Below are 247,266 nucleotides of genomic sequence, written 5' to 3' on the forward strand. Positions count from 1 at the left end.
ATGTCCTCTTTTTCACAACTCCAAAAATTTACTATGCTCTTTTTGGGGGTTTTAGAATGTCCTTTAAAGTTATCCCTCTTTTTCTCCTCTTTAGGTTCTTTCTCTTTTGACCTACCTAGCACATGCGAGACATCTTGGGAGAACATTCGTAGACTTTATCCTCATTTAATCTAAAAGAAATATGACAAATATGCTATCCATATTTGGCTTTGAATTACCACTACTTATGGGAGCAATTAGATTTTCCCAAGATTTAGGTAAAGAACTATAATGTTAGTAAATGGGGTTCACTAGTTTAAACATTGAAAGCTAGGAATCAAACCCTCTTCACACAACACATTAAGATGAAGGAAATTCAATAGGCTCAACCCAAACTTGTTGGAAAGGTGCTAAGCTACATAAATTTGATTCACTTCTCCTTATTTGAGTTGAAGGTTGTCATTGAATATGAAATGATTTAAATGCAAGAACTAGGGCTAATGATGTGAAATTGATAATGATCAACATGAACAGACAATTTTAGAACAAATATGTAGACATCAAGTGCAAATTTAGAATTGGGAAGCAGGGAGGAACTTGTTTCTAAACTCTTAGCTAAAAAATGTGGGACAACAAGGCCAAGAAACCTTGTCTAGAAGTTATCAGATGCGGAAATCAAAAATAAATTCAGGATTAGGTTGTAGTTTCGAGTATCTCCCTGAAATTTTATCAAAAAGTGTTAGGCAATGGGGCTAGTTGACCTTGTCCTGGCTTTTTTGCTTCTTCAAAATTTGGTTATGTCTGTCTCAATTTGCACTTTTTGGATTTGTATATGTTCTCTCTAGAATATGTCACCTACATACACAACAAAGGAAAAATGTTGTTGGGTTGATAGGGGTTTGCCTAAGTTAAACCCCAGGTTTAGAATTAATAATATGATGAATGAAATAGAAAATAGAAAGCGCGCCTTTATGAGGAAAAGGCTAAATCTAGAATTGAAATGTTATAACTTAACGAATCTCCTTTTTCTTGAATTAATAATGAAAAGGTCGATGTTTTCATGTAGGAATTCATGGATGCCTTCATAAGAATTTGTTCATGGATGCCATCTTGAATGCTTGGTATTTGAATACTTGACCTCTTTCAATTCTCTAATGATTCTTAATTGCTTGCATACTTGAATTTGAATTGTGGGGTGAATTTCCTTGATGAGCGATGTTTCAAACGAGGAGATAAGGCTTGGTTTTATACCCATCCTCACGAAACTTATTAAAAATTACGAAGAAGGTTGACATTGGAAATCAATTCTTGCTCAAATTTTCTCGACTGTTAGAGGGTTAAAAAATGGGCCCTTTTGGTGCAGATGAAGGACACTGGGTTCCCTAGTCTAGGAGGACAAGGGCTCTAGGTGCCCTAACCTGGGAGCACAAGAGCGCTGGATGCCTTGGTCTAGGAGGACAAGGGTGCTAGATGCCCTTGTCTAGTCCATTTGGGTTGAACAAATTTCTCGGTGACCAAGAAAAGAACGAGGATCACAAATTTGGCATTGGTATGAGTAGAATCAAGAAAAAATAGGGCATACAGGAAAAAAACACCAAATCGAGGCCCAAATGAGTATGAAATTGTATAAGGTACAATTTATGACACTACAAGAACAAAGATACAAGATGCACTTATCTTCATCTTCTATATTAATATTTGCTAATGGAGGATGGCTTATAATCAACTTAAAGCACATTTAAATTATCTACAATAGAATCACCATCCTTTATCTTTAAAAAATACAAATGCATTTTGAGATATAACTTGTTATAAAAGCATTTAGTTGGATAAATTTTACCTATCCTCTTCCACAAATTCTATGCAACGTCTTTCATGGAAATGTTCAAGTGGAGGTAATCCACAATAAACAACCAAATGGTTCCCGATGCGCGTTTATCTAATTTCTTCCAATATTTATCTAACATTGCACATGGATATGTTTATTGTGAAACTAGAAACCTTTTATCTCTCTCTTCATGGAGATCCTCCATATTTAATTTTCACATCTTGTAGCCAGTGCCATTACATTTCTCAATATCCTTACTAGAGGTAGTGGCCATGGTATACAATTTTCTTCACAAATCTACAAAAAACAAAAATCCAAAAGCTTTCACTACATCCAAAAAACCTTCAACACATAAGAGAAAGGCATCACTCTCTCAACAAAATTGTTATCTCGGATACCAAATGTGATTACAAGTTAATACCAAGTTGTAATATTAACTTTAAAATGTGTTTGCAAATATAAAAAAAAGATTAAACAAATGAGATTATATGTGTTGCACATTCGACAATAATTGAAAAAATTAACAATACAAATGTAACACAATATTTACATGGAGGAACCCCTTCACAAAAATAAATCCACATGAGAAAGAGACCAAGTATATTATTAACCTTCAACAAATAGATACACAATAATATAAATAACTACTATTCCTTGACCAATATGGAAATACCCTACTATCTACAACTCATGTCATCATAAAATTACTCTCTCATGGCTCGAATATATAGAAAATTATGAAAGGAAACACCACAATGGTAACTTGAAGAGGAAAAAACCACTTGCAAGAACCCATGCCTAAGATAATGAACAACCAATAGACATAGAAATAAAGTAATAAATTTCACATGGATCCCACATGGACATGTATGACTAGGAGAATAGGGGTACTCAATAGGGAAAGATTGGGCTAGGTATTATATAGATATACGTAGAAATTTTACCTCCAAATGAGGTTGGCTACAACTTAATCTAAGAGGGATATTATATAGATTGAGCGATACTAGGTGGTAATCCATAGGAGGATCAAGCCATGGGAGAGAGAGTCTTATAAGTAGAGGGGGATAACTTGATAGTGTTAGACACAATGAACCACTGAGAGGGGGATGGGGTGAATCAGTTGTTCTCAAACTTTTCCCTTTAGCTATCCTATGTGAGCATACTAGTTAATAGATCTAACTCAATGCAGACTTACCGGTTAGTGGGGAAACCAACACCAATGCAATCACACAATGGGACATCACATAACACTAGGATGTACGAGGAAAACCCAAGATGGGAAAAACCTTAGTGGGCAATGCTGCTGGAGTCTACTGCTCCAATCCAGCCTCACAATAAAAAACTGTTACAATGTTTAGGGCACCAACCCAAGGAGCTACAACCCCTGATTTAGGGCACCAACCCAAGGAGCACCAACCCCTGATTTAGGGTACCAACCCAAGGAGCACCAACCCTTGACTTGTTTATGGGCTACAACCCAAAGGAGCTACAACCCCTACACCGAGCTACAACTCAGTGATCACAATGAAAAATTCAAATACAAAAGTAGTTGTCTTGTTACAAGTGAATCTTGCAACAATTTCATAACCTTACTCTGTCGGTGAGATACCTTCTTTGATAAACCGACTCACTCTTGTGCTGCTCTCATTTGCTGCTTTGCTTGCCGGTAAATACTACCGGTTCACCTTTTTTTTTCTATTCTTCTCTTATTGAATCTCCTCCTCACTGCTCAACCCTTCACCGGTACTACACTCTGCCGGTTCTATGTCTGCCTACTATGCAACTTCCTTCACCTCTGCTCTGTCGATATGGACACTACTAGTTTTTCTCTTCTACCGATTGAATACTTCAACCAAGTTCTCCTTCACTCTCACTCTCTTCTCAGGTACTCGCTGAGCACTTGGCTGATTTTCTCTTACATACATAAGTAATACACTTCGCAGCAACAACACATTGTTCTTCTATTCAACAATTTAAATATGTCTTTGGCCTTCATATTTATAGCCAGGTTTTCCTGCCAAAGGCCTTTCAAATTCTAGGTGGTTAGGGTTTCCTATTCATCCTTGAGGCAAACCAAATCCAATTAGATCTTACTCGATCTGATCTTCCTAACGGCCAAATGTACATCTCCGCCATTAATGTGCCTTCTTGATCACGCCTTCTATCTTTGGCAATCTACTTTTTATCATGTCGACTGATCTCTTGGTCAACCACCAAGATTGGTCTTTGATGTTTCCTTCATTGCCTCAATCTCCTCAATCACCCTTAGTTGGATCTCGGTTGTCCTCCAGACCTCGAGCCGCAAACCTCTGCAACAACTCTGCAACACGTCCCATGATTTGTGGGATCATCCATTAATGTCGACCAACTCTGCAACTAACCTGTCGGTGTACATTCCTTCTACCGCTGCATGCAACTTCGCCACCTTGAATCCATGTGGCATCCATGTCGACCATCTACCAACGTGACCCTTCATGTTGGTCCAGATAGGATCACCGACCTAAAACACTGCCAGTTCCTCTTTCCCGCCGGTATGTCATATTATGTCGGTTCACTCATCATGTCTACACTTGCTGAGCTACCGGTGGAACACCTAAATCGGTCGCCAGAAATGTCTATCCATAACATGCATATTCCACAAAGTGGGAAGTCTCATGTATTTGCACCTTGTCCATAATACTGGTGGACATCCATACCAGTAAAACCTCTTGATGACACCATGTCATCAACCTTCACCAGACTCCATCTTCAATCCATCCATTTACCTCTGTCTGGATCTACTCAACCTCATGCTCTCCCTGATTAGCTCAGACCATATCCCAATCGGTTTGTCAAAGTGACAAACTCATCATACTTTAGCTACACCACTTTGCCTTCTTCATCATCAGACTGAATATCAACTCATCCAGTTTGTCAAGATGACAAAATCATCAGTCCTTCACCTATTTAGGTAACTCAACATGCCATCTCTATCTGTTCAGTGCATAACCCTATTCTCATGCACTTGAGGCATTCCTTTTGTTTCACCGGTGGATTCGGTGAGAACCTTTAAGCACTTGCCTTTACCTCTTCTTTCTTATCTCACCAAACTATGATGCACACAATGCATAATAGGAGATAAAATTTACTTATCAGTGGAGTGACACCTTGACCTCTGCATCCTGCAATGTACTCATGTGGCTTCCCTGTTTGTGCAACAAACCATCAAACAACACATGTGATCCGGTGTGGGCACACTCACTGTCAGTCATCTCTGCCCATGGTGACTGCATCTTCATCCAGTGGGAGTCCTGTTGTTCTGCAACCTCATAGCATACCGACGACCTGTTCATTCTTCTCTTCTGGTGTTGATGTGATTCAAGTAACATTCTGCCTTTTCATCACAAAAAACATCCAAGCACCTTGCCCTTTCTGCTTGCCCATCTTTGGTAACCGCAAACTGTCAACACAACACTTATCAATTGACATCCTTTCCTTGCCAGTGATACACTATGCCGGTACCGGTAACCTTACCATTCCATCCACACAAGTCAGGCACTAGCTTGTGTACCGGTGTCACCAGTGATCACTCTTCCTTACCTTACCGATGTTCAACAACACAAGGTGATATCAAAGATATCATATCCTTTACTCCTCCTTGACAGTGTTGCACATACATCACTCATACCGGTAGACATCCCATACCGGTTGGCATCAATGACAACATCACTCATACCGGTAGACATCCCATACCGGTTGACATCAATGACAACCTGATACCAACAGATAGTAGAGCATGGTGGTATATAAATATATATATCATGGGTATAGGAATATGAAAAAAGGCTAAAGAGAGAGAGAGACTAGACATAATCACTACTAGTCATATGGCTAAAAATGGAGATAGTATGAGAACTATGGAAGGAATAGTATTAACTGTCCCTATATGACTACATATTATATATGGCTTAGAGGGAACCATCCTATGGCAAGAAGAAAATTTCTATGGTTGGTGGATTAGATAGGTTTGGGTAATCAATTTTAGCATCCATGCAACCACTACCTCTATCAATTAGAGGGTTGGATGTAAGGTCTTACAAGGATAACAATAGCAATACGTAGTAGGTTGTGTGGTCCATTTTTTGTGTACCATGATGTATTTACATTATTTTAACATGCACATATGTATTTGTACACTCTATAGAGCTCAATGTATTGTATATTTTAATGATGTATATGTGAGGTAGCCATGCCATGATTTTTGAATTTATGGGATGAATATGATTTATTGGATGGAAGCGTAAAAGTTCATGTTTTTATGTTCATATATGGATGCCCATGTTTATATTTTGTGTATGAAACACATGTTGACTATGATTTATATGATAGTTAGGTATTGAGATTTATATGATGTATACGAATGCAATGTCATTTTAAAACATGTTATTACTATTCAACACACCTTAGGACTGAGAAGGAGGGGGGAAGGTGAATTAGTCTAGGCCTAATAATTAAACTTTATTACTTAATCCACAATCTCTTTAATCTTATTCTTATCAACAACAATAAAATATATAACAATGAAACACCATGCACAAGAGAACACCAAATTTATGCAGAAAACACAAATGGGGAAAAACCATTGTGAGAGTCAACTCAAAATATATGAAATGATTATAATATAGATTTAGGAACACTGCCAAGGAAGAACATTGTTCACCTGAAGGACTTGTAGGCTAGAGAAGATTTACCTAGGGAAAGATACAATGCTTGCAATTTGAAGATCACTTCTCTAGAGAAAGGTACAATGAATATATGAATCTGCAACAAGTAAGCCTTTTACAATACTATCTTCAAAAATCTCCAAACATGAAGCTATCCTTGAATCTTTTGTTGGCATTGTGTTGTCATTGATGTCAACCGGTATGGGATGACTACCGGTAGAAGAGATGGTTGTGCAACACTGCTATAAAGGAGTACATGATGTGATATCTTGGATATCACCTTGTGTTGCAGAACACCGGTAAGGTAAGGAAAGCATGTCAACTGGCAAGTGATGTGTTGAAAAATGGGCAAGGTGTTTGAGTGGTTGTTTGTGATGAAAAGGCAGAATGTTACCTGAATCACATCAACACTGGAAGAGAAGAATGAACATGTATGCTATGAGGTTGCAGAACAAAAGGATTCCCACCGGATGAAGATGCAACCACCATGGGAAGAGATGGCTGATAGTGAATGTGCCCACACCAGATCAATTATGATTGTTTGAAGAGATGTTGCACAAACAAGGAAGTCACATGAAGTGCATTGCAGTATGCAAAAGACAAGGTGTCACTCCACCGGTATGTGGAGCCTATCTCCTGTTATGCATTGTGTGCATAACAGTTTGGTGAGATAAGGAAGATGAGGTAAAGGCAAGTGCTCAAAGTCTCTCACCAGATCCACTGGTGAAACAAAAGGAATGCCTCAAGTGCATGAGAATAGGGTTGTGCATTGGATCGACTAAGAAGGCATGTTGAGTTTCCTGGACAGGTGAAGGACTGATGAGTTTGTCATCTTGACAAACCAGATGAGTTGATACTCAATCTGATGATGAAGAAGGCAAAGTGGTACAGAAGAAGAGTGAAGGGTTTGTCACTTTGACAAACTAGCTGAGATATGGTCTGAGCTGATTAGGGAGAAGGCATAGCTGAGTGGATGCAGATAAAGGAAGGATGGCCTGACTAAAGGAGTCTAGTGAAAGTTGACAACTTGTGTCATCAAGAGTGCTTACCGGTATATATGTTTACCGGTAATATGGACAAAGTGCAGGTGAAGAAGCCTGTCCAGTTGATGGGAATGTGCATGCGTATGATAGACATGTCTGGAGACCGGTTTGGATGCTCCACCAACAATAAAACAAAGTGCAAACATGAGAAGTTAACCGGTAGAATGTGAGATAACGATAGGGTTAGTATACCGGTAGGAAAGAGGAACCGATAGAGTGTTCGGTCGATGATCCTATTTGGACCGACTTGAAGGGACAAAGTAGTAGTTGGTTGATGTGGATGCCACATGGAGTCAAGGTGGCAAGCTCACAGAGGTAGGTGAAGTGCCATGTGGATTTAGGCATCTCGATAGGTGTGCATTGAATATGGATCCCATGATTTGTGGACCAAATCAGAAGCATGTGGCTCGAGGAAGAATGAACAACAAAGAAGAATTAGGGAGTTGTTGGTGCCTGGATCGAAGCAAGAAGATCAGATTGTAAGATGACCTTGAGAAGGAAATGATAGAGGCATTAATGGTGGTTTGACAAATGTAGGTTGAGGTAAAAGATCATGTTTCCTATATTTGGAAAAATGTGTATTGGAAGGTGCGAAAATGGTGGTGATGAATAGTTGGCTGCCCAAGAGATTGGATCGAGCATGATAGGATTGGATTTGGTTTTCCTCGAGGATGGTGAGGAAACCTTAACCGCCTAGTTTTTGAATTAGGCTTTGGTGAGAAAATCTGGCTATAAATATGAAGGGCAAAGACATTGTAAACTGTTGTTGTACAGAAGATCATTGTGCTACTGTGAAGTAAGTTACTTCTGCAAGTGAAAGCAAATCAGCCAAGAAAGTATCTGAGATAAGAGGGAGAGTGGAGAGCATAATCGACAGTGTTTATACTGGCAAGCTAGAGGGAAGAGAGTAGCAGAGAAGGCATACATAGTACCGGTAAATCATTATACGGGTGAAGAGTAGAGAGTAAGGTGGAGATCCAATGGAGAAAGAGAAGTGGAAGAGGAGTACCGGTAGAGTTCACCGCCAAAGAAACAACAGGTGAAGAGCAACAAGAGAAGTGAGTCGGTGTTGCAGAGAAGGTATCTCACCGACAAAGTATGGTATATGAAATGGTTGCAAGATTCACTTGTAACAAGACAACTACTTTTGTATTTTATGTTTTCATTGTGACCACTGAGTTGTAGCTCGGTGCAGGGGTTGTAGCTCCTTTGGGTTGTAGCCCATAAACAAGGTAGGGGTTGTAGCTCCTTGGGTTGGTGCCCTAAACATTGTAACAAAGGTTTGATTGTGAGGCTGGATTGGAGCAGTAGACTCCAGCAGCATTGCTCACCGAGGTTTTTACCATCTTGGGTTTCCCTTTGTGTGATTGCATTTGTGTTGGTCTCCCCACTATCTAGTAAGTCTGCATTGAGTTAGATCTATCAACCGACATGCTCACATAGGATTGTTAAAGTGAAAGGTTTGAGAACCACTGATTCACCCCCTCCCCCTCTCAATGGTGCATTGTGTCTAACATATTTGTTTCAAGCTACCAACTCCACAATAATAATCACACATTAACTTTGTCACAAATCACTTCTACAAATGATATAATCATGTAGGTGAAACACATACACCCACACACTCATCTACACTCACACTTCAAGAAACATCAATTTGATCTTCTACATATATCATCTTCTTCATTACAAACATCAATTAGGTTGGTCGGTATAGAGGACAAACATAGGTACTATCAAGTCATCCACCAAAAAATAATTGTGGTGAAAATGGTCCAATATAGGAGATATAGATGACCTAAAAATTCATATTAGTTCTTCCTAAGTAGGTAGGAACAATTCACACATTATCATTCATCCTTTAGAGGCCGACAATAATGTAACATGTAGATACACCAAGCAATAGGCTAGAAGTTGGTTTGGAAAACATGTCTTCTAGATAAGCAAGCCCAATGTATATCCCCACACACCAAGGTAGGACCCAAAATAAATGCAACACAAACTTCTAAGAAAGCAAAGACATCCAAGGATTCACTACAAGCCAAATAACACCACTTCTTAGCCGAACTAGAACAATTACCTTGGAACATAGATTCCAATCATCTCGAACCATCAATTGGACCATCTAATGTCATGTAGAGAACACCATGATGTTCCATGAAAATCTAACAACATTCTGAAATCCTTCCTTTACTTTTCCATATTAACATCATATCGACACAAAATAATTGATACTAAACACTTCATTTTAGAGAGCTAGTCAAACACAAAACATAATACTATTACTTATGGACAACACCATCATTTTATAATTGAACTAAGATACAACACATATGTTCTAAACATGTTTGCCAAACTACACCACCATAAAAATCTATGAGGAGAAACAAAAATGATTTCATGGACCACTTTTGATAGAGAACTAGATTGTCAACCAACAACAATGACAAACCACATAAGCTACAACACCAAGGACCTAAAAGGTTAGGAATGCAATGTCCATAGAGAAAAAAACATTATATCTAAGTACCCAAGACCATATCTGTAAATGCTTACGAATGCAAAGCATTATTTCAAACACACATTAACACATACTTTTGCATCAATTTGCATTAACAAACTTCTAGGGGCCAAACTATCCTAGAAACAACACCTTCTCTCGTAGTACACCATCTTTATTATATTATCATACATATAATCCTCATCTTAATATCTCAACCCATCTGAACATCAAGATACCATAACTACCATTAGTCTTATCAACAATATCGATACAATAAACTTAGTGTAGACATCAGACACCAAGGAGGTGGACATCCATAGACCATCTGCAACCAATATCCATCTATACTTCAGATCAGCCTCAATCATACAAATCAATGACAATAAGTGAAAAATAGTAACCAATTCAATCTCATCATTACATCTTCAATAAGCTAGTCAACCATACATACACTCACTCATGTGAGTCACAACTATTCACAACAAACACTTCCTCGACCACTACAATAATCATTTCTTTCCAATACACTAATCAAGAATCAGTAATCTCTATACCACTGCATATCTGATAGAACAAATGTTAGCATCATATAAGAGCAAACAACTTTCTCCATAAGGCAACATTTAAATAGCAGTACTATCAAATATTTCACCATGGTATGTTAGATATCAACATTAAGACGATGGAAATCAAACACCAAGAATCAACTCAACACATTCTTGACAATTTCCAAGAATCCTTTGCAGAAGAACATATCAAACATACTCTTCACTATCCATAGTCTTCTTCCAATACTTTCTTATTTAGTTGCACCAAGTGAAAACACTTAGAGCATCAACAAAAAGCAAATAGATAACTACCATAGAGAACCATCAACCAATCTCAATGTAAACATCATACGACTTCACCATCATTGCAACAAGCAGGCTAGCAACTAGGTAACCACAATTACCATATCCCCAATGCCACCTTAATATATATCACCATTATCATCAATTAGGGACCTCACATAGGACAATCACCATATCATTAATGACGCCTTAACATCTGTCACCACTTTCAACAATCAGGGACAACACATAAAACAATCACCATATCATTAATGACACCTCAACATCTGTCACTAGCAAGGGACCACACATAGAAAAACATATATTGTCAGACATCAAGTTGACATAAATGACAACACATTTCCAACAATTTTGAGATGTTTATGGCATTTAATGTGATGATGCATGTGATTTTATTAATGATGTATATAATGATGATATAATGTATATGATGAATATATGAATTTATTAATAATGATGATAAAAATGATAGACACATGTGATGATAGTGTAGATGATGTTAATTTTTGGTCATGACATAACTAAGAAGAAAATGATGATGGTAAAACAAATGAATTAAAAAAATAATGATTTAATTAAATAATCTAACTAATCATTTGCATAGTTTAGATCATGATAAAAAGGTAAAATGGGCATGGATAATGGAAAATAGATAATGATTTAAATAAGTGAGTGATTGGGTGTTTGAATGGAGGTATCATACTAAGATGCGGTGAGTACCTAATTTAATATATTAATGGATATTATACACCAATATATAAAAACCAAGATGATGATGTATACATAAAAGACTAAATTGAAAGCATACAAAAAATACAACAAAGAAATTGATGAACTTGGTGGGTCTTGTGATGGGATGACCAACATAAATGATGCACATAAATATGTAGAGGATGGGATTTGCTACCCTCGAGGTGATGAAACTCAAAGATAAAACCTACCTTCACTCTACCTCATTTAAATTGGTGCTAAAGGTGAGCCAAGGGCTGCAAAGTACAAAACTAGATGAATAACCAACAAACAAAACTCCCAAACGACCTTGTTAAGTCTCTATCTTCGAGATGAGCACACAAAACTGGGACACCAATGCGGTGCACTACTGTCCTATATGGATAGAGTACAAAGACCATATGAAAGTGACAAGTATGATTACACTACTAAACAAATGATACGATCATAAACTAAACAAGAGATACAAAATGCGAAATACTAAAATAAGATGAGAAAAGACAAGGGAAGCTTACAACCGATCCACTATTGAATCCTCTTGCAAGAAAAATGTCTTCCCTTGATCACAAACCTACACACAAATAAGAAAAGAAAAATGTTGGGGTTTGTGTTTAGAGGCCTGCCTCGGCCAGACCCCCATTTTAGTGTTTCAACCTCCACGAACAACCTAGATAGTAGAAACAATAGAAAATGAAATGATAATGATAAAATATAGATAATTAAGATAATAGATGTACTAGATAAAAGATAATGGATAAGTAAACTAAGAAAAGAGAGTGAAATCCCTTCCAACACTTGTGAAAACAACACCACGTGTTCTCCAAGAAGATGTAATAGTGGTGGTCTTCAAATGCTATGAAAACCTGTGTGAGATAAGGAAAAATGGATCTCAAGAGCTCAAGAAACTTTAAAATGATCAAGAATCCCGAATAAAGCCTCAAAATGTATGAGATGTAGCCTCCAAAGAGAATCCTGACATCGATGGTCATGGACAAAGGTGTTACAAACTCTTTCGGTTGTAAGCTTAACACTCAAATGACTACCTACAGATCAACAAATTCGTGGGACGCTAGCATAGTGCTTGGACATCTCCATGGTGTGCTAGAGTCAATCGGTCAATTGATCAACATGGCCCAAAAAAAGCCAAATGTTAAGCTATCAAGGCAATCCATGTGGACAAGAGGACAAACAAGTGATGAATATTCCCAATCGGCTTGAAGTGAAGATGCTCATGTGACATGGAATTGCATGAGGTGCAATTTATGACGTTACATTTTGCCCCCACTTTAGCAAGCATATCTTTATATCTTTATCGAGAAATGTGAAGCTAAAGTAGAGAGATGTTATTGATATTCACGAAGGGGGAAGAAAAATTCGCCGATCAAGTGAAGTTGCCCCCAATGAGATGAACTTGAGATTGAGTTAGATTTTGCTAATCTATTTCATGACGAACACGTTAGCTATAGTCCAAGGTGTAAGGTGAAAAAGCGATTAGACATCAAATAGATAAGATAGTGTAGTAGAAACAAACCCCACTCAATGGAGTAAAACCCTTATTATGAAAGATAAAGGAATAACAACTACCATGATAAAAGAGATGGTGCCGATATGGGTAGAAAAGTATGTTATGCCAAGATTTCACTCACATGGATAGCAAAATGCTAGATAGTCATGCGATTGGGCAATAGTAGATTGATTTGATACGCAATGGATTGGCCCACACAAATGGTGACAAGATAAATAGATTAAGTGTTTGGCCCCCACCAAGGAAAACAAGATAAAGAGATCGAGTGGTTTGGCCCTCACCAAGGCAAACAATAATGCTAAGATGAACAAATACAAATGCCAAATGTAGATTATGCAGATATGATAACCCCCCCTTAGAATGGTATGCATTAAAGGCATATCATTCTAAGGAGAAGAAATGTTGTGGGATGTCAACATAGGGAGATGTTTCCATGGAATGTCATCTTCAGCGGATGACAGATAAGACCCAAAACATCAACAAAAATGCAAGAGCACAAGGGGATCCGATTGTTTGACATCATAACCCATAGTAGGGAGATAAAATAAGTAGTATAGCCATAGATGGGTGTTTCATCATAATGCCAAAGTTCACGTATTTGAAGAAGAGGGCATGAAGACAAAGATAAAATAAAAATTTGGGTCAACATGGAAGAAGGCCTGAATTCCCCTAATGCTTTGAATCATCCTCAAATCATTAAAAAACAAGATACAATAGATAGAAGAAATAGATAACATATAGAAGGTATATGAAAAAATCCCCTTGTATCCAAGAACCTATAGAGTCATTAGGGTCCTCCAAGAGAGCACAATAGATAAAGACAGTCAACCTCTCATTTCCAAGCACTTATGGTGTAGCTTGGGTTTTTCAGGATTGAATAAACATGTAAAGAAAACATGGGGGAACACAATCATGCACACACGCTATGCTACACGATAAAGAAGGGGCTGTCCTACAACCCCTCAATGATCAGGTCATCGTCCTCCCAATCTTGATAATATAGGGAAGGAGGGCGATAATGAAGCAAAACAATCACAAGGGAGGCCTTAGACACCTCACCAGTAGCGAGAGAAAGGGATGAGGCAACGTCAACATCGACATCCACAAGTTTGGAAGAGGAAAGAGTCAATGATCACGTAAAGATCATAGACAGTGCCGAGATATCCTCTAGAGAGTCAAACATGAATGCCTCTATAAAGGAAGCAGGTGACCCAGTCTGAGGAGGTGATACAAGAGTTGGATTGCTAGCCTTTGCAAGAGGGGCAGTGACAAACTCAGGAGAAGACATGGCCTTCTCAACAACACAAACAAAAATAGGCACAAAAATATGCATTGAAGTAGACAAAGAAATAGGTGAGGAACATACCTAAGTTGATTTGCATCAATGAATATTTAGAATGGGGCCCTTCTCAAACTTGTGCTTAGGTTGCATAGGAGGCATAGGTCACCTGCCAATTGCAGCAAGTTGGAGGACCCCGAGAAAGCTTTGACGAAGAAGTGGCTATGAAATAGGAGGATCAAACAAAGCTGCACTAGACACCACCTATGTGTCCAACATATCCAAAGGCCAGGACAATGAGGTACATCTGACAACAAGGTGATAAGGGGCGGTTCCAGTGAAGGAGCAATGAAGACTTGCACTCATTTAGAGGGAGGTTCATCGATAGGCCCTGAAACAACCAGGAGCAACACCAAAGATGATGTAGAGACTAGAAAATTTGAAGAGACGGGATCAGATACTGTTGGCATTATGGATGAATTGATTATGTGTTGCATTGATGTTTTGTCATTGATGTCAACACTAACTATTATGGTTGGTTACTAGATAGGTTTCAGTTATCGGTAGAAGATCTAGTGTTACCGACATAAGAGACTATCTGTTGGACACTTCCATCATGTTTGGATCTATGGAATATGTTTGGTTACATATGGTACATGCTTCTGGAGAATGACTTGGTCAGATGGTATGGACTTGGTAATAGGATGCTAGCATACACTCTGGTAAGCCCTTACTGACATTGGTTTATGGCTTTACCGATAGAGCTTTCACTGAGGAATCTTGATAGGATGCATAAGTGATGTTGGTGCGGCTTCTAGATGGATTTCAGGATGCTGAAGAAGTTCTTTGATCATGCTTCAACTGCTTGAAGACATTGGTTTGGCATGGTGGACCCAAAATAGGTCCGGTACCTATCTAGGTTATGGATCGGTATCATGATAACATGTTCTCTACACGTTACCAGGATGTTTTGGGATGTTTTATGGTTTTTTTATTGTTGTTTTAGTCTTAAGACGAAATGACATATCATTGTAAAATGGATTAGTGTATTGATCTTATTGTAATATATTTTAGGTGGCTGACCTAATTGGTTTAGGCCTTAGGGTTTGTATAAATAAGAGGTAGAAACTCTTTGTAGTGTATCATGGTTATTGAAAAGGTCATGGTCAAGGAATGTAATGTGCGAATATTGTAATATCATTCAGGAAGAGGATTTGGTCGATCACAGGTGATCGAATTGGGATTAAGGAAGAGGTCAAAGGCCTCCGATATTGAGATTAACCAAGATTGTAATCAGGCATGGTAGATGCTATCTCTGGAAATTCACTCTATTGGATTGTTGTCCATTTATCTTGAGATGGTTGTATCCTCTCTGTAGTCAGTGAGACTCTTTTTGTAATGAGCAGTACGCTCTAGGCAGTGTGCCTTCTTGCATGTGCAGGCCCCTCATTGTAACACATACTTTCTGCAGAAGTATCATCTGACTGTGGGTAGGCTTCCCATAGTGGTTTTTCCCTTTCCGGATTTTCCACGTACAAATCATGGTGTTATATGGTATGGTTTCTTTGCATTGATTATCTGTTTAATTGTTAAGTTGCATTGTTTATCGGTATCTGTTTCTGCTTTACCGGTACTTAATCAGGTTAAAGGTTAATGAGTGGATTAAATGTTATAATCTGTTAACAACTGATTCACCCCCCCTCTCATTTGTTCACTGGTTATCCTAACAATTGGTATCAGAGATTTGGTCCTCTTTTGCAGAAGCTTAACTGCCTGAGGTAGATCCTATGGCACCTAACACTTCTAATCCACCAATAAATATTTTTAGAAGAGAAATCCCTAAGCTTGATGGAACAAACTATGGAATATAGAAGATCAGGATGGAGACTCATCTTAGATGTCTTGGCAAGAATATTTGGGAGATCACTGAGAAAGGATATACACCTTATGATCCGACATCTGACAATCCTGCTCCTCCAGGCTTGGATAAGAATATTGAAAATGATTACAGAGCTAGAGAAGCCCTCTTGTGTGCACTTACTGATCAACAGATTATGAGATTAACTGATAAATCATCGGCAAAGGTTATGTGGGAAAAATTGCAAACTCTGAATGAAGGTGACCCTACTGTGAAAATTGCTAAACTTGATGGTTACCGGGTAAGATATGAAAACTTGAAGATGGAAGATAATGAAAGAATTGTTGTGTTTATGGAAAGAGTAAATGGGATTGTTATGGGAATTCAATGTTGTGGAGGATCTTTGAGTGAAGATGAAATATTTTCCAAAGTCTTGAGATCCCTTCCACTGACTTACAAGATGAAGACTACTGCAATTAATGAGTTGAGAACAATGGCAAACTCTTTAGTTAATAGAGACATTCTGATTGGGAAATTATCTACTTTTGAGCTTGAAGAATTTGGATCTTCTGGAGCTGTAAAATCTGAACTTTCTTTTCATGCATCATCATCATCATCTACCAGAAAAAGTGATTGGAAAGTCCTATATGAAAAAGAATTGGAAGACAAGAGGAAAGAAGATGAAGAATTTGAGCAACTTGAAGCCTTATTTTCTAGAAGAGTACCTAAAGGTCTGACAAGAAGTAAGTACGAAGGAAAATCACCTTTTAAATATTTTGCATGTAATAAGATTGGTCATTTTGCATCTATATGTCCTGAAAGGAATGATAGATTTGAGGAAAGAGTTAAGAAATCATTTAAGCCTAACCATAATAGATATAGATTCAAGAAATATAAACAATTTTACATAGTGGATGAGGAAGGAGTAAGTGATGACTCTCGAGATGAACTGACATAAGACACTGCTAGTGGATCCAACAATGGAGAGGAATGTGTGTTCTATGCTTTAAAGGAAGATGAACCGGAACCGGCTATCAAAAATGAAGAAAAGGCCCTGGCAGCAAAAGTTGAAGATAAGGATGAATGGGTAATTGATAGTGGATGCTCACACCATATGACTGGAGTTAAAAGAAAATTTCTATCACTACAAGAATACAATGGCGGTCAAGTCAGATTTGGAGATGACAAAGCATGTATGATCAGAGCTAGATGTATTATTTGTTTGGATGGCAAGCATAACACTGATAATGTCTATTATGTAGAAGGTTTAAAGCATAATATTTTGAGTGTTGGTCAATTGGTTGACAAGGGTTTCCAAATTTAGTTTAAATATAAAAAATATAAAATCATTAACAAGATTGGTTTGGAGATTGCAACCGGTATTCGGACTGGAGGTAATATCTCTCACTTGAACACTGGTAATAAGACATGTTTGATTGCTCATATTGATTAGAGTTGGTTATGGCATAAGAGGTTGTGTCATGTTAATTTTGATTGTATTGTTAAGATCAGTTCAACTAAGACAGTTAGAGATATACCTAAGATTATGAAGCCTCATAATCCGGTATGTAAGGAATGTCAAATGGGAAAGCAAGTTAGAACTTCTTTTAAGAGCATACATGATAAATCTAATGATGTACTTGATTTGATTTGCACTGACTTATGTGGTCCAGCAAGGACTAGAAGCTTTCAAGGTGATAGGTATTTCATGTTGATTATTGATAACTATTCTAGGATGATGTGAGTGACTTTTCTTAAGGAGAAGTCTGAAGCTTTTGACAAATTCAAGATCTTTAGAGAAAAGGTTGAAACAAAAACTAGATTGAAAATCAAATGTCTAAGATCAGATCATGGTGGTTAGTTTACTTCTCATGAATTTAATAGTTATTGTGAGACAAATGGAATCAGGAAACAATTATCTGCACCTCGGACTCCTCAGCAGAATGGAGTAGTGGAAAGAAAGAACAAAACCATTTTGGATGCAATAAGATCTATGATGATGGAAGCCAAATTGCCTCATATCTACTGGAGAGAAGTAGTGAGTACAACAGTCTACACATTCAACAAAGTTCACATCAAAGGTGAAACCGATAAGACCCATTATGAATTATGGTTTGGACATACACCTACTATTAAGTATTTCATAATTTTTGGAAGTAAATGCTATATCAAAAGAAATGATTCAATTGGAAAGTTTGATCCTAGATGTGATGAAAGGATATTTCTTGGTTATTCAATTCAAAGCAAAGAATATAGATGTTATAACAAAAGATTGCAAAAAATTGTGGAGAGTGCTAATATGAAAGTGGATGAGTAGTACAAAATCAATCTATATCATATGACCATGAATTGACAATAGAAATGATCATAACTGAACCGACAATGCCTCAAATGGTACATGAATCTGAGACAGTTACATTAGCACAATCAAAAAATTCAACTGTGACTGATAGTCAGAGCAGTGAACTTGAAGTTCAGAAGACACCAAGGTATGTAAGATTAAATCATTCTGAAGATCAAATCATTGGAGATAGGAACAAGGGAGTTATGACAAGAAGAAAACTAACAAATGAAGATGTATGTTTTATTTCTCAAGTTGAACCAACATCTGTTATTGAAGCTTGTAAGGATGAACATTGGTTAAAAGCTATGGAAGATGAATTAGATCAAATAGAAAAGAATGGAACTTGGTCTTTAGTTCCCCGACCTAAAAATAAGAATGTTATTTGAACTAAATGGGTTTTTAGGAATAAATTGAATGAGGATGGTCAAGTTGTAAGAAACAAGGCTAGATTGGTTTGTAAAGGATATTCTCAAATGGAAGAAATTGATTATGGTGAGACATTTGCACCTGTAGCTAGAATTGAAGCTGTTAGACTATTTCTTGCGTATGCAACTTATATGAACTATAAGGTTTATCAAATGGATGTTAAATGTGCATTTTTGAACGGTGACATTGAGGAAGAAGTATACATTGAGCAACTTGATGGTTTTTCACTGACAGATGATAAATATATGGTTTGCAGATTGAAGAAAGCTTTATATGGATTGAAACAAGTTCCTAGAGCTTGGTATGCAAGGTTGGATACATATCTTTTGAAGCTTGGTTTTACTAAAGGCAGTGCTGATAGTAATTTATATTATAAGATCACTAATGATGATATTCTGATTATTGAAGTATTTGTTGATGATATCATTTTTGGAGGAGAAGATAAATTGTGCATGAAATTTGCTAACAATATGAAGAATGAACTTGAAATGTCCATGATTGGTGAGATGAGATTTTTCTTAGGTTTGCAGATTACTCAAACTGACAAAGGCATTTTTTATCTGTCAAACTAAGTATCTGAGGGAATTATTGAAGAAGTTTGGTATTGATAATTCCAAACCGGTAAGTACTCCTATGGTGACAAGTGAGAAATTATCTATCAAGGATACTTCTACACCGATAAATCCGACAAGGTATAAGTCTATGATTGGTGGTCTGTTATATCTAACTCAGACTAGACCGGATATTATGAATGGAGTAAGTATTGTTTCAAGATATCAAAGTAATCCTAAAGAAAATTATGAATGTGCAGTAAAGAGGATATTTCGGTATTTGCAAGGAACAACCAAATATGGTTTAAGGTATTCTAAAAATGATGATTTCACTTTATGTGCATATACTGACTCAGATTGAACATGAGATACTGATGACATGAAGATCACTTCTAGTGGAGCTTTCTTTCTTGGAAAGAAACTGGTTTCATGGATCAGCAAAAAATAATCATGCATTTCTTTATCTACTGTAGAAGCTGAGTATGTTGCAGCAACAACTAATTGCACTCAAGTCTTGTGGATGAAGCAAATGTTGAAGGATATCAGGGTAAATTGTAGTGAACCGATAGTTATCTACTATGATAACTGTAGCTATTGACATGTCTAAGAATCCGGTATTTCACTCTAAGCCTAAGCATATATTAATAAAGTATAACTTTCTAAAGGACAAGGTAGAAGCAAAGGAAGACAAATTGGTTTATATGAACACTAAAGAACAGATTGTAGACATATTCACTAAACCGATGACTAAGGAATCATTTGAGTATTTAAGAGATAGGTCAGGGATTTCTGCCCCTCTGACAGAGACTTGATTGATGCAGTGTGTCATCAGCCTGACATGCATTATCAAAGATTTTATTCATTCCGGTACTGATGAGTGGTGCTACTACTCAAGGGGAGTAGTCAACTTTGAGATACAGAGGCTTATATTCTTGCTTTGATATTTTTGTCAAATTTCTGGCATTGATGTCAAAGGGGGAGAGATGGTGATGTGAAAAATAAACTCAGAGATATCATTCACAGGGGGAGAGTTACTAATATTCAGGAGATTGTTGGTTGTCTTCCATAGGGGGAGACTTGTTTGGCATTTCTTAGTACTTAGATGTTTTTCACATCTAGTGTCGCCATCAATGCCAAAGGGGGAGATTGTTGGCATTATTGATCAATTGATTATGTGTTGCATTGATGTTTTGTCATTGATGTCAACACTAGTTGTTATGGTTGGTTACCGACAGACAAGTTTTGGTTACCGGTAGAAGATCTAGTGTTACCGGTAGAAGAGACTACTTGTTGGACACTTCCGACATGTTTGGATCTATTGAATATGTTTGGTTACATATGGTATGTGCTTCTAGAGCATGTCTTGGTCAGATGGTATGGACTTGGTAATAGGATGCTAGCATACACTCTGGTAAGCCCTTACCGACATAGGTTTATGGCTTTACCGATAAAGCTTTCACTGAGGAATCTTGACAGGATGCATAAGTGGTATTGGTGCAGCTTCTAGATGGATTTAAGGATGCTGAAGAAGTTCTTTGATCGTGCTTCAATTGCTTGAAGACATTGCTTTGGCGTGGTGGACCCAGAATAGGTCTGGTACCTATATAGGTTATGGACAGGTATCATGATAACGTGTTCTCTACATGTTACCGGGATGTTTCAGGATGTTTTATGGATTTGTTATTGTTGTTTTTCTCTTAAGCCGACATGGCATATCATTGTAAAATGGATTTATGTATTGATCTTATTGTAATATCTTTTAGGTGGCTGACCTAATTGGTTTAGGCCTTAGGGTTTGTATAAATAAGAGGTAGAAACTCTTTGTAGTGTATCATGGTTATTGAAAAGGTCATGGTCAAGGAATGTAATGTGCGAATATTGTAATATCATTTAGGCAGAGGAGTTGGTCGATCATAGGTGATTGAATTGGGATTAAGGAAGAGGCCAAAGGCCTTTGGTATTGAGCTTAACTGAGACTGTAATCAAGCATGGTAGATGCTATCTCTGGCAGTTCACTATATTGGATTGTTGTCCATTTATCTTGAGATGGTTGTAGCCTCTCTAGAGTCAGTGAGACTCTTTTTGTAATGAGCAGTACACTCTAGGCAGTGTGCCTTCCTGCATGTGCAAGCCTCTCATTTTAACACATACTTTCTATAGAAGTATCATCTGACTGTGGGTAGGCTTCCCATAGTGGTTTTTCCCTTTTTGGGTTTTCCACGTACAAATCACGGTGTTATGTGGTATGGTTTCTTTGCATTGATTATCTATTTAATTGTTAAGTTTCATTGTTTACCGGTATCTGTTTATGCTTTACTGGTACTTAATCTGGTTAAAGGTTATTGAGTGGATCAAATGTTATAGTCTATTAACAACTGATTCACCCCCCAATCTCAGTTGTTCACTGGTTATCCTTATAGATACAACAAGAACAAGTGCAAAGGTGCACTATTAAACTGCAAAGCAACATCTCATTCTTGAGCCATGGCCAAACGATAGTGCTTACACTCACACACACATTGGTTGTGACAAAGATGAGGACTAAGAGCCGAAGCCTAGGAAGAGTTAGAAGCATCATTCTCCATAGGAGAGGCCTCTGAAACCTTGTCGAGGATAGGAGAAGGCCTGACCAATGGAACAAGAGGTGCACCCAAGATAGGCACTACATTCATAGCAATGAGTGCCCTACCTCGCTTTGCTCAAGGAACAACTAGAGGAATAGAGGATGCTGACACAGACTATGAAATAGGAGCAAGTGATGATGAACGAGCATGAGAGGAATGCTTCCCTTTTTCATATCGAGAAGGCTAAGGGATATTAGCTAGGATTAGGATCTCGAAGGGAGGGTGAGCCATAGACTTTAACAATGCAAGTGTCTTTCCCTTGTATGCACTAGGTGCAGTCGTAGGAACAAAGGACACCACTAGAGGCTACAAAGTCTTGGGCGGACAATAAGGTCTATTAAGAGGAATGAGCTTAACCTTAGCCCTTTATGATGAAGGGGCATAAGGCTTTACCCACTCCAACACAAGAATAACTAGAGTAGAGGTTGATGCAGTAAGAGACCGGTTTAGCGGCTGACTCTCCGATCTTGTATTGATAAAATGCCTGATACATCAAGTCACCAGAAGAAACCATGGTCCCCACTGGAGAAAGCTAGAAATGGTCTAACCAAAAAGTCTCCACAAGCTACTAGGGGTTGATATCCAATATCTTGGATGACATGCATCGAACCCTCACGAAGAAGCTTTAAACATTTATGAATCATTGAAGGGACCGCATACATAGAAATCAACTAGGGAATGCCTAGCTTAACTCGAAAAAGGTTTGATCCAGGAATGATAACAAACATAGATGAAATAGCCTTGGGTCCTACCATGACCATCAAGGTGATACTACCCAAAGGAGAAAGAGACAACCCATTATGTGTTCTCAAAGTAGCATGACACTTGTCATATCTTGACCTATTCCATCCATTTACAAACAAAGTCTCTTATATGATAACATCGACTCCTACACGAAGGGTCAACCATCACATCCATAACAGTCTGATTGTTAGCTTCAGATGGATGTACAAAGGAACATGATCTCCACAATATGGGGCATCTAGAAGGGTGAATGATATATCAGATACTTTTTACTTTTGGATAGGAGGTGAGATTAGAGTATTAGTAACCATATTAATATAAGGGCCATCATTTCACACTGCATCTGATGCAGAGATAAAATTGTACGAATGTGGTAGGAAATGATCTGTATATATTTGCAATTCATTATTGGTTTTATCAACAAACTTGTTAGATTTATGCATTCTATCACTGGCCTTTATAGCTCCATTGTTGATGTGGTCTTGGACCATGTGTCTAAGAGGATATCAACGCTCAGTGTCATGACCTAGCACACAATGATATTGGAAAAACTTAGAACCATCATACCAATGAGGGTATGGTTTGTTGTCAAGTAGAGGTCTAATCTTTGGAAGGGTTATGACATTATCTTTTAACAATCTTTGCATTATGCTCAAATAGGAGTCATTCAATTTGGTGAAGACCTTATTGCATTGTGCAACTGTTATTGGAGGAGTAGCTACGACATTAGCCACATTTTTTCTCTTTTTGGACCCTTTCATGGACATGCTTACAAAAGTACTATTACGAGGTTTCGAAGAAGATTCTCTGAACTAAGTCATCATATGCTGGTAATCAATGAGTGCAGAAAACAGATTAGCAAAGTTCTAATAGCGATTAAGAGATAACTTATCTCTTAATGCTGACTACAGATTTCCAATAAACATTGCAAATCATTATCTGGCAGGGAAAAGGGGATCCTCGTAGAGCTAGATTGATACCGAGAAATAAAATCTATAACTCTCTCATTTGGCTTTTGTTTACAATGAACAAAGTTTGCAATGATGACCCTGCTACCAATGTTAGATTGAAACCATTTGAGGATCAGATCCATAAGCTGATCAAATATTTGGATTGAGTGATCAACTAATGAACTATACCCCTCTAACACAATCCCTTTAAGAGAACACATGAATAGTTTAAGCAATATGAAATCTAGATTGTGGTAGTCACTACACATGGTCATGAATGAATCAATGTTCACATTAGGATCTCCATCACCATTGAAATGATCAAACTTCAATGACTCAGCCCCTTGGGGAAGGATGGTATTGAGGATGGTGATATCAAGCAATCTCTTGCCATCATACATCTAGGCATTGAAGATTGGATAGAGGAAGTTGCAAGGTTCGTGAGTTACAACTGCAATTGTCCCATATTTTGCAATAGTTTTTAGGACAAGATTAGTAGGTGGAGGAGGAGGAGAACCATGTGCACCACCACCTCCACCATCACTAACATGAAGACCTATACCACCACTAGGGATAGCACCAACACCTAGACCAGCGTTGACAGAAGTGGTATGCCTTGCAATAGTAGTTGTAGTTGAACTACTAGCCATGCTAGTATAACCTAGGGGAACCGTAGAAGCATTGATGTTGGGATTGGTGGAATCGACCATATGCATCGACATCCTAGGTATGTCGATACCAAGTTGAGAACCATAGGTGTTGGACTCACTATCCTGGGGAGAGGCCTAGCAATCCTCCTTACAATGGCTTATGTGGTAGTCTCAGACAATACTTTGACCACACTGCAAGGATGTCACAAGTTTACACTACTAAGTGATGGAGGAAGGTGGTTCAATATTTGTTTAGGATTGAAGTGCGTTTATGCTTATCCTTTTTTTTTTTTTTTTCTTTTCTTTAGTTTTTTAATGAACTATAAAATAAACACTAAATAAATGATAATGCAACTAGCTTCATGTTGGGTTCGCCAAAATGTTGAAGACAAGATTTTCTACCCTTGAGGTGATGAACCTCAAAGATAAAACCTACCTTCACTCTACCTCACTTAAACTAGCACTAAAGGTGAGCCAGGGGATGCAAAGTACACAACTAGATGAATGACCAACAAACAAAACTTCTGAACAACCCTGTTAAGTCTCTGTCTTTAGGATGAATGCATAGAATTGGGACACCAACATGGCGTGCTACTGTCTTGTATGGGTAGAGTATAGAGACCATACAAAAGCAACAAGTACAATTACACTACTAAACAAATAATACGATAATAAGCTAAACAAACAATACAAAATGTGAAATACTAAAATAAGATGAGAAAAGACAAAGGAAGCTTACAAATGGTCCACAATTGAAGCCTCTTGCAAGATAAATGTATTCCCTCGATCAAACCCACACAAAAATAAGAAAAGAAAAATGTTGGGGGTTGTGCTTAGAGGCTTGCCTCAGTCAGACCCTCATTTTGGTGTTTCCACCTCCATAGACAACCCATATAGTAGCAATGATAGAAAATGAAACGATAAAGATAAAAGATAGATAATTAAGATAATAGATAAGCTATATGAAAGATAGAAGATAATTAAACTAAGAAAAGAGAGCGAACTCCCCTCCAAAATTTGTGAAAACAATACGACATGTTCTCCAAGAAGCTATAATAGTGGTGGTCTTCAAATGTTGGGAAAACCTATGTGAGATAAAGAAAAATGGATCTCGAGATCTCAAGAAACTCCAAAATGATCAAGAATCCCAAAGAAAGTCTCAAAATGCATGAGATATAGCCTCCAAAGAGAATCCCAATGTCGGTGGCTGCAAACAGAGGTGTTACAAACTCTTCTGGGTGTAGGCGTAACACTCAAATAGCCACTTGCAGACTGATAGATTCGTGGGACACTAGCACAGTGCACAGACGTCTCCGCGGTGTGCTAGATTCCATTGGTCAACTAGTCAGCATGGCCAGTAAAAGGCCAAATGTTAAGCTAACAAGGCAATCCATGTGGACAAGAGGACAAACAAGCAATGAATGTTCCGAATCGGCTTGAATTGAAGATGCTTATGTGAATTGGAATTGCACAGGGCGCAATTTACGATGTTACAAAATAATAAACCATTACCTAGTGTATACCAATGAATACATACTATTCTATAGGGATTGTGGTGGATCTAAGTAGGTACAATACAAGTCAAAAGATAAATAAAAAAATAAAAATCAATGATCAATCAAAATACATAAGTGTTACCTCTTGCTAAAATATTGAGAAGGGATTAAGATGATGATTTTTGATATAAGGTACAATACATACAATACATCATGTGAATTAAAAGGATGGGAAGGTATCTTTATGATGGCAAACATGGTGACTAATGCATATTATTGAGGCAAATTTAGAGATTTTCAGTTGTTATATTTATGTTTTATGTTTGAAGAATTTAATTTGTGGGTTGAGGTGTGTGATGATGATATTCTTAAAAGTACATAATGTTCAAGAATGAGGATGTGAAATTTTAGAATTTGGGATAGTGCATGAAGCTTAGTACTAGGATCCATCATCAAGACTAAGCAAGCAACGAGGTATATATCAAAAACCTTTTTTGAAGTAGGATGTAATCAAATGCACCCATCATTGAACAAGGTCACTTATAGGGTGTAGATGATCCAATTGGAAAGTATATTATCATGTGGAGTGAATTTCCCAAACATAAATGAATAGAGAAGGATTAGCTATGGATGTCATGATTGGTGTTAATTTCTCAACAAGGCTTGTATTATCTAAATAACATACATAACTAAGAGGGTTTGAAACCACTATAAAAGCCATGGATTAGGATGGTAGAGGAAGACAACCTCAAGAGTGGTAGATATACTAAAATAACTATAATACATATATGATGTGTTGGTGTTCACAAAAAATTGCTTGATTATCTCTATAAAGTAGCCACTCTTAATAATCAAGAATTTTAGATCAGTGACCAATGAACGTGAGACAATGGATTGTTCTCCTCTGCACTGTAAGCTCTATTGGAATTGGGGGTATCCCTTACTTTAATATCTTAAATATTTATCTCTTCACACTGAGATATGGCTGGAGTAGGATTTTCTCACACTTATATTAAGGTCTGAATGGATTTTATCTCATATTAGCTAAGTCATTAATAATTTATCTTGTTCAACACCTTGAGAACATGGAACAACTTGAATACAAAACATAAAAGGAATTTTATTTTTTATTTTTTGTAGTTTAACAATCTAGGTTTTGAACCAAAATAATATTCCTAGATTGGTGCCTATCCAAGGAAACAAAGTCAAACACTACATGTAGGTGCCTTCTTATGACAACAAAATTTCATACTCAAAGGACTAATAACAATAATATCATTGACTTACAACAATATGTCCAAGAAAGGGTATTACTTGTGACTCTTCTTAATGATCCCTCAGCATAACACATTTCTCCCCACATCTCATTTAAAGCATAAATAATCCATTATTTGAATACGAGTAGTAAAATAGACATATCAAATAGCAAATGTATACTAATCAGCTCAAAAACCCTTAGTATATTCACTTAAAAGGAAAATGTTTGCGTCCAAGGAGACAAACACAAATAACACAATTTTTTTTTTTTTATATAAGATTTAATCTAAATAGAAAATTGTCTTTCAAAATGCAAGTAATTAACATGCAAAATATAATCTACAACTTTGAACTATACTTCTTGTAAGGAAGTTAAGTAGTGAAACAACTTCCTACACTAACCTTGACAGGAGGGCAATGCAAAAACTTTTACAAATCATTACAACAATTATAGAAACTCAACAAAAATAAATATAAATAGCATGCATACCACAACACAATGATTTACGTGGGGAAAACCCTTTCGGGAGAAAAACCCCATACTCTAAAAGTCGCCCAATATATTATTCAGGAATCAATAATAGATTATAATATACTTGCAAAACAAGCTTATCACAAAAGTATCACCATATAGAGATTCAGAGGTAGCTTAATAGCTATAAGACTCTTTTTCATACAACCCCGATCTCATGCGCCTCATATATAGGAGATACTATACATGAAACCATCAAACGATATTACAAAACCATGGGCTAAAACCACCCAATAAAGTGGAACTGACCTTATCTACAATCAAATATGCTCTATGATGTGTCAAAACACACATAAACATGTGTACCTCCCTTTTACAACTCATTTATGTGTCTGATGCATTTTATATTTCTTATATCAAGAGATCAAACTTCCAGAGGCCATAACTTGTGAACCGGGTGTCCGATTGACAAACCGTTTGAAGTGCCAGAAATCTCATGATGTTCTCTATCACCTCGTAACTAAAACCACTTTTTAGGATATTTAGGAGCATCTAAAGTTATCAAAATTTAATTTAAATCACTTATCACAACTTCAAAAAATGAAAACTTTAATATCTTCAATTTTAGTTGATCTTGTGCAACAAAAAATTAAATGACATGTTTATCTAGCCAATTCGAAACTTTGGGGAAGATTTTGAACCAATTGTGCTCAAATGAAAAATTACTATAAATAGTAACCTTATGTAAATGCAAGGTTGAGACACCATTTTCTCAACATTCTCCCACTTGTCGAACACCTTGCAAGAGCAAAGAAGGTATTTACACAATAAATTAATTGCTAGGGGCCATGAGGCCCATAGACTCTGAACACCATCTGAACTTCTCTATTCTCACAACCTCAGCTAAAGAATCTACAACATTAATCAAAGTCTCTATCTTAATCAGCTTCACCTTGCCATCTTCGACCACATCTCTGAAAAAATGATACTAAACATCAATATGCTTGGTTCGAGCATGAAATGTCAGGTTCTTAGCTAAGAAGATCACACTTTGACTGTCATAATAAACTGTCATTGCACCTTGTTTTATTCCAATATCTAAACATAGTCTTTTAAGCCAAATGGCTTCTTTACAAGCATGAATAGCTTCCATATACTTTGCTTCTGTATTGGACAAAGAAACCACAACTTGTTGTTTACTCATCCAACTAATTGCACCACCAAATAAAGTAAACACATAAGCATTGGTGGATCTTCTGCTATCAATATGACCTGCCTAGTCTGAATCCACATAACCATGAATATCAAAGGAAATCACGTCTCCTAGGGTGAACTCACAATACTAGTTCCCACTTTTTGTACAACTTTGACACTTAGATGAACATTTTTAAAATAACCTTCACTTTCTGACACATATAACTTTTAAATAGTTAAGAATTTGAAGATGATGTAAACTAGTGATTTGTAACATCTTGTCTCGAGATTCTAAATATATTTTTTTCAATTTTTTTTGAAGAAAATTGTGTTTATTTTTCCATCTCTCTCGAAAATTAGTTTTTTACAACAAACAACATTTTTTAAGAGTGTTGTGCCTCCCGAAATGCATAACTTTTTATCTATAAATGATAAAAACTCAATTCTTTCGAATTTTGGTTTGTAACATCAATATCCAGGGTACGGAGTTGGTTTGATAGTGGTATGTTGAATATTTTTCATTTTATTAAGTTTTGAATTCCAACTAATTATAATTTAGACATAGGTTTTTGAACACATAACTTGTACTACATATACCGAAATTCTTTTTTTTTTTGTTAGAAAGAAGACATCAATACCTAGGGCATAGATATTTTTCAGATTTTTTTTGAATTAATTTACTATTTTTCCCAATGTGTTGAACAAAGAATTTTATGTTTGGTGAAAAACCTATGTTTGGTGAAAAACCTATGTTTGGTAAAATTTAAAAAACAAGATCATAATAAACTCAATATGTAATAAAATTATAGTCATTGGAAAGCTTACTTCGAGGACTACCATCCTACATTTTGGGTTGTCAATATTTTTCCATTTGAGCCTTGAACCAGAGGTTTGAAGGCCAAAATTCTGCAGAAAGTTGAAGAGATTGGGGGAGAGATGCCTAGAAAGGGGGTTCGAGCGAACCCTAGTGATGTCAAATGTAATGGTTAAAAAATGGTTTAAAAGGGGTTCGCTTGAAGGGGGGGTTCGAGCGAACCCCATAAAATATTAAAAAAAGAGAGGGTTCGAGAGAACCCTAGTGATGTCACATGTACGATCAAAGTGGGGGTTTCGGTTGAACCCCAAAAGGTAGTATGAACGAACACCCATAGTATGAACGAACACCCTTAGAATTTTTTTCCCCCATCCATGTTTTTCCTTCGTGGGTGAAAGTGGGAACCATTATTGTGAAATGACCCCCTACCAAATTATCATGATAACACAAAGAATATTCTAAGGTACCCTTCAAATATCTAAGGACTCTTTTAACTGCATCTTAATGAACTCTACCGAGATTAGACATATATCTAGAAATAAATCCCACTGCTTGGACAATGTTTGGTCTAGTACAAACCATAGCATACATAAAACTTTCAACTACACTCTGGTAAGGAACTCTGCTCATGTCTTCCATCTTTGATGGGGATGTAGGACAATTTGAAATAGATAATTTTGTTCCAACTGTAAAAGGAACATATAATGGTCTACAATCTTGCATGTTGAACCTCCGTAAACTTGAATTAACATAATTACTTTGGACTAGCCATAGCTTTCTATTCACTCTATCTCTTCTAATTCCCATTGCAAGAATGTGTTTCACTGCACCAAGATCCTTCATTTCAAACTTAGCAGCAAACTGAGACTTTAGTTCTGAAATCATGCCATTTCTTTTACCAATAAATAACATATCATCAACATATAATGCAATGTACATGAAATGACCACCATTTGATTTATAAGCAACACAATGATCTAATTTAGAATGCTCGAATCCCAAACTCAACACATATGTATCAAATTTATGGTACCACATCCTAGGACTCTATTTGAGGCCATACATAGATTTCTTTACTTTATAGACCAAATTACGTTTACCCTTTACCACATAGTTGTTGAAAGTATGTGTTGTTGTCATTGATGTCAAACTTGTTGTTCTAGATTGGTGTTGGTGTAGAATGTTTGTGGTGCAAAGATATATTGTTGTGTTGATGTTGCAGTTGTTTTGTTGGTTGTTTTTAAAGTGTTCGGGTTCAGAAAGTGTTGCTAATGTTGTTTGTTATTGTTATCTTCTTTGGATATAGTTTTAGTAACATGGATATGATAGTTTTGTGGTCTAAAAATATTGATGTTCTCTTTGGGTACTGTGGCATTATTCATTGTTGGTTTTAATATTCTATGTTAGACCTATCCTTAAGTTTGGATATGATTTGTCAAAGATTGTTTGATGTGTTATGGGGTATCACCGTAACATGTGGAGATTTGTATTAAATTTATTTGCATTGGATGATAGGTTTTGACCATTAATTGCCTTTATGGATGCATAGCGTGTTGTTGTGCTAGTAGTTATGTTATGGTGATTGCAGATCGATGTGTTTTGGTCTCCTCTTTCTCCTAGAGTGGATCAACGTGTTTGTTTTTGGTCCTGAAGGTTTATTTTGGTTGAAGATGACTTGGTTCAAGTTTTGATGACCTATCTTGTATATAAGGAATGTGTACTTGATTAAGTTGAGTGTGGGAAATGAGCATAAACACAAGGAGAGGTGTGGAGTGTAGATATAAGATGTGAAGATAGTCAGTGAGGTTTGGTGAAGAGTAGAGAAGAGTTGTGTTTGAATGATATGCAAGTTGTGCTGAGACTATGACAAATATATGAGACAGAGTGTTGGTAGTTGAGGTCTGAGTTGTGTGCTGATGTTGGTCACTTGATATAGAGTTCAAGAAAACCATCATGATCAAGAGACCCTTCTTTTCAAATCACTTTTTTTTTTATCTTTCCCTGTTGCAATTATCTTTAGGTTTGCAAGTCCTCTTTTGTATCTTGCCCCAAGAGCCGTTAGCCTTGGTTTTCAAGTGTGGAGTAGTGAGCTCTATTCCTTGTAATTTGATATACATAATGGATATATTTTTGTGGGTAGGTGCTCGCCATGGTTTTTCCTTGTTTGGGTTTTGCACATAGAAAATATTGGTGTTCATGTGTTGGATATATGTTGTTGATTTAATTCTTTATGTGCTGCATTAATTTTTATTTTGGATCAATTCACCCCCCCTCTCAATCCTGCCTTGGGTTCAACAATTGGTATCAAAGAGAGGTTCCTCTTGAGTAATCTTAATTGGTTGAGGTAGATCCAATATGGCCTAGGACGTGCATTACAAAGTTTTGATCTTTGATGGTACAAACTTTCTATACTGGAAGGAGAGAATGAAGTCACATTTGGAGACATTGCAGAATGAAATTCGAAAAATCATCCAGACTGGATATACACCCTGGCCAAGAGGTGCTTAGACTCCATATGAGATAAAGTTAAAGGAGACTAATGTGAAGGATAGAGCTATAATTTTTAGTTGTATAAGTGATTTAGTGTTTGGAAGGGTAAAAGGATTGAAAGAAGCTAAAGTTGTGTGGAATAAGTTGTGTTTGGCATATGAAGGAGATATGAAGATAAATCAGGCTAGACTGATGAATCTGAAGCAAAAGTATGAGTATCTGAGAATGCTTGAAGATGAAGGTGTTGAGAACTATATTCATAGTGACTGATCTTGCTGATGGCATTAGAGTTGTCGATGCACATTTGGATGAATTTGATATTGTTCATAAGATCTTGTTGACTTTGCCTAAATCCTACAAACCTACAAGGTGTGATATACATGAGAGTAGTGACTCGAGTAAGTATACCAGTGATAAGCTTATTGGTACATTAGTAGATTTTAAAATTTTAGAAATGGAGGAAGAAAAACTAGGAAAGAAAGAAGCAACATTTAGTGTTTTAAGACATGATGATCCAAAATGCAGTGGAGATGTAGATGAAGTTGAAGCAAACTTTGTGAGAAGATTGCAGTGAGGAATTAGAAATTAAAAAGGTAAATTACATTTAAAATGTTTTTCTTAATGGTTTAATTGGACATTATGCTTCTAATTGCACTTACAAAAAAGACTATAAGAGACCAGATTATGATAAGAAGAAAAATAAGTTTAGAAGACACAAATTTAATAGAAAAGAGAAGAAGGGCTTATGTTCTATTGAGGAACATACATCTGAAGATGAATTTGATGATGACTCGAATAAAGAATCTTTGTTTCTAATAATTGAAGATAAGGAGGATGCCTTTAAGAAATTGAAAGAAGAGAGAACAATCAAGACTGCATTGCATGGTAAGCTAGAACCGAATACATGGATAATAGAATTCGTATGTTCAAATCATATGACCAGTGATAAAGAAAGGTTTATTAATCTCAAATAGTATGATGGAGGATCAATAAATTTTTTTGGAGAAGATGGTGCAACTGTTTGAGGTATTTAAAGTGTTTCTATTGATGGTAAGCATAAAACTGAAGATGTTTATTATGTTGAAGAATCAAGACATAGTTTGTTAAGTATTAATCATATGTATATAAAAGACTATGAAGTTTTGTTTAGTAGCATTTGATATGTGATTAAAAAAGAGAAGACTGATAAAAGAGTTGCAAAAGGAGTTAGAATAGGTGGAAATGTATGCTACATCAGGGTTAGAAAGGAGAGTAAATATTTTCTAACACTGAATAATGAATCTTGGTTGTGGCACAAAATAATGGGACGTGTCAATTTTGATGATATAAACATATTTGCAAATCTGAAGCAGTTCAAGATTTACATAGACTTGTGAAGCCTATCGATTGTAAGAAAGTTAAGTAGTGGAACAACTTTTGACACTAACCTTGAGAGGAGGGTAATGCAAAAACTTTCAGAGATCATTACAACCATTATAGAAACTTAACAAAAATAGACATAATATCATGCATACCACAACACAGTGATTTACGTAGGGAAAACCCTTTTGGGAGAAAAACCCCACACTCCAAAAGCAGCTCAATATGTTATTCAAAAATCAATAATAGATTACAATATACTTGCAGAGAAATCTCTTCACAAAAATACCACTAATAAGAGATTCAAAGGTAACTCAATAGCCATAAGACTCTTACATACAACCTCTATCTCATGCACCTCATATATAGGAGATTGTTGAACACAATATACCACTGAGAGGGGGGTAAATCAATGGTTTCTAATCTTTTCCCTTTTTAAGTCAATCTCAGAATACCGATTGTTATCCTAAGCTTTAAACACTCAAACCAGTAAGACAAAAGAGAATATCAAAAGAGAGAATCACACAAATGCAACCCACAACACTAGATGTACGAGGAAAACCCAATATGGCAAAAACCCCAATGAGAAATGCTGCTGGAGACTACTACTCCAATCCAGCCTCACAAATGAAACACTGAATTACAAAGATTTAGGGCATCAACCCAAGGAGCACCAACCCCTTCTGATTTAGGGAACTAACCCAAGGAGCACCAACCCCTGCACCAAGCTCCAACTTGGTGATGTATATTGAAATACAATTTGATACAGTTATAGCTTCTTGTTGCAAATGAGTTCTGCAACTCTTAATCAAATAGGTTATTGCCAGTTGACAATCTTCTCTTCTTTATTGGATCTCACACTACCAGTTGTGAGATTACTCACTCTAATTCTTGGCCTCTCTTCCCTCTCTCTCTCACAGCCTCAAAACACACCGTGTCACACTAGGATGCCTTCTTTATCATTCACACCTCATTGGTTAGCTCAACTGTTGGACCTACTATAGTTTACCAGTACTCTACCACTGCCAATTAAACCCTCTCACCGGTTTGCTTGCTCACTCACTCTACAACTTTCTTAGAAGAAATTCTAAGGGAGATGATCCTTCTCTTCGCTCAAGCTCTCTTCACTCTTCTTCTTTTCATCAAGCATCAACCTTTTCTATTTTGAGCTCATATATTTATAATCGTGGATTCTCGCCAATAACATATTCAACCACTGTTGTGTTAGGTTTTCCTTCTCCAACTCGATCAGGATCCGATTTGATTTGATATGCTTTTCCAGAGATAATATTTTCATGAAATCGATCAATCACCAACAAAACTTCACATTCCAATGTGCGTTTTCTAAATCTGGAGGTCTGCACCATGCTTTTCTGCGTTTCTCTGTCATTTGCCATTAATGGCTTTGCTGTTTCCTTCACCAAATAGGTACGAAGATCAAATCTTCTTGCAAGATCAATTCAATTTCTTTGCTAGCTTTCCTTCCTCGAGCCGCAATCCTCTGGCATCCTCTGTGACTTACGGGTTCCTCATAAAAGATGACCTGCTTGCAGATTTGTTACATCGATGCACACTCCACCGATCTGTACAATACCTCCACCTGGCATTCAACTGTCATGCTCGTCGACACCCACCTTTTCTTGGATTATTATGTCGGTTTGACATACTTTGTCGACCAAGGTTGACTACCGGTTTAGTTTATCTTACCGATATGACAATCAAACATCCTCTTTGTTCTGTTCACTAGTTGTTGTGCCTTCATAAGAAAACAAACAACCTTCATCTTGGTTTATGCCTTACCGGTAGCCTTCCTTTTGTCTTGCTCTTTCTTATACCGGTCACCATTTCTTACTTACTAGTGACTTGGCCAAACCGGTTGACATCAATGACAACTTAATGCCAATAATGCCAACAATCTCCCCCTTTGGCATTGATGTCAACTTACTGCAAGACTTCATACCGACATATTTATCCCCCTTTGACACAATGACAAAGGGTGTTGTACACTCCCCCTTTGATCCATACCTAGCTCCCCCTTAGTCTGCTACCAGTGATTGCAGTCGGTACTGAGATGTGGTTCAAGAGTTATAGATGCTGCTATGAACTCCCCCTGAACAATATAAATTCTTCCTTTCTTAAGTGCATAAGGTAGGTGACACAACTCCCAACTTGTGTCTTAGGTACTCAAAAGTGCTTACCGACAATGGTTTGGTGAAAATGTCTGCTACTTGTTCTTAGGTAGGGACATAGTCCATCTTTACTTCCTGTCTTTCAACCTTCTGTTTGAGGAAATGATACTTAATAGTTATATGCTTTGTCCTGGAATGCATCACCAGATTCTTTGATATGTTGATGGCACTTGAATTATCACACCAGATGAGAATAGGATCAACATTGTCCACCTGCATGTCCTTGAGGGTCTACTTCATCCAAAGCACTTGAGAGCAGCATGTAGCAACAAAAATGTATTCTGCTTCAACAGTTGATAGGGAGACATAATCCCGCGTCTTGGTATGCCATGAGACCAGCCAGTCACCTAGGAAGAATGCACCACCACTTGTGCTCTTCTGGTCATCAATGCAACCTGCCCAATCAACACTAGTGTATGCTTCCAAGATGAATTCCCCTTGTTTAGGGTACCACAAGCCATAACTGTGTGTTCCTTGTAGGTACCTAAAAATTTTGCTAACTACATTCATATGGGTTTGTTTTGGTGCAGCTTGAAATATGGCCACCATACATACTGCCTGCACTATATCTGGTCTAGAGGTAGTTAGATACAATAGGGTGCCTATCATGGATCTATACAATGTTTGATCCACCACCGATGATTCATCATTCTTGCTTAATTTGCTTCCAGTCACCATGAGGGTACTTACCGGTTTACAATTCTCCAATTGAAATTTCTTCAACATATCCTTTGCATACTTGGTTTGTGAGATAAAGATTCCCTTATCTTGTTGTAATATCTGCAAACCAAGGAAGTATGTCAATTCACCAAGCATTGACATCTCAAATTCTGTTTGCATCTGATTAGCAAATTCTTTGCATAGGGTGTCCTTATTGCCTCCAAAAATAATATCATCCACATACACCACCATAATGATCATGTGGTTTCCATATTTCTTTATGTATAAATTATTGTCAGCACTCCCCTTTTAAAATCCTTGCTCCTTCAGGTATTGATCCAATCTTGAATACCACGCTCTAGGAGCTTGCTTTAAGCCATATAGGGCCTTCTTCAATCGACACACAAAGGTCTCATCATCATGTAGCAAAAACCCTTTCGGTTGCTCCATGTACACTTCTTCTTCCAGATTCCCATTTAGGAAGACAGACTTTACATCCATCTGATATACTTTATAACCCTTCTAGGCAGAAAATGCTAGAAACATCCAAATTGCTTCTAATCTAGCTACCAGTGCAAATGTTTCTTCAAAATCAATTCCCTCTACTTGAGAGTATCCTTTGCACACTAGTATAGCTTTATGCCTAACAATTTTACCTTCTTCATTCATCTTATTCCGGTAGACCCATTTGGTGCCAATGATGTTCTTGTCTTCCGGTTTAGGAACTAATTCCCAAGTCTTGTTCTTCTCAATTTGTTGCAGTTCTTCTTCCACGACATCCATCCATTCTTGTCTTTTGCTAGCCTCATTGAATGTTTTAGGTTCTACTTCAGTCATGAGACAGAAGTTGACTTGTTCAACATTCCAGGCAAGTCTTCTTCTAGTTTGCACACCATCACTCTTATTTCCTAGAATTTTCTCTTCTGGGTGAATCAACTGCACATACCAGTTGGGAGCCTTCTTGGATGTTTCTTTTGGTTCATTGTCTAATTGAGCTTCCTCACCTTCATCACTAGAATCATCATACCGGTTCACCTGTGATTGACTTCCTTTGTGCATATCCTCATCAACTCTTACATGGACACTCTCAATGACTCTTCTTAGTCTTTTGTTGTAACATTTGTAGGCCTTGTTGTTAGATGAGTATCCAAGGAAGATTGATTCATCACTCTTGGAGTCAAAACTACCTAGACCATCCATATCTCTCGATAAAACACTTGCTTCCAAATACTTTGAGGCATTTGACTGATGACTTCCGGTCATACCACAACTCATAAGGTGTCATTCCATTGTTTGTTCTTAGTTGAACCCGGTTCAAGGTATATGTTGCAGTATGAACAACTTCCTTCCAATAGGTGTCTGGCAGACTGGCCTCATTTAACATGGTTCTGGCCATCTCTTTGACTGTCCCGTTCTTCATTTTTACTACACCATTTTGTTGTGGTGTCCTAGGGGCTGAGTATTGCCTTCTAATTCAACGTCTTTCACAATAATCTTCAAATTCATTTGATGTGAACTCTCCACCCTGATCTTATCTTAGGCATTTTAGCTTGCACCCACTTTCCTTCTCCGCCATCTTCCTAAAGATCTTGAATATGTCAAATTCTTGTGACTTATCTTGCAGTAAAGTGACATTCTTGAATAATCATCAATAAAGAGCATAAAATAACTTTCACCAACAAGAGATCTTGTCCTAGTTGGACCACACAGATCTGTATGTACAATTTCAAGTGGCCTTGAGGTGTTGTGCTTTTTGTCCTAAAGCTCACCTTAGTCTACTTCCCATTCACACATTCCTCACAAAATGTGCTTACCAGTTTGATGATGGGTGGAATATTTCTTACACACACCTTTCTGCTTACTGCAACTAAGTTATCGAAGTTTATGTAGCCTAACCTTCGGTGCCACAACCAACTTTCATCAACCCATCGCATCATGCATTGGGACTCATAACATTCCTTCAGATTGTAAACATTTCCATATGTTCTCTTTCCTTTTGCCAAAACCTGACCGATACTCTCTTTCTTTATTTGGCAGTTGGTAGAGTCAAAGGCGAATTAATAACCTTTGTCACACATCTGAATCACACTCAACAGATTGTGCTTTAGGCCTTCCACATAGTATACATCACGTGCCTTCAATTTTCCATCAATATTTAGAGTAACTTTTCCCTTTATTTTATTGGATGAGTTGTCTCCGAATCTTACTAAACCACCATTCCAGTCTTCAAGTTTGATAAATTTCTTTTTATCACTGATCATATGGTTGGAACAACCACTGTCTACAACCCATAGATTTTTCCTTTCAACATGTAAGACAGTCTGCACTATCAGATTTGATTCTGTCTTGTCTTTTTCTTTCTCAACCCATACCGGTTTGGTTTCCTTCTTCTTGTCAACTGCTATTTTGTGCTTTGGTTCAACTACTGGTTCTTGATCAAGATTTGTCTTCTTCTGCTCGATCTTCTTATTTTTAACAAAAAATTTCTATACGTCCAAACTCTTGACAATTATAGCATTTCACATTTTCATTTAAAGATGAATCTTTGAAATTATTGTAGGACACCGGTTTATTATTCCTACATTCAAAACTCCTATGACCAAATCCATTGCACTGATAACATACAACATTCATATCCCAGAGTGCATTAAAAGGATTTCTACTTTCATAACTCATAGAGGGCTTATTGGTTAATCTACAATCAGCTATTCTATGCCCAAATTTGTTACACTAGTAACAATAACCATTAAAGTTTGAAACATACCGGTTGGGTTGCCTTGGTCCTGCAAACAACTGCTTCATCGAGGGTCTTCCCTTCATGTTGCTAACTTTGGTGAATCCTTCATGGTCAACTCTTGCATTTCTCCTTAAATCTGCATGTCGGTACAATGAGTGTGGCCTCCAGTTCATTGTTTGTGTATACTGGTTTGTGTGGCGATTTCCAACAGCATATGCATGTCTTTTTACCGATATCCTTACTTACAGTGAATGTCTTCTTCTCTTCACCTTCATTTGAAGAGGTGAACTATATCTCTTTACTGGATGTGTCTTTATTGTTTGAACTTTGACCTTCTTCAAAGCCTAAGCCACCAGTATCTTTGGATTGCTTTTGTTTGCTCAACATCTTGTCTAAGGCTTCAGAGTTGCCTTCATATTTTCTTCGTACTTTTATTTCTTCCTTACTTTCTTCAAGTTCCTTTCTAAGCTTCACTATTTCTGCTTCCAAATCTTGGTGCTCCTTTTCCTTCTTCATCAGATCAGAGGATGTGACTTCACATATCCTCTTGGCTTCTTCCAACTGAAGTTTCAAGTCAGATATAACTTGATTGGTTTCATCCAAGGATTGCTTCAAGAGACTTTGTTCATCTACTGCAACAAGCTTGAACTTCTTGAGTTCTCTTCTTATTTTACTTAGGTCCTCAAGAGCACTTATAAGCTCACCTTCTAGAGCCACTTCGTCCACAATGTCTTCTTCTTCCTCATCTTCACCAACTGGTTCATCAAGAGCCATAAAGAGATTAACTTCTCTGTCATTCTCATGGTAGTCATCTTTTGATGCACTTTCTTTGGCTGTGGCATCATCCTTGATAGTGTATAGGTTGTTCTGCTTCTAGTAGCCTCTTCTTCCTTGTCGGTAGACATTTCTTTCTTTGTCTTTACTAATAAATCTGCTAAATCTTCTTGACTCATCTCCACTGGTTTCATTGTAAGGACATTTTGTAGCAAAGTGTCCAACTTTACCACAGTTAAAACATTTAAGTGGTAACTTTCCTTTATACTTGCCAGATCCTCTTTTGAGCTTTCTAACAAAGTTTGCTACCTCTGCATCAGATTCTTCATTGGAACCATTATTAGCAACCACTTCTTTTCCCTTCTTGGTGGAATTGAACGCTGCCTCTTTCCTTGAGGATGTATCACCGGTTGTTCTCATTTCATAGGTTGTCAATGAGCCAAATAGCTCATCCATTGTGAAGGTCTTTAGATCCTTGGCTTCTTCTATGGCAGACACCTTAGTATCATACTTAGGTGTGAGAGATCTAAGTACCTTCTTGACAAGAATCTCATCTGCAATTTCTTCTCCAAGTCCTTTGATGGTGTTCACAATTTCATCAAATCCGTGAAGGTAGTTTGCAATCATTTCTTCATCATTCATCTTGATGCCTTCAAGCCGACCCCTTAGTGCTTTCAACTTGGCCTCTTTGACTTTTGCATCTCTTTCAAATAACCTCTGCATTTTATCCCAAGTCTCCTTGGCGAAGAAACCCAAGCTTTAATCAACTGGGAACCTAGCCTCTGATACTAATTGTTGAAGATAATATACCACTGAGAGGGGGGTGAATTAGTGGTTTCTAATCTTTTCCCTTTTTAAGTCAATCCCAGATTATCGATTGTTATCCTAAGCTTTAAACACTCAAACCAGTAAGACAAAAGAGAATATCAAAAGAGACAATCACACAAATGCAACCCACAACACCAGATGTATGAGGAAATCCCAATATGGGAAAAACCTCGATGAGAAATGCTGCTGGAGACTGCTGCTCCAATCCAACCTCACAAATGAAACACTGAATTACAAAGATTTAAGACACCATCCCAAGGAGCACCAACCCCTTCTGATTTAGGGCACCAACCCAAGGAGCACCAACCCTTGCACCAAGCTCCAACTTGGTGATGTATATGTAGACACCTAAAAATGGTCAACGCTTGCGGGATCATACTTTAACATTTGCGCATTGCCTCATTTTAGGTTTTTGCGTTGCATTAACATTTCTTCCATGTTTTGCACTTGATTTTTATCATTTGCAAGCATCAAGTCATTCTTCTACATTCTTCAATCATCTCGCTTTCGAATTTGGTCTTGTTGACAACACTATCCAATCATGATTTTGATCAATTTTATCCTATCGCATCAATGTGCGTGCTCATTTGTCATTATTTTGGACATCGTCAATCCTAATTAGGGTTTTGTCCTCTTATCAATCTTGTTGTTTTGTCATCAATCCTTATCATTTTCAATCTTGTCATTTTGCGATTGATTTGTCATCGATCGTTGTCATGTTCAATCTTGTCATTTTGCGATCGATTCGTCATCGATCGTGGTCATTTTCAATATTGTCGTTTTGCAATCTATTTTGTCATCGATCCTTGTCCTCTTGTCAATTTTGTCATTTTGTGATCGATTTGTCATTGATCGTTGTCTGTTTCAATTATGTCAATTTGGATCTGTAACATCATAAATTGTACGCACTTGCTAAAGCAGTACAATTTCACACCTAGTTTAGCACCCGCCTTGGCACAGTTGCATTTTGCATTGCATTTCCCCTTTAGCACTTAATTAATCAAATTAATTAGGTCTAAAGGTTCTATTTCATCATCTTCCACATCATAAAGTCAGGCCCTTTCATTAAAGCGTGCCCCTTTTATTTTATTCCTCCAATACATCATCTAATCAAAAACCCTAATTAGGCCCTATTCTGAGCTTGGGGGCTTGATTTCGGGGGTCAAAACATCTCGAAATCACCTGTAACTTCGGGATTCTCTCTAAAATCATCATATCTGACGGCCCTCAAAATTTGGTGAAAAGTTGTCGGGACCATGGCGCCCGGAGTGCACACGGTCCCGGACATTTTTCTCAAAATTTTAGGAGCACGATCCAATCATAAAATAAAGCTTAACCCCAAGAAATTGGCGGGAGATTCAATCTCTAGGTCGGCCAAAAGACGAAATTACGACCTAGGGTTCATACATAAGAGCTCTCTTTCTTCATTTGAAAGGATCCGGATTTTGTTTTCAGGAACCTCATATGCAGCGAAAGAGAAGATCTTTGAAGACTTCAACAACATTCAACATCCCTCTATCAAGCATTTTATCAATTCCATTCATCCACTTAGGGCTTGGAAGACATTGAAGAACAACAGGAGATTACCGACTGAAGATTGGCTTGTACCCCTCCCTTGGGGGTTGGGTATGATTTCATGTGGTTTTCATGTCTTTGCATAAGTTTCAATATCTCATTTATTCATGCTTTAGATCACTTTGCATCTTGATTTAGAGCATTTACATTATCATTCACAAGCAATTAGGGTTTACTTTCTAGGTTGCTCTAGTTTGCTTACTTGCATTTTAGATCTTGCACACACACAAGGTCTGCACACACATTACTTTTACAATACAACTTGGCTATTCGTGGAGGTGGAAATCATCGAAGCGGGGGTTTGACTAAGGCAAAACCCTATATAGCCGCCCAAACACCTTTTTCAGATACAAGTGCAGGTTTCGGGACTCGGACGACGCCGCAGGTTGCAGATCTGGGAAAAGCAGGTCGAGACAGCACCCCACACCAAATTGCAGAGCAAAAGACCAGGACAGGGGCGTGGGGCGCCCTGGTCCTGCTAGGACAGGGGCGTGGGGCGCCCTGGTCCTACTAGGACAGGGGCGCTGGGTGCCCTGGTCCCTGGGACAAAGGTGCTGGGCGCCCTGGTCCTCCTGACAGATAGCATTTCAGACAGTTTTCCAGAGTGCAAAACAGCAGTCTCAGGTGCAGTTCCGGGACAGAATCAGGACAGTGGCGCCCACGCCCCCGTCCCGAACATTTTCAGTCAAATTTTGACTCCGGGTACGCATCTGCATTCTTGTTTTATCCTTGTGTTTACAGCCTTCCATTGTTTAAGTTCAATTCTGCAATCTTGTTGTTAGCTCATACTTGCATTTTAGGGTTAGGAGTTGAACTTGCATAATCTTACCTTTCAATTACAACAAAGGAATAGAAACCCTAATAGGTAGCCCGTGGCTCTCTCTTTCACAAAAAGAAGTAGCCAATTGTGTGATACCTCTAGGCTCTTTCGTATTCCGTAATGTGTGTCAAAAAGTAGGATTAGGGCATGATAACCTAGTCTCGCTTTTTCCCCCACACAAGATCAATTAGTCATTGTTCCTTGTCAATTGGCGCATTTATCAATTAAATCATTTATCACATTGGTCCTTTGTTAATCAGAATCATGATCGAGTCAATTATCTTTTATCAAGGCCTAATTCATCTTCTAAGGTTTCGTGATTTAATCATTTAACCTTGTTTGTCATTTCTCCCTTTAGGATTAATAAATTATTTATTTATCCTAAGTTTTCTTGTCACAATTAAATGTTCATTTAATTGGCTAATTATTCCTCTTTGTGAATTAATTAATAAATGATAAATTATTAATTAATTTACCTAATTTCTAATTTCCATCAATTTCTTAATTCCTAAATTCTTAATTCTCTAATTTCTTAATTTTCTAATTCCTAATTTCAATTTCCTCCTATTTCTCTCCTAAATTCATGGAAATGACATAGAAATTTGTCATAAATTGTCATAAATCCTTGCATAGCAATTTGTCATAAATTGTCATAAATTGTCATAAATCCTTGCATAGCAATTTGTCATAAACATGTCATAATTTTGCTATTCTTGATTTGAATTTCCATTCAAATCATTATCATGCTAATTTGATCATTTCTCCAATTTATCTATAAATTGGATGAATTTCTTCAATCAAACCCCCTAATCAGATTATCGAATTTCTAATCAATCACGCTTCGAGTACTTTTGAGCAATTTTCTTATCTACTTGCTTTCAATCATGTATGTGCACTTGTAGGTGAGATCCACAACCAAACTATTTGAAGAGGAAAGAAGAACAATGGAGCCGCATAAAGGAAGCATTCATATCCACATATGGTTTGCATAGTATTTACTTTTGAATGTTTTATCTTTATGTCTTTATTGAGTGTGTTTAGGATAGATCATTACTTTTAAGCTTTCGTGATTGAGCTAATGATTAGTATGTTGATATTGTTTGTGATGATTTTCAGATTTCCTAAGCTACATTAATTGGTGAACCCGACGTGAACATGCTTGGATCTAATATTTTTTTGAATGTTTTGTGAAGTTGCAGATTTTTGTGTGGAGAAATTGCAGATTTTTCTTCTAAAAAAACATAGTCATAATCAATTGATCACGTAAAAAATTTTGTGCAGAATTAAAATAAACGATTTTTGGGTATATTAGATCACGTTTTTAACTTTCCAGATCATTTTACGGTTTGTGATTTGGATAAATATTGAGAAAGTTATGACATTTTTAATTATGCTGCTGTAAATGGTCAAAATTTTCAAAAAACAAAATCATGCAACCTTCATCTAGATTAATTTAGCTTGGCAAATTAATCATCTATTCATGCAAATTTTATCTAGATTAATCTAGGGTGGTAAATTTGATAAATTTCACATAGATTAATCTAAGAGGACAAAGAATCACAACTTTTATGGATTAATTTTGATGGTGATTCATTTCTCTTGATTCTCTAACATTGTTGGTAGCTTTGTGGTAAAACGCTTGACAAAGAATTATTTGTAGGTTCGCTAGTCAAAGACCAAACAAATTAAACTTTTGACTTGGTGATTTTGCAGGTTGCCTTGGACATACAACTAAACTTTGTGTTTGCAATTAATATTTAGGCACCTAGTGATTTCTAAATAGGTTGGAATGAATATGTTTTTGCTTTGATTGTTGAGTGTGACATTGGAGTAGGAGAGTATGCTCTCATCCTTCTTAGGGTGATCAGAAATCCAGATCTTCGATACCATGCTCGTGTCTTTGATTGTTTGTCACCTTTAGAGGGCCTGCCTTCCCGACGACTTTGCGTTTGCAAGCAAGTGATAATCGTGAGAAGGGAACGACCCAAAGTGAGTACGGCTAGAATACCTTGACATTCTAACTCACTATAAAAAAATACCTGATGGGCAAAAGCTTTGAAGGAAGGGTTACGTGGGAATTGCAGTTACTTGGGAAGTGATGACCCTTGAACTCTTTCTCATATCAACATCTAAGTAGGGCCTCATGGGTCTAAATCATGCTTGCGCGACTACATTTGTTTGGTATCTTGGTGGGATTAATGTCTCAATCACGCTTGCGTGACATCAAGGAGTAACGCTTAACAGAAATCCTTACTACACACTTTGTTTTAGAGGCCAAAAACCCTTCTAGTTGCTTGAGAAGGACAAGTTCAGATACTTGGAAGAGATACTAAGTTCGCCATGGGGAGATTTCCATGGGGACTGATGCTTGGCTGCCCTGAGAAGTGAGTGCCATGGAGGGGAGCCCGTGGGGTCAAGCATCTATGTATTCTCCTTGAATCCCATAATGAGTCTACCTCTCAAGTACCTAATGTCCTTGCCTACCATAAGAAATGTGGGAATGAGCATGATTGTCTTGAGTCTAAGTTGCAATATCTTGTATTCTTTGCTTGTCAAAAGTTGAATTGTATCTCATTTCAAGAACACAACAAATTGATCCAACATAAGATTAAACACAAGAGACATTCATCCAACAAAAGTTCAACAAGATTCAAAACTCATCTTCAAACATGGTTAGCAAACATTGTTCAAAATCTTATCTCAACATTCATGTCACTTACATTTAGGTTCATTCTAGGTTGCATTTTGCAAAGTTCATTGTCAAGTACCAAGGTTAGGTTTCGCCTAAGTCATACTCTTTTCAATAAGGGTCATCCATTTGCATGTGTCCTCTTGCATTAAAGTCATACCATTGTCATACATTCATATTTGCATACCCTAGGTCTCTTCATTAAGCTTAGGTCATTACCATATCATATTAGGGTCACTTGCATGGTAATTGTCCCTTTTCCATATAGTCTCAAAACTAGGTTTTGCCATACTTGAGTAATCCAAATCTTTGATAAACCCTAAGTCATTGTTAGGAAGTCTAGACCTTATCAAACCTTTTGTCCTTTTGTCATCCATGTCATTTCGTCAAACCTAGCTTAGTATCCGAGCATATAGGGGAGACATTGTCATTTTGTCCTTTTGTCACTTGGTCCTTTTGTCCTTTGAGGTCTAGACATCATTCCAATTTCCCAAGGGTCCCTCTCTTAGATTTGCATTCATAAGTTTGTCAAAATCTTCAAAAACAACAAAAACATAGATTGCATTTTCATCTATTTAAGTTTGCACTTAGTTGCATATCATACATTATCTGTGAAAATTCCAAAAATATTGCATTTGCATAAGTGACATGCCTGTTGAAACAAGATCAAAATCTAAAAAGATGGGCGAACCAATGTATCAACCCATGGACAACATAGCAAATTCGCAGTTTCAAACTAGTCAAACAGTACAAATTGAAGGTTCATCAAACACATCTCTACCACCATATGGAACGGCTTAACTTGGACCACCTCCATTATATGAACCAGTGTTTGTACCTATGAAACCAGGACATGGGAGTGTTCCACCAACTTCAAGAGGAAGTGCGCCTTTCAATTTGAATCAACCACACTTGCAACATGACATTCAAACTCAAACATTATTTGAAGAACAAACTCTCTCACAAGGATTTGGTTCAGATCAAGGCTTTCACCAAGAAACGAATCCAAATATCCAACCAGATTCTTCATCCGATTCCGATGCTTCTGATGATGTTGACATGTTCCTGCAAGATCCAAAGATAACAAAAAAGATGGATAAGTTCTTGAACAAGGTCTTTAAGATGTTTCCACAAAAGTATCTTAACATGATGAGTAATGTGACATCATCAAGTGACCAAATCAATGTGCAAGAACAACAAAGTGGTGAGTTGTTAAGTTTCTCTCCGCATCCAAATGAAGAAAATACACGACAAGCGACTCAACCTACATTGATGAGTAAATGTGCTTCAAAGGCATTGACAGCGACTATTCCTCAAAAGTCACCATTTGAGACAATAAATAATCCACTATTCAACACAACACCTGTAACACAAGATCAAATAAAGACCACACCAATATTGACAACTGTCCCTCAACAAGAAGTGGTTCCTTACATGCATAAAATTGGATCAAGATCTAAGATGCAGGAAAGCTTCACAACTGGAATGCCTGATATCACCAATGTCCAAAACAATTTCACGATGACACAAAGTTCTTATATCCCGTTAAGTTCAATATCTTTGCCAAACACTATTGCGACAGATCCTTCGATAATGGCGACACGAAGAGCTATGGATAGTGGTTTGCATCAACAACAATTATTGCAACAATTGAGTAATACGCAAAAGGTACAATTGAATGTGCAAACAAGTAATGTGCAACAACAACAATTTCGCATTCGACAACAAATTGCAGCGCCTTCGGCACCATTACAAGTTAATGCAAACTTGCAACCATCACAATGGATTGGACAAACAACACAACAAGTTAATGCAAGTGCTATACCCCATCCTAAGGAGAAGCAACGAAAAGCACCTAAACAAAGTTTTTTACAAATGATGGGATACACACCGTGACAACAATTGGCACAAAGTCAACAAATTCCGATTCATTAGCATCAACAACATGTGCCTCAATATGTGCCAAGGCAAACAAGCTATCCTACTTCACAACCGCAATTGGCGCCTGTGCTATATCAACAACCTACTCAATTGCAATATCAACCTAGGCTCCAAGAAGCACAACAACAGGGTCGGTATCAAGGCATAGCACAACCACAACAACAAGAGATGTACCAAGAACTTTATATGCCGGAGACACCAAAAACGGCCATTTCAGAGTATCAACAACCAATCAGAAATGCGATGTATCGACAAAGAATACCAACTGGGATTAATGATGGACCTCCACAATCTGATACAATTGTGCAACAACTTGAGAAGTTGCAACGAAAAGTTGACGCATTAGAAACTAAGGGAACAAAGAAGTTGTATACAGATCAAGATTTATGTCCTAATCCATTTGACAAGAGTGTATACATGCCTCCATTCCCTAAGCATTTTGAGGCACCTAACTTTGAGAAATATAAAGGGAATGGCAATCCAAAAGATCACATTCGTGCATTTTTCGCAGCATGTACTAAAGTAAGCTATGAGGAGACATATTTAATGCGATTATTTGCACGAAGTCTCATGGGACAAGCCATGGATTGGTATTCACATCTGCCAGGAAATATAAGAACTTGGTCGGAATTGGCTCAAAAGTTTTTATCTCATTTCGCGTTCAACATCGACAGTGACGTGACCATGTCAGATTTATGCAACACCAAGCAAAAGCAAGGTGAATCATTAGTGACTTTCTTGCAACGATGGAGAAGCTTGTATAGTCGTTCTTCTCTCGATATACCCGAAGAACAATAAGTGAATCTGTTTATCCAGAATTTGGTCCCAGAAATGATGTATGAGTTAAAATTGAAAAGTCCCAGTACTATAGAGAAACTCATTAAGAAAGGAATGAGCATCCAAACGGCTCTTGTAGCTAAAGGAATTATCAAGCTCAATAAAGACAGTGACAACACCAATTATTTGGGGGATAGAAACAGATTTTGGTATAAGAACAAGAATGTCACTAATGATGGAGTTGTTGATGCAAGAGTGGTGAATGCAAATCAACCCCCATTCACGATCAAGAAATTGAGTGTTCCTAATATGTCAACTATGGAACAAAATCAAGCACCAATGAGCAATGTTACTCAACAACCACAATACCAATAGCATGCTCAACAACAACACACTCAACAATATAACCAACAACAAGGCCAACAACAAAACCAACAGTGCAAACCTTTCCGATCAAGGGATGGGCCTCCTCGACAATTTACACCATTAGGAGAGCCTATTGAATCAATAATGAGACAATTGATACAAGCAAAATTTATTAAGCTACCAGAAATCAAGGCAGAACCAGCAGTAAAACCGCATTGGTGGAATGATAATGCATACTGTGAGTATCATCGGTCCAAAGGGCATAAAACTGCATCATGTTTTCAATTGAAACATATGATTCAAGATTTATTAGAGAAAGGAGTAATTGAGGTGGATCCACCCCATGCGACTTCTAACACAGATCATACTATTTTCAAAACTCCTTTGCTTGATCATGACAAGGGTAAAGCGTCTTCTTCCAACTCTGCCCAAACAACAAATTATGCAAGTATGTCTCCACCCCGAGAATAAAGGGACAAGATCCTTCTTGTGTAGTCACCACTCGTCGATCCAAAATAGTCCTGAAAGGAGCTCCTGCAGCTCCTCCCAAGCCAACTCCTGCAAGTCAGTATAATCTTTTGGATCATCTAGGAAAGACACCTGCACAAATATCAATCCTTGAGTTATTAAAAATGTCTCCCATGCATCGTGCAGTCCTGGATAAAGCTTTAATTGAGTCCACTGTCCTGACAGATATTGATGTTGACTAGTTTCAAGCCCGGATTGGACATTTAGCTGTTTCCCAAAATGTCGCATTTTCTAACAATGATATCTCACCTGATAAGCTCCCTCACAATGATCCTTTACACCTTGAAGTCTTTGTTCATAACTGCAAAATCCGACGAGTCTTGATAGATGGCGGAGCAGGTCTTAATATTTGTACTTTGAGAGTGGTTATTGGCCTTGGGTATACAGAAAACGACATTGATGCTTCAAAAAGAATAACAATCAAAGCATATGATGATGCTGAGCGCCCATCCAAAGGGATAATTACATTGCCTATCAGAGTTGGTCCAGTGACAGAAAACACTTTCCTACAGGTCCTAGACCTTGATCTCCCTTATAATATGATCCTTGGCCGTCCATGGATCCATGCAATGAAAGCAGTTCCATCCACCTATCATCAATGTTTAAAATATCCTTACAATGGAACTGAGATAACAATTCTGGGAGATCCTAATCCATTTCAATTTTGTGCTACTCTAAAGGATACCCCTCAGCAGCAAGTCCCAGTCAATAGAAAGGCCAAATTACATAGCTAAGTGGATCCTAATCAATTGTTAGATGTTGTCAAAGGAAAATTGAAGATACAAGACCAAGGATGTGGAGAATATTCAATGGATCAAACATTCCTCATCGGGAATATGCCAATATCTCCAAAATCATATGGCAAACTGCATTTATTGCAAAAGGAACCTAAGGTCATTATTCAATATCAGCCTCCCACTACATTTACAAGATGGGGTGAACTTGACAAAGAAACTGTAGATGATGATGTCATAGATTGGCTTTATAAGGATCCAACTGAGACCCCACCTGTCAGATTGCCAGTGGAACGATACGGCAAAGGATTTACTATGCTGCAAAAGAAAGGATATGATGGTTGCAGTGGCTTAGGCCTGAACAACAATGGAAGGCTAGAACCTGTCATACCCAAGAGGCGACCTCCAACTTTAGGGTTAGGTTTTGTACCATTGCGAATTGGATCTACATCTACCAAAGTGCCCACGTGTAGAAAAGGGCATGATTCTGACGATGAAATATCACCTGAGGATACCCGACCCGAAACTGATTCCAATGAATGGGAGTGGAGTTCTTTTTCTTCTAGCTCCTATGCCCTCGACAATATTTTCATTGACCCTGATAATTTGCCTATGGAAGACAAACATGAAATAACTCCTCTTCCTAAAACATGTCCCCATTCTTGGATAGAGTCATTCTGGGATCCAAGCTCCGAATCCGATACAAGCAGTTCGGATAGTGATACCACAGATGTTCATATCTTTACCATATCAGCCCTATCTCTCCTTACAACCGATGATGACATGCCCCTCATCTATCCCTAGCTTATCCAACATGACCAACAAGAACCGCTCACATTGGACTGTTTTCAAAATGACGAAGCAATTGTAGAATTCCTTGGACTACAGGAAGGCATACCACAAGGTGATCACAAGGCAGGATTTGCTATTGACCTGGATTCCACGACATATTTTGGGGAGTCAACTCCCTCTTCCAGTCATCAAAATGAAAAAAGAAAAGAAAAAGTAAAAAATCAAAAGAATAGATCTTTGAGTGAAAACCGTAAGGCACTCTCTGATCATACAAAAGTCAAAATAAAAGACGTACCTGCGGGTGAAAACCTCTCTGAGGCGCCCAAAGGTGGAAGAGTGGACATACCCCTATCAAGTCAGGACAAATCAACATTGCTAGTGGAAATGACCGAGGAAATCAATTTGGGTACACCTGACAACCCTAAGGTCATTCATTTTGTTGCTTCTCTATCACAATAGGAAAAAATAGATTTTGTCAATTTCTTTCTTGAGAAGAAGATCAGCTTTGCATGGTCCTATGCAGATATGCCTGGCCTCGATCCAGAATTGGTTCTTCATCATTTGCCACTAAAAGCCGATGCCAAGCCTGTCAAACAGAAACTTAGAAAGATGCATCCCCAGGTGGCTCTTTTGGTCAAGGTGGAACTAAAAAAATTACTAGATGTGGGCTTCATTAGACCCATTGATTATGCGGACTGGATTTCAAATTTAGTACCAATTAGCAAAGTAACTGGGGGCATCAGAATCTGCACAAATTTTAGGGATCTCAATAAAGCATGCCCTAAGGATGATTTTCCATTGCCAAACATAGACATCATAGTGGACATGACTGCTGGATATGATATGCTCTCATTGATGGATGGGTTCTCCGGCTATAACCAAATTCGCATTGCTCCTGAAGATCAGCATAAGACAACATTCACCTGTGCTTGGGGTACCTATTGTTGGAATGTGATGCCCTTCGGTCTTAAAAATGCAGGCGCAACATATCAAAGAGCAATGACGACAATTTTTCATGATTTCATGCACGCTTTGATGGAGGACTATGTTGATGACTTGTTATGCAAATCTGTCACCAGAGATAGTCATCTAGCCATCCTGGGCCCGATCTTTGACCGAATGGAGACTTACAAGCTCAGACTCAATCCAAAGAAGTGTGTCTTTGGTGTCACAGCTGGCAAATTACTAGGGTACATTGTTTCTCACAGAGGCATTGAGGTCGACCCTGCCAAGGTTAAAGCAATAATGGATATGCCTCCACCTTCAAACCTCTGGCAATTAAGAAGTCTGCAAGGAAAGCTCCAGTCAATCCGTCGCTTCATAGCTCAGTTGGCCGACAAATGTCATCCATTCCAACATCTACTACACAAAGGTGTCACTTTCAAATGGACTGAGCAATGCCAATCAGCCTTTCAAGCTCTTAAAGAATATTTGCTGTCGCCACCTATCCTAATGGCTCCTATAGAAGGAAAGCCATTTTTATTGTATATTTCTGCAACTGAAACGACATTAGGAGTTCTCTTGGCCCAACAAGATGAGAACGGCAAAGAGCGAGCTATTTATTATATCAGTCGGACACTGGTAGGTTATGAGCTAAATTATTCAACTATTGAAAGGGCATGCTTAGCAGTGGTATTTGCAACGCAAAAGCTCCGACATTATATGTTAAGCCACCAAACATTGTTGGTTGCAAAAATTGATCCCCTAAAATACTTGCTTAGCCGAGTAGCTTTGATGGGTCGCCTAGCAAAGTGGGTCATGATTCTTAGTGAATTTGACATTGAATATATGGAGCGAAAGGCGATAAAAGGACAAGTCATAGCAGATCAACTTGCAGAGGCTCCTATTTCTGATAATCATCCCATGTTGACAGATTTTCCAGATGAATCAGTCTTTGCTTTCACATCCTCTAATGAATGGAAGTTATACTTTGATGGGTCCCATACCAAGTTCGGGTCCGGAGCAGGCATCTTATTTGTCACCCCTCAAGGTGATGCTATTCCAAAGTCCTACAGAATAAATTTTCATTGTACCAATAACATTGCAGAGTATGAAGCACTAGTTACAGGACTCCGAGTAGCAGTCCACTGGAACATCACGCATTTGCAAGTCTATGGAGATTCTCAATTTGTCATCCGACAAGTGAATGATGACTACGAAACAAAAGATGAAAAGCTTATTCCCTATAAGCACATGGTAGATTTCTTTAAGACCAAATTCACGGCTATCCATTTCAGTCAAGTTCCAAGAATGCAAAACAAGTCGGCAGATGCCATGGCTACGATTGCTTCCATGTTGAATATGCCCCACAATATGGACAAATGTGAATTTTTAGTTGAACAATTGCTGGTTCCTTCTTTTGACATTCCGACAATAGATGTAATATGCGTTCTTGTTGGTCCCAACTCCCCATGGTACAATGATGTCTATCAATATTTAAAATCCCAAATTTTACCACCTAACCTCTCCGCTAACCAACGCCGAGCCTTTATCTGACAAACAGCCAAATATGTCATCATCGCCGACACCCTTTACCGACGTTCCTTTGACCATACCCTCCTCAAGTGTTTGGATTCTAACAAAGCACAAACAACTTTACACGAGGTTCATGATGGTATATGTGGGGGCCATTTCAATGGTCTAAGCTTAGCCAAAAAGTTGATTCGTGCTGGGTATTATTGGCCCACTCTGGAAAAAGATGTTCATGATTTTGTTAAGAAGTGCTACAAATGCCAGATTCATGGAAACTACATTCATGAACCAACCCAAGAGCTTCATTCTGTCATATCTCTGTGGCCCTTTTCTCAATGGGGATTGGATCTTATTGGCAAGATTCACCCGACATCTGCAAATGGACACAAGTTCATCATTACAGCCACAGAGTATTTCACAAAATGGATCGAGGCCATCCCCATGACTTATATCACTGGTGTCCAAATTTCAAAATTCTTGCTGAATTATATCATATGCCGATATGGGGTTCCCCTTGCCATAGTCACAGATAATGGTCGCCCCTTCAAGAATAAAGATGTTAAAGAACTCTGCGAAAAGTTTCATATCCAACACCGTTTCTCCAATCCATACTATCCACAGGGGAATGGTCAAGCTGAAGCATCAAATAAAACCATTATCAAGATCCTGAAGAAGGTCGTCAATGACGCTGGTCGAGATTGGCATGTACAGTTGAATCCAACACTATGGGCCTATCGCACTTCTATCCGCACACCTATTGGCGCCACACCTTATTCCTTGGTGTATGGTACAGAAGCTATTTTACCTTTGGAGGTGGAGATTCCTTCCTTGCGTGTTTCCTTGCAACATCTGATTGATGATGAGACACACAGAGTCTCTCGACCGCATCAGCTTGAGATATTAGATGAGAAACGTCAGACAACTCTGACACATTTGCAAGCATATCAAAACCGTCTCCGTCGCTCTTATAATAAGAAGGTCAAAGGGTGACACTTCGAAGTGGGAGATCTGGTTTTAAAGGCAAACCCTAAGAATGCACAGTCTACTGACATCATCAAAGGCAAGTTTGAACCTAATTGGGTTGGGCCTTTCATAGTAATTGCAGCATATGGCTCGGGGGCATATCAGCTTGCTACCCCAGAAGGTGAACCTCTGTCCAATCCTATCAACAACATGCATCTTCGCAAGTACTAGGTATAATTTTCTATCAGTACTTCTTCAAATATGATCCTGAAAAAATACAAAAAAAATGGAAAAAACAAAAAATACAAAAAAAAATGGAAAAAACAAAAAATGCAAAAAAAAAAGTGAAAAAAGCAAAAAAGTAAAGAAAAATGATTCGCCCTTTAGTGAAAACCTGGCAAACAGGCGCTTGGGGCAAGTACCTTGGTGAAAACCTGGCAAACAGGCGCCATGTGTAACATGAGATTGTTGCTCCGTCATCTATCATGACCTCCAAGCTATGCTTTCTCTCGGCCGGTTTCTCACGTCTGTCCTTGTCTTGATCCAATGTTCTATTCCAGGCCTGTTATTGGTCAACATCATTGTCTTGCATACTCTGGTTGCTTATACATATGTTTTGGTCCCGGTCTATGCATGTCTTTCAAATGCGCATTGGGTGTGTTCCCCTTGTCATGATCGATCACTGGAACTTTTACATTTAAAAATGTCCTAAAAAAATCTCTTAAAAATTTAAAAATGTCCTGAAAAAAATAAAAAAAAATTGAATAACGTCCTGAAATAATCCAAAAAAAATCAAATGAAGTCCTGAAAAAATGAACAAAAAATTTCAAAACATTAATATCCAAAACACAAGCATTTTGTCAATAAATATCCCCTTTTGTGCATAAGACAAATCACCGAGCATCCATCCAACGACACTCGCAATTAAACACTGTGCTTTAATGAAATCACGCTTACACAGATGAACTTTTTCACTCAAACCAGACATTCAAATTGATTAAAATTGTCATATCAATCAACCGCAAATTTATTTGTCCTTGGCACACTATCATGAGTCTTATACAGGGTGTGGTATACTCAAAACCAGACTGTGTCCTATCTTAGACGGGGTACCACATGTCCTGAAACCAGACAACATGATTGTCCTATCAGCACTTTCAACTTTTGACAATGAAGATCAAGATGTTTTGTTTGATTTGTTGGAATTTGTGCATCTTATTTTTCTATTGATTTATCTTTGATCATGCTCCTATGTTGCTCGATGATGTCACTAAGTGATTTAGAGTGATCGGGATGGATCATGGTCCCTTTCTTTTTTTGTGTGTGATTGTTGTTTGTCTGTGATGTGTCTGTCTTTTGCAAAGAGGGTTGCATTTCAGCTCTGGCCTTCAATGCCATGATGCTACGCATCCGTTTTGCTACATAAAAATAAAGGTTCTCACCTACAAAGTGCATTACTGAAAGCAAGTTTTTCTTCATCTCTAACTGTCTTCTATCTCCTTTCTTCTTACTAACATTTCTTCCGTCAGTTCGGATAGTCAGTTCGGTCTAGTGCTCCGATTTCCCCACACACATATGCTGCATCCTGCATCCATTTGGTTAGTACATTTGCATTACATCAAGCATCATATCAAGCATTTTATCCATTTCATATTATAAATGCATCAAAAACACATAAACAAAAATATATCCATACATATTCCACAATGGTACATAAACAGTGCATAAGTCATTCATACATGGAAAATAACATCAGTCATAACACATTGCATTCCATCATATCGATGCATATCATATCATATGTCACAATAATAGCGGAGTACAAAATTGGACTGTCTGTCCTAAGTATGGCCCTCAGGCTGACTACAAAATGTCAAACTACATAATGTCCACTGTCTGTCCTAAGGAGCATGTGCCTCTGTCACTGGGTGCTCCCTCTGTCCTCCTCATCCCTGGCATGTCTCGCGGATGATGTCCCTCCTGGTCCTAGCTGTGGTGGTCTCATAGGTCCACTCACCCCCATGCTGCTCAATGACCTCCGAGAGCGTGCCCTGCTCTCTGTTCTCGATCGTGCCCGATATGAAGGTGCTCTCTGCTCTGGTGGAACTGCACTCTCATATAGTGTCCTCCAATGGCATATCTCCTCTCCAGTCTCTACCAGCATCTGTGCCATCTCGCGTGCACTGGCATCCCGAATCGACCCAATATACTCAGTAACTCTCTGTTCCTCTCGCTGTGCCTGAGTAATCGCTGCATCTCGAGCCGTTGTGAGTCTAGCTATCTCCGCTCTGAACTGCTCCTGTTGTCTCTCTAAAGTCACAATGTGATCTTGCTGACTCGCTATGGTAGCCCTGCACATCTCCATCTCCTCTTTCCTAGCTATCTCTGGCTCTATGGGTATATCCTGCAATGCCTCCTGCTCATCATCCCCATCATCCTCATCTCTGTCCTCGTCATCCCCCTCATCCTCCTCTTCGTCCTCATCATCATCCTCATCTCCATCCTCGTCATCCCCCTCATCCTCGTCATCTCCCTCCTCCCCTCCTGTGAGTGGGAAGTCCTCCTGTCGCCTCGGCACTGGAATATCCGAATCTATCAATGGCACTGGCTGCCGTCATGCAAACCATCTCTCATACTCCTCTGTCGTCCCAACGTCGACCACATCTGATCCCCAATCCCATTGTCTCTGCTGTAGTTGTGAAAAGTCAGCATATGCTATGTGTGGCTGAATCATACTCCCCCACTGACTCATCTCTCTGTGAGATCGGGCAAAGTGTGCAGTCCTCCTAGGTACATCCTGCCTCTCTCCAAACTGTCGTCTCACTCTCTCTGGCAGGTACAACTCAATCACTCTCTGGCGATTCACTGGTCGCCCAATCAAGTACCTCTCCTGTCTACAATATGGTAGCTCATCACTATCATCTAACCATCCCGAGCAATCACGATATGGCCTCCATATGAACTCTCTCAGTCTGTCTAGCTCATGTCGCCAATATAGTATGTATCCAAAAGGACCCTATCTCAGTGCTCCCCCATAGCAGTACACATATGGTCGGTGTGGTACTACCTGTCTATCTGTGATCGGTCGACATATGGCTATGTGCTCAAATGCCCATACCTGTAGCAGTGTAACTCCACAGCTCAAAGTCTGAACTCCCTGATATGCTATCTGATGCAACTGAAAATATAGCATAGCCAGTACACATGGTCCCCATGCATAGACCGTCCCCTCTGTCGCCATCCGCTCCAGCACTCTTCCCCATCCAATAGGGAATCCATGACCTCGTCTGTCTCCTGCTAGTAGACATGCTATCACCACGACTATCACCACATATTGTCGATCATACTCTGATGCCATGGTCTCCCAGCCAATCTCCCTCTCGACGATATCTAGATCATCTGCGTCGCACTCAAACAATCTGCACAATGCGTCTCTCCCTGTCACTGGGTCATACTCTATCATCTCTCCATGAATCGGAATGCGGAGGATACGCCATACATCCTCTAGTGTCACCGTCGCCTCTCCAGTCGCCAGATGGAAAGACGAAATCTCTGAATGCCATCGCTCTGCCAATGTGGTAAGCAGTCCTGTGTTTGCCCTAATCTCGGGCATGAACGTGACATAGTATATCCCCAGTCTTGCTAATGTATCTCTGTCCATGCTCCTGAGTCTATGTCGTAGCATGAAGCAGTCAGGTCAGTTCTCCCGTGTGATCAACGGATACTGTCGACTCTGCATCACACATTGGGGCACATTTTGTCAGTATTAGGGTTTGCTCCTACGGGTTGCATTTCCTCATTTTCAAGTCCAAATCAGGGTGTTTTTCATCTATTCTGACTTATCGTACCCTTATCCCCCCTTTTCGGATCATTTGCATGCAGTTTCGAACCAAAATTGAGTCTCAAATGCACAATTGCGCCTGTGTCAAGGAACCTGCGCTTGTGTCATGTAACCTGCGCTTGTGTCTCCCTACACAAGCGTAGAAGACCCAACACAAGCGCAGGATTCGCCCTACACAAGCGCAGGAGTCCTTTTCTGCATCCCCTGTGGGCCCCGCAATGTCCCGCAAGCAATCAAAATTCATGAAATTGAAAATATGGGTTTTTGAGATCTATACTGTTGCTCCTGCGTCATCCGATCGTCTGTATGTGCGTACACGTTCCCCGAGGTGATCCGCCATTGGAATGTTTGTCATCTCTCTGCAAGTGTCCTTGTCCAGAGCAACAAATCCTCCTCTTTGTCTAGTGCAAATGAGCAATTTTCCCTCTCTTGGTCTCATTTATAGATCTTTGTCAGTGCATAGATGGATGTGCACCCTCTCCATCTTATGTTGGTCGCGGTCTTTTGCACTATAAATTGCTTGTCCTGCGTGCATCCGGTATCCGATTGTCAGACCGTTGGATCCTATCATTTTTTATCGATCAATCGGCCTATTTTCTGCATGTTTCCGGCCAATTCCTCGAGGGGGCATGCATATGTCATTATTATTGTCTAGGGCATTTTCATTATTGTTCTTTGAAACAACGCTTAAAATCGCATTGTCTCAAAGAGGGGCAAAATGTAGACACCTAAAAATGGTCAACGCTTGCGGGATCATACTTTAACATTTGCGCATTGCCTCATTTTAGGTTTTTGCGTCGCATTAACATTTCTTCCATGTTTTGCACTTGATTTTTATCATTTGCAAGCATCGAGTCATTCTTCTACATTCTTCAATCATCTCGCTTTCGAATTTGGTCTTGTCGACAATACTATCTGATGCTCTGCAAAAAGGATTAGAAAATCTGTTTGATGGCAACACACACAAGAGCACAAGAAACAAACATTAGTGTTAGCAACAAAAAATTATCCTAAACAGGCATATCAAGAGAGATATTAAGCATGAAATAGAAAGCATACAAACATAGAATAGATAAACTATACTCCTCCAAATGCTAATCAAGATGCTCATAGTTGCTCCTCCCTTGTTCCTCTCCTCTCCAAGTCCCAAATGAGTGTAGCTCTTAGCTTTTAGCACTAGCCATGGATGCCATATGGAGATTCAAGATGGTTGAATATGATAAGCAAATCCTATGCAAGTGTAGATAGTGATGCTATGAGAAAGCTCTATGCTAATGCTAGTATAACAACAATACTCTAATGCTTTCTTTCTTTTGCTTGAGGAGAAGGGTTCTATTTATAGAAGAAATGGGGAAATGAAGGGTTAAGATTGAGCAATCTTAACGAGGGTTAGGATTGAAAGATATTCAATCCATGTGAGACTTTCAATCCAATCCCATGTTGACAAGTGTCACCATGAGGAGGCTTGAGAGGAGAGATAAGGAGCATTAAATGTTTGAGGGGACATGATGGTTACCTTAGTCAAAGAAATAAATGCTTTGAAGAGACACCTGGGTTACATGAGGGTTAAGTTAGGGGTCAAAGTCCTTAACCATGGGTGCAAGTGGAATTAACCATTAATGGTCATGTAAGAGGCATAAGTGGTTTGGAAGACTTTAGAGGTTAATTTGTTGAACACACAAAGCATTAATTGCTTTTCAAAGACTTTGGAGTCTTTGAGAAGTGACTCCAATTTGCTTAGGAATGTGACAATATTTAGGGGATGGATTAGGTTAATTAGGAAGAGTTTAGAAGAATCCAGAAGGGGTTTAGGCATGCAAGTGGATTTTGTAGGAAAATGCAAGTGAGAGAAATTTTGGTATTTTCAATTAAAATAAAATCATTTATTTCAATTAAATGGTGTAATTTGCATTTGGATAAATATTCAAATAAATATTAATTTATTTAAATGAGAAAAAGGAAGATAAACCATTAAAGGCTTGAAGACTTTAAGGAAAACCATTAAAGTCTTAAGAAGACTTTAAGGGAAGCCATTAAGTTTGAAGACTTTAAAGCCATCAAGTTTGAAGACTTTAAGGGAAACCATTAAAGGCTTAAGAAGACTATAGAAGGAAGCCATCAAGTTTGAAGACTTTAAAGCCATCAAGTTTGAAGACTTTAAGGGAAACCATTAAAGGTTTCAAGTGGGTGAGGATAAATAGGATTTTAAATAAATAATTTATTTAAAATAGTTGTGCAACTTGCTTCTGTAGGAAAATACAAGTGGGTGGAGGATAAAGGTGATTTAAATAAATGTTAATTTATTTAAAATAATTGTGCAACTTGCATTTGTAGGAAAATACAAGTGGGTGGAGGATAAAGGTGTTTTAAATAAATTATTTATTTAAAATAATCGTGCAACTTGCATTTGTAGGAAAATGCAAGTGGGTAGAGGATAAAGGTGATTTAAATAAATGTTAATTTATTTAAATGTGAGAGGTGGGATTTTGGGGGATTTAAATAAATATTAATTTATTTAAATGTGAGAGAATATTTAATTAAATAAATATGATTTATTTATTTAATTAATGGTCTGCATTTGGTTAAGTGATTTAAATCAAATAAATTGAATAATTTATTTAATTAATAGGAGAATAGGGTTAAGATGAATTAATTAAATATTAATTTAATTAATTATTAATTGATGGTTAAATAATCAAATAAATACTAAGTATTCATTTAATTAAGTGGACAGATTTATGTGATTACATTTGCCCCTCTTTGAGACGGTGCAGTTTATCGCGTCGTTTTAAAGAAAGAAAAATAGGTGTGAAGAAATGCCCTATAAAATGTAAATTTAATGGGTGGTATGCCCCCTCGAGAGATGGGCCGAATTTTTTTATTTTTATTTTTTGAAAAATCGGGCGATCTCTCGAAAAAGAATGAAAAGTGGAGGGGAGGTAGAATAGAAGAAATTAGAACTAATGATGAAAGAATGGGAGAAAATGGAGTGAATATGAAGAAACAACAAGCCAGTGGGTACCCTGAGGTCATGCAAGAGATACATAGCAGATGTAGTGTGGGGTTTGGATTGATGCTATACAATTGATCAAAATTGGTTGGACAATCTGGTGCAATCGGTTTAATTGCCCCAGTCAAGTCAAAGCGTGACAGTTGATGTCAGTTGGTCGCTTGGACATGATAAAGTCCGAGTAAGTGAATCAAAGTGACCTGATGTGACTTAGACAATTGATATAATTGCCCGATGAAGTCAAGGTATATGAAGCAAAACACTCGTTAAGACTTAGACAATTGATGTAAGTGTCCATTGGATTGTGTTTGATTGGTTGATCAATTGATAGTGTGTGCGTGGGATGGATGATTGTGGTGAATCATAGCAGCCCCGTTGAGACTAGGTCATTATGATAAATGTCTGATGTAGTCTAAGATTACCATGATCGATTACCTGTTGAGACCCGAAGATACTTGATCAGAGTATCTGTTGATAGTCTAGGTGTGTGGGAGTCGATGTATCTGTGCAGATAGAGTAACTTTCTTGACTTATTGGATGACTTAGGATAGGAAACACAATCCCTCCTATTTAGAGATGGATGGTGATGAACGTGGCTTGATTAGGTTGATTGGGACACGATGTAGGGTATGTGATGGTGATTATCGAGATGGAGAGGGTGGGGAGGGGTTCAATGTTAGATAGAAGAAATGGAGGACCTATTACATTCCTATGGAAGAAGAGGAAAATAGAGTATCCATTGTCATTACTATGTATGAATGATATGCAGCTATTTATGAATGTATGGATGGATGGAATGCAATATATACAAATGAGATGGAATGATGATCCATGGTGCTTTATTTTTCATCATTGAGCTTTAAAATGTTGTAAGAAAATACAAGCAACTTGACATAAAGATTCAAGATGACCAGAGTATTTCTTACATGGATTTTGATATAGCAAGTTAATACAAGCAACTTGATATAATGGATCAAGTTGACCAGAGTATTGCTTGCGGAACAGACAAGGATTATCTCTGTTCATGCATGACTTGGATCGTCCTCCTTGATCTTAGGCTGATCATATCCTGAGACAAGTGCATACCATACTAAGAGATAAAAACCTTTATCCAGTTTGGATGAGGTAGGAAGAACCAAAGGAAGAGCATTGTACCTGCAAACAAACAATATATACATAAAGAATAAAGAATAAGGATCCTTGGTAATGGTGCATGCCCATATGATCGAGGTATACGCTGTAGTCAGCAAGCCATAATGATCTATGACTGCATTTGGCATAAGATCACGTAGGTTGGTGAACTTCCCACGTAGACACCATTAGTACATGCCCTAGAACTTCATCGGAAATAATGCGCAAACGATACAAAACAATGCTGCAAGATCCTGATACAGATAAATGAACGATTGTACTCACAAATCAACCAAGTATTTGATAGCTTAACATAATTTTCTTGTCAAAGAAAACGTCACTTTTGTCTTTGTTTTGGTAAGGAAGGATGCATCCTTGTTGAAGACAGTTTGATTGTTGATGTTGATTGTGTGGTTGATTGGTAAATGGTCATTGTGTGAGTAGTTTGTCAATGTTTATTTTGGTATCTGCATGGATGGGTATGTACAAGGTGTTGCCATGTTTTTGTGTGATTTTTCAATGGTTTTGTCGATGTTTTTGGATTTTGAATTGTTTTGAATGTTTTTGGTATTTTTGCGAGATATTTTTGAATGTTTTTGGATTTTTGATGATTGTTTGAATGAAGAACTTAATGAATCATAAGACAATGTAGAATCCACTTCCATCAATAGGTTAAAGGCATTGCCCCCAGTTTTAGACATGACTATGAAAAAGTGGGATGCAAGATGTATGGAGTACTATCATAATTGCAGAGGAATAAAAAGCCATGGTTGATGGATGGATGGATGTATGTATGAAGTAGATGTGATCGCAACAAGTCTGAAAGACAATGGAGCCATAGCCTTTACGAGTGGCGCCTGTTTGCCAGGTTTTCACCATCTTACTTACCCAAGGTGCCACCGGAGTGGTTGTTCACCGTTTGGATGCATGATTTTTCTTTACTTTTTTGAATGTTTTTGTATTTTCTTCAGGACATTTTTCTGAATGTTTTTGGTATTTTCTGGTATGTAGGGGAGCCTGATGCTCTGTACAGCTTAGGTATAAAACCGTTTGAGGTGCGTGCTGTTGATTGGATCTGCAAGCGGTTCTCCTTCTGATGTAGCCAACTGATATGCCCCGGACCCGAACACAGCAGTGACAACATATGGGCCCAGCCAGTTTGATTCAAACCTGCCCTGATGTTCTCGGTTTGGTTGGTTGCGAGGATTCTCTCGTAGAACAAGATCACCTACCTCAAATGTATGAGGTCTAACTTGGTGATTGTAGCTTTTGCTCATGCGCTGCTGATAGGCTTTGAGATGGTTGTATGCAGCTTGTCGCTTCTCATCAAGTAACTCTAAGTCCTGAAGACGGGATACTCTATATGCTTCATCATCTATCAGATTATGCAAGGAAACCCGTAATGATGGTATCTCAACCTCAATAGGTAAGATAGCTTTTGCACCATAGACCAATGAATAAGGAGTTGCACCTGTAGGGGTTCGAATGCTAGTTCGATATGCCCATAGTGCCGGATTTAGTTGAACATGCCAGTCACGGCCGACATCATTGACTGTCTTCTTTAGGATCCTCAATATGTTTTTATTGGATGCTTCGGCCTGACCATTGCCTTGTGGGTAATAGGGAGTGGAAAAGCGGTGTTGGATATGAAATTTCTCACAAAGTTCGCGGACATCCTGTTTTTTAAAAGGAAGACCATTATCTATGATGATGGACATGGGCACACCATACCGACAGATGATGTAGTTGAGGATGAATGAGGCGATCTGCTTGCCGGTGACTTGGGTAAGTGGAACAGCTTCGATCCACTTTGTGAAATATTCGGTGGCGGTAATAATGAATTTATGGCCATTAGATGAAGATGGATGAATCTTACCCACAAGGTCAAGGCCCCACTGACAGAAAGGCCATGGTGTCGTGATTGGTTGCAGTTCTTGGGCCGGTGCATGTATCAGGTCGCCATGAATTTGACATTTCTTGCATTTTCTGACAAAGTAGTAGGAATCCTTTTCCATAGATAGCCAATAATATCCAGCTCGCATGAGTTTCTTGGCTAGTGACGGACCACTTGAGTGAGTCCCGCAAATTCCTTCATGTACCTCTTCCAAAGCCTTTGTTATCTCATCTTGTTCCAGACATCGAAGGAGAGTACCATCAAGACCGCGTCGGTATAGGGTTTCGGCAATAATGGTATATCGAGCAGTTTGGCGAATGAAGGTTTTTCGTTGGTTATTCGATTGGTTGGGAGGAAGGGTATGATCGCGGAGATAGGTGTAGAACTCACCATACCATGGGGATTCAGAACCGACAAGATGACATATCATTTCGGATTCGGGGATATCATAAGCAGGAATCCAAAGCTGTTTTACCAAGAACTCGTAGCGTGTTGAATTTTGTGGAAGATCTAGGAGAGATGCGATGGTAGCCATGGCGTCAGCAGCTCGATTCTGATCTCTTGGTATCTGCTCAAAAGTGATAGTAGTAAATGATGACTTTAGATTGTCCACCATTTGCTTATATGGCATGAGTTTATCATCCTTTGTCTGATATTCATTAGTTGCTTGTCGAATGACCAGTTGGGAGTCGCCATATACTTGTAGTTCTTGTAATTTCCATTGTACGGCTAGCCTGAGTCCTGTGATCAAGGCTTCATACTCTGCTATGTTGTCGGTGCATGGAAATGTGAGCCTGTAAGACTTTGGGATGCTGTCACCTTGAGGTGTGATAAACAGAATGCTTGCCCCCGAGCCATGCCTAGTGTATGAACCATCAAAGTATAATTTCCATGGTTGTGTTGTTGTGATCATGAATATCTCTTCATCTGGAAAATTGGAAATGAGAGGATGATCACCTATGAGAGGTGCATCGGCCAACTGATCTGCAATAACTTGACCTTTGATAGCTTTACGGTCCACGTACTCGATGTCAAATTCACTTAGAATCATCACCCATTTGGCCAAGCGGCCTGTCAATGCTGCTTTGCTGAGTAAATACTTGAGTGGATCAATCTTTGCAATGAGTTGTACCTTGTGTGTTAACAGATAGTGCCTCAGTTTAGTGGCTGCCAGGATTACTGCTAGGCAAGCTTGCTCAATAGGTGTGTAATTGATTTCATAGCCCACCAGTGTGCGAGAGATGTAGTAAACAACACACTCTTTTCCTTCTATATTATGTTGTGCCAACAGTACACCCAATGTTGTACTTGTTGCTGAGATATAGAGTAACAACGGTCTACTTGGATCTGGTGGGATCCAACAATGGTGGATTCATGAGATAGTCTTTAAGCGTCTGAAATACTTGCTGGCATTGGGCATCCCACTGAAAGCGGATGTTCTTGTGTAGCAGGTGTGTGAATGGGTGACACTTATCAGCCAGTTGTGTAATGAATCTTCAGATGGATTGAAGCCGTCCTTGTAATGTCCTTAGCTGACTGATATTCTTTGGAGGTGGCATGTCCATGATTGCTTTTACCTTTGTTGGGTCGACCTCAATACATTTGCTTGAGACAATGTATCCTAGAAGCTTCCCAGAGGTCACTCCAAAGACACATTTCTTTGGGTTGAGTCGAACATGGTATTGTTCCAGTCTATCAAAGATTTTATCTAAGATGTGGAGATGCCCTTCTCTGGTGAGTGATTTTGCTAGTAAGTCATCAACATAATCTTCCATCATGGTATGCATCATGTCATGGAAGATGGTGGTCATTGCTCTTTGATAGGTTGCTCCTGCATTCTTTAGACCGAAGGGCATTACATTCCAGCAATATGTGCCCCATGGACATGTGAAGGCTATCTTATGTTGGTCCTCTGGTGCGATCTTTATTTGATTGTATCCTGAAAAGCCATCCATGAGTGAAAGCATGGCATGTCCTGCTGTCAGATCCACTATGATGTCGATATTTGGTAGGGGGAAGTCATCCTTAGGACATGCCTTATTCGGATCTCTGAAGTCAGTACAAATGCGGATGCCCCCTTTTGGTTTGCCGACAGGAACAATGTTGGATATCCATTCTGCATAATCAATTGGTCTAATGAAACCAACATCTAGGAGTTTCTTGAGTTCTATTTTGACTAGTACTGCAATTTGAGGATGCATCTTACGAAGCTTCTGCTTGACAGGTTTGGCTCCTTCTGCTACGGTGAGGTGATGCATGACTAAATCAGGATCAAGCCCAGGCATGTCTGCATATGACCATGCAAAGTTGATCTGACGTTGTTGAAAGAACTCTATAAATTTAGGTTGTTCCTCTGGAGTGAGAAGAGATGCCAGATGTATGAGATGAGGATTTTCAAGAGTCCCCACATTGTATTCTTTGGTTTCCTCGATGAGAATCGTTGATCGTTCCTGTTGTGTACTAGCAGGGAGGATGTCAAACCCTTCATCCTCAGGCGCCTTAGAGAGGTTTTCACCGTTGGATACACTCTTTCTTTTTACTTTTGTTGGATCAAACAGTGCCACAGTGTGGTTTTCACTGTAAGATCCATGTTTTATCGTTATATTTTTGCAGCTGAAAGGTTTGGCATTCGCCCTGAAGTATGCTGCGCTATTTAGTTCTATGGCGAATCCAGCTTTGTGATCCCCGCTTGGCAGGTTTTCCCTTAATTCTAAAAAGTCAATGATGGCCTCATCATTTTGGAAGAGGTCAAGACATGGGGGATTAGGTTGGTTCCATTCGATGAGTTCAGGGTGGATAATGGGCATTACTTCATCGATTAGGTTAAGTGCGCTAGATGTATCAGTGAGGGTTAAGACGTTATGGTGAAGGTCATTGATGGTACTCTCCCTGTCAGAATCAGGCGTAGGATGAGACATAGGGTCTGTGGAAGATGTTTCCAGTTTGGGAACCCAAGTGGTCTTTATCTGTGCTTCTCCATAAACAGGGATATCTTTGCATGGCAGAGGTAGTGATGCATCTTCCTCATCTGAAGTATTAAGTTGTACCGAATCAAATTCCCATTCATGTGAGTCGGTCTCTGAATCACTTTCCAACATCCGATTGCTATACCATACTGGGATGTCTTTTGAGTTAAACACTGCAGGTGTGATTGGTTGATGTACCTTTGTAGTGATCGGTGCTACAGGAAGTTTGATGGGGATAAAAGAATCTGGCACAGGAAGTATCGGCAGTGTTGACTCAGTGGCTTCTGTGGGAACTGCTGGTACCATAGATGCTGTTGTGAGTCCTGATACAGTTGCTGCTGCTAATGGTACTATGGATGTAATGGCTGCTGCGAATGGGATTACTAGTTTGATTGGTGGGATGATTGGTATTGTAGATGGTTGTGTTGGGGTTGTGAGCCTCGATGGGGCAGTTGTGATGGTGTTTGATGCTGCTTTAATAATAAAAGGTGTCTTTTTTGCAGTAGCCTGACATAATGGTTTGCTGGGTTGTCCTTTGAATTTGAGTTTAGGAAATATCTCTTTTTCAAAGCCTAGGCCTGTATTACCTTTGGGCTTTAATTCTGGCAGCAGAGGTTCATGTCGTCCTTGTTTGCAACATCCCAAAGCACTCTGACAATCATACCCCATTCTTTGCATAATGAGGAGACCTTTGCCATACTGATCCATATGAAGTTTAACTTGTGGTAGATCAGTGGTGATGGGATCTTTATAGATCCACTTTGCTAAGTCCTCATCTAAGTCCTCATTTTGCAATCGAAAGCTCACGAAGTTCTCTATCACCTCATAATTGGTGTAGCTGGTTGCACCCACTTTTTAGGGTGTTTTGGAGGGTCTAAAGTCATCAAAATTAAATTTAAACCTTGCATTGCGCCCTTCAAAAATAGAAGCTTCAATATCTTTAAAACTAGCTATGATCTTGCGATGAAAATTTACTAGCATGGTTATCTAGCCAATTCGGAAGCTTTGGAGAGAATTTCACACATAAACTTACTATAAATAGAAACTTACCATTTTGTGCTCAAACATAAACTTACTATAAATAGTAACCTCATGTAAATGCAAGGTTGAGACACCATTTTCCCAACACTAATACTGTGTGCAAAAAATGTCAATTGGTAAATCAAACAAAGAGGAGATTCAAGAACAAGGAGAATTCTACTATGAAACCACTGGAGTGGATTTATACAAATTTATGTGGACCTACAAGGACAAGAGGATTTAATGGTGAAAGGTTTTCATGTTACTCATTGATGATTTTTCTAGAATGAATTGGGTTTCATTTCTAAAGGATAAACATGAGGCTTTTGATAGATTTAAAGTTTTCAAACCCATGGTTGAAAAATCAAGTAGATGCTAAGATTAAGTGCTTAGTATCAGATAGAGGGAGGATAATTTACTTCATGGGATTTTGATCGTTTTCGTTAAATTTGTGGGATTAGAAGTCTCTTTTCTACTTTGAGGACTCCTGAACATAATGGTGGTGTGGAGAGGAAGAATACGTCTGTTATTTATATGGCTAGGACTTTGTTAAAAGATGCTAATCTAGTTAATGTGTATTGGAAAGAAGTTGTACATACTACTATGTATCTTCTTAATAGGGTGTAGATAAGAATAAATCATACCAAAACGACTTATGAGCTGTGGAATGGAAGACCGCCTACTGTGAAATACTTCAAAATCTTTGGAAGCAAATGCTATATTAGAAGAGATGAGGACAATCTTGGTAAGTTTTACTCTAGAGAAGATGAAGGAATATTTTTAGGATATGCTTCAAATAGTGAGACTTTCTGGTGTTTCAACAAAAAACTGAACAAAATAGTAGAAAGTACAAATGTGAAAGTGTGCGAAGAATGGAATCAGATTGAACCTAATACTGAGACTAGTGTTGAGACTATTCCAATGATTATAGAGAAGACGAGTGATTCGAAAGAGAGAAAAGAGAAGGAAACAAATGATGAAGAAGAATAAGAGGAAGACTCAAACAAGAAGGAAGATTGCAGAAGCTCAAGAACAAGAAGGAAGATTGCAGAAGCTCAAGAACAAGAAGGAAGATTGCAGAAGCTCAAGAACAAGCCAATTACTATTTTCTATCAATGACTGAGTCGAAGGCTTATGAGGAAGTGAGTAAAGATGAGAGTTGGGTAAAAGCAATAAAAGAAGAATTAAATCAAATCTAGAAGATCAAGACTTGGGAGCTAGTACCTAGATTGGTGGACAAGAATGTAATAGGAACTAAGTGGGTATTCAGAAATAAGCTAAATGAGCAAGGCCAAGTGACTAGGAATAAATCAAGACTGGTCTGTAAAGGATATACTCAGGTGGAAGGCATAAACTTTGAATTTTTTTTTCTCTGGTAGCAAGGATGGAAGCTATTCGTATGTTTTTTGCATTTTTAGCTTATAAGAATTTTAAAGTTTAACAGATGGATTTCAAATCAACATTTTTAAATGGAGATTTGGAAGAAGTTTACATTGAGAAAACAAATGGATTTAGATTGACAAAAGAATAGGATATGGTGTACAAACTGAAGAAAGCATTATATGGACCGAAACAGGCACTTAGAGCCTGGTATGCAAGATTGGATAGGTATTTGCTTCAACAAGATTTTAGGAAAGGTGCATCACATAATAATCTTTATTTCAAGATTGATGGAGATAAGTTGTTAATTGTTATAGTTTATGCTGATGATATCATATTTGGAGGAAATGATAGTTTATGTAAAGAGTTTGCTAAAGAGATGCAGAAAGAATTTGAGATGTTAATGAATGGTGAGTTGTCTTTCTTTCTTGGGTCGCAAGTTATTCAATCTGAAGATGAAATTTTTATTTCTCAAAGCAAGTATGCGAAGAGATGTTAATTTTTTTTGGTTTTGATAATTGCAAACTGGTTACAACTCTTTTAACCATTGGGTGTAATTTGAGAAAAGATGATGAGTCTCCAGAGGTTGAACATAAGAAGTACATGTCAATGATTGGTGGATTGTTGTATTTGATTGTGTCCAGACCAGATATCATGCAGGCTGTGTGTTTAGTGGCTAGATTTCAAGCAAATCTGAAGCTGACACATGAGCAAGCTGTGAAAAGAATTTTCAGATATTTGAAAGGTACTGTGTATTTGAACTTTGGTACAAAAAAGGTGGAGACTTCATGTTGAAAGATTATACTGATGTAGATTGGGTTGGAAGTGTTGATGACCAGAATACTAGTGGTGGTGCATTCTTTTTAGGGGACAAATTGGTCTCCTAATTCTATAAAAAACAAGATTCAATTTCCCTATCTTATATTAAAGTAGAGTATATTGTAGCGGTATTTTGTTGTACTCAGGTAATGTGGATGAGACAGACTCTTAAAGATACCAAGGTAACATATGATGAAGCAATTCCTATTATGTGTGACAATACAAGCATAATAAACATTTCAAAGAATCTAGTTATGCATTCAAGAACAAAACATATTTCAATCAAATATCACTACTTAAGGGAGAAAGTTGCTAAAAAGGAAGATTGATTGGAGTACATTTCTACAAAAGAGCAGGTTGCAGAAATTTTCACTAAGGTATTGGCAAATGATACATTTGAGTTTCTTCAGGAGAATCTTGGGGTTATTGCCCCTCATTTTTCTAGCTAGGTGCATTATGGAGGTGCATCTTTTCAGGGGGAGATTTCATGCCTATTCATTTTCCTGTATTGATGTTGTTGATGCTCTCAAGGGGAGCAGTGGTGTGTGTAGTGTTGTTGAGGCCTTTGTCCTTGATGGCAAAGGGGGATTTATTAAGTAGTTCTGAGGGAGAGATTAAGCAGTTTTGAGATACTTTTGATAGGGGGAGAGATTGAGTGGAGAGATTTAGTTTTAATTTAATAGATAGAGAGTTTTGAAGAGAAAAGCAGTTGTTTTGCAGTTTTGGTTGCAGGTTGAGTTCAGTCGAGTGTTTTCAAGTGTTGTCATCAATGAAAAAGGGGGAGATTGTTGGAAGTATATGTTGTTGTGGTTGTCATTGATGCCAAACTTGTTGTTCTAGACTAGTGTTGGTCTGGAATGTCTATGGTGCAAAGATATCTTGCTATGTTGATGTTGCAGTTGTTTTGTTGGTTTTTTTGGAAATGTTCGGGTCTGAAAGTGTTGCTAATGTTGTTTACTATTGTTATCTTCTTAGGACATAGTTTTGGTATCGAGTGAACTCACAAAGCTGGATCCCACTTTTTGGTACGTCCTGATTTTTGCTGAAATCATACATTTTTTAGAAAATATAATGATTTAAGATTTAAGAGGTCCCATTTTAAGTAATTAATTAAAGAGAGTTAAATCAAAGGCTCTTAGATCAAAATTTCTTGGATATAACCTCTCTACTTCTAAATCATACTTGCAATGGAGTCTCCTTTGCATCTATCAAATGCTGATAAAAAACCAATTTTACATTAGCTTTTGGGGGGTCAAATTAATTCATTTAAAAGTTTTTTTAAAAGTATTTAGTCCTTATTATAAGCTTTCCAAATAGTATAACTTTTAATATATTTAATTTCATTAATATAATTTTATTTTATTTCTTATGAATGTAGGTTTTTCACCGAACATGAACTTCTTTGTTCAATGCATTGGGAAAAATAGTAAACTAATTCAAAAAAAATCTGAAAAATATCTATGCCCTAGGTATTGATGTTTTCTTTCTAACAAAAAAAAGAAAATTCAATTTTGATATATATAGAACAAGTTATGTGTTCAAACGTACACCTATATCTAAATTATAATTAGTCGAATTTCAAAACTTAATAAAATGAAAAATATTCAACATATCACTATCAAACCAACTGCATGCCCTGGGTATTGATGTTATAAACCAAAATTCAAAAGAATTAAGTATTTATCATTTATAGAAAAACAATTATGCATTTCGGGATACACATCACTCTTAAAAAATGTTGTTTGCTGTAAAAAATTACCTTTTGAGGGAGATGGAAAAATCAATAAAATTTTATTAAAACAAATTTGAAAAATATATATGTAGAATCTACAAACAAGATGTTAAAGATCAGTAATTTATATCATCTTCAAATTCTTAACGGTTTAAAAGTTATAGGTGTCGGAAAGTGAAGGTTTTTTTCAAAATATTCATATAAGTGTCAAAGCTGGTAAAAAAGTGGGAACCAGTATTGTGAGTTCACCCCATCATGATATGATAGTTTTGTGGTTCAGAAATATTATTGTGTTCTTAAGGTTTTGTGGCATTATTGATTGTTGGCTGTGATATTCTTTGTTAGACCTATTCTTAGGTTCATATATGATTTGTGGAAGATTGTTTGATGAGTTATGGAGTCTCACCATAGCATGTGGAGATCTAGATTAGAGTTATTTTCATTGGAGGATATGATTTGACCGTTAATTGCCTTTATGGATGCGTAGCGTGTTGGTGTGTTGGTAGTTATTCTGGTGATTGCAGATCGATGAATTGATCTTTAGAAGATGTGTTTTGGTCCCCTCTTTCTCTTGGAGTGGATTAGTGTGAGTGTTTTTAGTTCAAAAAGTTTATTTTGGTTCAGGCCGACTTGGTTCAAGCTTTGATGACCTATCTTGTATATATGAAATGTGTAGTTGATTGAGTTTAGTGTGGGAAATGAGTAGAATCATGAGATGAGGTGTGGAGTGTAGATGTGTGATGTGAAGATAGTCAGTGAGGTTTGGTGAAGAGCAGAGAAGAATTGTGTTCAAATGATATGCAAGGTGTGCTGAGACTATTACATAGATATTCGATAGAGTGTTGGAAGTAGAGGTTTGAGTTGTGTGTGCTGATGTCGGTCGCTTCATGCAGAGTTCAAGGACAACTTCATGATCAGGAGATCCTCTTTATATATCAATTTTGTATCTTGCCCTATTGCAGTTAGCTTCAAGGTTGCAAGTCCTCTTTTGTATCTTGCCCCAAGAGCAGTTAGCCTTGGTTTGCAAGTCCATAGAAGTGAGCTTTTTTCATTGTAATCTAATATACATAGTGGATATATTTTTATGGGTAGGTGCTCATCATGGTTTTTTGTTGGTTGGGTTTTCCACATAGAAAATCTTGGTGTTCATGTGTTGGCTATGTGTTGTTGATTATTTGTTTATATGCTGCATTATTTTTTATTTTGGATTGATTCACCCCACTCTCAGTCCTACCTTGGGTTATGTGTAAATCAGTGATCTTTCAATGAATAGCCAAGCGAAGATCACTAATGAGAGCTTCATACTCTGCAATATTGTATGTGCATGCAAAGGCTAGATCTTGTAGGACTTGGGTCTTGATAACTCAATGATGAACGGTGAGTACCAAACCGGTACTGAGAGGGGGGGGGTGAACCAGTACAGGCACAATAACTTCTCACTAACCGGTTTGACTGCAAATAGTGAACTTGACTGGTAATCACTAACACCGATCAGAACCAGATTACTACCGGTTAAGCACAATGCTACTCGAAAAGACATAAACCGACAACACTTAGCTTTCCATACAACCTACTCCCTCATTTCCACTTTATCCATATGCATAAACATATAATCTACGATAATTTACTAGCATAACATGATTCACCGCTTGACAGAAAATAACAAAGCATCACATGAAAGAGGCATCACACATGACACACATATTTTTCACGTGGAAACCCAAATGGGAAAAACCACGGTGGGGATGAATACCCACAAGCTGTTTTTGAACTCTTTAAAAGTCCCCTCTGTTAGGAGCCTAGTCTGGTTAAAGACTGTTACAACATGTTCCGTTAAGAACCGATCCTGTTAGGGATCACCCGGTTAAGGCATGGCTAGAATACCCGGTTAAGGGTTAAACCCTGTTAGAGGTTACCTTGTTAGAGGATTTTATGAACTCAATGGCTTTGAGTCACCGTGTTAAAGGATTTACAACAAGCTGGTTAAAACTACTCGGTTAAGGGATTTTCCAACTGTTGAAGTAGTTAAAGATCAACAGGTATTACAATGATCTGGTAATAGCACTCAATGCCAATGCAGATCCGCTTTAGTTCCTTCCTTCTGCACACACACTATGCAGGTATCAATCCTCTTATCTGGTCTGGCAAGAATCACGTATCTCTGCACTTAGATACACACACAATATTTGCCAACAATCTCAACATGAAACACAACATCGACCTTATAGAACACAGATAGATCAGCAACATAAACCCTAAACCCTAAACATTTAGGTTAAGCAATTGATCGGTTCAATCCTGACCATTGAGCACTTTGCATTTGAATACAACGGTCTTGAATAGATCTCAAGACATTCTCCATCGTTCGTTCTTCACCGCTTCATGGAGGCGATAACCCATCACGCGTTCTCCACCGTTCGCAAAGACTTTGCACATTCCCGAGGTAGATATGATCAATCTCCTTCATGCAAGATCCTTCACGTGCATGAGGCTGACATGGCAACACGATCAGATCTCCATTATAATGCTAACTCATCACACAATATCATCGGTTGAATCACACAGGCTTGGAACACTTCAACCGGAAACCTTGAAGCTAAGACTACCAACCGGTAGTCCTACCACATTCCATGTACCGGTTCTCGTTCCGACATACCGGTTCCGGTTCACAACATCATACCGGTTCACTTGGACAAGCATACCGCTTCACTTATTGCACATATACCGGTTTACACCACCATACCGGTTCTCTTTGCCAGTTGCTTAACTTCAATATACCGGTTCACTTCTCAGCATATTGACATCAATGACAACATACAATATCATCATGTCATCATACTCTTGCACATATGCCAATAATCTCCCCCTTTGGCATTGATGGCAATATACAAAGATATCACATCTTCTCCTTAATACTGCAGATATCTTTTCCACTTCACATCTTCTCCCCTTTTGACAACAATGCCAAAGTGGAGGCACAAGCTTCCTTGTTCCACTACACTGCTCCCCCTAAGGAGTAGCATCCTTCAACACATCAATCTTGAAGAGATATAGCAAAGTAAGATCTGACTGATGTGGAGCACAAACCTTTAGATTACCTCTTGAAGGGGCAACACCCCTAACTCACCTCTTAGATAGGTAAAAGTAGCCTTCGGTAGAGGCTTGGTGAATATGTCTGCTAACTGCTCCTTACTGGAAACATGTTCCAATGCCACCTCTTTGTTTTGAACCTTTTCCCTCAATAAATGATACTTGAGTTCAAAGTGCTTGGTTCTAGCATGTAAAACCGGATTCTTGGATATGTTAATTGCACTTGTATTGTCACAGAATATACTTACCGGTTCAGATTCAGGAACTTTTAAGCCATTCAATACATGCTTCATCCAAATAGTCTGGGTACAGTTCATAAAAGCTGCAACATACTCCGCTTTTGCTGTAGACTGAGAGATACAACTCTGCTTTTTACTCATCCATGAGACCAGTCTACCACCGAGAAAGAATGAACCACCGGTTGTGCTCTTCCAGTCATCTACATCACCAGCCCAATCAGCATCTGTGAACACTTTCAGGTTGAAATCATTATTGTATGGATACCATAACCCATAGTCAATAGTTCCCTTCAGATATCTAAGAATCCGCTTGACTACTACCAAGTGGGATTCTCTTGGGCTTTGCTGAAACCGAGCGGTAATACCCACTGCATGTGCAATGTCCGGTCTTCTATGCACTACATAATGCAACTTACCAATCATTGATCGGTAATCCTTCTCATTTACCAATGTCGAGTCATCCTCTTTTGATAGCTTACAACTGGTCACCATTGGTGTACCAACCGGTTTATTGTCTTCCATGCCAAAGGTCTTCAACACCTCTTTGACATACTTGGACTGAGTAATAAAGATTCCATCTTTCATTTGTTGAATCTGCAGTCCAATGAAGAACTTAATCTCCCCTATGAGTGACATCTCAAATTCCTTCTTCATCTCATATGCAAAATCATGACTCATCTTGTCATCTCCTCCAAAGATGATGTCATCAACAAATACTTCACAGATCAGAATCTGATCTCCTTCCGATTTCAAGTAGATATTGCTATCTTCACTTGTTCTTTCAAATCCAATCTTCACAAGATGGGAATGCAAGCGTTTATACCATGCTCTCGATGCCTGCTTTAGTCCATACAAGGCTTTATGTAGCCTACACACCATGTCACTGTCTTCTGATAGGGCAAACCCATCTAGTTGCTCTATATACACCTCCTCTTCAAGTATTCCATTTAGGAATGCAGATTTTACATCCATTTGGTATACCTTGAATCCTTTAAAAGCTGCATATGCAAGAAGCATACAAACTCCTTCCAATCTAGCTACTAGAGCAAAGGTTTCTCCATAGTCTTCTCCTTCTTCTTGAGCATACCCCTTACACATACGTCTGGCTTTGTTTCTTATCACTGTCCCATCTTCTTTCAGCTTATTTCTGAAAACCCATTTGGTACCAATGACATTTTTATGCTTCGGTCTGAGTACCAAGGACCATGTACCATTCTTTTCTATCTGATCAAGTTCCTCTTCCATTGCCTTGATCCAATCTTCATCTTTATGTGCCTCTTTGAATAATTTAGGCTCAAATTCAGAGATCATACATGAGTTTTCTCTGACCTTTCTTCTTGTAAGGATTCCTGCATCCTTGTCTCCTATGATTTTCTTTGGATCATGATTGAGTTTGACATACCTAGGTATGTTCTTAAAAGATTCCTCTTGCTTTTCTTCTTCATCCTCATCTTCATCAGCATCAACATCCACCGGTGTAGGAGCACAATTACTGGTACTGGGCTGATTCGCAACTGGTTCCCAGAAGGTTACTACCGGTTCATCTCCTACTTGCTCACTGCCGGTTTCCTCAGGTTTCCCAGGGTTTTCATCAACCCTAACATTGATGCTTTCAACAATTCTCTGAGTCCTATTGTTGAAACATTTGAGATCTTTGCTCTTCGTGGAATACCCTAGGAATATTCCCTCATCACATTTAGCATCAAACTTGCTCTGATGTTCACTCCTCTTTATGTAATATTTACTACCAAACACTCTAAAGTAGCTTACCACTGATGTCTTACCGGTCCAGTTTTCATAAGGAGTCTTATCCTTTCCCTTTTTGATGAGTATCCGATTCATTGTGTAGACTGCAGTGCTCACTCTTTCTCTCCAAAAGGTGTGAGCGACCTTTCCTTGGGTCAACATAGTTCTAGCCGCTTCAACCACAGCCTGGTTGTTTCTCTCTGCTAGGCCATTCTGTTGTGGAGTCCGGGAGGCAGACAATTGCCTCTTGATGCCATTCTCTTCACAATATTTGTTGAATTCACCGGAAGTGAACTCCCCTCCTTGATCAGTTCTAAGGCATTTGACTCTTCTATCGCTTTCCTTTTCTACCAATGCTCTGAAAGCTTTGAACTTTACAAACGCTTCAGACTTGTCCTTCAAGAATGTGACCCACATCATTCTTGAGAAATCATACCTATCTCCCTGCACACTCCTAGTTTTCATAGGACCACACAAATCAGTATGCACACGATCAAGTAAGTTGTCAGCAGTGAAAGATTTACCTTTGAAGGTTGAGGAAGACGTTTTCCCCAGTTGACATTCTCTACACAAAGGATTTTCTGGTTTGCTCAACACAGGTAATCCTCTAACTGCCTTGGTCTTATTGGCCTTCACAATGTTATCAAAGTTTACATGGCAGAGTCTCCTATTCCATATCCAGCTATCATCAAACTTAGCCATAAGACATGTACTTATATTTGCATTCAGCTGAAATAAGTTACCTTTGGTTTGCATACCGGTGGCCATCAATTCACCATTCTTTCATTTGATTTTTCACACTCCATTTTTGAATTCCAAAGTGAGTCCACTGTCATTCAACTTGGCAACACTCAATAGATTGTGTCTGAGACCTTCCACCCAATACACATTGTCAGCAGTGCTCTTTCCATTTAGAGAGATGGACCCTCTGCCTTTAACCATACATGGTGCATCATTACCAAAGCGAACCACACCACCATCATAATCTTCTAGAGATATAAACTTGCTCCGATCACCAGTCATATGGTGAGAACAACCACTGTCAATAATCCACTCATTTGAATTATCAAAGCGGGAGACAAGAGCCTTTTTGTCTGACACATCTTCCTTGACTACAACAAACACAATACCTTCATTTTCTTCATCTTCTGATTCCTCATCAGTGACACCTTCATCAACTGCTACAAAACAGTTTCTCCGGTTTCCTCCTTTGAACTTCTTGAACCTTTCCGGTTTGTCCTTGTTGTCACCATTAGGACAGTTTATAGCAATGTGTCCTATCCAGTTACAAGAAAAATATTTCAAAGGAAGCTTACCTCTGTATTTGCCGGTTCCCTTAGGAAGTCTCTTGGCAAGAAGAGCTTCAAATTCCATCAGAATTTCCTCATCATCCATTTCTTTGCTCTGTCTTGGTTCACCATTCGTGCTTGCTTCTTTTCCTTTTCTGGATGGTGCAACAGATGCTCTAAAAGCTGATTCAGTCCTCTGAATACTGCTATCAAAACTATTTAGCTCATAGGCTGTCAACTTTGCAATGATGGAGTCTAGGGATACCTTAGTCTTGTCTATAGATCTCAACTCCTTAATAGTAGCAACCCTTATTGCATAGACCGGTAATAAGGATCTCAAAACTTTGCCGACAACAGTGGAATCTTCCATTTTACCACCTGCACTCTTGAGATCTCCAACAACGGTTTTGATTCGTATTCCATATTGTTGAATGGTCTCACCTTCAACCATCTGCATGTCTTCAAACTTCCCTCTACGACTTTCTTCCTTAGCTTGTTTTACATGCTCATCACCGCCATAGATATTCTCAAGAGTATCCCATACTTCTTTGGGATTGTCTTTATCTTGGACATCAATAAACTCAATGTCAGATAAGCTACTGATTAGGGCTTCCATGACTTGCCCATTCTCCTGAATCTCTCTCTTTTGGTCATCGGTGAGAGTACCGATAGGGATAACATAAACGTTCTCAACATAGCTCCAATGTTGAGCACCCATGCTTCTGATGTATATCTTCATTTTGTCCTTCCATATTTTAAATTTATCTCTGTTGAACTTTGGACCTTCCCTCTTCATCATTACAATAGGATCTTTCCCTCAAGCGGTTAAGCTTACAACACAGAGGACCTGAAGGATGCTCTCATACCACTTGATAACTCAATGATGAACGGTGAGTACCAAACCGGTACTGAGAGGGGGGGGGGGTGAATCAGTACAGACACAATAACTTCTCCCTAACCGGTTTGACTGCAAATAGTGAACTTGACTGGCAATCATTAACACCGGTCAAAACCAAATTACTACCGGTTAAGCACAATGCTACTGGGAAAGACATAAACTGGCAACACTTAGCTTTCCATACAACCAACTCCCTCATTTCCACTTTATCCTTATGCATAAATAGATAATCTATCATCAAAGATACAATAATTTACTAGCATAACATGATTCACCGCTTGACAGAAAATAACAAAGCATCACATGAAAGAGGCATCACACATGACACACATATTTTTCACGTGGAAACCCAAATGGGAAAAACCACGGTGGGGATGAATACCCACAAGCTGTTTTTGAACTCTTTAAAAGTTCGCTCTGGTAGGAGCCTAGTCCGGTTAAAGACTGTTACAACAGGTTCTATTAGGAACCGATCCTGTTAGGGATCACCCGGTTAAGGGTTAAACCCTGTTAGAGGTTACCTTGTTAGAGGATTTTATGAACTCAATGGCTTTGAGTCACCCTGTTAAAGGATTTACAGCAAGGTGGTTAAAACTACCCGGTTAAGGGATTTTCCAACTGTTGAAGTAGTTAAAGATCAACATGTATTACAATGATCTAGTAATAGCACTCAATGCCAATGCAGATCCGCTTTAGTTCCTTCCTTCCGTACACACACTATGTAGGTATCAATCCTCTTATCTAGTCTGGCAAGAATCACGTATCTCTGCACTTAGATACACACACAACATTTGCCAACAATCTCAACATGAAACACAACATCGACCTTTTAGAACACAGATAGGTCGGTAGCATAAACCCCAAACCCTAAACACTTAGGTTAAGAAATTGATCGGTTCAATCCTGACCATTGAACACTTTGCATTTGAATACAACAGTCTTGAATAGATCTCAAGACATTCTCCATCGTTCGTTCTTCACCGCTTCATGGAGGCGATAACCCATCACGCGTTCTCCACCGTTTGTAAAGACTTCGCACATTCCCGAGGTAGATATGATCAATCTCCTTCATGCAAGATCTTTCACGTGCATGAGGCTGACGTGGCAACATGGTCAGATCTCCATTACAATGCTAACTCATCACACAATGTCATCGATTGAATCACACAAGCTTGGAACACTTCAATCGGAAACCCTGAAGCTAAGACTACCAACCGGTAGTCCTACCACATTCCATGTACCGGTTCTCATTCTGACATACCGATTCTGGTTCACAACATCATACCGGTTCACTTGGACAAGCATACCGCTTCACTTATTGCACATATACCGGTTTACACCACCATACCGGTTCTCTTTGCTAGTTGCTTAACTTCAATATACCGGTTCACTTCTCAACATATTGACATCAATGACAACATACAAAATCATCATGTCATCATACTCTTGCACATATGCCAACAATGCAATCTCCTTGAGGGGTGACCAATAGAATATCTGCCCCCAATCCATGTTGCATGGAAGAACCACCAAAGTAAAGTTGCCATTAGTAAACTGCATGAGTGTCATAATTGAGTCATTTGAAAATTCTGCAATTAGGGGGTATTCTCCTTATAGAGGGGCGTCGACTAGTTGATCAACAATGACTTATCCTTTGATTACCTTTCGGTCCACGTAGTCAATGTCAAATTCAGTTAACAACATTACCCACTTAGCGATGCATCCTCTAAGAGCAACTCTTTAGAGTAGGTACTTGAGGGGGTCAATCATTGCAATGAGCTTGGTCTTGTGGTTGAGCATGTAGTGGTAGAGTTTCTAACTGTTGAAGACTACAACAAGGCAAGCTCGTTCAATTGGGGTGTATTTAAGCTCATAAACTACGAGGGTGTGGTTGATATAATAGATAGTGTGCTCTTTCCCTTGATCATTGAATTGTACTAATAATGCCCCCAGGGCCACTAAGGTAGCTGAGATGTACATAAGCAGTGGCTATCTAGGAATAGGAGGCATCAATACTGGCAATGAGTCTAATTATTCTTTGAATTTGTCGAAGGATTTCTAGCACAAACAATCCCACTGAATTTTGGTGTCTTTTTGCAGGAGGTGAGCAAATGGATGACACTTGTCTGAATGATGTGTTATGAATCGTTGGATAGATTGAAGTTTACCTTGTAGACTGCAGAGCTGCTGGGGATTTTTCGGGGTTGGCATATCCATGATTGCTTTTACCTTGGTTGGATCCACTTCGATTCCTTTGCGTGACACAATGAAACCCAATAGTTTACTAGATGTAACTCTAAAGACACATTTCTTAGGATTGAGCCTTAGCTTGTACTTTCCTAACCACTCAAAGATCTTTCTCAGGACTGCAATATGGTCCTCCTGTGTCTTTGATTTACCCAGAAGATCATCCACATAGTTCTCCATAATATCATATAGCAGAACATGGAAGGCAGTGGTCATTTCTGTTTAATAGGTGGCACTTGCATTCTTCAATCCAAATGGCATGACCTGATAGTGGAATGCTCCCTATGAAGTGGTGAAGGTTGTCTTGTGTTGATCTTCAACAACAATTTTGATTTGGTTATAGCCAAAGAAACCATCCACTAAAGAAAACATCTAATGTCCAACTATGAGATCAACGATCATATCAATGTTTGGCAAGGGGAAATCATCCTTAGGGCATGCTTTATTAAGATCTCTAAAGTCATTGCAAATGCATATGCCCTCGGTGGGCTTTCCAATGGGTACAATGTTTGAGACCCACTCTAGATAGTCAATGGGTTTGATGAAGCTAACATCAAGCATTTTTTGTAACTCCTCTTTGACCAATAAAACAATTTGAGGGTGCACTTTATGGAGTTTTTCTTTGACTGGTTTTGCATCTAGACAGATAGCAAGGTGGTGCACCACTAACTCTGGATCTAAGCCTGGCAAGTTATCATAGGACCAAGAAAAAATGTTTCCTTGAGGAAGCTCACAATATTTTGCTTTTCTTGGCCTATAAGAGACTTAGCAACAAGCACATTCTTTCGATTTTCCTTAGTACCCATGTTGACGATATTGATCTCTTCTATCAGGAGTGAAGATATTTCATGTAGTGGGGGAACAATGATAGGCATGTCAAGCCCCTCATCTTCTAGCGCTTGATCCAAGTTTTCACTAGAAGATACGTCCCTTATTTTTACTTTTTTTGTGTTCGATGACACCTTATTGAGGTTTTCACCAGGGATCTTTTGATTGTTCCATTTATTTTCACTTTTGTGACTAAGGGAGTTGACATGACTACCAAAGTATGCCTCTTTGTTGAGTTGGATTCCATTAACAATCGTGTGGTCTTTCAGGCTACACATGTTGAGTAATGCCAAGAGGGCATTGTTATCGACACAAATTTCAAGAGCCGGTGGCCCTTGTTGGTCCCGATCGATGAGTTCAGGGTATACAAGCAGAAGGTCTGATGGGGTGGAGGGAAAATATAGGAGTGATAGTGTTTATGTAAGGGTCAGTGAATATAATGGTAACTTTAGGCACTCAAGAGTAACACAAGCCCCTATTGTGTTTATATGAAGCTAGTGAGATGGGTTCTTTTCTTCCTTGTTCCTTAGGTCCAAGACCATGTCCTTTATAACCCATCTTTTCTATTATAGTTGATGCCTTAGGATACATTTCTTTGGGAATATCTACGAGTGCCTCATTTTCTTATTTGTAGAGCTAGGAGGTGACATTAGTTTCAAGACTTTCCTCATCAAGTGGGGCCCACTACTGGAAAGTGGTCTTCTTAAATTGTATTGTAGGTTTCTTTTGAATCTTGATTTCTTTGGGCCTACCATAAGACTTTGAAGGATTGAGAGGTCCCACATAAAATGTGTTCTGAAGAGTGTACTCTCCACATTTGTTGTCAACAATCTTGACCTTAATCTTAGGTTGGGTGGAAGTGTATGCAACATTGGAAGTGTCAGGTGGTGATGGTGAAGTGGGTGTGTTGAGTGGACAATGGTAGGGATGTTTCCCTTCAAGGACTTTACAATATTGAAAAGGTTGTGGATTTGCAGAGATAGTAATTTCTCTACCATTATATGGGAATTTCAAGCATTGGTGGTAGGTGGATGAAACGACTTGAATGGAATGGATCCAGGGTTGACCTAGAAGAATATTGTAGGGGAGATCAAGGTATAAAACCCAACAGGTAGTTTCAACTTTTGCAAGACCCACCTAAAGAGGTAGTGTGATTGTGCCTTTTGAGACCCATTTTGCACCATTATATGCCTTTATTGTGAACTTACCAGATGGATCAACCAAGTCTTCAGAGAATCCCAATTGCTTGATTAATTTATATGTACAAAGGTTTGAACCGGATCCGCCATTTATAAGGACTCTCTTTATTTTGTTTTTATCTACAATGACCTCAATGTGGAGAGGTTTATTGTGAGAGGGATCAATGGATGGGACATCTTTGGAGGTGAAGACTAGGTGATGCTATGAAGCGAGATTACCTATGAAGGCCTGGAATTGAGTGGTGTTAATGTTGTCAGGGACACAAGATACTAGCATGACCTATTCAAGGATCTCCTTATGGACAGGTAAGGTCTTAAGAAGCTCGAGGATGGAAATTTGTGCAAGCATCTTACTAAGGTGATCAAGGATGTTATAGCGATTGGTGAATGATGTGGAAGCTGGAGGAGGAGGATGAGAATAGTTACTCTCCCTCGATGTCTGGTGACATTGCAATCATTCTGGGAAGATGGATTGGAGGGCGAAGCACCCTAGATGACTATCTTGGTTTGAGTTGGTCTGTTGGATGACTAAGTGGGAGGGGATCCCTAAAGGGTTACCCTTGGTCTACGAGGTGTTGATTTAGGGTCAGCTCCTTCGATAGTGATGGCGTCGACATGGTTATCGACATGTTTGATGCATCCTACCAAGGAATCAAATCTAGTGATGTTGTTGGTATAGTCATAGGGTCCAATCGAATGAGATGATGAGCCTTTGTCCTTACCATGCTTTGGAAAAGGGTCTTGATACGTCTTGAGGTTATCATTGGATATATTGGGCTTTTCAACTGTGACCTCAACGTCACCTTTGTCAATAAGGTCCTGAATGTAGTTCTTAAGTTTCATGCATTTTCTTGTATCATGACCTTGGAATTGATGGTACTCACAATATTTATTCTCATTATACTATTAGGGTTTAGGTCGGCTGGGTTTGTATGGACAAGTCATAGGGCAGACAACGACACCAACCTTGACAAGCTTCAGGAAGACAACCTCAATGGGTTCAACAAGAGGAGTGTATTCACACTGAGGTGGGTTGTTGGGACATGACGATCAGCCATAAATGGAGATATTGTTTTGGGGTTTGGATTGGTTTTGTGAATTGGATTGGCTATGGGATGGGATATTGGTGGTGGTAGATTTGGTTGGGATAGTGACGGTCTGGACACATTTGGCATTAGTGACTCCATCATTGACAACATTTTTATTCTTAGACCAATATCTAGACTTGTCATTGGAGGAGGACCCTTGGGAGTCCTTTTGATAAGGCTTTAGAACACCCTGCTCAAGGAGAACTCGCTTTAAGGATAGGCCTTTCTTAGTGACTTCCTCAAAGGTTTCAAGACATTGACAACTCAAAGGATGAGACATTTAAAGGACAAGGCTGCGTTGAAACAACTCAACTTGGTAAGATTTTGCTATGTCCTAAGGGAACTTCCTAATAAGATGTCGCCACCTTTGTAAAAAGTTGGCGAAGGTCTCTCTAGTCCTTTGTTTTGTGTTACACAAGTCTATCATGGATGCGTCATTCTCAATGTTGTACTTATACTTAGACACAAATTTTTCAACCAGGTCAGGGAATGACTTAATTGAACCATGAGGCAATGTCGAGAACCAAGTAAGGGTCAACCCACTGAGACTCTTCGAAAAAAGTCTTCGTAGGTAGACATCACTATAGGAAACCTTTTGACGGGCAATATGAAATTCTCTCACATGTTCCCTAAGGTCACCTTTGCCTTTGTACTTGTCAAATTTTGGGATCTCAAAACCAAGGGGTATGAAGCCACTAAGATTGATGCATCATAGGGACATGAACAAATTTCCTCAAAGGTATACGATTTCTTGTGGGTCCCTTCCTTTAGGTTCTTGATTATGTCCTTCATGTCCCGAATTTCCCTTATGAGGTCAAGTGGTTGATTTTGAACATTAGGGATATGTTGACCGAAGTTAGACCTTGGGATGTGGGTAGACACGATTGGTATATACCACCACCAATATACTGATAGGAGGAGATGGGGACTTGGGAGGTGATTGGGGGATGCGAGGCAAAAATTGCACTAATGGGTGGCAAGGTAGCGTTGATATAGTTTGTGGAATTACAAAGGGGTGCAAATCTTCTTGGTGGTTAGGAAATAAGAGGATTGGAGATACTACCAGGTACAAAAGTGGTAGATTACAGATTGAGAATGGGATTGAGGAGATGTCATTCAACAAAGTCACCTTCCACAGGAGTGTCAAAGATGGATTGATCAAAGTTTGGAGGTAATCGAGCCCCTTGATTGATAAGTTCAATTAGGAATGTGCTTGGATCCATTTTGATAAGCTTCTCCGTCATTTCACAGTTATATAGATCATCCACAAAGGTTCGCAAGCATGGAGAATGTTCAAGTTGATTAACATATTCTTCCTCTATTTGAGCATCATGGTCAACTTAGAGGTTACGGTTGGCTAACTCATTGTCTTGGGGGACCATTTTTTGCTTTTGGGCGCGTGTATAGACCATATAAGGGTAACCTCAAGATGACAAGGATGGGAATATGAATTGAGATTGAATGGATTGATTTGACCAAGAAATAAGAAGTGGATGAAAATGAGGGCGAGGACTTAGAAACCTTGGATTTGATTTGGGATTAGATTTGATATAATTGGATTGGATGAAAGATCAGTTCCTTGGACTAGGAAAAGTTTGATTTGGATTTGGATAGAATCTTTATACTTAGATTAGGATTAGGTGAGGTGTAAGGATTAATGATGCAGTCTAAGAGCAGGGTAACAACCAAGCTAGGCTAAATTTAGATCTTTGGATTAGGATTTTGATTTGGATTAAGTCCTCTCCTACTTAGGACAGGCTAAGTTCCTAAGCAAGATTAGACAATGATTAGGGTTTTGATCAACCCAAATGATTTGAACTAATTAAGCAAGGTACTTGAGATAGATAGTTTCTCAAGCACCACACTAATTAGGGATCAATGAAAGATAAAGATCTAAATCAGACTTCGCAAAGTGCTAACCTTGGTTTAGGATCGATGATTGAAAGATGAAATTTGGATTCAAAAGATTGATTAGGTTAGATTTACTAAGTCCTCAAGGGTGAACATTAAATGATTATGTTAGAATGTGTTGGTCACGGAAAAGAAGAAGAGGGAAGAAGTTACCTAGGATGGGGAAGACACCTAGTTTGTGATTTTTGGTTGAGGAAGAAGACAATGAAACACGACCACTCCTATTGATTTGCTGGGATAAGGCTGACCTTTTCTCAAAAGGATGGGTTCTCAATGGTTCTTGGTCAAATTTGTTGTTGAAACTATGAAGGTAATCATGGAAATGGTTCAAGAAGATGTGATGTTTCAACAAGAGCTTGCAGTTTTTGTACAAGAAGCTTCTATGCTTGAAGATTCTCTTGTGACTTGGCTTCTTTTTTTTTAACTTGATGATAGATTGACTTTTTGGGATGTTTGAGGGACTTTTGGATATGTTGCATAGATGTGGATTGACTGGAAATTTGATTCAGGTGGAGACAACAAAACAAAGGTGGAGACACTGGTTTGCAGGCCCAAACAATGTTTTTTAAGAAAATGGAGATGATGATTTATAAGCGAAGGCAGTGAAACAAAAGCATAGATGGTGAAGGACAATTTGATAGGGACTTGGCAAAATTTTGATGAATTTGGTTGAAATTTGGTCAAATTGTAAATTTATGGTTTGTCTTCTTGGCAAGAGATATCAAACAAGAATACACATTGGCCAATAGATGCTTGAAACAAGCATGAGATAGAGGGCCTAGATTAGCCCGATTTGAAAATAACTAGCTAGCACAATTGAAGACACACTTAAGCATGTACCACCTAGGTTGGAAAGAGAATTCTACTTGTTAAGTCCCAACTTGGATTTCTCCATATACTTAGACAAAGAAGACATAAAGAGATTTGGTGGCACTAACTCCCCCTTACATGGCACACACTTCTCTTGCACACCAAAATCTCATACCTCAAAGATCCAGAGATCTTAAAAATTGGGGGACATCTGTATCGACAATGAATAGTAGGATGTGGGGTAGCTTCAAAGGTTCGACCTCCTACACCAAGAAGCAAGTGGGATCTTGGCCTCTACTACAAGTGGTGTCTAGTTAGCTTTTAGGGTAATGTTGGTGTCTATACATGTGGTGATTTGCTCAATTAAGAGGCCTCCCAACCCTTAAAACAAGGGTTTTAATGCATCACTTGGATACTAAGGGAGACTTTCATCAGTATAGAATAACGACACTAGGTGGTGATGACTTTTGTCACCCCCACACTTATTTGTATAGCGGATTGAAAGAGTACCGCTTGGGTTGTTCCCTCTCACCTGCCTATTGCATTGGGAGGTAGGCCCTCTAAAGAAACACTAAGTTTTATTCTCACCCATCAAGGAGGGGAGAATACACAAAAGTGTTTCGGGTTCTAACTATGACAAAAAGGGGATAGGTCTAGTTTTTTATCACACAAGCTTTCACAAGGAAAGAGCATAAACCTATTATCCCGTGCAAACATAGAAAACAAAAGACTATCTAATTACTAATGCATAAAATGAAATTCTACACATGCGCTTCAAGGGAAAATTGATCTTCGACACACAAATTTGTAGCAAAATGGTTAGTAGTTTATGGATTTTTGGTTTTGGACGGTCGAAAAATATGCAAGAATAAAAGATGATTAGCAAAAAATTATCAAAATTTGACTAGGGCGAAGATGCCGAAAGGCAAGTAGAGACAATGCTTTGTTTGTGTAGATGACAAAGTGGAGACGTCGGCACAAACACCACTTTAACCTACTGCAGAAAGCAATTAGCTACATAATAAAAAATTATTGTTTATCAAGCCTATAAACATAACAACTAGTGAGCTACAATTATTGAAATTTGCAAATTTAACCTAATCAGAACCAGAAAACAAAAAATAAACTGTTTTTCTTTTAATTTCTTTTATTTTGTGACTTTATGACTTTTAAATTTTATCTAAACATCAAATTTTCCTGATAGAAATCTGCACAGGGAGTAAGTGCGGAGATGGTGATTTGTCCCTGTGGAGACGCCGAAACTGAGACAGAGATGATATTTTGCAGGTGTAGACATCAAACAACAAGACTTGCAAAAACAAAGGTTACCCAAAAATATTTAGCGCAAAGACATTGTTTTATGCACGAAGACGTTGATTTGTAATCATAGACATCGATGTGAGGCTGAGACGTTGAAATGCGACATGTGCAAACCTTCACAAAAAATACCCAAATTTGTCAAATTAAGAGACTTGGGGTCCAACCGAGCATGCCAAAATGAGGATGAGGAAAAATGGTGGAAAGGTTAGATGCATTTAATATAAAATAAAGCACAACAGAGCACTAAAACACACAACAAAACTTTTGTTATACCTTCTTTCTTCACCTCCTCCGATTGAGCTAGAAGTGGAATGCGCGTTCTTTGACTCCACTTGATTTGCTCCTTTGATGTGACAGATGTGGATTTCTCTCAAAAAAACGAAAAAATGATAGGGTTTTGAGTGATTATATGTGGCAAGATTTGGGCATGATAAGGGTGCTATGGATGATTTCTTGGCTCAAATAGACAACATAACAATATGAAAATGGTGGATGATTTGTGAAGGGAGGAGACTTCAATTTATAGATTGGAGGGGCCCAAAATAGATGGTTAGGATTGAATTAAGGAAAGGGAGGGCTATGGTTGAAAGAAGGTGAGAGGGATTTGAGAGGACAAGTGGGAGATCCAAGAGATTTTCCATAAACACATCTCGTCTCCACACTTCTCAAGTACATGGGGAAGAGATGACCAAGTACCTAGGGAAGAGGAGAAATGAATTGAAAATTCCTTGGGAGAGGACAAAGGAAATTAATAATTCCCAAGAAAAAGAGGGCACTAGAAGAATAAAGAATAACGAAGTTAAAAATTCTTTGGGAAGAGAGGGCATGGGGAAATTCACAGAATTTGAAATTCTTTGGATACACAAAAGTGGGTGGCATTTAAGGTTGGGAGGTGAGATGGGAAAGCCATTTATAGCAAAGAGTTGACCCATTCCTAATCGTGCAAATGATGAAGGGAAGTGATTAGATGGGATAATGGAGGATTAGAATGCAAGTGGGTGAATTAGGAGGATGGGACATGAGGAGAGAGAATGAGTGGAGGAATTTAAAATTGGGGAAAATGATGATCATGATTAGGCTAAGTGATGGGGATTAGGAAGGTGATTTGTAGGAATCGTGACATTAGTTAATTAATTGGAATTATTAACTAATCAAGATTAGAAGGAAATATTGACTATGCTTGGAAATTGAAATAATTTTAGAAGAATTGGATATAAATTTTGATAAATTAATTATATGGCTAAGGTGACAAAATTAATTAAAATATAATTTAATTAATTTTGAGGAGGAGGAATGACATAATTAATATAATTAACTATGCAAAAAAGGCTAAATTAATTACACTTTCTTGAGACATTACACTCCCTACATGAATTTTTTTTTAGCCAATAACTCATATATTCGCTAAAATATTAGCCTATTCACTAATCACCAATTACACTCTTATTGAAATCATATTAAAAAATACATCTAACGCTAGTACTACAAAATGTTGCATGCCCTATGACCAACTAAACCTTTATTAAGGATCTTTCAGGGATTGGGGTTGAGACATCCTCGAATCCCCTTTTAAGATGGGTATTAGAGTAAAGCTTTGGTGGTTGGGGACGAGACATCACTGACATACACTTCAGCAAGGGGGAATAGAAACCCTTGAGATCTAATATGCAAAAATCTCAAGAGAAAGGATCAAGCCTTCAGGGATCGGGGATGAGGAATCCTCAATCCTTATTTTCACCCGATACCCTTGATGCTTGATGTCTAACAAGCCTTAGCTTGTTAGTGTCGAGGTTGTATTTATTAGATGACTATCATTTCTATGAAATTCTTTCTAATTGGTTCTTTTAAAGGATCAAATTATATTTTTCTCTTCACCTTCTCTATCACCTTTGTTAAATGAATTTTACCAACTTGCCACCTTCCCTTAATTGTCAAAAATTGAATCTTATTGGTAACTTGATTGGGAGTTTAGGGATCATATTTCGATTGGGTTTGATCTAAGGGTCTTAGTCAACTAAATTATATTATATTCAGTTTTGCATTCTGATTTCATAACCTCAACTAAAACAAGGCATTTCAACACCTCAAAACCCTAACCCTTTCGTGTCAAGCTAAAATCAGTGCACACACAACTACCAAAAGGGTGTCAATATAAAGAAAGTGAGCCCTAAAAATAGCATTTCTACATTGTGAAACGATGGAGGAAGAGTCTTGAAGGGTTGCACCAAGAAAAAGAACGAGAAGAAATATAGATAGAGGGTGTAGAGGCTCGCAAGCCTTTCCCAAACAAAAAAAACAACCAAAAGAGAAACAAAGAAGGACAAAGAACAGGGAAACAAACCCTACCAAAACCTCAACTACAATAACACCAACATCTGATTCTCAATGCATAATTCAGATATTAGATAGATCGAGATATGAGTATTTTAGAAGATCAATAAATGCTAAGGGCCCAAGAAGCACAAAAAACATGAGCACAAAGTGTGCAAATGAGTGTTTGAAAGCCACTTTTATAGCCAATAAAGGATGACATTATCAAGAATTAAGCATAATTAATGTGAGCAAGTGGGAGGTATGACAATGAAGGCCCTTTTGAGGGTCAAGGATTGAGGGTCACAAATTGTTGTGTGATCCTTGACATCTCAATTCCTGATCCTCAAAATGGCAACACCAAAGGAAGGGGATTGGGGATGAGACATCCCTGAAGCTTAACACACAAAAGGCAAGCATGACCAAAAGAAACATGGATCATGGGTGGGGAGTTATGGAGCTCCAAAACCAACTTTGGACACTACCTTCTCTAAACCCCAAAGCGTGAAAGGACACAACCAAAGCAATAAAAAATCGAAGGAAAAAAGAAAGGCAAGAAAACAAGATGCAACAAGGCAAAGAGAAAAAAACAAAAAGGGGGGGTCCCCACTCACTCAAGTGAAGAGGTGGGGTGTGAGTTGTGAAGCACAATAGGAGTCACACTAGTGGGTGCAAAAAACTAGTGTAATAAGCTCATAGGACAATATTAAGTTAGAGGTAATACAATCATTGACAACATTCTTGAGTATTTTGAGCAAGGTTTTATTAGATGCCTCTAACTAACCATTACTTTAGGGTTAATATAAAGTGGACCAATGATGTTGGATATAAAAATGCTTGCATAAGGTACAAGAATCATAGTTTTTTAAGGATTTACCATTGTTAGTGACAATAGAAATGAGTATGCAATAGTGGAAAATGATGTAATGGAGGATGAATTTGGAAATTTGTTAACCTATGGTGTAGGTGAGGGGAATGTAATTAACTGACTTGGTAAAATACTCATTAGCAATAATGAAAAATTATGGTCACTAGATGAAGAGTGGTGAATATTTATAATGTGACCAAGGCCCTATTGTGAAGAATGCCAACGAGTAGTAATAAGAAACAATGCTTGTGATTGTGCATGGATTGAATCTCTATGTTGTTGACACCTTTTTACATATTAACAGACATTTTGTTCCATGGATGTTGAATAATACATGTCCTCAAGACGACCTTAAATAGGATCATGCCACTAATGTAGGCATGACATATATTATAATGAACCTACTTGAGTGCAAGAAGAACATCTTCCAAGTTTAGGAATCATAGTAAGGTGCCATCAAAACTCCTTTAATATAAGGCATTTCCAAATATGGTAATTCAAGGGAATGTTGGATAAAGGTTTTGTGTTGGTTGCATGAAATGTTGGGCTATAGGGTTTAATTATGGAGGTAGAGGTAAATTTCATGGTATCAAGGGAATTTGGAACTAACAAGTTCATATACAACCTCAAAGTCGAGGGTGTTGTACGTTGGAACGAACAATTATTCAACCAAGAATCATATTGCTTAATATCTTATGACATGTCCAAAAGTGACCAAATGATGGCCATGATGTTTGTTTCTTTGTTGTTGAGGTGGGGAACCTCTTCAAATTGAATTTGTATGAAATAATCTTTTGGATCTATCACCAATCCATTTGTATTGAATCAATTTGTCATCCTTAGTTTAATACTCATTGCTAACCTATTTGATTATGACCATAGACCAAGAGATGTTGAATATTCCATTGGATTGTTGTTTTAATGAGAGAAAACTGACCATAGCATAAGAGTGGATGATCAAAATGAAAGCAAATTGACCATAGCATAAGAGTGGATGATCAAAATAAGAGCAAAGGTCTCAATCTATAGATTTTCATGAGTAAAATCAATGGCCAAATATTAAATGATAAATGGATGGCTAGGATTGATTGAGAGAGATGGCATGGATTGAAGGCCTAGTCTTATGACAAGTGTCACAAGGAAAATGGATGTGTGAGAGCTAGGTATGCTCACGTGTGAGCATACATGGGGAAGCTCATGAAAGATATATTTCTATGACATGTTAAAGGTGGGGTGGTTATGAGGTGACCTTTGCATGCTCACACATGTATGAGAAAGAGGGGGGTAGGAACACTTGTCACATGATGACAAGATCCATATAAATGGATTCAATGGCTAAGATATAACGGACAAGGATTGAGGTTGAGGTAGAATTAAATATTAGAGAAAATGGTAATGAGTGTTAATTGACCTAAATCAATCAATTAAGTAGGTATTAGTTAATTGATTTAGTTAGAGGATTTGGGGAATAAGGTTAGACATAATTTAAATAAAGGATGAGTTAAATAAATAAATTTATTTAATTTTCTAGAATGAGATAAGGTCAATTGTGGTCAGGGATGAACAAATTTAGGTGTCTACAAGCATTTTACAACATCTTGGTGGGCTGTGCTAACATTGGGTTTAATATAGAGCTAGGCCCTAAACCCGACAAAAGAACATGTTACTTGAAGAAGAAAGGTCTTCATGGCTCTAAATTAATATAGAGGAAATTCAATATTGCCTCTTTTATTGTACCAAAAGTTCCAAGCCATTAATGTTGCTTGGACTTGGGGTCATTGATTTATCTAGTGATCCTAAGGGGATCTTCTAGCACCTTTATATCTCCATGCCTCTATAAAATGTTTGAACTTCATACGACAAAGGCTCGGATCTTGACTGACTTCATTGTTTTGCCAAGCCTCTCAAGACTTTGACTGTTACAGAAATTTCTCAATTGGCCCTTTGTCTTTAGTCTTTTCTATTCATACATATACAAAAAAGCAACATAAATATAGCTGATCAGACAAGTATTAAAAACACGTGGCATAAAAGTATATATATATATAGAAATGTGTGCACATTAATAATTTATGTATATGCATGTTTATGTATAACCTAACTATAGGTGCATGTCTGCAGACATACATATCTACATGTATATACATATAGATATACATATACATATACACACATATAATATATAAAAGGAAAACTGTAGCATGAAATAACTCAAAATGCCATTAGACCGACAAAACTTGGAAGGCTTTAAGCCCAAATCCATACCCAAGGCTAGATTTGCTTTCCGTGCAATGTAGGTAAAGGTAAGTTCATAAGATTACCACCTACATTCAAAGTTGAATAACTTTAGCAATGGGAAGCCAGAACTGAAATCCGAATATTTTGTAAACGTCTAGTGTAATCTTTGTGGCCAAAGCAGACCTACTTGTTTCTCTTGCATCCAAACCATGCTTCGTGCTTGCTAAAAGCAGTTCTTATAGGCCTCACTAAATAGTTTATATTCTTAAGGCGAGGGCTCTTATGTTTCAGCAACAAGGCATGAAGCTAGTTTACATTCACTGCTTAGTTCAAATCATTCTCGGCAAGTCCTGGTCCTCATGACAATTAAAGTGAAATGGCAGACTGAAAGAGATTCAATATAAAAATTAAGATAATTGCATTCATTTACTTCAACAGATCTATCAACTTTACATCAATTGTTATCTCCAACAGCAATCCAAGCCCATTATAAAACTCTCTTTGAAAATTGTGATTTAATCCACCTTAGTTCACATGGTATGTGGATTCCCCTTGTGTTTTTTTTAAGTGGGTTGACCGCTAACAATTCAAAGTTTTTAAGCTTTCCAATGGAGCTAGATTGTGATTCTATCTCATCATAATTTCTTAGATATTTCTTGTACATCAGATTGCAGTTGCCTTTCAACTTGGTAGTGCTAATTCATCATCTAAACATACTTAGATTGCAGCTGTCTTTTGATGTTTTCCCGTACCTAGAATGGAAGTTCTTAGATATTTCTTAGACATCAGATTGCAATTGCCTTTCAACTTGGTAATGCTAACTCGTCAATTAAACATACTTAGATTGCAGCTGTCTTCTGATGTTTTCCCGTATACCTAGAATGGCATTTATAATGTCAGGCTGAAGATCAAAGACAAAAACTTGGCATCTTTTGGCCTCAGATGTTTTATTTTATTTGTTCCAGCCAGACAATCTTCAGTTATAGAGAGAATTATGACCCACAAAAATCAATGGCCATTGTTATAAAAAGTCCATTTGATGGGACAAAAAAACAGGAATCAAATTTCACATGAAAAGGGAAGGAATTGCTCAGACTGACCAGTAATAGAAATCATCATATAAGCAATAATATGGACGTATTATGTCAAGGGGTAATCACTTAAGGTAAAACAGAAACAGCATAATCTATAGAATGCTTTTAAATGTAAAGCTCCAATATTCCTCCCACACATATCATCCAAATATCAATGACATTGAAGGAGAAATTCATTGCATGCAAATGAGTTCAAGTACTTATATATCCTCTTAAAGGAAGAATTTTACGTCAACGAAAATCTCTGTATTGTGTAAAAGCTTCTAGCAAAATGTTTCCACACTAAACGAAACCAGAAAACACTAAAACGTGCCTTAAATATTCATCCAGCTGTACCACAATCGTGTATGTTCATTAAGAGTTTCTCAGAGCACCTTAAGAGTATTCTGCACTCTAATTAACAACATTTGATATTCCTTTTCTTAGATTTTTAATAGATAAAAGTTAAAATTCAACTAAACTATACCTGAATGTACAAGGAATAAGATAGGTCAAGTTATAACACATTTCCATATGAAACCCTTCAAAACCAGAAGGTTAACAAGGAGGGTTTCTTATATGCAATAAGATTCTCGCTCTCCAAGATGGCCACTGAGCATCCAATACTCTTTCCGGAGCTGAAATTGGTCCTCTAGTTCACTGGGCTGATTCCAAAATTGTTATCCTAATCTGCACTTTTTCCACCTTTGACATGGCTTCCTTTAGCAACTTCAGATCTGTTGCTCCTGCAAAGGTGGATTTTCCAACTATATCCCCAAGATACCTTGGTGTTAATGGTATGTCAATGGTTATATGATATCATCACAATTCTCAGCAACATGGATTATTCCGTCCTTTATATCTGAAAGTGCTTTTTGAGAATACAGATACTGTACAATAATTATAATTGATTCGACCCTTTTCCATTGCCAATAAAAGTGCTTGGTCGACAAATCCAGGAATAAGTAGACCACTTTAACTCAACACAAAGCTTTGCTTCTATAGTATCACAAACACTAAAATACTACTCCAACAATGATATTGTATTCTTAGGTAAATCATTTGGTGGTTTTCCTGTTGGCACAGGCCTTTCAGTAGCAGGAAGGGGTGCTGAAAATCTATCTTTTTCCAGTTCAACTTTAGAAACTCCTGGAGGATTGTAAGATCTAGGTCCTCCAAATGGACCTTGAACAAGAGGCTTGTGCGTTCCTACATTGGGCACCAAAGATGGCCTAGCAGCCAAATTCTGCAAGAATGCACTTGATTTACCAGTAAGAAACCCTCAGGTGTCTTGTGGCAACAATTTAGCATTACCTACTGAAGGCTTTAAATCTGGTACTTGTGTACCTCCTTGACCAGTATTTCTAACAGGGGATGACACCAAAGCTTCAGTTTTACTGCCGATTTGACTGCGAGGAAACAATTCCCATCCATCAGGATCTATTACAGACATACCTGGCATCTTGCGAGTTCCAGGCATAGCAGACATTCCAGGCATTGTTCTCCCTGGCCGTCTAACACTAAGATTGCTCCCTGCATTTAAATGAATGCCAGGTGCACCACACCCATTACGAATGTCAGATGTTCCAGGCCTTAAACCTAGCCTTTGTTCAGCTTTGGAATGAATTTCATTTAAGGTTTTTGCTTTAATCTGCAATTATCAAAATGATGGCAAGTTAAAACTCAATACGACCGATGGATTGACCAAAAAGAATACAAAAAGATAATCACTGAAAATCGGCAACAACGTAAATATAAAGGAAGATTGGAAACAACCTCTTCACATTGAGGAATCCACTTATTAGCACGTAAATCTAAAACATCACCAACTGTAGACCTCATTCTAGACACCAAGTGAGGATTAACAATCTCTTCACATTTTGGAATCCATTTGTTAGCACGCAAATCTAAAACATCAAGAACCATAAACCTCGTTCTAGATGCCAAGTGAGGATTATTACTCAGCTTCTTCATCCGAGCAAAATGATTATCATTGATGATACATGACTGAGGGTTTTTCTCAAGCTGTTTTCCAACTGTATTGAACAACAGGCAAAGAGCCTCCACATTCTCCTCAGCTAGAGGAGATTTAAAACCCTCATCTAATAATTCCTGTTTCACAGATAATATAATGCAACAATAATGTCATTTTTCCTTTAATATTTTACTCATTCCTGTTTGCATAAAATTCTTTAAAGATGTGCTTCTGGTGACAGCTGAATACAACTTTTAGAAAAGAAATTGGTAGACAAAACTTTACTATTCACAATGGTCTAATGAAATGAATAAGGATTAAGGGCAAATCATACTACATATGATGTTACTAAGAATGAACAAGTGTATTAAGTTAGAAGCCATGGAGGAATATGAGATTTTTGTACAAACCTGAACACAGTGATGAACAAGTTTTTCAGGTAGCAGATTTTGCTTGAAAAGCTCTCCAATAAGCCTTAAGTTTCCCAAAGTGCGAAGCTTAACCATCCTCTCCTTCTCTTGGTGTTCAGCTTCCTGCTCTGGGACTGTTATCTGTTTGGTCTCAGCCCACAAATTATCTGCACCTTCAAATGTTTCTTGGCAATTAGTAATAAAAATCCGCCTGAAAGATATAGGTTTTCCATCTGGATCATCAGAAGGGAATTGGGGTAATGCAGTACTCAGATCCTGATACAATATGGCATACATGTGGTAGAATGTTGGTTCCAACACTGCCTTCTCATATATAAGTGATGTCACTCCCTGGCAATGAAGCATACTCTTGTTAGTCAAAACTTGTTCAACTAATGCAACTGAGTGTAAAACCATAAAATCTTTTTGCAATATAAGGAAACTACTTCAGAACTTAACAGAATAGAGATAAATAATATTCTAGAATGGAAAGAACAAAAGACCTGCAGAATATCTGCTGTGGTAATCTCTACATTTATAAGTTGCTCCTTAAGAACATCATACATTACTGGAGTCAGCTTATTGAGTATCCTGTGTAACAAATACTATTTAGACATTCACTTTAAATATTGCCCATAACTTATTACAATAAATCAGTGTTTCCTGAGAAACTAACTATATAACAGAAAAAATTGTATTTGTTAAATCATTGTTGGAAGAGCTATCATTAAAATTTTACTCGAGTGTTATCACTTATCCTTGTGCCACAAATCAGCATTTCCAGAAAAGGTCTAGAGCAAAAAGAATTATGAAATGTTACAACTAAAAAATATGACCACAAGGCTCACCCTCTAACAGTTTTGAGAACTTTATCCTTCTCCGATAATGCCCCCCTATTGACAGACCATGGAACGGCAGCCTTTATTAGAGCTGGAGCCGGTGCCCTCTGTAAAGATATAATTTTTATGCAAGTGTCAGAAGTGAAATATCCGTCTAATAGCTACAGACACCACATCAGTTTACACAAGTTAGAGCCACTCTACTCTGATTTTCTATACTTCTAGGACTATAAACAAAAAGCTTGAAGGTTGTAGCATTCAGCCAAATAATGGAGAGGAGAGAGGACCTAAAATAAAATAAGATTCCACCACAGGGATATGGAATCACATGTCAAGCAACAGCTTGAAACTAAAAAACAATAGTGATACCAAGAAAGGGAAGGCAACCCATAAAGAACAACAACATGCTAAACAATGTATTTACAAAAAAAAAAAGATTTTGCTAACATAAAAAATGAATTTCATCCTGATGACTTCCTCATTGGCAAAGCCTCGTACATACAGAATGCTAATATAACTTACTTGACTTGCATTATAGTCAATTTGATAATACCACTTTCAAACTCAACACATACAATGCACCTCAACAATATTAGACATCGTAAAATTTAACACTACAATATTTTGGTATTTACACCTTACATAGTAACCCAAACTGCCTCATGCATCTCAACATACTACCAAAACATCATAATTTCTAGAATTAGAGATAACAATTTTGAGTCACACAGATACGCCAATGCAAAGCCTATCTTAAGTGTCTAAGCCTTAAGGAGCTATTGAAGATTCAAGAGAGGGAAGAGAACATTCTCAATATTTCTTTCAAAATAAAATATCATCCACGTATGTTGTGGAGGTGTACCCTATAGTTTTTTATCCCATCTCGCATTGGTAATGTTTTGGAGACATTTTCCTTGTAGTTTTTGAACCCACCCCCACAAGTAATGTTTAAGGGATGTAGGGACAGGTCATAAACCACCCCCTACCATCCCCCAATCCCCCCAAAAACAACGCACATCCCTTGCCTTGGTACCCCCATTTCTCCATTTCCTATAAGGGGCATTTAAGGAATGCGGTGATGCCTAAGAAATTTCAAAGCATCCCAGTTAGAGCTGGGGATGTCATGAGATGGCTAGCCATCCCTGAGATAGTTGTCCAAGCGTGCCTTGACCATCGCAAGGATGGTTAGCTGTCTCTATGGCCCAACAACATATAACTTCATTTAAAAAAAATACAAACATTTTTAAAGAAAAAAAGGGGTGGGTGGGCCCACAAGGACCCCCACCACTAAATCTAATTCACCCCTCAAAACAACCAAAATAATATATATCTAATTTTAACATTCACAAACTTGTGTTGAAGAGCAGCAAGAGAAGAAAAACTGTAAAGGGAGAGGGCAACAATAGTGGGAAGAAGACATTAGGGCATCAAATCCATTACATTAGAGGTAAGTTCTTCATCTTACATTTGTTTCGCATTTTAATTTTTTTTTTTCAGATTTTTTAACACACAGGGAGGGCATTTTGATTTGATTTGATTTTATATCGGAACTTGCAACTCTCTTTTAAATTCTTAACCAAAAAAATCCATGAGAAATAGTGAGAGTAGTGATAAAGAAGAAGGTGAAGTTCAAATGCAAGAAAGAAGTAGAGGTAGAACTTATAGAAGTATGGTAGCCTGTAATGTCCCCATTTGGGATTTGCCTTGGGTTTAGTCCTGAGACCACAATTTTGACTTGAAGTGAGAGTTGTAATATGATAATAAACATATTTTTATCAGAACTGAATACATTTTATCATAATTTTTAACTTAAAATTCTAAGAGCAGTTTGGAGGATAGAACTTATCTTGGTAGTTTTTCTGATTTGAGTACTTGAAACATATTCCACCCTGTTGTGAATTTTTGCTGCTTGTCTGAGCCCTTCAGATTAGATTAAAAATAAAATAAAATCTTCCCCAAATCTTCTATAAGGTCTTCCAATTCTTAGCACAAGATAACCGAAATAACCTCTTTCAAAGGTTTGCCATAATCTCCCAAAATGACTCCCCTTAAAATTGGTGTACATAATCCATCTCTACCCCCACTTTACTTATCAAAATGATCCTTTATGTTTTCTCTCTCTCTTAGAGACGTGCCTGTTAGAGTAGACGTTTCTTATAGAAAGTTTGTGATTTAACGTGTATGACTTTTCTAAATTAAAATAATTTAAACAGTCTTCACTTGCTCCTTGTAATTGTACCTTAACATCCTCACTTACAAATCGTATATTTCAACCATAGACACACATTGCAGAATTACAATTCTTATCGAATCATAATGAATACACACATTATCGTTGCTGTTCTTTATTATGTATTTCTTTATATTAGTTGGCCTGATTACATACAATCATCTATTCAATGTTTCGTTTGTAAATTGCAGCATACAAATGCTTACCAACTACTTATGGGATCAGCTAGCATATTAATCTATTCTGCGATTCAATTTTCTTATTGACGACAACTCCATCAATACAATCTTTCCATCTCTTTGGGAGCATCCTCTTCTAGTTGGCAGTTTTAAGCATCAATCCGCCACCTCTCATATCTATTAACAAATCACTGTCTTATTAAATCGATATTCAAATTAGATTGCCACTATGCGAATTTGGCAATATAGAGACTTAAGATAGATGATCACTGACTGTCCTGGTAAAGTCCATCTACTTCTTTGCGAATCACTACATTTTCTTTGGTCAATCGGATACCATTTGATCATCAAATTCTGATCGGTCACCTTAATGTTTGCAAGTCTAAGTCATTAAGCACTTTGTTGTATTGTTTCCCCTCTTATCGTATAATTGAGACATTGTATTAATACCCATTGTTGTCTTCTTCAATCCCCCTGTTCCTCATAATGATTCGCTGGACCTCTTAATACATGTGTTGCTGATGTGATGGGCTGTATGGGAAGGACGTGTCTCCTCCTTATTTCCAACGGTGTTTTTTTTGTTTAGGAATAACTAAGGTTCGTAGCCTCTTAAATATTATGGCTAACATAGCCTTATTAAATATTATTATTAATAAATATTTATTAATGTCAGTCAAATATTATTATGTCTCCATATCTTAATCGTACCTTTCCTTGTATGTTTTTGTTGCAAAGGCAGACAAACCTGACATGCATCAGATTTGGTCTGCCACTGTTTATTTAATATTTATTTAATAGTAATTAATAGTGATTGCAAATTAATATTTTATTTAATAATTTATTATTATAGAGATAAATGGTTATTCATTATTTTATAATATATTGTTGATAGAAATAAATGGTTGATTAATCAGTACTAAATAAATGTTTTGATATTTAATTTAATTTAATTTTTATATTTATTCTTTTAGATTTTAATTTTAATATCATTATTTATTATTAAATTATATTTCGAAGTGGGGACATCACATAGCCACTATGGATTCTTCAAGAAGTGGGAGTGTAGCAGGGCCAGCAAGTACAAACCCATTTGAATGTACTTTCAAACTCCTCAAAACTAATAAAAAAGGCCCATTTAACCCCAAGACACCTCTTACAATTTGCATGACTAATTGACAAGGATAAAAAAAATAAAGGAATGGAGTATGGCTATGCCATTTGTGCAAAAAAGATTATAAGGGCAGCTATATGAGAGTTTATTGTCATCTTTTGTGGATAGGTGGTCAAGTGATAAAAGGTTGTGAAAAAATAACTCCAGCTGAGAAGGCTGAGGCAATAAAATTGCATATAGAGGGGGAGGCAAGAAAGAAAGGAATTCCATGGTAGAGTTCACAACCTAGTGTGTCATTGCCTACAAGATATGTGGACATTGGAATTCAAGGAGGAGATGGTTCTACGTCTACTAAGGGAAAGAAGAGAACTAGTAGTGTTGCAGATATGTTTAACATACAATCATGAGATGTGGTTGTTTCTTCTATTGCCAAGTTTTTTATACTCATGCCATACCATTTCATCTAGCATGTTGATCATATTTTAAACAAATGTTTAAAGATATGATAGATGTTGGTCCTTCATTTGTTCCACCTAGAGAACATGAGCTACGCACCACCCTCCTTGATAGAGAATATTCCAAGGTGAGTGTCTTGATGGAAGAGATGAGACAAACTTGGATAAGGGATGGATTATAATGTACCCTATTTATAGGCTGTCAATTCCCAAAGGGAAACAAACATTACTACCTACCATGTTATAGTAATTACGAATTAATGACTAGGGTTGCTCATAGTATAGTTAGGCATTGTCCTTATTCAAGCCTAATCTTAATCCCCTTCTAATTTCTAATTCTAGATGGGAGACTTTCTTGTCTAGGGCACGATGATATTGTTGAGGTGAAAAATGTCGCATGCTAATCTCTTTTGTCAACACAGAATAGAATACCGAGATAATCCCAAGTGTCAATGAAATAACAAAGGGAGGTCAAACAAGCTAAAGTTCGTGTGTTATTTTTGCCTTGCACAACCCAAAGTTTATACCGAAAAGGGTAAAGTTGACATGAATGCAAGTAGAGTTCATGATGAACAAAGCATTTTTGTATTTTCTCCCTACAAACGTTAGGCAAACTATCAATAAGGGTCCTGAAGTTAAGTTTGAGCAAGTAAAATATGGTCGTGCGTTTTTTCAGTATGTCTTCACAACACCTTTACGTATACCAAAAAATACGTCGAAAATAGCACTCAAGTGTCAATGAAAGGAAATAATGAGAGAGTCGATTCTAAAACACAGTGCCTTCTTTTCATCGTGCCTAAATATATCGATAAATATCCCCAACCAAACCTGACGAATAATGAGCATAGTAAAAGTAGGGGTCATTTAAGTAAAATTCTCGTGTTTTAAAACAAAGCACATTTTTCCTCATCGTGTCTCAAATGCCGACCAAAACACCAAAATGTTTAAAAGCACTAGCAAGTAAGGAGGTCGAAGTAAAGTTATAAAGTGTTTTATCGTGCCTCAAAGGGCCGATAAAAAAACTGAGCCTCTTAGCAGGCAATGAGTGTTTGACGCCAAGACTCAAACCTAGATAAAATAAGCGAACCAAACTTAGGCATAAAAACAAAAAGATCATCCGAGCAAGAAAAAGAAGTTCGTCCATTGAAGGCTTTGCCATTTTCATGCCTCAAAACCTCGAGAAAAATACTATAAAGGCTCGAACAAGCAAAATAAAGCTCTTAGTCTCTTTAAACTTGAAGCACATTCTTAGCCGAGCCATGCAAATGCAGATCATGTGAATAAGAAGGGTAGGTCTGAGGCAGGGTTTGAATTGTTCAATGCAAAGCACCCCTTTTTTTTACCTCTTCCATTTCACCAATCAAATGCCCAAGAGAAATCCTGCAATAAAGAAAATTCGAAACGCTGCTAGGATTTGAATTTGAATCAAAATTTGAAGGCTCCTTGATTTTCCCCCTCATATGGCTTTATGTCTGCAATGTCCCCTTCTCCGTAGTGATTAGTTCAGTGGTCCATTGGCCTATTACGGAGACCCGTAGGCTATTTGGAAAGGAGAATTAGGGTTCCCAACTTTTGTGGAGTTCTTCTCGAGCTTATTAGGGTTTACCAGGAGGGAATTCTTCAATTAGGACTATGGTTTCCTTCTGAGTTTTTCATGAGCTCCAGGGTGGCATAACATGCATTTGATTCTTTGGTGAAGTGAGAACTTACTATTTTTAGTAAGTTAGGGTTTGGCTGTTTGGATGATGTTGTCTTATTGAGCTTTCCAAGCTCTTTCTTTGGGTGTGAAGATCATGTTTTTCGGAGGAGTATTCCATGACTTACTATTTTTAGTAAGTGGCAGTATTGAGCAATTCTATTTTTAGCAGTTTGGACAAGGTCTTGTTCATGTAGCAGTTCAGTGGTCTTCATTGCTCAGCTTCATCCTAGATTTTGTTGATAATCAGTATTGGAGTCACAAGTGATTTAATTAAATATTTTTCCTTATCCTAAAGTTTAATATTTAATTATTTTATTACTGATTAATGATATATTGGGCGACTTAGGAAAAGACATATTTATATCTAATATCAATGTTATATTTCCCTAAGTTAGGTGTTAAAATTTGGAGAATGCATTAAGTTATTGTTGAAGACTTAGACTAGTTCGAACTTGTTTAATTATTGGTTAAAATGCAACTTGGGCGCCCACCTTGGGAAATGGAATGAAATGTCATTTGGACGCCATATGTTAGTGAAATGAAATGAAATTTGGAGAGGTGAATTTGTGAGCATTTACATTTGAATTTCAGAGGGAAAAAACTATAAATACAAGTGCTTGGTCTTCCATTTGGATATCTTGAAAAATTGCATCGTTATGCTGCCGGTTTGACAATTGAAATCTGAGCTTCAAAGTGAGCCTTCCTAGCTAAGTGCAGTTTTGTACTTGCAAGACAGTACCTAGCTGTTTTACCTGTCCTTTCAGTGATATTTGCGAGTTTGTTGAAGTGTGGAATTGTTGGTTCTGCAGTAGTTCGAGTTTTGGTGTGTTTCCAGGCTGTTGGGGAAGTCATGGCTGTAAGTCTCTGTGTGACCTCCTGCTTCTTCTGGGTATTGGCTCCTTGGGTTTCAATGTCCTAGGCGATTCTTCCTGTAAGTTTGCATTGGTTTTTGTGGTGTATTGAAATTTATCTTGCAAATCGAACTTTTGCTTTGGTACGCCCTATGCTGGAGGTGCTTTGGGTTGTGTCTTGGGTTTGGGGCATTGTTAGTTGATGTTTATCTATTCTATCCTTATCGCCTTCTTTGTATCTTTCATTTGCATCTAGTTTGGGGGTTTTCCGTTGTGTATAGAGAAAGATATGAGTGATTTGGTGGGTTTTCAGCTTGCTATTATAAAATTACAGATTTCCAGAAGTTGGTGTTTGGGCGTGCCTTTCGTAGTGTAAGTAGGTTAGTTGATTTGGGAGTGATTTGGGGTGTTTTTGGGTGAGTTTGGAGAGAGAATTGAACATTTCTTAGTTTCTTCAAGCTACTGGTCTGCGTGTTATTGATCCTAGGATTTCATAAATTCATGTTGAAGGATCTTTTGGGAGTTAGTAACTGTTTGAAGAAATTTATCAGCATTGGACAACATTACTTCTCTATTCTATCTCTCTATTTTATATTGTAAGGTTAAGTAGTAGTACTACTAACCATTTCTGGATTGTAAGCATTCCCGCTGGAAAGTGGAAGAGGTTGGCTTGCCACCTATATTTTGATATTTGTTATTTAGTCCTCCTACTGCATAAGTGGTTGAGTGATATTTGTTTGTAATGGTCCTCTTGCTGCATAAGCGGTTGAGTGATGTTTATTGTAATGATCCTCCTGCTTCATAAGCGGTTGAGTTGAGCTTGTTTGGTGTGTTCAATCCTCCTGCTGAAACATTGTGGTTGAGTGATTCGTGTTTTGGGAGTGTTGTTCTCTTGGCCGGTTTACCGCCAAGCTTCTTGATTCACCCGATGGATAAGCGGAAGGGGTTGGCTTGTTGGCCATTATTGTATTCAACACTTTGATAAATTATTACTAACGATCCCCTACTACCATATGCTCTCACCCTCCCAGTCTGGGCTCTCGGTGATCAAAAGGTGTAGGGTTCCCTTCAGTTGTTTGGATTTCATTATTCTAACCCTAACAGGTGATTGGTGTGATTGTAATCTTGCTATCGAAAAATTAAAAAAAAATTAAGGGGAATATTACAATGTCCAACAAGGTTAGCAAGCGTCGGAGGTTGAGATAGGAAGGCACTTCAAGTGTTTTCAAGCCACAAGAGAAGGGTGTCCAGTAAATGAAAAACACATTTCCAGGAAGCAAAGGAAATGGCCCCAGCTGAAACATCTGCAATAAGCTGAACATTTCAATCATTTCCAAGTATGCTTTTAATTGTTAAAATCTTGGCGAATGAGTTATATTCTTTAAATGATAGTGAAATGTTGCATTTAAAACCCAAACCGATACCCTAGTTAAATAAACACCTGAGTCTACACATCTCAAAGTTCATTTAAAAATCAAACCCAAACCGGGACCCTAGTTAAATAAACGCAGCCAAACAATGGAGAAATTCAATACTAAAACTTTAAAAAGTTTCTACTTGGCAAAATTTTCGGGATTCACATCATAGGCAAAAATTTTAAATATTGTTTTCATCAGGCCTCCAAATACCGAAAGTTTTTTTATACTTTGCTAAACATTTTAAAACTTGCAAAAGCATGCCAAAACCAGGTTTTCCAACTTTACAACAAATTTTGAAAACTCAAACAGCAGATTGCACCTTTCCAAATGCCATTTTAAACCTCTGCTGAAAATGCTGTCATAATGTTACTTTGCTGATGATTTTTGTTACTAACGCCGTTATTGGGCACTGCTAACCCCCATTTACGCATTTAAGTCTTGTCGTAATTCGCGTCCTAGTGTGCAGGGTAGATGCCTCCCAAAGTGTTTGACCCCTTTGAGGCACTCTAAGTACCAGGAACCTCTCAGACATCTAAAGATTGAGAACCCCCGCAAGCTGGAAAAGATGAAATACAAATATCAGGGAACACTCCTAGACTCTAAAGTTCAAAGCAAATGGGATAATGTGGGCGTCACAGATTTTGGGCATATTGACATCCAACAGTTTAGGGATAGGATGTATGGTCCAGGTCCCCATTGGAGGGCTAATAAAATGGTGGAAAGCAGGATAACACAAGGGATTCCCACATGCTATTCAAAATTATGAGCTAATTGTAGAAAGCTCCAAACACTACAAGCCAGACTACAGGGTGGTGTTTGTGACCGACATGGTAATAGTGGATTTCACCCCTGAGGCCATTGTAGAGGCTTTCGACATCCCCGTCCATGAAGATGCAATTGTAGTGCAAATGGAAGAGGCTCAAGCAATGTATGACCAAAATTCCACCAAGTGTAAAAATAAGATGAACGACAATTGGTTTAGGGAAGAGAGGCCCCACAGCTCTAGGATCCTCAAAAAGATATATAGAAGCGACTTCAATGAGGAATACGGGACATGGTCACCCTTCTCAGCCGTGTCATGGGGCTGCCCCACTCCAATATGTTTGAGGAGTGGATGTTCTATTACACAAAAGAGGTCTTCGTGGGTAAGCTCCGGCTAGACTGAGCACAAATCATCAGTGACAACATACATACACAACTAGTACATCTTGCAAAAAAGAAGTATTTCACCATGTCCTAGGTGGTGTACATGTTTGCACGACATCCCAGGTTGTTGGGATTGATCCGCTTAAGCGACGTTGGGAATGGGCCCAATCAGAAAAAGGTAAATGACTGCTACCCTCAATTCTACTTCTACAACATAAGCCAGAGGGAGAAGAATAATATAGCATATGCGGAGGGTCAATATGAGCGGGTGAATGATGCCTTTACCATGAGCATAGTCAAGACTATGCAAGAAGGACTGCAACAAAGGCTGTCCAAATAGGTGATCCCATTGGTGAAACAGTATGGGACATGGTTTATCCAGTTTCCTAAGTTCTCTTATTTGAGAATCCCAGGGTTTAAAGGCTCCCCATACCGACTCCCTAAGTACCCCACCGACAAGATGATGCTCTTGGAAGTCGCTAGGCAAACAAATGCAACAAGAAAGATCCTCAAAGACAAGAAGGTTACAGGGGTCTCATTCCCAATGAAGATTGGAGACAATGATGTGTTTCTTCAAACCCCTACACAAGCTAACCAATCTACTGAGGAACTGGCCACATACTGCTTGCAAGAGCATTCTTGTAGGGCAAGCTTTGATCCTATAGGGTTGGGGTGGAAAGTTTATGGCCGTCACTACAAGCACAAGATGAACGTGGAAGATTACTGGGCCAGCTGTAGTGACGATTTTGATGTCTGCGGGAGGGAACGCTCCAAACTCAGCTTGTACCAAATCAAAACTTTTGAGTACGCCCGGTTCCCAAACCAACTAGATGACCATGGGGACTGTGTGTAGTATCAAGCCTCTGATGTCGAGAAGGATCGCCCTCCTGCCTTGATTAATTGGTCTCAAGATCCTATCACCAGCTTGGAGGTGATAATGGAAGGACCTAGGAGATACACTAATGCCTAGATTCATCAACGCATTGAGGAACTAACTCATGATGAAGTGCAGTTCACTTACAACTTGATGGGAGACCTTGAGTCTCAATCATCAAAAGAAGCGGAGGCATCAAGTGCAACATGGGCAACAGAAGGCGAAGAGGAGCCTAAAAAGAAAAGGAAAAAGGCAAAAGCCAGTAAGGGGTCAAAAGCATCAAAGAGGTCTAAGAGCCAATCATTCAAGGCCCCCACTCGTAAGAAGCTGACAATAGGAAGACCATTTGCTGCTACCTCACAAGAAGATTCTACCGCTGTAGAAGATGCAATCGAGGTGGAACGACAACCTACCCCTCCTATGCTACAAGCGGATTTAACTGTCATTGAGACAACAAACCAAGAGGAGCCCAATGTGCAGCAGCAAGAAGTGAAAATCATTGATCTAGAAGGGCTCAAAAAATCAGATTGAAGAAGGGGAAATCAGGCCCAATAAAGAGGATAAAGAGGAGGGAGATAAAGATAAAGATAAAAATGAAGATAAGGAGGATGACAAGGATGGAAATCCCCCTAGAAATGAAGAACAACAAGAAGTTGAGGTTCCCCAGCAATTAATAAGTGAGGTCGGAAAAAACTCAACCGTGGGAAGAGAACAAGATGCTGATGGAAATCAACTCTTATCCCTAGTTGACCAGCCAAGAGCAGAAATAGAATCAGGTGCAGCTTTAGGAGAGCAAGGCAAAGAAGTAGCTATTACTTCAGGCCAGTCTGTCCCTCTTACATGGTTGCATGCCCGAGCTAAGAAGAAAGTGGCAGTGAGGCCACCTATGAGTCTTGAGGATTTATTCTCTCGAATAGGACAGCCTCAAGTTAAAGAGAAAAATAAACCAAGGACCTATTCAAAGGTAACCAAGGATGCTCGACGAAACTGGACAATACATATTGCTGCCCCGCCAGAGGGCGAATCAGCTAAAGAAATCACGCTTGCTGATTATAGTGTTGTGTCAATCCCAATGGGAAAGCCGACCAAGCAGCAGGAGGTGTAGGAATTTAGAGAGTCAGTGGAGACAATGTTGAGTCGGTTGGAAAAGGTGACTGCAGAGAGGGATATGTACAAGGTTTGTGTAGAGTAGGCTGAGGGATACATTGACTACCTACTTAAGTCACTGCAACATATTGATGAAGCCTATGTTCCTCCCGCGACACTAGCATAGAAGACAACCGCTGAATTTGAAAGGATAAGAGCCTCAGACAAGGTAATGTGGGAATGGTTCGAAGAAGTTACAAGAATGGGAAATCAAATACTCCAGAATGTGATTTTCCTGGAGCGGGACATAGATCAGACTACCCAAGCAATAAGTTCCACTAAAGAAAGACTCGAGAAATTAAAGGAGGTGGTTAATAATTCACTTCCAATCATGAGGGCCTTATTCTAGACTTTCCCTAAGATCCCTATAGGCTAGCAAATTATTGAGCCTCATGAATTCAGCACCTTCGCAGACTAGTACCAAACTCTGAGATTAAAGAGTGACATCATGGACCTCATTGATTATGGATGGGAAGAATGTGAAAGTACCCTGGCATGTGTTGGAACTAATTGCACGTAGCTTTTGTAAAGTCTAATCGATGATTGGAGACCCAAGATGGGGTTGAACAAACTGAAAGTGCGCTCGAAAATGATGGGGCTCCATATACTAGAAATGACATGATATTTGCCAACCAGTTGCATCCAGCAATGCGGGGATACGAGACCAACAAAGAGGATTGGGAGCTGGAGGTGCAAAGGGCAGAAAATCACTATAAGGATATTATCTTCCGAATCAACAACACACCTACGCCCCCTGCTCTAGAGATAAGAGATGTCTACTTGAAGTTTCAAGGATATGTTCGGGCACAACGGTGTTGATTTTATACTTTCAGATTAATGTAAAAGTTAGAAATCAGAATTTAGTTTCAAATTAATTTGTTTGTTGTTAAAATTTAGAGATTTCTAGATCTAGGCATAACATAGAAATGAAAAAATAAGAACAAAACACAATTACCCTGGGAAAACCTCCTAGGAGAAAAAACCCAGCCAGAAAAGATCCTCAGATCTGATTATGGAATATATTCATATAATGATTGCAACACTTATCTCAAGTACTTGAAGATGTCTAGAATGTTTGCTCTTAGGGCTGATGAAATCAACAATAGGTCTGCACTTTCATGAGCATCAGGTCTGCCCCTTAAACACACCAACCAGCAGTCAGGCTCAAACCCTAGATCTGCACATTTAGTGCATCATAAGTCTGCACTTTTTGCTTGAGACTGGGCTGCAACTTTAGCGCCTTGATTCTGGAATAGTTCGGCTTCCTTTATGATGGTATTTGCCCTTAATGTTAGCACCTTCAATGGCAGAGATAATTCTGATTATTCCTTCTTCAAACTTCGCATTTAGGCAGATGTATAATTCGCATGAAGGATATATTGATTGTATGTTTGAATGAGGTGAATGTGTCTTTATTTATATGTGATGCAAGATCCATTTATGTCGGCCTATGATAAATTAATAACCTTTAATTTATTTGCATCACTTTAACCAAAATGCTTTATTAGATAGGGTCGGCCCTATTCATGTAAGCACGTTATCTTGCATGTAGCGTGGAGTTAAGGAGTGTCGTGATGTATAGGGCCCAGCCCTAAGAGTGGCGTGTGGGATGAGAAGGGCCCAACCCTAAGAGTGGCATGTGAGAGGAGAAGGGCCCAACCCTTGGCGGATTCCAATGTTGCCTTAAGGCAATTGGAATCCGCATTCTACCTAGTTACAATCAACACTCCCTCTTAACTAGGGAGAAAGATAATCTTACAACCAGGTTACAAGATTAGGGCCCGGCCCTAAGTAATACATACAATGTTTAAATTGTAATCCGAACTTAGCTGTCAACTTCAAATATTCCAGAGAGGGGATCACAACAAGTAGCCACAAATGGTAGCCCATAGTATCCATCTTGTACTGCCTGTGAAGGGTGGATTCAAAACTTCAACATGCACACTTGCAAGTCATGAATACATACACAATTATTCATGCACATCATGGAGTCTTTCCATGCCATCGATCACGCATATCCATCATTCATTGTCTTTACCTCAGTCTTCTCCCAAAGAAGAATGTAACATCATAATCTTCCATCTTGCACCCAAGCATAGAGTGGAGTTACATAATCATTGTTCTCCATAAGCATAAAATGAAAACATAGTCCTCCATCTTGCACACAAGCATAGAATGGAATCTAATAAACATAATCCTCCATCTTGCACACAAGCGAGGAATGGAATAAACATAGTTAGAATATTGTAGTCTTCCATCTTGCACACAAGCATAGAATGGAACTACATAACATAGTCTTCCAACTCGCACACAAGCATCGACTAGATCCACCTTACATTGCCCGCAGAGGGTGGTTGATACAACACAATGTATCACTGAGGTTGAGACTCCCTCTCAACCAAGACGGTGTTCTCCACAGCTCCAAGTCTATCTTTTGAAGTACTCAAGCTTCAAGAGACTTGGTGAGAACATCTGCAACAAAGGATTGTCCTGCCATAAAACACTGAATTGTCAGGTATCTCTATACAACCCTGATAATAAATCAAAACAACATAACAAGAATTTTGAGAAACCACACCGCTTCTCTTGATGCAACACTTGCAACAATGTATTTAGCTTCAGCAATACTCAATGCAACTGAGGACTGTCCTTGTAGGTCCAAGAGATCGCAGCGGGTGAATGCTTGAAGTGTTTTCCTTGTCCGTAACACTTCTTGACCAATCTGAACCTAAGCAGCTTCAGCCCATAATCAATTGTGTCTTGAAAATATCAAAATATGCTTGGCTGCAACAATATGCTTAGCTTTGATTAGCTGAAGCACTCACCAATCAACCTACCTCTTTTCAGATGAATCTGCAAGATCATAGTTGGCTACAGACATACTCAACTTCTTCAAGTTAGCTTCCATATAAGTTTACAATCCATGATTCTAACATAACAATAGAAGACTTGACTTAGAATAATTTCATTAGATCCTTGCCACACTTCTAACCTAGAAGTAATGCATTTTAGGTTTAGATCTTCCATCTCAATTCTGAGCTAATTCTTTCTTATATTAAATCATGAGACTATCTTTATCAGTCAGAGTTAGATCATCCACATGAGGAATTAGAATTAGCATTTCAAATACTTTGAGGAACAGGTTAGAATATTTACAAAACCCTAGGCTTATCAAGTACTCTTTCATACCAAGAGTTTTATTGAAGATCATAGGGCTCCCTCTTAATCCTGAATATCAGACTAATAGCCAAGCACCATAGATCATAAGTATTCATAAACAAGGATGAGACATGCCAACTTCACCTTTTATGAATTGGACCCATGGCGCAATTATGATCAAGACATATCCTCAAACTTCTTCTAATTGAGTGTGAAGATCCTTATGCCTTATTTCAAAGCTCTCTTTGAAGTCACATCAATCCAAGCTTATGGATTTCTGATGTCAGTATGGCCTTGGCCCTCGACATACATCACCTACTATATGAGGTTATATAAAAATGACCTTGGGTGAGGATCACAACATTCATGATAAGTTAGATGCATCCCTTTAACAATATAACCAATGATACATAGAATGCTGAGAAAATACTTATGTGACACAAATTAAAAAGAGCCAGCCTATAACACACAACCTGAAAACTTGTACATCACCATATAGGTTATAACAAAAATTTAATTTTCATGAAGGATGTACATGATCATTTTCTGCCTCACCAGGGTTTCCACAGATTTGAGAGTATATGCATACAACCATTAGTATGACCTAATAGAGTCTACAATTAGCTCACAAAAGTATGATAGTTATCAACTAGAATAATTCCAAGTCAGCAATTGAGGATATAGAGTATATTATTAATTTCCATAATACTTCACACTTCATGATAGCAAATAATCAACTGAAAAGTCAGTTTTATGTAACTATTATAGAATCATTCAATTGATAGTCAAAACTCAATCAGATCATAGGTGAGGAAGTACTAAGGAGAGTGAAGTATACTTACCAATGAAGATACTAACCAAGCAATGATAGTGAGAGCCTATACTTCCATGAATCAATAGCAATTAGTAGGCTGCAATATATATAATCAAAATAATTCTGATAAAGGATTTCAGATCAAACCTCTAGACATCCAACAACAAATACATCAAAGGAATTAATCTTCGGATCAAGCATTGTGAACAATAAATTCCTAGCTCACTTATTTATGACATTTATTTAATGAATACTTCATTTACTCAATTAGCAGCGATACTTATGTAACTGGCTTATTTTCCCTTATGCACATAGATAAAGGCACACACAAATTAAACGAAGTTCAAAACAGAGAGGAAATATTCGAGTTCGCAATGTCTTCATCATTACAAATATATGAAGTTCAACTTTTCTTCTTTGTTTTGATCTCACTCATTGGAACAATTAAGCACTAGATATTTAATGTGGGCATACATTCCATATTTAATTTTAGTATTTAATTGATCAGGTCACATACAGGCATCTACACAAAATCTCCCCTACTAGATTTAGGCCTGTTTTAACCATAATTAATCTATTTCAAAATACTTATGACTTCAACTAAATTGATTAGAAGACAAAATCTATCTTAACATGAATCAAATTTGTGATATTCCATAGTTCAATTAATTTATCAATTATTAATAAGTAAATTTGTTCATTTACCATACTAGAGAACTAATTATATCATACTAGATAATTAATTTTATCATCCATAATTCTTAATGCAAGTGTCAACCTACGTTACTACTTCAGTTCTAAGGAAGAAGGGGATGTCTATGTTACCAAACCGCTCAGAGACCAAAATACAATAGGCTCCCTCAAGGCTTACGGTTCCAAGCCCTTACCCTATCTTGGGAATCATCCTGTTGATTGGATTTAGACTGCCCCTCTTCGGAAACAACTCCATTCCCAACTTTCTTAAATACTGACAGTAGTAACAAGCATTAGGCTATAAGTATACTAACTTGTCATGTATTATGAATATATATAACTGTCATACATAATGCAGTCCATATTAATATTATTATTAAATTCTGCATAAGAACATTATCAGGTATCATATATTAAGCATACATCTTAAGCACATCCCCATGCATACCACCTAGAACAAAGATGTTACTGCCTGTAATCTTAATAACAGTTCTGATCCGATCCGATTGGTGGTGATATCACTGAATGCTTTGATTCCTTTCCTTTATGTCTCTCAATATGAGGGAGAGGTCACACCTCCTCATCATGTATGCTCTTTGGCTAGAGACACACCCTTTCACCAATAGCACCTTTTGAAAAAGTCCAACTCTTCATTATTTCTGCCATTTGAAAGGGACACAACCTTTCATAATCAGATTTGCAACTCTTATTTAGATCAAATCTTAACCACTACATAAGTATGCAGCCCAAACGAAATAATAAGCCCTTAACAACAACCTTAATTAACCAAGAATCCTCTTATAATATTCGGTTTAACAAGGACTAAATAAAAGATTCGTTCATTTAACATCAAAGTCCTCTTATTGAGAGATCCTTATATTTACTAACTTGTCACCAAGGAAGGAAGCAACAAGAGACTGAAATCACATGATTAAATCTGATCACTAGTTAGTACGAACTTGTCTCTGATACCATGTTGATTTTATACATTCAGATTAATGTAAAACTTAGAAATCAGAATTTAGTTTCTAATTAATTTGTTTGTTGTTAAAATTTAGAGATTTCTAGATCTAGGCATAGCATAGAAATGAACAAATAAGAACAAAACACAATTACCCTGTGAAAACCTCCTAGGAGGAAAAACCAAGCCAGAAAAGATCCTCAGATCTGATTATGGATTATATTCATATAATGATTGCAACACTTATCTCAAGTACTTGAAGATGTCTGGAATGTCTTCTCTTAGGGCTGATGAAATCAACAACAGGTGTGCACTTTCATGAGCATCAGGTCTGCCCCTTAAACACACCAACTAGCAGTCAGGCTCATACCCTAGATCTGCACATTTAGTGCATCTTAAGTCTGCACTTTTTGCTTGAGACTGGGCTGCAACTTTAGCGCCTTGATTCTAGAATAGTTCGGCTTCCTTTATGATGGTATTTGCCCTTAATGTTAGCACCTTCAATGGCAGAGATAATCCTGATTATTCCTTCTTCAAACTTCGCATTTAGGCAGATGTATAATTCACATGAAGGATATATTGATTGTATGTTTGAATGAGGTGAATGTGTCTTTATTTATATGTGATGCAAGATCCATTTATGTCAACTATGATAAATTAATAACCTTTAATTTATTTGCATCACTTTAACTGTGATGTCCCCTTCTAGCTAGAGACATCACTCTAGCTTGTGATTAGCCTATCAGAGACCCTCGTAGGCTAGTAGGATTGGATAGAGGGTCACCTTGGCATGGAGATCTTCCGGGGGACAGAGCAGAGTACACTTCTGGGTTGCCAGAGTTTGTTTATGATGAGTTTTGCTTTGAGTTTGGCTTGGCCAGGCTATTTTTAGCAGTTGGAGATGGACCCCAGCTATTTTTAGCAGACATCATGGTCATATGGGTGGTCAACTAGTGAGCTCCAGTTTCAGACGGCATAGCTAAATTCAAAATATTCGTGGAGTTAGACAAGTTTGAATGACTTAGCATTTATTATTAAGTGATTTAATAATAAAGTTATAAAGTGACTTTATATTATAATCACTTAACTTGAGGGTCAACTCATCATTAGACGGGGCCATGTTTTTAATTAGATTATCTGAGCCAGACTATTGAAATATTAAAATTAAATGCCCATTTAATGATTAAAATCATTTTTGACACCCAAAGTGAAATTAAATGAAATTACAAGCAAAATTGTAATTAAGAGGATTAGGGTACGACTTGCAAAAAGGATAAATAGCGTTGAGTTTGGAAAGAAGAGGATGGCTATTTTATTTTGACATTGTGAAATTGAAAGGGTTTTGCTCTGGAGACTAGGGTTTTCAGCCACCATTGGAGGACGTAGTTGCTTCAATGTTCACCATCTGAGCTGATGAAATATTCAGTGATATTTGGTTTCAGGAAGACTTCATTCAGAGGTCTTATTTGCATCTAATTGCGCAAGATTGAAGAATAAATTCACGAGAAATTATTGCAGATTTATTGAAGAATTTTTTGGTGATTAACAAGTACTGTACGGATTGCTACAGTACCGCCGTACGGACTGCTACAGTGCCGCGTGAACAGTACCGCGTGAATAGTGCCGCCGTACTGATTGCTACAGCACCGCGTGAACAGTAATTTTTTCAAAAAAATTAAAATTTGCAGTTTGCAGATTTTTTTCAACTACTGGGACAGCAAAAATCAGGTTTTTATCTTACATTGTAATGAAGTTGTTTTCCATTCATATTGGCCATAAAACAGAACAAACATTCCCTTGATAGTCTCGTAAATTAATTCCAGCAGTAATATTATTGTTTCAATATTATTTTAAGCATAGGAGTTTATTCCAGTATTGTTTCATTGCTCATTATTACCAAAAAAACACAAAAAATCTATAAACATTCAAAAACCAAAACAAATTCAAATCTACTGCATTCAAAAGAAACAATCAACAGAGGAGAGCCAAGTTGGGTTCTTACATTAACCGAAATGCTTTATTAGATAGGGTCGGCCCTATTCATGTAAGCACGTTATCTTGCATGTAGCGTGGAGTTAAGAAGTGTCGTGATGTATAGGGCCCAGCCCTAAGAGTGGCGTGTGGGATGAGAAGGGCTCATCCCTAAGAGTGGCGTGTGAGAGGAGAAGGGCCCAGCGCTTGGTGGATTTCAATGTTGCCTTAAGACAATTGGAATCCGCATTCTACCTAGTTACAATCAACAAGCGGGCTGCAGGCAGAGATATTTGGAGAAAGTACTCAAATGATGAAAATGAATTTTTATTGTAAAAGGGAAATATCTACTTTGGGATAATAAAAAGATAAAGTGCAGTCCCCAAAGTTAGTTATTTCCCCCAGCTGCCAAAGTAGCTTTTTTTGTTTTTGATCTCCATGAAGTGCACTTTTTGGGACAACTTTATTGCTGCTAGTTGGTAAGTTAGTTGAAGGGTAAGGTTCATATTTATTAGGTATGGGGGAGCATGTTGTATGGATGAATCTGGGCCATTTGTTTAGTTAAATCCTGGCCATTCATCCAAATTTTGAAAGTCTATATAAAGGGGACTAGTTCTCTCTTGTTTTTGTAAAAAGTTAATGAATTGTTGCCGAAACTCTACTGAAATTTATACAAAATTTATGGAAGACCAATCTGTGTCAATTTTCTTGTGACCGCATGGTTCCTCTTCCCAAATTTCAATTTTTGTTATGCATTTTATTTACAAATGGTTTCCTTGAATCAATATTTGATAGAATTCTCTATTCATACCATTAGGAATTAGCTGATTGTTAATTTCTCTGTATGGTTAGTTTGAATGTTTGACAAACTTAGTTTGATTACTAGATGTTTAGTTGGATGAATGTTTTGAGATTCAGCATATGCATTTGGTAGTTTGAAAATCAAGATTATCCTTTGAAGATTGCACCGGCTCTGTCAAGTTGTGTTTTAAACTGGCAAAACAGGGTTTGGTTATTTGAGAATTCTATCTATTTATTCAGGGTGTTGATCTAGTTAAAGTAGTTTAACTTCTCTACCCTTTCCCCCCTTTTTCTATTTATTTTATATATAAATTTGTAACTCATACTTCAAAACAGCATCATGTTTAGTGGAAATATGATGAGAATGAGACTTGTAAAGTCTTAAGAGCGACCTGTAGAACCTTTCTAAAGCATATCTTAATTGCAGACATAAGTTCCCTTTGTGTTACTAGCAAACACATCACTGCTGAGTTATCCCATAGTCATGACTTGACAGTATAAACCTTGAGGTTGCTTTCTTATGATCATCCTTAGTAGCACTAGAAAATTCCTTACACAAGAGAGAATGGGATTATCTCGGTATTCTATTCTATGTTGACAAAAGAGATTAGCGTGCTACATTTCTTGCATCAACAGATACCATCTCCCTAATGCAACCCAGGTTATCGAAACCTCAGTCCACTCACCCTTGGGGCCCATAGCCCAGATTTCAAGATCATGAGCTCTTTCACCCTTGAGGCTCATCTATCATGAGATGGTTTTACTCCGCCTCTCCCTAACAGCATCACACCATTCCTCAGGAAAAAGGAATTAGAACTGGTTAATGTTGAGACATGGACCAGCTAGGACTCGAACCTAGGACCTTCCATACGCTGCTGGAGTGCTCACACTGAGCTACTGGCCCCTCTTGGACCAGTCCATCATCGGTCCGGGTGTGGCTTATTTCCAACACCAACACCCCCCCTTAAGCCACACCTCTCGTGTGCTTGGGGCTCCTAGCCTGGACCTAGCTTTGATACCATGTTGAGACATGGACCAGCTAGGACTCAAACCTAGGACCTTCCATACGCTGCTGGAGTGCTCTAACACTGAGCTACTGGCCCCTCTTGGACCAGTCCATCGTCGGTCCGGGTGTGGCTTATTTCCAACACTAACAGTTAAGAGATTGGGACTGTAAATATGTCAATATCTTGTTGCACTACGAATGTATATGAAATTAAGCATGACAGTCATACATATTGCAATCTATATTAATATTACTATTAAATTCTACATAAGAACATTATCGAGCTTCATATATTAAGCACATCCGCATGCATACCACCAAGAACAAGGATGTCACTGCCTGCAACTTAATAACAGTTCTGATTTGATCTGATCCATGGTGACGCCACTGGATGCTTTTGATTCCTTTCCTTTATATCTCTCAATGTGAGGGAGAGGTCACACCTCTTCATCATGTATGCCCTTTGGCAAGAGACACACCCTTTCACCATTAGCACCCTTTGAAAGAGTGCAACTCTTCATTATTTCTGCCCTTTGAAAGGGACACGACCTTTCACAATCAGATCTGCACTTCCAATTCCCAAATTATTCCCCCTTCAAATGAGTTCTCCTCTCCCTTTTATACCTCATATTTGGGGGAGTCACAAATTATCATTTCATGTCTTTTGACCTTTCATTAACTTTCATCAAATTTTAATTATACTCTTTATATTTTTATTTAAATTTTATTTTTATTCTTTTGTATTTTAGTTTAATATTATTATTCATTATTAAATTATATTTCAAAGTGGTGACATTACATGTACGCTCCATCATCATGGTTGGATGGAACAATATCAAACATCTTAAACTCAGTTTAATTGCCAAAAGTTCAGTTGGTTCTTATTTTAATAGAGATTTTAATTGTTCAAGGAAGAGGAAGAATTCAAACTTCCAATTTCAGATTTTGAAGATTTCATAGAAGATGTTAGAGCCTCTAATGTTGTATAGGTAGTGACCGATTCAGCCCATTTGAGTAAGTTAGCTGACTTGATGTTGAAGAGTGGCATATTTTTTGGACCCCATGTTGTGTTCATGCATTGAACAATACTTGGAAGGACAATGGTAAGATAGATTGGCTAAAGGCATTGGTGTTAGAGGCTAGAAATGTGCATATGCTCTGTCATAACCCCACATTTTTGTAATTATTTAATAAAAGATAACATTTATACCTTCCATTATTTAATCGGAAATGACTCCTTGTTTTATATTAATATAATGATCATGTTTTAATTATTAACTCTTAATTTAACTTTACCATAAAATGTTGTTAATTGAATATATAATTATTGATGTATATAATGTGTTACTAAATAAATATAAACTATAAATATACAATATAAAAAACTTAATGCATTATAAAAATTATTATTAAGAAATGAGATCTTATCACCATACGATAATATTAAAATAGACCCCATATTAATATACATAAATAAAATATTTATAATGTATCGATACCCTATTAAGTAAGCGCTAACCTTAACATTACCGAGGGTATTGCACCCAGCAATCACATTGTATGTGATGCGGTGCGTATAGCTTAAAGGCGCCGAAAGGAGTTTCGGGTGGGCCAAGGAGCGGTAACTCCAACAGTCACCCCCGCTCACTCCTCCCTCAGCAGTCACGACCCATGGCTGGGTCCGCCCCAACCCCCCCGATGGTATTAAAAGCATAACTCGTGGGGAAGAGGTAGGAAGAAAAGCACGCAGGAGATAAGATAGGGGAAGGAGAACGTCAAAAGCGGAAGGGACACAGGTAAGTCACTCAACCGCTAGTATTAATTCTGCAATAAGTTTATTTATAAATCAGTAGGGTTACATACCCAAGGGTAGATGTTCATTAAAATCATCAATACATATATGTATGTAGTTTACTTAATTCAGTACATAGCATATACATAGATGTGGTTGGAATACAAATGTATAGAGACTAATATAATGAAAATCAATATAATATATTAACATATAACATATATATATATGGGTATACAATGTGAATGAACCTCCATGTGCTAAATTTAGATAACAATTACAAATTGAGGAATAAACAACATTATTCAATTAAGGACTAGTAGGAATGAATTAAGATATTACCATGTTAATGAATGAGGAAATTGCATATCCAAACCCAATGAGATTAATGAAGAATAGAGTAACAAGGATAGCAGGAACTAGGCCTCTGTCAGGTAGGCCACCCACTGCGGATGACTAAAGGTCTGCTGACGGTTGGGCCAAGGGGGAGTGTACCGCCCTTGGGCCTGATAAGCACTACGGGCATCCTATTGCAGCTAGACCTCTTGATCTCATTAGGAACTAAATATGGGAATTGACTTATTGATAACAAGTGACCTTAATAGAATTTGCTAATTACACTCTAGGTAAATCATTCATATCAAAATCAATTGTTGAAATTCATTGTTTATATGTTTTTCTTTTAGATTGCGGATTTGGGGACATTACAATTGGTATCAGAGCCTGATTATACCATCCTGTTAAGGGTTGTTAATGCAAACTTATCAAAGGAGAACCAGAGGAAGTAGTAACCACATGGGTGAACCATTGGAAAATGAACTTAGAACATTTATGGAAAACAATGATAGAAAAACTCAAGCTCTGATAGAGCAAAATGAAAAAACAAGCCAGGCTTTGCTTCAAGCCTTACAAGATATGAATACCACCATGAATACTCTTAGGAATCATTCCAATGGCAGAGAAGAAAACTCTAATCATTCTGAAAACACTCATAATACATCCTCTAGCTCCAGGATCCAAAAACCCAATTTCCTACCTAGAGAGGAAAACAATAGGGAAGAAACAAACACTAACTCCTCCATGAATAACACAGAAGAAATGGTTGTGGCCTACGCTGGATTAGGGCCGGAAGTAAGAGAGGTTGTATCTTTTAGGGAAATTTGTAAAGCAAAGAAAAATGAGACCCCTAAGAGAAAACCAATCAGCAGGGATATAAAACACAAAGTTAATAAACTATCAATACCTAACTTTGATGGCTCAGGGAAAATGTCAGCCGAAGCATGGATCCAAAAACTTAATACATATTTAAATCTCAGCCCCATGACAGAAGACGATGCAGTCCAATTTGCCATTTTACACCTAGAAGGTTTAGCCCATGAATGGTGGTATCATGGCACCCTCACACAAGGTCATGATGGTATAACAACATATGACAAGTTCACTCAGAAGCTCATTAAGAGATTTGAGAGGAAACACCCACAAAAAGATTTCAAAGAATTAACTCTCTTAAAACAAAAGGGAACAGTGGAAGAATACATCACCGAATTTCAAAAAATTTCCGTAAGGGTCTCAGGAGTGGATGAGGACAGGCTCACCTATCTTTTTGTGGAGGGACTCAAAGACTCCATTAAAGGATTGATGAGAGCATTGAAACCCCCTACCCTAGAGGATGCCATAGATAAAGCTTTGGGCCTAGAAGACGCTTCAATTGGGGAGAGACCATCCAAAACATTCACTAAAAATACATATACTAAAGAATGGCCTAGAAAGGGGAACACCTCTGAAGAAAAAGAAGAACTTAAGAGAAAGAACATATGTTACCATTGTCATGAGAAATGGAAACGTGGCCACATTTGCAAAGAGGGAAATGAAAGAGATATGCTTAGAAGAAAAAATTTGTGTTTTAAGTGCAAAGAAAAGTGGCAACCAGGTCACATATGTGGGAGGAAGAGCCAAGCACACAACTTGGAAGCCTTATCTAGCGATGAAGAAGAAGAACTCAATGAACCCCCAAGCAAAAAGAAAAAACTTACCGAAGACGTGCAAGTATCATTAGCAGCAATTTCCGTAGCCTCAAAACACCATCCCTTTAGAATCAAAAGTGTGATCAAAGGGCAAAGAGTAATTGCACTACTGGATAGCGGGGCTACCCACAACTTTATTGATAAAAGCTTGGTTAAGAGGTTGAAACTGACAACACAGGAGTTTAAAGGGTTCCAAGTAGCCCTTGCCGATGGATCCACTTCCTCATGTAACAAAAAAATCCTTCAATTGAGCATAACATTAGGGAAATACCCTACCAAAGAAGATTTCTATGTGGTCGAGTTAGGGGATTCAGATGTAATCCTAGGAATTCCTTGGATACATTCCTTGGGAAGATTCTACCTCGATCACCCCAAATTGGAATTATGTTTCACTCATAATGGGCAGGAGGTACTAATCAAAGGGTTGCATGATGGCACAACCAGAATGGTAACCTCCAAAAGAATGGAAAGGATTTTTAGATGTAGTCAAGGAGAGTGGGCTGCCCAATGCATGGTACTAGACCAAAATTCAAACCAAGGGGAAGCCATTCATATTGATATTAAACCCATTATTAGAAAGCATAAACGGGTGTTTGAAGACATCCCAAAAGGACTGCCACCCAAAAGAGGTTTTGAACACACTATTGAACTTGAAGAAGGTGCAAAACCAGTAATCTCCACCCCTAACCGCCATCCAAGAGGCTATAAGGAAGAAATTGAGAAAGCTATCAAAGAGCTTCTAGAAATGGGGCACATTCAACCTAGCTCCAGCCCTTTAGCCTCCTCCATTGTATTGGTAAAAAAGAAGGATGGAACCATGCAGATGTGCATTGATTATAGAGCACTCAATAAGAAGACTATAAAAAACCGATACCCCATCCCTAGGGTGGATGAACTTATAGATGAATTACATGGAGCAGTATACTTCTCAAAAATAGATTTGAGATCAGGATATCATCAAATAAGATTGAGGAAGGAAGATGTTCCCAAAACAGCCTTCTGATGCCATTATGGCCACTTTGAGTTTTTGGTCCTTCCATTTGGCCTTACAAATGCCCCTGCCACTTTCCAATCATGCATGAATCATATTTTCAGGGGACAGTTAAGGAAGTTCCTGTTAGTATTTTTTGATGATATATTGATTTACAGCAAAACTTGGGAAGCACACTTGAGACATATAGATGAAATATTGGGCCTACTTGAACAACATTCTCTTTTTGCCAAAATGTGAGTTTGGGATGGAAGAAATTTTGTATCTTGGTCATAAGATCAGTACCCATGGAATTAAGGTAGAGGAAGAAAAAATTGAAGCCATCAAAAACTGGCCAAAGCCTCGAACCCTCACTCATCTCAGAGGTTTCCTAAGTTTATGCAGTTACTATAGAAGATTTGTTAAAGGATTTTCGAAGTTAACTTCTCCCTTAACCAATTTAACTAAGAAGGGAGCATTTTTATGGTCCAATGAAGCCCAATCCACATTTGAAAAGCTTAAAGAGGTGATGAGTTCTTGTCCCGTCTTAGCAATACCGGACTTCTCAGCACCTTTTGAGCTTTATTGTGATGCCTTCGGAGAAGGCATTGGAGCTGTCTTAATGCAAAAGAAACATCCCATAGCTTTTGAAAGCAGGAAACTTAGAGACACAGAAAGGACCTATTCAGTTTATGATAAAGAAATGCTAGCTATTATGCATGCATTAGAGAAGTTCAGACAATACCTGATCTGTGGGAAGTTTATAGTCAAAACTGATCATAACAGCTTGAAGTTCTTTCTCAATCAAAAAGATTTGAATGATAGACAACAGAAATGGGTGAGTAAACTTCAGGCATATAATTTCGACATAGAATATATGAAAGGGAAGTATAATGTTGTGGCAGATGCCCTCTCAAGGAAGCCCTACTTGGGGTCTTTATCAGTCCTATCTACAGATTGGAGGGCAGCTTTAAGTACCAAATATGCCAAAGACAAATTCTCTAGCAACATTCTAGATGGGAAAGAAGCAGATGGAAATTACCAGGTGATGACCTCATCCTCTACAAAAATAGAATCTATATTCCATCCGGATCAAATATGAAAGTAGACATTATAAGGACTTATCATAACCTTCCTTTAGTGGGTCATCAAGGGTATTATAAGACCTACAAACAGATTAGAGAAAGATTTTCATGGAAGGGGCTGAAGGAAGATGTACTGAGGCACACCCAAGAATGCATGGTGTGTCAAAGAAATAAAGAAGAACACACTTTTCCTTCAGGATTACTCCAACCACTACCCATCCCAAATCAAAAATGGGAGAGTATATCCATGGACTTCATAACAGGACTCCCAAAGGTACAGAATAAAGATTGCATTTTTGTAGTAGTGGACAGATTAACGAAATATGCACATTTTATGGCCATTCCTTCAAGTTTCGGAGCATCACAAGTGGCCGACGTCTTCTTTAAGGAAATATTCAAGCTACACGACTTACCCAAGAATATTGTGAGTGACAGAGATAGACGATTTCTTAGCATATTTTGGCAAGAACTATTCAAACTAGCAGGGACAGAGTTAACGCCAAGTACCAGTTATCATCCACAAACCGATGGGCAAACTGAAATCGTAAACAAATGGATAGAAGGTTATCTAAGGAATTATGTTTCAGGTCAGCAGAATGCTTGGGTAAAATGGCTTCATCTTGGAGAGTATTGTTACAACACAACCCATCATATGTCAATTAGAATGAGTCCCTTTAAAGCTCTCTATGGATATGAAGCAACATCCTTTGGGGATCTCATCCGCTCAGAAAGTCATGTACCAGGTGCAAAAGATTTCCTCTAGCAAAACACAGATATCATGAATGCCCTTAAAGATAATCTTCACCAAGCACAAAATCAACAGAAACTGTATGCGGACAAAAAAAAAATTGAAAGATCTTTTGAAGTAGGAGACTTGGTATTTTTAAGACTCCAACCTTATAAGCAGTCATCCATTAAAATCAGTGAAGCTGAGAAATTGAAACCACGATTCTATGGTCCTTATAAAATTTTGAGAAGGATAGGTGAAGTGGCCTATGAATTGGAGCTACCAGATCACAGTAAAATACACAATGTATTTCATGTATCCCGACTAAAAAGGGTTTTGGGTCTACACATTTCCCCTTGTACCGAGCTACCCCCGATTGATAATGAAGGGAAGTTGATCTTGGAACCCGAGCTCATCCTTGACAAGCGAGAAAGAGAATTAAGAAGGAGGACCATAACAGAGTACTTAGTCAAATGGAAGAACCTTCCTAGGGAAGATGCCACATGGGAGAGAGATGAGATCATTAATCATCTTAATCCCAGATTGCTTGAGGACAAGCAATTTTGAGTGGGGAGGACTGTCATAACCCCACATTTTTGTAATTATTTAATAAAAGATAACATTTATACCTTCCATTATTTAATCGGAAATGACTCCTTGTTTTATATTAATATAATGATCATGTTTTAATTATTAACTCTTAATTTAACTTTACCATAAAATGTTGTTAATTGAATATATAATTATTGATGCATATAATGTGTTACTAAATAAATATAAACTATAAATATACAATATAAAAAACTTAATGCATTATAAACATTATTATTAAGAAATGAGATCTTATCACCATACGATAATATTAAAATAGACCCCATATTAATATACATAAATAAAATATTTATAATGTATCGATACCCTATTAAATAAGCGCTAACCTTAACATTACCAAGGGTATTGCACCCAGCAATCACATTGTATGTGATGCGGTGCGTATAGCTTAAAGGCGCCGAAAGGAGTTTCGGGTGGGCCAGGGAGCGGTGACTCCAACAGTCACCCCCGCTCACTCCTCCCTCAACAGTCACGACCCATGGTTGGGTCCGCCCCAACCCCCCCGATGGTATTAAAAGCATAACTCGTGGGGAAGAGGTAGGAAGAAAGGCACGCAGGAGATAAGATAGGGGAAGGAGAACGTCAAAAGCGGAAGGGACACAGGTAAGTCACTCAACCGCTAGTATTAATTCTGCAATAAGTTTATTTATAAATCAGTAGGGTTACATACCCAAGGGTAGATGTTCATTAAAATCATCAATACATATATGTATGTAGTTTACTTAATTCAGTACATAGCATATACATAGATGTGGTTGGAATACAAATGTATAGAGACTAATATAATGAAAATCAATATAATATATTAACATATAACATATATATATATATATATATATATATATATATGGGTATACAATGTGAATGAACCTCCATGTGCTAAATTTAGATAACAATTACAAATTGAGGAATAAACAGCATTATTCAATTAAGGACTAGTAGGAATGAATTAAGATATTACCATGTTAATGAATGAGGAAATTGCATATCCAAACCCAATGAGATTAATGAAGAATAGAGTAACAAGGATAGCAGGAACTAGGCCTTTGTCAGGTAGGCCACCCACTGCGGATGACTAAAGGTCTGCCGACGGTTGGGCCAAGGGGGAGTGTACTGCCCTTGGGCCTGATAAGCACTACGGGCATCCTATTGCAGCTAGACCTCTTGATCTCATTAGGAACTAAATATGGGAATTGACTTATTGATAACAAGTGACCTTAATAGAATTTGCTAATTACACTCTAGGTAAATCATTCATATCAAAATCAATTGTTGAAATTCATTGTTTATATGTTTTTTTTTTAGATTGCGGATTTGGGGACATTACATGCTCATTTACAATCATCACACTTCACTTGCTTCCTTCAAAGATTTTTTAAGGAACTCCTTAAGCCCGTTAGGAAATCCCTCAAGCCCAGGGATAATAGGATATAATAGCTACTTCATCTTGTTAGAGAAGCTGCTTGAGGTCAAAGAGGCTTTATGACTAATGGTGGTTAATTCAGAGTGGGTAGATGGTCAGAGGCAAGCACACCTGAAGGAAGAAGTGTGAAACGAAAAATGTTTGATGATGATTGGTGGTACACAATGAGGAAGCAATTTGTTGGTTTTATTATTTAATTTTTGAAATGTTAATTTATTAATGTTTCTAACTTATAAAATTAAAAATAGTTTCACCCTTTTTAAGATTTTAACTTTTTTACCTTGTTTGCACTCCAAGATATGTTTGCTCCGTCATTGAGCCTATTGTGTTTGAAATAACATATGCTTATACTCACTCTTCTAGTCTTGGAGATATTTATGAGACATTTGATAGCATGATTGGACAAATGAAGCAAGCAATTCATAGCAACCTACTTCGGTATTTTATGAGGAGCATTTGAGGCCCATTGTGATGCGATGGTGAATAGTGAACACTATGAACACTCCACTTCATATGACAATCTATGCTCTAAATCCCAAATGGTATGTAGCTATGCCTAAAGGAGTGCCTCCATCTCATGATGAAGAGGTGAAAGAAGGGCTTGTAAAAGCCCTTGAAAAAATGTATATTGAAGAGGAATCTGCTTTACTTCGCACACAATGGCTTGCATTTATCAATCTTGACACTTCCAGCAAACTAGAGGTGAGGTCGATAGAGCTACATTAGCTTAAACTAACCCTATTGGATGGTGGATGTGGCATCACAAAGATACACCAAAGTTGAGGCTACTTACCATTTCTCTTCTTTCATAGGTTGCTTGTTCCTTAGCTATAGAGAGGAATTAGTCCACATATAGCTTCATCCAATCAATCAAGAGGAACAAATTTACCTCTAGACGATTAGAGAAGTTGGTAGCCATACATAGTGTTGTACAACCCCACTATCGACAGACCTCTCAGTATCGTTAGACTCTAGCTTTTAGGATATTGATCCTGAAGATGCCATACAGATTGATGAGGAAGAGACATATGATGGATTGGTTGGGTCTCCATTGCTTAAGGCAGCCCCTTATACTAGCAGTGACTTAGATCGAGCTCCAATATTGATATAGATCTACCAAATTCATCTGCTGATTTGGGACAGCCATATATTTTCTCTGTTTTTGTCATTTTATAGTTGAAACTTGCAGCTTTTGGGAATTTTGTTCTAATTCCTATATAATATGTATGCACATTGACAATGAAAGTATTTAAATTTTGTTAATTTGTTTGTCAATTCTCATGTGAAATCCCAATTCAAGTTTAATGTCTATTAAGCTTCTATAATGTTTATGACGAATGTTTTATCAATGCTATGAATATTTGAAATTTCTTTATGGTTTTTTAAATTTTCCTTTTGTTTTGATAGTCGTTCATTAAAAAAAAAGCCAAAAAGTACCCTTGTACCAGAAACACATCCCTTCGCCACTTGCCATTCCTATCCTAGAAACCCGGGGGAGCAAAAGTTAACTCTAAGAAATCCCCATTCAACTCTAATGTTATGTAATAAGGTTCTATCATATATATGATGAATTCTTTTGTTACAAATACATTTGCCATTGCACCAAAAGATCAACCTATTAATGCCTGATACAACCGTGAGATTTAATGAATCCATGGGAGGCGGTTAATCCATGTCGCAAACTCGAGCACTATGTTGCACAACACAAGGAGACCAAGGGTGTTCACCTTGCAACAACCCCCCTCCCAATGCAAGTGAGGGGTTTGAACCTGTGACCTAGGCTCTAATACCACTTGTCAGAAACATGGTTTTCATTGCACCAAAAGATCGACCTAATAATGCCTGATACAACAGTGAGATTTAATGAATCCATGGGAGGCGGTTGAGCCATGTCAAACCCAAGCACTGTGTTGCACAACACAAGGAGACCAAGGGCGTACACCTTGCAACAACCTTGACATATGAATATTTGAAATTACCTATATTTTTAAATGTTCTCTATTATTTAATTGACATCCCATGCAGTTCCCCTCCCAAAAACTTGGTGGAACATAGCAGGTACATGATACATGTTACATAGGAAAACAATAGAGCTGAAATCTTAGTTCAGCTCTAATGCTTGTGATAAGGCTCTATAATGTATATGATGAATGCCTTATCATATGAATATTTGAAATTTAATATTTTTTAATTGTCATCTTGTGCCACCCCCCTCCCAGAAACTCGGTGGAACATAACTAACTTAAAAGAGGAAATCATAATAGAATTCTATTTTTAAATAGATCAGTTATTGTATGAAAATTGATGCAAAAGTTAATAAGAATAAATCAAAACTAAAATATGAAATTGTAACGTGAATAGAAAGAGCAAACAAAAATCTCATAATTTAGCCAATTTAAAAAACTCTTAAATTTCTGTTGGTTTTCCCGAGGGCATACCACTTTGAAAAAAAAAACTTAGATATTCAAGAACACAAGACACAAGATGATAATCTTACACAACTAAAATAACAATACGAAGACAATAATAAACAAAACCTGTTTAAAAGTAACTTATCATATGCTGCAATACTCAAAACTAAGGTTTCATGCACATTGAGCAAATATTGATGTTGGTTGTTGAGTCTATACATGATGAAGTGATCAGCATTTCACAGTTAAACACAACATGCTAGAAACATCCACTTTTGTTTCAACCTTGCATAATCCAGCACAAAGTGATTATAGTTTTGGGGTTGCCCAAATCACACAATGAAAATGATTTCGCCTTGTGTTGTTGAACTGCTTAAAAAGAATGGGCTTGTTAAAGACAAAAAAATTGGATTAAAAAAAACAGGGTAAGGAACTAACCATAAAGGAAGACAGTGGCATAGTGAGGCCTGGTAAACACAATTATGCCATGTACACCTTAAAGTCAAGGTTGCCAGTCCTAGTTCAGGCTCAGATTCATGTTTGAGGGTTTGGTTTGTGAGTTTAGGCAAAAAATTTTGGAGGGGTTGGGTTCGTTTTGGGTTTGTCTGTACAAAAACATATAAAAATAAAAAATATATACATATATGCAGTAGTAATTAAGGTTCAAAATACATCACTATGCTAATAGTCAAATAACATAGCAACATACACCACCATATTAATAGTCAAAACTCGACTATCATGATATTTATTAAAGTTTTAGTTTAAATAACAGAAAAATCTGAATTGCTGAATCATGGGATTTCCGGGTGATTCCGGGTACGAAACATACTGTGATCATATCCTAAAACGAATCTCCTGTGGGTGCAACCAGGGTTTGTGTTTTTAGATGCCGAAATGTTTAGTGATTCTAGTTTGATCTTTTTGATATTGAAAACTAAATTTAAATTAGTATGTTATGTTTCAAAATTTGAAATTTGCAATGGTTTTGTTTAGCATATGTATTGGTATATGGCATTCTAAACTTAATTCTATTTTTTAGCTATATATATATATATATATATATATATATATATATATATATATATATATATATATATATAAATTTTGTATGAACATACCGAAAATGTACCCAACCCCCAATTTTTTTTGGTCGTACCGGCATTTCGTACCCACGTACCCATACCCGATTTGGCAACTTAGAGAAAAATACACCACCATATTAATGTTTTAGTTCAAAAATAATAATGTCAAGTTTCAAGAATCAACAATCACTAATCAAATATCATATGGGTCATTGAAAAATATCATCATCCTCCATATGTTGTGGTAAATTAGAAGAATCACAAATAGTGGCAGGGGTACTAGTACTCTCATTCTCATGATCACTAGGTGGCTCATAGTCATTATCAACTCCAAGTGCAACAAGGTGGCTCATAGTCATATACTTAAAGCATGAAGCAATTCACTCAAATACATATCAGACATGTAGCACAAATCCATAAGTATATACACGAAGTATGAAATAGCACACATGTAAACATGAAGTAATATACATAAGGCATGGATCATAGATGGAGCATTCATAAAATACAAAGTAATATACCAATACATTGAGGCACAAAGTATGCACATAAGACGTGTAAGGCCCGAAGCAATACACAAATATATGTAGGGTACAAAGCACATATAAGGAAGACGCTCTTGGAGTGGACATGCTGAAAACATATCGGTCATGAAGCAACACATAAGACACAAGGCATACATGTTGAAAAACATATTAGACATGAAGCAATCTATGAATACACATAGTAGAAATACAAGAAACATACATTAGAAAGGTGCATGATGTAATCATGCTGAAAACATGACAACATTAAGCAATCTCATAAGCATTCATACAAGCATGAATGAAAATGGTAATATAACTTATGATGCCATTAAAACCATGCCTAAACTTATTAAACCAATCCGTCCCTTTTCCCAGAAGAGGGCTTGGCTGTCTAGGGCGCTTGAAACCAACTCTCAAGTTAGCCGAGATTACTGAACTTAGTCCATTCACCCTTGGGGCATGCAGCCCAGATTTCAGGAGGAGTCTTTCACCCTTGGGGCATCCTATCAGATGGATTTACTCTGCCCCTCCCTAGCAGCCCCCATCTCCCTTGGGGATGTGGAGAAATACATAACTGATTATAGTTTTAGGACAATTTACAGATATTTTGTTTATTAATTATTTATTTATCTCGTTATTTATTCATAAATCACTATTTATTGCAGTTGGACTTGCTGCTGAAGCGTACCTTAGATAGCCTTGCATGGCAAAAATTGCCCAACTGTTTACTCATTTTGTTTCCTTTTTGTAATGGTACTTTTCCTCTATGGTTAATTAAATATTAGCAGCGGATTAAATAAATCAAATATTAAAATTTAACCTAATGTAATTAACTTTTTCACCTAATATAAATAATCTTGACAGTAAGGCAATTTAATTTATTATTTATTATAATGCTTTAATACCACATTTAATACATTTAAAAAAGTAAATGTAATAATAGATAAATTAATTGTAACTTTAATTGAAAGAAACATTTGAAATTGATTAATACAAATCTGTAAATCATGGAGAGGTTGCTTTCTCGCACAAAGAGGATTAGTTATAGGCCTATGGTTTCCAGGCAAGGAAACACTCCAGGAGGACACGGTTCCTACACAGAAGCCCACATGCCTTCACAGCATGAAATAAACACAACCCTAGCCAGGACACTCCCAAGTGTACGTTGTACCTCGAGTTGGACACACACTGCTCTTGTGCTCCTTTCAATTTATCTTTCTCTTGTATTCTTCTCCTTCTCTGGGTATAATCTCCATACCTCCCCAATTCTCTATTAATTTAAGGGTTTTAATAATACCCCAAGGGTGATTGCAAAAGTCGCACCCTTTCATTATAATAATATTTCTTAATTACTTTGATTTATATATTATTTTATTACAAATTCTTTCACGGGAAAAAGTCTCATAACATTTCTCCCCCTGTAATTTAGCTATTGTCCTCAATAGCAAGAGATGCATCTGCATCACAACTCAAATAAAAACATATAATTAATAACTAAAGAAATAGCTTTTGAACATATTTATTCTTCATAATATTTCTATTTTTTTTTTTTTTTCCTTCATTCATAGATATCCTTCTAGTCTAGCTTAAATTAACAAGTATTTCCAAGGGAGTCACTTTGCCAATCAAAATTATGACAAGAACACATATATCTCTTCTATAAAAAAAATTATAATTGAATAAATTAATTTTATTCCATATGTTTAAGGTCATATATTTCAACTTCATCAATTTTCTCTCATATGACTCATTCTCTTTAACATATACATTTAAATAAATTTGTAACTTAAAATTAATAAACTTTTTATGTCTTAACATAACATTTTACTAGGGAATGACATGCACATTCTATACAATGTAGTGGCTTGTCAATAAAAATCATATAATATATATTCAAAATGTAGTCAAAGTTGATAATCATGCATTCCGGACTACATGAGTATCCCCTTTTGCTATAAATTGAGTATAAATGTAAACTTTTCAAGTATCACTATCTTATAAAATAAAGGACATGTACAATGTTATTGGGTTGATCAAGTCTAATAACATGGTACGCTAGGTAAAGATAGTACTACAAATTCATTACTAGCATCTTAAAAGCAAACCCACAATACATTATGAACACCCACAAGGCATTTTATAGAAAATCTTTGAAACATTTCTTTTGTTTAAGTAGCTAATGTACTTGAATTTGAATTTTAAATTGAGGTTGAGGATACTAATCAATTCAAGCATAAATAGAAATTTAAAGATTGTCTCTCCCCTTGTAAAGTTCGTCATGTCCCTATGTTTGCTCTTAAAATCTTTAAACTCGTCAAAATCTTGTAAAACCTTGTATTATTTTAACCTAAGTCACAGGATACGGCGATTTTCATGGATGAGGTTCGAATTTAATTGAATTTCAAACTTCTATAAAAAAAAATCGAATTTTATCAAATTTCCTCTATAAAGCACTGCTATCCGCCTCTAAACACAACTCAGCTAGTCATGGGTATTCTTTGTATATGCTTTGTATCTATTGGGTCTTGGGTGTCTGCAACTGTTGGGTCGCCCTCGGATTTTCTCCAACAAGGGTCGCTATTCTGATAATTTATTAGAAGTGAAAATATATTTAAAAATAAACAAAATTATAGAAGGCAAATTTTATCCGAATTTTTTTCCGAATTTTTCCCTTGTTGAATTTCATCCGAATTTCATGGCTGTCGAATTCAAATTCGAATTCGAACCTTGTGACTTAGATTTTAACCAATGTATTATAATAAGTTAATATTTTACTATTTTTAAGACAAAAATGATCTTATGATCTATGGGTTATTGGTCCACAATGTAACTTTAAACAAAATATCAAGTTATTGCGTTAACTAACAACATATATAATAACACCATTTTCAAAGAAAAGCAATCGAAGATTTGCACAAGAAAAGTTTAAGCTTTTAATATTATTATTATTATTATTTCTATTTTCCTTCAAAATTTCAATGACTTTTATTATCAGAGATATGTTAGTCAGATGTGGAGATTCTAGGGTATTTTTAATTTCAAAGGACGAAAAATTGTGAACATCCGTAGGTATACTAATCTCAAATATAACAACAACCACAACTTCTTCTTCAATCTATCCACAATCAATGAAATGTATATTTAAAGATATTGTGGTTTTAGAGCTACTAGATTCTTGAACTAGGAGACCAGACTTTTGTGGCCTCTTAAATGGAAATTTCTATTGCGATTGAATTTGTTTGTAGGCACGAGGCAGGGGGCGTTTTTAGCTATTTGAAAATTGTTGCAAAATATAGCCTACCGGTATTAAAACATTCCCTCAAAATTGCAATAGCACTCGCCAAAGTGGTTATAAGAACATTATATAAAGTGCAGATTTTTTTATATATATATATATATATATATATATATATATATATATATATATATATATATATATATATATATATATATATATATATATATATATATATATATATATATATTGTTCTATTTATTTTTTTTTATTTTTTTTTTTCTGATTTATGTGATGCATCCAAATATGGGCTGTCAGATTGTAGAATCAAACAATTCAGTTTTACACACAACTTTTTATAAGAAGACATGATTTAAAGCAAGATGTATGGCTTTACAAACAGGGTCTTGAGGCCCAAAATTAACAATTTGTGCTTTGTTCGCTTTATATGGGCATTCTTCCATGAGGTCGTGCATTATTACAAGAACAATAGTTGTTTCGGGGCCAACATCGTATGTCATTCCACTCATCAATAATACTCAGAGAGTACATTTGTTGCTTAGTCTTTTGGAAGGATGTAAAAATACAACTGCCATGGACTGACCTCGGTCAGTTCAGTTGACTTCACAAGGTTAAGAGATCTTGTTCTCGCTTTTTATGCTCACATTGCAAAATACCATCACTATGCGTTAATACTGTAGTGGGAACTAAGATATTTACTTGGAGTATTGAGATTTGTATCAAAAGATGAGAGATTATCTATTATCATTTGGTCATTTGTTGGGAAGAACTATATTCTATTTCACTGGTGTCTTGAGTCCTGGACGTTTTAGTATTTTACAAGGTATTAAAACTTTATTGAGTGATGATTGTTTGTGTGATTTGAAGCCTTCATAGTCCGGTAAGCCAATCAACTGTAACTCATGCTATGATTATTTGGAAGATGACAATATGTGTTCATAACTAATAATTTCAGGTATAAGTCACAAGTTACAACTAAGAGTTTTGAACATTGCAATATTATCAATCTCATATTATATTGCTGATATTTTATTCAATTAAAGAGCATGATCAACCTGTATTTTACAACAGAATTTTCAATTTAGGACTCAATTACCAGAATTTATGTTTTTACAATTTTATTACAGGCTTGTTTACTAGATAAACTTAAGAGAGTAAGCCTCACGAACCTAAAATATTCTATAGAATAATATACGATAGCTTGGGATTCCGTTTTTAAGGAAGATACGAAGTGATACAATTTGAAGAAGTAAATGTTGAAATATCATTAGTTGAAACTTGAGAAGTTCATAATTATTTTATAATATCGAAAATATCAGAAAACTTTGATTATAAAATACTGCAGTATGTGTGTGTTGAGTATTGTCCCTACTGTTGCTGGATGATATCATAAATGGATGTATATTTTTGTATAACCTCAACAATTCAATAGCTTGGGAAGTTGAGAAAGGCTATGCCCATCCTCACTTTGAAAGGGTTAAGACTATTGCTAGAATTAAGGACAAATGTTTGATAGCAATTTTTTTATTTTTTTTCAATCAAAAGTAAAAACTATTTTTTATTTTACCCACTTTTCAATTTGAATTTTCAAACCACGGCCTCCATAGTTCAAAATGCCATTATATATTTCACATCCAGAATTAAGGAATCGAAGCACAAATTTATCCCACCATTTAAAAGTTTGTCTCATTCATCTAGTAAAAATGTCTATATTGGAGTACATAAATTCACGGTGAATGATAAGGGTAATGAAGAAATCTTTTTTTTTCATTAAAGATTATTTTACAAAATTATTTACAAGTTAAGAGGGTAAAAATATATTCTTGATGATTTTCTGGTAATTGCTTAAAACTAGTGATTTTGGTATAAGGTAAAAGGGATGGCTTTGTAATAAACTATTAATTATAATTGAAAATTTTACCATTCCAATAAAAAAAAAGTTTTAAAATTTCATTTTAAATAATTCATGGATATGGGTAAAATAAAACTTCTTTATAAGGTGAATTTGAATGTAAATTTATCTCAAGTTGGTAGTTTGCAGTTTGAATGTAAATTTATCTTCTATTGTAATTTTTCTTGGGTAAATTTTAATTGTAGTAGGGGCCCAAAATACTTTTCTATGTTAATAAAATTGTGATTTATTTTCAAGATTTTGTTTATGGGATAAAAGAAAATTTCTTTCTCAATGTGCTACCCTAACATTTATTTCTAGTTTCTAGCTCAGATCGATGTGCTACCCTAACATTTATTTCTAGTTTCTGTCTCAGATCGATTTGGCTTTGATACCAAATGTAATGGTACTTTTCCTCTATGGTTAATTAAATATTAGCAACGGATTAAATAAATCAAATATTAAAGTTTAACCTAATGTAATTAACCTTTTCACCTAATATAAATAATCTTGACAGTAAGGCAATTTAATTTATTATTTATTATAATGCTTTAACACCACATTTAATACATTTAAAAAAGTAAATGTAATAATAGATAAATTAATTGTAACTTTATTTGAAAGAAACATTTGAAATTGATTAATACAAATCTGTAAATCATGGAGAGGTTGCTTTCCCGTACATAGAGGATTAGTTATAGGCCTAGAGTTTCCAGGCAAGGAAGCACTCCAGGAGGACACGGTTCCTACACAGAACCCCACATGCCTTCATGGCATGAAATAAACACAGCCCTGGCCAAGACACTCACGGATGTACGTTGTACCCCAAGTTGGACACACACTGCATGCCCCTTCTCCAATGCCCAATGCCCAACCACCAGACCTTAACTATCCCCTCTCTTGTGCTCCTTTCAATTTATCTTTATCTTGTATTCTTCTCATTCTCTAGGTATAATCTCCATACCTCCCCAATTCTCTATTAATTTACGAGTTTTAATAATACCCAGTGTTCCACGGGGACGTGTCCCCCCACTTTTTGGGTGCGTCCCCCGGTCAGAAACGTCTAGGGGACGGGGGGACAGGGACGCGACGTTCCCCGCCGTCCCGCCACCGCCACCCAAACGCCATCGGGACGTGGAGACGTCTCCACGTCTCCCAGGGAGACGTGGAAACGTGGAGACGTCTGGTCCCACGTTCCCACGTCTAAACAAACCGAAAAAGGCAATTTTTAAAAAACATGTGCCTTTTGGGGAGGTTAAGGGGTAACCCTAATTGGACGTGGACCCCACCCTACCCCCCAAAACAACACAAAAGCATGTTTCTTTTAGATTTAACTCTCATTTTGGAAAACTGATTTTTTTTCCAGCAAGCTGAAGAGGAGGAAAAACTTGAAGAAGACTGATTGAAGGGGTGAGAAAAGTTGATTGCAAGCGTGATAGGAGCTAGAAGAAGCAAGAAGAAGAGGAAGAAGAAGATTCTTCTACATTTTGGAGAGATTTTTCAAGCACAAGGTAGGGTTTTTCAACTTTTTCTTGTTTTTTTTTTGTTTTATTTTCTGATTTTCATTGTACTATCTCATTTTTGGATTTTTTTTCCCTATTCATCTCAAGACTCAAAATGAGATTTGATGTTGAATCTTGAGGGCAAAATGATTCATTTTGCCCTCAAGATTCAACATCAAATCTCATTTTGAGATGAATAGGAAAAAAATTTAAAAATATATTGTTAAACTAGGCTGATTTTATTTTTATTTTTATTTTGTGAATTGTAGTGTCAATTTCACAATGAGCTCCCAAGGCATGAGTGAAGATGACATGGAAATCCATTCTCATAGTGAGAATGATTCAAAATATCAACCTGAAAATGAGGGGAGTGACCATGGGGCTGATCGTGGAGCCCAATCTAGTTCTATGGCAAGTGCACCAGCTAGTACAAGGTGCCCTTCAAAGTTGTTGGCACCATATGCTAGGGGTCATTTTGATCCTAAGTCTCCTCTAAAACAGTTTGTTGCTTCACGAATATCAGTACAAGGCACATCACATTCAAGTGGGGGAACAAGGAAGTGGAAGTGCAATATTTGTGACACAGAATGGTTCGGTAGCATTAGTAGGGTGAATGCACACTTTCTGTTTTGGAGAGGAAAAGGCGTGAAACATTGTAAGTTTTTGGAGGAAGCCAAAAATATACAGTACAGAATTGAGTTTAACAGGCTTTGCGGGGTTCAAGATGACACAAATATTTCAATGCCTACTACTTTGTCTACTAGGGCAGCACTTCAAGGCAACCAGAATGTGCCACATACTTCTCATGCTTTGCAGACGAGACGAATGATTTTTGGATCTCCATCCACTTCCACTACTACTGCCGCCAGGGCTGGGAAACGTAGGTTGCAGACACCACAGAGCAACCCCATTGCTGATATGTTTAATGTGCAGCTGAGAGATGAGATAGATGAATCCATTGGCAAGTTTTTCTTTGCCAATGGCATTCCATTTCATGTTACACGGTCTCCTTATTATAGGGGGATGATGGCTATGGTGGCCAAGGGAGGACCATCTTATGTGCCACCAAGGGAGACGAAAATGAGGACCTCGATCTTGGATAAATGCTATTCCAAGATCAATATTTTGATGGAGAAGATGAAGGCATGTTGGGTGGCATCGGGGTGCAGCATAGTTATGGATGGGTGGACAAACATTAGCCATCGTCCACTCATCAACGTCATGGTCACATCTGCAGAGGGCCCATACTTCCTTAGAGCAGTTGATTGTACAGGGCATCGTAAAGATGCTGATTTCCAGTTTCAGGTCCTCGGGGAGGCTATTGAGGAGGTTGGGCCACAAAATGTGGTCCAAGTAGTGACAGATGCAACCCATGTGTGTAGAGCAGTAGGGAGACTCATTGAGGCAGCCTATAGACACATTTGGTGGACCCCATGTTGTGTGTATGCCATGAACAATGCACTCAAGGACATGGGGAAGATAGATTGGATTAGAGGAGTGGTCACCGATGCAAGAGATGTGTAGATGTTTATCTGCAACCACCACACTTCACATGCACTCTTCAGGACCTTCGCGAAGGAGTTCTTGAAACCAGTTGAAACTAGATATGCATCCTATTTCATTCTCTTGGAGAGAATGATTGAGTTGCAAGAGGCATTGCAACTCATGGTTATGACTAATGAGTGGAATAGGTGGGCTGAGGCCAAGACAGAGCAGGGGAGAAGGGTGAAGGAGATCGTGAAGAGTGATGTGTTTTGGAATGATGCGAAATACATTGTCTCTATCATTTCTCCAGTATTCCAGGTGATCAGATATGGGGATGGGGATGCACCTAACCTTGGAGAGGTGTATGAGTGCATTGACTCTATGCTTGACCAGATGAGGGTTGTTGTGCGAGTGAAGGACCCCTCTTTAGCATTCTACAATGAGCAAATCCAACCTATCATTCAGCGTAGATGGGACAAGTTGAACACTCCTTTGCATATGGCTGCCTTTGCCTTGAATCCTAAGTGGTACAAGGCTAGACCGAGTAGACTGACACCGATTCAAGATGATGAGGTGAAGGCAGGTTTCTTTAGGTGCATAGAGAAGATGTTTGATTCCAGAGATGCCGACACAATGCGCACTGAGTGGGGAAGATTTGCCACTCTTAGAGGTTATTCAGATGCGGCAAAGATGGATATAGACAGCATGGCACAGGAGGACCCACTTTTATGGTGGAATTGTCATGGCCTGAAATCTTTGACCACCACTCTAGCCATCCGTCTGCTATCCCAGGTTTCCAGTTCTTCACCTGCTGAGAGGAACTGGTCTACATATAGCTTCATCCACTCTCTTAAGAGGAACAAACTTACCTCTAAGAGAGTAGAGAAGCTTGTGGCTGTACACAGTGCTTTGCGTCTCATGGACCGCAAGACACTTGTGTACAAGGAGAGTCCAGCGGCACGATGGGATGTAGAGCCAGAGGAGCCTTCACAGATTGATGAGGATGATCCTACCACTTCAGATGCAGGGCTAGTTGGTGTGAGCTTGAGGGACCTTGATCTTCAAGAGTCCAACAGTTCCAGTGAGGAGGAGTTCCCAGATGATTAGAGGCCTCCATTAGCTAAATTTTGAGTTTTGTCATTTTGTATTTGACTCTAGTCTCTTTTGTAATGCTATTGCTACACGTATTTGTATTTGGCTACTCATTGTAATGATGAATCATGTAATCATCTTTATTATTATAGACTTTGCAATGGCATCAGATATTCGTATTTTCGTTTTCCTTTTTCGATATTCATATGATAGAAATGAGAAATCTCCAATTTGACAATTTCATTTGTCAAATTTTATTTACTTTTAGCAATTAGTATTGCTAATCTAAGTAATCTTCGTATTTCCTATAGTTTCATTTGAAATCTAATTCTTATACTGTTATACTGTTATACATCTTTTCAAAACTAGTTTTTCAAGTACTATATGTATATGTATAAGTATATGAGCACCACCACCCCGCCACCCCTCCGCCGCCGTCCCCCCGCCGTCCCCAAAATTTAGACCCTTGGTCCCCCCTTCCCAGAGACACGTCCCCCTGTCCCCAACGCCCGTGGAACACTGATAATACCCCAAGGGTGATTGCAAAAGCCACACCCTTTCATTATAATAATATTTCTTAATTACTTTGATTTATATATTATTTTATTACAAATTCTTTCATGAGAAAAAGTCTCATAACACTTTCTAAGCATTAACTAACTACTTGTAGGATGGCAGGATCGTAGTTCTGATACCATTTGTAATGTCCCCAACTCGGATATCGTCTAATTTAACCATAATCAACCTATTTTCAAAGTACTAATGACTTAAACTAACTTGTTTAAGAGTCAAGTCTATCTTACATAGTCAAATCTGTGATATTCGATCTTTCTTTAGTCTATCATGTACTTGCTAACTTACCATATTAAACAATCAATCTTATTTTGATTCATTTATAAATCATTTACGTATTTATTAATTATTATTTGTATGAATTATTATGTAATATTATTGAGTAATTTCTAAAAGTATTATGTTAACCATAACTAATATACTAATATCTATATTTACAATCATTATGTTACTCCTTATTCTCATTGAGTGTGTATATATATATATATAAACAAATGAATTAAATAATATTACTAATTATTTATAGATTTGCTAGTATCCTTTTATATAATCTACTAATACTACTACCATTTAAAACAATCATAATTGGTAAAATGTTTAGGGGCTGGTATTGGCAGACAGATGTGACGCATGTCAGATCTGGTCTACCACTGTCATGATACTTATATCCTTATTAAATATATTGCACTCTATGTTAATATTTTCCTTAATATTAAATTCTGCATAGAAACATTATCGGACTTCATAAAGTAGAAATACATATTAAGCACATCCCAAGAATGCCACCAAGAACAAGATGTTACTGCCTGTAACTTAACAACAGTTCTGATCTGAACTGATAGATCCTGCTGGATATTAATATCTTATATGTCATCCGTCTCCCCCTTGAATCATTTATATTCGTCCTTTTAAATGCCTTATGGACGGAATAGTTGTATCTCTTCTTGGGAATGGACATACCCTTACCTTAATCGTGTCTCTTCATGAACAACTGTTGTTATCCTAATCGCCGCCTTTTGTTAATTGCTGCCTTAACATAAGCTTCTCTCTTTTTATTATCAATCCCCCCCCTTAAATAGACATTGCACCTTTAATAGGTCACGATAAGAGGCATGGTGAAGACATTCCCTTTCTCATAACTCTTGCTAATATTAATCATGATTAGTATTTACTTGTGACCCCACCAATCATTACTAATGTAGTTTGTGTCCTCTCTTAGGATAGCGATTATGTTAGGATATCTGTAGCTTGATCTATATGATTTCATTGATGAATGATGGCCACAATTATAGCAACAAGCCCATCTTTCTTATATATTGTAATCCATATTCAATTCATTCTTCCCTCCTAATTGTTCTCTTATGATAGTCTTGGCTCTATCAATCTGCAATACATTTGACAAACACCTTCCTTATCGGTCCTTCATATGCTGTGATACTATGGGGTGTTTATTTGCTAATGTGTATATGATTCTGAGGTTATGGATGCCACACCAGAACTTCCTCCTGATCGCTGTCTTACTATATTTAACGTCTTAATCTCTTGTCATTTACACAGTGTTGCTTTCAATTGTGATCGATTGTCTATTCATAATATTATTAATTTAATATTACTAATAAATAAATAATAAATTATGTTTTATGTAAATAGTAAATAATAATAAGAATAAATTAATAAATAAATAATAATATTAATAATAAACATAATATGTAAATGTTTATAATATTATTAATTTAATAATTCGTTGGTAATTATTATATTAATCAATAATAGTTACTTTATTAGGATATATATAAAGATCAAGGAGGGGACATGACAACAAGGTGGGAAATTGAAGCATCCAAACCAATATGCTCTGGCTCAATAGCCCACAGCTTTGTCTCTACTTGTTTGTACGAATTTTCTCTGTGTGAGGAGCCACAAGTTTGCATGCACAAACACCAAGTCCTTTGCCTTTTTAGAAAGTAGTCTATTGTGCTTTATTGAGTGGATTGAATATGTGCTCCAATTCCTCTTAGATGAAGATGAACTAGCAACCTATCAAAATTTTGAAATTAGAGAGTTAAGAGTTATAAATAAAATTAAAATATAAATAAAACAGTAAACTTAAAAGCAAGATAGAAGATTTTTTTTATAAAACTAAGAACTTGCGATAAAATTTTGATGGCAAGAGGTTGAAAGTGTCGATGTGATTCTCCATGGCAGAACCACCAATATGAGCACCAAGACTACAATCATTTGTGCTTGAAAAACTCATGAATTCAAACCTCACTCATCCCATATGTCATGGTGAAAGAGTTTGTGAAGTGATGCCTTGTACCCTTGAGCAAATTAGGGATCTCTATATGACGAAACTTTTGGCGCCAATAAGGACTCGTTGACTATAATATTTGGGACTCAATGCAAAGGCAAGAAGATGCAATGAAGTGGTCATTTTGTTCCATCTCTCCACCATGATTTGTTGTATTTAATTTATGATGACTTTCATCTTCTCAATCATTGAGTCAATCCCATCATATACCTCACCCACACAAGGCCTATCCATATTAGTATATGGATCATACTCAATATAGGCTCAGTGAAACTTTGGAGGTACTTAGCATGATCCCACCAATGTCATCTAGTATCATTTTCCTAATACTTTTGCCCTTGCAATGCTAGATTGCCTCCATATGCTCCAATTAGGGCTAATTACCATGCTAGATAGTTCCCCACGAACCTTCACAAGTCATCTCAACACAATTGCATTTGGGGCAAAATAGGTCTCGCCACGCCATTTCAAAATCAAAATAATAAAAAAGTAAAATTAAAATTAACTTAAAAGTTTACTAAAGTAAAACATATCATTAAATTAAATTTCAACAACTCCAATCTTGAGAATTGTCTAAATATGCCTTGTGACATGGTGTTTGATGATGAAAATTTGGATCTCATTGGCATCAACATACACTTGTTTGATCTATTCAACTTTGTTGCCATTTTTTTGTAGAATTAGGTTGAGTGGACAACACAAGGTGTCCAAAAAATGCGTGAATAATGCTCCTCAATGAATAACCTAGCAGCCCTACATCTTTTGGCATTGTCTGTTACAACTTGAATAACATTTCAAGGCTCAACTTCCTCAATGGTTTGGCAAAGAATGTTAGCAATAAATGGACCGTCATTCACCTGCCCTTCACAATCCACTGCTTTCAAAATCATTGTCCCTTTAGGGGACACTACAATAACATTGATCAATGGGTGATTTCTCGCATCTTTCCATCCATTAGATATGATGGACACCCTTGTTTCAACCCATGAATCCTCGACGGGCTTCAAGGAGTCCTCTACATGTTTCACCTCTCTATCCAATAATGTAGTACATACCTACTCATAACCCAGGCCCTTTGTAATATCCCCGTTAATTTTTTTCAATCATTTCAGTTTACAATCAACACAAACACCCATTAGGGTTAGAAAATGAAATCCAAATACTGTTGAAAGTAACCCTTTCCACCTTTTGATCATCGAGAGCCCAATCTGGGAGGGTGAGGGCATACAGTCTTGAGGGGATCGTTAGATGCAAGAAACTGAAATTGATTACAATACTTGGGCTGCAAGCCAACCCCTTCTACTTTTCAACGGGATAGTGAGAATACTAAAAAATCACTTGGCGGTAAACCAACCAAGGACAAGCAAAGAAACTGAAGTAGCAATCACTCAACCGCTTAGTCAATGGAAGCACTAGAAATAAAATTACAAATCAACTCTACCGCTTATGTAGCGGGAGGACAGTATTACAATATTCAAAGTAGGCGGCAAAGCCAGTCTCCTACACTTATGCAGTGGGACTAAGAGCAATAATCCAATTAGATAGCTGTTAGTACTACTAACTAGCTTTACAATGCACAATATGAATTACAAATTAAGGAAAATCACTATCAAAAGATAGGCGGCAAGACCAACCTCTTCCAATTTGCAGTGGGTCTAAGAAAGATCAATAGAAATTGTTGTTAGTACTACTACCAGCATACAATATGAATCATAGAAGATAAGAATGAAGAACCAACAGCTGCAAACAATTACCAAGATCTTTCTCTCCACACCAAAGAACCCACACACCCTAAAACCAACTCCACACAAGAAGACACTCCAAATCGAAAAATCTCTAAATCTGATATACTCCCAGCACGCTGAAAACACACAGACCAACAACACCAAATCCCACTAAAACACTCACAACTCGCCCAATTCTTAACCAAATGACATGAACCTGAAAGCATATGATCACTAGAAGATAGACGATCAATCCTAAGACAACAAAACATAGCAAACTGACCCCAATAATTTATGCATGCATCCCAAAGCACTCAGCCACATGGTACGGCTAACACAGGTATGATTTTGCAACAAAAAAATCCCAAACACCATTTTAGACTCTACAAAATCACAAAATGAATCGACCAAACCATAAAAAGAGATAGAAGAAATACCCAGAATGAGAAAAATGACAGACTAAGACCTGCAACCAAGAATCTACTTAAGCACACTCCGTGACCAGCAACAAAAACACTCAGAAATCCACACAAATCTTCACCACATTGAGTCCAATCTGCACCTTTGGATGAGAAACGGTCATACATTTAGCTAGGCACTATCTCTCAAGCACGAAACTGAGGCACTAGGAGGTATGCATTCCTCGAAGTACAAGTCTGACAACATTTTGGCAGCACTTCGTTATCAAAGCCATAATGGATACTCTCAAATGAAGGCCAAGGCACATATTTATAACTTCCTCTTCAAATCGAACTTCTTTTCCCTCCAATATGGGATTAAACAATGACATTCCAATTTCCTTAATTTGCATTTCATTTCAATTTTCCCAAAATCGCCCATCACATGGTGGCAAATACACTTTATAAAAAATACATCAATAAAGTGTATTATGGCGTCCAAAGAATAAAGTGAATTATATCATAAAATTGTCTTATTTTCCTCCTAAGGCATCCATCTTGCCTTAATAATTCACTTATAAAATATTTTCCTCAACCAAGAATCGCCCACATATAATTAAGGAAATGATTTTATGTGATGACCCTTCGGTATCACGAGATGTAAAAACACTTGCAAGGTTAAAAGTATTGTAAAAGGATTAATTAAAACAAAGAGAATGTTATTTAAAATTAATATTTCAATGGAAAAAGTATTTAAATATATATTCTTGATATATCATATATATTATAATTAATGAAATGTATACATTTAAAAAGAAGGGAAATTATACTTTTTGAAATATGATTAATATTTAATATATTGATATATTGAAAGAATAACACATGAAATGCATTTCATATTTAATACATTAAAAGGAAATAATATATTACATGAAAAACATATTACATAATTAAAAGCAATATTGTATTATTTTGTGACATTTATATTTTATTAAAATATTAAACTAAAAGCATCCTAGATGGCTGGGGTTACCTCCGCACCCCTTCATACGGAAGGGGCCCATGAGGGAACACAACCCCTCACGGGTTATAAAGGAGAGTGGCACGGGAGAGGGAAGGGAGGAGCACGGCAAGGAAATAGGGAGGAAGGTCAACGGACAGAGAGGTAAGAGCCTTGTCCCGTATTGATAGAGGTAAAATATACGAAGGTGATTATATTTATTATTATAAATATTAATAAGTAGGGTTAAGGGTAGAGGCACATTAGTAGTAATTAGTATTAATTAATGGACAATGGATATGGGTAAATTCAGTAGTAATCTTATTTATGATTATAAATATTAATAAATAAGATTAAGGGTAGAGGCACATTAACAGTAATTAGTATTAATTAATGGACAATGGATATAGGTAAATTCAGTGGTAAGTCATGTTCATAATTGACTGGTAGGAATTTATTTACATTATAAAGTGTAGTTATAAGATAGGAAAAGAAAAGGTAATCTTGTAAATCAAATACACATAAGTTGCATACCAAGAGGGATTAATGAATACAAGGTATTTTTAGTAACATATCGTAGATATGGAAGATGAAAAGTCATGTTAATATATATATCTATGAATTAATTAGATAATGCAATAAAGGCTTATTTTACATAAAAAAATATATATATTCATGAACAAAATGTTATGGAATTACAAGGCTTGGTTGGTTCAAACTCAACCAAGAAGGGAAGGATCGAGTCCACCACCTTTGAGGACTTGGATGATGAAGGCATCGTCCAAGACAAGGAAAGGCAAGGGTCTTCCTTGGCTGGCTTGGGTATAAGAGGTTATACTCAAGACAGGACTCAAAGGTCAGGCCGATCCCTTCTGAGGACTTGGATGATGAAGGCATCACCCAAGGCAAGGAAAGGCAAGGGTCTTCCTTGGAGGGCTTGGGTGTAAGAGGTTACACCCAAGACAAGAATCGAATTCATCTTCGATTTCTTGGAGGGCTTGGAACCAAGGGGTTCCAAGAAGGCGAGCCTCACAAGCCGCCTAAGGTCATACATCGTATGACATCCGTATCCTTTTTATGAAATAATAATTATGATTATGTTAATTGAGCATTGAAGTTAGATTGTAATTTGGATTACTTACCTATGTATATATATGTTTGTTGTATTCTAACAATCTGTTTTGCAGGTTAATGATCTCTAACTAGTAGGGACATTACATTTTAGATATCAATATAACTTAAGCAATCCCCCTTAAATAAATCGTCCAACTTTTGCCTTAAGTTATAATTTAATTTAAAACACCATTTTTCATCAAATACTTAATTTGCCAAAACAAGCTCCAAAAATGTTGGAAGACAAACTGCTCAAACTGACCCATCAGAAATAGCCATCTGAACTAACCAGCTGAACCCCTACTAAAAATAGTACTGCTAAAAGTAGTACTTACTAAAAATAGCATATTGCTAAAAATAGTAAGTGTTTCCAAAGTGATTTTTACCACATTCTAAGCAGCCGTCGTGACTTACTAAAAATGGTAAGTCTATAAATCATCTCCAAAGAATTTGCATGTCAAACCACACTGGAGCTCCCAAAAAACCCAAAAAAACCCTATAAAGCAAACAGCCGTCAGCGTGTCGCAATTTACTAAAAATAGTAAATTCATAAATCTTCTCTGATTGGAATGCATGTTATACCATCCTGAAGCTCACAAAAAACCCAGAAAGAATCTGGAGGGCAAACTATAAAACTCCTGCAACCACCTCTCCGGAAACCTTCATGAAGACAAAAACCCTAATTTAGTCTCTGGTTAGCCTACGGGTTTCCAAAATAGGCTAAGACTCCATCCATCAGTCTACAACTGAGAAGGGAACATTACACCCTTGAACCCCTTTGGAGCCTCATTAATTGATCTCACCATTTTTTGCCATTAAGGTGAGCAAACAACATTAAATGCCAATCCATTTGCATAGATACATGTCACAGGTTTCTAGGTATTTTCAAGAATGGATGGCCTTGTGTAGGTTCAAGATTGGAAGGTGATGGAGAGGCCTTTGATCCTTTCTTAGTCTTTACCAAAGGATGAGAACTTGTAGCTACTTTCCCTACTACTTGGTTTGCTTTTGCTTGCTCTTCAATATAATGCCACTACTTGTTCCTTTGCAAGAAGGCCTTTATCGTTTGGCTTACCTAGACAAAATTTGATGCCTTGTTGAGGAATAAAGCAAAAATGTGATTTCACTTGACTGTATGAGCTGTTATATTGTGCTTTGCAATGAGGACAGATCCAAGTGTACCTCCCCCATCTGGAAGTTTTACCATTTCCAAATATTTCCAAAGGGGAGAGTGGGTTTGTTTTAAAGCGGGGTTGGCTCCCAGAGCTAGAAGCATTTGCCATTTTAATACATAACACAAGTAATTCTATAAACAACATGGATAGGCACAAGCCACAAACCAAAATGAAAAAAAAAACAATACTAGAGAGTTCATTTCAATTTGTATAAAAAATGTAAGAATAAATTAAAAAAACAACAAAAAAACCTACCTCTTTTGTTGAAATCTTCCTCTACAATGTCTTTGAGAATAAATCAACACTTGTAAATGCGTAGGAATAGCACAAGAACCAACTTCGAGCATGCGATGATCGATCTTCAACTCTCTTTGTGCAATGGAAAGCAAAAAAGAAAGTTCAACAATGTGGCAAAATGTTTTTGTTTTTCATTCTATTGAGCATAAATGAAATAGGTTTTAAATTTTTGTTGTTTTCAATGGTCAAATTAGGTCGAAATTAACTTTTTGCAAAAAAACAATTAATTTTTTCTTAGAAGTGCCAAATTTTGCCTAGGTTCAGCCGGCAATGAATTCTCAGGGTTAAATTCACTTCAAATCTGCCCGACTTGTATGTCTAATGGCCTGGAAAGTAGTTATCCCTAGGAAGTTACATCATACTCAAAAGTGGTAATTCTTGTAGCCATGAGTGTGTAAGAGGAGAGCATATATGGCCAACTATTCTATTTTTGGAAGTATGATGTAACTTCCCAGGGCCAACTACTTACTAGTGCATTACAAAGAAAGACTAAATGGCCAAAAGGTTTGCTAAACTAGGCTTGCACAAAGTTCACTAAGGGAATTCCTTGATATACTCAAAGGCACATGAGGCTCAATTTTGTGAAGCCAAGTTGTGTGTCTAATGGCATGGTATGAAAGGGTAATCCACTCTCCTCTTTTACTTACAATCTATAAAGCTTCTTGCAAGATTAAACAGTTCCAATTTTCCTCCCAATTTATATATACTCCAAAACACAAGGTTTTGGATCACCACTTGGTTATTAAATCTAATCCATACCCACTTAAAAGGTGACACTTGATTTTGATTTCTAGGATCATCCCAAGGCATGAGGAGAGAGCATACACAAGGTTCCTTTGGGAAACACAAACAAAAAAGGTTTCTTTCAATCCTCAAGATTGTTGTCTAGCACAAGAAGAAAGCATACACAACCTATTCCATGAACATACAAAACAAAATATTGCAAACATGGTACACAAGAAAGAATTATTTCTTTAGAAAAGGAAATGTGTGAAAGAGGTTTTAGATTTTTTGTCTTCTACAAATGAACTTCAATCATCGCGAGTTAATTGTTTTATGTTTTGTCTTTGACACACAATGTCTTTCACACCCAAAATGGATTAGCAACAAATATCCCAACTCAGCTTTATGAACATTACAAAACATTAATATAAAAAAGCTTCCAAAATTCTAACGAGTTCAAATAGATGGAAACAAACAAATATTTTAACATGCTATTAGTCTCAAGTTTGTCAATTTACAAAAACTGTTCTAAGGAATAGGACTGCAAAGAACAAACTACTTTTCACATGGGAAAGCATAAAAAATGCCATTAGTGGAGTTGGAAAATCAATTTTGTCAAAGAAAAAGTAATGACCACCTTTTCCTATTTTGCGGCTTTTGATTGTTATTTCCTACACACCTATATTTCTTTTTCTTTTCATGTTGTTGTTTCTAAACAATTGATGTGAGAAATACATATAGATTTACTAGCTATCAAGGTCACTATCTTATTGTATTTTATAAATACTAACTCGGGTCAACCAATCACTTTGGATTTCAATGTTTCTATCCTATAGACACAAGACAAGTATCAAATCAAGTTTTGTGAGCCTTTTGGATCCATTAGGGATGTTGGGGTTTGAGACTTTAAACTTATTATTGTTTTGGATGTGAGACACACCAATCAATAAGAATTAATGATCCCTTTGGATCTACCATGGACTTGAGAATATTGGAATTTAAATTTTACCATGCCTAGATGCAAGATTTTCAAAATCAAAGTTCATGAAGAACTCAAGTCCATCAAGAATTCAGGAAATGTTGAATTCAAACTCTTCCATGATTCTAAATGGTAGACATGAGATATTAATTGAATCTTTTTTGGTACATGGGAGTTATATAACACTAACAAGGCAATAAAATGAAAAAAACTCACACCAAAGAAAAAATAAAATGTCAAAACAGACGTGGTTAATGGTTGACTATATCATGTTCTCTTTCCCTTCGCTTTCTTATCCTCAAACGCCTTATAAATGAGATTGTTCTAGATGACCTGCCATGCAAATCTATTGGCAGATATAAAGCTTTCAAATAAATGTAGTCACATGGGATGCCAACCACAACACAAATCAATTGTTAAAACCACAACCTATCCTCCCATGCTTCAATGATGCCATGGTTAGTTTGCATAGCATTGTAGAAGTATACATAGCCATGCAGAATAGTACAAAAGCATACACAATGCTCGAGAAGTCATATGTAGCATTAAGAAGAACACACAATGGTACAAAAATTCATGTGCAATACTACTTTGAAAAGTTAGCAAGACAGCTATTGAAAGTTGCATTATTTTCTATAGTTGTTGCTATGGAAAGTTGCTACACAATTTGCAATTATTACTCTACTTATTGAAGACACCATTAATACAAAAATATTTTTATGCAAATTTCATATCGCAAAGAAACCAATCAACTCAACTAGAAGGTGAATGAATTGTCTAATTCCCAAACAAAGGACAATTAATCTATTAAATTTCACATATGAAATTGTTGAACGAGTTCTACTGCAAGTTAGGTTTCTATTGAATAAAGTGATAGAAGAAAACAATAATACCTCAAAGAAATTTCATTGCAAATGAAAATGGTGGCAAACATTAACACAATAATATTAATCAAGCACACCAAAATGTGCACACCAAACATAGCTTTGAAATAATAGGACAATGCACATGGAAATCTCCTATTCTACATCTAGTTGTACTTCCATTAGAGAAAAATACAATGCAATTTTTTAACTTTTTTTTAAGAGGGATAAATGCTTTGACCTGGAGCTATGAATTGGTAAGGCCACAAATAGGGTACCTCATCCCCATTTAAAAATTCAACAATAGCACCCCAGTAGCATTAGAACCTTGATGGCAAGAACAACACCACAACTTAACCATCACAACATGCCAATGCTAGCAAAATAAAATGCAATTTAAACAAGAGAAACAAAAAAATCTCTTACCAATACCCTCTTAATTACAACTTTTGATGCCATTTAGAATAGTTGTAAATAGTACTACACCCTATTAATCTCAAAAGTGATCAATGCCTTGGGATTAATAGGGTTTACTTCTAGTATTTACACCTAGATCAAAGTATATTTGTGGGCCTACAAGATCAAACACTCCTATTTGATTAGCTAGGGTGTTCACATGTCTTCATTGCTTTCTTGCTTGTAATAAACCCATGTAACAAACTTGAGTCAAACATTGACAAATCCAACCTAATCAAAAAGTAAGAATTTATGGCCTCCTTTTTCAAACAATCCAACAATCCCTTTGAATTTGATGATGAGATAGCTTTGTCAATCAAGATGAACCATGAGGATGATAGCCTTTTAGATCAAGATGAATATATTGATTAGTCCCTAGATGACATTATGCAAGGCAAGCTTACCATAATCCCTAACTTACCAATCATAAAAAACAAGAGCTTTTAGCCCAATAACATCCTTGCACAAGCTATTCCACTATCCCAAGTCTAAAATCTATTGGTAATCCCTACGACAAAGAAAACAATGCACTAGATTATGTCATAAGGGAAGACAAGAATGCCATGATTAGGTACCTTATAAACATTAGATCCAAGCTTCACCCAAGCTATAATTGTAAACACCTACGTAGGGAAAACCTTCCAAATCAAGAACCATGCATCGCTAGTCTTCATCCATCAAATCCATCAAGTTCACCATCTACCCACATTAATTCTAATCCATTTAACCATCCATCTATCCATATAGATCCCAATCCATTATTTCATCCTTCATCCTCTTTTAATCCTAGCCCATCTACCCATCCATCATCTATTAAACCATTCATCAATCACTATTAAGTACCTATAGTAACTGTAATCATTATCCATCCATTCCTACAAACCCTAAAACATCAAATCCTACATCCCTCCACATCAATTCTTATCCTAAACCATCTAGTCCACCATCTATTCCTATAAGTTCTCTACCTATCCATGTTAACCCTAATTCTAACACATCAAATCCCCTTATCCCCCTCAATCCTCATCCATTCAACTCACCATCTACCCATATAAAACCTAAGCCATCAAATCCTTCATCCATCCCTATTAATCATGCTCCTACTTTGTTAATACATTTAGATTCTAACTCATTGACTAGTGAACCTCCTAATCCAAGCACATTATCTGTCGATTCACACCAAGAAGATACCATTCTAACAAACAAGGGTCCTTTGTGCCAAATCCAAAATCAAGACACGCCTAACCAACTCCACACCTGAAATGAACAAGTGGCAACCTTATCCCCTTGCATAATCCTCTATAACCCAAGCCTTCATAATCTAAATTCAAAAATCTAACCTATCCAAGAAATCCAATCAAAACAACATAGCTATAAAGGATGTTATCCAAGGACTATTAGCAATGAATCATACTAAAAATATTAACTTGAGTTGTTATACCACACCCCTCTCAAGCATGAATATGATGAAGTCATCTAAGATTCCTCTAGCATTTTCATTCTTGCAAATCAATCCACACAAAAAGTTAAACAAAAGCAATCTGCCCCTCATGCTAACCATAAGACCCAAAATCCAAACTTCATGAAATCCCAAAACATCCCACTTATTGACGCTTTAAGTTGGGAACTACATCCAAGAGAATTAATCAAAGATCCATCAAGCTTCAAAGAAATGAGCCCACATCACAAGATGAAAGTCAAAATCCCCCTCCAACACAAGATTAAACTTGTGTGCAACCAATTCGATTTCAAGACACTTGCATCAATCCTATTGATCCTAACAAAGAACAAGAATCCTATCAAACCACCACTGAACCCAACCAAACACCAACACCCTATCCATTGGGCCCATCTACCTTATTGTGGTATAGTTTTCTTGCAAGAGAGAAATTTGAAAATCCCAATAATACTTAGCTATCTAACAATAGATACATGTCTTGCTTCCAAAGCAACAAATATCTCATCAAAAGTTGAATGTGTAAAATCGTAAACTATCAAGGCAAAGGATTATGCCTTCACTCACAAGGAATCCTCAAACCCATTCATGTTTATGCAAACCAAGGATTCCAGGAATTTGAATGACAATTTCCTAATAAGCAAAATAAGGATGTTACCACCACGAGTGCTAGGGTAACTTCTCTCATCACCAAAATGGATCTCTCTTATCATTTTACCAAAGAACTTGCTACCACCAATCCTTTTATTGACCCCATCACCTACATCACCAACCATTTCATCACCCCCTTAACAATCCACCTCCTCTATCCATCACACTAGACCAATGAAATCACGCACCATGTAATCTATTCCATAATAATCAAGCTATCATCACCTTCATCAAACTTCAAGATAATATATCTCTACAAGATCATAAAATGGGCTTTGAAATACACTTAAATACATTAGCATATCCTAAATAACCCCTCCAAATGCATGAAATCCCCACACCCAAAAAGTGGAAATCCCACCAATTTCCAAGACCAAAGTCCCATAAAGCTACATGTATCAAATAAGCTCATACACCAAAGGCCACCTTTCCACTTTCCAAGTCCAAAAATCCAAAAATCTTGAAATCCAAAGTTAATATGGGTTCTATTGTGAGGTATTCACACATCGCTCCATTCCAAATGGGGACCCCCACTTTTTTCTGCTTTCCAGGGTAGTGTTAGAGTCCTAGCTATTAGCCTTTGCATTGGAGAGTTATAGATGGTCAAGAAGCCAGGAGTCAGGTGGATAGCCTTGTGTGAGGTGTGAAATAAAGAGTTATGAGATGAGTAAGTGGTTGACTAAGTAAATGAAGATTTCCTTTGCTCCCTCTTGTTAAGTTTATTCAAATTATGTGATCAAGAAGATAGAAGAGATGGAGATATAACCTGAAAGTTGTATTTGAACTGCTGTACTGTGAATTTAAGGATGCACAACACTTATTAATTTCGGTGTCTTCATCCTCCTCATTGTATGCATGTTATATATGTGAATGAGGGGTTACGTAGTGAAGAGATATGTCTTCCCACGTGGGAAGACACATCTCTTCCCTACGTACCACTCACCACAACATGTTAACAAGCATTAAGAATCATTTACTTGATCGATCGTGAGGAGTGCGATTTATTAAGAATCGCTTAATCACAACCCGATAACATGAAACGGTGTAACCGGTGGCAAACACAATAATTCAATTTTGATTTATTCATTATTTGTTAACGTATATACTAATAGTTAATCTATTATTATATATGTTAACATGTAATCAAATTTATGCATCCGAATCATGAAATTGCACGACTGATGTTACAAGAATTAACACCTCTCAAGAGCGAATACGTCTTCGAGTGCTCATTCATACGTCCTCGAGTGCTCAGTCATACGCCTTCCTATGCTCTTCCCTTGGAGCGAATTTACCTCAAGACCTTTTGAATGAGTGTGATGCAATGCATTTGAATTGTCAAAATGGATAAAAGATGAGCAAGACTTAAATTGAAGGCTACCTCAAGTGCTCAAGGTTGAGGGTGAAAACTTCAAGTGCTCCTCTTGAGGAGCGAAATTCACTTCAAATGCCCTTAGTTGAGAGCGAATTTGTTCCTAGAACACACCATGAGCCTAATTTCAACAAACTTAAATGGAAGGAATGAAGGAGAGTGAGCGAGAAATCAGTAAGTGTCAGCTTTCACTTCACTTCGAGTGCACACCTTGTGGAGTGAACTTCATGTCCTTAACACTCAAAGCAAAATCCCTCCTAAGACCTCATGCTGAGCATGCTATGACGTAGTGAAGTTGGGAAAATGAGTGAAGATAGTGTGAGATATCCCTTGCTAAATCTGATTGAAAATTTCTGATTTAAATGCTCAAGGAATATCGTCAAACACTTGTCATGAAACCTCTAATTTGCTGTCATTCAGACTGATTTTGCTTGCTTGAAATGGTTTCAAATGATGTTCAAATGCTTGCAAATTAACACTACAATGTCTAAGCAAAGAACTAGAGGCAAATGCAGCTTCTTTGGGTCATTTCAAATGCATATATAAGAAATTATATATGTAAATGTGCACCTACAGCCAACTGTCATTTTCACGAACACTTGGCATGCAAACCACTATCACCTTGAATATGGACATATTATCAAATAATTGGCCTGCAACTAACAAATAAACTAACAGCTGCAAATGCACTATGTATTCCTCCGATTATTCAATAGCTGTTCATAATACATCATACCCGTATATTGGCTGGCCATGATAAATTATGATGTTGATTGACAGATTGTTGTTGCTGGGGTGTACAGCCAGCATAGGGGTGTATGCCAATGCCCTTGTTTGCAGACAAAATGCTCTCCAATGATGCGTTTAATCTGTTCTAACCCTCATGCCCACTAGCAATGAATTTCAGAAATTTTCCTGTGCCTTTATACATAAAATCGCACCACCTCTAGGGTTGTGCCTTCTAGCAACAAGGTCTGATTTCTGGAGCTGTACGGCTGCCTTTAATTGTTCCCAATAACTTCAAATATGCTACTCACAATACTGCTGTTAATTGACCCCAAAATCTGATAAGAAACTCAGTGAATTTTATCCCCAATCTGCACAATTAGAACTTCTGAATGAAGCTCTCTTCAATGCCACAATTTGGTAGATATTTCACTACTTCAAAGCAGCTGCACACTGAAGATTTGCACGTTCTCCAATGGCTGAAAGTCTGAAACTCTTGGCTTCTTCCTCTCCAAACAAATTCATCAATTTCAATTACAAAATAAAGAATGATTCAAATTCCTTTAAAGCAATATATATTTCTCCACAAAAGGGTTCGATTTTCTCCATGAATGCCTTTAATTACATTGAATGATATTAAATGATATAACATCTTAATTAATCATTAAATGTATGCCTTGGTAAGTGTGCAATAATTAATTAATTAATGGCTCCCTTTTTAATGGTCATGACCCTCAATAATAAGGTTAAGTTATAACTTTATTATAACACTTTAGTTATTTAATTATAATATGGGTCATTAAAATATTAATATCTCCATTAATACTCAACATGGTCATGACCCTCAATAATAAGGTTAAGTTATAACTTTATTATAACACTTTAGTTATTTAATTATAATATGGGTCATTAAAATATTAATATCTCCATTAATACTCAACATCTCGCATAGCCGTCTCAAATCGGAGCTGACATAATGAAGCTGCATAGGACCACACATTAATACTAATAATAGCAGGGGTCCATCTCAAACATCTCTGACTTACTATAAATAGTAAGTAATGCGTACGGAGTCCAAATGAAAGCCATACCTACAAAACTCTGACCACTGGAGAAGCTGCATCCCTCAAAGGACCCTCTATCCAGCCTTCTAAGCCTACGAGGGTCAGTAATAGGCTAATCCCACTGAATATCTGATGTCAACAAGAAGGGGACATCACATAGTGAGCATGATTTTGATTTGAAGATCACCTCAAGTGCTGCTTTGGAGCAAATTTCAAATTCATGTGCTCTTTGATAAGAGCGAATTTTCCTTTTAGGCCTTCGTGAGGTAATTTTGACATGTTTTTGTGAATGAAGGTTTGAATAACCTAAGGATTGAATTGATGAAGCAAAGTAAGACGATTAAGAACGAGTTCAATTTTGACTTGAAATTCACTTCAAGTGCATGCAAGTTGGAGCGAACTTCGGATACATGGAGCATGGAGCGAATTTGCCTTATTTGCCCAAGAGAAGATGCAAGACTGCTTATGAGACGAATTGATCCTTAGAAAAGAGTGATTTTGAGTTAAGATGATGATGAAACGCGAGATTTAAGAGTAACTTAATGTGCATGAGAAATGGAGCGAACTTCATGTGCACCCATCTTGGAGTGAACTTCATGTGCTCCACTCTTAGAGCGAAATTCCTATAGAGGCCTTCCCCAAGGATAGTTTGTCATGTTTTCATCAATAAATGGTTGAAAGACTCAATGTTAGAACCCATAGAATGAAAGGAAACGAGTGAAAGCAAGTTCAATGACAAGTTTGAAGATCACTTCGTGTGCATCAAGGTTGGAGCGAACTTCATGTGCACCCATCTTGGAGCGAACTTCATGTGCATCAATGTTGGAGTGAACTTCAAGTGCTCCACTTTAGGAGCGAAATTGCTTGTAGAGCCCTCTTCCAAGTTAATTTGATGCCTCCACTTGCATAGATGACAAAGTATTCAAACCTGAAGTGATGAAGGACAGAATTGGACTAGGTTTGAGACAACTTCCATTGCCCACCCTTAAGAGCGAGATCCTCTTATCAAACCTACAAACCACATAAAATCAGAAATTATGTCAAATTAAGAGATTATAGAGGTTATATATCATGTGTGTTTGATGCTCATTTGTTTGTTTTATAGGAGATGAAGAAAGAATTCAAGGGGATCACATTGGAGGAGGATTGAAACAAGTCTCTCAAGGAGCAAATTTCAACATCAAGATCGAGATACAAGGAAGATATACTCAAGGGGACTTCATAGACAAGCACAAGAAGGTGACTACACAAGAAACATTCACTAATATAAAGGCATGATCTAGCTATTCAAACAACATGAAGGGAGTCATAGAGAAGAAATTCCAAAGGAGAGAAGCAGTGGCGACATGTGATGACCCCCCCCCAAACCCCAGAAACACATATACCCGATAATTTCCAAAAGACTGAGACGGTACACTGTCCAAAGCAATGCCGCTATGTAAGACATGATGAATGACGACTACAGAAGGTGGATAGCAACATCGATGAAGGCCCATGTCGACATGTCTACATCGCGTGAGTATATTGACAGCGATAATCAAAGACGAATTGATTTATTAAGTGATTCGCTGGTAATGATATCAAGGGGTGCGATAAAGAGTATTTGACTAATGGACATACTCTAAAGAATACGATCAAAATAGTTAAGTGCCAGTAATTAAAGAGTGACGATTGGTATACTAAGTTAGTAATTCGTGAAGGAGTACGATTTGCTTAACAAATCGATGTTATGAAGAAGATGATTGTGAAGAGGCATAAGACACGTCCGGGAATACAACCTACCCTTTCGGTACTCCAAGATATAGAAGGGAATTGAAGTTAGACAATCAGAGGACATCAGGGAGTTCGGGAGGATCATCTCGCACATGTTACGTACCAGAAAGGCAGCAATACTAGCTTGTATACATCTGGTAACATCAGAATATAAGTAATAATAATAATATTTCATATAACTGTCTCTGATAACTGGTAATCGTAAACCTTCATTCTTGCGATCCAGCAGCTTCAATTATTTCTGTTAAGTATTAATTGGGACTTTGGGAAAGGAAGCCTCCTGCAAGTGATTCGGCAATCTAATTGTCTCAGTACATAAAGGGGACATCACAGTTTGGGCATATTACCTATAGTCAAGGGAGGATAGTCTAGGACTATCATATATATATGTGTACTTATTTTGCATATAAAAGATATATTCATTTTCAGACTTCATCTGTCTAAATAATATCAGTCTTCATAACCGTCTTATTCTGGAACTGTTTCCTTCAATTTATCTTTAATCAATCAGCCAAGGGAGTGAGTCTCGATAGGGGACATAACAGTGGTATCAGAGCAGACTATCATGCCAGCCTGTGGAAATTGAGTGAATGCAAACAAATCAGCAAAGGAAGGGGCAAGCAGCTATGGCGGAGCAGTTGGCAAAAGAGATGAAAACGTTCATGAAGCAGACAAATGATAAATTTGAGAAGACAAATCAATTAATCCTCCGAGCCATTCCAAACATGAGCAATAACAACAATGGGATGAATCCCAACCCGGGAAGAGACAAGCACTCCAACCAATCTGAAAATGAACAGTCATCCCAAGGATCCATCCTTAGACCCACTATGCCCTCGTTCTTACCAAGAGAAAAGCCGATGATAGAAGTGGAGGAACAAATAACTGAAAACATTGATGAGATAGCAGCAATGTATGCGAGACTAGACCCTGAAGTACAAGAGCGCATTCATTTTAAAGAATATAACGAGGTTAGGATTCAAGCTAACCCAAATAGAAGGAAGAAGCATGCTGACAAGGATCTCAAAGCTAGGTTGAGTAAAATGACACTACCACACTTTGATGGGACTGAAAAATCTTCAGCGCAATCGTGGGTTCAAAAATTGGATACATATTTATCACTCAGCCCAATGACGGAGGAAAATGCCATCAAATTTGCTACCCTCCATCTAACAGGGGTAGCACACAATTGGTGGCACCATGGTCTTGTCACTCAAGATCACCGAAACATTACTACATATGGAGAATTCACTCAAAGGCTTATCTCGAGATTCGATCAAAGACATCCGGAGTGGTACTTCAAAGAACTAACGTTACTCACACAACAAGGAACAGTGGGAGAATATGCAAATGAATTTCAGAATTTGGCAGTCATGGTCCCCAACCTCTCTCAAGGAAGGCTCACCTACTTGTTTGTAGAAGGACTCAAAGACTCCATCAAGAAGATTGTCAACCTGTTGGAGCCTCAAAGCTTAAGTGAGGCAATACAAAGGGCCATCAAGGTTGAAGATAATGTCCAAAAGGAAAGACCAAGATATGTGACCTCCAAGAGGTATTCTAGAAGGGATCGTAGGGATGAACCTCATAAGGAGAAGGGAGCACCATGCCATTTCTGCAAAGAGACATGGAGACCAGGACATAAATGTCAAAACAAGGAAGGACTTGGGCAAAGGGAAGAATTAAGGAGAAAGAACTTATGTTTTAAGTGCAAAGAACCATGGAGACCTGATCATCAATGTAGGAGGGGGCAATTACATCAAGTGGAGGAGTCAAAAGATGAAGAGGAAGGGAACTCATGCAAAAGACCAAGATTGGAAGAGCAAGGGCAGGGAACATTAGCTGCAATCTCAAACGAATGTGAAGATAAACCATTCGAACTCAAGGGAACCCTCAAAGGACAAAAGGTAATCTCCTTAGTTGATAGTGGGGCCTCCCACAATTTCATTAGCAGAAATTTGGTAGTAAGAAGGAAGCCGAAGGCTGAAGAGTTTGAAGGGTTTAAGGTGGCCTTAGCAGATGGAACCATCAATCATTGCACCAAGGTTATGCCTCAACTAGAAATCAAGGTGGGACAACATACTATTAGAGGAGACTTCTATGTGATTTCCTTGGAGAATGATATAATATTAGGGAGACCTTGGATCCGCTCATTAGGTCACTTCACTATGGACCTTCCAAATCTTGAGATTTGTTTCCAGCAAGATGGAGAAGAAGTAACAATGAAGGGCCTGCCTAATGGAGATCCAAAAGTAGTCTCTTGCAAAAATGTAGAAAGGATCATTCGACATGGGCAAGGAGAATGGATTGCTCAATGCTTGGTCTTAGACCAATCTAGTCCAAATTCACTGTTGGTTCATATAGATATGTAGCCCATCTTGAAACGACATAAGGGAGTTTTCAAAGACATACCACCCGGAATTCCGCCAAGAAGAGGGTTCGAACATGCCATTGAACTCGAAGAAGGGGCCAAACCAGTAATCACAACCCCCTATAGACATCCATGAAGATTCAAAGAGGAGATTGAAAAAACCATCAATGATCTCCTTAAAATGGCACACGTTCAACCAAGTTGCAGCCCCTTTGCATCATCCGTTGTCTTAGTCAAGAAAAAGGATGGAACCATGAGAATGTGCATAGACTACCGAGCCCTCAACAAAAGAACCATCAAGAACAGGTACCCCATACCACGGATTGATGAACTGATCGATGAGCTTCATGGAGCAAAATATTTCTCCAAAATTGATCTACGAACAGGTTATCACCAAATAAGAATGAGGAAGGAAGATGTACCCAAGATAGCCTTCCGAGGCCATTATGGGCATTTTGAATTTTTTGTCATGCCCTTTGGCCTTACGAATGCACCAGCTACTTTCCAATCATGTATGAACCATGTTTTTCGTCAGCAACTAAGGAAATTCTTGCTCGTATTCTTTGACGACATTCTCATTTACAGCAAAACCTGGGAAGAGCACCTTCAACATGCGGAGGTCCTAAGCATCCTAGAAAAAGAATCCTTGTATGCCAAAGAGTCCAAATGTGAATTTGGTATGAAAGAGATACTCTACTTAGGTCATAAGATCAATGAAGAAGGGGTGAGTGTAGATGAGGAGAAGATCAAGGCTATTAAGGAGTGGCCTACACCCAAGACGTTGACTCAACTCAGGGGGTTTATTGGTCTATGCAGCTATTATAGGCGATTTGTCAAAAGATTCTCCAAAATGGCCGCACCCCTCACAAACTTAACCAAGAAGGGAGCCTTCTCGTGGGACGTTACAACGCAACAAGTGTTTGATCAATTGAAGGAAGCCATGAGTTCGTGTCCTGTTCTAGCTATCCCAAATTTCACACTACCATTTAAGTTACAATGTGATGCATCGGGAGGGGGAATTGGAGCGGTCCTCATGCAAAGAAGGCACCCAATCGCTTTTGAAAGTAGAAAGTTGACCGAATTAGAAAGGCACTATTTAATTTATGACAAAGAGATGCTAGCTATTATGCATGCCTTAGCCAAATTCCGACAATACCTTGTATGTGGAAGATTTCATGTTAAAACTGACCACAATAGTCTACGCTACTTTATGAATCAAAGGGATTTAAACGACCGACAACAAAAATGGATAAGTAGAATACAAGCCTACGACTTTGACATTGAATATGTCAAGGGCACCCAAAATGTGGTAGCAGATGCATTATCAAGACAACCTTGTTTGAATACCATTACAAGTATCATGAAAGAATGGAAGAATGACATCCTCACAGAATATGCGAAAGACCCCCTTGCCAACGGAATCCTAAAAGGAAGAATACCAAATGATGAATACAAGGTAAATGAAGACATCATCTTATATAAGAACAGGGTATACCTACCAACAAATTCAAGGATGAAGGAGAAGATTTTGAGGGAGTACCATGATAACCCCCTAGCAGGGCATCAAGGTTTCTACAAAACGTATAGGCAGATTCGTGAAAGATACTCATGGAAAGGACTTAAAAAAGATGTCCTCAAATATGTGCAAGAGTGTATGACTTGCCAACGAAATAAGGTGGAACAAGGACACCCCGCTGGACTCCTACAACCACTACCCATTCCCAACCAAAAGTGGGAGAGTATCTCCATGGATTTTATAATTGGATTGTATTTATGTTATAATAGATAGACTTACAAAATCTGCTCACTTCTTTGCCATCTCTACCAACTACAATGCAGTCCAAATAGCAGAAGTGTTCTTTAAAGAAGTTTTTAGACTTCATGGTTTACCAAGGAATATAGTGAGTGACAGGGATAGCCGATTTCTTAGCCAATGCTGGAAAGAACTTTTCAGATTGGCAAGCACAGAACTTACTCCTAGTACCAGCTATCACCCACAAACGGATGGTCAAACCGAGATCGTCAATAAATGGATAGAAGGGTACCTAAGTAACTACGTCGCAGAACGACAAAAAGCATGGCCTAAGTGGCTGCACCTTGGGGAATATTGCTATAACAATACACATCACATGTCCACGAGAATGAGTCCCTTCAAAGCATTGTACGGCTATGAAACCACATCATTTGGAGACCTTGTTCAAAATAGTAGGGTACCTGGAGCGGAGGACTTTGTGCAGCAGAATATTGACATCCCGAGGACCCTAAAGGAGAACATCCAGCAGGCACAAAATCAACAAAAGCTATATGCTGATAAAAAACGCGTAGAGAGAACATTCGAAGTAGGGGACATGGTATTTTTGAGGTTAAAGACATACAAGCAGTACTCAATTAAGCCAAGTGGAGCGGATAAACTCAAACCTAGGTTCTATGGTCCTTACAAAGTCTTGAGAAGGATAGGGGAAGTAGCCTATGAAGTAGAACTTCCCGAAGATAGCAAGATCCATAATATATTTCATGTATCCCCGTTGAAGAAGGTCCTAGGGCAACAAATTGTTCCATGTACGCAACTACAACCATTAGATGATGAGGGGAAACTCGTGCTAGAACCAGAGATTATCTTGGATACCCGAGAGAGAAGACTACGAAATAGAACCATCACTGAATTCCTTATCCATTGGAAGGGCCTACCCAGGGAAGATGCCACATGGGAAAGGAAAGAAGATTTTGAAGCCATCCAGAAGGAGAGCCATAATCATATGTAAAATTTATACCATTGTAATTCAAGTGTAAATATGAGAAAGATGTACAAATCAAAATTTATGCAATCAAATTATTAGACAAGGGTATGGCTCAAGGAAGCCATCACTCTAGAAAAGTAGGAGACTCAAAGGGTCAGTCCTCTATAATGTAACGGCTAAAGAAGCCAATGAGGATAGCTAGGCTCAAGGAAGTCAGCACAGCACCTCTTTAGACATGTGGGCTCAAGGAAGCCAAAGATGGGCAACTCGACTCAAGGAAGTCGGCACCCTGAGAAGAACAAAGGCTCAAGGAAGCCAAGGATGGGCAGCTTGACTCAAGGAAGTCAGCACCCTAAGTAAGAATGAGGGCTCAAGGAAGCCAAACATGGGCCAGCTTGGCTCAAGGAAGTCAACACCCATAGTAAGAAGGATGACTCAAGGAATTCAGTCCATTTCGGTTAGACAGAGATGACTCAAGGAAGTCAGTCTCTCAAGATCGGATAGAGGTTGCTCAAGGAAGCCAATCTCCCGCATGAGGACCAACTGGCTCCAAGAAGCTAGTCCCTCTCAAACGGGGCAATGGTTCAAGGAAGCTAACCCCTCTAAGTTGCAATATACGCAACAAAATCTAAGTAGTAAATCTTCCAACATTTATCATTACCTTGATTTATATATATGTTCCATACTACTAATCTAAGTACAGGTTCATCAAAGGAAGAAGACAGGAATTGCTTGAGGACAAGCAATCTTAAGAGGGGGAAACTGTGATGACCCCCCCCCCCCCCAACCCTAGGAACACATATACCCGATAATTTCCAAAAGACTAAGACGCTACACTATCCAAAGCAATGCCACTATGTAAGACGTGATGAATGACGACTACGGAAGGTGGATAGCAACATCAATTAAGGCCCACGTCGATATGTCTACATCGCGCGAGTATATTGACAGCGATAATCAAAGACGAATTGATTTATTAAGTGTGTCATAACCCCTCTTTGGACATTGGATTATGGTGATTAAATAAATACAATAATTAAAACATTTATTAATTAACATTTAATAATATGGGAAAATCGTCTCATTTATGAGACTTCACGATTTTCCTCTAAAGTGAGAGGGTTGTCATAACCCCACATCTGGTGACGTGTGATGTCCCCGTATTGTCAAATAATAATAATAATTTATATCTGAATGGGCTTATGCACCAATTATTTAATTATGAGTTATTTGTTCATTCAAATTAAAGATTTGAATGAATCTCTTAATAGTAAACTGATTATTATCAATTTTATTAAAAAACATCTTCAAATTTAAATTAAAGATTATATAGTAATTAAATTATGAAGTAAATCCAATTGAGAGCAATAATAACAAATATATGTTAAAAACATATATATTAGGACTGACTTAAAAAGATTACCACCAATCAATGATAATTACAGATACACCACCCCAACTTACTTTTGGGAAGGTATCAATTTATCAACTATCAAGTTAAGGATGATTTCTTAATTGTGAGTTTGGGCTGTTCGAAATCTCAAAGGTAAGAATTATGATACATAGATATTTATGTGTGCCATTTTCCACCTCCATCTTGCTGTTTTGCATTTTCCATTAGCCCTTGTCATGTCCCCATTCAAGACCTAAAGACAATAAGAGTCGATATACAATTAAATAAGTTTTAATTAAAGATTTAAACTTATTGACGGCTAGTCATACTCTTATATATGATAATCATACTAATATCATCACCTCACAACAACTATACTCCCTATCAACAGTGATGGAATAAATAAGATATATAGAGCTAATGAAGACTTGACTCAGCAATCAAACTACAACCTTTGATTCATCTATTTGCCAATCTTAATAATTATGATTGATACTATATTCAAGTGAAAATATAGGTGCTGATTAAGGTGATGAAGTCAAAGGAGCATAGTTGGCACTAACTTGCATAGTTGCCACCCCAGCGATGAAGTTCCACATGGAGTCTGATAACCAACCGATATAATTGTTTGTATTACACCGCTGATGATAACCAAGACTATTGATTAAGAAAAGAGTGATTACGTTAATTGTTAAGTAAAAAGTGATTTTATAATTATGGATTGCAATGCACTAGTTAATATGAAATTAGCGGTCAAAAGGAGATTATATTGATCTTAAATCTTTAAGTAATGAGAAGAAGGGAGAAGACAATTATCGACAACAATTACCTTAAGGCGGTCAAACATATGATTTGCTATGGAAAGGTGCACTATGAAGGAAGAGTAATGATTGAAAAGGGATATGACTATTCACCATAAGTTGCAACTGTTCCATGCAAAGGATATTTAAAGAAGATTGAATTCATTCCGCCAAGGGGGGAGAAGGAGAATGAAGAAGGAAAACGGAATCTATCATTATGAAGGGTGTGAATCTATCATAAGGAGAATAATATATACTTGAAGAAACATCAATAAAACAAAGCGTGAAATCAACACTGCTACAAAAGCCTTAGCAACATTGATCAGATGATTTTGAAGCCGACTTACATAGTCATATGATAGTTGACCAACAACACGGGCAGTATAAGTAATAGGAGTTACAACGTATGCCAGCTAACAACAAACCTCAAGGTAATTCATGACACGGATTCGTTGACTCCTTTAGAGGACAAAAAGATTATCACAGTGAGAAATAGGATATATAATGATGGTAACGTTTTGATTGATGAAGGAAGCAATGGTTATAAATAACGATAAGTAATTAAGACTGCTTAACATCAATTCAACGGAAGGACATTATGATGCTGTTAACATAATATCATACTATTAATAAAATATAATACTATGAATGCAGCAGCTATACGGACTGGTAAAGTATGAACATATGGTACTGTTAATTCTGCTTGGTATTAAGAATATAATTAACACTAATAATAAATCTGACTTTGCTAATATTAACACTGCTAACATAACCTAATATGTGTCTAATATGAATGTTAATATATGAAACCCCATAACATTCTTACGCAGAATTAATAATGGTATAAATTTAGATAAAAATAATAATATAATTATAATAATAATAAAATTATAATTATTATCATAGTTTATAAGAACTGCTCTGAATTACAATGTATATTACAATACTATTTAAAATAAGTAATAATATAATTATAGAGAATAATATAATGGTTGTAATTATTATAATATTTTATAAGGGATGTTCTCTAGTTGAATATATATATTAATGTTAATTGAAAATAAATAACAAATAATAAATATACTTATATAAATATATATATATATATATATAGTAATTGAATGAGTAAGTAAATATAAGATTATAAATCAGATGGAATTATTAATTTGATATCAACTAGAAGGTTATGTTTCTCTGTTATGACTATCAGTATCTTAAGAAATGTGATGTTTAAGATAGTTTTGTCTCCTAATCAATTTGGTTTTAGTCATAAGTACATTGATATGGATTAATTATGGTTAAAACAAGACTAAACCTAGTAGGGGACATTACAAAGTGCTTCGCTGATAATGATATCAAGGGGTGCGATAAAGAGTATTTGACTAATGGACATACTCTAAAGAGTACGATCAAATACTTAAGTGCCAGTAATTAAAGAGTGACGATTGGTATACTAAGTTAGTAATTCGTGAAGGAGTACGATTTGCTTAACAAATCGATGTTATGAAGAAGATGATTGTGAAGAGGCATAAGACACGTCCGGGAATACAACCTACCCTTTCGGTACTCCAAGATATATAAGGGAATTGAAGTTAGACAATCGGGGGACATCGGGGAGTTTGGGAGGATCATCTCGCACATGTTACGTACCAGAAAGGCAGCGATACTTGCTTGTATACATCTGGTAACATCAGAATATAAGTAATAATAATAATATTTAATATAACTCTCTGATAACTGGTAATCATAAACCTTCATTCTTGCAATCCAGCAGCTTCAATTATTTCTATTAAGTATTAATTGGGTCTTTGGGAAAGGAAGCCTCCTACAAGTGATTCAGCAATCTAATTGTCTCAGTACATAAAGGGGACATCACAGTTTGGGCATATTACCTATAGTCAAGCAAGGATAGTTTAGCACTATCATATATATATGTGTACTTATTTTTCATATAAAAGATATATTCATTTTCAGACTTCATCTGTCTAAATAATATCAGTCTTCATAACCGTATTATTCTGGAACTATTTCCTTCAATTTATATTTAATCAATCAGCCAAGGGAGTGAGTCTCAATAGGGGACATAACACGACATCAAGAGTTCGTTCCAAGGCAGTGTCAATACTTCAAAACTAAGAGGAAGTCAAAATCTATACCCTGCACCTCCATGATCGAGGCATTCAAGAGGATAGTTCAAAATAGTTAATCAAAGTTAGAAGATCATCATCATCACCGTTGAAGTTGAATAAAGATATTCATTCATGATGATCTACCAAGTCTACAAGTGCAAGTTGAGGTGGCATCCTAATCATCATCCCAGTCACTACACCAATCGAAGAGGTCCAACATCAACACGTCTGGATGCAATGTACCTAACTCGTTCATAATGGCACAAACTTCGAGGCACCTACCCCTATTGTCTATTGATCGAATATTCCAGAGATAACATGTGTCGAAGTGTTGTAATTATTGCATTGGCCAGAATTGAGTTTGTTGTAACAAATCCTAATTAGGGTTTTTATTGTAAAATCTCAACCATTGATCTCAAATTGATCTAAGCCATTGAATTGTATTGAGAGCATCATATAAAGCTTAAGATCTTCATTTGTAAAGGTTAATAGTAGTAGGCGAAGAATAAAATAGAAGATAGAATAGAAGTTAGAATAGATTAGGAGAAGAAGAAATTGTTGTTAAAGACTTGTAAATGAGATACTCTTTTCATTGAAGTTATGGTGAAATGTATTATTTCAACACGTCTCATGGTTTCTACTTCTCATTTGCTTTCATGTTGATTAGATTGAATGGAAGAATTTGTTGAATGCATTTGTGTGGAATCCATTTAGTCCATACCACTAGTCGCTTGCTGATTGTAAGTGTGCCTTGTGTGGTCAACTGGAATGATATGAGATTAACTTCGAATTGTTATACATCCATTGCTTATGCATTAACTTGAATGGTGATCAATGTCTGATGATAATGATTTGAATATCTTTGAATTGTCCCTTAGAAGATTGAACCGAGCTTGTGTCAAATTGTTTAGGTTGATGGTGAGACCTCGCCCAGTAGGATTCTTTAATCATGTACTCATCTTCTTACATTCTAGGTCTTAGAATAGGCTTCCTAAACCCTTTCCTTTTGCCCTTTTTTCAACTCAAGATAGTTTTGGATAAAAAAGCACACAAGATTGCAACATCAGATGATCAAGTTCCAGTGAATCAAGCATTCAACAATTCAACGTAAGTCCCTTTTGTTGATTTTAATACTTTCAAATTAATATAAACTCAGAAATCAGAATTTAGTTTATAACTAGATTGATTAGTTGAAAGATTTAGAGATTTCTAAATTTAGGCATAACATAGAAATGAACAAAATAAGAACAAGACACGGTTACCCTAGGAAAACCTCCTAGGAGGAAAAACCCAGCCAAAAAAGATCCTCAGATCTGATTATGGATTATATTCATATAATGATTACAACACTTATCTCAAGTACTTGAAGATGTTTGCACTTAGGGCTGATAAAATCTTCAACAAGTCTGCACTTTCATAAGCATCAAGTCTGCCCCTTTTAACACATCAAACAGCAATCAGGTCCACACCCTAGATCTGCACATTATTGCATCTTAAGTCTGCACCTTTGCTTGAGACTGGACTGCAACCTTGGCACCTTGAATCTAAAACAGTTCGCCCTCCTTATGATGGTATTTGCACTTGATATTAGCACCTTTAATGACAAATATAATTCGCAAATCTTGCTTCTTCAAACTTCGCATTTAGGCAGATGTATAATTCGCATGGAAGGATCTCTTGTGAGTGTGTAATGATGTGAAGTTGTCTCTTATTTATATGTGGAGCAAGGTCTTAGTTAGGTCGGCTTTGCTTTATAATTAACTTTTATTTATTACTTTCCTTTTGAGCGAATTGCCTTGATAGGATAGGGTCGGCCCTATTTTGTGGGAGCACGTTTGAGTGTGGCGTGAGGAATTAGGGAGTGTCGTGAGAGATAGGGCCCAGCCCTACACGTTGAAGGAGGGGCCAGCCCTTTGGGCGGATTCCAATGTTGCCTAAGGCAATTGGAATCTGCCATTCCTTCCTAATTACAATCAACACCTTTGTGATCCTAGAATAATCACATCAAACCAACAAGCTTATCCACACGTCAAGACCTGACAAACTGTCATGTCCCCTCCTGGATCGTTATACATAAAAAGAGAGAGAGAGCCCAAATGAATTAATAATTACCAACGAAGGAATATTTGAAAGTTATTTATTTATTAAATATTATTATAACTAAAAATATTCCTTAAAAGGATAAGGATGGGGTAAAAGAATACGTACAACGTAATCCTATGCTTTCTCTCCAACGAACAAGAAAAGCATTTAGACTAATTGACATTAACATTTAATTGGACATACATCGCTAGTGGTCCGCAATTGTGTGAAGTCTCTAAAAGAGACAAAATTGCGAATGTAATCAAAAGACCATTATGATGAACCACCATTTAAGAACACTAATCATATAGTCAACGATCATGATTAAGGACATAACAGGCACTCTAAGAGAATTTGTACCGAATGTAAAAATACTTAATAATATTAATGCATGGATTAATTGAATTAGGTTAGTGTAAATAAATAATTAAAATAATAATATAAGTAATAAATGAAAAATATATTTAAGTTATTCTAATAAAGGAAATGCTATTTAATAATTAATATATTTAAATGAAATGGTACTTAACATTTAATATATTTAAAAGGAAATGTTATTTAATATTTAATATATTTAAAATGAAATAAAATGTAATATTTAATATATTTAATATTTAACATATTTAAAAGAAAACAAATATTAATATTAAATATTACCCAAAGGGCACGATCAAACCCGATGCAGCTGGGTTACTTCCGCACCCCTTCATGCGGAAGGGGCCCGTGGAGGGGCACAACCCCTCACGGGTTATATTAAGGAGCAGCGGCAAGGGATTAAGGGAGGCAGGAAGGAGAGGGAAGGAGGGAAAAAGGCGGTCTGCTGCGGGTAAAAGGTAAGGAGCAGGTTATTACTTATATTAAATAATATAAGTCTATCAATTAATGTGCAATGTTCATGGATATTAGTTAATATATAATACTCAACAATATTAATTAGTAGGTAATGTATAATGTTCATTAATATGAGTTATTAATTATAGTTTAGTGAAGGTATATATATATTAGTTATTGTATAGTATTCACTGGTCTTTAAATATAGATAAAGGCATAATCACGTTAATGGATGTATACACAAATTTACTCACTAGGAAGGATTATGTAATACAAAGATATCTAATAAAACTTAATGCATATGTTACAAAGGGTAAAGTACATTGATATATATATATATATATATATATTCAATCAGAACAAGGGGTAACAGAATGATTATAAATATAGATATTGATTATAATAGATAGGTAATGAAACAAGCTAAGGTTAATGAATGTAATTAATGTATACGTAATGTGTATGATAATGAATACTTAATGAACATATTAATGAATGGTTTACAGATGTTAAGGAATAAGTATAAACCATATGTTAATGAATTTGTACTAACATACGTTAACGAGTATACGTATCAATGAATAGTAGGGATATAAATTAATAAATGTAATGTTGATTAATATTAATTAATGTGTAATGTTCATACATATTGGTAATGTGTAATGTTGATTAATATGTGATATTAATCGTAGTCTAGTGAATGTATATATATTAATTAATGTGTAGCATTCACTCGTCACTAAACATAGGTAAAAGATATAATTTGTTAATTGTTGTATACATAAGTTTGCGTATTAAGAAAGATTAGGAATACAAAGGTATGTTAAGAGATGTAATGCATATGTGAAAGATGGAAGGTTATATATATCTATGTTAATTAAGAATACATTAAGAATTCATGTTAACACAAGGGATAGTTTATGAACTGAAACTATTATACAAATGTATGGCTTGGTTGACACAAACTCAACCAAGAAGAGAAGGATCGGGTCAATACCCTTTGAGGACTTGGATGATGGAGGCATCATCCAAGACAAGGAAACGCAAGGGTCTTCCTTGGCTCGCTTGAGTGTAAGAGGTTATACCCAAGACGGGACTCAAAGGTCGGGCCGATCCCCTCTGAGGACTTGGATGATGAAGGCATCACCCAAGGCAAGGAAAGGCAAGGGTCATCCTTGGAGGGCTTGGGTATAAGAGGTTACACCCAAGACAGGATTCGAATTCATCTTCGATTTCTTGGAGGGCTTGGAACCAAGGGGTTCCAAGAGGGCGAGCTTCACGGCCGCCTAAGGACATCTTGGAACCAAGGGGTTCCAAGAAGGCGAGCTTCACGGCCGCCTAAGGACATACTTTGTATGGCATTCCTATCCTTTTTATTAGATAAAAATTATGATTATGTTAATTAAGCATTGAAGCTAGATTATAATTTAGATTACTTATAGATACATATATGTTTGTCATGTTCTAACAATCTGTTTTGCAGATTAATGATCCCTAAATTGTAGGGACATTACACATACAAGAACCTTGGAGTTGTCTCAAGTGATCAAGAGAGGATAAGATACTTTTGGGTATTTTATTCTGTCTTCGCATGTGCATAAAAAACACATCAACAAGTTCCACAATCCTATCTTAAAAATTTGAGGAACTCGAAACAAAAATTCATGAATCTAAAGCCAAAATTTAGTACTTTGTATTCTTAAAGGTCCCACAATTGGCAAACCACCCAAATCCCAAAAATCTAGCAATCACAAATCTAAGCAAATTGAATATTCAAGCAAGAATCTAACAAGCTTGAACACAAAACTCATTTGGGTCCCAAAAATCTAGCAATATGGATACTACAAAATCTAAAAATCCCCCATCCAAGAGCATAAAAATACATAATTTCCTAAGCCAACAAGTTCAAAAATTCATAAGTTCAAAAGCCGCCATCACATCTCACCACTGAGATAATCTTCAAAAATAGCATGCCATGTGAACTCAATCTTAGTTCCCCTATGCATGCCTTCATGATCCCATCCTTCCATCAACTCCTTTTAACCCTCCCAATCCATCACCCAGCATACCTCTATCCTTACATCCCTTTCATCCAAACTCTCGCATAATCACAAATTATCCATCCAACTTGCCTCCCACTCCATTTCTCTTGGCAACATCCTAAGAGAAGCCAACCTAAGAAATCATTGAGGTTCACAATGAAATCCACTAGCTGCAACCTTGGAAACATGAAGCATATAATACAACTATCTCAAATGGTATATTAATATTATCAACTTACTATAAAAGAAAATGCTTGAAATAAAAAATTACCAAAAAAAACATAAAAGAGAAAAACAAAATCCAATGATGAAAACCATTCCTATGGTGCCTTGGGCAAGTACCATGTAAAAACCTATTTGTGGGTGTCAGGCGAAAATTCCTTGCCTATGTGTACCCTACACTTGGGGGAAAGCATCTTCCACCCATCATCCCATCCATCACATCCACATCCCCATGCCATCATACCTACCCTCATTCTCGCCTTTAACCTTGACAAAGATGTCCAAAAGATCTTGAAACGTATTTTGACAATCCCTTGATGTATCCAAGCATAAGCATAGATAAGAAAAACACAACCAAATGGGGCATATCATTCCTATGTGACATAATCCTTCAAAACTACACCTTGTATCCACTCCCCATTTCCATCTCGCATCCCACCCCTCATTTCCATCCATACTCCCATCTTTCCATTCCTCCAACACCTTCACCATTGGTGCTACAACATGCTATCTCCTTAAAGAGGCTTAAACATCAACCAATCCCAAGCATACTATGTAGCAAATCTAAAATTGCCACTCAAACCTACAAAGATTGTGATCCCCTACCTAGCATCCAAATACAATCCATAAAGCCAAATCTCCTAGTCATCCAAACACACTAGCATTCCAAAACAATAATGTCAATACCGAAGCCACTCAACACATGTCCAAAGGAATCCATAAGCTTCATCCTCAGTCTTGTTGAAGTATGAATCTTGTTTAATCAACCAGACCTCATCATCAGGATATATCATTCACAATCCTCGTGTTTCTCTCAAGATATCGTTTCCACATCCACAATGCTATCATCATCATCAAATTAATCCATTGTTGTCTTTTCACTTGAATAGAGTTAAAGGCTTATGTCTTTTTTTATCATTTTGCGCATGCTTGCTTGCTTTCTTGTGTGTGTTTTTTGTCGCTTGTATGTGTAAGGCAATCCTTGGGGCACATCAGGACCAACGACACTATGGTCTTCCATATTCATGGTGCATAAGGTCATTTGTCTACTCAAATATCAGTCCTTGATGCACTTGGCACATCGTCACCTTGGTCTTTATACCATAGTGCATAACATCAATTGCTCACCACAAGTTCAACATATACCTATATCCAATTTTTATCACATCATTTTTTTATAAATTACATTCTATCTTTCTTCTTATCTTTATCCTCATCCTATTCTTTACTAACATCGTCTCTTCCTTTCCTTGCATACCAATCTTCATACATCTAACCATCTCCCCTTCATCCTATCTCTTCAAACACCAATCCATCTTTCATCCCTTTCGACCTATTTCTCCTTTCAAGAGACCATCCAAATCCTGTCAACTTGCTCTCTCAAGGGAGCATCCCTAACCCATTTCCTAAGTTTATTTTCTCTAAATGATTGGGGCATACTACTACTAGTTCTTCCTACTAGTTGTCTATACTTATTTTCTTTGAAACAACATTGCTTCTTCTAGTTGCAACACCATCTCAAAGGGGGGCAAAATGTAGACACCTAAAATTAATCATGTCCTAACCTTACACCTAACAACAACACATTTGCCCCTTTTGAAATCACATTAATCCTATTGTAACCACACTCACATCATTCCAACACTTATTAATTAAATTATTGTATTTACTTAATTAACTGTGACATGGCCTCTAACATTGACTCCATCCAATTGATTGAATAAATCATATTTATTTAATTAAACTAACATCCTACAACCATTTCCCCTAATTGATCAAATAATCTAGTTATTTGATTAATGATCTTAAACCTCCAAATCCAAAATATATAATAACGTCATATCCACAATGTACAATTAGAATAAATACAAATCATCAGTCCAAAATGAACTCAACATTCAATTCTAGCCATCAAATTATCTAAACTAATCCTAGCCACCTATCTTTAACTACATTCAATTCAAAATCAAAATAAATTTTAATCTCTGCCATCCATCTATCAAGTCATTCCTAGCCCTCCGTCCACCAATCACTACCATTTAATCTCTCCCCCTCAAATTCAAATTTTCTGTCAAATCCTATCCCTCCATCCTAAACGAATCTCAATCATCCATTTATCTTCATCCAGTCTATAAATTGAACCATACCCAAGCAATTTCCAAAGAAGAATAATTGGAAGCTAAGAAAGTTTATGCTACTGAAATTCTCGAGCAACTACTTTCATCCTCTCCAACAACAAATCGTGAATGTACCCATGGCATCAAGGTGTTGGTAAGAGAATTTAATTTGTGTTTCTCTTCTTTAAATTGCATTCTCTTTTTCTCTGATAGAAGTACAGTTAGATGTAGAATATGAGCTTTCCATGTGCGATGTCCTCTTCTTTCAAAGCTACATTTAGTTTGCATAGAAAGAATACAAGTATGGTTGCCTTTCAGCAAATTTCTTGACAAGATGGTATACCAAAAAAAAAAATAGATACACACAGAAAGAGAAGCATTGCATCCTATGCCACATTGGTATCTTAATAAAATGCTTCTGTGAAAAGTGACAACATTTCAGTTCAATCAATTGGAGAATGATGCAAAGACCACCCCATAAAGAGCAAGGCTTGCCTAGGCGCAATCAGATATGCTAAAGTCTTATGTATCCATCCATCAATCATATCAAGGAGAGAAAACAAAATATGTAACAACACATACTAAAGAGACAAAAAATTGGTAAACAAATTATCCCAAAAAAGGATCACAATTCCACTAAAAATCTCTTTTGTTTGACTCAGACAATAAAAATTCCAAAATTCTGTGTGCACGATACAAAAATATTCAGCAACCCCAAAAAATAAAATAAAAATTTCGAGTAGTTCGTGAGCAATTAAATTGAATAAACAGCAGTCTTCTAATGGGGTAAAACAGATTTAAAAACCAAAATATAACAAGCATTCAATCAGAATAAACAGTGAAAAAGAACCCAATAATCTAGCAATCACAAATCTAAGCAAATTGAATATTCAAGCAAGAATCCAACAAGATTGAACACAAAACTCATTTGGGTCCCAAAAATCTAGTAATATGCATACTAAAAAATCCAAAAATCCCCCATCCAAGAGCATAAAAATACATGATTTCCTAAGCCAACAAGTTTCAAAATTCATAAGTTCAAAAGATGCCATCACATCTCACCACTGAGATAATCTTCAAAAATAGCATGCCATGTGAACTCAATCTTAGTTCCCCTATGCATGCCTTCATGATCCCATCCTTCCATCAACTCCTTTTAACCCTCCCAATCCATTACCCAGCATACCTCTATCCTTACACCCCTTTCATCCAAACTCTCGCATAATCACAAATTATCCATCCAACTTGCCTCCCACTCCATTTCTCTTGGCAACATCCTAAGAGAAGCCAACCTAAGAAATCATCGAGGTTCACAATGACATCCACTAGGTGCAACCTTGACAACATGAAGCATATAATACAACTATCTCAAATGGTATATTAATATTATCAACTTACTACAAAAGAAAATGCTTGAAATAAAAAATTAATAAAAAAAAACATAAAAGAGAAAAACAAAATCCCATGATGAAAACCATTCCTATGGTGCCTTGGGCAAGTACCATGTAAAAACCTATTTGTGGGTGTCAGGAGAAAATTCCTTGCCTATGTGTACCCTACACTTGGGGGAAAGCATCTTCCACCCATCATCCCATCCATCACATCCACATCCCCATGCCATCATACCTACCCTCATTCTCGCCTTTAACCTTGACAAAGATGTCCAAAAGATCTTGAAACGTATTTTGACAATCCCTTGATGTATCCAAGCATAAGAATACATAAGAAAAACACAACCAAATGGGGCATATCATTCCTATGTGACATAATCCTTCGAAACTACACCTTGTATCCACTCCCCATTTCCATCTCGCATCCCACCCCTCATTTCCATCCATACTCCCATCTTTCCATTCCTCCAACACCTTCACCATTGGTGCTACAACATGCTATCTCCTTAAAGAGGCTTAAACATCAACCAATCCCAAGCATACTATGTAGCAAATCTAAAATTGCCACTCAAACCTACAAAGATTGTGATCCCCTACCTAGCATCCAAATAAAATTCATAAAGACAAATCTCCTAGTCATCCAAACACACTAGCATTGCAAAACAATAATGTCAATACCGAAGCCACTCAACACATGTCCAAAGGAATCCATAAGCTTCATCCTCAGTCTTGTTGAAGTATGAATCTTGTTTAATCAACCAGACCTCATCATCGGTATATATCATTCACAATCCTCGTGTTGCTCTCAAGATATCGTTTCCACATCCACAATGCTATCATCATCATCAAATTAATCCATTGTTGTCTTTTCACTTGACTAGAGTTAAAGGCTTATGTCTTTTTTAATCATTTTGTGCACGCTTGCTTGCTTTCTTGTGTGTGTTTTTTGTCGCTTGTATGTGTAAGGCAATCCTTGGGGCACATCAGGACCAACAACACTATGGTCTTCCATATTCATGGTCCATAAGGTCATCTGTCTACTCAAATATCAGTCCTTGATGCACTTGGCAAATCGTCACCTTGGTCTTTATACCATAGTGCATAACATCAATTGCTCACCACAAGTTCAACATATACCTATATCTAATTTTTATCACATCATTTTTTTATGAATTACATTCTATCTTTTTTCTTATCTTTATCCTCATCCTATTCTTTACTAACATCGTCTCATCCTTTCCTTGCATACCAATCTTCATACATCTAACCATCTCCCCTTCATCCTATCTCTTCAAACACCAATCCATCTTTCATCCCTTTCGACCTATTTCTCCTTTCAAGAGACCGTCCAAATCCTGTCAACTTGCTCTCTCAAGGGAGCATCCCTAACCCATTTCCTAAGTTTATTTTCTCTAAATGATTGGGGCATACTACTACTAGTTCTTCCTACTAGTAGTCTATACTTATTTTCTTTGAAACAACATTGCTTCTTCTAGTTGCAACACCATCTCAAAGGGGGGCAAAATGTAGACACCTAAAATTAATCATGTCCTAACCTTACACCTAACAACAACACATTTGCCCCTTTTGAAATCACATTAATCCTATTGTAACCACACTCACATCATTCCAACACTTATTAATTAAATTATTGTATTTATTTAATTAACTGTGGCATGGCCTCTAACATTGACTCCATCCAATTGATTGAATAAATCATATTTATTTAATTAAACTAACATCCTACAACCATTTCCTCTAATTGATCAAATAATCTAGTTATTTGATTAATGATCTTAAACCTCCAAATCCAAAATATATAATAATGTCATATCCATAATGTACAATTAAAATAAATACAAATCATCAATCCAAAATGAACTCAACATTCAATTCTAGCCATCAAATTATCTAAACTAATCCTAGCCACCTATCTTTAACTACATTCAATTCAAAATCAAACTAAATTTTAATCTCTGCCATCCATCTATCAAGTCATTCCTAGCCCTCCGTCCACCAATCACTACCATTTAATCTCTCCCCCTCAAATTCAAATTTTCTGTCAAATCCTATCCCTCCATCCTAAACGAATCTCAATCATCCATTTATCTTCATCCAATCTATAAATTGAACCATACCCAAGCAGTTTCCAAAGAAGAATAATTGGAAGCTAAGAAAGTTTATGCTACTGAAATTCTCGAGCAACTACGTTCATCCTCTCCATCAACAAATCGTGAATGTACCCATGGCATCAAGGTGTTGGTAAGAGAATTTAATTTGTGTTTCTCTTCTTTAAATTGCATTCTCTTTTTCTCTGATAGAAGTACAGTTAGATGTAGAATATGAGCTTTCCATGTGCCATGTCCTCTTCTTTCAAAGCTACATTTAGTTTGCATAGAAAGAATACAAGTATGGTTGCCTTTCAGCAAATTTCTTGACAAGATGGTATACCAAAAAAAAATAGATACACACAGAAAGAGAAGCATTGCATTCTATGCCACATGGGTATCTTAAAAAAATGCTTCTGTGAAAAGTGACAACATTTCAGTTCAATTAATTGGAGAATGATGCAAAGACCACCCCATAAAGAGCAAGGCTTGCCTAGGCGCAATCAGATATGCTAAAGTCTTATGTATCCATCCATCAATCATATCAAGGAGAGAAAACAAAATATGTAACAACACATACTAAAGAGACAAAAAATTGGTAAACAAATTATCCCAAAAAAGGATCACAATTCCACTAAAAATCTCTTTTGTTTGACTCAGACAATAAAAATTCCAAAATTCTGTGTGCACGATACAAAAATATTCAGCAACCCCAAAAAATAAAATAAAAATTTCGAGTAGTTCGTGAGCAATTAAATTGGATAAACAGCAGTCTTCTAATGGGGTAAAACAGATTTAAAAACCAAAATATAACAAGCATTCAATCAGAATAAACAGTGAAAAAGAACCCAATACTGTATTCCACACAAAATTAAAAAAAACAAAACTTAAATGATATAAACCCATATCACCTAAAATCTTGAATGCTCTAAACATAGGGCTTTTATCCCTGCTTTGGTGTAAGTGGCTAGATAGGCAGTCCAGATTTTTTTTCCTTCTTTTCCAAAATAACCAGACCCAGATAAACAGAAAAAAGGAGAATAGAAAACACTTTAAAGACCTGAGGTAAACGCCGAGATCAACAGTTCAAATCCCCAGAAGCAGCAGAAAAACTAGCAGCAGCAGAAAGTGCAGTGTTAGAGTCAAAATGAGTTCCAAAGGAATGCCCTTTAACTCCTCCTGACCACATATTGATGGACTGATCTGCCTGCATAATAACTTTCTCTTCCTCTGATCAACAATTGTTGTGTAGCAACTAGTCCCTGCCATTGCAACATGTTTGAAAGTAGAGTTAATGATTATTGTTGTTACTAGTCAGTCTATAATTGCAATGTGTTTGGAAATTAGTTACATGTATTGAATTATGAACTTTGAAAAATTCGCAGAATGCTATTAATGTTGAAAAATGTAAGAAAATATGTAAAACTTATAGCTTACCAGAGCCTCATTAATATTATAGGAAAGTGCAAACCCACCTTATATAAAACTAATTTTCTAGAAAAAAAGGATATTGATGATAAAAAAATTCAATTAAAAAATGAAAAAGTTAAGATTAAAAGATATGATGAAGATGAGATTTAATGCCTACATCAAAGTTTTTAAAATATTTTGAACATATTACTTAAAAATTAGTTCTTAATAAAATAAATGCTCCCATTCTCATTCATTAAAGGAAGATAAACCTAAAACTCAATGCTATTGTAATGATTTACAAAATTACGCTACTTAAAAAGATGTGTCAACCAACTATAATATCCTATTTTCAGGTGAACCGTACAGTCAAACAACTGAAATCTTATCCCTACATCTGATTTGGAGAGTACATTGAAGTGCCTTACCACCAATGCTATAGAAAAAAAGTTGCAACTTTCACTAAAACAAAAATATAGTCATAAAAAAAATCCTCATTCAAGATTATTATTGAGCATGGAGGATCACATCACAATATTAGTTTTATAACAATAAACCAGGAGGACATGAAAACCATACCGAGACTCTCATGGCTCTACAATACCATTCTCCTTCGCAATATAGTGTTACAAGAAGTGAGCAATGGGCAATGCAACAGAAATTGGACTTGGAGAAATGTTTCTTATACATGACTTAACGAAAATCAAAATCAGATAGCTAATAAATTATTCTCAAAGATCAGACAACTTTCTTAAACATGTACACAATAAAAAGGATAAAGTTTGATTTTATTCAGTTTTCCACATCTAAAAATGTATTGCAAAGCACTTGCTAACTCAAGCCCAAAAATGGAGAGTTTGGGGTTGAAACTGCCACCCTAGTTGACTTGATGTTTTGTGCAGTGTTTAGAACAAGCGAATGTCAATTGGTTTTTCCATTGTGTCTAGATGCAAGCATTCAGGTCAAACTTAATTTATGCGGCATAACATTTGTAACATAATGCCTACATTCAGTCAAATTTGAAATCCATTATAAGCAAGAATACATTCCTGAAGTCAAATAAGCCTTAAATTAGGGATGTACCTGAGTCATATAACAATTATATCAAGTAATTGGCATAAATTCCCATCTATGGGAAAATTTCACTATAAAAATTGAACCATGGCCTAAAAAAGGATTCTATGGAATTGTGTGCTTGTGTGATGTCCCAAACAAGACTCCGTCAAGTATTGTTGATATTGAGAAAGCTCCTTGTATTATCTTTAAATGTGATTATAAGTCTGTAAGACTTACAAAATGGTTCAGCCTTTACACAACGATTCATTTGAGATAGTGGCAAGACAACTCTATTGGCAAAGTATATATTTAAATTAAAGATTTAAATTTATTTAGACTTGTTTGAACCTTCTAAGTTGTATGAAGAGGATGAATGAAGAGATGGAAGGGTTGGAGGAAGATGTCATTCTTCATAAGAAAGTGAGAACAGACTAGGTTAATGTATCAAACACCATTCCAAATACAGTGGTCAAAACAATGATAAGGAAATGGGACTATTGGTTAGATAGCAAACAAGTTAATGTTATCAACGATTAAATTATTACAGAGGCTATGATCCTGTTTGAGCAAGTCAGCGATGAAGAGACATTAGTAATGAATAGAAGACAAAGCAACAATCCTTGTGTGCAGTCTAAGAGTGACCGTGACACAAGGAGACAAAGAATATATCAATAAAGCATAATTGAGATGATATAAGAGCAATGAAATAAAGCGACAGCAATTAACTTGTGATAGCAATCATTATTCAAGACAATGACTTTTTGACTATATTAGACAGCAAATGAACAAAGGCAACTATAATGTAGTTGTTTATATCAATTATAAATTTATAAACAACAAAGGCAACGATCATTCTAAGGAAAACATAAGCCCATATGCTAGCCGATCATGTTAAAAAACATATATACATGAATGTAAGGGGCCGATGCCAGGATTATTATCAATATGTGCAGCAGAAAGACGACTCAATATTCAGCAGTGCAAGTTCTGTTTTGTGATTGGCCGATCTATAACCAAAGCAGGTGAAGAATGGTGAAGCAAGCATATCCTGAGCAGCGATTGAAGATTAACAGTTAGTAATAGAGACAATGCATCACTCTAAGAAGCGATTTAAGTTAGCAATGAGGGATGATGCATCAGTTTGTTATAAACAACAATAAGCTAGCAACAATTACACAGAATTATTTTAGACAATAACTAATTACCAAAGGGTGCAATTTTGATTAATGATTAAGGGATGTATTTGATTAAATATTCTTCAAGAGGTACGATTGGTGTATTAGCAATCTGTTCAAATAGTAAGCAAACATAATTAAAATGTTAGTGCTATAAGGCAGTGATTAGTTTATAGAAAGACATGTCTCTTACAAGAAGGATCCATTCAAAGAGTATGACCATTAGAAGATAAAGGTATTTATAGAGATTGGAAATGAAGATGACGGAGGTGGGGGGAAAAAGGAAGAGATTGAAAATATAATTCAGAATAAAAAGGAAATGGAGAGCGGACCTGGAGAAAAGATGTATGTTGATATAAAAAGGAAGCTTAGATATATGAAAACTAAGAGAAGACTAAATTGAAGAATAAAGATATAAAATGAAGTATAATTTATGGAGTAGTGTGTGTGTGAAATAAAATAAACAGATCTTATATACACCCGCAGTCTTGTATGTGGAAAAATATATATATGATCATGGCAGATTTATGAGAAGAGTATATACATTTGAGGCAGATTTGTATAAATCATTTAAGTAAGAAAAATGAGTTATCTTTTATACACTAGCAGATTTATATAAAGAGTATATAATAGAAGATCATTCAAAGGCAAAGCTTGTGAAAGAATAGAGCAAATTTGTGAAAGCTTTGTGAAGTCTCTATGGGCAGATTCAAGAATAGTTTTTGAGCAGACATATGAAAGAATTTTGAGCAGACTTGAAAGAAAGAAGAATGCAGAGAAGAAATAAAAATGAAAGCACATTTGTGAAGAATCTATTTTACTCTAATCTGAAGGCTCAGTTGAGCAGCAGCGATTAATAACATTGAGGCATATATTTCAAGTATACAAACCAGAGAAAGTTATCAAGATAAACTCTATCCTCTGAACTATTCTTAAAATTTTAAGTTAAAGATTATAATGAAATGTATTCAGTTCTGATAAAATTATGTTTATTTATATATTACAACTCTCAATTTAAGTTAAAATTGTTGTCTCGGGACTAAGTTAAGACAAATCCCAAGGGGACATTACAGCTTATATACCATCTTATATATGCTTGCCTCTCACTTTCTTAAAAATATTGATTTGGCCATCTTAATTAAGAAAATACTTCAGTCAAATTTGAAATCCATTATGATCAAGAATACATTCCTGGAGTCAAATGTAACTTAAATAAGGAATGTACCTAGGTCAAGGAAGTTGGCATTAATTGCCATGTATAGGAAAATTGCAGCATTAAAATTTTGATAAATGGTTTGGAAAGGATTCTATGAAAATATGCCCTTATATATACCATCTTGCATATTTTTGCCCCTCAATCAATAACTAATTTTTTGAATTTTTTAAATGGTCACCTTAATAAATAAAATACTATTGTAATGCCCACTAGCATATTTGCTTTGTCTATTGCTTGATTTTTATTCTATATTTTGCATTGAGTGATTAATCATGTATTGTGCGGTACATGTGTTATGATCTTTTGTACCAAACTTTCTAATGAGGCTTTGTATTCCCATTGAGGTGTTCCAATTGTGTACATTGGACGTTTATATAGTGATGTTTTAGATAGCCATCAATTTGTTTTCTTGATGAGGTTTTGTATTGCCATCTAGATTCCCAACTATGTATTATGGTATGCATATATTGAACCTCTATATGTTTGGATTATTATAGTGTTTCAGCTTCATTGTTTTCCTGTGTTCCACAAGGACGCATCCCCTGCCTTTTTTCCCTCATACTCGTACCGGGGACGCGTCCCTTGCCTTTTTTCCCTCGTACCCGTACCGGGGACGCATCCCCTGCCTTTTTTCCCTCATACCCGTATCAGGGACGAAACGGGGATGCGGGGACGGGAATTTGTTGTTTCCTAAGCGTCCCTCTTTTGGAAAAAAACACAAGGGAAGTTTCGGGAATGGGTGTTGGGCAGTAGGGGATGGCAGGGGGTGGCCAGTTGTCCTCGTGACAGTCAGGAGATGCCTAGGCGTCCCCCAACAGTCCCCAGGACAGCTGCCTGTCCCCTACAGCCCAGAATTAAAAAAAAACACATTTTTAATTTACAATAGAGGTTCAGCTGGCCCCACCAAGACCCCAAATAAACATTAAAATATAACAAACCCTAATCTAATGCATAAAATAAACAAAAGGAAGAAAAAGACACTCATTTTGACATTTGCAAAATAGGAAAAGAGCAGCAAGAAGAGAAGAAGCAGCTGGTTAAGGACAGCCATATATTTTCTTAGTTTATCTTGACATTATGATAGACAGCTGATTATGGAGTTCTGTGTTTTAACTTTTCTATTTACAATTTATGTCCTCTCATAGTTATGGATGTTTAATATTTAATATTTATCATTTTATGTCTATTATGGATGCTTATGACATATGTTTGTTGGCAATGATTGATAAAATCATTTGAATTTTGGTAAAATGTTTGTCAATTCTCTTGTGAAATCTCAATCCAAGTCTAATGCAATGTATTAATGTCTATGATGAATGCTTTACCATTGTTATGATATGCATATTTGAAATTTCTCTATATTTGTAAAAACCCCCTTATTTTTTTAACAGTCGTCCCCTACGGTCCCCCTGAAAATGACCCAAAAGTACCCATGCATCGGAAACACATCCCGTCGTCCCCGTTCCCGAAACTCCGTGGAATATAGTTGTTTTCACTATATATGAAATAGTGAAATTGTTATATCTAGTTTAGCATTGGGGATTATCATTGATTATGCATCTTGTTATCTGGATCATGCTAGTCATGGATGATTTTCAAATAAATGTGATGACTTAATAGCATGTTATGAGTTATATGACATTGGTGTTTCATGTTGTGCTTCAATTACTCCTATATGGTGTAGGTGGGTTCGAGGTTTCACCCAAGTATGCAGGTATAAGAATCCCTAGTGATTTGAATATGGTTGTCTTGGGTAAAACATGTTTGTTTAACCTCCACCTCACTCAATTCGAGTGCAACATGAGTATTGTGAATCCCTATTCTTGTGTTGTAAACACACGCACCATTGCAAATGGGGACCCTTCTTTGTTGCTTGATAGTTTAGTGTTTTTTCGTTTCTTTTAGCTTTAGTTTGACAACGATTTCACAGTCTTTAGCCTTAGAATGAGAAGAGTTTCATTTTGTCAAGTCTAGGAGTCAATAAAGGAATGATATTGTGGACGAAAGTCTTGTGTAAACATGGGAAACAAGGATGAAAAGTGTGAAATTGCGATTTTGAAAAAAGATAGCTCAAAATTTAGAAGAAATGAAAGAGATTCCAAAACTTGAGAAGTAAATTACAAGGAAAATTCCTTGTCAAGGTCGGATTTTCAACTGTGATAGGAAAGAAAAATAGGAAAAATTCTAGAAGTTATTCTAAAACCCTTGGATAAAGTTGAAATTCTCATGCAAAAACCATAACAAGTTCGATTTCCCCTTGGATTATCCTTGTCTAGATTGAGTTTCCCTTTCAAAATCCATGTTAAAGTGGCAATTTCCATGGAAAAAATTGGTATTCATCAAAAAAAATCCTTGACTAAGAGGTAAAGACACCTAAAATCCATGTATTGGGCTAATAAGCGCTTGATAGTCCTTAGCAATCTTGCATATGCACTCACTTGTCCTTGTCTAACTTGAAATTGCGCTCACCAATTTATGCATAAGGAATGCGCCACAAAGTCCTCTCCAACCTTGGATTTTCGTTCACAAAGTCCTTGAATACCTTCAAAATAAACTCAATAATCCACCTCTACCTTCAAAATGCACTCATTTATCCACCTCCACCCCCAAATCGAACTGGAAAATCCCTCTCTAGGTCAAGATTCCACCTTAGAATCCAGCACAAGGTCTAAAATCCACTCAAGAGTCCTTGAACACATAAAATTTGCACCCAAGAGTCCTTGGACAACCCTCAAATTTGCTCAGTAGTCCTTGAGTAACCTTGAAACCTACTTAACTATCCTTGTGCAGGGCAAAGTTCACATGGAATAAATTGCCAGCAATGTGAAATTTTCTTGGGAGAATGAGCACTCAACATTACATAAATAGGCACTCAAAACAAGATGAAATCAACTTACAGGGAGGTCGATTTGATTGAAAAAAACATAAAAGTTCTCTCCAAGAAATTCATTTAAAGTGCAAACGTGTGTAAAGGTGAAGGCCAACCTGATTCAAATTGAATATAATTCAACTTTTGGAGGGAAAACAAACAAAATAAGAGGAATTAAACCCTCTTGGCTGACCCCTTTGTCAAATGTGAAGTGTTTCAAGGAATGCATATAAAGTGAATTTCAAGTAATTACTTTACAATGCAAATCTAATCAAGCTCGCAGCTGAAGGAAAGGCAAAGAAAAGTGCAATTTCTACAAGGGAAATCAGATTTCAAAGCCAAATATTGATGAAAAGAAGAAGGTACCTATTGTGACATTTTCACACATTGCCCCATTGCAAATGGGGACCCCCATTTTTTTCTTCTTTCCAGGTTAGTTGTTGCGTCTTTAGCTATTAGCCTTTCACTTGAGGAAGTATGGTGTCTTAGGTTGTCAATAGCTCATCAAGTCATGTCTCTCTTTAAGTTGAAGTGAGGTCAGTTAGTTCTCAGAGTTTAGGAGATGAGCGATTTGGGATGGTCATTTCATTTGATCATCAACGTCATATGCCTCCAAAATCAGAGATAAAATTGAGTCTAAGCATGGAGGACTGTCAGAGAAAGTTTAGAGATGCTTGAGATGAGGATAGTCACCACATAGGCAATCAGGATGAGGGTGTGTTGATGACAAAAGGCCCTAAGATTGATGAAGTGTCCCTATCACTAAAATTGCATAAGTGAAATCACAGTCAGTGACCCCCTAAATGTCCGACCTACTTCATCCCATAGTCAATGCCCCCTCAAAAGTCCAATCTCTCTCAATTAGTGGGGTATAAAAAATCCGATATCTTTCTTGCCCAATCACTGACCCCCTAAAAGTCTGATCTAGGTGAGGAACCCCTTTTGCTTAGCAAGATAAACATTTCTAAGGGTGAATGCTTGATGTTTGATGAGATTGAGGTAATTGAGAAAGCATAGCTAACATCTTTTGTTGTCAGTCAATGCCCTATCAAAAGCCCGACCTCTCACAATCAGTGCCCTCTCAAAACCATGACCTCCTAGAATGACTGTCAATGCTTGGTGAAATCTCCACCCAAGGATAAAAGAAGATATTTAAGTCAATGATCATGTTGGTGGTGAAGGAAAGATCAATTCAATGGGATTAAGGAAGATCATCAAAGAAGTTTGAAGGCATTGTCAATGCTCCCCAAGAAGTACGACCTTTCACAGTCAATGCCCCCCAAAAAAGTCCGAACTCTTACTGTCAACGACCCTTGAAAACTTCGAACTTCTTTGGAGACTTGCAATGAACACTTAAATGCTCTTTCATGCTATTAGGAGACAAATGATTTCAAAGATCAAGCATATCATGCAAGTGATCAAATGTTGAAGTAGACGCAAAGGAGAAAGTGAGGAAAACATCACAGTCAATGCCCTAAGAAAACCTTGACCTTTCTCAGTCAGTGCCTTGTGAAAAGTCTGAACTGTCATTGTCAGTGACCCCTTGGAACTCCGACTTGCCATTGTCAATGCACCTTTAAATGTCCGATCACTTTTGATGACAGTTAGTCCCCCTTGAAAGCCCGAACTCCTTAAGGAGTCACTTCCAATCCACGCCTTGGGAAGGTAATGAGTAATAGCAGGTCCCAGACCTGAAACCAATGAAGATTAAGATATGTATCAGACCTAAAGTCAATAAAAATCAGATATAAAAGTGTAGTCTCAGACTGAAAAGATGACAAATCAGATTTTAGAATCAGACCTTGAAAAGGGAAAATCAAAGATTAAATTTCTGATTTAAAGATCGAAGTTGTTCTCTTCTATGTCTTGATCAAGGTGTGTGTTGTCCTCATTTTTGTTCTAAAAAATGATGGACCATTACATAAAAAAAATTGTCAAAAAAAATGAAAATTTTACTCTATGGCACACTTCCCGAGGGAAAATTTTGCTTCGCCCTTGGACTGGCTTAATCCTCAGTCCATCCTCAAACCACGTTTCAAATTTCATTGCATTCTCGGTTCGTTTGCTATGTTTTTCCTTCAATTTTGGGTTTTTTCTCCCTGACTGCAGGTGGGAAATTTTCCTTAAGTTGCAAGTTTTAATGTTTTCCTTTGTTTTGGTCTTTTACAAGTGCACTTTATGAAATTAGAACTTGTAACTTACTTTTTATTTCCCCCTTGATGCTTTTTGGCTCTTTAAGTCATAATAGGAACTTTTTGGATAAGTTACAAGTTAATTTTAAATTATACATTTAAAAGTCACTTGTAATTCTTTTATTCTTGAAATAGTAGCTAGCTCGGATACTCACCTTGCTTGGAGGGCGGATTTTGGGAGTTCATGTTCCAAGGCGGACTTTTGGAGTTCATGTTCCAAGGCGGACTTTGGAGAACATAACACCATTTACTTTGCTTGGAGGGCGGACTTTTTGAATCTTAGGCACCACTTACACCTCTCCTTGGGCGGACTTTGGATGACTTTCTCCATAGGGCGGACCTTTTAGCTCATGCTCCAAGGCAATCAACTTAGACAAGGCGGAAATTTGTAGTTAGGCACCCCTTTCTTATCACTTTAGGCGGAGTTTGAAGAGCTTGACCTTTTGGAGAGCGGACTTTTGGGATTCACCTTGGAGGGCGGAGTTTTTGCTTCCTAGGCACCAAGGAGGGCGGAGTTTTTCCAACTTAGGTGCTATTGATTGTAAAGTAGGGCGAACTTTGGATGACTTATGCACCTTTACCTTGGGGCGGAGTTTTGAGCTGGCCATGATGTTAGTAAGGCGGACTTCTTTGGACTCAAGTACAAGGCGGACTTTGGAGGATCTCCATCAAGACGGACTTTCATACCTTACTTGCACCATCATCTTTGCTTGGACCTCTTAAAATACCTCCAAGGCGGACTTTCATGCATCCTATCCATGGCGGACTTTTGTTGGACTTTTCTTGCCTTGGGCACTTGATATCTTTAGTATATACCATGAGGGCGGACTTTTGGAGTCTTGAGCACCTTCACCTTGGGGCGGAGTTTTGAGCTGGCAATGATGTTAGGAAGGCAGACTTTGAGCTTCCTGTCATAACATTCACTTCCTATCATAACATTCACCATCACACATTGATTAGCCAAACTTAGAGAAAAAACTTGAAAAACTTCAAAATTTGATAATTTCACCAATTTTCACCAGATTAAAATGATATTTGAAATCCAAACTTAGGTAAAGCATCTAAAGCGTCATGACCCCTAAAATGTAGGATCTTATCTTTTTGGGTCAAAATTTGGAAATCTTTGATCGCGATCGATGCAGGTTAATGGTATCAATGCAAACCCTAGGTTCCCATTCCGAAAAAGCAAAAAGCAGACATCCCTAAAAAACAAGGAAAACTTTCTAAAAATAGCCATCCCGCGGATTGGGCTAAAAATGCCAAAAACGAAACTTCCTAAAAAATAGGAAAAGGCAAAAAAGCAAACTTTCTAAAAATAGAAAGTTGTCCAAATTCGTTTCAATCAATTGTGTTCTTCATCCTTTGGCCTTTCTAGGCACTTTGACGGTGTCTAGACTCTATTATCACTTGGCTTACACAAACTGACTTTCAATCCTTAGGACTCAAACCATTCAAAACTTGATAGAACCGAGCAACTCTGGAGCGGAAGGCCACAGGGCACTAACAAAAACCCTAGAAAGCAGGAAAGGAGAGGGTCCCCATCTTCAATGGGGTGATGTGTGAAAAAGGTCACAACAGGAAGTACTTAGATGGTAGTAGTAGTAAAGCTTGTTTGGAGGACGAGTTACCACATCAACCACCCGAGTAGATTGAGCAGATTTTGGATAGAAGAATTGGAAGGAGCACTAGGAAGTAGGAACAAGCAATATCAGGAGTATTTGGTGAAGTGGAAAGGCAGACCGACAAAAGATTCAACATGGATTTCTTAGGCTAAGGTAGACCGCCTTGGTTTTCCTCTACCCCCAACAAAGTGAAAGGCTCACTTTTCTTTCTAACCCTGGGTGTTTGATGCAGGAGCATCCCTAGTTATCAAGCAATCTCGCATCAACCAAAACATTTCCTTTCTTGCATTTTAGTTTGTAGTTGTCTTAGCACTTTCTCTACATTGTACCGGATATTTCTCTTCATGCCTTGCGGATCTAGATTCACACTCTGAAAGTGGTTATCTACATCATATCTAGAGATCTTTTGATTTGCATCAAGTTATCATGCCCGGAAGTTCATTCCTTTGCCAAAACATTTTGTGTCTGTGGTGCCAGTTCACTTGCGGACCCTTCCTGTGTCGTGCAAATCTATAATTGGGACAAAATTCAAGACATTTGGGACCTAGGTGAATCCTTTCAATGTATTTTGAGGTCGACATGCATTTTTTATCACTCTTCAGGTTTTGAGACCCTATAGCCGACGTGGATCTTTTCCAGAGCTTGAGAAGCATATATAAGATCATTTTGTAATCATTCTGAAGACAGTTAATAGTTAGGTAATTAGATAATGATCTTGATCAGTATATTTGGTACAAGGGCACCATGGCCATTTTGGTCAAATAATGTACATAGGGGTCTAAGCTTGTGTTTGTGTGTTCTATCACATGTAATAAGGTCCATAATGACCATTGTCAATGTACTTGAGTCATATAGGGGCTCATTGTTTAGTTTTGTCAACTTTGTGAAAATGTTGCAAAAGTTGCTTGTGCAACTTTACAAATTTTTAGCATAATTAGGAAGTTGAACAGTCATATTTTCAAAAGTTGGTTGTGACCGTTGAGTTACAGTTGCTTTGTGTTTAAAAAGGCCTCACAAACTTCGAGGCAAGGTTCTGAAGTGGAGGTTTGGTGAAGAACAATAAAAAGAAGCTCTGTTTTCTGTGTTTCACTGAGTTTCTGTAGTTGCAGTGCTCTGTACGGCTCCATACAATTAATTTGGGATCTGAAATTCATGTGAAGGGATAGTACAGTGAATCTACTTCGATTTGGCTCTAGTTTGATTAACTTTTCTTTGAAAAAAAAGGGAGTTAAAGGGGTTTTTTGTGTAAACCGTCTAAAACCCCTAGGTTCAAGGGTTTTGAAGGAAAAAATGTAATTTGCAGACCAATCCACCGTGAAAATTGGCCAAATCAGTGGAATGGAGGGGTTGGGTGTGTACTTTGTAGGTTTGAAGTTTTTTGATCAGAAGATGGAGTTTGGGGTAGTTTTGAGCTTGCCCTAGCCTAACATCTTCATGTGTTAGGCTTAGGAATGTAGGTGGAATAGAGAATTTGCAAGACAACAAATTGACAGTGAATGTGGGTGATGAAATCTACATATTGAGACCCTATGTGATGTGTCTAAACCTCTGGAGTGGAGTTACGAAGATTGGCTCTTGAAATTCTTGTACTTGCTTTGCAAAAGTGGCCTAATTAGGCCTATACGCCAGATTACCAGTCAATTTTAGAGGCATGTGTTCCAAAGTAACCATAGCTACAAATTGGAGGGGTTAGAATATGACCAAAAGGGTATTCATAAATGCCTTCATATCCTTCTGAAACTGTCCATACAGTGTGTTATGTTGAGAAAACCCTTCTAGGAGGGCTACAAGGGTTATAGCCTAGTTGTGAAGTATTTGACCTTCCTTACATGTCAGAGGGTCTGTATCAGTACAACACGTGTATTCTTGCCACTTGGTATAGATACTAATCATCGCTGTTGTTAATCATTGATCACTGCCTTCTTTGGATTTAAAATCTGTGATGTCTTATGAATAAGACAAATTTTCTGTTGATTAAGACCAGGTTAATACTATTACTTAGGTGGGGGCATGACAATGTTTCATTTGAATATATAAATTAATATCATTCATACTAGGGTCGGGGGCATGTCAAATATCAATCTTTCATTTGAATATATAAATTAATATCTTATTTTATTTTATTATTATATATATTTTTAATATTTAATTTATTATTAAATACCATAAAAGGGGACATTTCAGTCTGCCCTGCCCAATATTACTTGTCCTCAAGCAATCACAAACTGGGATGCTTTCTTAGAGATACCAAGATTCCAAATTAATCTTGGAAATACTGCATGTTTTAAAAATGTAGTGTATTCCATTTACTGGTTGCTGAGTCTGTTTGATGTTGTTCCTTAACAACCATGTCTTATTTTGGTGGTTACTAGTAATGTTGAAGCACTCCCTCTGGATATACAGCCTGCTAAAGAGAACTATGATGACTTCCATAACAGAAGTGTGAGAAGGAAGCTATCTTGATTGAAGATGATGAATCTGATGTCATATCAGAAGTCGACATTAAGACATCTAAGGGTGAAATTGATGAAGGATTCAGTTGTAATATGGTTGGATGTGCGCCAAGCTATTATGATAATGTATTAGAAGAAGATTGCAAACAGCTTCATGTTTCAAATGATACCCATGCAAATGAGGATTACGAATTTGATAGATCACAGTCCAAACCCCAACTTGCAACCACTATGACTAACATGTCTATGTAATGTCCCCACTTTGAAATTGAATTTAATGGTAAATAATAATAATAAAATTAAAATAAAATAAATATAAAAGAATATAATTAATATTTGCTTAAGTTAATGAATGGTCAAAAGACATGGAATGAAAAGTTGTGACTCCCTCAAACATGAGATATAAGGAGAGGAGAACCTCATTTGAAAGGGGGATAATATGGGAATCAGAAGTGCAGATCTGATTGTGAAAGGTTGTGACCTTTTCAAAGGGCAGAAATAATGAAGAGTTGCACTCTCCCTCACATTGAGAGATATAAACGAAAGGAATCAAAAGCCTCCAGTGACATCACCACAGATCAGATCAGATCAGAACTGTTATTATCAGGCAGTAACATCTTTGTTCTTGGTGGTATGCATGGGGATGTGTTTAATATGTATGCTTAATATATGAAGCCTGATAATGTTCTTATGCAGAATTTAAAAGTAATATTAATATAGACTGCAAAATGTATGGCAGTCATACTTCATATATATATATATATATATATATATATATATATATATATATATATATATATATAGAGAGAGAGAGAGAGAGAGAGAGAGAGTGAGAGACCAGACAAATAACAATATTAGAATGTAAATCAGAAAGAACCCTTAATAAGAGTAAGAAGAATATGTTTATATATAATGCTTGTTACTACTGTCAATATTTAAGAAGGTGGGGATTGAGATGTTCCAAAGAGGGGCAGTCTAAATCCAAGCAATAGGTTAAGTCCCAAGATAGGTAAGGGCTTGGATCTGTAAACTTTGAGGGAACCTATTGTATTTGGTCTCTAAGTGCTTTGGTAACATACATAAACCCCTTAAAACTGAAGTAGTAGCAGGGCTTGATATCTATATTAAGAACTATGAATAATGAAATTAATCATCTAATGAGGAAAATAAATAAGCACTTGTTAATAACTAATAAAGTGAAGAATATCAATGACCGGCTTCATGATTAGTCTCAATCAATTTTAGTATATTGAAATAGATTAATTATGGTTAAAACAGGCCTAAACCTGGTAGGGGACATTACAAATGGTATCAGAGCTATGATCCTATCATCCTGTAGAATAAGGATGAATCATTAAATCTAACACGTTTATTTGTGTGTATGCTTCGTGTCTGCATATATTCATGTGTATGCTCCATGTTTGACCTGATGTATTTCCAACATGTTTATCATGTTAGCACAAATAAACATAACCAAGATAATGAAAGAAACATCACTTGGTATAGAACCTCCAATATCTAAACTATCTTAGGGTGATGAAAGATTACAAATTCCCAAAGTTTGATTTGGGTAATCATCATATTAGTAGGTGGCTTAGTTTGAGAAAATTAAAACTGACACTGCTTGAGGACAAGCAATCTTGAATGAGGCGGACTGTAATGTCTCCACTTTGAAATTGAATTTAATGGTAAATAATAATCAAAAAATAAAATGCAAAGGAATAAAATTAAAAAAATATAAAAGAATATAATTAAATATAATTAATATTCTTAAGTTAATGAATGGTTAAAAGACATGGAATGAAAAGTTGTGACTCCCTCAAACATGAGATATAAAAGGGAGAGGAGAACCTCATTTGAAAGGGGGATAATATGAGAATCAGAAGTGCAGATCTGATTGTGAAAGGTTGTGCCCCTTTCAAAGGGCAGAAAAAATGAAGAGTTGCACTCTTTCAAAGGGTGCTAATGGAAAGGGTGTGTCTCTTACCAAAGGGCATACATGATGAAGAGGTATGACCTCTCTCTCACATTGAGAGATATAAAGGAAAGGAATCAAAAGTCTCCAGTGACATCACCACAGATCAGATCAGATCAGAACTGTTATTAAGTTACAGATCAAATCAGATCAGAACTATTATTAAGTTACAGGCAATAACATCTTTGTTCTTGGTGGTATGCATGGAGATGAGTTTAATATGTATGCTTAATATATGAAGCCTGATAATGTTCTTATGCAGAATTTAATAGTAATATTAATATAGACTGCAATATGTATGGCAGTCATACTTTATATATGTATATATATATATATATATATAGAGAGAGAGAGAGAGAGAGAAAGAGAGAATGTTTGATCAGACAAATAACAATATTAGAATGTAAATTAGAAAGAACCCATTAGTTAATAAGAGTAAGAAGAATATGTTTATATATAATGCTTGTTACTACTGTCAATATTTAAGAAGTTGGGTATTGAGATGTTCCAAAGAGGGGCAGTCTAAATCCAAGCAATAGGTTAAGTCCCAAGATAGGGTGGGGATCAGTGACCCATAAGCCTTGAGGGTATAGACCCAAGATAGGTAAGGGCTTGGATCTATAAAAATTTGAGGGAACCTATTGTATTTGGTCTCTAAGTGCTTTGATAACATACATAGACCCTTCTCCCTTAAAACTGAAGTAGTAGCAAGGCTTGATATCCATATTAAGAACTATGAATAATGAAATTAATCATCTAATGAGGAAAATAAATAAGCACTTGTTAATAACTAATAAATTGAAGAATATCAATGACTGGCTTCATGATTAGTCTCTCAATCAATTTTAGTATATTGAAATACATTAATTATGGTTAAAACGGGCCTAAACCTGGTAGGGGACATTGCAGTCTATGCCTCTCAATATCCCTCTAACTACGATATACAAGTAGCTAGATTTGTCTTGCATTACAATGATCTCAAATTTATGATCAAGTGCCTTGGTTTGGTGCACATGTTGGTTCACAAGGATATGCTCTTATTCAAGGATTTTCAGATTTTCTGGAGTAGTTTCAATTCAAAGGAGTGACCATGTGGTTGAGGTATTTATATCCTTGTATGGTGAAACTAGGAAGTGGCTAGCGAGTTTCCCTGAACTTTATGTTTCTACTTGGAAAGCTCTTTTATCTGCTTTCGTTGAAAAATACACATGTAGTGTTGGTCTTGCCTCTCTGATCCAAACATTGTTTAATATTAGAAGGCAAGAGGTGAGTTGCCATTTGGATATTCTGTAATCGTTTATCATCACAGACCTGAGAATTCTGTATGCAGTGACCTATTTTGCTAAACTTATGACTCTGGTTTGAGTATGGTGCCTAAAGAAATGAAACCTATTGAACTTGATCAAGTGTATGAGTATGATCTCTTCTGGAAGAAATAAGGCAAAAATATATGAATACTCTTGTGTTTCAAATGTTGATGGTAATGGTTTAGCTTGAGGATAGGCTGTGTGTTGATAAAGCTTATAAGAAGACAATCCAAATACAAGGTATGGCAAAGAAGTTAAAGTATGTAAGTTACACCTCATGACAGCTTTGTGAATCAGAAAATAGGTGTGTGGGCAGCAGGTCAAAGTAATGAATCATTATCAACTCGTATGGCTGATAGTACTGAAGCAATGCATGCAAATTTTTAGTCAAAAGAATAAAACTCAGTATCTACTGGATGTACTCCTAGAATTTGCTTCCTTTGAGGAATGTAATGTCATTGCTCACTCTGCTGCAAGCATTTTCACACATGAGGATGAAATGAATAGTTTTACACCTGAAAATGATTATGCTATTAAGGGCAGTGTCATAAACATTTATTTGTAGCCTGAAAATGGTGTTATTGAAGATGGGTATGTGTTGACGTGTCTAAAATCACATTGCTACGACTCCATTCGGCCAACGCAGAATAGAAATACTAAGAAGCCTATCCTCTCTTGAGATAAGGAAATCCCTAATGCTGTACCAATTTGATCAATGGGGATTACCTCAACGTTTTGGTTGTCAGGTCTTGACTGCAGGATCGCTTAGCGGTTTGATGCGTTTTGCTGGAAACACAAAGGGGACTTAAGGTTAGACGGACGGCTTCGAGCGAGTTCCCTAAAGTTCAACAGTCCTATATCATCTGATTTTGCTTGGATTGATACTATCTCAGCTTGATTGTATGGTTTCTTTTTGATTAAAAAAAGGGGAAAAGGGGGAGGAAAATGAGATAGAGAATATTCTAATTAATTTATCTAAGATAACATATTCAGGAAGATAGACAGAAACCTCAAAAAACCAGATTTAACATTATCAGCTAATCAAGCACAATGTTGTAAAATCTAGTGCAATCTTCAAAGGGAGCTGAATTTTCATGCTACTAAACATAAATGCAAAACTTGACATCCATTCATTTGATGTTTAACAACCGAACGATGCACACAAATGGGATCAGACTAACCATGCAGGGGGGATGACAATCAGCCAATCCTTAATGGTATGAACACCAAGGTTTCTATCAAATATTATCCTAAAAATACTATCTGAAAACAAAATGCATAACAAGAATATTAAATGGTGAAGAAGGAGACCATGCACTCACAAAGAAATGAGACAGCTTTAATTTCCATTAATTCTGCATGAATTTCGCCAGAGTTTCAGCAACAATCTTAGACTTCTTACAAAAATAAGGGAAAACCAACCCCTTTAAATAGAGCTTCAAAATTTAGATGAATGGCCAAGATTAAAACAAAACAAGTGGCCTAGATTCATCAATACAACATAGTACTCATGCCCATAAATAGGAGGCAAAATATCAACAACCACCAAAGGAAAAATAATAACTACCCAAAAAGGCAATTAATAACTACCAAAAAGCAGCTCAAAAAGTGTACATGCACGGAGCTCAAGATTTACAACTGATTTGGCGGTTAGAAATGAACTTTATGGCCAGAAAGTGCTTTTTAAGATTTTAAAAGAATTCTACACTTTATGAAAGCACTTTTTCCTTTTCTGTTGTAGACCCTTTCTCTAGAAATTCATCCTCGGCGTACAAATATTCCTTCCGGAGGTCCCGACCTGCCGCATGTTCTACCCGAACATATTCTTGAAATCTGATGCATAGCTGGAACGGCACCATGAACTAAGGCATAGGAGGATGGCGTATTTTTTATTGCATGCCCTCCAAATGATGATCTACATGCTTTAACCCATCCTTCAAGTCAGTCCGATGAGCTTCAAAACACAAAATGTCTAAATGCAATCCACTGGCAAACTCCAGGTCCTCCGTGGAGTAGGCGACCTTATCCATTCTCAATCTATCCTCCCAATCCTGCTGCACCAGGTCATCGGACAAACTATTTTTCCGGCCCAGAACCATTGATCGGAGGATCCTTCCACCAAGGTCCCTCATGTCTTTCAAGATTTCCTCGCATTCCGCCTGCTCTTTATTAATGGTATTTGTTGTTTCAGTCTTCATGGTGGCGGTCCAGTACCATTCTTTAAAGACGCCGATGTCATAGGGATCCAGGATAGCGGATAATGTGGGAATTTGCACGTGGGTCCAGAAAAGAGCCCTCATGAGGGGAAGAGTTGTACCAACGACCTCATGAACCCTGAGACATTCCCTCTTTACCTCGAACAATTTGACCAAAATGGTCTCTCGGTGGTGGGCCATTTCCTTTACATCTTCAATGATCAGCTCTCCCTTTTCCTTAATGTCTCGAATCCATTCCTTGATAGCCTTGGCGGTATCCCGTACTCCTTCAAACTCTGTTGTAGCCCTTTGCGCCAATGCCGATGGGGGAACATGGGATTCGGGGGCATGATGCAACGGTTTCAGCAGGTGATCAATGTACCCCTCGGCCTGCTTAGCACGAACTCGGTACATGTTTCTCGCAGCAGTTATCTCGTTGAGTTGCCTGAGCATATTTTGCACGGAGTCCTTGAACTCCTCCCTTCTTAGTTCTTTGGTGGCTCGCCCTATCGGGACGGCTGTAATGCTATAATCGGCCAACGCAATTTGATCTGTTGGCTTATCGACAGGCGGGGTAGCGATATGGATGGTGTGGTTCCTCTACTCATCCTTGGTGATCCGGGAGTAGGTCTTAGGCTTTTTCTTCCCTTTGGACTTTGTTTCCCCTATGCGAGAGAAAATATCCTCCAAGTCAATAGGTGGCTTGGTGGCTGCCTTCCGCTGTGCACGAGCAACTAACCAGTCTTGAGGTATGGTCTGCCCGGATGTTATGGCCAAATTTCCACTTTGCTCCTTAGAGGTTTCAGCTGGTTCACCGCATATCTGCAATTGATCTGTCATAGAAGGAACAAATGCAGTATCCAGCCCTTTACTTATAACTGAGTTCTCCCCTACCTCACTGAACAACTATCGGGTATCCCCATGTGATGGTTACTCCTCAATTCTGTCGGGCTCGTGGGTCTCATCCGCCTTTTGTTCTCCTTCGACGATGGTGTCATCTTTCCCGGCACTTTTTAGTTGTAATTCATGCCGACTCCCCTGGGTGAGTTCATGTATATCAGCCTCTTGATTAGGCGGAATTTCTCCTTCCTCAGCTTGATTTCCAGGTTCACTAGAACCAATGATCCTTACCTCTACATCTAGTTCATCTTGTGCCAAAGGATTATTAGCCTCGAATGCATCAACATCGCTCTCGGAGGGTGGAGCAAGTATATGGTCAAGTTCAACTACATCATCCTCGGAACTGGGGTCCTTGGATGATGAAGTGACTTCTGGCCTTCTAATAGGGATCTTTTCCCTTCTATTTCTTTTTGACGCTCGAGTCCCTCTATTAGCTCTGGCTTTCCTCCTCTTTTCGGGTTTCTCAACCTCTTCCTTTGGTGCACTTGAGGCTCCCTCATCTTCCAAAGTCTGGGAATCGAGACTGCACATCATATGGTATGTGAATTGAATTCCTTCATGGGTTAGTCTCTCAATCTGCTGGTGTAACCAATGATCGGTGTACCTTCACGGAGCCGCCATAACTGCCTCAAAATCAGTAATCGGATCCTGAGACCAATCAATGCCCGGCAAGACGTACCTTACTGCCTCAAACTCTTGAACCTGCAAGCAATTACCAGAGTTTGCCACTTGATCCGAGACCCGACAGTATTCATAAAGTCGCATCTGATGCACACTTAACCTTGAATATTCATGTCGTCGAACCTCATCGTCATCAGAACAATTCTTCCAATAGTCCTCAATTGATTCCTTTGCTCTATAGCGCCTGCCATAGGCTCTTTTTGCCAAATTGTCATGATCAAAACATTTCCTTGGGAAATGTTCCTGTAGGCCATAAGATACTAACTCGGCAAGTGATTCATCGGCTTGCACTGAATTCTTGAAATACACATCGAGGTTACCCAAAATCATAGGGAAGGTGAATCCGGACTGTTTCTTATCTCTGAGTAAGCTGCCCGCTGAATGTGCTTGCCTTGCAACTTCCATAAGAATTACTTTTTCTGTTGGATAGCGTGGAAGTCGGAACAGAGCTCCCTCAAAGCCGGCTATCCAGATATAGGAGAACCTAGGGAATTGAATAAACCAGGCGTCGTACTTTTGTATCAAAATGGTAGCTTGCTCTGAGAGCCTTATGTGCAATCCCCCCTGCATCAACCTGACTAGGCGCATTGTGAAGGCGTCATTGACACGCTCATATTGGCCAATTGCATAAGCAGGGTTGTTCTTTTCCCTCTGAGCTATGTCATAGTAATGTAGTTGAGGATAGCAGTCGTACACCTTTACCTGATTGGGCCCGTTCCCGATTTCACCCTTCTTGATTAACCCTATCAGTGGCTAGTGTCGGGCGAACATATAAACTAGGTAAAAGGTCATGGTGAAGCACTTCTTTTCTTCAAGTTCGACCAGTTGTGTATGAATATTATCACTGATGATCTGAGCCCAGTCGAACTTGGATTTCCCAGCAAAGACCTGCTCTGTAAAGTAGAACATCCACTCTTCAAAAAAGTTCGATTGAGGGAGCCCCATAACCCGGCTAAGCAAGGTGACCATATCCCCATGCTCATCGTGAAAGTCACTTTTGGGGGTCTTTTTCCCGATTCTAATACTCGGAGGCCTTCTCTCCTTATACCATTCTTCGTTTATCAATGTCCTGCATTTAGCGGGGTTCATGTCATATGCAACTTGTGCTTCATCTATGGTTGTCGCAATGGGGTTATCCGGGAATGGGATGTCAAATGCATCGCCAATGGCCTCAGGTGTGAAGTCAGCTAGCACCATATTTTCTAGAACTACTAATCTAGTCTCTGGCTGATAATGTCGGGCAGCCTCAACTACTAGCTCATAATTCTACACTGATTGGGGAAATCCTGTTGCCTGGGCGATACCACTTTCCATCATCCGCCTAGGCTTGCCATAGGCGTTAGGAGAATATACCCGGTCTCTGAAGTCCTGAATGTCTATGTGGCCCAAGTCAGTATTGCCTATGTTTTCCCATATGCTCTGGACTTTTGTCTCCCTCAGTCCTCCTCTCTGGTACTGGTATTTCATCTTCTCGCCTTTGCGGGGAATGTCTGATTTAGAAACCCAAGATGTTCCAGCTGCACCAGGCGTCTTTGAGGATTCTACCGCAGATTTAGGCATTTATCCTGCACAACCGGACGCGGATTACAAGACGAGATGAAGGAAACAAACAGGTTAGTCAAAATAGAGGATGATGCTAGCACGTTAGGAATAACAGGAAAACTGAAATTTGGAGAAAGTACGATGCCTCAGCAAAAGAGCCTGATTAATTTGGAAATGAAATGTTATTAAGCTCTTAGTTTAAAATTTGCTACTTGGCTGCAGTTCAGGGCTTGGGTGTTCAATGATTGCTAAATTTGCACTCAAAGTCTTAAGTTCAGTTTTCAAAAATGAGGTTCAAAATTTCCTAAGTCTGAAATTTGCATTCCTGGGTTAATTTTCTTGACAGACTCTACTTTAGATGCTTTGTTTGATGCCTTTCAAAAGGAAAAAATGCGGTCTACAGGATTTCACCATTTAATTAATTTTTTTATTATCTGCTTAAACACATTGACCAGTCTTGCATTTATTTTAAATGATTTCAAAGGAGATAAAGCGAGCTTACCTGGCAAACAAGGTGTCAATGCTGCAATCTCCCCAAACTTCGGGTTAGAAGGGCTTTGTGCAAACTCGGCCTGCAGAGTCGTTCTAAAAACTTTGAAAATGCCTTTCATTCAACTCACGTGATTCTCAAATTGCCCAATTTTCGGGCTGGAGGAAACACATGTAAACCCTAAGACACCACCTAAGCTCTACTTTGCGACTTCCACTGCCTTATTCTCGCCCTTTGATTTTTGGGCCTATCAAGATTTCACGACCTCAAGGGGAAATGCGCAAGCTTTGCGCAGATGGTTTCAAACATGGTTGTAAATATCGACAGAAAATCGTGAAAATCGCGATATATCCCGTCATTAAACCCGCCGATTTTATCGTGCAAAAAATCGGAAACGATTTTTTCAGTAAAAATCTTGCATCGTTTAACTGAAAATCGTGATTTTATCGCGTAAAAATCGCGCGCCTAAAACGACGTAACCCTAAAAAGTAAAAAAGTTGAAGTTAAAAACAAAAAAAGAGGCGAAATCGAAAATCCGCCTCACACGGTGTTCGAACCAGAGTTTTTGCCCCCACAGACCTACTGAAAGGTGCCACGAACAATGGTATGATTGTAAGAGATGTCGTTGATCTAATGAAAACCGCAGCAAAAAATGCCTTGGGAGATTTTCGCAACCCTAACGCAATGTATAGCCAAAGATATATTAAATAATAAATACATTATAAGCTCACGGGAAACTCCATCGCAATCTTAACATGTATTTATTATTTAATATATAATATGTAATGTATTTACTATTTATTATTTATATATTAATAAGTTAAAAAAATAAAATTTTAAACAATTTAAATTATATTGTTTTTAAAATTTATTGTAATGTATAAAAAAAATCATTATATAGTTTTATTTTTAATAATTTTAATATAATATATGTAAAATATTTATATTAGTTTTTAAATTTGATATAGAATTATTTTATTTTAATAAATATTAAATTTCATCATTTTATTTCAAATCTATTTTATTTTATTATATTAATTTGATCTATTTTATTTTATTATATTATTTCAAATTAATTTTAAAATGTTAAATTATTTTGACAATTTAATCAGTTTATTTATATATTTACTGTATACATGTGTTTATTTAAATATTTTAAGAAATTATATATTTTCAAATGTTCGATAATTTTGCAGATTTTTTCCCGATTTTTTCCCGATTCCTGATTTTTTTAAAAAAATCGGCCAAAAGATTTATTGTTGATTAAGATATTTACATCTTTGGTTTCAAACACTCCCTTCTCCCTTAACGCATTTGATATTTTCGATTTCAGCCTTTATCCCTATTTCGCGAAAATGGTCCTTTCTTCAAATTTCAGCCTGAGGTGGTGTTTGCAAACTTGATTTAGTGACGCCATGCCTCATGTATTGCGCGATTCTCCTAATTTTGGGGTGAAGAGTCCTCTTGTAAATGCAAAAGTTTAACGCTTCAACATTCTGGCGAAAATCGGGTTGGGGGCGAAATCGAAAGGTTCACTGTTATAACACTTTAAGAACTTTCACACCTCGCGAAATTCGGGTTGGGGGCAATTTTGGAAAGGATCACTGGGTTATTTTGCAAACTTCGGCCTGGAGGGCCATTTTGCAAGGTTTTAAACTTAAACGCTTCACTTGACCTCGCGAACTTCGGCCTTTAACCCTCTTTTGCAAACTTTGTTCTTTTAACGTTTTACCTTTGTGTTTGGCGAAATTCGAGCTATATGGATATTTTAAAAAGTTTCTTTAAGTTTGATGTTTAGCTTGGGCCCCGAAATTCGGCCCTTTTGGCCCTTTTGCAAGCTTTGTGAAACTTAGGCGCTTTACCTCTTTTGCGGAATTTCGGCCCCTTTCGAGTTTTCAAACTTTTAATTTTTTGACATTTTGCCTCTATTCGCCGAATTTCAGCCTAAATCGAGCTTTTGCAAACTTTTAAGACATTTGACATTTTCCCTTTGACCCCCGAAAAATCGGCAAACTTAGGTGCTTTGAAAAGGTTTTCTATTTTCGTGCTTTACCTTTAGCCCCCGAAAAATCGACCCAACAGGCACTTTTGAAAGGTTTTCAACTTAGACGCTTCACTTGGGTGGCGAAAATCCGCCTAAAGGGGTGTTTTAAAAACTTTTTAAAGTTTGCGTTTTCCAGTGTTTGGGCGATTTTTCAACCTAAAGACCACTTTTGCGAAGGTTTCAACTTGGACGTTTTACTTCATGGCGAAAATCGGCCTCCTGAGGGATTTTGCCAACTCTTTATTTAACTTGTCTTTTCGGGCCATAAGGCCTTTTTGAAATGATTTTTACTTAGACGTTTACCTCTATTTAGCAGATTCTCAGGCTTACGCTGTAACCAGATCTCTCCTGCTTTGATTTCGGGCATTCAAAAAATGTGACTCTCCGCGCAGAACTCCCAGGCCATGCGACTCAAAAATCCAAACACGCCCTTTCTTCAACGACTGCAAAGGCTACTGCTTCACCACTTCCTGGATCCCAACAAGAGGGACGGCGAACAAAAATCAAAATTCGAAACTCAGCAGGACGAAGGCTGAAAACCAAAAGAGGGGGACCCTGTCGGCGACAGGGAGTGTGTGCAACGCACAACAATATGCAAGCATTCAGCTTGAGGAAAATGAACAAGATTTTAGATATACTGTGCTTGCTTGTTTCATTAGCTCCGATGCTAGTGATTCTAATGATATTTCTGCTACCCATATTCCCTTTCATAAAAATAAGTTTAAAAATTTTACTTCACAGGAGAAGTGTGCCGACAAGAATGCATGATGAGGACACACGCTTGTGAGTGAGCTAGGTTCTATAATTAATATGTCTCTTATTCTTCCTCTTGATGTTAGCTCAGTTGAATGATCCTTCCTGTGAGATTTTCTACCTAGGTGATTTTTATTTATTATTTATCTTTTGGATTACTGGTTGGAGATGTCAACTATTATGGAGGCAAACAATGTTCAGAGTTTGTTTCTAAACTCATCGGCTAAAATTGTTGATCACAAACATATTTGTTCTGAGAAGGGTTTGAATTCTTGTCTTAAAGAAGATAGAAATCATTGTGAATTTCTTTGAGAAAGTGGTAGCTACACAGTAGATTACAGCAAGGATGAAAATATCACCTAAAAATCGCGCAGATCACGATTTATCGGGAGGCAAATGGTCGGCCGATTTAATTGGCGTTAAAATCACCTCTGATTTTACCCTAAAAATCGCACACTTTTTTCCAAAAAAATCGAGATTTTTTCCGTTTAAATCGTAAGTTGAAAATAAAATATTGCGCCTTCTAAAATCGGCGGAAACCCTAGAAGTAAAAACTAAAATGCAATAGACTGAAACGTGGAGAAAAAAAAAGCGATTTCGCTCCATTTCTCGACACCCTACGCCCAATGCTACATCCTTGGCAACCCACAACTGTGCTCCCTCGCCCGAAGCCCGATGCCCGATGCCCGATGCCATTTTTAATAGGTAAGAATCGTGCAATATATAATTTTTTTGCTTATTTTAAACAGTAATGTATGAACACCACACATTTAAGTTTTAACGGTTATAAATTTAAAATTGTTATATAACTTACAACTTACAGTTTTAAGTTTTCAGTTTTCACAGTATTTACTATTTTTAACAGTTACATATTGAATCTTGATTGATAATTACTGTTATAAATTTCATAGATTACTGTTATTTAAAATTTATTAAACAGTAATTTCTTCTAATAAATTTAATAACAGTTTTTAATTTAAGAAATTACTAATAAATTTATTAGAAGAAATTACTAATAAATTTACTATACATTACTGTTATATATTCATATTGATTACTAATTACTGTTATAAATTTAATAACAATAAGATATATAACAGTTTTTATTGTGTATTAATTTAATACACAGTAAAAACTGTTTTATATCTATTAAATTTATTCTTTACAATGTATATGGTATGTATTTGACTCAAAAAAATAATTTATATATGATGGAAACCAGTAATATTTTATTATTGTGTTTTATAAATTTGGGGTATATGTGTGTTTTTTCGAATATTTTAAGAAATTATATATTTTCAAATGTTCGATAAATTTGCTGATTTTTTGCCGATTCCTGATTTTTTTTTTAAATTTCAGCCAAAAGATTTATTGTCGATTAAGATTTTTACATCTTTGGATTACAGCATAAGGTCTAAAACAGAGAAGCAAATTTCAGGATGTTATCCTTCTCTTGAGGTCTGTCAAGATAATGTGTAAACCGATGATCTTGTTTTAATGAGTGAATAGGTTAATACTTCTAGATATTTGTCCTAATATTGATTCGCAACTAAATGAGTGCACTGATAGCATGGGGAATGACCATGTTTTATTGCAGAGGAATTCTTTAAGTTTGGCTGTAGCAGTTCTGTTAAAGCAGATTCATCTGAAAAAATAGAAAGAGAATTTGAAGGGCATGGTCCTTCTCTTAAGGTGTCCTAAGTTGAGTAGTATGCTGATGGTTGAACTTATGGTTCTAATCATGCTTTTGATTCAAAAAATGAGGAGTATATCAGCATTTGTAATAACGATGCTGAAAGATGCCAACCACTGATTTTGACAGCTGATTTGTTTGTTTGATTCAATTATTTGGCCAGCGTATAATTATTTTGGTTTTTTAAAAGATTTTAGGATAACTTGCGTGTTATGGACTATTTTGAAAGTTGCACAGTAGAGACAATACAAATAGGAAACTAAACTAATTCTGAAAATAGAAAATCAGGGCTCTGATTTTATTGCAGCAAATTACAAAATTCAAGAAAATGATAATTTAAGACAGCTAGAAGCAAATTTGGCCTACCAAAGGTCCAACGCCCTGCCTGAATGAGCTTATTTGATGCTGGAGGTGGTGCACAAAGCAATACAGGAGCCTCCAAGTGCTGCAAGTTGCTCCAATGTATTTTATTCTCCTAGTATATAATTACCAAAAACAATTTAGGAAGTTCTAAGTGTTAATGATATAGCTAGGTCGGATCCCTTCTAGGGCCGACCTAGCACATCTAGGTGACTAATTCGTCACATCTTATTTTGCAATAATCCTAATGAAACATGTTAAGGCTGTAACGTGTTGAGATTGACCCTACATTGGGCACTAACACAAATTTGCATTGTAACTAATTCTCCTCCTTGGAAGCCGACCTAGGAGATTTGAAGGCAATGTCTCCTATATATGTGAAGTGTATCTCATTGTAAAGATACACCATTCACAGAGAATATCTCCTATGATCAGCGAATAACCATATTCAGCAAATACACTCTGCATTTGTCAGCAAATTGCAATTCAAGGACTGCAAATCATATTTGAGGACAGCAAATCATTCTTGAAAACTGCGAATCACCATATAGTTACAGCGAACTTCATTCAAGGCTGAGCGAACTTCACCTTAGAATCAGCGAACTCCATTCTTGTGACAGAGAGCACTTGTATTGCAGATAAGTTCTTTAGGTTTGCTCTAGTGTGAAGGAATCATCCTACTGAGATTCATCCCTCTGCCTTATGCGAACTATCTACAGTAGCGAACTTCATCGAATTGTGCTTATCAGTCAGCGATTTGTCTACTAGGTTGGTGTCGAATTTGCCTTAGGTCTGTTGAAGCATGTCAAGGCTGCCAAAGGCTGTCTCAGTTTGACAACAATGCACATCACCCTGACTTCCAAATTAAGATAAGTTTTTCTATAGTTGATTTATGCCCTAGAAGGGTAAACTTGTAATCTGCTATTGTGATTAATCAAATCAGATCTGAGATTATTGTTGCTGGGTTTTTCCTCCAAGAGGGAGGTTTTCCCAGGATATATTAATGTTTATTGTGCACATTGATTTGGTTCTGTTATTTCTGATTATTTTGCTACAGTCTGATACAAAATTAACACTAAGCAGACCCAGATGAAATTCTTATTTCTTGCCAACTAAAACCCTAAAAGAATGCAGTATTTCCCTGCATTGTTGCATTTGCTGATCTCAATTGACCTTATTCCTCCAAAATGATCACCAATATATTATTCTTTGATGCTAACAATGAAGAACAATGCAATTTGCTGACTCGAAACCCCTGCAATTATTTTAGTGAAGAAAACCCCAAGAGAGCTGAAATGGTACAGCCTAGCTAGGGAAGCTATGGCTCGCATAAAATGTGCACAAAATCTAATGAAAATGACCAAATAACCGCCCAGATCTGTATTTCAGATTCTAAACCTGTTGTAACTGTCACTAAACCTCTGAATTCTATCCTCCATGGCCAAATATGAGCATTCCAATCAAATCTGTATGTAAAAAGTGAGGGATTTCGTCCTATCACCAAGAAATGGAGGTTTTCGTCCCCAATTCCACTCCAGAACTCTGCCAAACTCATTGCAGACCTGTAGAAGATAATACTCTCAAAAAATAAACAACTCCATGCCAAAATGATTGTCAAATTCACTTTTTATTTCAGCTCTAACCCTAATTTCGAATTAGGGTTTCATCTCCCCTTTTATTAATAAGAAAACTTTATTTTATTTACGTCTCCTTATGAAAAACGAACCACGAGGGACCTCCATCATTATTTTAATTTGGCCCCCTCATTATTATAATAATATTTGCTAAAATGCCTAGGAAAGAGGGCCAATGAATTATTATAACTTATTTCCCCATAAAGTGATTATAATATCACTATTATTATTTTATTAAAAATATTTCCTTATTTATTAATAAAATGAAATTCAGGGCTCAAATTGGAATTTTGTCTAAAGTGCTATGATCACTGCTGACGACTAAACCCCTGCAGACTGACTGGCAGTTCCTCCTAAAAAATAGGAACTTCGCTCAAAGTGCCAGAAACTGTCCGAGAGGCTCCTGCTCAGCTTCGTGGTCCCCCAAGTGGTCAACCTGTTAACTACCAATTCTCCCTAAAAAAGTAGGAATTGTCGTCTGAACATCTGAATCAACTCACAAACCCCCCTACAAGGCTCCATGACTCCTAAATGGGTTCCCTCTTCACTCCACTAGCCTACGAAAACCAGATGATAGGCCAATCCCTGCTCAACTGCCTGTCACCTAGGAAGGGGACATTATAGATGCATGTTGGCATCTTTTGGTATTTGTCAATAATTTTAGGGTCCTCAGGATTGTACCGTTATTATAGACTGCTCTTTACATGATTTTAAGACTATTGTCCTATGACTAGTGCCTTGCTATTATCTTTGTTTGACAACATAAGCACCAAGAGATCTTATATTGAGCATCTTCATAATTGTTAAGCATAAAGTAATCATAGACATACTTGGAGTGCACATGCTAGAAACACATTAGGTATGAACCAAACACATAAATACACATAAGTTGCAAAGCATACACATAAATACATGTGAGAAATGAAGCATACATATAAATATACAGAATGTAATGTCCCCACTTTGAAATAGAATTTAATGGTAAATAATAATAATAAAATTCAAAAGAATAAAAATTAAAATATAAAAGAATATAATTAATATTTTATTAAGTTAATGAATAGTTAAAAGACATGGAATGAAAAGTTGTGACTCCCTCAAACATAAGATATAAAAGAAAGAAGAGAACCTCATTTGAGAGGGGGATAATTTTGGTAATCAGAAGTGCAGATCTGATTTAAATAAGAAATGCAGATCTGATTGTGAAAGGTCGTGTCCCTTTCAAAGGGCAGAAGTTATGAAGAATTGCACTCTTTCAGAGGGTGCTAATGGTGAAAGGGTGTATCTCTTGCCAAAGGGCATCCATAATGAAGAGGTGTGACCTCTCCCACACATTAAAAGATATAAAGGAAAGGAATCAAAAGCCTCCAGAGATATCACCAATGATCAGAGCAGATCAGCACTGTTATTAAGTTACAGGCATTAACATCCTGGTTCTTGGTGGTTTGCATGGGAATGTGCCTAATATATGAAGTCTGATGATATTCTTATGCAGAATTTAATAGTAGTATTAATATATACTGCAATATGAATGACAGTCATACTTAATTCCATCTACATTCATAATACATTTAAGTTAGTACACTTCTAGCCCATTCCTTAATTTGTCATGCTGCCGACCTGATACGTGGTGAACAGAAAATCAATCATTGAAATTGTCTTACAAAGTAAGACTTCACAATTTCATGAATCAAACACAATTGCTTATCCCATGAAGTCGGGCTTGTTAGACAATGCACCACATCACAGCATCAGCCTAAAGGATCGGATCTCCTCTATAATGCAGCAACCATATTCATCGTGATGCCCATCCCTCACAATCATTGCAACCCGTGGAAAGGGGCATGACTCTCCAATGTCTAGCGAAGGATATAAGGAACCACTCCAGCGCCCAGAGCAGACCATGGAGCAACCTTCGAAGAGAATAGAACAAAGAGATTGAATCTGCAACTACTGTTAGGATAAGACAATAGTCTGGATTTCCTATTTGAGAAATAAAAGTATTCCGTCTCTAACCCACCCTTAGCTGTTAAGAATTGAAATGTAGGGTAAATTACGGCATTTCTTAAAGGGGACATTACACACAAGAGCGAAGCATACATATAAATACATGCAAGACGCGAAGCATACACATAAATACACACAAGACACAAAGCATACACATAAATATATATATAATACACGACGCATACACGTGAATACACATAAGACATGAAGCATATATACAAATACACGAAGCATATATGCAAATACACGTATTGTCATGTTCAACAACCTCCTATATTGCTTTTACTAGTGTCTTTCCATTGTCATTTAATCACTGTCATTTACTACTATATCATATGATCATTATAGATTTCAAACTATCATTTTTGGACCGAGTAAATATATCCCTTCTCTTTGACTACAATACATCCATTGTTTTATCTTTACCCAGCAAGTTGGCAGGATCAATACTTTGATACCAATTGTAATGTCCCCTTTTGGGATATACCTAAATTTGCCCAAAAAATAACAATAACAATAATACAATTTATTTACAAGAATGTTCTTTTACTAAATTTCACCATAGTAATGAAATTTAGGAAAATAATCAGTTAACATTAAAAACAATAATGAAGACTCTTATTGTAAACATCGACACTATAGCTTCAACCATATTAGAAACTTGAGGGGAAAGAACCATATTATGCTGGGAGACTATACTCCATGATTAAGCCCAAGAGTGTTGAACGACCAACCAAGTCAATCCGACCCCTTGGCCCACAAGCAACCAACTCACTGGGTGTGTACTCAATTGAGGGGACCCGTATTCCTCAACCTCCCTATTATGTTTCCTTGCCAGTTTCTAATATGATTGCTTTATTAAGATCCAATGAATAATTACTAATCCTAAATCCTTGATGGGCTGGCAATGTAACTCAATAAATAAATTAAATACTTCATAGGAGATTTCATAAAAAAAATGGACTTCTCCCTATTGCATACCAATTACTTGTACAATGTAAATTTCAGCTTTTTTGGATTCAATTCAAATCTAAAGATCTCTTATCTGATTGATGTCTTTTTCCCAAATGCAGATCCGCTTTATATAGCCTTAAGATAAGTGAAGAGCCACATCTCCTTCCCATGGTAATGTCTCCTTTCCAAAAGAGGTTGTCTCCTCTAAACTACCTGCTCACCCTTCATTAAACTGCGGTTGTTTGAAGCGCTTCTGTTAGGATTTGTTAAGGATAACTGCCACTTAGATTTAGCTTTATGCACTTAATTCTGGGATCATTAACCAGGATGTTGTGTGTGTGTGTGTATATATAATATTTTAATTTATTATTAAATACCATAAAAAGGGACATTTCACATTTAACCATCATTAGGGTCAAATGTAATTGGAAGATGCTCATTGGAGGGTGTGTTGGGCTCTCATGTCATTATGCTCTTGTATCTCTTGTTAGACTCTTTGAACATTGTAATTTGGGTCCTTGTGACCATTGTAATAAGAGTGTAGTTGTATATTATTGAATCCTCTTATGAACTTTATGATCCATCCATGTTTGGGATGAAACTCATTAATTGCAATAATCGTATGGAGTTGTATTGGATGTTTTTGTATCTGTATTGAGAGGGTGTTGGCATGATTTCTATGTTGCACTCTTTTAGGTCCATGCACTCGCACCGGCTTCGCCTGCGGGTGCACCCCAAGTTCATCGGGTGCACCATGGGTATGCGCCTGTGTAGCCATAGCACACCCGTGCACCTGAGGTGTACCCTAGGCGTACTCAAGTGCACCTAGTGCAAACTCAATGCGAACCCACAATCCAAGGCACCCAGTCACTTTAGTGACTTTTTTATTAAAAAAACATTTGTTTACCTTTTTCTTCCTTGGAAACTCTAATACAACCCCTAAAGAATCATTTCATTCTCTCTTTTTCTCATTTTGTGACTTCACACTCTCCTTTTCTCATTTTGGAATTTTGAAGGGCAGCTGATTATTTTCGAAGGGCATCGATTGTGGAGTGCCTAAGGAAGGACGATAGCTTGCACAAAGGAGATTGAATCATCTAAGGTAAGCATTTAACCCCATTCTCTAGTCTTTTAACAATTTTTTTAAGATTTGATTAATTTTTTCAAAAAAAAAAATTTAGAAAAAGAGAAACAAGTTCTACTATTTGTTATAATGTTTTTTATACTTACGTTATCTTGTACATAGTGTAAGCTTGCATTTATTTTTATTTTTTCTAGTTTAAAATTGTGTAATTTCTTATAATAGCAAAATCAGATTGCAAAAATGGCAACTAGCTTAAGCTCAATGGGTGGGGATCCAAACCAAAGATTTAAATTTGATAAAGGATCTCCTTTATGGAGACATACTACAATGCTCAAACAACTTCTAGGAGGTGGGGGATATCATTGGAATTGTAATTATTGATAAACCAATTATAGGAGCTCATATTATTGAGTGAAACTTCCCTTTTGTGGCCCTCACCATAAAGGGATTAAAGTATGTGAAGGGCCAAATAAGAAGAGGTGGTTTGCCACACAAATAGTGGCACTCATTAGAGAACATGAAGAAGCTAACGGTATGGCAAAAAGAGAAAAACTAAGATCTCATCCTTCTGCAAAGAAAAAACAATGACTTTACCCATAGATTGTCAACTAGTAATGGCCTCATGTTGATGTGTTTTTACACACATACGAACACAGAATAAAATACCCAAAAGTATCTTATCCTCTCTTGAACAAAGTTACTCAAATGCTGAAGATTAGCTTAAGGATCACTTGAGACAACTCCAAGGTTCATGAATGTCAGGTCTTGACGTGTGGATAAGCACAGTTGATCATTGTGAATGCTGTTTCATCAAGGGGCCTTTTACACAAGAAGAGATTTCATGTAGCACTTTGCGAATGATATGCGGTGAAGTTCTTTCCTAATACTAGTAAATGTTTGTCAAAAAAATGGCAAAAGATAAGGGTTTAGAGAGGTTCTAAGCTATACTAGGAATGAATGGATGAAGACGACATTAGTGAAACTCTAATAGTCTTAGCATCGCCATACAACAACAACTCCACCAAAACTAGTGCAATCTTCTAAGGATACTTTAAGATTTCCCAATTGTTACTACGCATAGACACCATCACTTGAATGCATAATCATGATTGAGCAACAATTGAACTTAAGCACTTTCAATGATTCCAGTTGACCACACAAGGTGTACTTACAATCAGCAAGAGGCTAGTGATATGGATTACGAGTTTCACAATACATCAAGTACAACATTCCATCATTTAATCTAAACACTTAAACTAATATCCAAGATTGACTTGAAAGGATAAAGAACCATGCAATAAGCTTCAAAGATTGATTAGAAACACCATAACTTCAATGTTTTATTAATCCAAAACCCAATAACAATTATTCAAGTCCTTCTCTTATCACTCTTGAATTCTATCTCTACTATATAATCTCTCTTGCTTACTAGATTTCTAACTGAACTCGCTATTCCTCTATTAACTATTAACCTTTACAAATGAAATGAGTGGAGTTTATATAATACTCCCAGATACAATGAAGGGCCGAGATAGAATGAAGATCAAGGGCCAAGATTTTGCCACCTAAGCCCTAATTAGGGTTTGATAGAAATGAAACCCTAACTAGATAAACATCATCATGGAATCAAAAAATGAGAAAATAGCATGTGCTGACACAAAAATCGAGGAAGCATCCTCCAATAGGAAAATGTACTGCCAAGTGGGATCATAACAACCTGTCTTCTAGAATTTGCTTTCCTTTCTCTCGTTCCTTTCTAGCATATTCGATGAACCTGGTCACTATGCCCTCTATTTAGATCATCAGGATCTCACATGTAGAGACTTCAACTGCTCCTCCATATGCATGACTTCTTCGAAAGCTCTGACGATGGCATTCTCCCATTCAGGCTCGAGTTCTTGAGTCTTGTTTGCTAAAACCACGAACTCAAGCATATCATTCAACTGTTCCTTGGTGATCATTCCATCAGTCCCATGGAAGATGACTCTTATTCTTTCTTCCAACTCTCTAGCTTCTATAATTGTTCCTGGGTCAATCTTCCTCTCTAAAACAATTTGTGCTACTTCCACTATCTTATCATGAATTCGATGCATATCATCTTGAACTTGACTACATCCATTTCCAATCTCCTCAAAAATGACTTTCTTTGTTTGAAGTAGACTGCTCCATCGTAGAAAGTTGGGTGTAGATCCCTCTCTTGTTATCTTTTCTCTTGATAAAACTTCTCTGGATGTTTTCCTTATTACTTGAAGTACTGGAATGATGACATCTCTAGCATGAGCAAATGCCTCAAAGGCTTCTATGAGGACATGAGTTCTCCCAAGAACCTTTATGACTATGTCTAGTATCTTCATTATGCCCTTCATGAACTTGCTAACTCTAGTATACGAATCTTCTATCCATGCATCCATCAACAATGCAGAGTTCCTCATCTTCTCCATATGATCAACCAATTCTGGAGGAAGCAAGGGTGGTGGTGTAGTTGCTGGACTCTGATGCCTCAATGGTTGTTGAAATTGCTGGACATAGTTCCTCCACGCACTTATCTCCTTTTCTAATCTTCTATTATTTTCTATTTCTCTCAACATATCATTGACTGCCTTCAATGAATTAGTTGCATCACCTATGGCTTGCTCAGAGGTGAGTGGGACCAAATCAATAGTCTCCTTATCATACTCATCTGTTGTGATCTCACCTTCGTACTTCTCAACCCTTGGAGTAGCTATTTGCAACTTCCTTGATCCCGAATTATCTCTAATCACCTTGGACATCTTCGTAGCTTTCTTCTTCTCGGTAACTTCTTGAGTTTGGCTTAGAAGACTTGCTATGTCGTATGTTTGTTCTTCATCGGCTACTATCACTTCTTGAGCTAGTCTTTCCTTTAGCCATTCCGGAATAGAAGATCTTCCTTCTTGAATTTGTGCTTCATGCATTTTCTCATCTCTAGGTGGGAAGGTAGTCTCATCATTATCCTCTTCTTCACCTCCTTCAATCTCTTGAATGAGATGGGTGAGATCTTCTTGTCCTTGTGACGATTTCTCCTTGCCTTTATCGTTGTGAACTGTGGATTCTGCTGATTCATTATCTCCTTGACTTAACTCCTTTTATACCCTTTGCTCTTTGTGCCTTTCATCTAGGTTTGGCTCTTCTTCATGTCTGGAGGAAGGCTGACTTGTATTTGATTTATGCTTCTTCCTTGAGGGCCCCTTTTCTCCACGATCTTCCTTTCTCTTTGATCCTCTTGAGTGAGATGGTTGAGTAGCACTCCCACTTGCGCTTGCTTCTTCTTCACCATCTGCCTTTTCTTCTAAGTAGAATGTCATTGCTATGTTCTGCTCTTTCATCTTTTGGTGTTGTATATCTATCCATATGCGAGTGTATTCTAAAACTGGTCTCATCAATTCCTTCGAATCAACAACCTCTATGTCAACCCACTTGATGTCGATCTCCTTGTTTTCTTTGGCGTAGGCTACTTGAAGATATTTGCCACTCTCTTGAACTTGATCGGTAACATGAAACAACTTGCATTTCCGAATGAAATCGAGAGATAGCCTGGAATACATTTTCTTCTTCGCTTCTACATCATCTTGAACGTTCATGCAATAATCTTCTAACTGCCACTGGTGTCCATACTTATTTCCCAAAACTTCTCTTACATTACCATATGGATCGAAGCAATCTCTAGGTGTGAATGGCTTGAGTGAATAGAGTGCCAACTCTCTCCTAATATCCTCAGCTACATGAATGGAAGGGCATACTTCAATAGAATCTCCAAGCATGATAGGGAAAGAAACACTGGTTCTATGCTTATGCCTATGTGCCTTGACATATGCCACCAACTGCCATGCCACCTCAAGTAACACCACTCTATCTGTCAGGTAGCGCGGCAACATGTAGGGAGGAACAGGACATCCTTGAACTCTGATATAAGTGAATTTCGAGAACTGGATGAACCATGCACCATGTTGTTCTACTAATGCTTGTGCCTTTGGAGAGAATCTTTGTTGTAATCCTCCCCGAAGCATCCTCGTGATGTGCATAGTGAATGCACCATTCACTCTCCTATAGTGTTGTTTTGGTGGATGATTAAGCTGCGGATAACACTCATGCACCTTTATCTCTCCGAGTCTCCTTCCGACTACGCCCGTGTACATAAGTCCTGGATATTCATAATTTCTTGCAAGGGAGTATATGGCGTAGGAGCTCATATAGAATGTTCTGGTGCGCATCAACCTCCTTAACTATAGATCAATGCTATTGTTGATGAGCCTTGCCCAATTGATTGCATTTTTGCCATGAGTGACAGTCTCAATGAAGTAGAACATCCAAATTTCAAATTATGAAGCCTCAAGTGCACCAACCAATCGAGGGAGTAAGGTGATGAAGTCTCTGTATTCATTATTGAAGTCCACCCTATGTAGCCTATCGAACCATCTGCTTCTACCACCTCTACTCTTCTTCAACCAAAACTTGTCAATGATCTTTGCACAAGCATCTGGATCATCATCATAGGCGGACTTAGCTCCTTCCAATCTTATGTAGACCATGTCCTTAGGTTCGGGTAGATAAAATGTTTCACTAATTGTTGTCTCTGAGAGATACGCGAGCACTGTTCCATCCTTCGCTACTATTCTTCTTGAGGGAGAGTCATAATGTTTGGCACATTCCACAATTAGCTCGTCGCATTGCACTGCGGGGGGAAAGCCAGCTGCATTTATGATGCCACTTTCAATCATCTTCTTGGCTGTAGCAGTAGGTTCACTCATGTATGATGGATGTCGGAACTTCCTGGTGTCGAACTTGCCGAGATTGGTGTCTCCTACTTTGCTCCAATGCGAAGTGATCCTAATCTCGAATGCGCTGCTCTTCAAATCTTCCTTGATGAGTGCATGACGAGTCATGGTTTTGTTTGGTTGAGGAGCTGCCATCTTCCACCTGCGAGAGATATGTAAGTTAAGATAATGGTGAAATATTGATTTAACGAAGCCTATAAGCTAGTTATGAAATTGATCTAAAATAAATCTTGGATCTCAATAAATGTGAATGATTTGCTCTTCTAGATGAATTAGGTAGGTCTAATTCGCCTTAACAAAATCAATTTCAGACCTAAATCAGACCTGTTCCTGTTTTTATATCAGTCCAAATGATGCACGCACTTCTGATTTGAATTCAAAATATGATCAACAATCTGACTGTTAATGTCCAGAAATTCGTTATCTTTCAAATTTGCCTTAATTCTTTGCTATTGAAGGATAAAATTCACCCTCCAATCCGCTAAAATTCGCCCTTGTAATGATGAAGTCACTGATCCTTTGGCATGAATTCGCTGTTAATAATAATAAATTCGCTTCCTTGCTGCTAAAGTTCACCAATCTGCTCTTGAATTTCGCTGATTAGAGAGATGAATTTGCTTTGATTGATGTTTAAAATGAATGCTTGCTCTCCTTCTTATAGGCGATCAGGGAAAGGGTGGTATCTTTTCCATATTAGACCGACTTGGTTAAATTAAAACAAAAAAAAACTCTCAAGCTGACCAACTTACCTATTTGAATTTTGAATTTTATTAATGTTGGATTAGTGCATCAAGGAAATTCGCTCATCTCCCTTATTTCTTGAAGTTCGCTCATCTAGGCTAATTTGTGAAGTTTGTTTAAGACATTGATTCTTAGGTGCTCGGACATTGACTTCCCTTTAATCATGAAAGTCGCCCATGTGTATTGATCCTTGAAGTTCGCTCATGTTCATCAAATCTTGAAGTTCGCTCATCCTTAGCAAATCTTGAAGTTCACTCACATCGTGGAATTTGTGAAGTTTGTTTCAAATTGAATTAATTCAAGGTAAACACTTTCAAATTTCCCTCTTTCTTCCATCATGAATTTCGCTCATCCACCTCAATCCTTGAAGTTCGTTCATGTCCCTCAAGTCATCATGTTTGCTCATGTATCTTGATTCTTGAAGTCATTCATATACTTTGATTTGTGAAGTCGCTCGTCTACCTTGATTTGTGAAGTCGCTCATATACCTTGATTTGTGAAGTTGCTCATCTAGTCCATTTTGTGAAGTTCACTTGTCTTGCCTCAAACATGAAATTAACTTGCTTCTCATTACCCCAAATTCAAAATCATTTTCTTCTAAACGCGTTGAGGCATGGAACTAGCTTCAAGGAAATGATTTATTATTTGCATCCTATTGTAGGCAACCAAATTCTCTCTTCTCCTTCAACTCACGAAGTTTGCTCATGGGCATCAAATTGTGAAGTTCGCTGATCTACTTCCAATTTCACTCCTCTACTTCCAATTTCACTCATCTACTTCAAATCTTGAAGCTCGCTCATATACAGTGATTGTTGAAGATTGTTGTTCTCATTTGATTCTCGAAGTTCACTCATCCCCAAAATGTAAAATTCGCTCATATACCTCAACTTTTGAAGTTCGCTCATGTAGGGTCAAACATGAAGTTCGCTGAGGTAGTCCAATTTATGAAGCTTGATCATTTAGGCTGATTGGTAAAGTTCATTTCCAATCGAATCAACTCAAGACAAATGCTTTCAAATCTCTCTTGCTCCTCCATGATGAATTTCACTCATCCACCTCAATTCTTGAAGTTCACTCAAGGGGTTCAATTTGTGAAGTTCACTCACTTAGGCTCAAACATGAAGTAAACCTCGTAAGGACTAGGAGATGAAGTAGATTTGCAAAATGAGCTTACCTCCAATCATTTTGTTGCATTTTGATTCAATCTTTAGACTTTCAAACGCTCAAACTCATACTCAAACAAGGCCCTCAAGGGAAATTCACCCTCCTATCTCTCAACATGAAGTTCGCTCATATAGCCTAATTGTTGAAGTTCGCTCCCTTAAGCTTGAACATGAAGTTCGCTCATATAGCCTAATTGTTGAAGTTCGCTCCCTTAAGCTTGAACATGAAGTTAAGGTATTTTTGGGGGCTTGGAGAATGAGGTAAATTGAAATCAAATATTGCCTATTTCTCATCACCTTGCTTCATTTTCTCCATTCAAACTTACAAGATAATGCTTCCTGAAACAACTTCGATTGAGCTCATGATTGACTCTCATGACATCTAGACCCTATGAACTTGCTCATTCCACCTGTGAGAGGAAGAGAGACTAGACTTAAGAGAAGAGGACTTGGAAAAAAAAGGGGGGTCCCCATCTTGATGGGGCGATGTGTGAAATGGTCACAACACCTCCCAACATCCTTTCTTGCAGATACCCTCTATGTAAGCTTAAGTAGAAAATCCCAATCTTTCCCGCAAAAGAGGCCATTGGGCAAGGCATTTAACATGGAAGCAAGAGATATTGTAGAGTGAAAAATTGCACGTTGCATCTATGTCAATGGTGGTCCTTTCAATTTGGTGAGATCACCATACTAGTGGATAATGGTAGCGGCAATCAATATTGCACCTCCTGGTTTCACAAGTCCTAAGTATGAAAAGGTGCACACCACCTTGTTGGGAAGAGAGAAGAATTTTGTAGAGACATCACTTGAATCAATTAGATATTCTTGGGTTGAATCGAAAGTTTCGATTGTTTCTGATGGATGGAAAGACTGCAAAAATCGTCCATTAATAAATGTTATTACAATGCTCCCCAAAGGGACAATGTTTTTGAGGGCAGTTGATTGTGAGGGGAAAATAAAAAATGCAGAATTCATTTCCGAAATCCTCAATCAGTCCATAGAGATGGTGGGTCATGAAAATGTTGTCCAAATCATTACAGACAATGCAAAGGTTTGCAAGGCTACAGGTGCTTTAGTTGAGCAAAGATATGAGCACATTTTTTGTACACCATGCACCAAGCACTCCCTTAACTTGGTGATGCAAGCAATTGGCACTCAAATAGAGTGGGTGAAACAAATATACCAAGAGGGTGAGGAGATCCAAATGCTTGTGACAAACCACCATATGTCACAAAAACATTTCGGGAGTTTCTCAAGGTTCAAATTGTCGAAAGTAAATTTAATTATTTTATTTTATTTTATTTATGCCATGTTTAATATGTATATAATATTTTTTAATTATTGACATATTTTTTACATGATCCTAGGTTGCTGAGACCCAAATTTCATCATATACAACCATGATGAGACAACTTTTGAAGGTGCGAGAGGAATTGAGTGCCATGGTTATTAGTAACCAATGAGGTGTTTGGAAGCATTCAAATTCAGAGAGGGCCCAAAAGGTTAGGTCATTGATCTTGGATGTGGTGGGATCGTGTGGAATGTCTTGAATTTCACCAAGCGTATCATGGGTATGATTAGGTTTGTTGATACAGATACACCTTTGGGAAGTCTATGATGGCATGCACACCATGATAGAAAAAATGAAAGTCATAATAGCACAAAAAGAGAATGACCCCAAAGAAATATTTTTCACAAGGGTGGAAAAAATATTTCTTCACCATTGGAACAAGATGACCACGCCATTGCACCTTGCATATGCATTATCTCCCAAGTACTCTAGCACTACGATACTTTCTTTGCCAAGGAGAACTCCACAATATAGAGATATTGAAGTTGCTACTGAGTACAAGTGGGCATTTGCTAGACTCTTCTCAGATCTTGAAGTGGTGGAAACTATCAGGAAAGAGTTTGGCATGTTCATCTCAAGAAAAGATCATAGTCCTTGTGCTATCAATGACCAATCCAAAATGGATGCTACTATATGGTGGTTCCTCCATGGTCAAGATTATTTGTTCCTCCGAGCTCTTGCAAACAAGAATCCATCACAAGTTTTTTTTACTTTTTATTTTAACATTTGTATTGTAGAATTTAATACTTAATATTCTTTAATTTATTTTGCATTTTTTATTAAGTTTTGTTAGTTTTCTCTCCAATTTCAACAGGTTGCAAGTTCTTCTTCCATTGAACAAAATCGGAATACATACACCTTTATCCACTCAATGAAGTGTAACTAGTTGGCTGCAAAAACACAAAAGACTTGGTTTATGTTCATTCCAATTTGTGTCTTCTATCACATAAGAAACACCAATACAAGGATGGGTAAATGAAGCATTGGGATGTAACCCCTGAGTGTACCAACTCAAATGCAACTATTGATAATCTTGCTAGAGTCACTATGGGTGAGGATGATGAGATACCTACACATGATGCACCTAGTGGGAGTGGAACTGCATTGGGTTCAAATGATTTTTAATTTGAAGCAAACGATGATGATCTTGGTCTAGATTCTTTTGATGATTGATAAAGATAGAAGAAAATTATTATTATTGATTCTCAATTTTGTAATTGCAATGATTTTCATTTGAATTGTGAACCTAGACATATATGATACATTGATATATATTATATGGCATATGACATAATATGATAATATTGAAATTTTGAACTATCAATTGAAATTTGGCATTGATCAATGATGAAGTGTAATTCTGTATATTTTTTTAATTTTTTTTCTATATAATATGTATGTATGTATGTATGTATGTATGTATGTATGTATATGTATATGTTGGCATTTTTGTTTATTTATGTTGTGATTGTCATTGATGGACACACACTTGTATTGTGATCCCCTTTATATGTATGAGCTTGTGCTCAACCGGTATTTGTTCCAACCGGTATGTTGTATACTAGTCTTTAGACTAGTGGTGATGTTGCAGAATGTGTTTCCCGGTCTGAAGCGGCATGTCGACCCCAAGCGGTTCGTAGATCACAAGCGGTACGAGGGAGCAAAGCGGCACAACACATTCTTACCAGCCTTCATTTTTGTCAAACCGGCAACCGGTATTTTGTATGAACCAGTAATACTCTATGATGAGTTACCAATCGGCATTTTGTGATGAGTTACCAATCCACCGATTGTTTGACGGTGCCAACACATTGACGGTGCTTCTTGTGTCGTGTTACTGAGTATGTCTAGATTCATTGAACCTAAGAAATTGTAATGTAATCCTATTGGACCGACATGAAATCAGATTCTTTTAAAAGGACATCATGTTTAGGGTTTTAAGTTGTTGCTGAAAGGGTTAATGTCGTGCTAGGGTTTAAGGTGGAAGTTGAGTTGTTGTGAGAACGATATCATCTGAGAAGATCAAGTTGTAACTGTGAAAGATATAGAGAAGACTGAAGTAATGCTGGAATGCATTAGCTGTGAGCAATACTGGATCTAACCAAGTAGTTTGTGCTATTAGATAGATCAAACACTTGTTGATTACTCACATCTTTGACAAGTCTGTAGCCCTTAACCGGGTAGGCCTCAAAGCCTTTGTAAAATCCTCTAACAAGGTGGTTCACACATGTGAATCTAAAATCCTCTAACAAGGTAGTCTTTAATCGGACTTATCTCCTAACAGAGATTGAGATTCCTAACAGGATCTGTTCTGGTGAAGAACATTGTAAGACCTTAACCGGTCTGACCTTAGCCGGTCTGGTTTCTATTCTGTAGATAGTGACTTGTGAGTTCCATCTCACCGTGGTTTTTCCCAGTTGGGTTTCCACGTCAAATATCTTGTGTTATGGTTGTATTGCTTTTGTGGGTGAATGCTTTATTCGCATTTTGGTTTGCATGTGTGGTAACCGGGTTGACTGTTAGACTGCTTTACTGGTTTATCTTTAGACTGTGTAAGTGTTTTAGTGCATTGGTCTTTGGCATACTAATTCACCCCCCCCTCTTAGTATTCATCAATTGGTATCAGAGCCTACCTTTCTATAAGTTTAACCACTTGGAAAGAGATATGAGGGAATACACCATGAGGGAACTTACTCAACGGCTCACTAAGTCTGAGCAAGCCTATGATGATCTTATGGTCAAATACAAAGCATCTCAAGCAAAAAGGAGAGAACATGCAGAGAAGCTGATGGAACTATCTGAAAGTAGTTCTGAAGATGAAGCTAACATGGAAGCCATGATTGCTGAAGTAAATAAGCTAAATGATTCAAACTCCAATCTGAGAAAGGAGTTGGAAGGACTGACTATTCGGTTTAGTCGAGCTTGAGAACTGGAGAAAAGCTGAAGATCGGATAAAAGATAGAGATCATGAGATCTCTAAGTTGAAATAAGAGATTAGTGCACTGACTGCTCGCCTTCATGAGAGCAGAATGGAAAAAGAAGACATGCAAGGAGAACTGAACATAGCCATCTCAGAAAATGCAAGTCTAATGGAGACAAACATTGCTATTTCCAAAGAACTCTTTGAGTCAAAGGAAATACTTGCTAAGTTTGGCAAAAGTACTGTCAAGCTAGAGCAAAAGCTTGAGTCATCTAGACTGGCAAAGAACACCAATGGTCTTGGTTTCTCTGAACATGAGGAAGGAGAATCCTCGGGAACAAATGCTTAAGCATCAAAGAAGCAACCGGCACTCAATGGAAAAGGTAAGCAAAAATTCAAACCTGTTTGCTTTAACTATCTAAAAGAAGGACACACTGCCAATGTATGAATGAGCAAAGCCTACAATAATTTTCCATATTTTATCAACAATGTACCTAGATCCAATAAATTCAATGGTCATTGTTATGCATGCAACAAGTTTGGGCATAGAGCATTTGAATGCAGGTCTATAATGGATAACACTGGAAGATATCCTCAGAGGACCCAAGGAACTGGTCCTGAACCTTTTATGAACCAGAACCACAACCGGTTTAATGTCTTCAATCATCAATCGAGAAGCGGTGGTCATCAAGCGGCAACCGGATGGAGAGAAAGTTGTATGATCTGTCATGGTCATGGTCACACTGCTGCAACATGCAGAAGGAAGAATGGAAACATGTACAATGGACCTTGGAGAGCACCTGGACTTGTTTCCTATCACTGCAACAAACCGGGTCACATTGCAAGATTCTGCAGAAGCAGAAAAAGTATATCTGATGATATACCGGTCACTCAGTAAGGAGAAATAGATGTTGAAAAAGTTCGAGGGGACATGAAGAAAACATGGAAGAAGAAACCAATAATGTCGGAAGAGGAACCAGTTTCTGCAACTAGTGTGGAAATATCGGAACCGGCAAACTAAGCCTTAAAGGCTTAGGGGGAGTAAACGGCGAAATGCTTTCGAACCCCCAGTTGACACCAGTAAAAGACCTTAACCGGTATGTGATACCTGTCGCTTGGCAGAAGACCGGAAATGGTAAAAAAAAAAAAAAGGCAAATTAGGGTTTACGCCCTAATAGAGGAGCATTAATGACGGTAGGTGAGAGACATGTATAAATGCATTTTTCAAATCATTTCTCACTATCTCTTTTCGAGCGAAGAAAAGTTTTCGAGTGCAGAGCGAAGTAAAGGCGATTTGAGCTTAGATTTCAAGAAATTGAATAACCTTGAAAGAGATTCAAATCCAGTTTGCAAGCGGTAGTGGAGAACACAAAGCGGTGATTTAGCATCTGATGGAGAGTGAAGTGAAACAGAATCAGGAAGCCCTAAATTCGCATCTAAAAGGTATTTTTCGTGTTCTTGAAATACTCTTCAATGGCTTCCACATCTCATACCAGTTCGAATGCATCAATTGAGTCAGAAAATTTTATTCAGAGGGTGTCTAAATATAATGCTTTGTCACAAGGTCCGGCTGGAGTCATAGTTGAAGAAGGAATTTCTGATTATATTGATTGCAAAATAGAAGACCTAGGGTCTTTGGCTATTCACACTCAGTTAGGTCTATTTTGCGGCAAGGACAAAAAGATCAAACCGGAGTTTAGTGTCTTAGAGAAGAAGAAATTCCACAACGCAGTATATTTTCTCGAAGATTTCACGAAGGATCATATCAGAATTATTTTGAGCAGAGTCCACGGTGACAAGATGTACCTGGAGAGGACGCATGACATTATACCTCAGGCAATTCATGCAGTCACCGAGTTTTATAACACAGGGGAAGTGCCAGCCCTGAGAAAAGTGAGCAAAACCGAAATAGCCAAGCTCACCGGTTCAACCAGTGATTCACGGGGTATGACAGTCAATCCTATCAAGGATGATCTGGTGAAATACGCCTACATGGTGATAGGATACAGAACGTTTTCAGCCAGCAGGATTAATTTTGTATCTGCCGCAGCGGTAAATGCCGCTTACCGAATGATAAAAGAGGATGCATCTTTTGACTTATGCACCGGCATGCAGAGGCAACTCCTGTTAAATCTTAAGGCAATCAAACAGGACAACTCACTGAGGTTTAAGTTTGGACAACTACTGGTAGGGTTGTTCTTTTATTTCCAAGGCTACTTTCCGGGTGTAGGAGATGTCCAGTGGTCCCCTGACCAACCGGTAACCAAGCAAATAAAGGAAAGTGTACAAGCCATTGGAACCGGCTACCCTGAGGTACTGAACAAATATTTTGATGAGTTCAGAAGAAAGATGAGTCAGAGGGTAAGAATCTCAGGTGACATAGTGAAGAAATACGAAGATGACATCTGTTTCACCATTCAGATGGACAAATGCTTAATGGAGGCTGTTGAGCCTAGAATGGAGGAAGTAGAGCCAATGGGCTATGAAGTTATGTTTGACATGTTGGAAGGGTATGCCTCAACCCTTATTGCCTCGCCTCTTGATCCAAAGGCTAAGAGGACCGGAACCTACTTGGAGAGGATTGCACCAGCTGAAGAACAATCGGTAAAGAAAGGAAAAGAACCGGCAGCTAAGAAAGCCAAGGCAGTGCCTGCAGTATCGGCACCGGCTACTACTGTAACTCCAAGAGTGACCAAGCGGTCACCGGCAAAGAAGAAACCGGAGGTAACACCGGCAAAAGTCTTCGAAAGAAAGAGGAAGACTAAGGCAAATGAACCGGACTCCGAAGAAACTGAGTCTGATGAATAGCCAAAGAAGGCAAGACAGACAAAGAAGATGAAGAAGAATGAACCGGCAGCATCTGCACCGGTAAATATAGACATCTCCTCATACAAACCTTTGACACATTGTCAAAGAACAGTAAAATAAAAAAATATTAGGAGAAAGTTACTTCATGATTTAGTAGACTATTATGATGAATTTAATAGTGAGGAAAAAGATGAAGTAATACAGGAAATCATTCTTTATTTGTGTAAAAATGACCGGTCACCATCAGAGATTAAATCACAGACACCGGATTCATTATTTAAAGCATTAGATAATAAATGGTGCATTGCCATTGAAAAGGAACAGGAGATTAGGGAGAAAGTCTTTGCACAGTACTTCCCCGAACTCTCAAATTCAGAATTATTTGATGCCCTGGATCAAAATAAAGGTCTCTTCTTCACAAGGAGAAGAAGACTAGTTGTTGGAGGGGAGAATTGATGATGTTGAAAAAGATACTCATCAGCATATGGCTCATGCTATCAGCTCCCACAAAGCACGAATGGCCAACCTCCAAGCGGAAAAGGAACCGGTTATTTCCAAACCGGATGAGGTCTTTGATGAGGAAGGAAACCTGGTGGAAGAACCAATCGACACCATCGATGTCGATGCCCTGGATGTAGAAGATGTCACTCAGGACATACCTTCTAAAGGAACTGAACAGGGGCAACAAGCCGATCAGGGTGGTGAACAAGCTGAGGACACAGAACAAGCGGCAAAGGAACAGGAAGAGAAAAGGAAGAGGGATGAAGATGAGAAAAAGAACAGAGGAAGAGAAGAGAAAAGAGGAAGAGGAGAAACGAAAAGATGAAGAAAAGAAGAAGCAAGAAGATGATAGGAAAAAGAAAGAAGAAGAGGATAAGGAAGAAAAGAAGAAGGAAGAGCAAGAGAAGAAGAAGAAGGAAGCGGAAGAGAAGAAGAAGAAGGAAGAGGAAGCACAGAAGAAGAAGGAAGAGGAAGCAAAGAAGAAGGCAAAAGCAGAGCAGAAGCAGAAAGAAGAGGAAGACAAGAAGAAGATGGAAGAGGAAGAGAAGAAAAAAAGAGAAGAGAAAGAGAAAGAAGAGAAGGAGAGGAAAAAGAAGGAAGAAGCAGACAAGACAATTGAAGCAATGAAGAGCACACAGATGGAAACTCCTAAGGCAACCGGGAGCCAAGCCAAACTGGCTGCTATTTCGAGTCCTATTGATCTCCAATCTGCAAGTGAGTCTGAGCTTATGCAGAGCATCAAGGTTGCCCAAGAGCGCCTTGAAGTCATTCGCAGGAAAAGGTAACAAGATATTATTCAGGCAGCTATAGACACACTTACCGGTTTAATCCCCGGTACTAATCTTCCTTACACTGAATCATCACTAGCACAACTCAAACTTCTATGTACTGTAGTGGATGATCAGGTGCAGAGTCTAGAAGAAGCAGCAGAGGCCAATGTAAAGAAAGAGCACCAAAAGGCTCTTAATGTTACTCTAGTGAAGAAGATGAATGAGCTTAGGACTGAAATGCTGAAAGATCAAAAGGACATAAGGAATGCCTTGGATGAGGGAAACTTGCTACTCAGCAAAATCTGTCAACCTCATCTGTTTTGTGATGATGTGCTAGCCAAGAAGCAACAGCTTCAAACGGACTTACAGTCCTACTTGGGCACATTTAAGACTCCTTATGATTCCTTTGCAACATATGGGCAAACCGTTCACCGGTTCCAGATCCAGTTAGCCAAGATGAAGCAAGAGATCAGTACATGGTCTAGGGATTTGCAGGAGCTTCAACTAGTATTACTTACACGACTGCAAATTCTTCAGAAGTGTTATCTGAACCTGGATGCCCTGACAGTCACACAGGGACTGAGCACAGTAGATGCCATGGAGGAACAGGTATCCCAGATGCAGACAGAGAAGGAAGTGGCAACCTCCCTACTTGAGTCCTGGTCCCTATCCATGAAACAATTTTTGCAGGACTATAAATCAGTTTTTGACAAGTATTATTCATTATTGTCATAAACTTTTATATATATATGTGGAAACAAGGTTTTTCAGCGATACTTTGTCATTGTTGGCAAAGGGGGAGAAGTATATCTGGTTTTTGGTTTTAAAATTTTGATCTTCTGACACGGGGGGAGAAGTATTTGTTTTGAAATTTTGATATATATGCTGTGATATATGCTATATGCTCTGATGATTATGCTCTGTAAGCAAAATTGCTATACACTGTGTTGTTTAAGGGATAGTGTATATGCTTAGGGGGAGCAATTTTGTTAATGGCAAGTTTTTGTTGTAAAACACTTGGATGTCAAAATTTTATTTTCCTAAGTGTTGCCATCAATGCCAAAGGGGGAGATTGTTGGCATTTTTGTTTATTTATGTTGTGATTGTCATTGATGGACACACACTTGTATTGTGATCCCCTTTATATGTAGGAGCTTGTGCTCAACCGGTATTTGTTCCAACCGGTATGTTGTATACTAGTCTTTAGACTAGTGGTGATGTTGCAGAATGTGTTTCCCAGTCTGAAGCGGCATGTCGACCCCAAGCGGTTCGTAGATCACAAGCGGTACGAGGGAGCAAAGCGGCACAACACATTCTTACCAGTCTTCATTTTTGTCAAACCAGCAACCAGTATTTTGTATGAACCGGTAATACTCTGTGATGAGTTACCAACCGGCATTTTGTGATGAGTTACCAATCCACCGATTGTTTGACGGTGCCAACACATTGACGGTGCTTCTTGTGTCATGTTACTGAGTATGTCTAGATTCATTGAACATAGGAAATTGTAATGTAATCCTATTGGACCGACATGAAATCAGATTCCTTTAAAAGGACATCATGTCTAAGGTTTTAAGTTGTTGCTGAAAGGGTTAATGTCGTGCTAGGGTTTAAGGTGGAAGTTGAGTTGCTGTGAGAACGATCTTATCTGAGAAGATCAAGTTGTAACTATGAGAGATATAGAGAAGACTGAAGTAATGCTGGAATGCATTAGCTGTGAGCAATACTGGATCTAACCAAGCAGTTTGTGCTATTAGATAGATCAAACACTCGTTGATTACTCACATCTTTGACAAGTTTGTAGCCCTTAACCGAGTAGGCCTCAAAGCCTTTGTAAAATCCTCTAACAAGGTGGTTCACACATGTGAATCTAAAATCCTCTCACAAGGTAGTCTTTAATCGGACTTATCTCCTAACAGAGATTGAGATTCCTAACAGGATTTGTTCTGATGAAGAACATTGTAAGACCTTAACCGGTCTGACCTTAACCAGTCTGGTTTCTATTCTGCAGATAGTGACATGTGAGTTCCATCTCACCGTGGTTTTTCCCAGTTGGGTTTCCACATCAAATATCTTGTGTTATGGTTGTATTGCTTTTGTGGGTGAATGCTTTATTCGCATTTTGGTTTGCATGTGTGGTAACCGGGTTGACTGTTAGACTGCTTTACCGGTTTATCTTTAGACTGTGTAAGTGTTTTAGTGCATTGGTCTTTGGCATACTAATTCACTCCCCCCTCTTAGTATTCATCAGTATATATGTATATGTATATGTGTATATGTATATATATACCTATACATATACACATACACATATATATACAAATATGTGTACACATATATATACAAATATGTGTACACATGCATATACATATATATGTGTGTACACACGCATATACATATATATACACAGGCGTACCCAAACCCACGTATCCAAGGACCAAAAAAAAAAAAGTTGCCCATACCCATGTACTAGGTTCTTGTACATGTACCCATGCCCACACCCGATTTGGTAACTTGGCATGATTTGTTACATTTGAAATCATGATCAGTAATAATGTTTGCTTCAAAAGGTGTAAAGTTATATTTATAATGTGATTGTGATCCACCCACATAAGTGGTGAAGGGCCTATTCTTGCATTTGGTATGTTTTGACATTGATATCGAACATGCACAGAATTTTGAATTGCTGCCATCATATTTTCTATGTGGAGATAAAATGGATTAGAGAACCTCATTTTATATTTGGGTAAAACGAACACATGAATAGAGTAAATGAATATGTGCCTTGTTTAATTGAAAAAAATGGATTGTATTTGGAAGTTGGTTTTGACAATATCCTAAGGGAGGTTGCACCCCTAGTTTACTTAACCCTATTGTATGTGTGTGTCCATGCATACAAGAGGGTAATGTCAGTGGCTTGAAACATTCAAACAAGTCTTGTGAATGTTCCATTTGTTGTTTGTAATTAGGGCGGTGGATTCCAATTGCCTTGGGCAACATTGGAATCCGCCTAAGGGGGCCAGCCCCTTCTCCAACGCACAAGGGCTGGGCCCTATATCTCCACGCCTCACCTCCACTCCACACTAAAGTCTACACGCCTCATGATAGGGCCTATCCTAAATTTCGCATTTAGCAAATTAAATAATTAAAAGGTTTTTAATTACTTTGCAAAGCCGACATGTTAAAGGGGTTCGCTCCACATATAAATGAGCATTCAACCCTCATCACAAATCATCCATTCAGCTCTCACTTCATGCGAAATATACAAGTCTGGATAATGCGAACTTCAGGAAGAAAGTCTACATCTGCACCTACAGAAATTATATCTGCCATATCAGCAATTTGAATCTGCCAGTTGAGGTGTGAATTCCATCATTAGAAGTCAGCGAAACTTAGTGAAGATAGTGCGAATTCCTTGAGGGTCTGCAAATCTGGGTTAAAGGAGCAGCAAGCCAGCAGCAACCAACACACATATGACAGCCAACCAATTTGCCATTCCTTCTGTGACAGCAACATCTACTTCTACAAGTTCTTGAGATAAGTGTTGTAATGATTGCATAACCATAATCCATAATCAGATCCGAGGATCTTTTCTGGCTGGGTTTTTCCTTCTAGGAGGTTTTCCCAAGGTAACTGTGTCTTGTCTTTATTTCATTCTCTTTCTTCACAATGGTTAAATCTGAAACTATAAATCTCTAATCTAATTAATCTAATTGGTAAACAAATTCTGATTTTCTGAGTTTAGTTAATCTGAAAGTGTTAAAATTAACACCATTCAAGCCAAGAATTTGATGGTCTATATGGTCGTTTTTTCACTTGTGGACCATAAATGACAACTCAAAAATTTATTAGACCATATGGATTGACATGCTATATTTTCATAAACCATGTATATGACACTTACAATTATTAATAAAGCGTAAAATTTTATTATAGGTAAATATAATATAGTATTCTAATTTATAATATTCATATATATTATTTTATAACATTTATTATAAAAATACAATCTAATTTAGTATATTTTGAAAAGATAAGATATAACTATTTCTAATTTTAATATGAATTTTTTAAAATAGTTCCTATTTTTTATATGAATTTAGAAACTTGTCATATATAAAATCTAAGATTTTAACATTTATTATTAATAATTATTAATTGATCATAGTTTAATATTAATATGTAATATATACAATTCTATAATGTTTATTATAAATATATATTAATTTAAAAACTTTTCAAAATAGGATATAATTGTAAACAAGACTATCTTGAATATGATTTGGTACAAATTTAAAAACTTGCTTAGTAAATTTAAGATTTTTGCATATATCACAAATTTATCATTGTTTTTCAATTTTAAATTCCTTTTATATTATTTTTTGACAATTAATTTTTTTTTAAAACATCAAATGGAAGGCATTAAAATGACCAAACCGTCATTAAACTTTCATATGATAGGTAGGGGTGGTCGTCGAATTCTAAGCCTGGTTCCACTTATCCCACTCACCCTAACCCTATATGGGTGTCTTTTGTGCAAGTTGGAATCCTAGAGGCTAGATTGACAAGACTCGTTTGACTATTTTGGGGTGAATATCATGTGAATGAACTAGTCTAGTTCAAGAAAAAACCTTTGTCAAATTATAGAAAAATCTTGTCCCGAACACTTTTTTCCAAGACTAAATTGTATTTTTGGGTCTATAGAACAACATGCAAGTGTCAAGGTCCAGTATTGGTGTCCAATTTGTGCACTATTATCCTCTATTGTCAGATTGTGGGCACTTCCAATCATTTTCCCAAGAAAATTTTGTTGTTCCCATGGGCCTACTTAGTCTTCCTATCATCTTACTTTGTCAAAAGATGTTGTACCTTGCAAGTTATTCCCCTCTTTGTATTGGGATGCATGCCTTTGCACAAAATGGTTGGTTGACAATTCAATTGGTTGAGGTCTTGCACCTTCTAGTTGAACTATCTCTTGTGTAGGTATTCCCTTGCATGGAATTTCGTTTGGTGTTGTTTTGGAATAGGTATTATTAGAGTGTAACTCTCCTTCCTATTCCTTGTGGCCATGAGAGAACAAGATCATGGACCAGTGTCTTATTTTCAACATGAAGAAGGCTCCATGCTCTCATGTGGTCAATGCGGTGACTTGTCCCATAGTTGTGAAGTCTTTCACTTGTGCCACTACACTTGAATGCATAGGTGATGAACATAAGAGGTGTCATTGTGCTTGTCAAAACATCTTATGCCTGTTTTATTGTGCAATGCGATGCATTGATGGTGTGCTTGCAAGGTGAAAAATTTGTTCATCCGATTCTTGTTCATTAATGCCTTAAGTGATCGCTTCGGGCATTATAACATCAGAAGCACTTTAAACTCCATCGTCCCAAGTAATTGGCACTTGAGAAGTGTGGGGGTATCCATGAAATTGGCATTCCTTGGAACAAATTTAGACTCGAGATAAAAATATTTCTCAATTTTGCCCACAATGCAACTAGTCAGACACAATCTTATTCTAATCTTCATCAGTTTTTACAGCAGATTAAACTGCTTTTTTTGCACGTCTCTCTACTTGTAAACTATTTAGTTAGTTCGTCTTTAAGGATTTAAAATGTGAAATCTCTGTTTGCTATTTATTCAATAAAGATTGCTCTCACCATCTCAACAAAAGAGGAATCTCTCTAAAGGCGTCCAGTTTCCCAAATTGCTTCAGTTAGAAAGCCAATTTCAATCTGCTCGTCTGCAACTTCCATTACGATGCCAACGGTCAATAGCCACAGATTCAATCCCCCCAAAATAGACATCCTAGCTTCTATAACTTGGTGAGCTTGCTGGCAAAGGTTGTGATTTAGGAGCGCAAATAATAATGGCTAAATCAGAATTGAACCCAAAGCCCTCATTAATCCTATCATTCACAACCCTGGGTCTCCCCTTTCCAAACAAAATAATTCTGAGTGCTATTTTGTATGCGTCAAAATAAACTTAACTAACAGGGAATCAAATAAAGCAATACCAACAAAGAAAACATAAAATTATAACTTCAACCTCCAAAATATTGTTTAAAGCTTTCAACAATAAAACAAAAAAATACAGAACTGAAGGCCAAAACAGTGCAGATATTTGCACTTACCGTTACAGAGATTTATTTACTTGTCCGGTAAGACCACAAATTTGAAATTGATGGAGGAATCGGCAAGAAGCACAGAAGCCCAACCTTCCCTGGAATTCACAAACCGCTACAACTGAACCTCAGATCTTACTGCAGAAGCCTCTGAATCCTCGCCTTCCACTGCTAAGAAACCCGATCGATGATCTAAAACACCACAAAAACCACTATTACCACAATTTCAATCTTTGCCCGCCACAATCATGAGCTCTTAATTTCCACTCCTAAAGCCCGCCCGAGCAGGACCTCCTAGTTTTCGGTCGTAAAATTTTGTAACCCTATAATAACGTTTAGAAAAACCCTTCAATCTATCTTACTTCACCTAGTATTGAAAAGAGGCTCCTTTGTGGAGCTATAAGGCTAAAAGACCAATTCTTTTACTACGTATCAGAGCAAACTAGCTGTAATACCAACAGCCAGGTATCATAAGAAAGTTATCTTTAAATAAATCCTGCCGTCTATGGAACCATTTTGCAAACAGTCTATCCTGAAATCTTATGAATCTGTTAAAGAAAATGCGCCTCAGTAGGCCTTAGCCTACCTGCAATTGTCGCATAGCATAGATGATATCTGCAAGTATGGAGAGTAGAAAAGTTAAAAAGGGTGCTCAAATAGCCAGCATAGAGTAGTGAACTTCAAGATAAATGGCCGCCATTAAGCTTTCAATGCGCTCCATTTTCCAGCATAATTCTATCTATATAAAAAATGTTAGCTGGGTGGAGGAAATCGATTAATTAAAGCTTTGATGTGAAAGGAAAAAGAAGCAGCGAAGAAAAGAAAGTGAAGGGTGGCGGAAAGAAAGCAACAGAGTACGACGTACTTAACAAGTTTGCGATGAAAGCAATTAAAACCCGCCAAAGTTTATAAATAAGACACGAGAAATCATTTGCTTTATATTTTAAAATGGAATGTGAAAGACAGAATGTAGAAAAATGAGAGAAAAAATTGAAGAGGGGAGGAAGAGGATTTTTATTTTATTTTATTTTTAAAGAAAGTGAGAGTGACATGCATGAATTTAATTGAAGTAGTAATTAGAAAAATATGATGGTAAATAGAAAGGTAAGTTTCGAAAATGAAATGAAAATTTTTATTGATATTTATGAGATCATTTAGTCTATGAGTTTTAGGATTTGGAACTCAAATTGTCTGATATATACGAAACAACTAATAACTTCATTAGTTAGTTCTTGTTGTTTACCAACTCTTTATTGATTTTGCTTCTTTTAATGGATTTTGTTCAGGTTACTTGTCGTTTTTGTTATCTTCTCTTCTTCAAACAAGGTCGCTAAACATTGTCTTTTAGCATATATGTGTACTTAACATAAAATTCTAAAGATGCAAATTGGAAAGTGTTCTTAATATAAAATGAATTCACATGTATGAACTATAATTTTGGATAGGTATTGGACCTTAAAAAATACACTTCATTCGTTGTCAAGAAATGTTTCAAGTTAGAATTGAGCTTTTTATGCCCGTAGGTAGTATAGTTTTGTTGGAGGTGTCTATCTTTTGCAAACACAAAACATCGGCCTACATTAAATCATGATGATGTAAAATGTATTTTGTATGTGCTTCCAAGCTAGGAGAACTAAAAGACAAATTTGAAACAAATGAAAATGAGTTTGTAGAGTGATATTGGCTTTCTAAGCTTCAATTTAGATCGCTTTATAAATGAAAGAGATATAATATTTTTTTTAAGTTAATGAGACTCTCTGGGTAGCCATATCAACTATCTTTGAAGTGGTTTGTTGCAAAATATCCTCGAGAAGAGTATCTAGGTTGTTGACTAGAAACTTAGAATGTTGATAATAAGCTAAAACTTACTTGTGATGAGCTTATCATTCATGTCGTATTATTTCAATTGCACTTATAGAAGTTGATTCAATTGTAAACACTAACAATTTGTGTCTATCAACATTTGCATATTAGCAATGCACAAATAAGATGTGACTCATTAGTACTACATGTGGGGATAATAACACTAGCCATATATGGAAGGCTAATATCCTAGTCAACGTTTTTTCCACTATATTTGTTGTTTTGTTAGGGTTGCATGGGGAAACAAACTTGTTGGTTATCTATTCCACCAAACTTGAATTTGTATAGGAATTATTTCTAGTAGCTTTTTTAATGTTGGATCTCAATTTGTTTGATGATAATGGGTTGCAAATCTCAGATGAGGATGTAGTAACAAGCTCTTCCACAGTGGTTTTCAACTTGGTTTGACACATCAGGTGTATTGGGGTTTGTGATAGGGATTGTATCGATGATGTTGGTGGTGGCAAAAGAAGGCCAAACATTAGGTGAAGGAGGGTTGATAGAATAGACTAATGAAGACACCGACAATGGCATTTGATGATTCATCTAAATCATAGTCATTGAAAAATCCAAGTCATTGCTCATGACCATGTCACCCTTCATTTCATATAGGTTCCAACTTTTGACCCCAAAGATTTCATGCTTGAATCCCTCCATGTGTAACTAGAGAAAGCATCTTGCAACATCTTAGTCAGTTGAGCCAAACTTGGGTCTAATTTAGAGTTAAATTTATAGTTAAATCTCAAAGAAATCAAGAAAACAATTTTCTTCTTGAAGATGAAATATGTACATGATTTTGAATTGATAAAAAGGAGATTCAAAAATTTTGTAATGCCTCACATGGATTTGGTAGCTATAATATAAGCATAAGTAGCCTCTTCTATTATAGCAAAGGTTTTGAGCCATCAACATCGCTTGACTTAGGGTACTCGATTTATTAGTGTATGATCTCATGGGTGTTTTCTAGCACCATTATATCTCCCTTCCTCCATTAGAATGTTTGGAATTCATAAGACTAAGGCTTGGGTCTTGAATTCCTATATTATTTTCCCTAAACTCTTGAGACTTTGATTGTTATAATAATTTCTTTATTGGCTTTTTGGAATTCTATTTATAGTCCAAGGAAGATGAGGAAGGGACAAGAGAAAGAAGAGTGGGAAGATGCTATTAAGATGAATTATTATAAAATTATAATGAGTGTTTACTATTAATGCTTTAAGTTTTAGGCCAATGTGAAGAAACAATTTTTTGCTCATTTATGATTCAATAAATTTCAATTGACGTGCAACAATTAGTTGCATTTATCCATATAATTGGAAGTCATGACCATTTCATCCAATTGGTGTTGCACAATATACCCATTTTTTATTCCAGTTTCCTCTAGAAGACATGTTGCAACAATTAAGACAATCTAAGCACCTATTCTTCAAAAATAATTAGCTGATCATATTTAAGTCCATAGTTAATTAAGCACTATGATGATTTAGGATCATTCAATTGAACTTATGAACTAAATTAGATGTATCAAGCTAAAGCCTCAATAACTTACACAAAAATAAAGGACTCTTGATAATGAATTATAACATACAAAGGTCTAAAAATTAAAGAACTTTTACATTGTATTACAAGTTAGTGATTAAGAATTGTATAACTATGCTCGCGAAAAATGACTATGCTCGCGAAAGGCAGAATCAAGTCTTCTCTCTGCGATCATCCCTTCCCCCTGCGAGGTGTTTATCATGGCTATGGAAACCGTTTTGTGGTTCTGGCAAATGATGATAGGGCAAACGAATTGAGTAGAGAAAAATCTCGAATCACCAAACAGGAAGCTTTCTTTGCTAAAACAAAATACCCACTGTTTGTTTCGGCTAGGGCTTCCCTTCCTCCGCTCCAAGGTAGGGATCGAAATTGGCAGCCGGTAAGGCACCGAAATAAGAAGGCAGAAGGACAATCAAACTGCTTTAATCAATACTCTAGCCTTGGGCATAAGGAAGGTTCTGTAAAACCTAACCGAACAAACAGTCCCATGGCTTCAGCCACTGAAATGTCTGCTGGCAAATCTTCCAAAGATAGCCCCAATGGGATAATCATTGATATTGATTCCCAAATAGTGGATATGTATCAAATGCATTGCAACGAAAGACTGTTTTTTGCACGATGGAAAGGTTGGGGGATTCCATCTGAGCAAATTGCCAACTGGGTGGCATCTTCTCTCAATAATCAGGTAAAAATTGACATCCTCCCTGATCAGTTCTTAGCTATTGAATGCGGTAATCAAAATTTAAGAAATTCAGTACTAAATAAGGGTTTATCTAAGTTCATGGGCTTAGGGTTTGACTGTTGGGAGTGGCATACCCTCTTTCATCCTTCGCAATTAAATTCATGTATGGTTAATAGAGCTATATCACTCGAAAAAATCCCAATTGAATTAAGAAATAATGACTTTTTAAGAATTTTAGGGAATAAAATAGGCAAATTTGTAGAAGTTAAAAAATCGGCTTTAAGCTTCTTTAACAATCTTTTGATTGTCAACATGAATATAAACATTAAAACCGTCGAACCAGTAACACTAAGGTATGACAGTCTGTGTTTATCCCTTGAATTATCCTTCTACAATGGTCCTTTCGAAATGGATAGACCAAGGAAGTTCCCCTCAAAAAATGCTCTCCCTAAATTAACATCTGAATTAAGAATAGCTCCAATTAGATTTGTGGATGGAGGGGGTTTCTCCATCACAGGCTTTAATAACTCCAGCACTAATCTACCTTCTCCGGTTCTATGTCATCAGAAATCCCTAATTAAGTCTCCATGTCCTCAGCCCCAACCACCTCCATTTGTTATCCCTCCTATGGGTGACCCTTATAGCGGGGTTGGTAATTTGGAAGAAGGGGAAATTTGTGAGTGGCTCCCCCAGATTGAACAATCCGGCATGACAATTATGTCACCATTGGGCTCTCTTACCCCACAAGAGAGAGAGAGAGAGAGAGAGAGAGAGAGAGAGAGAGAGAACTCCTTAAAAACTCCCCCTCTGCGGGATCTTACTACCCTGTCACTTTCAAAAGATAAGGGTAATTCTCCCCAAGATCTAGAAATGACTTCAAGGCAATCCCATCAAGTCTTCCCAGTCTCAAATCTGAAAACCCCTCTAGAGGAAGAGGCTAGTCTTTCATCCCCAGAGGCTAATCCTGACACAACTATAGCTTCTGAGGCTGACCAAGTATCTAAGGAAGTTGATATCATCGCCAATTTCATAGGGGAAGAAGTAGTAAACGACCTCATGGTTCAATTGATTGATGAAATCTGTGACAACGAAGAATTGGAAAGACAAAGGGATCTCCTCGTTAATAATCTAGTAAATATTACTAGAGTTAACTTAGAAATAGAGGAACTCTTCATAGCACCAGAGAACGCGGAAAATCAACATCCTAACACCTTGGGCATTCTCTGCTCTGTTAAAAGCAAAGATTCTCTAGATTGTGCTAAATTTAGTAAAAGAAGGGGTAGGAGATCCCTAGCCGAATTGAGATTGAAGGATGGAGAAGCTAGGGATCAGTCCAAAATATCTACTCTTTTTAATATAGGGGAGGGGAAGTTCCTCCCCACAGAGCCATGAAAATCATAACATGGAATGTTAGGGGATTGACTGCCCCTAACAAACAACGCATCTTAAAGCATTGTATCTCTGACTCTAAACTTGACTTAATATTAATTCAAGAAACAAAAATGAATGCATCTGAGATATCTCTCTTTGGGCAAAAACTAGGGGTTAGACAACTTAATCATTCTCCAGCCTCTGGTGCTTCAGGGGGCTTAGCTATCATTTGGGATCCTAGAACCCTTTTGTTCATACCACTAGAGATCCAGCTGAACTGGATAGGAGGAGAGGTTGTAAACTACAAAAATAACCTCAGATTCAAACTAATTAATGTTTATGGCCCCATCCAGAACAAGGAAAAGGTGAAAGTGTGGAAGGAAATTGAGATCTTTCTTAAAAGCTTTCCGAACGACCTTAGTATCATTGGGGGAGATTTTAATGTCATCACTAAAGCCTCATATAAAAGAGGAGGAAGCAGCAAGCTTCCCCCTTTAGCTATAGACTTCAATCTCTGGATCAACAGGAATTCCCTATTGCAAATCAAGACGACAGAGAATGCCTTTACCTGGAACAATAGAAGATCTGGTTTTTGTAATATAGCAGAGAAACTTGATAGGTGCTTTATCTATGGTGGGCTCTCAGAACTGAATTACTCCTTGAAGGCAGAGCCTCTTCCTTTATCAGGATCAGACCATTTCCCACTCCAATTAAACTTATTATCCGACTATACCCCAAAAAAATGTCCCTTCAAATTTGAGAATATGTGGTACAGAGATGATAACTTTCTAAGCTTACTTGAAAAATGGTGGAGTAGCTCCATTTTCTCAGGTTCAAAGATGTTTATTGTTGCAAGTAAGCTAAAACTTATAAAAAGGAAACTCTTAGAGTGGAATAGGACCAATTTTGGTAACATCTTTGACAAAAGAACATTAATAGAGAATGATCTCAATAGGGTTAATATTGAGGTCCTAGAGAGGGGGATGGATGAGCACCTTTTCCTTAAGGAGAAGGCCCTTCTCTCGGAATATGAAAAGATACTATCCTGTGAAGAGATTTTCTGGAAACAAAAATCCAGGGAGACTTGGCTGAAGGATGGGGACCGAAATACTAAGTTCTTCCATAATAGCACCAAGCAAAGAAGAGGGGTCAACCGAATTTCTCAAATTATGAACAACCATAGTTCCATCCTGTCTAAACCAGATATGGTTGAGTTTGAAGCAGCTAAGTTCTATGAGAACATCCTGAACAATCTTGAAGGCTCTAACCTTAAGGGCCAACTCGACTTCATTAAGAATATCCCGAAACTCATAACCAATGACCGCAACCAAATCCTTTTAAAGAAATTCTCTATGGAGGAGGTTAAATCTACCCTCTTCAAGATGAATCCAGACAAAGCTCTGGGTCCAAATGGCTTCTCCACTAGCTTTTTTCAAAAATGCTGGGATTTCATGGGAACAGAAATCACGGAGGCCTTGGAAGGGGTAAGGAACTCAAGAAACATTCTTAAAGAAGTCAACAACACCTTCCTCGCCCTCATTCCAAAAAAAGAAAACCCAGAGAGCTTCAATGACTTCAGACCAATTGCTCTCTGCAACTCTTTGTACAAACTTTTAACTAAAACCTTAGCAGCTAGACTCCAAAATCTCCTTCCCTTAATTATCAGTGAGGAACAAACTGGCTTCGTTATGGAAAGATCAATCTATGATGGGGTGATTATCGCCCAGGAAGCTCTGCATTCAGTTCAGCTTAACAAATCACCAAGCATGTTAATCAAATTGGACATTAGTAAAGCTTATGATAAAGTTGATTGGTGCTTCCTCTGCAAATGCTTGGAAGCCTTTGGCTTTTCGAAAACTTGGATCAACCTCATCTTCTAATGCATATCCACCCCTAGATTCTCGGTTCTAGTTAATGGCTCCCCAGTAGGCTTCTTTAGTAGCTCGAGAGGGCTAAGGCAGGGGGACCCTATATCTCCCTTTCTTTTTATCATTATGGTTGAAGCCCTAGGAAGAGCTATTTCGATGGCCAAAAAGAAAGGAAAGATTCAAGGTATTCCCATCGCCAGTGGCCTCCCCTCCTTTACCCACCAGCAATTCGTGGATGACACTATGCTCTTTGGACAAGGTAACATAGGGGAGGCCCGCGCTTTTAAAAATATTCTCAATTCCTACATGAGAGCCTCAGGTCAAGAGGTTAATCTAGCTAAATCTGCTATCTTTATGTTCAACATAGACCCCCCTCTAGAAAAAGACATTTGCAGAGTCCTGGAAATTAGTATAGGATCCCTTCCTTGCAAATATTTAGGCATTCCCCTTGACAGAGGTAGGAGGCCCTCTAATTTATGGGATAACTTAGTGGATAAGATCAAATCTAGAATCAGTACCTGAAAAGGGAAATGGCTCTCTTCGACTGGCAGAGCTACTTTGGTTAAATCAGTCTTATCAGCTATGCCCATTTTCCAGCTTTCCCTTCAACGGCTATCCTCTTCCAAACTTGCTGAAATCAATAAGCATCTTAAAACTTTCTTCTGGCAGGGAACTGATAACAACCACAAAATCTCACTTATCTCCTGGGACAAGATATGCTCACCCAAAGAGGATGGGGGTATTGGCATCAAAAACCTTTGATACCAAGGAAGAGCATTGGGGGCAAAGTTTGTTTGGAGATTATTTAGATTCCCGCATCTCAAATGGGCAAGATTACTTAACCTCAAGTACCTTAATGGAGATGACCCATCCCAAATCTTTAGGGAGCCCAACCCCCCAAGAGGCTCCTGCCTTTGGAATTTTATGCTTGAATGTAGGAAGATCATCATGGATAGGCTTACATGGAACCTAGGCTCAGGGGACAAAGCTCTCTTTTGGTCAGATTCATGGGGAGGATATAAAGCCATTGAAAACATCCATGACTTTGGGATTACCTGAGCCCTTTTTGAAGCAAATAGAGGTCCCCTGTTAAACAGTTACCTATCCCCTTCAAAGGAGGGGGTTGGCTGGCAATGGATCAAAAGGGACGATGAAGTCATACTGATAGGGGACAAGCATAAACTCTTATCCATTCTCAATTCTAGGAACTTTGTCCTAAGTCATGATAAGGACAAGCTTGTATGGGAAGGCTCCTTAACAGGAGAATACAATGCCAAGGATGGGTACTCTCACATATCCAAAGCAGTTTTAAGGCCTAAGGTAGAACTCCCACTAAATCTTTGCTGGGATAGGAATTGTTTGCCTAAGGCAGGCATTTTCTCCTGGCTTGCAATCCAAAGCAAACTCCTCACTACGGACAAATTTAGACGAATGGGCTATGAGGGCCCTAGCAGATGTCCCCTACGCGAAGCAGAGGAAGAGGACACCAATCATATTCTCCTTAACTGTCCCTGTGCTCATCAATGCTAGATATGGTTTACCAATAAACTTGAATGGTCTACAGCCTTTCCCAACACCATCCTAGGAATGCTTACAGCTTGGCCTCTTCTTAACCGGTGCTGTCTCTTCGAGGGATTATGGAGAGCTCTCCCATCATCCATAATATGGGAACTTTGGAAAGAAAGAAATAGGCGCATCTTTAAGAATGAAAAACTAGATGTCCTAAGAATCATTAATAAAATAGAGTCAGCTGTCACAGAGCTTGTAAATAACAGACTCTCCTCGGGTTCACTTAAAAATGCTTCCATTTCTTACTGGGATGAAAAGATTAAAAAATGTTGGAAAGGCTTGTCCTTTCCCCCCTTTGTAGGCGTAGGCCCTTTGGCCAACCTTCAATCTAGAGCATCATGCAGATGGCACCCCCCTGGTGAAGGGTGGCTGAAGTTAAACTTTGATGGGGCTTCCCGGGGCAACCCAGGGGAAGCAAGGATAGGATGCGTTGTGCACAATTGGGAAGGCAAGGAAGTAGCATCCCTTGCTTCTCCAGTTGGCATTAATATAAACAATTGGGCAAAACTGTTGGCCCTGGTGGAAGGTTTTCTCTTATGCAGGAAACTTGAAGCTAAGTGCTTAGATATTGAGGGTGATTCGGCTATAGTTGTCAATGCTCTTAGAAAAGGTAGCACCCCTAATTAGAAACTTAATACCTTGTTATCAAAGGCTCTAGATCTATGCAAAGGGTTTGATAGGTTTACAGTTAATCACATCTATAGGGAAGGAAATAAAAGGGTAGATGAGCTTGCTAACTTGGGGGCTGATGGCATCAAACTCCTATCCTTGCCTACCTAAGTCAAGTTTTGCCCTTTCTATCTTCTCTCCCTCCCATCTTGAGTGTAGGGGCTTGAATCTCCTTGATCTATAGTCCATATTCAAATTACTCCTAGAAACGCGGTGTTCAGAAGATCATCAATCTTTCAGATATATCTTAGCATCCATAGTTAGTTCTCATCTCTGTATTTATACCTAGGAATAGATTCTGGGCGTCCTCAACTTTCTCCAATATACATATGCTGGATATTTGAATATACAAAGTATATATACACAAGTCTAGTTATATATGCATGTGGGTATATATACATAGATACAATTACAAACATACATTCATACATCAATACATATAGATAGATAGATATATAAACACATATATGTATGTATGTATGGATGTATGCAAGCATATATGTATGCATATATAGACATCCACACATATATTTTCCAAATGTGATATATATACTTACATATATCCACTTATCCTTGAGAAAGTTATATCTATAATTACAAATCCTCGTATATATATAAATACATTTCATGTAGAAGTTTTATATATATAATCATATTTATTAAGATCTATAGACATTTAACCAAAAATTTCAAACTTATTTATGCCTTAGAAAGGCTCCGAGCCCTTACAAGTCTACCTTCAAAATCTTCAGAGCCACCGGTTAAATATATATATATATATATATATATATATATATATATATATATATATAAATACATTTCATGTAGAAGTTTTATATATATAATCATATTTATCAAGATCTATATACATTTAACCAAATATCTCAAACTTATTTATGCCTTAGAAAGGCTTTGAGCCCTTGCAAGTCTACCTTTAGAATCTTCAGTGCCATCAGTTAAATATTCACTTTTTAATTAATCTTTGAGGATTTTCTCCTTTAAACTTTCTTAGACAGGCTCTAAATAAAGGGACACCTTGTGATATAAGTAGTATCTTTCGCCCTTCTTCTTGGGTAATACTTAAAATTTAAGCGCGATGTCATAGGCTTTGGGATTAGAAGAAGACAAATCCATACATCAAATAAGTTCAGGATTATAAACATAATTTCATATCTCAACTAAAGTATATGAAGCATGGATATAAAGCTAACTCTATTAATGTATAGATAGCCTTCCTCTAAAACCCAAGCCTTTCAAGGTATTCATAGCTTTATTTTCCATTGTCTAAACCCTTTAGTGGGAGAGCTCTAGTAGCCGTATGAATCATTATTGATGTTACCATACGTCAGCTCCTTTCTCGATCAAAGCCTGTTTTGATGGCTAACAGCAAAAGATGAGTAATGTTGCCGCAGTGATGGGACAGTTGAGTTAACCTAGGCTTGGTGGCGGCAAGGTAATATTAATGATCTCTCATCTTGAAATGCACATTCCTTGTTTGATATTTACTATTTAGTAATTGCTCATTATTGAGTTGGTAGAGTGTGAGTCCTTCTTTGAAATGTTGAGTTTCTTCCCGCTAAGCAACAATGGATACAACACTCAGACTTATGGGGTTGAAACGCCAAATGGCCTTTGTGGGAGAATTTAAAGACGAGAGACTAAAAGGTATCCTTGTTCAATAGAACCCTCTGATTTCTGGAGCGGTTATGAAATTTCTTGGGAAGGACTTCATAATGAACGAGGACCGAACTTGAGCCAACTCAGATATTGCCGCAATGTTTCCAGCCTTAGCAATGTATTTTAAGAGGGATAGGGAGGTGGTGGTGAAATTATGTAAGAAGGTCTTCATCAAAAACATTCTTGGTGAATTGGAACGGGTTCTGGTGAACATAGATGATGAACTTACAGCTCCCAAGCCTCAGGACTATGATGTCCTTATGAGGAATAACAAACTGGTTCCCCATTTCCCTATTCTGGTTATTGAAGACCAAATGGCTTTCGAAGCTCTATGCTCTGTAAGGAGCAGGAACTTCCTATTTCTCTCCTGGATCCTCCTAGTAAAGAAACCCCCACGGGAGAAGTGGCTGCAGAATTATTTGGAAGCGGAAAATATCACGGTCATCCCTGATCACATGCCCATCCCTTGCTCCCCTGATGCCCTCTCTGCAAAGTCTCTAAGAAGCTCCAGGCTTCGCTCTCCTCAAAAGCCGAGCAGGAAATGATAATGGCCCAGGAAGGGCACTCGTCAAAGACAAGGTTTTGGTATTAGATATAATCTTTTTGTTTTTAAGTTAAAGAATACTCTGAAACATTATGCTTAATAGCCTTTTTTGAAAAAGGGACGTAGCATAGATGATCTCTCAAACTTGCTAGTCTTGAGGGGGTTTTTACTTAGTTGTTTTTTATTACGAAGACAATGAATTACTTTGCTAGAAGAATATAAGGTAAGTATTTACACAAAGGTAAAATATGGATTCCAATCTTGTTCTTGTTTCTGAAGATGTCTACTTTCCTAAGTTTTTCTTATGCTTCTAGGCTAAAAAGGGGAAGTAATTCAGTAACATACATTCATTCTGTAATTCAGTAACATACATACATACATATATATATATATATATATATATATGTATGTATACACACACACACACACACACACACACACACACACATATACATATACATATATGAATATAAACATTCTCAGTCAGCCTTCAATAATATTGGTTTCTTAAGTTGTGTAGCCATCGTATTTTAGGTGTTATTCTCACCTCTAAAATGCCTGAATGTAGTGGTTTTCTAAAGGTGTTTTCCATTCCTAGTAAAAAGATAACTTTGTGCTTTGCATATCTAGTAAATTGTATACTTAATCCAGACATTAGCCACAGACCCATAAGTAATATAGAGACAAGTGATTACAAGTATTTAAAGGTGGTCACATAAATTTGTCCACTTAATTAAATGAATATTTA

General features: G+C 37.4%; 2 protein-coding genes across 2 annotated transcripts; one reads left to right on the top strand and one right to left on the bottom strand.

The window, feature by feature from the left end:
- Positions 1-95,771: 95,771 nt before the first annotated feature.
- Positions 95,772-235,567, bottom strand: LOC131077808 (eukaryotic translation initiation factor). Its single transcript, XM_059213215.1, has 8 exons — positions 235,323-235,567; positions 234,746-234,928; positions 181,017-181,218; positions 98,695-98,792; positions 98,350-98,437; positions 97,847-98,197; positions 97,238-97,573; positions 95,772-97,112 (listed from the first exon to the last, which is right to left on the bottom strand). Exons 5-8 carry the CDS (start codon positions 98,410-98,412, stop codon positions 96,744-96,746), a joined length of 1,119 nt encoding a protein of 372 aa, XP_059069198.1. The 5' UTR covers positions 98,413-98,437; positions 98,695-98,792; positions 181,017-181,218; positions 234,746-234,928; positions 235,323-235,567; the 3' UTR covers positions 95,772-96,743.
- LOC131858870 (uncharacterized) lies at positions 122,090-124,018 on the top strand. Its single transcript, XM_059212339.1, has one exon. The coding sequence runs from the start codon at positions 122,090-122,092 to the stop codon at positions 124,016-124,018; it is 1,929 nt and encodes a 642-aa protein (XP_059068322.1).
- Positions 235,568-247,266: the final 11,699 nt, after the last annotated feature.

This window comes from Cryptomeria japonica, chromosome 10 (assembly GCF_030272615.1).
Source record: "Cryptomeria japonica chromosome 10, Sugi_1.0, whole genome shotgun sequence".
NCBI lineage: Eukaryota > Viridiplantae > Streptophyta > Pinopsida > Cupressales > Cupressaceae > Cryptomeria > Cryptomeria japonica.

Coding starts and splice junctions, on each gene's coding strand:
- LOC131858870 (XM_059212339.1), top strand. CDS start 122,090: ATGGTTGTGGCCTACGCTGGATTAGGGCCGGAAGTAAGAGAGGTTGTA.
- LOC131077808 (XM_059213215.1), bottom strand. CDS start 98,412: ATGTATGATGTTCTTAAGGAGCAACTTATAAATGTAGAGATTACCACA. Junction 98,198..98,349: donor CCACAGCAGATATTCTGCAG/GTCTTTTGTTCT, acceptor CTTCATTGCCAG/GGAGTGACATCACTTATATA. Junction 97,574..97,846: donor TTGTTCATCACTGTGTTCAG/GTTTGTACAAAA, acceptor TCTGTGAAACAG/GAATTATTAGATGAGGGTTT.